The sequence below is a fragment of the Larus michahellis genome, chromosome W, assembly GCF_964199755.1.
Source record: "Larus michahellis chromosome W, bLarMic1.1, whole genome shotgun sequence".
Lineage (NCBI taxonomy): Eukaryota > Metazoa > Chordata > Aves > Charadriiformes > Laridae > Larus > Larus michahellis.
The window spans coordinates 6,869,685-7,158,042 of NC_133929.1; the positions used below are offsets into that span (position 1 = coordinate 6,869,685).

The 288,358-nt window shown below is 42.2% G+C and overlaps 2 protein-coding genes across 15 annotated transcripts; both read left to right on the forward strand.

The window, feature by feature from the left end:
• Positions 1–919: 919 nt before the first annotated feature.
• LOC141735600 (erbin-like) lies at positions 920–170,066 on the forward strand. 12 transcript variants are annotated; one of them, XM_074568634.1, is made up of 29 exons: positions 924–1,253; positions 1,518–1,608; positions 1,821–2,018; positions 45,651–45,707; positions 60,827–61,024; positions 72,171–72,288; positions 104,119–104,197; positions 104,987–105,076; positions 119,753–119,809; positions 128,072–128,135; positions 129,690–129,764; positions 131,051–131,195; positions 131,640–131,712; positions 134,571–134,700; positions 135,079–135,194; positions 136,251–136,320; positions 137,355–137,454; positions 139,494–139,615; positions 140,173–140,343; positions 141,058–141,240; positions 143,519–143,636; positions 146,137–146,320; positions 147,229–148,750; positions 153,460–153,603; positions 154,468–154,593; positions 156,307–156,516; positions 157,674–157,766; positions 158,340–158,414; positions 165,141–170,066. In XM_074568634.1, exons 5-29 carry the CDS (start codon positions 60,836–60,838, stop codon positions 165,246–165,248), a joined length of 4,362 nt encoding a protein of 1,453 aa, XP_074424735.1. In that variant the 5' UTR covers positions 924–1,253; positions 1,518–1,608; positions 1,821–2,018; positions 45,651–45,707; positions 60,827–60,835; the 3' UTR covers positions 165,249–170,066. The 12 variants fall into 12 exon arrangements, with proteins under 12 accessions (XP_074424736.1, XP_074424735.1, XP_074424737.1 ...); XM_074568635.1 differs by lacking the exon at positions 1,821–2,018 and having other exon boundaries at positions 920–1,253; positions 143,522–143,636; XM_074568636.1 differs by lacking the exon at positions 1,821–2,018 and having other exon boundaries at positions 927–1,253; positions 1,521–1,608; positions 143,522–143,636.
• A 6,867-nt stretch (positions 170,067–176,933) lies between these two features.
• On the forward strand, positions 176,934–245,845 carry LOC141735440 (uncharacterized). 3 transcript variants are annotated; one of them, XM_074568203.1, is made up of 12 exons: positions 176,934–177,448; positions 195,348–195,481; positions 202,391–202,506; positions 207,106–207,270; positions 213,462–213,640; positions 214,246–214,376; positions 215,621–215,735; positions 218,769–218,888; positions 221,242–221,700; positions 229,717–229,803; positions 230,640–230,775; positions 245,589–245,845. In XM_074568203.1, exons 1-12 carry the CDS (start codon positions 177,186–177,188, stop codon positions 245,730–245,732), a joined length of 2,049 nt encoding a protein of 682 aa, XP_074424304.1. In that variant the 5' UTR covers positions 176,934–177,185; the 3' UTR covers positions 245,733–245,845. The 3 variants fall into 3 exon arrangements, with proteins under 3 accessions (XP_074424304.1, XP_074424303.1, XP_074424305.1); XM_074568202.1 differs by lacking the exon at positions 245,589–245,845 and adding an exon at positions 234,039–236,339; XM_074568204.1 differs by lacking the exons at positions 207,106–207,270; positions 245,589–245,845 and adding an exon at positions 234,039–236,339 and having other exon boundaries at positions 177,056–177,448.
• Positions 245,846–288,358: the final 42,513 nt, after the last annotated feature.

Genomic DNA, 288,358 nt, shown 5'->3' on the forward strand with positions numbered 1-288,358 from the left:
TACTTTAATTGTTTGCATCAAAGTTTAATATAACATATTCAAACACCGTGTTTGGGTGGAGGTTGTTAGGTTTTTTTTCCCAGCTGTGTTTGTTCTCCCAGTTCCTGGTAACTGAAAGTTAGGGAGCATAAGGCACAATGGAGCGGCAGCTGCTGGGATGACCATGGACGTAAGACATCAAATGCCTGATACACGATCAATTGTTTCAGCAATTCGGATATAATATGTGCAATTATTAAATAGGAAGCTGAGCTGCTTATGCCCGAGGAAACATTTGTCATTCGGGATTGAATTTGTCTGGGTAACTGACGTGCCCCTACAGAAGACAAACTATGCCAAAAACACGGGGGGAAAACAGCGACACCTGTACCCTAGAGCAGGGGTCGCTCAGTCCCGTGTGGTTACCGGGACAGGAAGGGCCCCCGCAGGCACCCTCCGCGGCCTGGCCTGGCCCAGCCCGGGCCGCGGACAGGCCCCATCCCAGTCCCCGGCCCGGCTCGGGCCGCACGTCGGGTAGAGGCGGGAGGGCCCGTTACGCGGCCCCAGGATACGTCCCCTCTGCAGCACGCCACTCCCATCTCTCCCTGTCAGCTCTCCCGCTCCCCCCCACCCCCTTCCCCAAACCGCCCCCCGGCCCCTGATCCCCGCACCAACGCCCCCAGCCCCCACCTCCCCCCGTTCCTCCACAGCGCGTTCCCGCTAAGCGCCATTGGCTGCGGCAGCCCGTCCCTCACGAGGCCCCTGGCTCAGGACTGCCTGCGCCGCGGCTCAGCCCTACACCAGCGCGGGGAGAGGGGAGGCCAGTGGGGCCTGGCGGCAGCGGCAACAACATCCACTTGTACCCTCCCTCCGTCACGACCAGCGGGGGCGCGAGCGCCGCGCTTGCCCGCTCCCACGGCTCTCGCTCCGCCCCCCTCTCCCCCACTGCGGTACCTCCCTCAGCCTAGGCGGTAGTGTGTGGCGTGGCGTCGCGTCTTCTTACCTTCCCCCTTTAGGGTGTTCCTCTACTCCATAGCTCTGCTGCCTCCCCGGGTACCTGTAGAGGCCGGGGAGGGGGGTGGGAGGCTGAATCGTAGGGAGAAAGGGGAAGCGTGCGAAAGAAGGTGGGGAGAGAGGGCGGCGGCGGCGGCAGCAGCAGCAGCAGCGTCTGGCAGGCAGGCAGGCAGGCAGGGCAGGAAGCTATCCCCCTTCTCTCGTGCCCGCGGCGGCAGTGTGGAGGCAGCGGCCGCCGCTCTCGAGCAGCGCGGCCCGAGGTGAGGAATTGGGGGCTGAGCGCGCCGGGGAGGCAGGCGGGTGAGGGGCGGCGGGGGGAGCACTGTGGTTTCGCTGCTGGGTATCCTTTCTGCCGGGCAGACCCCGGCACCGCCGGCAGTAAGGGCTGGGAGGAGCCCGGTCCCGCTGACGTCCTTCCCCCCTGTACACGCACGTCGCGCGCTCCGTTCCGTAAACGCCCCCGTCCTCGTCGAAAGCTGTCGCATTCCTCACCGTTCTTCTTCTCTTCTCCCTTCCCCCTTAAGAAGAAGAAAACTCGATTGGATTTAATATATTTCCTTGGTGTCGGAAGAAACTCCTGCCTTCTGGATCTGGTTTAGGCGCCCGACAGACAAGGTAAATTAAATGGTCAAGGCTTGGGGAGCAGCAGCAGCAGCAACAACAACCGAAAAATCTTTCCTCTGCTGAAGGGGGTGGGGAAAAAGGAAGGAGTTCACGTTTCATTTTGATATCCTGTTTTTGGCCTTTATTTTTCTGTGTTTTCTGCCTTGCATAATTTAGCTGTCCTTTGTGTCTTTCCCCCTCTTGCCGAAATGTTGTTTGCATAGACATAATCATGGAGGTTGAAGAAAGAATCTGGGGAGATAGAAAGTTTCTAAGCTCTTCAGATACAGAAGTTTCTTTATTCATATTGACGTGAAACTGCTTGACTCCGTGACTGCTTCTTCAGCTCCTTTCCTTCTGAAACGATTGCTAACCCTGCAAGTATAATTAAGTTCTCAGGAACTAAGAAAGCTCTAAAAGAGGTAATTTCTTTTATTTAATCGAAAGATCTTGAGGCTTAGCGCTCCCTGTATCTGCCGTTTCTTGTTTGTCTTTCACCTGGTTTTCTGGAATGTCGGTCAGTGTCTAACCGTTCGTCTTCAAGATAGCTGTTAAATTTCTTTATAAAAATGCGCCCTCGTAGTCCTCTGTAAATGTCGCAGTTTTTCCCCTCGACTGCTGCCAACACTTCTCTTCCTCCCCTCTGCCCCCTCTCTGTCCTCAAGATGACGAGTTGGACTGCATATTTTTTAGCTTGTATAGGAGAGGTTTGTCTTGCATTTTGATCCTCGCACAAGTTTATCTTAAGAACCTTCATTTAAAAAAAAAAAAAGCTAACTAGTGATCTGACATTAAAAGTATACATAGTTGAACCTCTGAATTAACATAGTCTTGCTTGGTTTCAGTGGCCGCTTTCTCCTTTATAATTTTTTAAAGGAGTTCCATTTGAAGTCGTTGGAGGGGAAACTAAATGTGAAGTTTTGGTGTACTGCTGGTGCTTGTTACGTTATGCCAACTAACTAGTTACGTGTAGTGAAAGCAGGATTGCTCACCAGAGATTCATTTCACATGCCTCAAAGAGGCAATTATTGGTTCGTTCTTTCGTGAAGGCAAGGAATTTCTTGTACTGCGAACATTCAAAATGAGCCAAAAGCCATAGCTCTGTGCTAGCTTATTTAAATTTTTGCTCCTGTTTGACAAACTCAAAAGCAGAATGTTTAACTGACCTAAAGTGGCTTCTGTGGCTGATAACAAGTAAATGATTTAGCTTGCAATTTGTAGATTTACCTTTCCAGGCAGCAACAAAGGTTATTCTTAGTAGGCATCTGAAAAGGCTGAACAAAATAAATGGCGGTGAACTTCCTTATATGGCTGATGCTTGGCAGAAAAGCAATGGAGTCTAAATAGAGTAATCTTTTTCCAAAGCAGTGTTTCAGTCCCAATAATGACTTGAGATTCTTGGGGGGGGATTTGTAGCAATGCATGACAAATTTAGTTGTAAACCACTATGTTCTTAATGGATGCCACAACTTTTTACATCAGTGTTTTGTCACAGTGGTAGCTATGGATAAGGTCACTTTTAATGATGGAAGTGTAATTCAGTATTGCTTTTACAGCTAATAGTTATATTGTAGAATGCCATTCATGTCATTAACATAGTTTAGGAGTTATGAAGGAGCGTATTCTTTGTCGAGATCAACCATCTCAACTAAAAATCAGGCTGACATTGATATTCATATTATGAATAAAATGATTTAAGTATACACACAGTAGCTCATGTACCTATGAAAGTGTTATTTCAAACAACATGTTGAATGCTTGGGGAAACATTCTTTTGACCTGGCTGTTCTTTACTCATGAATTAAATTAAACTCATGTAAACATCGGTGATTTTAAATAGGTCTGCTTGCAATCAAAGAGTTAGAAGTTACAGCATATGGCATATTATGGAATATGATATCATGAGATGATTATCATATTAGTAAAAATATTAATCGATTTGTCTTATGAATAAACTGCCCAGTAGATAATGTTTGGTATAAATGTAGTGCTTAATAGGGTATCCATTTGCACATCACAGTCATATAGAATTGATTAGGGGACTCCATGGAGAAAGTGTTATTGATTGAAAGTGGCCTAGTGTATTAAGCTGGTGGTGTAAGAAAAGTGTTATGATTTGTCCTCAGTGGAATTCGTTTAGGGTCTGTGGCCCTAGGCTTAGGGCACCATGCTTGGAACATCAAAGCTAAGGGAAGGTTTGCACATATGTAACATACATTAAAGGTAGCATAAGTTCTAGAAATAGAAGGGGTTGGAAGCAAATTCCTCAACTCATCTTTCCTGTAGGAGTGTAATGAATCATTGTCTGTTTGCTTTGTTTTCTTGTTTTGTTTTTGTCCTTTCTGCTCCCAAGCAAAAAGGAAAATCTTCTAGGGAAAATGTTACGTAAAGATCAAATGTTTGATATGTCATCTTTTCAGTAGTTTCTCCCTATGGAATAACCTGATCTGACATTCCACATAGAGGAATTGCAAATCTAACCTTTTCCAAACAAGTAACTAGTTGAGTTGACAGCAAAGCTACTCTTGCAGATATGAAAATAGTAGGTTGTATCCCTATGTTAGTATGCAGATGTTGATGGTGACAGTTGATATAAGTAGTTAAATGTGAATTATCTGGAAAATGAAGATTTGGAAACATCACTATTTTACCTTTGTCAACTTTTAAGTAAAAGAATGTCAGATAACACTTCTCACATCAGAATGAAAACATTAAAGGTAATTTTTATCAGTTTATGTAGTAAATAGTTCATAAATAGCTTATCTTTTTTTTTTTCATATTTAATAGGTTATCACAAACATTGCACTTTTTAAATTGCTAGCTTAGTGTCTTTGGAACTTAGTGTTAGGAACTTTAGTGTTGTGGGTAACTTGTGAACAGTTCTGTGGCTACTTGTATGGCAGACTCTGGTCCAGTTCTGGACAAGAAATACTTTTTTTTTTTTTTTTTTGGCAGGGTGGGAGCTTGTCAAAGCTTCAAATATGTGTTTACTGTAATCCTTATACTTCTTCTCATCTCTTGGGGAGCCAAGTGTGCCACTTGCAGTTTCCAACTTCCATTTCTAATTAAGAATACAATGTTCATGTATTGTGAGTAAAACCTTATAAATGTTAAGTGTTGAGAGTGAGGATGCTGATTTAGGAGAGACTTGTAAATCTCATCTTCTGCTGTGTGTGAGAAAAATGAAAAAAGTGAATATTGTTATACTGGAATTGGTAGTATTGTTGTTCTATAGTAATTGGGATAATTTTGCTTTTTCTGCTGCTCTTCCTCATTAGTTACCAGGTGGTGTTTTGGTGTGTTGTGTGTGTATGTGTTTTTTGGTGTGTGGTTTTTTTTTTTTTTTTTAAGATACTTGTTTCTATGATGCTTAAATTTCAATATGGGCATTTGGCTTATTAATCTTTTAGTTTCACCTGTACTTCCCCTGAAGGTGTGTCATGGTTTAGCCTCAGACGGCAACAAAGAAACACGTGACACGGACAGAGGAATATACAAACACGGTTAGGGAACCCCGGCTCCCTGCCGCTCACCTACCAGACCCAGGACCCCGCTCCAAAAGCGCCCCCTCCCCCGGCAGCTCAGGGTGGGCATGGCTCCCATGGCATGGAATACCTGTGTCCCTGCGGGAGCCTGGGGAGAAATAACCCTATCCCTGCCGGAACCAGGACATTATCCACCTCTTATTCCATACCATCTATGCCATGCCCAGATCTTACAGGTTCCAATGAATTGCCACCACTTTCCCCTGTCATCTATCTATACACACACATATATATTCATGCAGATACAATGCCCTTAGTTTATGGGCCATCCCTCCAAAGTGTCTGTTGAGTTCTTGTAATCCATGGCTTTGGGCTCCATCTGTTAGAACAGTCTCTCAGGGCAGGTGAGATGCTGGGTGGTGCTGGCCTGTTGCATGCTGTATTTTTGGAGCTTGTGACTGGTGCACCCGGTGTGGCTCATGCACACAGTCCGTGGGCTGAAGATGTAGATCTTGAGGAAATTGCTGGGCGCCAGCTGCTGAGGTAAGTTCTGATCCCACCACCCCTGTGCTTTACTCAATTTTTCATCAAAGTCCATCTGTCCTTAATTTGGGTGATTCTTACTGTAGTACAGCTGATAGCAATTAGAGTAACGAGGACATACAGTGGCAGTGCTACTTAGCAATCAACAACACACAATTTGATTCATTGGCTATTCTCACCCAAAATCAGGTCCCCATGAGGTACACATCGGACCTCCCCATCCTGCCGCATCACCCACCAAGTGCACCCAGGTCCTTGGGCAAAAGCAATCCCACGGATGGGTTTGCCTTTGCCTGAGGCAGGACTAACCCAGACCGTCTTCCCTGACATATTCTTCATGTGCACTACGGGGACTTTATCCCCTTCTACGGTACGTGCAAGTTTTGATGGGGCAGGGCCAGCCTGATTGGTAGATCCCCTGGTGTTAACTAGCCAGGTAGCCTTTGCTAGATGTGCATCCCAATGTTTTAAACTCCCACCACCCGTTGCTCTCAGTGTAGTTTTTAACAGTCCATTGTATCCTTCTGTTTTTCCAGAGGCTGGTGCGTGATAGGGGATGTGATACACCCACTCAATGCCATGATCTTTGGCCCAGGTGTCTATGAGGCTGTTTCGGAAATGAGTCCCGTTGTCCGACTCAATTCTCTCTGGGGTACCATGTCACCACAGGACTTGCTTTTCAAGGCCCAGGATAGCGCTCTGGGTGGTGGCATGGGGCACAGGGTATGTTTCCAGCCATCCGGTGGTTGCTTCCACCATTGTGAGCACATAGCGCTTGCCTTGACGGGTTTGTGGCAGTGTGATATAATCAATCTGCCAGGCCTCCCCATGTTTATATTTCAGCCATCGCCCTCCATACCAAAGAGGCTTTAACTGCTTGGCTTGTTTGATCGCAGCGCATGTCTCACATTCATGGATGACCTGTGCAATAGTGTCCATGGTCAAGTCCACCCCTCGGTCACGAGCCCATCTATATGTCTGTCGTGGTTTAGCCTCAGATGGCAACAAAGAACCACGTGCCGCTCGCACGTGCCTTCCTAATACAGGAAGGATCGTAAGAAAAGGCAAGACTCTTGGGTTGGGACAAAGGCAGTTTAACAGAACAGCAAAGGGAACAGGCAAACAACAACAACACGGATAGGGGAATATACAAACGCGATTACGGAACCGCCGCTCCCCGCCGCTCGCCGACCGGCCGGACCCAGGACGCCCCAGCCCGCTTTTAAGCAGCAACTTCCTGCCCCCTCCCCTGGCAGCTCAGGGTGGGCGTGGCTCACATGGCATGGAATACCAGGAAAAATTAACCCTATCCCCACCGGAACCAGGACAATGTCGCATCTCTTCCTTGATGGCCTGAGGAGTCATGGGCCCACCGAGCTATGAATAGTTCACCCTTATGTTGCCAGTCCAGATCCACCTGAGCCACTTCAATCCTAGCAGCCCGATCCACCTGCTGGTTGTTCTGATGTTCCTCCGTGGCCCGATTCTTTGGTATGTGGGCATCTACATGGCGTACTTTCACAACCAGATTCTCTATCCGGGCAGCAATATCTTGCCATAGGTCAGCAGCCCAGATGGGTTTGCCCCTGCGCTGCCAGTTGCCCTGCTTCCACTGCTGTAACCACCCCCACAGAGCATTTGCCACCATCCATGAGTCAGTGTAGAGGTCAAGTACTGGCCATTTTTCTCGCTCGGCAATGTCCAAAGCCAGCTGAATGGCTTTCACCTCTGCAAACTGGCTCGATTCACCCAGTCCCTCACTGGCTTCTGCAACCCGTCGTGTAGGACTCCACACAGCAGCCTTCCACTTTCGATGCTTTCCCACAATCCGGCAGGACCCATCAGTGAACAGGGCATATTTCTTCTCATTTTCTGGCAGTTTATTATATGGTGGGGCCTCTTCTGCACGTGTCACCTCCTCCTCTGGTGACATTCCGAAATCCTTGCCTTCTGGCCAGTCCATGATCACTTCCAGAATTCCTGGGCGACTGGGGTTTCCCATTCGAGTTCGCTGTGTGATCAGTGCAATCCACTTACTCCACGTAGCATCAGTTGCATGATGTGTGGTGGGGACCCTTTCTTTGAACATCCAGCCCTGCACCGGCAGTCGAGGTGCTAAGAGGAGCTGTGCTTCTGTGCCAACCACTTCCGAAGCAGCTCGAACCCCTTCATATGCTGCCAATATCTCTTTTTCTGTTGGAGTGTAGCGGGCTTCGGCTCCTCTGTATCCCCGACTCCAAAACCCTGGGGGTCGACCTTGAGTCTCCCCTGGTGCTTTCTGCCAGAGGCTCCAGGTAGGGCCGTTCTCCCTGGCTGCGGTGTAGAGCACGTTTTTAACGTCTTGTCCTGCCCGGACTGGCCCCAGGGCCACTGCACGGACTATTTCCTGTTTGATTTGTTCAAAAGCTTGTCGTTGCTCAGGACCCCATTTAAAGTCATTCTTCTTCCGGGTCACTTGATACAGAGGGCTTACAACTAGACTGTAATCTGGGATATGCATTCTCCAAAAACCCACAATGCCTAAGAAAGCTTGTGTTTCCTTTTTACTAGTTGGTGGAGACATAGCTGCTATTTTGTTGATCACATCCATTGGGATTTGATGGCATCCATCTTGCCATTTTATTCCTAAAAACTGGATCTCCTGCGCAGGTCCCTTGACCTTACCTCGTTTTATGGCAGAACCAGCGTTCAGAAGGATTCAGACTATTTTACTCCCTTTCTCAAAAACTTCTTCTGCTGTGTTTCCCCATACAATGATGTCATGAATGTACTGCAGATGTTCTGGAGCTTCACCCTGTTCCAGTGCAGTCTGGATCAGTCCATGGCAAATGGTGGGGCTGTGTTTCCACCCCTGGGGCAGTCGATTCCAGGTGTACTGGACGCCCCTCCAAGTGAAAGCAAACTGTGGCCTGCACTCTGCTGCCAAAGGGATTGAGAAGAATGCATTAGCAATGTCAGTTGTGACATGAGTGAGTCTTGCTGATCACTCCTTGAACCTCTAGTTGACGAATCAGCTTATGGATGGGAATCAGAGAGTCTCGGTTAGTGCGATATTGCCGCCGATGCACCGTTGTGGTAGCAATTGGCACCTGCTGTTCTTCGACCCTCAACAACCCCACAACAGAAGGGTCTTCCGAGAGACCAGGCAAAGTAGACAGCTGTTTAACTTCCTCCGTCTCCAAGACAGCTATGCCAAAGGCCCACCAGTACCCTTTTGGGTCCTTAAAATACCCTCTCCTGAGGTAATCTATACCAAGGATGCATGGAGCCTCTGGGCCAGTCACAACGGGATGCTTTTGCCACTCATTCCCAGTTAGGCTCACTTCCGCCTCCAGTACAGTCAACTCTTGGGACCCCCCTGTCACCCCAGAAATACAAATGGGTTCTGCCCCTCTATAGCTTGATGGTATTACAGTACACTGTGCACCCGTGTCCACCAGAGCCTTATACTCCTGTGGGTCTGATGTGCCAGGCCATCGAATCCACACCGTCCAATAAACCCGGTTGTCCCTTTCCTCCACCTGGCCGGAGGCAGGGCCCCTCTAATACTGGTCAGAGTATCCGTTACTCACTTCTTGCAGAAATGACTTGGAAGTCCCTTCAAGAGGATCAGAAGCAAGATCAGGCCTTCTGCTCTGTCTGGGGAACTGCCCACTGGAAACTGGGGTGGCACTTTTCCTGGAGGGATCCCCTTTTGTGGTTGTCCTTCCTTGCAACTCCTGTGTACCAGTGTCCGCAGGATCCAAGTAGGTTGTCCATCCCACTTCCTCATGTCCTCCCTGTGGTCACGCAGGTAGAACCACAGGGTGCCTCGTGGTGTGTACCCTCTGTACTCTCTCTCTCGAGTGGGGAAATGCCTGCTCCTAATAGCTGAGACGCTGGCCCGTACAGGTGGGGAGTAGGACATATTCTCTTCGAGTTGCTGGACCTTCCGGGACAGTTTCTCCACAGCTGAGACAAGGGGGGAAGAGAGACTTTCTTCATATCTCCGGAGCCGGCCAGCCACCTCATCCACCGTTGGTCCCTCTTCACCTTTCCAGACCATTGGAGGTGAGAAGCTCTCTAGGTACCTGCCCATGTTCTCCCACATGCCCTGCCACCCCTGACTATCCAGCCTCGGAGCAGATCTCCGGGTGGTAGTCTTAAATAGCTGCTTAACCCTAAACAGGACCTGGAACACATTCAGGAGACATAACAATAGGACCAGGCTGAGTTGAACATCCCAAGGATATTCAAAATTCTCAAAAGCTGTCATACCTGACCCGAAGGAGAAAAGGGAGGCAAAAGAGCTGGGGAAAGTGTCCCCCCCTGTTTCCCCCACAGACTGGGTGTAATTATTAATAAATTCTGAGAGACGGTGCCCAAGGTACGGGCAGGACAGCAATACCACATAAACGCCCCAAAGTAACTGTCTGAACAGTGATGTTATCATATCATAAACCGATATCGCACAGGACAGCAGAATGATAATCCTCGTCCCTCTCCCAGAAGTAACAAACAGCATTGCAGGGAGTACATAAGCCATATAGGAATTTACATAACACAGCCATGAGAACAAACCAAGCAACATGGTGACCAGCGACTATTTACCTAATGAAATAAATGCATACAACAAATTCTTTTTTCCCAGCTCTAGTTGGATTCTGTCGTTATCTCAACCCTCCGTGCCCCACGTTGGGCGCCAAAAAGGACTGTCGTGGTTTGGCCTCAGACGGCAACAAAGGACCACCTGCCGCTCGCTTGGGCCTTCCCAATACAGGAAGAATCAGAAGGAGGAGGCAAAACTCTTGGGTTGAGACAAAGGCAGTTTAATAGAACAGCAAAGGGAACAAGGGAACAACAACAGTAACACGGACAGAGGAATATACAAACACAATTACAGAACCGGAACCGCCGCTCACGGACCCAGAGACGCCCCAGCCGGCTCCAAGGCTCCAATCGGGTGACTTCCTGCCCCCCTCCCCCAGCAGCTCAGGGTGGGCATGGCTCCCATGGCATGGAATACCTGTGTCCTGGGGAGAATTAACCCTGTCCCCGCCGGAACCAGGACAGCACCCTTTTGGTTCTTGAAACGCACCTTTTTATTTCCTAATCCCCGGCTGAATTTTCCCTTCCCTTAAGTCACGTCATATCTTAGTCTGGTATTCAATTACATCTAAGCATTCGTGTGTAAGTAAGTTCTTTGTCCTTTGCCTCCATTTTTCCACAAAAAGCTCGCTGGGTTAAGGCAAGAGCTGGTAGTTAAAATCAAATCATCCTTTTCAATTAAAATTCCTTCATACTTCAGTATTCTTGAATTGGTTAGCCGTTTTCCCATGGTTTGGGCTAAAATGGTTTTTACTTGGTGAGGGGTGCTAACTTCTATCATTCCCCTGGCCACCCTCGGGAGACCAGATCTAAGAGTTTAGATAATAGGCCACTGGCTGCCGCTTATCCCCCCCACTCTTGAGTTCCTAATGCAGCCCCTTTGTCTACAGTTACAAATAGTTGAAAAGGTTTCTCCAAAGAAGGTAAGGCTAAAACTGGAGCTCTGATTAGGCGCTGTTTTAAATCTTCCACTAAATCCTCCTCTTCTTCTGTCCAAACCAATACATTTGGTTCTTCAGCTAACAGTTTGGAATATAGTCCTTTAGTCTTCTGAGCATACCCCTCTATCCACAGTCTACAGTCCCCAGTCAGCCCCCAAAATTTTCTCAGTTCCCTCTTGGTCCTTGGCAGAGGTAAGTCTGCTATTCCTTTGATCCTCTCAGGATTTATAGGATTTATTTTTCTACTCCCTTCACTGACTAGATGTCCCAAGCACTTCACTTCTGTTTCCACATATTGCAATTTTATGGGGCTTTTTTTGTTGGTTTTTTTTTTTGAGACCCTCAAACCTTGCTGTCCCAAAAAGTTCAGTAACTCATTCGTGGCTTCTTTGACCCTGCCTTCTTCCTCCCCAGATACCAATAATCATCCACATACTGAAGCAGGGCTACTCCCAATGGAGGGCTGAATTGTTCAAGCACTTGTTCTAACGCTTGCCCAAACAAATTAGGGGATTCTGTAAATCCCACAATGATAACACCCTACCGGTGAACCTTGAGCTGCTGGTAGGAGTGGTCGGGGCAGTCCTCTTCCCCGTCCTCGTCCCCTGTTATTCACCCCTCTTCCTCGCCCCCAAGTAACAGTCTAAGGGGTCCCACTTCGGGGATTCAATTTCTTTGTCGATTGAAACATCACCGACAGTCTGGGCTGGGAACATATAAAATGGATTTGGGCGTCCCCGAATCCTGAATCTATTCCTCTTGACCCAGCAAAAAGCATATTCATTCACCTTCTTCTAATTCCTTATTATTCCTTATTATTCACAGACATGTTTAAAGTCTGACAGACCCGGTCTTCATCAGATCCAAATTTGGGCCAAAATACACTAGGAGGTCTTATGGGTTCTTTGGTCCAAACAAATGCAAATGCAAACATGTCCCCCCTGGGACACCCCAAAGATCTCCCGTGACGGACACGGGACCCCCAGGGATGTCCCCAGGATGCCCCCCCCAGACACCCCTGGGATCCTCTAAGACAGACACAGGACCCCCTAGGACACCCCTGAGACCCCCCCCCAGGATGTCCACGGGCCCCCACCCCCAGCCCCTCCGGGACGCGGTCCGAACAAAACAAATCATTTTCTTTTTATCTTTATCCCTTGTACAAGAAGAATCATTCTGAAACCTCAACATTCTCCCCTAAAGGACTGTCTGGGGAAATGTTCCCGGGGTCTTTCTTATTATCCCCTTTCTCATCCCTAGGCCTAGAATCCTTATTTCCCATTCTAAATAGAGACTTTTTACACCCCTTCCTTTCGCTTCGTCCTTCTCCGGCTGCGCCCCTCGCGGGACTACAGAACCGCGGATTCAGACTCCACACTCGCTTTGTACCGCAGTACGTCTCAGTCACTCACACACACCAAGTCCCTTAGAATGTCCCCGACCACCAAGGTAATACTCAGACAATCCAACTTTCTTACCTTGGTCTGTGCACGGAGTTGCCTGGTCGTAATCTCTGTGCCTACTGCATTAAGTTCATTTTTCTCCCTTTGTGGTTCATATGGTCTGCCACTTAACGAAGTCTCGGGATCCTAGTCGATTCCCTTCGGAGCCCCAGGCAACAATACACGAGACCATTGAAATCAACGGGACGCGTCTTCCCGTCCTTCGGCGACAAGGAACCCCAGAGGGGATGACTTCGCATCCCGGACGAGCCCCCAAATTGTGAGAAACGCTCCTTATCCAATAACAACGGCTCAGGCAGTGAACGATACGAAGTACATTTTATTTGAACATTCTTGCAAGAGCGGGTGACCTAGCAAGTAGGCACACTTTCGGTTCTTGAAACACACCTTTTTATTTCCTAATCCCCGGCTGAATTTTCCCTCCCCTGTTTCCCATTGGTTCACAGTCTGTCCGAGGCGCCTAAAATCCTTCCCGGATGTCCTGCCTCTGTTTACTTCTCCTTATGCTACACCTAAAGGGATTATCTGACTAGTTTCTTTCTTTCCTTTTTGGTAAAAAAAATTGCTCAATGTCATTAGCCCTGGTTAAACGTTTGACTCCCCTTCTAGACACTAATCCAGTAGGAATCAGTTTGTCCTTTTGTCTGTGGGATAAGAGATGTTCTACAAGCCTTTGCTGGAGCCTCTTTGTCTTAGTCATTCCCTTATCGTGTCACCTCTGATGGAAAAATGGCTTTTCTCCATTGCAAAAACAATACCTGCCTTTCTTACAGATGTAATCCCCAGAGGACTGTATGCTCTATAAAGATGGAGAGAGGATTCATAGAAAAGTAAAGAAACAATAAATGAATATTATTACCCTAGTAGAAATGCATGCTTATTTTCTATTTCTGGATACAAATTGGATACTCAAACATACAATGCCCATACACAGACAAGAATTTTTAAATAAATAACAGTATTGTTAAGCATAGTGGACTTTTATAAATGTGATGAACTTTATATTTTGTTCCTAAAGATTAAACTATCTTAATCCAAAGCCCCATAAGAAACTGAACAAAGCAACTAATGATCCTGAACAGGAGATATCAATTGGAGTTACTTTCAGGGACTGGTGAGGGTTTAAAGGACTTTTCACTTCTAGCTGTATGCTAAAATCAGGGGCAGGTCATTACTAACCTGACATACCATTTTCTGTTGCCGTTCAGTGGCTCATGTAAAATGGCATTTTTTATCATTTTGTCCATTGCTCAGTAAACAGATTATCACAATAAAACATGATCCTGGTTTAGTTGGTGGAGTTCCAGTAGAGAAGCCAGGGATTAAACGGGCATGAAAACAAAACTACCTCTGTCCTTAGACGAGGTCTCTGCAGAACACGATTAAGGAGCATAAGGTGAGCAGCACGTGCAAATCCACCCTGCTGTCAGCTTTGGGCACTGTTTTGTGGCTGAGCAGAACTTCAGGCTGCAGGACTGTTAAAATGGCATATTGCATACACAATAGGTTATCAAATACCTATTTCAAACAAACAAGTAAATTAAACAGAAAAACATTTCCATTGTCGTGGTTTGGGCTGGACTGGCCACTGAAGTGAACGACAGATGCTCTCCCCCAGTTCTCGCTCCAAGGAGAGGAGGAGGAGAGATAAAGAGACTTATGAGTTTAGAAATTAAACTATTTTAATGAAAATATTAATAAATTAATAAAATAATACAAAAAAGAGAAAATAATGAAATATATACAATATATACAAAACCGCATCAAGCTCCCAGGATGATGATCACCAGCAGGCATGGGAAAAGTCCTAGACTGGACTCAGTGACGGATGGGAACTGGATTCCGGAATGCACAGATCAGGATCAAAGGCAGATGAACAGACAGAATCCTCCTCAGACACCAGCCATTGAAGAAAGAGGGCTGACCCTTTGATCCCTCAGCTTTTATACTGAGCATGGGGCAGATGGGATGGAATACCCTGTTGGTCAGTTTTGGGTCACCTGTCCTGTCCTCTCCTCCCTGCAGGTGGGACCCCTCTACGCTTTTCCGCTTCCGACCCTCCAACGGGGCAAATAATGAAATTAGCTGACCTTGGTTGTTATAGCAATAAGTCTAAGCAAGAGCCTCTCTGCATACCGTTCCTTAGCATAAATTACAAATAATCAGGTCTTATCACTCTGAGAGCGAACAGTGTCTCCAAAGTATGCTGTTAATTTCTGAGAATTCAGTTAGTTAGAAGAGGTTTAGCTAAAAACTAAAGTTACTGAACAGGAAATTGGTTCTGTTTTACCTCAAACCAGGACATCCATCAATGTACTGTTGAGATCTAACAAACATGACTATTGAAGTCATGTGACCTACAATAAACCCATTGGCTACTTTTCAAACATATTTGTACATTACTACCTTACAGTTAATAGCATTTTCAATAACATACCAAGGGGGTTGAAATATTTGAAGAAAAAATACGGCTGTATTCTGGGGTTTATGTGAAACAGTGTGAGTATATACGTGGCTATACTTTAATTGTTTGCATCAAAGTTTAATATAACATATTCAAACACCGTGTTTGGGTGGAGGTTGTTAGGTTTTTTTTCCCAGCTGTGTTTGTTCTCCCAGTTCCTGGTAACTGAAAGTTAGGGAGCATAAGGCACAATGGAGCGGCAGCTGCTGGGATGACCATGGACGTAAGACATCAAATGCCTGATACACGATCAATTGTTTCAGCAATTCGGATATAATATGTGCAATTATTAAATAGGAAGCTGAGCTGCTTATGCCCGAGGAAACATTTGTCATTCGGGATTGAATTTGTCTGGGTAACTGACGTGCCCCTACAGAAGACAAACTATGCCAAAAACACGGGGGGAAAACAGCGACACCTGTACCCTAGAGCAGGGGTCGCTCAGTCCCGTGTGGTTACCGGGACAGGAAGGGCCCCCGCAGGCACCCTCCGCGGCCTGGCCTGGCCCAGCCCGGGCCGCGGACAGGCCCCATCCCAGTCCCCGGCCCGGCTCGGGCCGCACGTCGGGTAGAGGCGGGAGGGCCCGTTAGACTCACCGACCGGACCTGGGACGCCCCAGCCCGCTCCAAGTGGTGACTTCCTGCCCCCTCCCCCGGCTGCTCCGGGTGGGCATGGCTCACATGGCAGGGAATACCCGTGTCCCTGCCGGAGCCTGGGGAGAATTAACCCTATCCCTGCCGGAACCAGGACAAGGTGATACAGGAGCATGATATTTCAACACTAAACTGCACCTTCCACCTTTAAAAATACATTGTGACTTTGCATGATTGAGAAATAATGCTGAACAAACCTCTTAATTTGGTCTAAATGAAACTAAACTGAAGTGTACTTATATTGGAGAACATCAGCATTGTGACTTGCTTCCCTAGGGTAGTTGTAAGTTGAAAAGTAGACTAGTTCTTTCTGTATCCAGAACTAATTTGTAGATACTTGATACTAAGTGATCATTATACATGGGAACAAGGAGTGATGATTAAGCAGAGTCTGAGGACAATATGAACTATCTTGGCTGCTGTGGCTGTCCTGGAAGTTATAATAATGTCAGAAAGTAACCAAGCCTCTGGAGCTTTTTGTGTTCAAAGGTTGAATCTTGTTGGCTAAGAAGTGTGTACTTTCCTCCCCTCTTTATCCACTTCAGTAGATAATGAATGGGATGGCCATACTCTTCTGTCCTATTATTTGGCATTGACAAGAAAATGTTAGTTAACGAGTCTTTTATGCAACTTCGTTGATTAAAGAAGGTGGGGGAATGCTTTGTGCCTTCATCTGTTCTGTATCTGTCCAATGACTAGGCACAGTCTAGACCCGAAAGATTACTTATTATAGTAAGGACAACTTCTCTCTCTGTAAGAGCAAAGCTACCAGAAAGAAGATAAGTGATTCCAAAATGCACAGCTTTTTAAAATATCCAATATTATATACCCTTGAATCTTTTGTAAGTAGAACTATGGTTTCTCGAACTTTTGCTTTACGCTTTTGTATAATTGAATTCTGCAAGCATAAAGCTATGGTATATATGCAAAGTAAAACAACTGTTAAAAGCAAAAATTCTTTTGGATTCTCTTATTTAGATGCGCATTGTGAGAATAACACCTGGATGAAACTGCAAATCAGTATCCTCAGAGTGATCAGTTCAGAATTCACTGGGTACATGAGCTCCCTTTCCAAACACAGAAGTCTCATAAGCACACTGAATTCTCCAAGTTTGTATCGCTCAACATGTACAGTGCTGTGCTTCGTGTCTTGTAGACTCTGTCATGAAGTTGGCTGGGGTGGAATGAGCAGAGATACATAAACATGGTCCAGGTAGTGAATCATCTGACTATTCTGGATTATCGTGCACTTCCAGTGGTGGAGACTGCAGCTATTTGAGTAGAATTTCCTTTCTAGGACCAGCTAGGAAGGAAATACTTGTTTTAAGTGTTGAGCTTTGTGTTCTCTTGAACTTAAAATTGCACTTCTGAAGTAGATGCTTGGGGTGTAGCTGTCTTCCTGTGAGCTCTTAGTGCTCAGTGGCTACTTCTTGTGTCAGTTGTCTGGGGCTAGCTTTAGGAGTAATGGATCTCTGAAGTGGTTTGAAGTCTTACTAAAAGTTAAAAATACTTGAAATGAAACATTCCTAATGCAACTTTAATTTGGAATGGATGGTATCTCCCTCTGAAGTGGCCAGGGGATTATTCTCCTTGGTGGGGAAAGCTCCAGTGTTAATAACTGAATTAAAAATATTTGAAGTTCTGTTAGTTTGTTAAAGGTAGCTGCAGAAGGATGGTTGAAAAACAGTATCTGTCTTGGTGTCTGAAGTACCGTGCTTTGAGTTTTACTGTTTCCTTTGGAGCCTTCTCATCAGGTTTCAGCTCTAGTTGGCATGGTAAGTTCCTGTAACACCAGCGTGGGGGAGGTCTGTCTTCCCAGATAGTTCTGGAAGAAAAATTTCATGTTCTTCCATAGTCCTCTGTCCCCTAATGTGGTGTCTAAGTTTAGTACAGTTGAAGAAATTACTTCTTCAGCCTTCCTTGCCCTCCTTGTCCTTGGAGTTTTTCAGTACATATCTTCTAAAACTTCCAAAGCCTCCTAAGAAGTTCTGGAGAGGAGAGGGCATAAATGATTCGAGCTGCATCAGTACATCTAAACAAATGTCTGAAATGCGATGCCAGATGCCTTGTGAATGTCAGTCACAGGTTTAGTCATCCAAAATTACTATGGATGTCATTTTAAGTGTTTGGATGGTGGAAAGTGTTTCCAGACTCATCTGTAAGACTTCTGGTAGGCTGTAAAGAAACTTTTTGAGAACTGCTGCTTTTTTTTTTCTTTCCACATGTGTGACTGTAGTCATCCTGGAATTAATCTCCTTGAGGGGAGAAACAATAGTTTTGAAGATGAACCCAATTATTAGCAATTTGATCAAATTACTGCAGGTCTTCTGTCTTTACTTACAGGTAACCGTAAAGATAGGATGGAAGTTTATATTTGAAACTGGATATTGGAGAACTCTTAAATATAAGTAATGATACTAATGTAAATTCATAGAATCATAGAATCATAGGGTTGGAAGGGACCTCTGGAGATCATCTAGTCCAACCCCCCTGCCAGAGCAGGGTCACCTAGAGCAGGCTGGACAGGAACGCGTCCAGGCAGGCTTTGAATGTCTCCAGAGATGGAGACTCCACCACCTCTCTGGGCAGCCTGTGCCAGTGCTCTGCCACCCTCAAAGTAAAGAAGTTCCTCCTCGTGTTTAGGTGGAACTCCCTATGTCCAAGTTTGAGCCTGTTACCCCTTGTCCTGTCACTGGGCACCACTGAAAAGAGCCTGGCCCCATCCTCCTGACACCCACCCTTTCAGTATTTATAAGCATTGATAAGGTCCCCCCTCAGCCGTCTTTTTTTCCAGACTGAAGAGACCCAAATCCCTCAGCCTTTCTTCATAAGAGAGGTGTTCCAGTCCCCTAATCATCTTGGTAGCCCTTTGCTGCAGCCTCTCCAGCAGTTCCCTGTCCTTCTTGAACTGGGGAGCCCAGAACTGGACACAGTACTCCAGGTGCGGCCTCACCAGGGCAGAGTAGAGGGGGAGGATGACCTCCCTCGACCTGCTGGCCACACTCTTCTTGATGCACCCCAGGATGCCATTGGCCTTCTTGGCCACGAGGGCACATTGCTGGCTCATGGTCATCCTGTTGTCCACCAGGACTCCCAGGTCTCTTTCCACCGAGCTGCTCTCCAGCAGGTCAGCCCCCAACCTGTACTGGTGGTGTAATTATGGTAGGGTTTTTTCCTGTGGGGAAATGCTATGCTTAATAATCTGTACATGCTTATGCATGCTTGTGGTTAAAACAAATAGCTTGGCTGCAGAAGCATTTACAAGATTGAGACCTGTATTTTTGGTAAAAGTAGACTGAAAAGTATGTCAGTCTAAATCTTTCATGACTTAAATGCTCTGTAAATACTCGCTTTCCATGCTTATGCTATGGAATATTACATGTAGGTGTTGAATTTACTTAGTTTCTACTTTGGCCACACTTTGGTAGGTGTACCTGAAGGAGGAGATGGATGTACAGATACCTGTTCATGTGCACTGATAGCCTGTTGCTGGTACACTTGCTTGCTGTGGCAGGTTAGTCTGTGGTGACCTGGAATGTCAGCTTGGTAGTTAGCTCCTTTTAAGAGAACATAGTCATTTTGGGTTACTTCTGGTCATGTTCTGAAGTGCTTTATAATTATTTTTTTGGGGGGTTGGCAATAAAGTTCATCACTGAGGAAGAAAATTCAAAAGTTCACATCTTATGATTCATAGCTATTCAGCCTCTGTATATTTTAGTTGTGCTTTAGTAAACTTCTAATGGGTGACTTATTCAATGGAGAATATTTATTAATTCTTTAGTGGATCTCTTTTTGGGGAGGAATTACAGGGAGAGGGAATTGTGAAGAATGCTAGAAAATAATATTTGGAACATATCTAGAATTTTACTTTAAGGTCACTTTTGTTGGTTCACATGGGTGTTGGAAAACTATTAAAAACAAGGTAAAAATTAAGGACTCTAAGTAGGAAGAGGAGAAAAAGATGGTTAAACCTGTGAGTTTCCATCCTTTTGGGAATGTGACAGGAAGGGGAAATCAATTGGAACTCTGAATTTGGTAAGCCATCTGGCTCTGACTCTGATGGATAAGATCAGAAACATTAATATGGGAGTGTTGTTGTTTAACCCCAGCTGGCAACTAAGCACCACGCAGCTGTTCACTGGCTGAGAGAACATGGCATAGAGAAACACAACACTAAGTGAAGAGGAAAAATAATTTAGTGCAAAAATTATTAGCTTAAATGCTTCATTACTGTGTTGTAAGTGAAAGGAGATATAAATTGGCAAAAATCAAATGCGCATTGTGAGAGCAAAGCTGAGTAAACAGAGGACAAGAATAATGGTGCTTAGCCTCATGGGAGATGTGAAGAGTCTTGTAGTTAGAACCACAGTTCAGGTGAAGAAGATTTAATTCTTGTGCATCACAATTGTGAGCTACTAATTGGGATGGATCTGGAATTATGTATCAGTTGTAAAATGAATGTAGAAGATAGAATAGACAAAGATACAGTTCGAGGATTCCTTGATTTGGCCAGGACAGTGACTTAAAACTGATGAGAATAGCATTGAGCTAATATGTGTCATAATTATTGCATAAACTAGAGGGAGAATATGCTTAGAATCTGGAAAATACTGTTTATTTTTTTTAACTCTTACTCTTTACAAAAATTGTTGGCTACTCTTTAAAGCTGCATTGTAAATAAAAGCTAACTATTTTTAGTACTGCATTTTATACTAAACAAATCCAAAAGCAGAAAACAAACTAGCTTGTTGAGGTGGATAACACTTATAAGACAGAGACAAAAGTATTCATTAAGGGGGAAGTATTCTAAAGTAAAATCAAAGTCCAGTTGTGTATGCTGTTTCTGTAAGTAGTAACTTTCATTAGGGCTCTATGTAGTATTTTAAGTGTCAGGATGCATCTTTACTTGTGTTTTTTTGGTAGGATATATATTTTTTTATCTTATTTTTAAATCTAACAATCCCCAAATGGGGAATGAATGCACACATCCATGTGCACTCCCCTTTTTTTAAACTCTGGTCTATGTGTTTCCACTTCTGTTCCTCTTGCCACAGACTAATTGTGTAACCTGTTTAGATTTGGCGCAGCAGTTTTTCTGGGCAATTTATCAATTTTCATTATTAGCTAGAGGATTTCGAGTGTGGTTCCTCCTCCTCCCATGTACCCAACTTCTGCTTGCTTTGTTTTTCAGTCTTTGTTTTGGGCCCCCTATGTTCTTCTGACCTCTGTTTGATGATCCTAGCTTTAACTAGGAACTCTGGCAATTACTTCTTGGGGGGAGTGCATGTAAAACAGGCTATCAGGGGCTGTTTTGTTTTAATATATGGACCATGCAATTTAGAAAACAAAATAACAAAGTAACTAGGAATCTTCTGTTAAGAAATAGGTTTGTGTTTTGGTGTCCCCCCCCTTTCCACTTAAGTTTGTGCTGAACTGTTACACGTTGCAGATTGCCTGAATTTATCTGCAGGCAATTAGATGGAAAGACTAGTTAATAGATGAGAACTCTTGTTTATTGAAATATTTACAGCAGTGCAGCTTTCTCGTTTAAAAACCTTTGGTATCTGCTGCAGATGGCTGCATAGTCTAAGGAGTGGTTTCCTGGCTGCATTGTACATGAAATGCCAAACACATTGAGAGCAGTTTTGTTCTGGAATGCCAAAATACATTAAATCCGCTCAGGAAACAACATATGTCAAATGAATAAAAATATCACACATACAAAATAGAATGTGGTAGTTATGTTTTTCAAATCTGATTTCTTTCCTGAATTAAGGGGTTAAAAAGGACTTCTCATATTAATAATCGAGGATAGTATTAAATACCAATTGCTGACTTACACTTTCAGCATTTTCACTACTGTTTGTTTCCCCGTTGTCACGCCCCAGTCAGAAGGGGGGGGGGTGTGAGTTACTCAGATTCGCAAATCCCCAGCAGCATGGACAACTCTCAAAGGTCCATATACAAACATTTATTAAATTCCCACAGTGATTAATATATGTCTTAACTAGGTCCACGATAATTGGTTAGGTATATATCAAGTTATGGCAAGTGGCTAGGTACGCCTAGTGTTACTTAACAACAGATATATAATGAATTATGGCAAGCGGTAAGGTATGCCTTGAGTTACTTAACAACTCTAAGAGGAACAGAGGGAGGGGAGAGGTGAAAAGATATCACACACACACACACACACACACACTCTCTCTCTCTCTCTCATTAGCCCTGGTTAAATGTTTGACTCCCCTTCTAGACACTAATCCAGTAGGAATCAGTTTGTCCTTTTGTCTGTGGGATAAGAGATGTTCTACAAGCCTCTGCTGGAGCCTCTTTGTCTTAGTCATTCCCTTATCGTGTCACCTCTGATGGAAACGGCTTTTCTCCTCTGCAAAAGCAATACCTGCCTTTCTTACACGTGTAGCATGGTTTGGGTGGGGAGGCGAGAGCTATAGTCATATATGTTTAGCATGATCTCTATAATCTTCATTAGCATATACAGGGGTGTCAACTTTAATATGCATTTCACAGGTAATGAGGCAAAGGTCAGTCATCGGGCACGGAAGCCTTTCGAAGAAACAAAGAACTACACAAAGTCCCCGTTATCTTGATTTTACTGTCTTTGCTGACGAAAAGCAGGGCTGTCCTGGCTCCACAGGGCTCCCTTCTTATCTGCATAGCAAGGCCAGTCGTAATTGTTCTTTGAGCACCGAGACTTAACCTAATTATCCAAGCTCCACACTATCCACACCGTGGCTATAGTTTAATTTCAGGGTACTTGCGAGTGTTTTAAACATTTCTCGGAAAGGCTCCGAGGGCCTCCGCCCCCTCCCCTTATCTCTACCCACCTTCGTTCATGCTTCCCTCAGGCTGCTTCTCTCAGTCTTTGTTTCGGGGAATTTACAAGTTGTCTCCTACATCCATACCCTCTTTTTTGTTTGTTTTTGTTTTTTCCTTTTGATTAACATATGCTATAGACTGAAATTGAAACAAGGAGGCTATCAATAGGGGTACTGTATAGGGAAAACGAGTATTGTGTTTTCCTTCTTGGATATCTAGGCCTGTGCACAGCATACAGGTTTTATGGGGGGGCTTGGTTTTGTTTGTTTTGGGTTTTTTTAGGGGGGTGGTGGTGTTGTTTGGTAGTCTTGTTTTTTGTTTGTTTGGTTGTTTTTTTTAATTTTTTTTGTATTTTTTTTAAGGCTGGTAGATTATGTGTTTCTTTATATCCCTAAGAGAGTTGTATGTAATTGCTTGATGTAGCAGATGATAGAAAAACAGGGTTGTTAAAAATGCACGGTGAAGGATGTTGCTTCTGCCCAAACTGTAATTCCAGCAAGTTCTCAAGACAGAAAGTGGGAATATTTACAACTAATAGCTCCAAACATTGCAGGATTTTATTATGATAAAGAAACAAGCTCATGTTTTGTTGCATATTACTTCCTTGCTTGCAAAGAAGGTGGTAGTCACTTTGATTCCTCCTAGTTGGAAGGCAAAGATGTTAATAGTCGCATTGACAGAAAAATACATGTTTCTCTAGAAGCTGTAATTCCATCTGTCATGTCCCACTCTCAGGAAAGAGGGGGGGTAAGCGACTCAGCTTCATAAATCCCCAACGGTGCAGACTAAGGTGAGATAAATCTCAAGGTCTGTATACAAACATTTATTAGTTTCCCAAAATGGTTAGTGTAGGTCTTAACAAGTCCATGATAATTGGTTATGTTATAGATTGTGGCCCAATAATTGACAGGAACCAGTCCAATTAATCAAATTAGTTTATTAAGCAAGCGGCAACAAGCAAAACAGCGCTGGGCGGCCGGGGAGTCTTTGCTCCGCCAACGGCGCACACCCACTTCCCGAAAGTAGTTGATTATATACTCTTCTGGTTCCCGTATATGTGTCAATCCTGGTATATTCCGTGTCTGAGCGACGTGTTGCTAGGGGGTCGGTCTTGTCCCGCCTCCTGATGGTCGTGGGGCTGAAGGCTCCTCATCTTTATCAGTGTCCTTGGGGAGACTCTTTTCAGCTTATCTCACAACTTAGCTCTTCCCTTTGAAGTGTTAAAGCACACCAGATGCCTGTGATTTAGGCCTTGAGGTGTCAAAGTGCCCCAGACAGCACACCAGATGCCTGTGATTTAGGCCTTGAGGTATCAAAGTGCACCAGATAGCACGCTGGATGCCTGCGATTCAAGTATGTGAAGAGTCGAAACAGTGTAAGTTTTCACCAGCCTTTAAGAAAGCCTGATTTGATTAACAAACATGATTCTATTTATTACAATCCCCCCCTTTTTTTTTTATTTACCATTTTGTTCATCAAATCTTTGGAGTTCAGCGTGACTTAAAGCTAATGTTTCTTCTATTGCTGGTTCCTTATCTAATGACTCGTATTTAGCCCTGAGAAGCATTAAATGGGCAGCTTCCAGTCTGCCCTTTACAACTTCAATTACTTTGTTCAATATACAAGGGCCAAATGTTAATCCCAAAATTAATAGTATCATAGGTCCCGCGATGGTAGACAATAGCGTAGTCATCCATGGGGAATAATTGAAACAGGATTCATACCAACTTTGCTGTGCTTCTCTTTCTTTCTTTCTTTTTTCTAATCCTTCTCGTAGTTTTGTCATGGTGTCTCTAACTACTCCAGTGTGATCTGCATATACGCAGCATTCCTCATCCAGAGCAACACACAACCCCCCTTGCTGTGCAAACAATAAGACACCTACAAGATTTAGTAAAATCAGAATTAGAGTGTGGCGAGAAGGGTGGAAACCCGGCCGGGTAATAAGTTTAGTTTGAACACTCACTCCAATTACCCAGTCCTTTTCAGTGCTATCACTCCTCCCGGGGCATTTCGTGCGATTCCCTTGGTTAACACTGAGGCAGTCCTCCCAGTGGCTTTGTACAGTCCCACGCTTTGGGTTCTGTTCTCCACAGCTTTGTACTCCTCTGCCTCGCTCGTCGACTCGGTTGCTTCGAGCCACGAGGGGTATCATCTTCTCGGCAGCAGGGGTAGTCTTCAGGAGAATAAATGCAATTTTTAGTCGCTTGCTTCTGTGCATTTCAGGTGAATCGCACTGAACCCCTTTAAGTGTCTTGCGACAACACACTTTAATAATGTCAATTACAAATGGAGCAGGTTCGCGAGGGTGATAGCAATAGTACTCGGGTTTAATACCCCGTGCAAATATCTCCCGCCATTCACTAGATTGCTCCTGGATTTCACCATTAAATATTTTTATGTCTAGAGCCAATTTGGTGAGCTCACGCTCTTTGTCCCCACAAGGTTGGCAAACCCCTCGAGGGGGTATCCTGTAATGGCAATGGGTCCCCCTCCGTTCTCGACACCCTTTACAAATAAAACAAATAAAAAGGATAACAATTACAGCTCAGAATGTCACACTTGATTCTTATGTCCCCTGTATCACCGTAACCGTACCCCACCGATATGCTGTAGTCGCTCACTTGTACCACAGTTATATGTGTGTCCATTTACAACCTCCGGAAGGCAATCTTCAGATCTCCAGGCGGGCTTGTCACTTCCCAAGAATAGTCTTTTAATGGTCCTTTTACGCGGCTCGCATGAGTCCAGCCTCTCTCTGCTGTCCGGATGGATGGCTGTTTCTGTGGTGAGTAAAACGAGATAGGGCCCTTCCCAACAGGGGGTTAATGAGGACTCTTTCCATGATTTGATTAACACTTTGTCTCCTGGCTTTATGTTATGCATGGCTACATCCAAGGGGGGTCTCTGTACTACTAAGCCCTTATTCCGCAGCTTTTCTCTCCTAGCCATGAGTTGAATTATATAAGGTCTAATTTGTGAATTTTCAAGTTGGGGGTGGTCCTGCGGAATTTCTAAATCGTATGGCATCCCATGTAACATTTCAAAGGGGGAAATTCCTACATCAGTTCGGGGCTGTGTTCTTATATTCAATAGTGCTAAGGGGAGGCACTTTACCCATGACATCTTAGTTTCTAACATCAATTTTGTGAGCTGTTTCTTTATTTCCCCATTTACTCTTTCTACCTTTCCCGAGCTTTGTGGATGCCAGGGAGTATGATATTCCCATTTTGTCCCCAAAGAGGAGAGAGCTTCCCTTGCTATTTTTGAAACAAAATGGGAGCCCCTATCAGAGTCTATTACCTCAATCGATCCATACCTAGGGATTATATTTTCCAGCAAAGTCTTCACTACGGTTTGAGCGGTGGCTCTAGCTGTCGGGAAAGCTTCCACAAAATGGGTTAGGTGGTCTATGATTACTAATAAGTATTTATATCGTCCCACCTTTGGAAGTTCAGTGAAGTCTAGCTGGATTTTAGCAAATGGTCTGTGAGCCAGTTCCCTTCCCCCCAGGGCTTTTTCCCGTAACTGATGTTTATTGACCCTTTTGCATGTCATACATTCGCTAACTATTCTCTTTGCTATATTATATACACCAATGCACATATACTTTGTGGCAAAATGATCCACTAACGCCTTAGTTCCCCAATGGGTGTTCTCATGGAATTTTTGCATGATTTTCAAAGCCAGAGGTTTTGGGAGAACTTCCCGGCCATCCGGGAGTTTCCACTTTCCTTTTTCTGTCTCCCTGATTCCCATCTGAGTCAGCTTATCTTTTTCCTGCACTGTAAAACTCAGGATTGAGTGAATTTTTCCGTGTAGATGGCAATGGCTATACTTGGGGTTGTCACACTCATCATAAATTAGACATCTGCAAGGGACTGCATCGATTCCAAAATCCTTCCAACACTCATAACATGGGAATTCGTCTGATTCCTTTCCACAAGTTATACAGTCCTCCCGAGTTCTTTTAGTCTGGATCACCATTAATGCCGCTCTTTTTGCTTCTTGATCAGCAAGATTGTTTCCTCTGACTAATGGGCTTAATCCTTTTTGGTGTCCTTTGAAATGTACTACGGCTATTCCCGCTGGTCCTCGTAATGCTTGTAAGACCTGGATTATTAATTCCTGGTGTATTAATCCTTTTCCTTGAGAATTTATTAAACCCCTTTCTTCCCAAATTTTTCCAAAAGTATGCACTACGCCAAAGGCATATTTTGAATCCGTATATATGGTTCCAATTTTACCTTTTAAAAGTTGCAAGGCTCTTAATACAGCATATAGTTCACAAGCCTGTGCAGACCAACTAGGGCTCAGAGGTCCTGATTCTATTACACTAAATGTTTTTCCATCAATGATTGCAAATCCTGATTTTCTCTTTCCTTCAACTACCCGGGATGATCCATCTACAAATAGCTTTTCTCCTTCTCCAAGTTCTTTCTCATCTAAATCTGGTCTGATTTTTGTTTGCTCCTCAATGTTGTAAAGACAATCATGATTTATTTTGTCACTCGGCTCCCCATACAAAAACTGTGCTGGATTCTGCACGCTTGTTACCTCGAGTTCCAGTTTGGGAGAGGAGATTAGGATGCCTTCATATTTTAGGAGCCGGGCGTCTGTTATCCATTTGTCAGCTTTTTGTTGCAAAATTCCCCTGATGTTGTGAGGTGATAATACCCTCAGTTCTCCTCCAAAGGTAATTTTATGGGCTTCCTCTACCAAAAGGGCTGCGGCTACTACCACTTGAAGGCAGGTAGGCCAACCCCTACTTACAGGGTCCAGGAGTTTAGATAAGTATCCCACAGGTTTCTTTCTTCCTGCCCATTCTTGTGCTAATACCCCAAATGCGGTCCCTTCATCAACATTGATAAATAGATAAAATGGTTTCTTTACATCTGGCAGGCTCAAAACTGGGGCATTTACTAAATCAGTTTTTAGTGTTTCTAATTGTTTATCATCATCCTCCGACCATTTCAATAATCCATCCTTAGTTAATTTGGTATAGAGGAACTTCACCTTTTTGCTATAGTTCTCAATCCATTGCCTGCAATAGCCAAAGAGACCTAATAATTGCCTAACCTGTCTTTTAGTTCTAGGAGCCGGTAATGACAATATGCCATTCACCCTTTCGGGGTCTAATTTCTTAGTTCCCTTGCTTAGTCTGTGTCCCAGATATTTTACTTCTTTCTCAACAAATTGTAGTTTTGATTTTGATACCTTCAATCCTTGTAAACTCAAAAAATTTAGTAACTTAATACTTTCCTGCCTCACTTTTTCTTCGCTACCACCAGCTAGGAGCAAATCATCCACATATTGGACCAGTGTGACTCCTTCACTTAACTCGTACCCCTTCAGGATTTGTTCTAAGGCTTGTCCGAACAAGTTCGGAGATTCGGTAAACCCTTGGGGCAATACCATCCACCATAATTGTTGTTTCCGATGGTTATCTGGGTCTTCCCATTCAAAAGCAAAGTGATCTCGGCAATCTTCTTTGAGAGGGCATGCCCAGAATGCATCCTTCAGATCTATTACACTATACCATTGATTATCGGGCCCTATTTGACTCAGGAGGGCGTGTGGATTCGCCACCACCGGGAATCTAGCTATTGTTCTCTGGTTAATTTCTCATAAGTCATGTACTAACCTATATTTTCCATCCGGCTTTTTTTACAGGCAGGATGGGAGTATTAAAAGGAGACATACAGGGTTCTAGCAACCCCTTTTCAAGTAATCTTTGGATCTCAGGTTTCAAACCTAGCCTCCCTTCTCTAGGAAGGGGGTATTGTTTTATTCTGACTGGTATTTCTGGGTTCCTTATTGTTACTGAAAAGGGTTCAATATCTAACTTACCTACTGTTTCTGGGGTGTACCAGACTTCAGGATTTATTTTCTCTTCATCTATTACTCGTAAGGGACACAGTTTAATTTTTTTAGTGTTTCATTTTTTTACTTCTAAGCCAATTCCTAATTCAATCATCAAATCTCGGCCCAATAAATTATAGTCTGCTTCAGGCATGAGTAGCAGGGACCCCACCCCTACCTTAGAATGGGTTTCAAAAAACACATCCTTTATTACGGGTATTCCAAAAGGTTCTCCTTTTGCTCCAATAACCTGTATAGTCGCCGAGGATATTTTACATCCTTGGGGCAATTTTTGAACGGTAGATCTTTCTGCTCCCGAGTCCACTAGGAACTCAATTTCTTGTTGCTGGGGACCCACTTTTAGTTTTATCAAGGGCTCTGTTTTTTGTTTTGTTTGTTTTTTTTGTTTTTTTTTTTCCTCGGGTTCCCAGCAAATAGAGCCCCTGACACCCCTAGTCTTTGAACATTTTCTCATCCATCATTCTCTTTCTGCAGTCCTTTGTAACATGCCCTTTTCCTCCACAATAAAAACAAACCACAGTTCCCCATTCTCTCCCTCTTAAAGGTTTTCGGGTCTCCTGTCTTATCTGGCGAGCTTCAAACCCTTTTCCAGGGGTTGACGTCCTTTGCCCTTCTCTGACTGCAGCTACCAACATTCTGGCTTGTTTCTTATGTATTTCCTCCTCCCTGCGGACATACACTTTCTGGGCTTCCCTTAACAATTCATCCAAACCCCTATCCTGCCAATCCTCCACTTTCTCCAGCTTCTTTCTAATGTCCGTCCATGATTTAGCTACAAATTGGGTTTTTTCCTACCCCCCTGTTTCTTCTCTCTCAAGTGATATAGATTTACTCTAGTCTCTGACCTTATCCACAAGTGTGCATATTCACTCTCCTCCAGGCTAAAGGGTTCCTTAGAATTAACATAAATATGTAAAGCCTGGCATATCCAATCTTCAAAGGACCCAAAAACGGGCCAATACAGGTGGTCACTTCTAATTTGTTTCCCACCCCAAACTTCCATACAATAACGTATCATTTTTGCTTTATCCTTACCCTGCCTAGAAGGGTAATCATCCCAATATTTAATCATTAATCCTAACGAACTGTCTGGCGGTATCTGGGGTAACCTAACCTTAGGCACCGACCCACCCATGGGATCAGAAGGCTTGCTTTTCTTCTGTCCCATCTTCCGGAGTGCCTTCACACACACACACAATCTTTTCCCCCTGTTCGTGGCCCAGTCCCTCGCGGGAGATGGGAACCGCACTACTAAAGGGTCCCCACTTGCTTCGTCCTCAAGTGGACGTCTCACACAGGCACACTCCAGGATACCCAACCCCAACCGAACGGATCACCGGCCTATACTTACTCACTCCTGAGTCTTCGTTCGGGTCTTCGTGCACAAAGTTTACGGGGTTGCCGGCTTTTATTTGCTTGCTGCCAAATTTCGAGTTCGTCGGTAGAGGTTTTGGGTGTAAAAACCCCCAACAGGGGCCGCTTACTCAGCGGGGCGCCCCCCCTGTGAGGTTTACAGCCAAATTGCCTCTATCCGAGTCACGGCACCAAATTTGTTATAGATTGTGGCCCAATAATTGACAGGAACCAGTCCAATTAATCAAATTAGTTTATTAAGCAAGCAGCAGCAAGCAAAACAGCGCTGGGCGGCCGGGGAGTCTTTGCTCCGCCAACGGCGCACACCCACTTCCCGAAAGTAGCTGATTATATACTCTTCTGGTTCCCGTATATGTGTCAATCCTGATATATTCCGTGTCTGAGCGACGTGTTGCTAGGGGGTCGGTCTTGTCCCGCCTCCTGATGGTCGTGGGGCTGAAGGCTCCTCATCTTTATCAGTGTCCTTGGGGAGACTCTTTTCAGCTTATCTCACAACTTAGCTCTTCCCTTTGAAGTGTTAAAACACACCAGATGCCTGTGATTTAGGCCTTGAGGTGTCAAAGTGCCCCAGACAGCACGCTGGATGCCTGCGATTTAAGTATGTGAAGAGTCGAAACAGTGTAATTTTTCACCAGCCTTTAAGAAAGCCTGATTTGATTAACAAACATGATTCTATTTATTACAGTTAGGAATATAACAAATTATGGCAAATGGTGAGGTGTGCATTGTGTTACTTAACAACAGGTATAGGACAACTTATGGCAAGCGGTACTTAAGGTTGTTACTTAACTCTAAGAGAAAAGAGAAACCGAGGGATAGAGAAAGGAAAAGATAGAGAAAAAGACAGAGATAAAGAGATTACCAGTCTTGGTTCCAGCGTCTTTTTCAGGGAATCTTCCCAGGCATAACCTTCTTTCTTGGAAAAATCTTCCCAGGCATGATCTTCTTTTGTTTTTCTCTGTTTTCCCCCCTTGCCAAGGACAGCCTCATCTCAGGTTTCTCCCTTCTCCCAGGTGACGTGTAGCATGATTTGGGTGGAGAGATGAGTGCCATAGTCATATATGTTTAGCATGATCTCTATAATCTTCATTAGCATATGCAGGGGTGTGCGCTTTCATATGCATTTCACGGATAATGAAGCAAAGGTCACTCATTGGACACAATGGCCACAGAGAACTAGCAAGCTCACCACATGAGTGGCAGAACTATCTTGTCTTCACAAGGCAGTCCTCACACACTTTTAAGTGTTAGCCTTATCAGTTCTTTGAAGGCCAGGCCTGCATTATTTATTTCCTTGCGAGTGTTTGAGGCATTCCACTGAAGGCTTGGAGGGCCTTCTGCCCCTCATCAGGGAATTTACAGTCTGTCTCTTACACCATCAGATGGGTTTCTAACTAATATTTTGCATAGATTTTTTTTCTTATCTGAAATAATTTGAAAGCCTTGATTTTATAGCTTTTATACATTTCATTCCTCTGGGTTTGTTTATCTTTAAAGCAATTTTGCTTGTCCTTTCTCAGTCTTCTGTGAGAAATGCTCCTTATCCAATAACAATGGCTCAGGCAGTGAATGATATGAAGCACACTTTATTTAAACATTCTTGCAAGTAGGCACCCTTTTGGTTCTTGAAACACACCTTTTCATTTCTGAATCCCGGACAACTTTTTCCCTCCCCTGTTTCCCATTGGCTGGGTACTCCAGGGTTCACAGTCTGTCCGAGGCGCCTAAAATCCTTCCCGGATGTCCTGCCTCTGTTTACTTCTCCTTATGCTACACCTAAAGGGATTATCTGACTAGTTTATTTCTTTCCTTTTTGGTAAGATTGCTCCATGTCATTAGCCCTGGTTAAATGTTTGACTACCCTTCTAGTCACTAATCCGGTATGAATCAGTTTGTCGCAAAACCAATACCTGTCTTTCTTACACTCTTGTCCTATCGCCTGTTACTTGGGAGAAGAGACTGACCCCCACCTCTCTACAACCTCCTCTCAGGTAGTTGTAGAGAGTGATAGGGTCTCCCCTCAGCCTCCTTTTCTCCAGGCTAAACAATCCCAGCTCCCTCAGCTGCTCCTCATAAGACTTGTGCTCCAGACCCCTCACCAGCTTCGTTGCCCTTCTCTGGACCCCCTCCAGCACCTCAATGCCTTTCTTGTAGTGAGGGGCCCAAAACTGAACACAGCACTCGAGGTGGGGCCTCACCAGTGCCGAGTACAATCCCTTCCCTAGTCCTACAGGCCACACTATTTCTGATACAGGCCAGGATGCTGTTGGCCACCTGGGCACACTGCTGGCTCATATTCAGGCAGCTGTCTAACAATACCCCCAGGTCCTTTTCTGCCAGGCAGCTTTCCAGCCACTCTTCCCCAACCTGTAGCGCTGCATGGGGTTGAGAATGGAGCTGTACATAGAAAACAAAAAACCACAACCCATTGTTTGTCTATCAGATCTAATAATCAATTTAGTGTATTACTGGAAGATACTGTGAACTGGAATGGGCAACTGCTGTAAAAAGGGTTTTGGAAGATGCATGAATATAATTTTCAAAATGCATTTCAGGGCATGGAACTTGGTAGCACTTCTGTCAATATGTGAAGGGTGTGTTCCTCCAAGATGACCCTTCAAAGGATGAGAAATTGGGAGTGAGGAGAAACCTAATGGTGATTCGCAGACTGTGCACAAACAGCAGTTTCTGCATGTTACACTTATGCTATGTTAGTTTAGATCAAGTTTAATAAAAAGCTATTAAGAATTGAGGCAAAAGAAACCTCGCTAGAATGTATCCTGGTTTTTTCCAGACACTGCCATCTTCTTTCCAGGATTTTAAATAACAGTTGTTTTCCTGTTGTTTTTCAGATTCAAAAGCTAGTTCTGCATTGGTTACTTTCAAGTTCAATCTGTAGAGTGGTTTAGTGTTTAGTTTAATTCAGCATATTAATTTCCTTAAACTTTCTTACAAGCTGGAGACTAATCACCTTGCAGCTTTTTTGATTTTAAATGATAGAAATCTTTATTACCATAATGAACTGTTTGTCTTTTTAGTTCAGGTGGCTTGTGGTCTTTGATTGTTTTTGTGTTAGGACTGTAATCCTGTTACATAGTAAAAATCCAAGGGGACTGTATAGCTCCATTCCATCCATAAAACAAATTGTTTCTAGAACAGTATTTGCAGAATGTAAATTATCTTTGCAATAAGGGGTTTGGGTAGCTTTAAATTATATGGTAAAAAGTGACAATCTGCTCTTCCTCATCGTTGATTCTCAGGCAGGTAGTGAAGAGATCTGACAGCAAGCCAACCAAGGCTTAGTGTTTATAAATTGTCTCAAACCATGAGATTAAGCAGCAGCACTAGTCTTTTCAAGAGTAATGTGATAATGTCACAGAGAAATGGAGCATACCTCAGTGGCAGACGGCACGTGCCTGTGTGAAGTGTAATAGAGCAAAAATACATTTTGCTGTGATGTTGTATATGGTCAGTCACAATCAGTAGCTGTTGCCATTAGTTATGAATGTAATATCGGTTCAAACAGGAAACTTCAGCTTACAGTAAGACACCTGTTCAATTGTTCACAGTTTACTAAAAAGTTTTAATATAGGACACTTGCCTTGAGAGTATATCCCTACTTTAAATCAGTGCATTTATAAAAATTCATCTTTCTGCTTTGTTCCTGGTCTATCTAATTCCTGTTTTGAACATAGAAGTTCATTATTCCTCCTGGTTTCTTCAATTGTTATTGTTTATAGAGAACACTGACATTCAAGAATTGATCTTCATAATGGGCATATGGGGTGAGTTGTTAATATACTGTTATGACAGTGAATTGATGTGCACAATAATTGACAGTTGAAGCTATTAAAAAGTATCTGACTACTTTATTTTTTTTCTTTAAACCCACACAAACAAGCAATAACACCCTAATATTTTTTGGTATCATTTTGTATGTTCAGAGCACAGCAGAGGTTATTTTCATTTGTAGCTATGAATGTTTAGCAATTTTTCAAGTAAGTTCTCAGATTGTTAATTGTATTTGTAATCAAACTGGTCAGTGATGTCTCCTCATTCAGCTTTGTAAAGCAGCAAGGAACAAAAATGCAGAAGGAAGTAAAAGGTTCATAATAGCAATTGTTAATTGGAAAGTTATGCCTGTACACGTGTGTGGGGAAAATGACATCTAAAAATGGATTTCAGTGTTGCTTCATTAGCACTGCTCACCTCTGCCCTGGAAGGAAAGAGAACTTGGTAATTTACATACCCTAAAGATGACTTTGCTGGTAGAGTGAGATCTATAATTAAGTATACAATTATAGCAGAAACTAAGAGCAAACAGTTGCTAATTTTTAAACAGTTTTAATTCAGAAATCTCTATTATGCTATAAAATTGTTTCTGAAATACGGGAAACGTAAATGATTCATCAAGTTCCTAATACCCATTTTCTAACCTAATTTCAGACAACTACTAGGTGGTTATTGGTTCTAACAATTGAGTCAGTATATTTTATGCTTAATTAGATAAATTCAAATATAAGGTCTCGGATGGTTTTCCCGAGCTTTTCTGAGGTGGGGAAAGGCCAGGGCAGCGCAGGGACCCACAGGGAGCCGGCAGCTCGCGTGAGGACGGCTGACGAGGCGGGGGAGGGGCCAGCAGCAGCGGCAGACTTAAACGAGGCGTAACCGCCACCAATGGTCGGTCGCCAAGACGAACAGCTCCGGTGCTGGCACGTCCACAGCGGAACCGGGTGATCGCGGCGAAAAGGGGCTTTTCCCGAGCTTTTCTGAGGCGGGGAAAGGCCAGGGCAGCGTAGGTAGCCAGCAGCTTCTGCGAGAGCGGCTGATGAGGTGGGGGCGGGGCTAGCAACAGCAACGGCCATCCCCACCCCCTTAAAAGGTGGCCCCAGGGAACGCGAGCGACTAGGGGCGTGGCGTGGCGTGGCGTGGCGTGGCGTGGCGTGGCGTGGCGTGGCGTGGCGTGGCGTGGCGTGGCGTGGCGTGGCGTGGCGTGGCGTGGCGTGGCAGCAGGGTAGGTTTAGGCTGGACATTAGGAAAAAATTCTTCCCAGAAAGAGTGGTCAGACACTGGAATAGGCTGCCCAGGGAGGTGGTAGAGTCACCATCCCTGGATGTGTTTAAGACTCGTTTAGATGTGGTGTTAGGGGATGTGCTGTAAGGGAGACCTTTGTAGAGTGGAGTTGATGGTTGGACTCGATGATCCCAAGGGTCTTTTCCAACCTAAATGATTCTATGATTCTATGAAAGCTCCAGAGGGGAGCTCAGCTGGTGAGAGGGAGCTTAGCCATGGTCTCTACCTGGTGGAAAGTTGTGTCCTCTGTGATGCCAGAGTAGACATAGCCACACAGACAGAGCTCCCATGGAAACATGCAGCCACCCAGGTCTCAGGCTGCAAGGAGTGCCACAACCTTACATGGCTAATGGATGGTAGTAGGGATGACAGCTGTGTGAAGTGTGATCAGGTGGATGATCTGGTCAGCCTGGTGGCAGAGCTGAGAGGAAGGAGCATCAGGGAGTGTGAGAAAGAAATAGATTGGTGGAATTATGCTCTGACCTCTCTGAGAGAGAAACAGGGACAGACACTAAGAAAACCCCAAGATCAAGGAGATCCCGTATCCTCCCCGCACCAGACTGAAGGCAGTGGCCAAATGAAGAGCTGCGAATGAAGGCAAGTCCGTGCTAGGGGTGGCAAGTGAACCCCCTCCTTGTCCACATCCCCTACCCAGGTGCCTCTGTACAATAGGTATGAGGCTCTTGAGGAGGTAGGCCAGCCCATGGATGATGTGGATGACCATCTGACTACACCAGAGGAGTTGACAGGACTGGAAAGGCCTACCCACCCCCCCCCCCCCCCATTTAACGACCACCTCCACTAGGAAGAAGAGACGGGTTGTAGTTGTGGGAGACTCCCTTCTGAGGGGAACAGAGGGTCCAATATGCCGGGCAGACCCTCTTAGGGAAGTCTGCTGCCTCCCTGGGGTCTGGGTTAGGGATATCACTAGGAAACTTCCCAGCCTGGTATGGCCCTCGAACTATTACCCACTGTTGCTCTTCCATGTGGGTGGTGATGAAGTGGCAACACGTAGCCCAAGGGTGATTAAAAGAGACTTCGGGCCCTTGGGATGGTTAGTTAGGAAATCTGGGGTGCAGGTTATTTTTTCTTCTTTTTTTCCAGTTATAGGCAGTGACATTGAAAGAAACAGACGCACTCAGTCTGTCAATACATGGCTCCGTGGCTGGTGTTACCACCACAATTTTAGTTTTTTTGACAATGGGATGGCCTACATGGCACAAGGCTTGCTGGTGTCGGATGGGGTTCATCTTTCTCAAAGGGGGGAGAGGGTCTTTGCTCATGAGCTAGTGGGTCTCATTGACCAAGCTTTAAACTAGACTTGATGGGGGAGGGGGATATCAGGCTTATTCATGACAAGCCAAAGGAGCACGCTCCAAGGTTTGAGGGATGGGTCACTAGTGAAGGCCCTCAACCTGTTGCTCTGAGATGTGCTGGGTACGCTGCAGCACACTCAAAGTCTTATGGGGACGAGCCAGGGGCTCCTGAGGCAATAGGAACCGCGAAGTCATGCATAAAATACCTCAAAGGAAGACCACCTGAAGAGCAGCATGAAGGAAATGCAGCCACTCCAGCCAGCAGGTCAGCTTCATTGGGCGCCCAGCTGAAGTGCCTCTATGCATGAGGAACAAACAAGAGGAGTTAAGAGATGTGCGCACGCCTCCAGGGCTGTGATCTTATTGGCATCACGGAGGTGTGGTGGGATGGCTTCTATGACTGGAGTGTTGGAATGGAGGGATACAGGCTTTTTAGGAAGGACAGGCAGGGGAATCTAGGAGGGGACATTGCCCTCTATGTCAGTGAACAGCTGGAGTGCATGGAGCTCCACCTGGGCATGGATGGAGACTCCACAGAGAGCTTATGGGTCAGGATTAAAGGGAACGCAGGGGCAGGTGACACTGTAGTGGGGGTCTGCTACAGGCCACCTGACCAGGACGACAGAGTGGATGAGGCCCTCCATAGACAGATAGGAGCAGCCTCATGTTCACAGGCCCTAGCCCTCATGGGGGACTTCAACCACCCTGATATCTGTTGGAGGGATAACACAGCGGGGCACAGGAAATCTAGGAAGTTCTTGGAATGTGTTGATGACAGCTTCCTTCTCCAAGTGGTAGAGGAGCATAATGGGTTCTTCTTTAAAGATTACAACATACAAACCAGATCTCACACAAGGAAAAAAGTTAACTCCGCTTTATTGTGAAGCCTTGCTTACGGCAAAAACAGTTACTCAGCTTTATTGTGAAGCTTTGCTAAGCAGTTCCCAAATGTCCCAAAAGTTACTTGAGAGTCTTACCAACCCATAGATTGTAGTAGCACCGCCGAGGAGCCACACTGGGTGCAGCAGAGGAAGGTAGGCACAGCACCTTCAGGGCGTCCCCTTGTGAGAAATAAGTTTCGGTCCGAATGAAATAGGCTCAAGCAGAATCCTCTGTGAAGCACATTTTTATTCACCTTCTTGCAAGAGCGGGTGACCTAGCAAGTAGGCACACTTCCAGTTCTTGAAACACACCTTTTTATTTCCGAATCCCGGCCGAATTTTTCCCTCCCCTGTTTCCCATTGGTTAGGTACTCCAGGGTTCACAGTCTGTCCGAGGCGCCTAAAATCCTTCCCGGATGTCCTGCCTCTGTTTACTTCTTCTCCTTATGCTACACCTAAAGGGATTATCTGACTAGTTTATTTCTTTCCTTTTTGGTAACAAAAAAATTGCTCCATGTCATTAGCCCTGGTTAAATGTTTGACTCCCCTTCTAGACACTAATCCAGTAGGAATCAGTTTGTCCTTTTGTCTGTGTGATAAGAGATGTTCTACAAGCCTCTGCTGGAGCCTCTTTGTCTTAGTCATTCCCTTATCATGTCACCTCTGATGGAAACGGCTTTTCTCCTCTGCAAAAGCAATACCTGCCTTTCTTAAACCCTGTATCTTCAAAGTGCACTTATGTCTCTCTCTCCATCCCGAGACAGCCCCCTTATATCCTGCACCGGATTGAGTGGAAAAGTAAAGGTTAGAGTCGCTGCATGCGTGGCCAGTGCATGCAGTGAGCCCCACCAGGCTCGTATTCTGGCTTTGCTAACAGTGGCTTTCTGATACGTGACCACATTGTTGCACTCCCTTCTTGTTGTTTTCTTCTGTGAAGGTCAGGTTCTCATGGATACGCACAGAGTTTTTGCAGCAACAGTACTGAGGTCCTTTTTCTCAGCATGTATACTGGGTTTGGTTCAACTAGTAATTTTCCATCGTGTCTCACTCGGACCATCCTCTATTATCCCTTACACATGCCACCCCGTGGTCTGTAGTTGGGACACGACGATATTCTACAACTCGTACAAGGGTACGATGCAAAGCGGCATTTACAACTGATCGTATAATGCTTATTAAACACGGCAAACAGCATACTAAACATAACAGACAAATTCCTTCCACACAGGCAATGAGTATAATTTGCTTCAACCAACCCCACCCCCAAGTCCATCCAGCAAAGAGATTTCACCCAGTGGCCTCCACAAGTTGCTGGTTCGGTCGGTGCAGTTCCTGCAGCTGGGCATGGATGGATGTGGAGTGGTCACTTAGATTCACACAACACAGTCCTTTAAAATCTTGACAACCATGTCTGTGAGCTGAAAGCAAAAAATCAATAGCAGCTCTGTTTTGCAGCATCGTGTGTTAAATACTATCTACATCTAGCAATAACTCAGACATAGCTGTACTAGTAGCATTACTAAACTTGGCTAACCAGCATCCAAGTTTATTCAGGGTCATCAGCACTTGTGTGCTGGCAGCTCCCAGTGCTAAAAAGGATGCAACTATGGTCCTGGCAGGACCCCAGAATTCGGTTTGGTTGTTGCAGTATGGGGGAAATGCATGTACGTGGCGTCGATGTTGGTGTAATGTTCGGTTCTGTTGTAACTATAAAGCTACAGTGACACTGGGAATAAAAATAGTCAGTCGGCCTAATGTACGTGGTCCTCCTTTAATTGCTTTGGGAATTCTGGCCCATGCTCGGTCCCCACAGATTAAAAACAGTCCTGTTGAGAGAGTCATATCTGTTGAGTAACTCCTTGTGATACTTGGACTAGTAGTATTACACCATTGTGTGTTATTCTGGTACCACGGGGTGGTGGCATTGACCCACCAGGAGACTGTTGTTCTTTGTACTGGTGAAGTAAGAAAAACCGCATAGGTCCGCATTTAGTGTTCCTAAAATGCAGAGCTCCTGGGGCAGTAACGCAGGGGACTCCCCAATATATGGGAGCCAGCTGTCTCATACTTTGATGATGCTTGCATCCGACTGGTGGCCAAGGCTGGTGGCGGTGCCATGGATTGTCATGTTGAATATTCACTAGTTGTTAGCGGCACTCCCATTAGGCACGTCGTGAACGGATTTTGGAGTGTGGCTGTGCTAAGACACAGCGTATCTTGTCCTGTCGCATTAGCAAGAGTTACCCAGATGTCTTGATCACAGGAGTAGGGTGTTTGCAGGTACCTATTCAAGGGTATAAACAGTAGAAATGGTTAGAGTCCTGTGTGTCGTCCCCCCCCAGCCTTCTAATCTCTGTGCCGTAATTGCTGAGCAGGCACACGTAGCCACTGTGCTTCTCCTGGTACCACTATCATAACTGCCTATGTGTCATCGGCTACCACTACGTCAGCTGCAGTGGGCCCCACTTCTCCTGGGGCTTGATACCAGACGCGTGCACCTGCAAATATCTTTGGTATAGGGGGGGCTGGTGATACAAAGTGGGGGCATTACCCAAAAGTAAATATAGGCCAATGGCCCTGTGCTCAATGGGCACCGCGGAGTGAGAGAGAGTTCTTGTTAGCAAGAGTCCTTGGCAGTGAGAGAGTCCTTGTTAGCAAGAGCGTGTGCGGACTCCCTGTTCTTGCTGGTATTTAAAGGGTTCAAACAGGCATAGTTTTCCCACTGTGCTTTGATCTTCTTCCACAACAGGCCAGGATTCTCAAGCGGCTAGATAAGGTGTCCCTGAGTCCATCACAGACTTCTGTCATCTAAGTGCAAGTGTTTTCCTTGCAGGCACCCAAGACTGAATAACAATTAGTGTGATATATGTGTTTTCCAGTACCCCAGGTGTGAGTCCCTTGAGCATATTTACAATCCTCCTCGCCGATCTTCTGTTGCTTTCCCATATTCTACCCCCTCGCTCAAGAGACCGCTTCTGCTGGGGTTCATTTAGTCTCGCAGGGTATAACACAGAGTAATTTACCAGGGCATGCAATAAACATATATATGGGGGGAAAAAAAATAAATCTTTAGAATACTGCTTTGAATCAGGTGTCCTATTTCTCTTTTTCTGCCGCTTTCTCATAGTGTGTACGGCATACTTTTGTGCTAATGTGGCACGTTTCCCTTCTAATTGTTCCTGTTTTGGTTTTGTTTTTCCTTATCACTTACAGCTGATATAAAAGTCTGCCTTTGCAACAAGAGCTCACCCTTAAGTTTCTCATTTTCCTGCAGAGCATCCTATGGATTTGGGCTCAACTCCTTTTCCCAATCAACCATGATCTTACAGGCAAACAACAAACAACCAGCGATACGCCCTGCATGGGCGAGCTGTTCCTGAGAGCGTAAGCGTGTCTGCTGGTGAAACCCCTCCCAATATTTCAGGACTTCCATTGGTTCTATGGCCCCCCAGGGTTCCGGCCCCACATGAGTGCAGGTTTCCCACTTATCCCACAAGGTACACCATGGCTCTACGGTCCACCCTGGTCTATCTACCTGGGGCGCGCTCACCTCCTCCTTGTCCTTATGTCTAAACACTGTGTATATACAAACTTCTTCACTTGACGGAGTGTCAGCCCTAGTCGCGTACGAGAACAGTACCACACCGGGCAGAACACCTGCTCAAGTGGAGTCACCTAACGACACTGCACACAACAAAAAGCAAACAGTAGCACACATGCTGATCAGCAGGTATAAGCTGGCGCCCACACACACTTACACAGCAGACATACAAAAACAGCACTTCTATCTCAGGGAGACAGTGCTCCCACCATGGGCAGTTCCACCACCCCCCATACAGGGATGGTGCAATCGTGGGGCAGCTATGCTCTCTACTGACCAAGCCCTATCCACTGTGCACTGGTTTGGGACAGCACGATCTTGGTGCAGTGGTGCACCCCGCTGACCAAGCCCCATCCACTATTCACTGGTGTGGGGGACAGCGTGATCTTGGTGTGACTGTGCACTCCACTCAGCAAGCCCCGTCCATATCTCTACTGTAATATTTTTGCAACACAGACTGTGAGATTTCCATTTAAAGCATAGTGTGGCTTTGTTTTCTGGACCTGTGGCCCTTCCCACTGTATTTCTTTTTAAAGTGGGAAATGTTAGCTTTAGGCTTTTCTTTTTTTTTAACATTGCATAGTCATTTGCTGTCATCCAGTTAGCTATTTGCATATTACCACAGCTAAAGAAACATAATTATCTCACAAAAATGATGTTAAATAATGATTTCTTTGATCATACAAGTAGTATTCGAAACTTAAGATGTCATTATTTTACCTCTTTGCATAAACCAATCATCATATACAATTTAAAATGCAGCTCTTTAACCCGTATTGTATGACATTCTATAATTCCATTTTTTCTTCCATTCTATCCATTATAATGTACATGTACAGCGAGGAATATAGTTTTTAGTCCTACTTAGTTAAAATACTTTACATTTGAAGTTAGAAGTATGTAAGCAGTTTGTATTATTGGAATCCCATCCTAGTTGCCAATTATGTAACCGGTTCTTTTTTAAAGATTCCAACGTACAAACCAGAGCCCACACAAAGGAAAAAAGGTTAACTCTGTTTTATTGCGAAGCCTTGCAAAGCGGTTCCCAAATGTCCCAAAAGTTACTTCAGAGAGTCTTACCAACCCATAGATCATAGTAGCACTGCCGAGCAGCAGGATAACGAGGAGACACATCGGTACAGCAGAGGGAGGTAGGCACAGCGCCTTTAGGGCATCCCCTGTATCTTCAAAGTGCGCTCATGTCTCTCCCTCTCCGTCCCGAGACAGCCTCCTTATATCCTGCACCGGATTGAGTGGAAAAGTACAGGCTAGAGTCGCTGCATGCGTGGCCAGTGCATGCAGTGAGCCCCACCAGGCTCGTATTCTGGCTTTGCTAACAGTGGCTTTCTGATACGTGACCACATTGTTGCACTCCCTTCTTGTTGTTTTCTTCTGTGAAGGTCAGGTTCTCATGGATACGCACAGAGTTTTTGCAGCAACAGTACTGAGGTCCTTTTTCTCAGCATGTATACTGGGTTTGGTTCAACTAGTAATTTTCCGTTGTGTCTCACTCGGACCATCCTCTATTATCCCTTACATAAGGAGCCAACGAGGAGAGGAGCCATGATGGATTTTGCCCTTACCAACAGGGATGAGCTAGTGGGGAATGTGAAGCTCAAGGGTAGTTTTGGCTGCAGTGATCATGAAATGGTAGAATTCAAGATCCTTAGGGGGCAGCAAAAGGTGTGCGCAGCAAGCTCACTACCCTGGACTTCAGGAGAGCAGACTTTGGCCTCTTGAGGGACCTGCTTGGCAGGGTAACATGGTGTCCTAAACCACGACACATGGGATAAAACGCTGGAGGGAAGAGCGGCCCAAGGAAGCCGGTTAGTGTTCAAGGATCACCTCCTCCAAGCTCAGGAGCGGTGCATCCCAAGAATGAAGAAGTCAGGCAAAAAAGCCAGGAGGCCTGCGTGGATGAACAAGGAGCTCCTGGACAAGCTCAAAAGCAAAAAGGAGGCCTACAGAGGGTGGAAGCAAGGACAGGTTGACTGGGTGGAATACAGAGAAACTGTCCAAGTGACCAGGAACCAGATCAGGCAAGCTAAAGCCCAGATAGAATTAAATCTGTCTAGGGACATCAAGGATAACAAGAAAAACTTCTGTACGTACATCAGGGGTAAAGGCAAGACTAGGGAAGATGTGGGCCCTGTCCGGAAGGAGACAGGAGACCTGGTCACCCAGGATATGGAGAAGGCTGAGGTGCTGAATGACTTTTTCGCCTCGGTCTTCACCAGCAAGGTCTCTAACTACACCGCCCAAGTTGCAGGATGCAAAGGCAGGGTCTATGAGAATGAAGAACCGCCTGCTGTAGGAGAAGATCAGGTTCGGGACCACCTGAGGAACCTGAAGGTGCATAAGTCCATGGGACCTGATGAAATCCATCCATGGGTCCTGAGGGAGCTGGTGGATGAAGTTGCTAATCCGCTTTCCATTATATTTGAAAAGTCATGGCAGTCTGGTGAAATTACCACTGACTGGAAAAGGGGAAACATAACCCCCATTTTCAAAAAGGGAAAAAAGGATGACCCGGGGAACTACAGACCAGTCAGTCTCACCTCTGTGCCTGGCAAGATCATGGAGCAGATCCTCCTGGAATCTCTGCTAAGTCACATGGAAAATAAGGAGGTGATTGGTGACAGCCAACATGGCTTCACCAAAGGCAAATCGTGCCTGACAAATTTGGTGGCCTTCTATGATGTTGCCACAGCATTGGTAGATAAGGGGAGAGCAACTGACGTCCTCTACCTGGACTTATGCAAAGCGTTTGACACTGTCCTGCACGACATCCTGGTCTCTAAATTGGAAAGGCATGGATTTGATGGATGGACCACTCGGTGGATAAGGAACTGGCTCGATGGCCACACTCAAAGGGTTGCAGTCAGCGGCTCAATGTCCATGTGGAAACCAGTGACGAGTGGCATTCCTCAGGGGTCAGTACTGGGACCAGTGCTGTTTAACATCTTTGTAGGCGACATGGACAGTGGGACTGAGTGCACCCTCAGCAAGTTTGCTGACAACATCAAGCTGTGTGGTGTGGTCGACATGCTGTAGGAAAGGGATGCCATCCAGAGGGACCTGGACAGGCTGGAGAGGTGGGCCTGTGTGAACCTCATGAAGTTCAACCAGGCCAAGTGCAAGGTCCTGCCCCTGGGTCATGGCAATCCCAGGCACAAATACAGGCTGGGCAGAGAATGGCTTGAGAGCATCCCTGAGGAGAAGGACTTGGGGGTGCTGGTGGATGAGAAGCTCAACACGAGCAGGCAATGTGCGCTTGCAGCCCAGAAAGCCAACTGTATACTGGGCTGCATCAAAAGAACTGTGGCGAGCAGGGTGAGGGAGGTGATTCTGCCCCTCTACTCTGCTCTGGTGAGACCCCATCTGGAGTACTGTGTCCAGCTCTGGAGTCCTCAGTACAGGAAGGACATGGACCTGTTGGAATGGGTCCAGAGGAGGGCCACGAAGATGATCAGAGGGCTGGAGCACCCTATGCTATGAGGACAGGCTGAGAGAGTTGGGGTTGTTCAGCCTGGAGAAGAGGAGTCTCCATGGAGACCTTATAGCAGCCTTCCAGTACCTAAAGGGGGCCTACAGGAAGGATGGGGAGGGACTCTTTAGGAAGCAGTGTAGTGGTAGGACGAGGGGTAACGGTTTCAAACTGAAAGAGGGTAGATTTAGATTAGATATCAGGAAGAAATTCTTTCCTGTGAGGGTGGTGAGGCACCGGAACAGGTTGCCCAGGGAAGTTGTGGATGCCCCATCCCTGGAAGTGTTCAAGGCCAGGCTGGATGGGGCTTTGAGCAGCCTGGTCTAGTGGGAGGTGTCCCTGCCCATGGCAGGGGGGTTGGAACTAGATGTCTTTTAAGGTCCCTTCCAGCCTAAACCGTTCCATGATTCTGTGGTTAGCAGCTCAGTGTGGTGCACAATCTCTTGGGCTAGCCAGTAGCAATAAAAGGCCACAGGCACAAGACAAATTCATGAATTTAGAGTGCCACAAGTATTCACAGTGTCTGTAAAATTTGCAGTCTGAATTCTGTCTATACCTAGGTTTCTGCTCTAGCATGTATCCAGAGCCTTTTGTATTTTAATAAGCTGAAACAGCTCTAGGTTTCAATTTTGTGCATAAGCTGTGACATAAATGTCAAAGTGTCTGCCTGATACAGGAGGTATATCCAGAGTATACCCGAGTAGGTTTTAAATGGAGGGAAATATACCACCTTTGTAGTTCTAATTATTGGGGTATAAGTAATAGGTTGTTCATCTGGGATGTTGGAAACCTGCACTTAAATGTTGTCCAAGAAGACTTGAATCTCAGGTCATTCATATTTTAGGACAGGAGTGCACACTCTGAAAATCTTTGGGTCATTCAGATGAATCACTCATCCTGGGACTCATTTGATTGTTTCACAAGTTTGTATTGGAAAATTCAGTATACAGTTAAATATTGTGCCTAAAAGCTTTGCCGAAGTTTCTTATTCCTTGTGCTTCTCTTTCTCACCCTTGGTAGTCACATTCATTTTAGTATCTAGATGATGTCTGTCTTCCTCATATTAAGTTAACAGGCTGTCTTTGTTAGTGAGTCAGCATCTGCTTAATGCAATATTTAGCCAATCACTCCTTACTTATAGAAGTGTGAGTGTTGGGTGTCACCAGCATTTTATACACTCCCATGGTCACTATGAAACATGGTGCCATATCTCCGAAGTACTGCGCAAATAAAATTAGATATGTCCCTCCCTAAATTATTTCTATGTCTAATAGAAGATGATATACAACATGTGGATGTGAAGAAGTAAAAAAACAAACAAATGAAAAAAAAACCAAACCCCAAAAACCCAACCAAATAAAAAGCCCCAAACCCAAAACTCTGAAAGCAAAATAATAAAATGTCAGTTTATGCTTATCTAGTAAGGATAGGGTTCACTAAAAATTTTGTACCTTTGTCTTAAACAGAATGTTGGCTTTGAAAGCTCAGGGAAGAAGCAGCAGGGAGAAAAAAGTAACACAGTGGTAAGTACATTATTTTTATTTCTTCTGATGCAGCTGTACAATATATTAAAATATAAATCCTTTTCTTTATTCATATGTTGTAATAATCACCTACAAAGCACTTGACTTGTACTCTGCATCATCTCATGTTCTTCTGAAGGCAACTTTTTTAGTTATAAATATCTGTTGAAGAGCCAAGTGAATGATATGTATTTACATGTAATTGTGTGCATATATAGAAAGGGGGAATATATGGGAAACTGTCTGGTTTAAAGCTTAATATCTATTATTAAATGTTTTGATTTGTAGAGCTTTAGCATTTTATCTTTCCAAAGAACTAAAAAAAACTATTTTAAAAAGCAGTATAAGCATGTTTTGAAAAAACTTGGATAAAAGATGCTTAAAAAAATTGCTGTGAATGCTTGTTGGGCCTCTTACTGTTCTTCTTTCTGGTTTGCTGATCTAAGGCCCAGGTGAACATCATATCATGTACATTGCTCTCTTATTGGTATATTAGCATTATTTAGCTAGAGAGCATATTTAAGAAAATTAAAAGTATTTAGAAGCCAAATAAAGCTCATTTTTCTGTTTAAAGCTCTGTGGAAAAGCAACCCATGTTCAAAATCAGCCTTTTTCTTTATTAAATGATGCCAGCGCAGGTGGTACTAAGTTGCTTTCGCCTCGTTTTGTAAGGATTTCTAGAGGCAAGTATTTCTCACGAATAAAAAGAATGCTGAATAGAATATTGTTGTCTTCAGAACTTCTGTATGAATTCCTGTGGAGGAGTTATATAACCAACAACTCAGTTTTTTTGGATATTCCATGAAGGTTTGAGGGGCTCCTATGGTTTCCTTCAAACTTCAAATTGTTATAGTACATATCCTTGAATTTATATAGCTTTTTTTGATTTGGGGAGGAGAAACAAGTGAGCCTCAAGCACAGTGGTTTTAAAAATCAATTTATTCCTCCTGATGTTTTCTTAGTAACAATACAAATATTTACCCAAAGAATATGCAGTCAAAGTTGAACATCAGAAATTAAGCTCAGATCTAATACTAATCTCAGCAGCATTGTTAATGGTATACAACTAGAGATCGTTCTTCAGATAAAATGTTATAGTAGCACTTACTTGAATAGTTTGGCTGTCCAGATGGAAGTTAGTTTCTAGAGCTGCCTTAAAAACAGAGCAAAAGGAAATTTGAGAGAACTAAGTTGCAGCTACCTGGGCTGCGGTTGTGTAGTGATGGGGGGAAGGAGTTTATTGTGTAATGTTAATATAAACAGTCAATATAAATATTAAAAAAGCCAAAATGACAATTGTTTGGGTATCTGAACATGTTCTAATTTATTGTTTTACTGTAAAATGAATCTATAATTTTCCTTGTCCTCTTTTTTGTTAAAGGTGTTTCTGTAATGGATCTTGCCTTAAATTACAGATCTGTACTCCTGTATACTTGTGCCTTACTGATGCCTTAGTCTAGGAATATAACAGGTTATTGAATATTACTGTATTTCAGTTAATAGCTGTGTAGGATATTTTATTGTGCAGGTATTTGCCAAGAGGTTTTTTGCTTACTTATGGTGGGTTTTACTTGTCATAATAACTCTTCAGGTTTGTTTTAGCACAGTCAATTTAGGTAAATTTTTAAGCTGGAAAATAACTGTTGCAACAAATATCTGGTTAGATAGTCTAGTTTCAATAAAGCAGGAGAATGCTGCTGTTGAACCAAGAAAATGTTATTGATACCATTATAAAATAGTCTAATCAAGAACTTCAGATCTTAATTGTATGAAGGGTTTATGAATATTTTAAACAAAAATGAATGGAAATAGTAAATAGAAATCTGATTAGAATTTAATTCATAGAATATAAGCAGCAGATGATTTCAGTAAATGTCTCCAGAATTCACACCTGGCATTGATCTTCTGGGAGTTACCTGAGTTATCTTGCTGCCCTTGGAGGTGGGTGGGTTGTTTTTTTTAAATATATATAGATATTGAGAACTTGAAAAGTAGTTAACTCCAAGAGGAGCTTTGAGTTTTGTTACCAGCTTTTGTATTTCAGTGAGCTAGGAGTGTCACTGGTTTTGCTTGTATCTTAGTGGCTGTTGAATCAGTGAAAGCAAAACTGTTCTCTGCTCTCTCTGTTCCCTTTATTTTCTCAAAAAATCATAGTAAGCATCCTTCATATTTTTGCATTTAATAACTGGTTATTTACTGTATTTACTAATATGTTCCTCCTTCTGTCATTACCATTCCCCATTGTTGTTTCATGAGTAATGCGTTTTATTTCATTTGCTCTGAATGCTGTATCTGAGCAAGTACATTGTAGTTTTTGGTGTTCCCTACCTGCGTGAGGACATGCAGGCATGGATGCAGTTGACTCAGACTATAGCTTCACATTAAAATGGTGAAATGGTTCCAAAACCCACTTTTATTTCCTACTGCTTGTTCTCTCCCCCAGAGTGCAGGACTGTGGTTCATTGTTTTGTACTGACCTGAGTGTTTGTCAGTCTCATTCAGTGAAATGAATGACATAACCAATGTAATTTTACAAAAAATTTTTTTTTTTTCCTAGAAGAGACAGAAAGAAATATCTTGGATGGGAGGGAGGAGGAGGTAAAAATACCTTAACTTGGCATTGTCACCAAATAAGGTTTTGACGCTACATCCAGAGAATGCCAATGCCACTTACAAAGCAGCAATCTCTTCACAGTACACACTGTCTTTTCACATTTCAGCTCCTTGTCAGGGGCCATCAGGTTTGAGTCATACTTTCCTCTCCTAAAGAGAACAAGATATTTGTGAAGAATTTGTAAGAACTGTGTTCTTTCTTTCCTGTAAGAGTCGAGGATGTTTTGTGTTCCTTAAAGTACTAAGATGCTTACAGTTTCCCCAAATTCATGAGGACTAGTGATGTCGTTAGCTGGAAGAGATTAATTTAAATTGTGCTGGGAGTTTTCACAATATAGCCTCTTTTACAGCAAGCCAAAAAGCCTGTCTCTGGGTACCTTCTGTGGTGCGTGTTGCTGCTTTAGGAAAAAGAAAAACATCTCTAAAGACAAACTGGTTCTTTTTTTTTTAAAAAATAATTATTTCCAGTACAGGAAGCTTCATTTATTATTATTTTTTTAATGTAGAAGTTAATCAATGTATTTAATGAAGTTAATCAATGTAATTAATTTAATGTAGAAGTAATCAATTATTTTGGTTTTTGGTTGGGTTTTTTTTTAGTGGATTAAATAAGATTCTTATTAAATAACAATTTTTTTTTCTTCATAATTCTCTATTTCAATCAGGACTATGTTGGGGACTTATTTGTTGGCCAAATAAACCACTTTGTGTTTGTTAGGTTGCATGTTAGGTTACACGCCCCCCCATCTTTGCCTTTCTTTTGTTTATACATCCTCAGCTCCATAATTCTGAACTTGTTTGTAAATAGTGGAGTGGGCTAAAAAGAACCTGACCAGATATTTTTGTGCCTAATTGTTCTTGCCTTTATGTATAAACATCCAATAGCTGGTTTCATTTTTAGCTCTGCTGCTGATATAACTGGTAAACACCCTTTTGAAAGTGCTTTCACCAGTTTAGAGCATGAGTGGTCCCATCATGTTAGCATCAGACAGGAAATTTAAGGGACTAATGGTACAGTGAAACTATTACATCTAGAGCAAATTAACAGAAATTAGGAAAAAAATTACTGTGAATTTAGATTTTACTTTTAACAAGCATGAGTTCAGAATTTTTAAAGAAATGGGATACTTGTGTGTTTGCGTGGGGGGATTTTGTATTGGTTTTTTTAATGCTCATCAAAACATAGCTAGGCGTGTGGTTAAACAGAAATGTCCTGTGGGGTTCCAGCAGATCTGCAGGTGCTGTTGGGCTGCCAGGTACTTGGATGATGAGAGTGTGCAGGGAATTATCAAAGAGTTCCAGGAAAGAGTGATGTTTCACTGGATGGTGCTCTCTCTTCTGGATTAATATTTAGTGTGTATCCAAGCTTGCTGTTGATCTCGCTTTCTTTCATTGATCATGGTCTTTCAAACTGATGCTTTGCTTTTCTGCTTCCAGTGATTTTTATTTTATTCAGTGAAGATGTTACAACACTTATAGTTTACTGTCGTTACAGTGTAGATCTGATAGAATTATAGTACTTGCTTTGCCCTAGGTTCTCCAATACTTTTGTCTGGATATTGTATTAATTATATGGTATTCTCCAGTTGTTACTTCACTGGTTTTTAGCAAGCATCAACCACTGCTTGTAACAGAGGAGGGCTGATAGCTATAATTAAGTCAGAGGCTGGTAGTAGATGCTTTGTCTGCTGTTTGATCAGTTGAGGAAGGGGAAACATGTTTCTGGAAGTAGAGAACCCTCAATTTCAAAATTGAAGAGTTGTTTTATTATTTTTTTTCATTTTATTTTATTTTAATTTTTATTTGATGTTTTGGCCTTCTTGAACAAGCGCCATAATACCCCTTGATCAGTTTGGCCTTGCTTATCACTTCTGAAACTTTAAAGTACTCTAAGTCATTCACTGTCTCAAATAGAATAGAATATATGAACTGATATCTATCTATCTAGATATATAGATATAAAGCAGAAAAAATAAGATGAAGCTTTGACATAAGTTATCTCAAATAAATTATGTATGGTTTCATAGCAAAACATCTTCAGTTGTGATCTCTTATCTCCCTCTGGTTTTGATCATACTGGTTAAGCATCACCATTATACCATACTTACATATACCATCATACTTATATTAGAAAATGCTTAACTTTTCTCACAAATATGAGACTTCACAGAATAATTAGTCTTGTCTGCACAGTCTTTGTTACCTTCAAGATACAGGCAGGTAAATAAGAGAACGTTTTTCTTTGTCCCATTTTGTGTAATTATTGTGGAATTTGTTTCCTACCTATTACTGTCACAGTTAATGTGTATGAATGGGTAAAGACTATGCTCAAATACGTATCTGTCGGAGTGGGAGATGGACCCAGAGTAACGATGGAGTCTCAATATGAGTATGATCGTTCTCCCTTTATTCAAGTTCTCACAGAGTATATAGAGACAGGCAATAAGAGCACGCGCTAGCGGCAGCTATATGATTGGCTTACAGTCTCTGTTCACGCGCTGTGCATGCAGTTCATTCACACATCAGATTGGTTACAAGAATTCTCATAGTAAATTGCTTAGTCATTAGCACAACATGTTTTCTACCTTCTCAGTCCCCGTTTTTCCCATGTACTAATTCCATCTTCTACCACCTGTTTTGCTCTTAATCTAATCTCTCACAGTAGGGAGGCTGGCTCACATGACCATTTTCTCTCAGACACATTCCTACAATACCCCCTTTTTCTTCTTGAGCCAGCCAGACCTTATGCATGGCATTTTCTGTCATGTCAGTCACTTTGCGGAGAACACACGAGGCTACCATAATCAATAATAATATAACCAACAACAGCATGAGCCCTTGTTTTAGTAAGTCTGATAACCATCCCGTTATACCCCATGAGTTTAACCAATCATCGAAACCATTTTTGACCACTTTTAATTTGGACATGTTATCTTTCAGCTCCCGTAACTGCTTATGAATGGATGATGAGTGGTCGGAAAGGTTCATACAACACATACCTTCAAAATCTTCACATCCATGACCCTGAGCCAACAGCAGAAATCAATAGCCGCTTGATTTTGCAATGTAGCATGCCGAATGCTATCAGCATCAGAAAGCAAGCTAGATAGGATTTCAGTTGTAAGGTTTATCTGTTTACTTGCCCAACACCCTATCTTATTCAACATATTTAATGCCGTTGCTGTTCCTAGCGAGGGAAGAATACTTAGCCCTATTCTTTGTCCGAGATTCGAAAATGTTATACGGTCGTCACAGGACGGAGTGAAGGTATGAACTGTTCTCTTGGCTCTGTGGTTACTGTGTGCTCTGCTCACTGGGTCTTTGGCCGTACGCAGGCCTCTGCTCGTAGATCTGCCACATCTCCCCCTTTTTTGTTTAACACCAGACCATTTATTAACAAGGTCGCCATGACTTGTGCTTCTACTCGTTGTGACGCTCTTAGCAGGTTATATACTAAACACAATTAAAAACAGAATCAAAAAGAACCCTGCTAAGGCAATAAATACCCAGATTCCTAAATTTAGCCCAGAAAGCCAATTTCTTTGGATTTACCCACGAGAAATCCTTTTGTAATATTTCAAATACATTGCGGTTCATTAAGTCTTGAATCTTTAGTATTTGAGCTTTTAGCTGATCATGTAAAGGACGAATTTTTTTTTTTTTTTTTTTTTTTTTTTTGCAACAACATGTCAAATTGTGATAACCAAGGGTCAAGGTCATCCTTTTTGATGGGGACATGTATGTGGCTTGGATCCATTCCAGAAAGCTGGTGACAGCACAAACGACCCTGGAAAAAGAATCGCGGTAACATTTCAATCATCATAGTTACTGGTTTTGAAGAGGTATGTGGCAAAAATACCCACTCTAATGCAGTCAGGCTCTTTGCGAGTGCATCATCCCACTGTCCTATCAGGACATAAAGTTGAAATTCTTGTAGGAAGGTGTTCAATGCGTCTTGCAGCAGTAGTAGACTATATCTTATCTGCAACATGCTGTAATGCCTTCGGAGCTGCTGGGGTCAATGAACATAGAACTTATGGGGGGGCGGGGGGGTGGGGGCAGACACAGTGCTTCAGGGCATCCCCTGTACCTTCAAAGTGCGCTCACGTCTCTCTCCCCCTCTCTGACCCGAGACAGCCTCCTTATATCCTGCACTGGATTGAGTGGAGAAGTACAGGCTAGAGTCGCTGCATGCATGGCCAGTGCACGCAGCGAGTCCCACCAGACTCTCCTGCACTGGATCGAGTAGAAAAGTACAGGCCAGAGTCGCTGCACGCGTGGCCAGTGCATGCAGCGAGTCTCACCAAACTCATGATCCAGCTTTGCTAACAGCGGCTGTCTGATACGTGACTACATTGTTGTAATCCCTTCTTGTTATCTTCTTCTGTGAAGGTCGGGTTCTCATGGATACACACATAGTTTTTAGAGCAACATATTCTACAACTCGTACAAGGGTACGATGCAAAGCGGCATTTACAGCTGATCATATAATGCTTATTAAACACGGCAAACAGCATACTAAACATAACAGACAAATTCCTTCCACACAGGCAATGAGTATAATTTGCTTCAACCAACCCCACCCCCAAGTCCATCCAGCAAAGAGATTTCACCCAGTGGTCTCCACAAGTTGCTGGTTCGGTCGGTGCAGTTCCTGCAGCTGGGCATGGATGGATGTGGAGTGGTCACTTAGATTCATACAACACAGTCCTTTAAAATCTTGACAACCATGTCTGTGAGCTGAAAGCAAAAAATCAGTAGCAGTTCTGTTTTGCAACATCGCATGTCGAATACTATCTACATCTAGCAATAACTCAGGAATAGCGGTACTAGTAGCATTGTTAAACTTATCCTTGGCAGCAAGAGAGTCCTTGTTATCACAAATCCTTGGCAGCAAAAGAGTCCTTGTTAGCAACAGCGCATGCGGACTCCCTGTTCTTGCTGGTACTGTGCTTTGATCTTCTTCCACAACAGGCCAAGATTCCCAAGCAGCTGGATAAGGTGTCTGTGAGTCCATTACAGGCTTATGTCATCCAAATGTTTTTCTTGCCAGCACCCGAGACTGAATAACAATTGGTGTGATGTATGTGTTTTCCAGCACCCAGGTGTGAGTCCCTTGAGTGTATTTACAGTCCTCCTCGCCGATCTTCCGTTGCTTTCCCATATTCCACCCCCTTGCTCAAGAGACCGCTTCTGCTGGGGTTCATTTTAGTCTCGCAGGGTATAACACAGAGCAATCTACTAAGGCATGCAATAACATAGACACATAGAGGGAAAAACCAAAACCATATCTCTCTGGTACTGCTTTGAATCAGGTGTCCTATTTCTCTTTTTCTGATGCTTTCTCATAGCGCGTATGGCATACTTTTGTGCTAACGTGGCACATTTCCCATCTAATTGTTCCTGTTTGGTTTCTTTTTGGTTTTTTTGGGGTGGTTTTTTTCCCCTCTTTTTTTCTCCTCTTTTTTTTTTCTTTTTTTTTTTTTTTTCCATCACTTACGACTGACATAAAAGTCTGCCTTTGCAACAAGAGCTCAGTTTCTCATTTTTCCTTAAGTTTCTCATTTTCCTACACAGCATCCTATAGATTTTGGCTCAACTGCTTTTCCCAATCAACCATGACCTTATAGACAAACAACAAACAACCAGCGATACGCCCTGCATGGGCGAGCCGTTCCCGAGAGTGTAAACGTGTCGGCTCATGAAAACTCCCCCAATATTCCAGGACTTCCATCAGTTCTACAGCCCATCCTGGTGTATCTACCTGGGGCACGCTCGCCTTACGTCTAAACATTGTGTATACACAAACTTCTTCACTTGACGGAGTGTCAGCCCTAGTCGCGTACGAGAACAGTACCACACCGGGCAGAACACCTGCTCAAGGGGAGTCACCTAACGACACTGCACACAACAAAAAGCAAACAGTAGCACACATGCTGATCAGCAGGTATAAGCTGGCGCCCACACACACTTACACAGCAGACATACAAAACCAGCACTTCTATCTCAGGGAGACAACTGGGGAGGGGAGGGGGCGAGGCGGGCAATGGCAGGAGCAAACAGCTCCGGCTCTGTCCTCCTCTGCTGACATTCTGCCTCCTCCCTCGGCCTCAGGTGGAGCAGAGGGGATCAGCAGGGGATCGTCCCAGACCTTCGGACCTGGCCTGTTCGATCCCCCTCCCATGGGTTGTAACGCTGCAAAAGCCCCGGCTGCCGTGGCTCGCTCCGCCTTCATATCTTGTAAGGTCGATAACACCAACCACCATGTCGTCGCCAACGGTGATGCCTCTTTGTCTCCTTTACTTATCACTTCCCACAGTTTATTCCCAACAGCCTCCCATATTTCTGGTTTAAAAGCTGTCTGGGGCTCTGGTGCGAATCCGTTCTCTCTGCACCAGGTTAACAACCTTCGGAGCATACGCTCATCGTATTTCACCCCTCTCTTAGAGAGGATATGCAGGAGAAGTCTTAATACAGCCCCTTCTTCTTTTGTTACTTGTTGCCCCATCTCCTGCCCCGGCTTAATCAGTTTGAGCAACAGTTTCGCTGGTGTTTCAATCCCTCTCTTAGAGAGGATCCCAGCGAGTAGCGTGGCCGCAGCTTCTGTTTCCATAGCTGCGCCTGGGAGGTGAGGAGCGACCTCACGCCGTTGTCTGCTCCCGCTGATGCGCCCAAGCAGCACGTCTCCCAGCCGAAGTTTCCCACTCCCCTCCTCTAGCTGCTTACCGCAGTCTCGGAGAACTCAGTCGCACTGAACCATCCTCTGCTACCAGATGTCGGAGTGGGAGACGGACCCGGAGTAACGATGGAGTCTCAATATGAGTATGATCGTTCTCCCTTTATTCAAGTTTTCACAGAGTAGATATAGTCAGGCAATAAGAGCACGCGCTAGCGGCAGCTATATGATTGGCTTACGGTCTCTGTTCACGCGCTGTCCATGCAGTTCATTCACACATCAGATTGGTTACAAGAATCCACATAGTAAATTACTTAGTCATTAGCACAACATGTTTTCTACCTTCTCAGTTCCCGTTTTTCCCATGTACTAATTCCATCTTCTACCACCTGTTTTGCCCTTAATCTAATCTCTCATGGTAGGGAGGCTGGCTCACGTGACCATTTTCTCTCAGACACATTCCTACACGTATCTGTGTAGTTTAAACCACCTATGTATTTTTGAGTTTACTACAGATACTATAGCATCTCCAATGCTTAGGTGTGATCCTCAAATAAGCTTGAAAGAGGTGGTGTGAAATAAATGCTAGAAGTGATTCATGGAGCAAAAAAATATGATTAGAAATCTGATAGTTTATAATTAGCAGACATATCTATTTCAACTACATATTTTTTTTAACACTGAATTTTTTTTGATGTGGTAGATTAAGTCTTTAGAAACAGAATGCAGTTAATTCTCCCTTATGCCTTCAAACTTTTGAGCCTTTAATGGTTACAAAGAAAAGCTGCTGATGAGAGAGTGATGTTTTTCCCTTCCTACTTCATGAAGTAAAAAACCCAACTGTATCAAGACCCTAATTTTTCCTCTGTCTACAAACACTGAACCTGAGGCAAACTTGTGTCAAGGCTTTAATGGTTTAGGGAACAAGGGGGTTTGGTTTGTGGGTTTTTTTCCCCCCTCTCCTCTGAGTTCTTTAGTAGATCTGCTTCTTGAGAATTTGGAGTTGTTTAGTGGTGGAGAAAAATAAGCCATCATAGTGTTGTAGCTCTGCAAAGTGATCTTGCATTGATTTGGTGCCTTCAGATGGTCTGATGTTGCAGTATATTATGAAACTAAGATTTTTCTGCTTGCCAGACTTCCCCGTTTTGTGGGAAGGGAAACAATACTATACTTTGTGTTCCCTTCCACCTTCTCTGTATTTACCCAAATTATCCATGGAGAAGTTCTGATTTTGAGCAATATAAGAAAAGCACGTGTGCAACATCACTTTTTCCTGTCTTTGGTAGTTATAACAATGGACTCTCTTCTTTAGTACATCCTTCCTTTCCTCCATTACAGGTTTTCTGTTTGGGCAACTGATCATAAGATAGGTAGACGGATAAGGAGGAGAGTGTGTGTCTGACTATATATATAGATATTGCAGAAGAATGGTGGTGTAGAATACTTGTGCCTATCCTGCTGCACCTCTTTCCTAGTATTGTCAATCATCTCTGTTGTAGAACACCAATGCTAAACAGTTCTTCATGTATGTTTAGAAGTAAAAGATGAACAAACATAAGACAAATTTGAACCAAATCCGTTGCATAGTTTCCTACGTTTACTTAAATGCAGCTCTCTTGGTTCATTCTGGTTTTTGAAGCGTTATAATTAGATGTATGCTCAAGTTGGTCAAATCAATGTTTTTTGTTTGTGTAGACTTTTTGGAGAGGATTGTTTATTTGATACTTAAATTTGAGTTTGACTGTTTGGGCTTGGGACATGAGCTGTGAGTTTAGGTACTTTAACTGATATGATAATTGACTGGAGATACGACCTAACATTGTGATGTTGTACAGACATTTGTTTATTGATCCATGTTTCCAATACTGTGGATGCATGTGATCTTTTTAAAAAGCCTTCCTTCCCAACCCAAAAATCTCAAAATCTCTCTTGCAGACTAAGGAATAAGATAGGAAAACTAAATATGTGTGTTTTGCATTGTTAGGCCTTGAGTATTTTTGCTTTTGAGACCTGAGCTTTTTGAGACCTGAGAGTAGGTATGAAAACAACAGCCACTGAAAAAGAAGGGGCAAACGGTTTTACCAATGTAATGTATGCTCTTTTTGAGGGATTTGAATGAAAAAGAGTATCTTATTTCTGTATTTATATGAACCATCTAGTTAGCTTTTTCATATTCTGGAAACCAAAACATAATTCTCAGAACTTGAAACAACTTGACAAAGCAAACTTATTGATGGCTGCAGCTAGTATGATATAGTTGTGTCTTCCCCTTGTGGTTTAACCCCAGCCAGCAACTAAGCACCACATAGCCACTTGCTCACTCCCTCCTGATGGGGATGGGGGAGAGAATTGGAAAAAATAAGGAAAACTCATTGGTTGAGATAAAGACAGTTTAATAGGTAAAGAAAAACTGTATATGCAAGCCAAAGCAAAATAAGGAATTCTTTCACTGCTTCCCATCAGCAGGCAGGTGTTGAGCCATCTCCAGGAAAGCAGGGCTCCATCACACATAAAGGTTACTTGGAAAGACAAAACACCATAACTCCGAACACCCCCCCTTCCTCTTTCCCCCAGCTTTTTATTGCTGAGCATGACATCATATGGTATGGAATGTCCCTTTGGTCAGTTGGAGTCAGCTGTCCCGGCTGTGTCCCCTCCCAACTACTTGTGCACCTCCAGCCTGCTTGCTGGTGGGGTGGCGTGAGAAGTAGAAGAGGCCTTGACTCTGTGTAAGCACTGCTCAGCAATAGCTAAAACATCCCTGAAAATTAAGGCTGTCCCAGCCAAAATCAGCACATCAACTCACACGTAACAATCTCTGCTTCCCATCCTTGTTGTTTCCAAGGCATATGTTCTTATGTTTATACTTCTGTTTGAAGAGACTGCTGGTGGTGCTTCTTTTTGAAGTAGTGTGTTTTTCTACGGCTCTGCAGATCGCTGAAATGATAGAACAAAATGAGACAATATTTCTTTTTGTTAAAGGCTTTTTTTTGTTTGTAAGTATTGGCAGTGGAATTCCTCTTGTGTCTTTACATGTGGCCTCTGAGGCTTGGAGAAGGCATAGGTAGCTGACTCAGTGAGTACATCAGTTTCAGTAGCATCTTTGGCATCTGGCTGTGGGTGGCTGGAGGATGCTGTACTGGAGCTTGTTTCTGTGGAAGAAGCAGGAGGAGGTTATGCTGTCTCTTTTGATGACTTTCCCATTCTGTGGAAATCCCCGGCATGGAATTTGCAGTCTGTAAATGCTTTGTATTGCAATACACTTAAATATTCTTATTTTTAGATCACTTTTTATTTAAATAACAGGGATGGAGTTTTATGGGAAGTGTTAAGTCTTTTGATACATAATCAACGCTGTAATAAAACCCTAGCAACATTAATGCATTGTTAAAAAAGGGAGTCTTGACATTCCACCATCTAATGAAGAGTTTTCTTTTGTCCTTTTAATGGGTGGATGTAGAATCTGACTGTATCCAGCCTGAGTGGTAAGATGTACTTCTGTTTAATGAAAACGCTGAAGTGCAGCAGCCCCTTGACCTGTTGTCGTATAAATTAAACATACTGTGAAGTACGTGGCAAGTTAGCTGCTCATAGATGAAAATCCAAGTGCATAACATTTTTTTCATGTCTTATTAAGAAGAGGGGTCTCACAGCCTGTGACTTCATATAGCACAGTGGCCATGGTATTTTATGTTCTCCCTGTATTCCTAACATAATGTCCTGGTTTGAGGTAAAACAGAACCAGTTTTCTTTTCAGTAATTTTACTTTTCAGTTAAGTCTCTTCTAACTAAGGGCACTCTTTGAAATTAACAGCATATTCTTCAGACAGTGTCTGCTACCAGAGTGATAAGGTCTGATGAGTGTAGTTAATACCAATGAACAGTATGCAGAAAGGCTCTTGCTTATACTTATTGCTATAAGAACCAAGGTCAGATAACTTTATGCGCCATGTTGGAGGGTCAGAAGCAGAAAAGCGCAGAGGGGTCACACCTGCGGGGAGGAGCGGACAGGACAGGTGACCCATCTGTATCATGCTCAGTATAAAAGCTGAGGGATCAAAGGGGTCAGCCTCTCTCTTCAGTGGTCGGTGTCTGAGGATGACTCTGTCTGTTCATCTGCCTTTGATCCCAATCTGTGCGTTCCTGAATCCAGTTCTTGTCTGCTGCTGAGTCCAGTCTGGGACTTTCCCAGTGCCTGCCGGTGATGTGTTCGTCATCCTGGGAGCTCAATACTGGGTTTTGTATATATTTCATTCTTTTCTTATTAATATAATTATCTCTTATTTTCTTTTTTTATTATGAGTATTTCATTAAAGCAGTTTAGTTTCTTTTTTCAATCCATAAGTGTCTGTCTCTCATTCTTCTCTCCCTTCTCTGAAGGTTAAAGAGAGCATCTGTCGTTCATTCGGTGGCCAGTCCAGCCCAAACCGTGACAGATTTATTGGCACCCAATGTGGGGCATGACTGGGGCTCTGACATATTGCCTAAATAGCTCGGGTTCTGGCTTGCCCAAACCATGACACATACTCTGTGTATGTTGAAGTGGAGTCTGCTAAATGTGTCTGAAAGACTTTTTTTTGCACTTGGAGAAGAAAGTTTCCTGTCACCAATCCAGAAGTTGAAATATAATTTCTGCAATTCAAAAAAAATTGGGTTTAAAAAAGTGCATATTTTAATGCAGAGCATTGGCAGTTTGACTAAGAAAATAAATATTCAGTGCTGTTTTGGAAAAGAACGTATTTTTAGACCAATTTCCGGAGGAAATGACGCTTACATGATCACGTTGTCTGTCTGCACGTGTTGGTCCTTCCTGAAAAATTGAGCCTGTCATTTGATTTCAGCCAAACTTGAAACTTGAGACAACATTTTGAAGATGATTAGCAACCAATTTTTACAAAATTTAGAAACAATTAGAGGAAAGAGACCTAAATTTGTGCTCTTGCTGAGGAGAAAGGAGGCAGAACGTGGCTGGTGTATGCAGTCAGTAATCAGCTAGCCAGTTTGCACCATTTAGATTTGCTTCGTCCTGCTGAGGAGGAATGTTATAGGAGTCATGGAGAGTAGAGGGGACTGTTGTAACAATGATTGAGTTTAGAGGAAGATACATTTACGTAGCAAGGTGAAATTTCAGTAGTTCCAGTGTGCACAGGAAGATTGTGTTGAAGTTTTCCAAATTGAGCGTAATTGCAAAAATTGAAGGAACTTCTTTATCTGCGCACTTGGAAACCTTTCCTTTTGAACTGTAGATAGAAGAGTTGGTAGAAACCATGCTGGTTCTTTGTGTTGTATTCTGTCTTTAAATAAGGGATTTGAAATTAAGGTACATGAATTTAATCTTATTTATCAACAAAAAAATTTAGATTTCCTATAGCTAAATTTTAATACTCTGTAGAGGGTGAATTTTGTTATATTAAGCAGAAATATAATCCCAATAACCTTTGTAAAGGTAAGGATAAGCTATGTTGTAAAAACACAATTGACACTTCAGAACTGCTGCTTCAAAATTTTCTGCTTCTCTGTATTGTAGAGCTGTGTTGGGTGACCAGTTTACAGGCTAAATTTTTACTTCATCCTCTGGGATCTGTAGTTGTCTTAACCACGGTTACTACCACTACAGATCTGTTGTGTTTAAAAGAAAATAAATAAACTCTCTCCCCCCTCTCTCATATATGTATATACATATATATACATACACACATATATGCAGGTATGTATACACTTCTTTCTTTTTTAAGTATTTAGCAGCCAGGGGAAGTTTGAGAAGCTGCCCACATAAGTATTTCTGAAGTTGTCTTGTTGGTTTTTAAGTCGACCAATTTCTGTTTTACAGTGCCTGAAAATGACAACAAAGCGAAATTTGTTTGTACGGCTGGTGCCATGTCGCTGTCTTCGTGGAGAGGAGGAAATGGTCACTATGCTTGATTATTCTCACTGCAGTCTGGAACAGGTGCCTAAGGAGATTTTTACTTTTGAAAAGACCTTGGAAGAGCTCTATTTAGATGCTAATCAAATCGAAGAGCTTCCAAAGGTATGTGGTTTTCCTTTTAGTTACATTTATTAACTCTGTTACTTCATCAGCATTGTAGAAGCTAATAGTGTCTAGTTTCATGGTTCAGCTTTTAGGCTGCAGTTTGCCAAACACTTTTAAGTAAATATTGGTCACAGAAGAAGCAACCCTGGTAGGAGGAATGTTTATGCATTCCAGCTTGACTAGTTTGCTGTACTGAATTGGGACGAAACTGCTTAAATAACTGATCCAGCCCAAGCGAGGTACCTAGCAGAAGAGGCAGGCTAATTTATTTCTGTGGCAGTGTCTGCTCAATTTGACTAACTGTATTCAACAAATTGCTGCATTATTTTGAATCTCTGATAACACGTGAAGATTAGAAGAAGAAAGATTAATGTCTTGTTCAGATCTCTGTGCCCGCAAAGGACAACTACGGTCCTAAGTATCTATTCACTTGAAGTCCTGCTTTCTTCTTCGGTATGTGACTGAAGAGACTTTCTGAAGTATCTCAAATTAAGTTCAAAAACTAGAGAGCTGGAATGCCGCTGATTACATCTTTATTATAGAAATTAATATTTGTTGTTTGTTCTGGAATCTGAGGACAAATTGCACACTGAATTAACAGCATACTAGAGAAAAGAATGAAAATTTGTGCCAGTGAGACTTTTGGGAAGTACAAAGTGATCATTACAGTAGACTTGTTTCCATTACTAGGCCCTACCTTGATGGAATTAAAGACTTAATAGTTAGATTAAAACTTAATATTCTTTTGTCACAATTGTGTGCAAATCTTCACTGTCATGCAGGACAACTGTGGAATGGTTTGTTAGATTTCTGGAAAGTTTCCTATAATCACTTCAGGTTTTGCTGGTTTGGATTTTTTGAAAGACAAATGAAGCTAATAAGGAAATAACCGTCAAGTCACTATCCTGAAATTGCTTTATCAGAAGCCCTGGATTCAAGTAAAGCTGAGTGCTTTTGAAATCCCCTCCCCCGAAATGCTTCTGAGAAGCCATCAATGAAAATCTGTATTTGTACATTGAACAGAGCTAATAACTCTAGGGTTTAGTAGCTTGCTTCTAAAGACTTTGTATTGAGATTTTTTTCAGATGATTTCAGAACTTCATTCCTGTCTCTCATTCTTTATTTACGAAGGATAAAATTGAATGCTTAAAAAACCAGAATAAAATACCTTTCTGTCCTGGTTCCGGCGGGGATAGGGTTAATTTTTCCTGGTATTCCATGACATGTGAGCCATGCCCACCCTGAGCTGCCAGGGGAGGGGGCAGGGGGAGGGGGCAGGAAGTCACCGCTTGGAGCTTGGAGCTGGGGTCCTGAGCTGCCATTATTGTTGTTGTTTGCTTGTTCCCTTTGCTGTTCTGTTAAACTGCCTTTGTCTCAACCTGAGAGTCTTGCCTTTTCTTCTGATTCTTCCCGTACTGGGAAGGCCCGAGCGAGCGGCAGGTGGTTCTTTGTTGCCGTCTGAGGCCAAACCACGACAGTCCTTTTTGGCGCCCAACGTGGGGCACGGAGGGTTGAGATAATGACAGAATCCAACTAGAGCTGGGAAAAAAGAATTTGTTGTATGCATTTATTTCATTAGGTAAATAGTCGCTGGTCACCATGTTGCTTGGTTTGTTCTCATGGCTGTGTTATGTAAATTCCTATATGGCTTATGTACTCCCTGCAATGCTGTTTATCACCTCTGGGAGAGGGACGAGGATTATCATTCTGCTGTCCTGTGCGATATCGGTTTATGATATGATAACATCACTGTTCAGACAGTTACTTTGGGGCGTTTATGTGGTATTGCTGTCCTGCCCGTACCTTGGGCACCGTCTCTCAGAATTTATTAATAATTACACCCAGTCTGTGGGGGAAACAGGGGGGGACACTTTCCCCAGCTCTTTTGCCTCCCTTTTCTCCTTCGGGTCAGGTATGACAGCTTTTGAGAATTTTGAATATCCTTGGGATGTTCAACTCAGCCTGGTCCTATTGTTATGTCTCCTGAATGTGTTCCAGGTCCTGTTTAGGGTTAAGCAGCTATTTAAGACTACCACCCGGAGATCTGCTCCGAGGCTGGATAGTCAGGGGTGGCAGGGCATGTGGGAGAACATGGGCAGGTACCTAGAGAGCTTCTCACCTCCAATGGTCTGGAAAGGTGAAGAGGGACCAACGGTGGATGAGGTGGCTGGCCGGCTCCGGCGATATGAAGAAAGTCTCTCTTCCCCCCTTGTCTCAGCTGTGGAGAAACTGTCCCGGAAGGTCCAGCAACTCAAAGAGAATATCTCCTACTCCCCACCTGCATGGGCCAGCGTCTCAGCTATTAGGAGCAGGCATTTCCCCACTCGAGAGAGAGAGTACAGAGGGTACACACCACGAGGCACCCTGTGGTTCTACCTGCGTGACCACGGGGAGGACATGAGGAAGTGGGATGGACAACCTACTTGGATCCTGCGGACACTGGTACACAGGAGTTGCAAGGAAGGACAACCGCAAAAGGGGATCCCTCCAGGAAAAGTGCTGCCCTGGTTTCCAGTGGGCAGTTCCCCAGACAGAGCAGAAGGCCTGATCTTGCTTCTGATCCTCTTGAAGGAACTTCCAAGTCATTTCTGCAAGAAGTGAGTAACGGATACTCTGACCAGTATTAGAGGGGCCCTGCCTCCGGCCAGGTGGAGGAAAGGGACAACCGGGTTTATTGGACGGTGTGGATTCGATGGCCTGGCACATCAGACCCACAGGAGTATAAGGCTCTAGTGGACACGGGTGCACAGTGTACTGTAATACCATCAAGCTATAGAGGGGCAGAACCCATTTGTATTTCTGGGGTGACAGGGGGGTCCCAAGAGTTGACTGTACTGGAGGCGGAAGTGAGCCTAACTGGAAATGAGTGGCAAAAGCATCCTGTTGTGACTGGCCCAGAGGCTCCATGCATCCTTGGCATAGATTACCTCAGGAGAGGGTATTTTAAGGACCCAAAAGGGTACTGGTGGGCCTTTGGAGACGGAGGAAGTTAAACAGCTGTCTACAGTCCCATATGGCCGGTGCAAAAATCTAATGGAGAGTGGAGGCTAACTGTAGGCTATCATGGCCTGAATGAAGTCACGCCACCACTGAGTGCTGCTGTGCCGGACATGCCAGAACTGCAGTATGAACTGGAGTCCAAGGCAGCCAAGTGGTATGCCACAATTGATATAGCGAATGCATTCTTCTCAATCCCTTTGGCAGCAGAGTGCAGGCCACAGTTTGTTTTCACTTGGAGGGGCGTCCAGTACACCTGGAATCGACTGCCCCAGGGGTGGAAACACAGCCCCACCATGTGCCATGGACTGGTCCAGACTGCACTGGAACAGGGTGGAGCTCCAGAACATCTGCAGTACATTGATGACATCATTGTATGGGGAAACACAGCAGAAGAAGTTTTTGAGAAAGGGAGTAAAATAGTCTGAATCCTTCTGAAAGCTGGTTTTGCCATAAAATGAGGTAAGGTCCAGGGACCTGCGCAGGAGATCCAGTTTTTAGGAATAAAATGGCAAGATGGACGCCGTCAGATCCCAATGGATGTGATCAACAAAATAGCAGCTATGTCTCCACCAACTAGTAAAAAGGAAACACAGGCTTTCTTAGGCATTGTGGGTTTTTGGAGAATGCATATCCCAGATTACAGTCTAGTTGTAAGCCCTCTGTATCAAGTGACCCGGAAGAAGAATGACTTTAAATGGGGTCCTGAGCAACGACAAGCTTTTGAACAAATCAAACAGGAAATAGTCCATGCAGTGGCCCTGGGGCCAGTCCGGGCAGGACAAGACGTTAAAAATGTGCTCTACACCGCAGCCGGGGAGAACGGCCCTACCTGGAGCCTCTGGCAGAAAGCACCAGGGGAGACTCGAGGTCGACCCCCAGGGTTTTGGAGTCGGGGATACAGAGGATCCGAAGCCCGCTACACTCCAACAGAAAAAGAGATATTGGCAGCATATGAAGGGGTTCGAGCTGCTTCGGAAGTGGTTGGCACAGAAGCACAGCTCCTCTTAGCACCTCGACTGCCGGTGCTGGGTTGGATGTTCAAAGAAAGGGTCCCCACCACACATCATGCAACTGATGCTACGTGGAGTAAGTGGATTGCACTGATCACACAGCGAACTCGAATGGGAAACCCCAGTCGCCCAGGAATTCTGGAAGTGATCATGGACTGGCCAGAAGGCAAGGATTTCGGAATGTCACCAGAGGAGGAGGTGACACGTGCAGAAGAGGCCCCACCATATAATAAACTGCCAGAAAATGAGAAGAAATATGCCCTGTTCACTGATGGGTCCTGCCGGATTGTGGGAAAGCATCGAAAGTGGAAGGCTGCTGTGTGGAGTCCTACACGACAAGTTGCAGAAGCCAGTGAGGGACAGGGTGAATCAAGCCAGTTTGCAGAGGTGAAGGCTATTCAGCTGGCTTTGGACATTGCCAAGCGAGAAAAATGGCCAGTACTTGACCTCTACACTGACTCATGGATGGTGGCAAATGCTCTGTGGGGGTGGTTACAGCAGTGGAAGCAGGGCAACTGGCAGCGCAGAGGCAAACCCATCTGGGCTGCTGACCTATGGCAAGATATTGCTGCCCGGATAGAGAATCTGGTTGTGAAAGTACGCCATGTAGATGCCCACATACCAAAGAATCGGGCCACGGAGGAACATCAGAACAACCAGCAGGTGGATCAGGCTGCTAGGATTGAAGTGGCTCAGGTGGATCTGGACTGGCAACATAGGGGTGAACTATTCATAGCTCGGTGGGCCCATGACTCCTCAGGCCATCAAGGAAGAGATGCGACATATAGATGGGCTCGTGACCGAGGGGTGGACTTGACCATGGACACTATTGCACAGGTCATCCATGAATGTGAGACATGCGCTGCGATCAAACAAGCCAAGCATTTGAAGCCTCTTTGGTATGGAGGGCGATGGCTGAAATATAAACATGGGGAGGCCTGGCAGATTGATTATATCACACTGCCACAAACCCGTCAAGGCAAGCGCCATGTGCTCACAATGGTGGAAGCAACCACTGGATGGCTGGAAACATACCCTGTGCCCCATGCCACCACCCAGAGCACTATCCTGGGCCTTGAAAAGCAAGTCCTGTGGCGACATGGTACCCCAGAGAGAATTGAGTCGGACAATGGGACTCATTTCCGAAACAGCCTCATAGACACCGTGGGATTGCTTTTGCCCAAGGACCTGGGTGCACTTGGTGGGTGTTGCGGCGGAAGGATTGGGAGGTCCGATGTGTACCTCATGGGGAGCTGATTTTGGGTGAGAATAGCCAATGAATCAAATTGTGTGTTGTTGATTGCTAAGTAGCACTGCCACTGTATGTCCTCGTTACTCTAATTGCTATCAGCTGTACTACAGTAAGAATCACCCAAATTAAGGACAGATGGACTTTGATGAAAAATTGAGTAAAGCACAGGGGTGGTGGGATCAGAACTTACCTCAGCAGCTGGCGCCCAGCAATTTCCTCAAGATCTACATCTTCAGCCCACGGACTGTGTGCATGAGCCACACCGGGTGCACCAGTCACAAGCTCCAAAAATACAGCATGCAACAGGCCAGCACCACCCAGCATCTCACCTGCCCTGAGAGACTGTTCTAACAGATGGAGCCCAAAGCCATGGATTACAAGAACTCAACAGACACTTTGGAGGGATGGCCCATAAACTAAGGGCATTGTATCTGCATGAATATATATGTGTGTGTATAGATAGATGACAGGGGAAAGTGGTGGCAATTCATTGGAACCTGTAAGATCTGGGCATGGCATAGATGGTATGGAATAAGGGGTGGATAATCATAGAATCATAGAATCTTCATGGTTGGAAAGGACCTCTGAGATCATCGAGTCCAACCATACACACACAAAAAAACCCCTACAATCTCTGCCACTAGAGCATGCCCTGAAGTGCCCAATCTACATGTTTCTGAAACACCTCTAGGGATGGTGACTCAACCACCTCCCTGGGCAGACTGTTCCAGTGCCTGACCACTCTTTCAGTAAAGTAATTCTTCCTAATATCTAATCTAAACCTCCCCTGCCGCAACTTCACACAGAATCAGAATCACAGAATCTTCAGAGTTGGAAGGGACCTCTAGAGATCATCTAGTCCAACTCCCCTGCTAAAGCAGGATTGCCTAGAGCACATCACTCAGGACTGCATCCAGGCGAGTCTTGAAAGTCTCCAGAGAAGGGGACTCCACAACCTCCCTGGGCAGCCTGTTCCAGTGCTCTGTCACCCTCACCATAAAGAAGTTTTTCCATGTATTTGAACGGAACTTCCTATGTTCTAACTTGTGCCCATTGCCCCTCATCCTGTTACTGGGAACCACTGAAAAGAGTCTGGTACCATCCTCCTTCAACCCACCCTTTAGGTACTTGTATGCCATAATAAGGTCTCCCCTCAACCTTCTCTTCTCCAGGCCAAAGAGTCCCAGCTCTCTCAGCCTTTCCTCATAAGGGAGATGCTCCAGTCCCTCAATCATCTTAGTTGCCCTATGCTGGACCCGCTCCAGCAGTTCCCTGTCCCTCTTGAACTGGGGAGCCCAAAACTGGATGCAGTATTCCAGTTGTGGCCTCACCAGTGCAGAGTATAGGGGGAGAATGACCTCCTTCGACCTGCTGGCCACACTCTTCCCTACGCAGCCCAGGATTCCATTGGCCTTTTTGGCAACAGGGGCACATTGCTGGCTCATGGATAATTTACTGTCTACCAGAACCCCCAGATCCTTCTCCTCAGAACTACTTCCCAGCAGGTCCACCCCTAACCTATACTGGTGCCTGACATTCTTCCTCCCCAGGTGGAGGACCTTGCACTTGCTTTTGTTGAACCTCATTAGGGTCTTCTCTGCCCAGCTCTCCAGCCTGTCCAGGTCACGCTGGATGGCAGCATGGCCCTCTGGGGTGTCAGCCACCCCTCCCAGTTTGGTATCATCAGCAAACTTGCTGAGGATACACTCTGTCCCATCGTCCAGGTCATTAATGAATATACAGAACAAAATTGGACTGAGTATTGACCCCTGGGGGACACCACTGGTTACAGGCCTCCAACTGGACTCTGCGCCGCTGATCACAACCCTCTGAGTTCTGTCACTCAGCCAGCTCTCGATCCACCTCACTGTCACCTCATCTAGCCCATACTTCCTCAGCTTCCTAATGAGGATGTTATGGGAGACAGTGTCAAAAGCCTTGCTAAGGTCAAGGTAGATGACACCTACGGCTCTCCCCTCATCCAGCCAACCCGTTATAACATCATAGAAAGCTATCATCAGATTGGTCAAGCATGATTTACCCTTGGTAAATCCATGTTGACCACTTCCAATGACTTCCTGTTCCTCTACGTGTTTGGAGATGACATCCAGAATGAGTCGCTCCATTACCTTCCCAGGGACAGAGGTGAGACTAACCGGCCTGTAGTTCCCTGGCTCCTCCTTCTTGCCTTTTTTAAAGATTGGAGTGATGTCAGCCTTCCTCCAGTCCTCAGGCACCTCTCCTGTTCCCCATGACCTTTCAAAGACGATGGAGAGTGGTCTAGCAATAACATCTGCCAGCTCTCTCAGCACTCGTGGGTGCATCCCGTCAGGGCCCATGGACTTATGAATGTCCAGATTGGCCAAGTGGTCTCTGACCCGGTCCTCCTCAACTAAGGGAAAATCTTCCTCTCTCCAGACCTTCCCCCTTGCCTCCAGGGTATGGGATTCGCGAGAGGCAGCTTTAGCAGTGAAGACCAAAGAAAAGAAGGCATTCAGTAGCTCTGCCTTCTCTGTGTCTTCCACCACTAGGGAATGTCCACATAATGCCCTGGTTCCAGCGGGGATAGGGTTAATTTTCCCTGGTATTCCAGGCCATGTGAGCCATGCCCATCCTGAGCTGCCGGGGGAGGGGGCAGGAAGTCACTGCTTGGAGTGGGCTGGGGCTCCAGGGACGGGGTCGTTGATCTGCCGGTGAGGGGCGGTTCCGGGTTCTGTAATCGTGTTTGTATATTCCTCTGTCCGTGTTATTGTTGTTGTTCCCTTGTTCCCTTTGCTGTTCTGTTAAACTGCCTTTGTCTCAACCCAAGAGTTTTGCCTTTTTTCTTCCGATTCTTCCTGTATTGGGAAGGCCCGAGCGAGCGGCACGTGGTTCTTTGTTGCTGTCTGAGGCTAAACCACGACGCTTTCTTAGCCAGAAAATTATATCTTCTGAACTCTTCTTGCATTAAATCTCTTATTTATTTCCCAAATCATAAGAACTAAGCAAACATCTTCCAATGTGATAATTCTCTAAAAAATTTCTTATAGTAATCTTAAAAGAGAAAGAAAGACTATACTGTAGTGATCAAATGAATGCACGTTGGTGTTCTAGACCAGAAGAGGTTGTTAGTCTGCTTTGTCTTCCTTTTCTGTTACACGTGATTTGATTTCATGAATCAGTTCCTATATGAAATCCAGTTTTGATACATGAGTAAACTGAAAGGTGGGCAGTCTACTACTTGCCTTGATCTAGTCTAAGATTAAATTATCCACACAATTAGAAAGAACATTTGCGTTTTATTCCTTTTTCCTTTTTTTTGCTGGACTGCAGGGACTTATAATACCCTACACTTGCTTCATGTTAATATATTTGTACATTGTAATAAATCATCCTTATAGGCTTATTTTTGAGAAGCTAAGCATTCTTTTTAGCTTTTAAGTTATTTTGGTCATTATTTTTTACTACCTTTTCAATTTTCATAAGAAAAAAACCATCCCATATGTAAATTCAAATACCATAAAGGAAACAAGAAGACATTAGGGAGTAGTAGACATAATAAAAATGTTTTATTTAATCATTTGATAGAAATTGTAATCTTAAAGCTATCCATAGAAGGTCTGTAAGGGAAGGCCTATAACGTTTGAAATGATCCTAGCTCTTTTGGAGCCAGAGTTTCAAGCTATGTATACCTTTTCCCTAACCCAAGCTTACTTGGTCTTTCAACTATGAAAAAGGCTTCTAATTAAGTCATCCTCTCAAATTAAGGGTGTCGTACTTATTAGGCTATCTCCAGTGTTCTGAAGCCTGATTAAGAAATTCCCACTCTTCCACTTTACTCTTTGCCCCTGGTGGTATGTTCTTATTCCTCTTTTGCAATTTGCTGCCCTTTGTATGCCCCAACACAACTGTTTTTGGGCTGTCTTGTCAACCAGATCACTGAAATGGCCTGTCAATGTATGTGTTTGGGTTTTTTGGTTGTTTGTTCGTTGGGTTTTTTTTAATTGCACCCAATCTTTTCAGAACCCCGGTGTACTTCAAAAATTGGTTCTTGCCGTATAGTTCCTCAATTAAGTTGACTGGCTGAGGGTGCAGCATGAGCAAACTCTGATGGGGAGTAAGATAGTGTTAGAAAAGGACTTCACTTTACCTGAAACACTGGTGTTGTAGCCTGTTTCAAAAGTGACTGGGTATTTGAAATGCTTTCATCTTGTGTGCTAAATCACATCTGAACAGGTATCCTGTTTATCCCAAGTGCCATGGTGTGCATTTGAGCTGAGAAGCTCAAACTGCAGCAGTTTTATTTTTCCCCGCTCACTTTGCTGTTTGGAAGAAATTGGAATTCTGTAATAAAATAGAGCTAATTTATATAACTTCTTGTGTTTACTACTTAATCACTGAATATGCAAACATTAAAAACCAACAACAACAGAAGGAACCACTACGAGGTCAGCACCCTACAAAACTCCCCTCCCTCTGCCCCCTTTTCCTTTAGGGATCTTGCAATTCCTTGTGCTGCATTTGTTTTCGCCTGACTAATCAGGGAAATTTCTAATGATTCCAGGAGTCCAGATTATTGTTTTCAGGGATGAGTTTTAAGTATATATTCTTGCTTGAAGTGCTAAAATAAAGGAATGGCTGCAAAACACATGAGCTCATCAAAGTTCTCATTCCCGTATAATATCCTAAGGTTAACTTTAACTCTTCAAAACCTTAATGATATCAACTAGTTCTAACAGGTGCACATTTCTGAGGAATTGGAAACATCAGTAGGCAGGTTAAAGTTAATTTCTTGAGCTGCCTGTCTTGCTAATTTGTCTGCTTTTGTTCTGGAGTGGTATATGCAAACATTAAATGAATGGGGCTTGTTCAATGGTTTGTGGTTGAAATAATGGCCTCATAATTGAGAAGGACCTAAGAAATTTCAGTTGAACTAAACCCATTACTAGGGTATTGATTGGGATATATTTTTTTTTCAGTCGTAGGAGACTTCCTGGTTGTTTTTTTTTTTTCCTGATCTTTTCTCAGAATTCTGTAAGAAAAGAATGCTAAACCCAGGTATTTATGAATGATCTTATCCAAAATTGCTAGGAAAATAATATTTTATCATAAATTGTTCAGATGAACCTTTTCATCCACTTTCGTACAGATATTTATTTTGTACTATCTATAAGCTTTGAGGATTACTTGAGGAATATTTTTTTCTTCTGTTCTAGTAGTATTACTTGCCCTATTTTGTCAATTTGTAAAGCTTTGGTTAAGAATCTCAAGGTACCTTGCGTATAGGAGGAGATGTGCCTCAGAGCTAATGTTTGATACAAATTATAATACATATATATACGAAAGAGGTTATACAGTTTGTTATAACCTTAGATCAAACTTTCACTAGTTTTCATCATAATTTTTGTTGGATTTTGGTGTACTTGAGCTAGGAAGCACAGAAGGGGAAAAAACCCCCAAACTTCTTGTAAGATATAAAGGAGAAGATCAAATTCTGTGTTCCAGAACTATTTGACTTTTAAAAATGTATCTCTTTTGGTTTTTTTTCTTTTTTGAAGAAACTAATTACTTCTGGGGTATCACACGGCATGTTTATCGTGGAAAATATTTTGCAATGTTTGCAGGACTATGTGTAACTACAGGTCACAATTTCTGAGATACCGAAAGGAATTTGTAGGAAGTGTTAAGCATAGTTGCTGGCTTGCAGTTTTTTGCTTTCCTAAGCATCGTAAACTTAGTCAATTTTGAAATAAACTAGTTTAATAAATAAAGATTTTGTAGCCAAAGACTCCAAATAGTCTGGCCTTCAAGCTGTAAGGTCAGAAGTTTAAAGGGATTAAAAATAAAAGCTCTAGAGGAAACTGAGAGTGAGTTGCATTCACTTTTTTCTTTGTTTCAACAGCAACTTTTTAACTGTCAGTCTCTGCACAAGCTGAGTTTGACAGACAATGATCTAACCACGTTGCCAGCATCCATTGCAAATCTCATTAATCTCAGGGAACTGGATGTCAGCAAGAATGGTAAGTCAATTCACTTACTATATAGGGGTAGCTAAAAGTCAAATCACCATTTACTGTACAAAGATACTAGTGAAAGTCTAATTTCTAGAAACTACGTAGCTAGTAAATTTTAAATTACTACTCTAAATTGCTGCTTAACATAAAATATATTCTTTTATGATTCATTTGTGATATTTGTTTTTAATTATCTCTATCAAATCGGTTTGTACTTTGAGGTGAAAATATTTCTATATTCTTTCAAAAATGCATATGCTCAAATTTATTACTTTTAGTGGCTTTCCTCATGTTTCACTATACTGAAGAGAGTTTGCACAAGAATTTGTAAAATTTTGCTGGATTCTCTGTTCTGTTTGGTTTTGTTAAAAAAAAATTGCTTTCAGTTTATTTTAATGAGCTGTCTGAAAATTGTAGTAGGACTTGGCTGCTACGCTGTCAGATTATAACCTCTGCACGGGGAGAAGTAGTGACTATGGACGATGACTGGTTCATTTGTCTGAATTGTTTAAAAACATCTATCATTCTGTGGAAGTCAGCCTTTTATAAATTTTGAAATGTTGTCAGCCAAGTATTGTATGCATGGGGTCTATCAATGGTGATGTTTTGGTAATTTGTCAGATGCGTGCAACTGTGAGGAAATTGAAATCACTTATATTGTCATCAGACTTGTTTGCGTGGCTTATTTGGGGGGGAATTCAGTTGTGCTAATTGATGAGGATCTAATAGTCTTGTCTTACTAATTCAAAGTGAAGTTAGAGGACTTCTAATTGAAATCTTATTTGAAAATAAGGATTATATAAATATGCCAAAGACTTTATCGTATCAAATTCATTGTTTTATTTGGACAGCTAGCTAATTATGACTTCACAAAACTAAGTTAGTTCTGCTTTCTTAAGAAAGTATTCCAGTTTTCGAGGTGTTGGCATTCTCCTTTATTGTCCACTGTAGCCCAATCTATACTTAAACTTTTACTTTATTATTTCCACTTAATGAACACAGCATTTAGTGTGATAAATTGACCCGATTGTCACTGCTCTGTTCCTGGTACAAGTGGATTAGTCTGTTTTAAAGAACACTGGTCTTAAACTTTTATAGTGATGCAAGACAGAGAAAGAATCATCTTTTTGTCCTAGACTGAACTGTTAAAAGGATTAACTGTTTCCAACACAAGTTCACAATGCAGAAGACTTTAAAGAAGTAAAAGGGATTTTGAGTTCTAGTGCTGGCAAATTCCTTAGCTTATGTACATAAATAGGCAGCTGGTCACTTACCAGCTAGAGAGTTAGTTGTCTGTCCAAAATAGCGTAACCTTTAGCTAAGCCTTCAGAGAGCTGCTGAAAGAGCACTTATTCCTCTGAGGCATATAAAGAATTTAAGGAGGCAGTAGCTGAATGATACACTCAGTAAACTGTGAAACTCTGTTTTCTAGGGGTTGCTTTGCTTTGTTTTTAATGCTTTTCAGTGAAACAATAGGTCACAAACTTATTTAAACTATTATATCTTATCATGGTCTGGATAGCTAGTGTTGAACATCAAAAATATTCCTGAGATCCCATGCTTATTTACTTGGGACATCTTGTCTCCCACCATTCCTGCATGCTCTGTAAAATTTAACAAACAAACAAACGAAAACAAAAAAAAACAACCCAACAAAAAAACCCACCACATCCCACCACCAGAACAAATCAGGGTGCCTGTTTATGCCTGTTGGGCAAGGTAAGAAATACTGTTGTTTATTCTGGCTTCTAATACATTTGGTAATATTTGAGACTTCAGTTTGTTGGCTTAAGTGCCTTTTCTGTTTAGCTATCTACTCTTGCAACCACAGAACATTTTTTTTTCTTGATAACTGCAAGCCTATTCTTTTCCCTTGTGTCTCCCTTTTCTCATGGTAAGAATTTACAGCTCGGTTTCTCACTGTCCATGATTGTTGTGATGTTCCTCTATAATAGAGCCAAATACAAGGGTTTTTGCTAGTTTTCCAAGACTAGTAAAACTGATTAAACATCTCTGATTCTTCCTTTTCCTTTGTTAGATTGAAATAATACAGTGTGGAAACAGTGGACTTTTTGGGAAGCACAGGGGTTGCTTTCTCTTAATTTATTAAAAAAACATTACAGGGGATTAATCACCAATCTTAGTGAAGTATGATGAGAGATGCCAAATTCTAAAATAGAGTTTGTTTTTCAGATTCCTGCAGTTGTGGCAAATGAAGGCGATAGTTCCTATATTTTTAATATATTAATATACCACAAGTGTTTTCTTCTGATGTAAATGGAGCCGAAGCATGGAGTGCAGATGCTTTTAGATCAAATATGCATTTAGTTATAAAGGTTGCATTTTAGAAGGATAGTTAGTTAGACTTTAATTTTCAAATACCAATACACATGAAATATGATAGGGTTTTTACATAAGATAGTTGAGCTGTTTATGGCACAGGCATAATGGAATGTATTGATCAAAGAGAACTACTTAATTTTCTAAAGAGCTGATAGAAAAATGAATGAAACTTCAATTTTTAAAATATGGTCAGGTTACCTCATTAATTGCAGTCCGGCTCTGCAACTAGCTCACATAGGACAGGGAGAGATCTGTTGCACAGGAGAGCATCCAGCTTTCCAAGTAGAACTACGCACATATATGCATAATATTTGTTTTGACATTTAAGTGAAAAATCAAAATTGCAGAAATTCTTCAAGATAGCAGGTGCTTTACATAAAAGGTATTAGTCTAAGAAAGCAATCTTTATGGTGTTTTAATAGCTCATAAAATGTCTTGCCTTTTTCATTTCAGATTTAAATGTCTGATTTAACATATACAATACATAAAACTGTATAATAGAGGCATGGCAGACATGCAAATGTGGATAATTAATAATATTTAATCGTATTTAATCAGAACAAAGATTCACCTAGTCTAGAGTCCTGTCTCCAACAGTGGCCAAAAGCAGAATCCTAGGAGCCAGGTTTCCCTATATGCTCCTGGTGTCCAGCACCTTTTGTTATTGGGCCTTCTTGAGCCAGACAGGGTGGAGATTTTATTCAGTAGTCTTCATTTGACTCCTCTGTCAATATATCTAGTCTTCGCATGAAGTAATGAATATATGTTTTGAGGCATGTGCTGAACTACAGAGTACAAGCTTGTAACGGCTGTATGTTCTGGAGCATACAGAAGTCTTTGTACAACTGTTTGGTTGGGAATATATTATTCATGGCTGCTGAAGAGGTTATGGCATAGATGTAGCCTAAAATATCAAACTGCCGCTATGTGTGCGGCAAGCATGAAATAGAGTTAGTTTTAACTCTGCCTCTTGCCAAGACTAAAGGCAATAAATTCTGTAGTGTTTTGGAAGTAGCGAGTGGTCCTTTTATGGCATTTTAACTTTATTCCCAAGGCTATTGTTGAGCCCTTAATATCAAAGGTGTTCCATTACTTTTTTCCAGGTACGCTTCAGCTTTAGAGCTTTTACATGAAACTTGATGCTGTCCTAGTCACAAAGATGAAATGATTCTTGAACAAATGGTACAATAAATAAACTGCATTCCTATACCAGAAATTACATCCTACATTGTATAAAGCATGAAGAGATGCCCTTTTCTCCCATCCCAGTCCTACTGGGTTACATACTAGATAAGTTGCAACAGAATTTAAGGCCTACGTAGAAAAACAAGTGTTCTATTTATGAAGCTAAAGGAAAATTTCAATTTTTTATATATATATATTTTAATCCTCTATCTCTAAGTTATTTATATATCAGCAGTTGTACAGGGAAAAAAAAACCAAAAACGAACACCAAGAAACCCCACAACTACTCCCTTCTTTACTAAATTTGTCTCCTTTAGGGGACAGTCATTTCCTCGTTGTTCTGGGATGCCAGCCTTAGATTGCATCTAGGAAAACGTGGAGGACTGCCATGGAAATATTTTTACCTTCTCTCTGAAGGGGAAAGCATGCATGTACAGTGTATGATGACATTTATAAATGGACAGAAGAGTTAGCTTTACAGGTTACTAGAACCAAGTGATTCAAAAGGCTGAAACATATGATGAGGTGACTGCCAGGGAAATCGGGCTTCCATGGAAGCCTGGGAAACGGACTTGTGTGTGTGGAGCTAGCATAGTGGGAAGTGGTGAGATGGTCCATTTTTCCCTACTCACAGGTGGTAAAAAAAAAAATCGAATTTTTAAGTTCTATACTATTCAGACCTTTGGAGGATTAAATAGCAATGTTAGAAAATAACTAGTTAAGACTAAAAGAAACATGCTGTTTTAGAAATAAAGATATCTTTAATAGTCCCTTAGATATTAGAGTGGCTCTCTTTCACTGCGATGTTACAGAAAATTTAAGAACGTCAATTTGTCAGTCTGTATTGCAGGGACTCTTAATGGAAAAATACACAAGCTAAAACCAAGAAAACAAACATATGCTCTTCCCCCCCTCCCCACATATCTGCATATAAGACTTAAGTAATTTTAAAGAATTTTGTTAATAGATGCAAATTTAGATCAAATATGGTTTTTTCAGCATTTTAAAATCATCTGCTGATTTGGCAAGCTAGCTGTGTGCCAGAAATTGAGGAGTTGGAGAATGAGAATACAGGAGAATATCTAGTCTTATGTTGCCCATCTGGTGCGTTTAGGAGTGTGGTTTGTCAATGGATTGAGAATTATTACAGTTAATAGGGAGACAGATCCAAGTTTTATTTTCCACAGGGAGAAGAGAGGAAGATCCTGAATACAAAAATAACTTGCTGTAAATTTACTATTTCTCCCCTTATGCAGGGGGCAGGCAGACAGTGGACACTTTGTTTTGTATCATCCATGATAATTGATCTGCTTCTGACTCCTGAGTTTGTAGCTTTACTGTAATGCTTCATCATATCGAGGTCACAAATTTATCCTAAATGTAGGCAGCTATATTCTCTTAAAGTTCTTTTTTCAAGTGTTTATAGTAAGTGTTTATAGTATTTTTTTCTTAAATATATTGTCTGTCTTATGAAAGATACTGAATAGGATCCGTCTCTACAGAATAAAATTATCTCTGTGTGTAAGAGAGGATGTGAACAGAATGGAATTTCAATGCAGTTAAGGTCTTGAACGTGGAATTTGAGTGTACATATTTGAAATTCTGAAATAAGTTTAAAACAAACCTATTCCTGGACTTAAAGAATTTTGTAACACAGAAAAGACATTGTAGAAGTAATTATGGGTTTTTTAGATATGCATTTGCATATAAAGGCAGAATGTACCTTTATTTTTTGTAAAGGGATGTGCTCTTAGTGACAGTCATCATGAATCAACCAAAATTGACTGGACAGACAGCACTGAATTTGCATCCCAGGGTGGTAGGGGATGGGAGACTAGTTACACAGGATTGTTACACTTTAGTTTCAGGTTACTCTGGGGACTTGACAACATTCCAGCAATGAATTAGACATAGTTGAGAACCACCTGAATCTTGGTAATCATCCAAGACAGCATTACAAATATAAATGCTGCCCACAACCTTCCTAGCGTTCCACATCTTGCAATTTTACCCTGCCCTTGCATGTTTAGGTTTATGGAAATTAGTGTGTCAGGCATGTCTTCAAGAAGCAGTGTTATTGGCTATTGGAGAAAAGGACTTTGCAAAGTGAAGATGGAGAGGTGAATCTGCTTACTAAGCTATAAGTAGATACTTGTCAAGCAAAGTAACTTCAAATAAAAATCAGGAAATCCAATGGAGTTTGTTTTCAGAATTTTGTAAACATTTTGTAAGGTTGTGGGTTTTTTTTAGATTATTGATTTCCTCTATAAAAGCAATTTTTTTTTAATAAGAGAACTTTTCTGTGTAAACAAAGTGGAGAGAGTAGAGAATGAAAAGCTATGTAAATGTATTAAAATCTGTGTTTTATTAAATCCATAACAAGTTTAATAATGATAGGTTAAACCTACGACAGATTTGTTATTTCTTTGTTATTTGTTACTTCTTGAGAAAGGTAGGTTTCTTCCACATGTCCACAAGCTTATATATTTTTGCCTTTAGTAAGAGACAGACAGAAAGCCGCAGCTTCTGTAACGCTCATATACAAGGGAAAACCAAGTTGCAAGGGATTTTAGTAGTTTTAGTGCTCTAGCAGTTGTCACCATCTTCCTTACAAGAGTGCAAGAGGAGCAACTGATGTGACATATAGCAGGTTTCAAAAAGCTTTGGGATATCTGTTTGCAGAAATAGACAGAAGTATATATGCAATAGTTGTTTCTTTCTCTTGAAATGATTGATTTAGGATAGGTTTTCACTAAATAAGCTAGAGGCTCCCAAGCTGTTTGGAGACTACTAGTGTACTGAGTACCATCTTGCACACAGAGGCCAACCTTGTGCTGAGCTGTGACTCTAGCTCTGAGCAGGAAGGTGTTACTGCTGCCCTACAGCCTGGTCAGGCATCTTCTGGAAACCTGAGATCCTGGTTGATCTGAAATTAGCTGTGGCAGGGGATCCTTTAAGAATTTTGGAAAAAGTAGTGAAAGTTCAAAAGGAAGGATGGATGAGTCAGCATTGTTGTTATGGTTTGAGAAAACCCATAACAATTTATTGTCATTTAGACAATTACTGTTATCACCCAATGACCCCCAGGAAAGGGGAATCGGGGAAAGCAAGGAAACACGAGGGCTGAAATATAAATAGATTTAATAGGATAAGACTAAATAATTAACAATAATACTAAAGAACCAGTATTGATCCCAACACTAATATAAGATATACAAGAATTATACTCAGCCAATTATATCAGCAGGAAGCTGTGCACTCCCAGCAGTGGACAGGAAATGTCGGACACTGCAAGTGCAATGGAAGGCCTCAGGGCCTCAGGGAAGGCCTCAGGGGTCTGGCACCGGCGCAAGGAGTTCTCTGGACCGCTGCCATCAAGGGAGAGAGAGAACTTCTTAGCGAACTTTCTAATTTATATCGAATGTGACGTTCATGGTATGAAATAATCCTGTTGGCCAGCCTGGGTCAAATGCCCAGGCCTCACTCCTCCTCCTCCCTGCACCTGGCAAGGCTTGAAAACACTGAGACCTTGAATCCCACATAGCCTAGCTGGCTATAAAGTAAATATTTTCATGAATCCAGACACTAGAGTCTTCTAAAAGTGGAGTTTTCCCCAGCATTAGAAGATAAATTAGTCCTGTGTCGCTCAACCGAGGACATTCTACCCCTTATTTCATACCATATATATATGTCACACTCAAGTTACTATTACATTTATCTTCTAATTTTATATATATATACACACACATATGAATATAATCCTCTGAAGTTATGAACTGTTCCTCTAAAAGGTCCATTGAATTTCTTTAGTCCATTACTGTGAGTTCCATCTATCATAATAGTCGTTTAGGGTAGAAACAAGTGATGTGGCATTCACTCGGTTGTCAGATCAGGACCAGGCCTCAATACAGGATGACAGACGGGTGGAGTTGGGTGCAGCAACATAATGTGTTGTGCTCATGGCTAGCATGTTCCCTGTCGCTGGACACCATTTGACGAAGCTGGCTCTGATTCCATTACCACTATGTTATCCTGAAAAACACTTATTGAACACTGTTAGTATTATGTAACAATTAACACCCTACCATTTAAATCAAGGATTCTCACCCAGAATCAGATCTCCTAAAGGTACACATCGGACCTCTCCATTCTCCTGCATCACCCACCAAGTAGGCCCTGGTCCTTCAGCAAAAGCAACCCCACGAGTGGGTCTGCCTTTACCTGAGGCCGGGGTAACCCAGACTGTTTTCCCCAACATATTCTTTACATGCACCACAGGGACCTTATCCCCTTCTACAGTAGGTAAAAGCTCTGCCTGAGCAGGACCAGCTCAGCTGACAGTTCCCCTGGTGTTGACTAACCAGGTGGCTTTTGCTAAATGCTCATCCCACTTTTTAAATGTTCCAGCACTCATCGCTTTCAGGGTAGTCTTCAGCAGTCCATTGCATTGTTCAACTTCCCCAGCGGCTGGTGCATGATAGGGGATGTGACATATCCACTCAATACCATGCTCTTTAGCCCAGGCACCTATAAGATTATTTTGGAAATGAGTTACATTGTCTGACTCAATTATCTGTGGAGTACCATGTCGCCACAAGACTTGTCTTTCAAGGCCTAAAATAGTGTTACGGGCAGTGGCATGAGACACAGCATATGTTTCTGAGGAGAAATAACTGGACTCCAGATGATCCAGTGTGAATCAACAGAAGCCGTTTATTAAGCACAGATCATCATCTTTTATACCCTGCGTTGTAGCCGTACACGCGACTCGCTTATTTCTGATTAGCTAGTTACACTGTCCACGCGCTGTGCATGCAGTTCATTCACACATCAGATTGGTTACAAGAATTCTCATAGTAAATTGCTTAGTCATTAGCACAACATGTTTTCTACCTTCTCAGTTCCCGTTTTTCCCATGTACTAATTCCATCTTCTACCACCTGTTTTGCTCTTAATCTAATCTCTCACAGTAGGGAGGCTGGCTCACATGGCCATTTTCTCTCAGACACATTCCTACAATACCCCCTTTTTCTTCTTGAGCCAGCCAGACCTTATGCATGGCATTTTCTATCATGTCAGTCACTTTGCGGAGAACACACGAGGCTACCATAATCAATAATAATATAACCAACAACAGCATGAGCCCTTGCTTTAGTAAGTCTGATAATCATCCCGTTATACCCCATGAGTTTAACCAATCATCGAAACCATTTTTGACCACTTTTAATTTGGACATGTTATCCTTCAGCTCCCGTAACTGCTTATGAATGGATGATGAGTGGTCGGAAAGGTTCATACAACACATACCTTCAAAATCTTCACATCCATGACCCTGAGCTAACAGCAAAAAATCAATAGCCGCTCGATTTTGCAACATAGCATGCCGAATGCTATCAACAAGCTAGATATGATTTCAGTTGTAAGGTTTATCTGTTTACTTGCCCAACACCCTATCTTATTCAATGTATTTAATGCCGTTGCTGTTCCTAGCGAGGGAAGAATACTTAGCCCTATTCTTTGTCCGAGATTCGAAAATGTTCTATGGTGGTCACAGGATGGAGTGAAGGTATGAACTGTTCTCTTGGCTCTGTGTTTACTGTGTGCTCTGCTCACTGGGTCTTTGGCCGTACGCAGGCCTCTGCTCGTAGATCTGCCACATCTCCCCCTTTTTTGTTTAACACCAGACCATTTATTAACATGGTCGCCATGACTTGTGCTTCTACTCGTTGTGACGCTCTTAGCAGGTTATATACTAAACACAATCAAAAACAGAATCAAAAAGAACCCTGCTAAGGCAATAAATACCCAGATTCCTAAATTTAGCCCAGAAAGCCAATTTCTTTGGATTTACCCACGAGAAATCCTTTTGTAATATTTCAAATACATTGCGGTTCATTAAGTCTTGAATCTTTAGTATTTGAGCTTTTAGCTGATCATGTAAAGGACGAATATTTTGTTGCAATGACATGTCAAAAGCAACTTGGAGATGGTGTTTAACCATTTCCCAGCCATGCAGCAACGTATTCCAGGGGAGAGATGTAACACAAAGTCTTCGAGAGTTGTACTCCCAATCACAATACAGAGAAAGACGTGTTTTTAATGCATTTTGCCGATTCCCTGTCCATATTACTGCTGTTTTATACCTTACTCGCGTTAAATTTACACAATAAGATTGATTACATTCTTGTATACTTGCATTTTGAGCCGAAGCAAACATACGGATGAGAAGTACAAATCATTACAGAATTTTCTTGCTCACAACTTCTATTTGTTGCAGTATTATCTGTGGTTAGCATGCACCCCGACTTAAGGTGCTTATAATACACCTTCGGTTGTTCAGGCCATTCAACAGTTCTTACGAAATGTCGCTCTACTGCTGTGGATGACAAAGACGACATGTTTAGAAAATTTAAAACATGAGTTGCTTTATACAATCACTCTTGAGGTGTCATACCTATGGGATTCCCCTTTTTTGTTTAGCAAGCATGGTTTTTAAAGTATGATGCATACGCTCCACAATTGCTTGCCCAGTCGGGGAATGAGGAATACTGGTGACATGTTTAATACCCCACATCTGTAAAAAAAAAGGCCTGTACTTTAGCGGACACATAAGCTGGTTCATTATCAGTTTTTATAGTTTTTGGTACTCCCATGACTGCAATGCATTGCAACCAATGTCGAATAACATCACGAGCCTTCTCTCCTGTATGAGCAGTAGCTACAACAAAGTGAGAAAACAAATCAACTGAAACATGTCCAAATTCCATAATGCGCGTAACATCGGATTGCCAAAGTTCATCAGGTGTAAGCCCTCGCAGGTTAACCCCTGCAAATGATGGCAGAGGAGCCAGCTGCTGACAATCAGCACAAGTTCACACAATATCATGTGCTTGTTGTTGTGTTAAAGAAAATTCCTTCCTCAATGCCTTTGCATTTTGATGAAAAAAATCATGCGACATTTTAGCTTGCTGCATAATGTTGGGAGTTGTTACCAACAGTGTGATAATCTGCAACTGTGTTTCCCTCAGTTAAAGGACCAAGTAAACAGCTATGAGAGTGTATGTGGACAATAAAATAAGGAAACTGTCTTTTTCATAAAAGCAACATTAATTGCAGTAAGAGACTAAATAACAATTGGTTCTCTACTTGTTTTATAAATGCTCCTTCAAGTCTCTGAACAATACCAGTAACATATTGAGATTCGGCCTACATTTAACAGTTCCTGTTGAAATAAGTCAAAAGCCTTTACTGTGTCCCTGAACCATCTACAAACACTGTACAGGTGCCATCAAGAGGCTTTGGCGCTAGCAGGATGCGCGGCTGTAAAGGAATTTGTGAAAGTGACTGTAATAGTCTGTGCTAGGGGAAAGAATAATTTATTTGCCCAATATAATGTACTAAGGCAATTTGTAGGTTAAGACTTTGTGATAACCAAGGGTCAAGGTCATCCTTTTTGATGGGGACACGTATGTGGCTTGGATCCATTCCAGAAAGCTGGTGACAGCACAAACGACCCTGGGAAAACAATTGCGGTAACATTTCAATCATCATAGTTACTGGTTTTTCAAAGGTATGTGGGAAAAATACCCACTCTAACGCAGTCAGGCTCTTTGCGAGTGCATCATCCCACTGTCCTAACAGGGCATAAAGTTGAAATTCTTGTAGGAAGGTGTTCAATGCGTCTTGCAGCAGTAGTAGACTATATCTTATCTGCACCGTGCTGTAATGCCTTCAGAGCTGTTGGGGTTAATGAACATAGAACTTATGGGGGGGAGGGGGCGGGCAGACACAGTGCTTCAGGGTATCCCCTGTATCTTCAAAGTGCGCTCATGTCTCTCTCCCCCTCGCTCATGTCTCTCTCCCCCTCTCTGACCCGAGACAGCCCCCCTATATCCTGCACTGGACTGAGTAGAAAAGTACAGGCCAGAGTCGCTGCACGCGTGGCCAGCGTATGCAGCGAGTCTCACCAAACTCATGATCCAGCTTTGCTAACAGCGGCTGTCTGATACGTGACTACATTGTTGTAATCCCTTCTTGTTATCTTCTTCTGTGAAGGTCGGGTTCTCATGGATACACACATAGTTTTTAGAGCAACATATTCTACAACTCGTACAAGGGTACGATGCAAAGCGGCATTTACAGCTGATCATATAATGCTTATTAAACACGGCAAACAGCATACTAAACATAACAGACAAATTCCTTCCACACAGGCAATGAGTATAATTTGCTTCAACCAACCCCACCCCCAAGTCCATCCAGCAAAGAGATTTCACCCAGTGGTCTCCACAAGTTGCTGGTTCGGTCGGTGCAGTTCCTGCAGCTGGGCATGGATGGATGTGGAGTGGTCACTTAGATTCATACAACACAGTCCTTTAAAATCTTGACAACCATGTCTGTGAGCTGAAAGCAAAAAATCAGTAGCAGTTCTGTTTTGCAGCGTCGCATATCGAATACTATCTACATCTAGCAATAACTCAGGAATAGCGGTACTAGTAGCATTGTTAAACTTATCCTTGGCAGCAAGAGAGTCCTTGTTATCACAAATCCTTGGCAGCAAAAGAGTCCTTGTTAGCAACAGCGCATGCGGACTCCCTGTTCTTGCTGGTACTGTGCTTTGATCTTCTTCCACAACAGGCCAAGATTCCCAAGCAGCTGGATAAGGTGTCTGTGAGTCCATTACAGGCTTATGTCATCCAAATGTTTTTCTTGCCAGCACCCGAGACTGAATAACAATTGGCGTGATGTATGTGTTTTCCAGCACCCAGGTGAGAGTCCCTTGAGTGTATTTACAATCCTCCTCGCCGATCTTCTGTTGCTTTCCCATATTCCACCCCCTTGCTCAAGATACCGCTTCTGCTGGGGTTCATTTTAGTCTCGCAGGGTATAACACAGAGCAATCTACTAAGGCATGCAATAACATAGACACATATAGGAAAAAACCAAAAAAACATATCTCTATGGTACTGCTTTGAATCAGGTGTCCTATTTCTCTTTTTCTGATGCTTTCTCGTAGTGCGTATGGCATACTTTTGTGCTAACGTGGCACATTTCCCATCTAATTGTTCCTGTTTGGGTTTTTTTTTCTTTTTTTCTTTTTCTCTTTTTCTCTTTTTTTTCTTTTTTTCTCTCTCTTTTTTTTTTTTCCATCACTTACGACTGACATAAAAGTCTGCCTTTGCAACAAGAGCTCAGTTTCTCATTTTTCCTTAAGTTTCTCATTTTCCTACAGAGCATCCTATAGACTTTGTCTCAACTCCTTTTCCCAATCAACCATGATCTTACAGGCAAACAACAAACAACCAGCGATACGCCCTGCACAGGCGAGCTGTTCCCGAGAGTGTAAACGTGTCGGCTGGTGAAAACTCCCCCAATATTTCAGGACTTCCATCGGTTCTACAGCCCATCCTGGTGTATCTACCTGGGGCACGCTCGCCTTACGTCTAAACATTGTGTATATACAAACTTCTTCACTTGACGGAGTGTCAGCCCTAGTCACGTACGAGAACAGTACCACACCGGGCAGAACACCTGCTCAAGGGGAGTCACCTAACGACACTGCACACAACAAAAAGCAAACAGTAGCACACATGCTGATCAGCAGGTATAAGCTGGCGCCCACACACACTTACACAGCAGACATACAAAACCAGCACTTCTATCTCAGGGAGACGACTGGGGAGGGGAGGGGGCGAGGCGGGCAATGGCAGGAGCAAACAGCTCCGGCTCTGTCCTTCTCTGCTGACATTCTGCCTCCTCCCTCGGCCTCAGGTGGAGCAGAGGGGATCAGCAGGGGATCGTCCCAGACCTTCGGACCTGGCCTGTTCGATCCCCCTCCCATGGGTTGTAACGCTGCAAAAACCCCGGCTGCCGTGGCTCGCTCCGCCTTCATATCTTGTAAGGTCGATAACACCAACCACCATGTCGTCGCCAACGGTGATGCCTCTTTGTCTCCTTTACTTATCACTTCCCACAGTTTTTTCCCAACAGCCTCCCATATTTCTGGTTTAAAAGCTGTCTGGGGCTCTGGTGCGAATCCGTTCTCTCTGCACCAGGTTAACCACCTTCGGAGCATACGCTCATCGTATTTCACCCCTCTCTTAGAGAGGATATGCAGGAGAAGTCTTAATACAGCCCCTTCTTCTTTTGTTACTTGTTGCCCCATCTCCTGCCCCGGCTGCTCACCTCTCTCTGGGTGTCTGTGGCCACATCGTCTGTTTCCTCTATTCCGGATTGCCGCCCAATCCGCCCAGTCTCAGTCCAGCTGAGCTGTCCTCCAGCCGGTGGATTCTCCTTCTGGGTCTTCCTCCCCTCGCATTCCGTTGCTCAAGCCAAGCGCCGATCGGTATCACGTCGGGGTCATCATCTGAGGAGAAATAACTGGACTCCAGACAATCCAATGTGAATCAACAGAAGCCGTTTATTAAGCACAGATCATCATCTTTTATACCCTGTGTTGTAGCTGTACACGCCACTCGCTTATTTCTGATTAGCTAGTTACACTGTCCACGCACTGTCCATGCAGTTCATTCACACATCAGATTGGTTACAAGAATTCACATAGTAAATTGCTTAGTCATTAGCACAACATGTTTTCTACCTTCTCAGTTCCCGTTTTTCCCATGTACTAATTCCATCTTCTACCACCTGTTTTGCCCTTAATCTAATCTCTCACAGTAGGGAGGCTGGCTCACATGGCCATTTTCTCTCAGATACATTCCTACATGTTTCCAGCCATCCGGTGGTTGCTTCCACCATTGGAAACACATAGTGTTTTCCCTGGTGGGTTTGTGGAAGGGAGATATCGTCATTTTACCAAACCTCCCCATACTTATATTTCAGCCACCGTTCTCTGTACCACAAAGGTTTTGATTGTTTGGCTTGCTTAATTTCAGCACATGTTTCACATTCATGGATGACCTGTGAAATGGTGTCCATAGTCACATCCACCCCTTGGTCACGAGACCATATATATGTTGCATCTCTTCCTTGATGACCTGAAGTGTCATGGGCCCACCAAGCTAAAAGCAGTTCACCCTTAAGTTGCCAGTCCAAGTCTACTTGGGACACTTTAATCTTATCAGCCTGATCCACCTGCTGATTGTTTTGTTGTTCCTCAGTGGCCTGAGTCTTGGGTATATGGGCATCTAATCAGTCAGCAGCCCAGATGGGTTTACCTCTGCGCTGCCAGTTGCTCTTCTTCCATTGCTTTAACTGCCCCCACAAGGCACGTGCTGCCATCCATGAGTTGGTATAAACATAAAGCACCGGCCACTTTTCTCTCTCAGCAATATCTAAAGCCAAGTGGATGGCTTTCACTTCTGCAAACTGACTTGACTCACCCACTCCTTCAGTCACTTCTGCGACTCGTTCAGTAGGACTCCACACAGCAGCTTTCCACCTTTGCTGGTTTCCTACAATACGACAAGATCCATCAGTGAACACCGCATATTGCCTCTCATTTTCCGATAATTGATTATATGTCGGGGCCTCCTCAGCCTGGCACCACCCTCTCCTCTGGGGACCCTCTGAAATCTGTGTCTTGCGGCCAATCCATGATCACCTCCAGAATTTCTGGACGATTGGGGTTCCCTATTTGAGCTTGCTGAGTAATTAGTGCTACCCACTTACTCCACGTAGCATCAGTCACGTGATGTGTGGAAGGAGACTTCCCTTTAAACATCCAGTTCAACGCTGGCAACTGGGGTGCCAGGAGGAGCTGTGCTTCAGTACCGATTACTTACGAAGCAGCTCGAACTCCTTCATATGCTGCTAATATCTCTTTCTCAGTGGTAGTATAGCGAGCCTCTGATCCTCTATATGCTCGACTCCAAAACCCTAGGGGTTGGCCTCAAGTCTCTCCAGGTGCTCTTTGCCAGAGACTCCAGGTAGGGCCATTCTCCCCTGCTGCAGTGTACAGCACATTTTTTACATCTTGTCCTGTCCAGACTGGCCCAAGGGCTACTGTGTGAACAATCTCCTGTTTAATTTGCTCAAAGGCTGATTGTTGCTCAGGGCCCCATTTTAAATCATTCTTCTTTCTAGTCACTTCATAGAGAGGTTTCACAATCTGACTATAACCTGGAATGTGCATTCTCCAGAAACCCACAACGCCTAAGAAGGCTTGTGTTTCCTTTTTGTTAGTAGGTGGGGACATAGCTGTTATTTTGTTAATCCCACCCATTGGGATCTGGCGACGACCATCTTGCCACTTATTTCCTAAGAACTGGATCTCCTGTGCAGGTCCCTTGACCTTACCTCATTTGATGGCAAAACCAGCTTCCAGAAGGATTTGAATTACCTTCTCCCCCTTCTCAAAAACTTCCTCTGCTGTATTACCCCACACAATGGTGGCATCAATGTATTGCAGGTGTTCTGGAGCTTCACCCTGTTCCAGTGCAGTCTGGACCAGTCCATGGCAAATGGTGGGGCTGTGTTTCCACCCCTGGGGCAGTCGATTCCAGGTGTACTGGACACCCCTCCAAGTGAAAGCAAACTGTGGCCTGCACTCTGCTGCTAAAGGAATAGAGAAAAAGGCATTAGCCATGTCAATGGTAGCATACCACTGGGCTGCCTTGGACTCCAGTTCATGCTGCAGTTCTAGCATGTCTGGCACAGCAGCACTCAGTGGTGGTGTGACTTGATTCAAGCCATGATAGTCTACTGTCAATCTCCATTCCCCATTAGATTTTCGCACAGGCCATATAGGGCTGTTAAAGGGTGAGTGAGTCTTACTGATCACCCCTTGGATTTCCAGCTGACAGAACAACTTCTGGATAGGGAGCAAAGAATCTTGCTTAGTGCGATATTGTTGCCTGTGCACCGTTGTAGTAGCAATGGGCACATTTAGTTCCTTGACCCTCAACAGCCCCACAATAGAAGGGTCCTCTGACAGGCCAGGCAAAGTAGACAGTTGCACAACTTCCTCCATCTCTACCATCGCTATACCAAACACCTACCAGTAACCCCTCAGGTCCTTAAAACACCCTTTCCTGAGGTAATCTATGCCAAGAATGCATGGAGCATCTGGTCCAGTCACAATGGGGTGCTTCTCCCATTTATTCCCAGTTAGGCTCACTTCAGCCTCCAATACAGTCAGCTCTTGAGATCCCCCTGTCACTCCAGCAATAGTGACGGATTCTTCCCCTCTATGATTTGATGGCAATAGGGTACACTGTGCACCAGCGTCCACCAAGGCCCTATACTTTTGTGGTTCTGATGTGCCAGGCCATCGAATCCACACAGTCCAATAAACTCGATTATCCCTCTCCTCCGCCTGGCTGGAGGCAGGGCCCTTCTATTTTCCTCTAGAGGGCCCGTCACTTCCATCTGTGACAGCTGCATATCGTAAATCAGGCTCCGAAGCCCATCTGTGCCTACTGGGGAACCGTTCTCTAGAAACTGGAGCAGCACTTCTCCTGGAAGAAGCCCTCCCCCTTTGGGGTGTTTTACTCCACAACTCACATACATATGTCTGTAAAGCCAAAGTAGGTTTTCCATCCCAATTCCTCGTGTTTTCTCCTTGATCACGCAGGGTAGTCCACAGGATGTGTTGTCGTGTGCTTTGTTTCTCTTGAATGGGTTTGGTAGGGAAGCGTTTGTCCCCAGCTGAGACATTGGCCTTGCCAAATGAGTTCTTTAGCGCTGAGACACTGGCCTGTGGGGCAGAAAGAAGATTATGTGCATAATGCTGCATTCGAGCATCCATCTCACCCACCGTCGGTGTCTCATTGTCTCTCCAGCACAATAATGCCAATACATTAGCATATGCTGCTGGTGCACTCAGTACCCACTTGAGCCAAATGGGTCTGGTAATTTTGAGTGCATCTGGATCTAATGATGTCTGCAGGTCGTCCAAATCGGTGAAAATAATCTCCCACACAGCTGTTTCCCTCAGATTCTTAACACCTCTCTCAATAGTTGTCCACTTGGATGGGCAATACATGATAGCGTCCCTAAAGGGCTACCTGCTCCTCACGCTTAACAGGAGTCGCCTCCAGAGGGTGAGGGATTGTGGTGGTGGTCTTCCAAGAGCCTTGTCAATACCTGATTCTCTAGCCAATGGTCCCAGCCGCTTGGCTTCTCTACCATCTAAGTCCAAACTATTGGTTCCAGTATCCCAGCATCAGAGCAGTCAAGTAATCACTTGCTCGCCTTCCTGATGGCTGTAATCCTTATGTATGTCTCGTAGCTCACTTAGGGATAATGATCAAGTAGTCTCCTCTGTTACTGCATTGCCTGATGTCCCTGGTTGACCATCGCTCTCTGCTGCTATTGCACGTTTCCTCTTATGTATAGGGTTGACTGATACTGGCACAGATTGAGTCTGTAGGTCAGCTGCATCATCCATCACCAAGGTCAGAGTAGATTTAGTACTCGTTGCAGCTGTGGGTCTTGTCCTGAGAGCCAGCAGGGTCTGGATAAGATCAGGGTCTGTAGGGAGGGCTGGCAAGGTCTGTACGGACGTGATGTCTATCACCGGGGTTGGCAGTCTGCACAGATACAGTGTTTGTTGCAGGGACCGGCGAGGTCTGCACAGGCATGTCAGTCGCCGGGGTCAACAGGGTCTGCACAGATACAGAGGTTGTCGTGGGGACCGGTGGAGTCTGCACGGGCACAATGTCTGCTGCAGGGGCCTGCGGGGTCTGCACAGGAGCAATGTCTGTCGGGGGGGCCGGCAGGGTCTCTACTAGATGTTTCCCACTACCGCCTATGGAAAAGACCAAGCCCGCAAAACTTAACAACATAAGCACGATGATCAAAACATTCCGAGGGTATTCCAAACTCTCAAAAACTGTTACTATTAACGCCACCGGAACATACAAATCCTCAAGAGCTATCCCCCCCCCCCCCGCTAAATGGCCTGTAATATAACCCAAGGTGTAATTATGCACAATGTCCAAGAGAGGGCTCCCGCCGTCCCAAGGTGAGTCCGACCACAGCGATCCGCGAGATGCCATTACCTAAGTTACAAAAACCGGAACGATTACAAAAGACCCGATAACATAATAGCAAAATACCGTCACACAAGATAACAAGGCGATGTTTTTAACTCCGCATTTAGAAACTATAACCTGCCCTAAATCAATGAGAAACGGCAATGAACTCTCCCACTGCTCCCATAGCTGCCAACATATGCCTACACAGAGATACCAGAGAACTCCATCTACAGCCCTTTGAAACAACTCCAACAGATCCATAATGATTGTTCTACAAATTCGATCAAATCTGTTTAAAACTCCAACCCTTCAGAACTCTCAAGGCATAAGGTTCTCCCAGCACTATTTGAATTAAGTGCAAACTATCACATTAAGTGCCAAGTTTGTTAAAATACCACGCTGGGTGCCAAACTTTGTTAAAATACCACATTGTGCACCAAATTCATTAAAATATCACATTGGGCACCAAATTTGTTATGGTTTGAGAAAACCAATAACAATTTATTGTCATTTAGACAATTACTGTTATCACCCAATGACCCCTCACCACCTGGAAAGGGGAATCGGGGAAAGCAAGGAAACATGAGGGCTGAAATATAAATAGATTTAATAGGATAAGACTAAATAATTAACATTAATAATACTAAAGAACCAGTATTGATCCCGATACTAATATAAGATATACAAGAATTATACTCAGCCAATTATATCAGTAGGAAGCTGTGCACTCCCAGCAGTGGACAGGAAATGTCAGACACTGCGAGTGCAATGGCTTCGGGAGGAAGGGAAGGCCTCAGGGGTCCGGCACTGGGGCAAGGAGTTCTCTGGACTGCTGCCATCAAGGGAGAGAGAGCACTTTGCAGCAAACTTGCTAATTTATATCGAATGTGACGTTCATGGTATGAAATAATCCTGTTGGCCAGCCTGGGTCAAATGCCCAGGCCTTGCTCCTCCTCATCCCTGCACCTGGCAAGGCTTGAAAACACCGAGACCTTGAATCCCACATAGCCTAGCTGGCTATAAAGTAAATATTTTCATGAATTCAGACACTAGAGTCTTTCAGAAATGGAGCTTTCCCCAGCATTAGAAGATAAATTAGTCCTGTGTCGCTCAACCCAGGACAATTGTGCAGTGAATTGATTGGGCTTGAATACACTGCTTGCATTTAATAATGAAAAATGCTGCTTTTAATTCAGAAGGTATGCAGAAATCTAAATTAAAGCAAATTTTATAAATGTATAAGAATACAGACTGTGACTGATAGTTTAAGTTTTCAGTTTAATCTTTTACAAACATTTTTACATAATCTTTGGGAGAGTTGTGGTGTGTATTCTTGAGCTCTGAAAATATTTTGATTGCTATGTTTGATCCATATTGGCTGGAAGGACAGTTGTAGCAGAGGCCTGAGTGGAAGAACAGACAAAAGCTGCTCTTTTTATGGTGGTGCTGCTTTCAGGCAGGTCCTAATAGCTGCTTGCCCAGAAGTTGAGACTAGTATGAATAGATTAGCTGAGGGAGGAATCTACATAATTAAGGTTGCTTTTGTATTCGTGCAAACTGAGCCTGTATGTTTGCTTCTGTCCCCTCTATACATGTAAGGGTACAGAGAGGGAAGGGTGCACAGCAGGCTGTAGTTTCATTTGTCTTGCAGCAAGAGGGCTTTTTGGTGTGGCATGCTCTGCCTGTTTGGATAGATTTATTTTTTTTCCTCACATTTCCCATAAACTGAGAGATCCATCTGTAGACCCTTTCCTTAGGGGACATCACCTATATGGCTTCCATGGGTCTCATTTGTTAGTGATTTTCTTTCTCTGTGCTTTTTAGGAATTGAGCTAATACTCTTTGTTTGGCAAGCATTTAAAACGTTTCTGTGTGAGAAGAGGTGGAACTTGATTTGGAGGCACTGCCACTGCTGTCTAGCACTAAGGGTTTGAATAACTGAAGTTTGGGCGTTCTACTTTTAGCGTTTGATTGTGAAGAAAAATACGACTACATAACTAGAGTATGAACAGCAGAGCAAGCCCCCATCTACAGTAGGGCTGAAACAGCAGCGTACTGGGGTGTCAGCTCTGGGATCCATTGCAGTGAAGGCTTCTGCCAGCAGCGGATGCAACAATTTTCTGTAAATCTGGAGTTGCCAGTATTTCTGAGTGAAAAATCTGAGGGAGCTGAAGATCATGGGAGTTAAAGATCAGGTGAAATTCCTTACTTTAGCTGTGCTATGTGATCCAGAACTGAGGTTGATTACCTTCAGACTTATGGCCGTTGACTGGAAATCCCTATATGACCTTTTTGGTATCCTCTTTGGGCATGTGCTGCAGCTGCTCTGGGATCCTGATTAAACACCACTTTGTAGATTAGGCTGATTAGTTGGTGAGTTTTTGCCAAGGAGAGTTATAAATGGTGAATGCTTTCTGCTTTTGTCTCAGTCCAGACAAGAATATTAGATTCCTCTTCCTTACCCTACTGCCAAATTTTCCTCCTTTTTTTTTTTTTTTTAAAGTATTGTTTTTGGTAGAAACTGGCCAGTGAATTTAAAAGTGCCTGAAATTTGGGGAAATGGGGAGGAAGAAACAGACAAGTAAATACTAAATGCTATTATGCAAATTTCACTTCTGTGGAAAACTACACTACAAAAAGAAAGAACTTTGCTCTCAATTCAGTTTGTGGATGTGGTGGTTAGAATTCAAGATTACCAGCAAATTGCATTTTCTCCTGTTGTGCTCTGCAAATGGTCATAGTCCACAAATGTGATGACTTGTGGTTTTTTTGTGAAACAGTAAACGTGATCTGTAAATCAGCTACAGCACTGAAATGGGTTGGGGGTGATGGTTGTTATCAAGAACCTGTTCACATGATGCTTCTCAAGTAAAGTGGGATAAGGCTGCAACAGACTAGATAAGTCCCAAGAAATCACATAATCACATAATCACAGAATCTTAGTGGTTGGAAGGGACCTCTGAGATCATCGAGTCCAACCACATTAAAAAAAAAAAAAACCACACAAAAAAAGAAGAAAAAGAAAAAAAAAAAAACACCCGCCTACTAAACTCCACACCCACAACCCCACACATAACACCCCACCACAAACAATAATCTTGGGCACTAGAGCATGCCCTGAAGAGCCATGTCTACATGTTTCTTAAATACCTCCAGGGATGGTGACTCCACCACCTCCCTGGGCAGGCTGTTCCAGTGCCTGACCACTCTTTCAGTAAAGTAATTCTTCCTAATATCTAATCTAAACCTCCCCTGTCGCAGCTTCATACCATTTCCTCTGGTCCTGTTGTTATTCCCTTGGGAGAAGAGGCCAACCCCTGCCTCTCTCCAACCTCCTTTCAGGTAGTTGTAGAGGGCAATGAGGTCTCCCCTCAGCCTCCTCTTCTCCAAACTAAACATGCCCAGCTCCCTCAGCCTCTCCTCATGTGACTTGGTCTCCAGACCCCTCACCAGCCTGGTAGCTCTCCTCTGGACATGCTCCAGCACCTCAGTGTCCCTCTTGTACAGAGGGGCCCAGAACTGAACACAGTACTCGAGGTGAGGCCTCACCAGTGCCGAGTACAGAGGCACGATGACTTCCCTGCTCCTGGCCTTCTTGGCCCCCTGGGCACACTGCTGGCTCATGTTAAGCTGGCTGTCCACTAACACTCCCAGGTCCTTTTCTGCCGGGCAGCGTTCGAGCCACTCTTCCCCAAGCCTGTAGCGTTGCCCGGGGTTGTTGTGACCAAAATGCAGGACCCAGCACTTGGCCTTATTAAACCTCATACCATTGGCCTTGGCCCATCGATCCAGCCTGTCCAGGTCCCTCTGTAGAGCCTTCCTACCCTTAAGCAGATCAACACTCCCACCTAGTTTGGTGTCATCCGCAAACTTACTGAGGGTGCATTCAATCCCCTTGTCTAGATCATCAATAAAGATATTGAACAAGACTGGCCCCAAAACTGAGCCCTGGGGGACACCACTGGTGACCGGCCGCCAACCAGATTTTGCTCCATTAATCCCAACTCGCTGGGCACGGCCATCCAGCCAGTTTTTTATCCAGCGGAGGGTACACTTGTCTATGCCATGATTCTCCAGTTTCTCCAGGAGAATGCCGTGGGGGACGGTGTCGAATGCCTTACCAAAGTCCAGGTAGACAACATCCACAGCCTTCCCCTCATCGAGAAAGCGGGTCACATGGTCATAGAAAGAGATCAAGTTGGTCAGGCAGTGTTGGAGTGGGAGAGGGACCCGGAGTAACGATGGAGTCTCAATATGAGTATGATCGTTCTCCCTTTATTCAAGTTTTCACAGAGTATATATAGACAGGCAATAAGAGCACGTGCTAGCAGCAGCTATATGATTGGCTTACGGTCTCTGTTCACACACTGTCCATGCAGTTCATTCACAGATCAGATTGGTTACAAGAATTCACATAGTAAATTACTTGGTCATTAGCACAACATGTTTTCTACCTTCTCAGTTCCCGTTTTTCCCATGTACTAATTCCATCTTCTACCACCTGTTTTGCTCTTAATCTAATCTCTCACAGTAGGGAGGCTGGCTCACATGGCCATTTTCTCTCAGACACATTCCTACAATCCCCCCTTTTTCTTCTTGAGCCAGCCAGACCTTATGCATGGCATTTTCTGTCATGTCAGTCACTTTGCGGAGAACACACGAGGGTACCATAATCAATAATAATATAACCAACAATAGCATGAGCCCTTGCTTTAGTAAGTCTGATAACCATCCCGTTATACCCCATGAGTTTAACCAATCATCGAAACCATTTTTGACCGCTTTTAATTTGGACATGTTATCCTTGTTGTGACGCTCTTAGCAGGTTATATACTAAACACAATTAAAAACAGAATCAAAAAGAACCCTGCTAAGGCAATAAATACCCAGATTCCTAAATTTAGCCCAGAAAGCCAATTTCTTTGGATTTACCCACGAGAAATCCTTTTGTAATATTTCAAATACATTGCGGTTGCTGATAGCACAAGCGACCCTGGAAAAACAATCGTGGTAACATTTCGATCATCATAGTTACTGGTTTTGAAAAGGTATGTGGCAAAAATACCCACTCTAACGCAGTCAGGCTCTTTGCGAGTGCATCATCCCACTGTCCTATCAGGGCATAAAGTTGAAATTCTTGTAGGAAGGTGTTCAATGCGTCTTGCAGCAGTAGTAGACTATATCTTATCTTGCAACATGCTGTAATGCCTTCAGAGGTGTTGGGGTTAATGAACATAGAACTTATGGGGGGGGCGGGGGCAGACACAGTGCTTCAGGGCATCCCCTGTACCTTCAAAGTGTGCTCACGTCTCTCTCCCCCTCTCTGACCCGAGACAGCCCCCTTATATCCTGCACTGGATTGACTGGAGAAGTACAGGCTAGAGTCGCTGCATGCATGGCCAGTGCACGCAGCGAGTCCCACCAGACTCTCCTGCGCTGGATCGAGTAGAAAAGTACAGGCTAGAGTCGCTGCACGCGTGGCCAGCGTATGCAGCGAGTCTCACCAAACTCATGATCCAGCTTTGCTAACAGCGGCTGTCTGATACGTGACTACATTGTTGTAATCCCTTCTTGTTATCTTCTTCTGTGAAGGTCGGGTTCTCATGGATACACACATAGTTTTTAGAGCAACATATTCTACAACTCGTACAAGGGTACGATGCAAAGCGGCATTTACAGCTGATCATATAATGCTTATTAAACACGGCAAACAGCATACTAAACATAACAGACAAATTCCTTCCACACAGGCAATGAGTATAATTTGCTTCAACCAACCCCACCCCCAAGTCCATCCAGCAAAGAGATTTCACCCAGTGGTCTCCACAAGTTGCTGGTTCGGTCGGTGCAGTTCCTGCAGCTGGGCATGGATGGATGTGGAGTGGTCACTTAGATTCATACAACACAGTCCTTTAAAATCTTGACAACCATGTCTGTGAGCTGAAAGCAAAAAATCAGTAGCAGTTCTGTTTTGCAGCATCGCATATCGAATACTATCTACATCTAGCAATAACTCAGGAATAGCGGTACTAGTAGCATTGTTAAACTTATCCTTGGCAGCAAGAGAGTCCTTGTTATCACGAATCCTTGGCAGCAAAAGAGTCCTTGTTAGCAAGAGCGCATGCGGACTCCCTGTTCTTGCTGGTACTGTGCTTTGATCTTCCTCAACAACAGGCCAAGATTCCCAAGCAGCTGGATAAGGTGTCTGTGAGTCCATCACAGGCTTATGTCATCCAAATGTTTTTCTTGCCAGCACCCGAGACTGAATAACAATTGGTGTGATGTATGTGTTTTCCAGCACCCAGGTGAGAGTCCCTTGAGTGTATTTACAGTCCTCCTCGCCGATCTTCTGTTGCTTTCCCATATTCCACCCCCTTGCTCAAGAGACTGCTTCTGCTGGGGTTCATTTTAGTCTCGCAGGGTATAACACAGAGCAATCTACTAAGGCATGCAATAACACAGACACATATAGGAAAAAACCAAAAACATATCTCTCTGGTACTGCTTTGAATCAGGTGTCCTATTTCTCTTTTTCTGATGCTTTCTCGTAGTGCGTATGGCATACTTTTGTGCTAACGTGGCACATTTCCCATCTAATTGTTCCTGTTTGGTTTCTTTTTGGTTTTTCTTGGTCTTTTTTTTTCCCCTCTTTTTTTTCCTCTTTTTTGTTTTTTTCTTTTTGTCGTGGTTTAGCCTCAGATGGCAACAAAGAACCACATGCCGCTCGCACGTGCCTTCCTAATACAGGAAGGATCGTAAGAAAAGGCAAGACTCTTGGGTTGGGACAAAGGGCAGTTTAACAGAACAGCAAAGGGAACATGCAAACAACAACAACAACAACAACAACAACAACAACAACAACAACAACAACAACAACAACAACAACAACAACAACAACAACAACAACAACAACAACAACAACAACAACAACAACAACAACAACAACAACAACAACAACAACGAATATACAAACGCGATTACAGAACCACCGCTCGCCGACCGGCCGGACCCAGGGACGCCCCAGCCCGCTTTTAAGCAGCAACTTCCTGCCCCCTCCCCCGGCAGCTCAGGGTGGGCGTGGCTCACATGGCATGGAATACCAGGAAAAGTTAACCCTATCCCCACCGGAACCAGGACACTTTTTTTTCCTTTTTTTTCTTTTTTTTTTTGTTTTTTTTTTTTCCCATCACTTACGACTGACATAAAGTCTGCCTTTGCAACAAGAGCTCAGTTTCTCATTTTTTCCTTAAGTTTCTCATTTTCCTACACAGCATCCTATAGATTTTGGCTCAACTCCTTTTCCCAATCAACCATGATCTTATAGACAAACAACAAACAACCAGCGATACGCCCTGCATGGGCGAGCCGTTCCCGAGAGTGTAAACGTGTCGGCTCATGAAAACTCCCCCAATATTCCAGGACTTCCATCAGTTCTACAGCCCATCCTGGTGTATCTGCCTGGGGCACGCTCGCCTTACGTCTAAACATTGTGTATATACAAACTTCTTCACTTGACAGAGTGTCAGCCCTAGTTGCATACCAGAACAGTACCACACCGGGCAGAACACCTGCTCAAGGGGAGTCACCTAACGACACTGCACACAACAAAAAGCAAACAGTAGCACACATGCTGATCAGCAGGTATAAGCTGGCGCCTGCACACACTTACACAGCAGACATACAAAACCAGCACTTCTATCTCAGGGAGACAACTGGGGAGGGGAGGGGGCGAGGCGGGCAATGGCAGGAGCAAACAGCTCCGGCTCTGTCCTCCTCTGCTGACATTCTGCCTCCTCCATCGGCCTCAGGTGGAGCAGAGGGGATCAGCAGGGGATCGTCCCAGACCTTCGGACCTGGCCTGTTCGATCCCCCTCCCGTGGGTTGTAATGCTGCAAAAGCCCCGGCTGCCGTGGCTCACTCCGCCTTCATATCTTGTAAGGTCGATAACACCAACCACCATGTCGTCGCTAACGGTGATGCCTCTTTGTCTCCTTTACTTATCACTTCCCACAGTTTATTCCCAACAGCCTCCCGTATTTCTGGTTTAAAAGCTGTCTGAGGCTCTGGTGCGAATCCGTTCTCTCTGCACCAGGTTAACAACCTTCGGAGCATACGCTCATCGTATTTCACCCCTCTCTTAGAGAGGATATGCAGGAGAAGTCTTAATACAGCCCCTTCTTCTTTTGTTACTTGTTGCCCCATCTCCTGCCCCGGCTTAATCAGTTTGAGCAACAGTTTCGCTGGTGTTTCAATCCCTCTCTTAGAGAGGATCCCAGCGAGTAGCGTGGCCGCAGCTTCTGTTTCCATAGCTGCGCCTGGGAGGTGAGGAGCGACCTCACGCCGTTGTCTGCTCCCGCTGATGCGCCCAAGCAGCACGTCTCCCAGCCGAAGTTTCCCACTCCCCTCCTCTAGCTGCTTACCGCAGTCTCGGAGAACTCAGTCGCACTGAACCATCCTCTGCTACCAGATGTCGGAGTGGGAGACGGACCCGGAGTAACGATGGAGTCTCAATATGAGTATGGTCGTTCTCCCTTTATTCAAGTTTTCACAGAGTATATAGAGACAGGCAATAAGAGCACGCGCTAGCGGCAGCTATATGATTGGCTTACGGTCTCTGTTCACACACTGCCCATGCAGTTCATTCACACATCAGATGATTGGTTACAAGAATCCACATAGTAAATTGCTTAGTCATTAGCACAACATGTTTTCTACCTTCTCAGTTCCCGTTTTTCCCATGTACTAATTCCATCTTCTACCACCTGTTTTGCTCTTAATCTAATCTCTCACAGTAGGGAGGCTGGCTCACGTGATCATTTTCTCTCAGACACATTCCTACAAGGCAGGACCTCCCTTTCATAAACCCGTGCTGGCTGGCCCTGATCCCTTGGCTGCCCTGCACTTGCCATGAGAGCTCACTCAGGATGAGTGAGTGTATCTGTTCACTCATCTGAGTGAATCTGTAGCACTGTCTTCCTTTTCTACAGTCCTTGACTATCAGTGTATAAAAGGAATCAGTAAAAGACTCAAAAGGAAAATGGGGTTTAGAAAGGAATGTGTATCTCGGTTTACATTTGATCAGATGCCTGTGGGGGGTGGGGTGGGGATGGCTATCAAATGGATTAATTAGCATAGTCTTACAAAAGGAGTGTGGAAAGATGTGGTCACAGAGATCCTTGAGATTTGTTGAGCTTTATTAACAGTGGAAGAACAGAGAAAGAATAGCTCCTCTTATAAAGTGCTCTTTACAGCCCTTTTTCCTTCTCTCATCTTTCTCCAGTGTCTCTCTGCCTTCTCTCTTTCTTACTTGCTTTTTAAATTTGCTTTCTTGGTGAGAGAACTGAAAGAATACTAATCCAACAGTATCTGCATGTTTCTAGCATGCAGGAGGGATATAGTTGAGGAAAAGTGAGTGTCTGAAAGTTGTTGTATAGACTGTTAGTAAATGCAACTTCCTGTCATCTGGTAGAGAGGAGCAGTGTCCTAATTTATTTTTTTTTATCTTCTGAATCTGTACTTCAAACATTAGGTGTATTTCTGTCGTGTTTTGGCCAAATTGGCCAATGGCTGGCGACAGATGCTCTCTCCCCACCTCTCGCACAAGGAGAGGAGGAGGAGAGACAAAGAGATTTACAAGTTTAGAAGGAACTAAACTACTTTAATGAAATATTAATAACAAAATAAGAAGGAAATAATGAAATAGATACAGTATATATACAAAACCGTATTAAGCTCCCAGGATGATGTCACCGGCAGGCACTGGGGAAGTCCCAGGCTGAACTCAGCAACAGGTGGAAACTGAATTCCAGAGCTGGAGTCAGGAACACACGGATCGGGATCAAAGGCAGATGAACAGACAGGGTCCTCCTCAGATGTCGGCCATTGAAGAAAAGAGACTGACCCTTTGATCCCTCAGCTTTTATACTGAGCATGGGGCAGATGGGATGGAATACCCCTGTTGGTCAGTTTTGGGTCACCTGTCCTGTCTGCTCCTCCCCGCAGGTGGGACCCCTCTAGGCTTTTCCGCTTCCGACCCTCCAATGGGGCAACTAATGAAATTAGCTGACCTTGGTTGTTATAGCAATAAGTATAGGCAAGAGCCTCTCTGCATACCATTCCTTGGCATAAACTCTAAACATTGGTGTTATCACTCTGAGAACGAACCGTTTTCTGCACAACATGCTGTTAATTTCAGAGAGTTAGAGGAGGCCTAGCTAAGAAGTAAAATTACTGAACAAAAAGTTGGTTCTGTTTTACCTCAAACCAGGACAATTTCATGCTGTCATTTCCAATTTACTGCTCTTTTGAATGATGGCTGCTGCTTATCTGTACTGAAGCATTGAGTGAGGTTGGTAAAGACTGTATACTGTAACAAACCTGGCTCTAAGAACAAGCAAAATTAAATTGATGGGCTCCTTAATTGTTAGCTTTCTCATCAGTTGCATTTCTGTTGTTAATTTTTTGTTAAAACTGGTGCTGCCTCTTGCCCAAGGCATAGTCAAAGAAGAGACGATTGTAGAGTCCTCTGATTATATACAAAAGCATGCTGATTTAACATGTCTGTATTTGGATAGCTAATATTTTATTTGGGTATTCTTTTGAGAGTAAGTTTATATTGACATTCTTCTCTTTAGCAGATGTGCTGTGTGTCTTATTTTCTAGGTAGTTATTACAGACTTAAGTCTTCTGTGTTTCAATAAATTCTTGACACAGGCAGTGGAAACTAACATTAATATTAAAAACACGAGCTTTAACACGTTGGACCAGAGCAATCTTTCATCTAAGGACCAAGCCAAGGCCCAGTAGTATAACCATATTTCAGAACAACTAAGCTTAGAGAATCTCTGTGATTCACACAGCAAAACTAATGGCACAAAATTAATCTGAAACACAACTCTGACTCCAAGGAAGAGCTTAGCAGCAGTTTACTCTGATTATTGTAGACACTTATTTTAAGAAGGCAAAGTTATATCATCAGCAATAAAGGGGTCTTGATGTACTTTTTAGACAATGAAAGACCACTTCATACAAATTGTTCCATAGCTTCATCTATATAGGCCTCTTATGTGCTAGATTTTTCTGCATCTGCCATGGTTCAGGATTCTGTGTCATGTTAGATGCTTTCTGTCTGCATGTTTGAATATTCTTGTTTGGTGAAAGAGGCTTCTTGCTACAACTGGAATTAAGATTATGCATATTTAAATTTCTTGGAAATGCGTTTCTCTTAATACAAAGACTATATGACAGCAATAGCTAAAGTATATTTTTAGTCTTTCTATGGTACTTTTCTAATCTTTCTTTAAACCTACCTTTGGACTTGAAAAATATCACTGCTGCTTTCCAGAAATGAAGCTTTATTACATTGGAAGTATTATCTTTTTAGTTTTGATTCTGAATTGTGTGATAGTGAATTGAATCAGTAACCCCTGCCTTCTCCTGCTTTGACCCTGATCACAGCCCCAGTAAAATTTACATAGCTAAAGCCATATATATAAAGCTATTTATTTATTTACACGTGTGCATATACATGCACACACATGGTAGTAAACCAGAAGCGTCAGAAATCTTGGCCTATATTACAGTTGATGATTCAATTCCTCCTGGCCCCTTCTGCTTCTATGTCTTATCGTCCTTGAGTTCAACAAGCTATTTCCCAAAAAGATCCATGATGCTTAAAGATATTTAAACACCTGGATTAACTGTGTGGCTTAGTGTGCTTTTCTTGCCTTTCACCTCTCAATAACAGAGTACAACACCTGGTATGAATCAAAAGTAAGAGTTTCAACCATTTGGTATGACAAACAGGTTCCTAAAAGAAAAGAAAGACCTAAAAGGCTACTTTGGCAGAATTGGAGTTTCTACTCAAGTTGAATTTATAGAAAAGTCAGCATAGTGGCTTTCCCCCCTCAACATCATCAATTGACTTAATGTGAAAATATGTATTTTGTGGCTACTTTTCTTGTCAGGTGATATTGTCACCTCTCATGTCACACTATACCAGTTCAGTCTTGTTACTGCATAAATATAGAAAGAACCAAACTCTAAGCTAGCATCAGAAATTGTGTAATTTCTTATGTAAGTAAAAACATTCAGTTGATGCCCCACCATGTTTTTTTTCTGCCTTGGTATTCTCAGAACACACATGTAGAGAGACAAAACCAAGTTCCACCTACCAATCTGAATTAGAAGACACACTGTCCTTGTCTTTCTCTCTGCAGCTGGACTGTAAGAGAGTTAATGTTGCTTGGAGCAGCATGAAATTTCTCTCACTAGACTAAAAGAGAGTATGCACAGAGCATAGTTCCTTCTTAGTGATTTTGTTCGCTGGGTTCAGGCTGCCCTCTCCACACACCTGATAAAGCACTCTAGAAGCAGACACAATTGCATGCAGTAATTGAAAGACAAATGGCTAAGATTTGTTACCTGAAAAAACAGTTGTTTTAAACTAACTTTGTTTTACTAGTATATGAGTTTTTCTTGAAAAAAATAGTGTATTCTTAGTCCAAGTGGAAAGAATGAGTATGACTGTTTGTTATACTTAAGATGAGTTTATTTAAAACAAAAACACCTGTCAGTATAAGAACAATGTAGTGGTACATCGCAAAAGCAAATGCAGATGTGATAACCATGGTTTTATTTGGTTTTATCATATAGTAAAGATTGAGGTGAAAGTCTTGAGCAGCAGAATGGTTTCTTACTGACATGGTGAATACCTATCTTCTGTTTTCAAGGTCTGTTTTGTCAGTTTCTGACAAATACAAATTTTGGCAGATATGTGGGTTGCAGATTCACTCTGGCATTTTTAGAGATAACCTTAGAAGATGAGGACTTTCCTTATTGTTTTAATGTTCAGACATACATGTGTCTGCAGCATTTTTTTTTCCTTCTCTACACATAATTGGAAGATAACACCAAGCATATGTCACATTTTGGAAGATTTGTTCAGAACCATGAATGCTGTAAACCTACTTTAGGATTTGAAGCCTTACCACTTAACCTGGATGTCATATAAGCCATGCATTTGACAAACAAATCCTGTTGGAAACTTTTTTCTACCATGTGTATGAATGCCTTTTTGGAAAAAAAGAAAAAAATAGACTGAGGGCCTGATCTTAAGTACATTAAAAAGTACAAGTACTTTAATATTTGGTAATGAGCAGTGGGAAATGTTAGTGCACTGTGTGTCTATAATGCTGTTTGAGCTGCCTGCTAAGTGGCAGTATGAAATGCTTTAGGAATAAATAGTAAAATAATTGATATCGTGTAAGAGTGGTTTTTTTAATGAAAATTGTATCTAAAATGAAATAACAGAGAACCAGTTGACTAGTTGCTAAATTAATGTTTCCCTACCTCTCCCTGTATCTTTCAGGCATACAGGAGTTTCCAGAAAATATAAAAAATTGTAAAGTCTTGGCAGTTGTTGAGGCCAGTGTAAATCCAATTTCAAAGTAAGTTTGTCATTTTTGTCATGTTTTGTATTTTATGCAAACACTGCTGAGTCTCAAACATGCCCCAGACAACTTTTCGTGAGCCAGCTTTTGGAGACAAGGAGTACAGTTACCTGAGAATCTTCATTAATGTCATTGCGCTGCGATACAGTATAGCTATGTCAGTAAAATATTTTGCACAAGTTAATAGGCTATGTGAGCAATCCTACATTACATACCATGTGGCTTTCTCAGCTTTAGGTCTATCACTTCTGTGTGAAGTTAGAAAAATGCGCAGAGAGTTTTGTTTCTTAATAACAATAATTAATTTTACTCTAAAGCCTGTATTACTGTTTTTTTCCAAACTCAGCTTATATGAGTAGATTTCCCTGTCACCTTCTATAGTGACAAAATTAATTTGCTGGAAGTAGCACTGCCAGAGATATAAACTTTGTGTGAGGTAACTCTTCTGGAGGAAGAAAAGGTGTTGCATAGGTTTTAATTTATCTTCTCTAATGAATGCCTCCTCTACATTAGGTGTCAGGAGATCACAAATACATAGCAAGACTACATTTGTTGTTTATAGTTTTTATTACCTGTAGATATTGTCCTCAATGCTTAAAATTAGTTTCAAAATTATTTTTATAGTGAACAGGTATCTAGTGCAATTTTGTAGAAATTCTGGTAACACCTTATTTTAATGTTATCAATATGTAGGACTTCAATACTATACTGTTGTTTAAGAAAATATGACTTAATGCCTTGAATATAATTGAAACAAAGGCACTATATTATTTTATTTCTATATAGGCTTCCGGATGGATTTTCCCAACTGTTAAACCTAACGCAGCTGTATCTGAATGATGCTTTTCTTGAGTTTTTGCCAGCGAACTTTGGCAGGTAAGTTGAATTTGAAACTTAGTATCTATATTTGGTTTTAAATTTATGCAGAGCAGCTTCTGCTGCTTCTTAAGCAAAGTGTGAACTGGAGGAGGGGAAGAAGTGTGCATTACCGATCCATTTATGCCACATATTAGTTAAAAAAAAACAAAACCAACAAAACCACCAAATCTTTATCACCATTCTTTAAACAGGACTTTTGAAGGACAGACAGAATGCTTGTTGCTTCTACAACGCAAGTCTGATAAATATGTGAGACTAGTATTTCTGAAATATGGCCTGGTTATCATTTAGTAATTGGAGTGGAGGAAATAAGGACATCTGTAATTCTACTTGTCCTCTCCTGGATGCACAGATTCCTTCATGCGCATCTATAATTCCCAAGTGCCTTGTTGTCAGGAATCTCTGAGAGACAGCATGTTTATGGTGTGCTGACTGAGCAAAATTGTTCTGTGTAATAGCTTAAATAAGAGACAAATGCTAAACACCTACCTCTTTAAAATGGATTAAACCTTGGGAGAAAAAGTAAAAAGATAATATTGCTAAAAGGAAGAACCCAGCCACCGCCCTCTATTCCAGGGAGACTTTACTTGTGTGGCTTGCTTGATTGCGGCACATGTTTCACATTAATGAGTGACCTGTCTGATGGCCTCCATGGTCAGGTCCACCCCTCGATCATGAGCCCACCTGCGTGTTGCACCTCTCCCTAGATGTCCCGATGTTTCGTGGGCCCATTGAGCTACAAATACCTCACCCTTACACTCCCGGTCCAGGTCCACCTGAGCTGCTTCAATTTTGACAGCCTTGCCTACCTGTTCATTGTTTCAATGCTCTTCAGTGGTGCAGCTTTTGGGCATGTGAACATCTACGTGACGTACCTTTAGAGTGATGTTTTCTACTCGGGCAGCGATGTCCTGCCACAATGCAGCAGCCCAGATAGGTTTACTCCTGTGCTGCCAATTGGTCATCTTCCACTGCTGTAGCCACCCCCATAGAGCATTAGCCACCATCCAGGAGTCAGTATAGAGAGAGAGTACTGGCCACTTTTCTCGTTCAACAATCTCTGGGGCTAGTTGGATGGCTTTCACTTCTGCAAACTGACTTGACTCACCTTCTCCTTCAGCAGCTTCAACGACTTGTTGTGTGGGACTCCACACAGCAGCTTTCCACTTCCGATAGTTTCCCACCACACAACAGGATCCATCAGTAAAAAAAGCATAATGCCTTTTATCTTCTGTTAACTGATTATATGGTGGTTCCTCTTGGACACGAGCCACCTCCTCAGGAGATGCTCCAAAATCTCTGCCTTCTGGCCAGTCCATGATCTCTTCCAGTATTCCTGGGCAGTTGGGTTTCCCCAGTTGAGCTCATTGTGTGATGAACGCTACCCACTTACTCCATGTAGTGCTGGTTACGTGATGTGTAGAGGGGATGTTTCCTTTGAACATCCAGTGTAGCATGGACAATCGCGGTGCAAGAGGAGATATGCTTCTGTACCAACAACTTCTGAAGCAGCTTGAACCCCCTCATATGCTGCTAGTATCTCTTTTTCAGTTGGGGTGTAGTGGGCTTCTGATCCTCGATACCCCCTGGCTCCAAAACCCTAATGGTCGACCTCAGGTTTCTCCTGCTGTTTTCTGCCAGAGGCTCCGGGTGAGACCATGCTGCCCAGCTGCAATGTAGAGCACATTTTGCACAGCCGGTCCTGTCTGGACAGGCCCAAGAACTACCGCACAAGCTATGTCCCGTGTGATCTGCTCAAAGGCTTGTTGTTGCTCAAAGCCCCGCTCAAAATAGTTCTTTCGTGTTACTCGATAGAGAGGGCTCACAAGCTTGACTATAACCTGGAATATGCATTCTCCAGAATCCCACAAGGCCTAGGAAAGCTTGTGTTTCCTTCTTGTTAGCTGGTGGAAACATAGTTGCTATCTTGTTGACCACATCCAGAGGGACATGATGGCATCCATCATGCCATTTTTTTCCCAAGAACTGCATCTCCTGTGCAGGTCCTTTGACCTTGCTTCTTCTTATGGCAAAAACAGGTTTCAGAAGAACCTGAATCACTCTTTTCCCCTTCTCAAACACTTCTTCTGCCTTGTTTCCCCACATGATGATGTCAGTGATGTACTGTAGATGTTCAGGGGCATCACCCTGTTCCAATGAAGTTTGGATTAGTCCATGACGAATGGTAGGGCTGTGCTTCCACCCCTGGGGCAGTCAATTCCAGGTGTATTGGATACCCCTCCATGTGAAAGCAAACTGTGGCCTGCACTCTGCTACCAAAGGAATTGAACAAAATGCATTGGCAATGTCAGTGTAGCATACCACTTATCTGCCTTTGACTTCAGTTCATATTGGAGCTCTAGCATGTCTGGTACAGCAGCACTCAGTGGTGGCGTCAGTTCGTTCAGGCCATGATAGTCTACTGTTAATCTCCACCCCCCATCAGACTTTTGCGCTGGCCATATGGGAGTGTTAAAAGGTGAGTGAGTCTTGCTGATCATTCTCCTTGGCTCTCCAGTTGATGAATCAGCTCATGGATGGGAGCTAGGGAGTCTCCATTTGTGCGATATTGCTGCTGGTGAACTGTCCTGGTAGCAATTGGCACCTGCTGTTCTTCAACTTGCAGCAATCCCACAATGAAGGGATCTTCTGAGAGGCTGGGCAGAGTAGATGATAGCTATTTGATCTTCTCTGTGTTCACAGTGGCTACACCAAAAGCCCATCAGTACCCCTTTGGGTCCTTGAAGTACCCTCTCCTGAGGTAGTTTATATCAAGGATACAAGGGACCTCTGGGCCGGTCACAATGGGGTGCTGTTCCCACTTGTTCCCTGTTAAGCTCACCTCAGCCGCCAATACAGACAATTCTTGGCATCCCCCTGTCACTCCAGAGATCCAGATGGGTTCTGTGCCTCTATACCCTGATGGTACCAGCATACACTGTGCACCAGTGTCTACCAAAGCCTTATACTTCTGTGGGTCTGATGTGCACTTTGAACCACCTTCCTCCACATGGCCTGTATGCACAGGACATCCTCTGTATCTTTGGAGACCTCATCATTGTCTAGATCACTGTAGATGACTTCCAGCACCACTAATTCTCTCAGGTACTGGATGCCTTCGTCCGCGGTAGTCCACTTTCCTGAGGAGTTCACAAGATCTTCCTTGACTGGTTATATCTCGTCCTCACATTTGAGAGGAGCCATCTACAGAGACTGCAAGTTGCTGCCTCTTTTCCAATTCCTCTCTCAATTCCCTGGTTTCTAGCAAGGGATCCCAGCTGTTGGGCTTCCTTACCTTCAAATTGCTGACTGTCGGCCCTGTTATCCCAGCATCAGAGCAGCCAGGCAGCAATCCGCTCACCTGGCTGGTGGCTGTAATCTTTCTGCATGTCTTGAAGTTCTGATGAGGTCAGGGACAGGGTAGTTTCCACTTCTTGTCTGAATTCTCTCACTGCTTCCTCCAATTTCTTTGCCAAATGTGCTGGTTTTGATTGGGATAGAGTTAATTTTCTCCATAGTAGGTAGTATGAGGCTATGTTTTGGATTTGTGATGAAAACAGTGTTGATAATACAGGGATGTTTAAGTTATTGCTGAGCAGCGCTTACACAGAGTCAAGGCCTTTTCTGTTTCTCACACCACCCCACCAGCGAGTAGGCTGGGGGTGCACAAGAAGTTGGGAGAGGACACAGTTGGGACAGCTGACCCCCAACTGACCAAAGGGATATTCCATGCCATATGACGTCATGCTCAGCAATAAAAAGCTGGGGAAAGAAGAAGGAAGGGGGGACATTTGAAGTTATGGTGTTTGTCTTCCCAAGTAACTGTTACACATGATGGAGCCCTGCTTTCTTGGAGATGGCTGAACACCTGCCTGCCGATGGGAAGTAGCGAAGTAGCACTGGAATGCTGCAATGGATGACTATTCACTCTTCAGAAGGGATAGGCAAGGAAGGAGAAGCAGTGGGGTGGCCCTGTATGTTAGGGAGTGTTATGAATATCTAGAACTTAATGATGGTGACAATAGGGTTGAGTGTTTATGGGTAAGAATTGGGGGAGGGCCAACAAGGCAGATATCATGGTGGGAGTCTGTTATAGACCATCCAACCAGGATGAAGAGACAGATAACAATCTATAAGCAGCTGGGAGAAGTCTCAAGATTGCTATCCCTTGTCCTCGTGGGGGACTTCAACTTACCAGATGTCTGCTGGGAATACAATACAGCTGAGAGGGAACAGTCTAGGAGGTTCCTGGAGTGTGTTGAGGATAACTTCCTGACACAGCTGGTGAGGGAACCAACAAGGGAAGGTGCCCTGCTGGACCTGCTGTTTGTGAACAGAGAAGGACTCATGGGGGATGTGACAGTTGGAGGCCCTCTTGGACATAGCGATCATGAAATGATAGTTTTCACTTCTTGGAGAAGCAAGGAAGGGGGTCAGCAGAACTGCCACCATGGACTTCCAGAGGGCAGACTTTGGTCTTTTCAGGAGCCTGGTTCACAGAGTCCTTTAGGAGTCCAGGAAGGCTGGACGTTCTTCAAGAAGGAAAGCTTAAAGGCACAGGAGCAGGCCATCCCCATGTGCCGAAAAACAAGATGTCAGGGAAAAAGACTGTCCTGGATGAACAGAGAGCTATGATTGCAATTCAGGGAAAAAAAGGAGAGTTTATGGTCTTTGGAAGAAGGGGCAGGCCACTCAGGAAGGCTGCAAAGATGTTGTGAGGCTATGTAGGGAGAAAATTAGAAAGGCCAAAGCCCAACTAGAACTTAATCTGGCTTCTATTTTTAAGGACAATAAAAAAAAACACATTAGCAATAAAAGGAGGACTCAGGAGAATCTCCATCCTTTATTAGACAGGGGGGAACATTGTGACCAAGGATGAGGAAAAGGCTGAGGTACTTAATGCCTTCTTTGTCTCAGTCTTTAGTAGTAGGACCAGTTGCTCCCTGAGTACCCAGACCCCTGACCTAATAGCTAGGGGCAGGGTGCAGAATGAGGCCCCCATAATCCAAGGGGAAATGGTGAGGGAGCTGCTACAGCACTTAGACGCACACAGGTCTATGGGGCCAGATGGGATCCACCCGAGGGTACTGAGGGAGCTGGCAGAAGTGCTCACCAAGCCACTTTCCATCATTTACCAGCAGTCCTGGCTAACCAGGGTGGTCCCAGTTGACTGGAGGTTAGCAAATGTGACGCCCATCCACAAGAAGGGCCAGAGGGATGATACAGGGAACTACAGGCCTGTCAGTCTGACCTCGGTGCCTGGGAAGGTCATGGAACAGAATATCTTGAGTGCCATTATGTGGCACATGAAGGACAACCAGGTGATCAGGCCCGGTCAGCATGGGTTCATGAAAGGCAGGTCCTGCTTGACGAACCTGATCTCCTTCTATGATAAGGTGACCTGCTTGGTGGATGAGGGAAAGGCTGTGGATGTTGCTTACCTGGACTTTAGTAAAGCCTTTGACACCATTTCCCACAGCATTCTAAAGAAACTGGCTGCTCATGACTTGGATGGGTGTACACTTCGCTGGGTAAAAAACTGGCTGGAGGGCGGGGCCCAAAGAGTAGTGGTGAATGGAGTTAAATCCAGTTGGTGGCCGGTCACAAATGGTGTTCCCCAGGGCTCAGTACTGGGGGCCTTTTCCATTTAATATCCTTATCAACGACCTGGAAGAGGGGATCGAGTGTACCCTCAGTAAGTTTGCAGATGATACCAAGTTAGGTGGGAGTGTCAGCCTGCTTGAGGGTAGGAAGGCTCTACAGAGGGATCTGGATGGGCTGGATCGATGGGCCAAGGCCAATGGTATGAGGTTCAGCAAGGCCAAGTGCTGGATCATGCACTTGGGTCGCAACAACTCCATGCATCGCTACAGGCTTGGGGAAGAGTGGCTGGAAAGCTGCCCAGCAGAAAAGGACCTGGGGGTATTGGTAGACAGCCAGATGAATGTGAGCCAGCAGTGTGCCCAGGTGGCCAAGAAGACCAACAGTATCCTGGCCTGTGGCAAGCAGGACTAGGGAGGTGATTGTCCCCCTGTACTCGGCACTATTGAGGCCCCACCTCGAGTACTGTGTTTGGTTTTGGGCCCCTCACTACAAGAAAGGCATTGAGGTGCCAGAGAGCGTCCAGAGAAGGGCAACAAAGCTGGTGAGGAGTCTGGAGCACAAGTCTTATGAGGAGCGACTGAGGGAACTGGGGTTGTTTAGCCTGGAGAAAAGGAGGCTGAGGGGAGACTGTATTGCTCTCTACAACTACCTGAGAGGAGGTTGTAGGGAGGTGGGTGTTGGTCTCTTCTCCCAAGTAATAAGCGATAGGACAAGAGGAAATGGCCTCAAGTTGTGCCAGGGGAGGTTTAGATTGGATATTAGGAAAAATTTCTTCGCCAAAAGAGTTGTCAAGCATTGGAACAGGCTGCCCAGGGAAGTGGTGGAATCACCATCCCTGGAGGTATTTAAAAGATGGGTAGACATTGCGCTTAGGGACATGGTTTAGTGGTGGCTTTGGCAGTGTTAGGTTAATGGTTGGACTCGATGATCTTAAAGGTCCCTTCCAACCTAGACGATTCTATGATTCTATGAATTGCTTATTTTCCTTGGCTTGCATGCACAGCTATCGCTTTCCCTATTAAACTGTCTTTATCTCAACCCACGAGTTTTCTCACTTCTACCCTTCTGATTTTCTCCCCCATCCTATCATGGGGGAGTGAACAAGCGGCTGTGTGGTGCTTAGTTGCCATCTGGGATTAACCCATGACACCAAAGGACCAGCTTCTTGATCAAACTCTTCCTCTTCTTCCTCCTCCCTTACTAATGGATAACATGGACCCCTTGACGTCCTTGTCCTCTGTTTCTTTTTCACTACTGGAGCAATTACTGTAGTTGTTGTTGTTAGGGTCCCTACCTCAACCATGGTGTCCTCAGATGCAGTTTTGGTCCCTATCTCGACTGTCATGTCCTCAGATGTAGTTTGCACCCTGGTTTCAGTCAAGGCATTCTTAGAGGTGGTTTGGGTCCCTGCCTCAACCACAGTCCTCTGATAGTACTGAACCGTAGTGCTCAGTAGGCACAGGCCAAGCCCCAGTACAGTGCTAGAAGCTGCTGGTTTTCATTGGGGTAGGCAAGGCACCCTTCTATCAGGTGGCGTGTCAGTTTGCCAGGGTTACTTGCCTGTTCAGGTGTAAAATCCCAGTCTATGGGAGGTGATAACCACCCTAGGCACGTGCCCAAATCCTTCCACACACCCTGCCACCCAGGGACCGGCCACCTTGGGGCACGTTTCAGTATCGCCTCACCCAAAAGTTGTCTTCTCTTACATCTGGACGACACCAGAATGCACAAACCCCACAGTATGCCAGCAGTGTTAATTAGTAGTATTAAAGAGCTCACGTAAGGGTGAACAAGGACCTCAGGAGCCTGCGTAATAAAACCACTCACATCAAACCTGGATAGGAAGAGGGAGGTGTATTCCCTCATCCTCTCCACAAGACAGGTCCCCCAGCACAGTAAGGGCATCAATGCCAGGGCAAAGCAGCACATAGCCATTGTTTGTATTAACATGTTCCCAAGCTCAGCAAAATAAAGAGATGAGCAGGGCAGCCATCAAACTCCATGACCCACACAGAAGCTTGCCACTTAATAACTACTATAGCTATACCATGCTTAATACAAAACTGCCATTGTCTAGTGCCCCATGTTGGGTGCCAAAAAGGACTGTGGTGGGTTGACCTTGGCTGGCTGCCAGGTGCCCACCAAGCCACTCTGTCACTCCCCTCCTCAGCAGGATTGTGGGGAAGAAAATAAGATGGAAAAGAACTCCTGGGTCAAGATAAAGGCAGTTTAATAAAGCAAAAGCAGAGGCTGTGCACAGATACAAAGGAAAACAAAATATTTTTTCCTCTACTTCCCATCAGCAGGCAATGTCCAGCCACTTTCTGGGAAGAAGGGCTTCAGTACATGTAGTGGTTGTTCCAGATGACAAACGCCTTAATAATGAATGCCCCCCCCCCTTCCTCTTAGCTTTTATTGCTGAGCAGATGTCATATGGTATGGAATATCCCTTTGGTCAGTTTGGGTCAGCTGTCCTGGCTATGTCCCCTCCCAAGATCTTGCCCACCCCCACTTTGGGGGGGAGGGGGAGGGAAATGTTGGAGAGACAGCCTTGATGCTGTGTGAGCAACTGTTATCAACACCTTTCTAGCTACCAATACAAAGCACAGCACTATGAGGGCTGCTATGGGGAAAGTTGACTCCATCCCAGCCAGACCCAGTACACACAGTAGATCTTCTAAGAAGTTAATCTTACAGGTAGTTAAAAAAAGCATCTTAATTATATTTTTTTCTTCATCACTGTCCTCTTCTGTAATGCTTAATGGTTAGGTAAATGGTGAAGTCATTAATTACTAACTGCTTAAGAATAAATCAGTTACTGAAGGCAACTTGAAAGCTACTTCTCTGGTGTAGTGTTTCTCTTTAATAGCTATGAAGAATTCGGCCTTGGTTTTTGAAATATAAATAGTGACTTGCAATATCCTACCTTGCAGTCAGGAGAATGATACTGAAATTAAAACTTTTCTCATCAGTTGTTTTTAAATGAATTTAAAGTATTTATGTAAGTTTACCTGCTTAATTGCACTGTATTGCACAGAATAAATACTATTCTATAGGAAGATAATGGTTAGATCAAATGAATTACAAAACAATGAATTTGGTAACATCATTTCAAAGTATGGTTCAGATCCCTTTGACATTGATTACTTCTGTTTTGTAAGTGATCAGACTGCTCTGCCACTGCCACCCCACAGTTTTAACAACTAGTTATAAACACTTGCTAGTGCAAATGGTCTGATATACAACTTTTACTTTGGAATATGAGAAAAAGCTCTGGTAGAAGCTTTTGAGATATTTAGTGCATTGTTAGTTATTCCCATCCAGGACAAGCCTTCAACTTCTTTCAATTTGGTGCATCATTTCTTTCGTATATGGCTTTATAGCTATTACTCTTCATTACATGGGAACAAATGAAGTAACTGAGTTTTGTTGCTTGCTTTTACTGGCAACTGTAGAACTCTGTTCTACCAGTTCAGGTTAGAAACCTGGTTTCCCACATCAGTTTCTCTCTGACTTATATTCATTTGTTCCACAGTTTAATTGCTGTCCTCATAAGTGTCGTCCCCCATTCTCTCACCTGCTGTTTTTATGGTGTTTCCATATACCTCTTTTAATTTGTTAGACTAAACAAAAATATTTCCCTCTGGTATGGCAGGTTTTCCTTTGTGCCTGGTTATGTTAATAGATCTTGTAACTAGTTTCAGTTTTAATGTTTTTTTATTATTTTTTTTTTTTGGAGAGAGGATGACAGCTTATGTAGCTATATTTAGAATTCAAATTGAGTTCTCCTCATGGCTTGTACAATGTTTATCTTCTTGTTTCTCTTGGAAATGTCTGCAGTTACAATCTAGTATTCCACTAGACCCTTTTGCAGCTGCCTAGTGTCATTTCCCACGATTGACTAATGCATTGGACAGCTCAGTTAGAAATGACTTATGATTTCCTTGTAGAGTCATCAGTACTTGACTTAGTACTGTGGCATCTTGTCCCTTTCCTATTTTTTTTCAGTCCTTAAGGTTGTACAATTTTTTCCACTACAGTGTCCTAATAATTCTCTGTATTGTCTGTGACTGTCTTTTGTGCCATCAGCCAACTTAAACATTTTTCCTGTCCTTTAAGATTGCTGTTAAAAAATATTGAATAGGATAGTCCCAAAATGGGTCTTTGAGCACCTGTCAGTAATATTCAGCCTGATGCCTAGGAGAGAAAACTTTGTGTAATGTAAACTACTTTTAGTATATCCATGCAGCTTTTAATTACATTTACCTCTATGTTTTATTCTCTCCTTCAAAATTTGTGCTAAAGCTTTATGTAATATTGAGGTCAAGGTTTTCCAATCTTTTTTTCTCTTCTTTATGAGTATTACATACTTGCTGTCCTTCAGTGATGTTGTACCAGTCCAACCTGTTAGACTTATTAAAATTCAACAGACTTTTGATTAAATGTGCTAGTTCCTTTGGAATTCTGAGGTAATAAAGTGTGTTTTTTTCCCTCCACTCCCAAATTCTAATTTGAATGCATTAATATTGGCCCAGATCCTAGAATTAGCCTTTATGCTGTGATAAACACTCCTTATCCAATAACAACATCTCAGGCAGCGATCAATACGAAGCACATTTTATTTAGACATTCTTGCAAGAACGGGTGACCTAGCAGGTAGGCACACCTGAGGTCCTGAAATAACTTCTTTTTATTTCCTGTCCCCAGCTGAAATTTCCCTCCCCTGTTTCCCCATTGGCTAGGTACTCCAGGGTTTACAGCCTATCCGATTCGCCTAAAACTACTTCCATTCGCTCCGCCTCTGTTTACTTCTCCCCATCACCCCTCCTAAACCCCTTACTTCACCTGCTTATTTCTTCCCTTTTTTGGTATTATTGCCCAGGGTAGCTGGTCTCAGTTAAATGTTCATCCCCCCGTTAAACTACCGATCCGGCATAGACTGGTTTCTCCTTTGTCTAAGGGATGAGCATTCTTGCATGTCTCCTGATCAGCCTTTGTGTTGTTAATCATTCTCTAGCTACATCATTGCAGACTGGCCAAGCTGTTCCTCTGCAAAAACAGTACTTTGATTTTTCTTACAATGCCAGTGCACAGAAGTCTTAGAATTGCTTGTGCTTATGGAGGAAAACCATATCTGTTGTATCTAAATACACCATGTATATTTGCATTTAAATATACAAATATATAAGCAGAGCATTCTAAACTTGAAGCTCACTGCATGCTAATGTTGAGACAGGACTTTAAAAGGGAAACATTATTTACTGATGGGTGTTTAAGAGAATATTGTCTATAGTGGAGTATTGCTTCCAGAGACTTTTTACTGTGATGTTGCAATGAATTTACTTTTAATCTTGTTTCTCAACAGTTTGACAGTAGTATTTGCAGTAGTAGATATTTTTAGTAGTATCTGCTTTGGGTTATCTTTTTACATAAATGTACAATGATGATCAAATTTGTGACTTAGTTAAATATATGCAGTTTTGCTGAAACTTTTGCAGCCTGCTATAGGATGCATGTATTTCAGTCCTCTTGCCTTTATATTTTAGTTATGATTTTTTTAAAAAAATATTTCTGCATTAGCAAAACTGCAAGGGAGGTGAAAAATAAAGAATATCTCTCTGAAATATTTTTAGCTTTACAAGGAATAACTGCTGTTGAACAGTGAGTTTCTAAGTATACCTGCTATATATTTCTTCTACATTTTTACAGATTGTATAGTTAAAGAAATCAGACTTAGGAAGAATATTGATCTTATCCTGGCAAAGTGTTCATGTAGAGATTTTGTTTTTAATAAAAGTTGAGCTACATTTTAAAAGTAAGTTGTTAGTTACATAAAATAACAGTCCTGCAACAATAATTTTGTTGAGACCATTACACCAGGTATACTTAAAGTTGAATAATACTCCCTTATAGCTTTGTATTTAGGTGATGTGTAAATATTTCTGTGGTTGTGGGTTTTTACAGTTGAGAAATTAAATGTTTCTGGATGAGTATAACAAATCTTTGTGATAGAATGTCAGAGGAAATATACATTCTGTCACTATGGCTTTTATTTTTCCTTTAGTATTGGTGAACTAATTCTCTGTCTGTATTTCTTTTCTGAATTAAACCCTAGTTTTTCAGTTCTGTTATAGCAATTCAGATGCTTAGCATGGGCGTTCACACCAGCAATTTAAAGAGCAGATAGGCTGAGTATTTGATGTGTACTATTATATTAAACTTGAATTAACCCTCCCAGTCATAATGGAAGAAGTGACAACTGCTTCAGGCCAATATTTCTCATCAATTACAGCAAGAAAATTGCTAGTTTAGATGCATCCTGTATCTCCCAGCCAGGAGAGGTTGAAAATGTTTCCCTAGTAGCCTCTGTGTAGCTCTACACATAAGAACTTAGAGATTTTTATCTCCAGTCTCTTAGAGTTAGCTGGAGAGAGTAGAACATGAAACAAGGTCACAAAGCTATGAACCTTTCTATCACCCAAGGCAGTCTTTAAGTTTACAGAATTAGCTTATTAGAAGTATAGTACAGTGAGTTCTGGCTAAAGTCAACAAAGTGTGGGCATGCATATATATAGTTTAGTATATGAATGGAGGTTTGTTTCTACTGCTTTTAACTGAGAAATTTGACTGCATACACCTGTTGTGAAGAAAGACTACAAACTATCTAGCTGTTTTCCGTGTCACCAAAGCAAAACACCAACTGGAGCCTAATGCAGTGTTTGAATGTTGAAGCCTTCTCAAAATAAAGGGGTTTGGAGCTGATTGAATGTGCTACTTTATTTTTAAACTGGTGTTTAAAAGAGCCCTGCTATACAAAACTGTAAGAAGCTGAGCAGGCATCTGGAGTTGTGGGATGCATCAGAAAGGTGGTGGTGGGGAATAATTTCTTATTAATGTGAAGAATTGGTATCTTATTAGGCAGATCTTCCTTGTTCTTCAGAGTTCTTGAACTTGGTTATCTTTTCAGAGGCTGCCCCTAATCTGAGCTGGTAATGGGGATGATCTAATACCTAAAGTGGCCAAGAGCTACAGTTCTGCTGTTGATGTTTTAAGTTCATCATTAGGACTATAAAGAGCAACACCTGCAGTCTCCAAAGAGAAAGGACTACTATTCCTCCCTTCTAGAGAAGACTGTCCATTCTGTTTGTCAGATTTTGAGAATCCCCGATACTAAAGATGTAACAATAAACCTCCTGCTGTTGCATACTATCTTAAGTCTGCAATGAATCTGGGAGGGAGGTTTACAGTGGGTAACATGAACATTTAAAGCCTTGGGAAACAGAAGTTAATGTTATAAGACAATGTTAGTAAAATGCAGAGATAAAAGTCTGTAGAATCTGGTTTGATATTTCCGATGTTTTGCTATTATCATGGGATCCCAGTTGCTGCTCGTGTATTGGTGCATAGGAAAATGTGGTATCTTCTCAATATGAAAAAATAATTGCCTTGATGTTAAAATAGAGGTGCTGCTAGGCAAGACTCCTGCCTGGTTGCAGAAAATGCAAGGAATTGAGAAAGTCCTGCAGCAGACTAAGATAGTAAATAATTATGGGAAAATGTTTCCTATACGTCCGGTGTACCCTTGAGCATAATCTAGGTGCCGTGCAAGCCACAAGATGCCACAGAAGTATCTTCTAGTGAAGGCAGTTATTCACTTGAAGTGTGAGACTTGCCCCTTTGTAATCCAGTTCTTGGGTTCAGAAGTCCAAGCACAAAGTGACCATTCAAATCTGAGGGTGCTTCAACAAACAAATTTTGTTTTGTCACAGATCCATATCTTGGGATGCAAGTAGGGTAAGAAGGCTAGGAGGTCCTTTCCAGTTATGTCCTAGATTGACAGCAGTGATATGACCATGAACTGGGTTTTTATTAGGATATTCTTTCAGCATTGTTACAGGGTTGTTTTTTTCTTTGGGAAGTTGGAGGTAGGAGGTTTCCCTCCAGCAGTTGCTACCAGATGACAAGTACTGCTTGCAATGCTGGGCTAGGTTGACTTCTGCTCTATTTCAAGGTGACTGTTATTCTTGGGTTATTCATAGGTGTGGCAGATTGCTACTTTCAAATGCATCCAAAAATGAGCATGTCTTGAGAAAAAATAAATACTGTTTTCAGTCTTTCTGTTTTTACTTTAAGTATAGTTCTTACTACTTAATCAGAGTTAAGGATTTTGTCTGTGTCCTTACAACATACTCATTTGAGCATCTTCAGGAAAGATTGATCTGTTCTCTAAACTCCTTTTTGAGTCAGGGAGTGTAATGACCTATTTTGTGTCATATTAGGGCTATTGGTGGGTCACATGTAGAACTTTTCTTTTTACAACCCTGTCTGTATTTAAACCAAACTGTTTCTGTATTTCATTTAACAAAGAGATAGTCTTGTCACTTCTATCCTAATGTAAAAAATTCCACTGGGGATGGTACATTGCTTGAATGTCAAGACTACTTTGAACTTATCTTAGCCAAGCAGTTGAGTTTGGGATCTAGAGGTTGTTTATCTGGCAACCAAGGATTTACTGAAAGAAACGTCAAACTGCCTTCTAATAGAAATATCAAAATGGATTAAGAAACTGACTAGAAAGAGAATATGGAAGGAAATACAAGATGAATTTAAAGGTTGTTTTTACCATATGGAAGACCACAGGTATTCCTGTGATGAGGCTTTTTATACAAAATGGTTTGATACATTGCCTGTATTAGAAATTCAGCATCTTAAAGTGTGTGGACTGATTCTGCCTTTCTTGTTTTACTTCCTGTGTACTTCTGTATATGACGATAACATATACCCATAATGAATCCAATGAAGCGCTTTAAAATCTATGGGATGAAGGAAAACAACTGTGTTTAAGCAAATGCAGAAAAGCAGGCAAGATCCAGTTTGTTTGCTGCTTTACCAAAACCAAACCCCAATGAATAAATAAACTTAAAATAACATGCAGATTTCTGCACAAAACATACTTGTGTTCTTACACAAAAAAATATTTCAAATTTGTAGATATTTTTTGAAGTTTAGCAATGTAAATAAGTTCTGAGATTGCTTTTGTCATATTTGTTTTATGCCTTTCTGTTACAGATTAACTAAACTCCAGATACTGGAACTTAGAGAAAACCAGTTAAAAATATTGCCAAAGTAAGTATGTATGAAATTTATTTAAAATACTTTGGAGGATTTTTTCTGTAGTTATACTAATAATGTGTAGTGCATATCGAAAAATAGATCACAGCTTAAAACGTGTAGCTAAGTAACTGGACTAAGTTTCTCACAAGGAACTTTCCCTTCATAGTGCTGAAATTATATCTCTCTTTAGACTCACTGGTCTTCCTATTCAGAGACTTGCCTATTTGGAGATTTTTGAATTTTTTCTGTCCCTCTCCAGCTCTGTATTTCTGATACACCTGTCAAGCTTTTAAGTCAGCATGTGGGTGCTTCAGGATGATCATTCTGAGGTGTCTGATGCTTTTTGGTCACAGCATTGTATTGGTGCCCAGATGCCTGTCTGGGTATCGTTCTGATGGCTGAGTGCCTGAAACTTAGGCATTATCTCTAAATCAAATGTGGAGTTTGAGATGCTTGCTCAGAATGACTGAGGGAATGTGATTCACGTGATGTGAACAATTTTTTTTTTCCAGTTAATATACTACACTGCTGAAGAAAGTAAAAACTCCTTATTGTGTTGCACAGTGTCTGTTATGCAGTATGTATTCTATAATGCAGCAGGCTACTTTAACATAATGGAAGTATATTAGTCAGCTGTGTTTTCTGTAATTGTAAAATAGTTATGGAAATTGTTATAGTATTTGTTTTAACAGTAAATGCATTTGTACTTATCTCTTAAAATCTAGCACCTTTCTAAGCCCTGCCTTGCAACTCTCACTTGCTTCATTAAACAAACCCAGGTTGACGGTGTTGCAGTTCCTGCAGTTTCTATGAGCTAGACCAATGCTCTGAATTTTCTGACTTGGACCCTGGAGGTCTAAGTGGGTTAACAGAGGTATAAAAGGTCAATGAAGAGAGAAACAAAGATCCCAAAGATGGGGATGTGAATAACTAGCTGTAGAGTCCTGAATATGTTGTGGTGTGCAATGAAAGGGGTCCTCCTCTTGCAGCAGACACTGGTAAAGAGAGGTACTGGTATCAGATGTTTTGGTGGAGAAGGGGAGGCATTAACAATTCAATATTCATTCTGTCCAGCTCATATGCTAGCAGAGAATTGCGTGCAGTAGGCTGAAGTGTGAGTTGCCATCCCTTTAAGTACAGCAGCCAGCTTTTCTAGTGACTCTATGTGCCTAAGACATTAACAAGGGGTATGTTCCATTGGAATTCTCTTTTTATGTGCCTAAATAGTATACTGTGGTGTATAAAAATGCTAAAACTCACATCTGGAATGAAATGTATAGCATCAGAAAGCGTGAATTTAAATCTTCCAAGTGTGAAACATACTACTCATTCATGTGATATAAATACTCTCTGTCCTTCTTTGCTCTTTCTGCTATTGCTAATTTTCAGTAGAAAAAATGAGAGGACATGTAATTTGGGGTAGTAGCTCTGTAAATTAAGTTACTCCCAACTGAGGAAAAGTAGCTATAATTAAACCTTATAGCTAATACAGATTTTATTTATAAAATTATTCTGACCTCAATTGCCATAATTAACACTAATAACATGAATTACATGCAATATTTTAAAGAGAGTAGTTTATGGAGGTCTCTTGTAGTGATAAGAGACACTTAAACAAACGCTGTAATGTATTTAAGCCAAACACTTCTGTTGAAGTTGCTGGGAATTTTTTTGTTGACTTCAGTGTTTTCAGGGTTTCATCCTTGCTGAAAAACTAAACAGCAGCTGTCATGATGATGTCCTCTGCAGCACCTCCATAAAAATCTACATACAGTACATGCTGAGCTGCCACCTTTATTATACTCTTCTGATACTCTTATGGTTCAATTAGAGTCATAGAAGAGTCACAGAATCTTCATGGTTAGGAAGGACCTTTGAGATCATCGAGTCCAACCAAACACACACACACAAAAAAAACAACAAAAAAAACCACACAACCAACAATCTCTGTCCTTCAGAGCATGCCCTGAAGTCCCAAATCTAGACATTTCTTAAACACCTCTAGGGATGGTGACTCAACCCCCTCCCTGGGCAGGCTGTTCCAGTGCCTGACCACTCTTTCAGTAAAGTAATTCCTCCTAATATCTAATCTAAACCTCCCCTGCCGCAGCTTCATACCATTTCCTCTGGTCCTGTCATTATTCACCTGGGAGAAGAGGCCAACACCCACCTCTCTCCACCCTCCTTTCAGGTAGCTGTAGAGGGCAATGAGGTCTCCCCTCAGCCTCCTCTTCTCCAGGCTAAACATGCCCAGCTCCCTCAGCCTCTCCTCATATGACCTGGTCTCCAGACCCCTCACCAGCCTGGTAGCTCTCCTCTGGACATGCTCCAGCACTTCAATGTCCCTCCTGTACAGAGGGGCCCAGAACTGAACACAGTACTCGAGGTGAGGGGCCTCACCAGTGCCGAGTACAGAGGCACGATGACTTCCCTGCTCCTGCTGGCCACGCTGTTCCTGATACAAGCCAGAATGCTGTTGGCCACCTTGGCCCCCTGGGCACACTGCTGGCTCATGTTAAGCTGGCCGTCCACCAGCACCCCCAGGTCCTTTTCTGCCGGGCAGCTTTCCAGCCACTCTTCCCCAAGCCTGTAGCGTTGCTTGGGATTGTTGTGACTGAAATGCAGGACCCGGCACTTGGCCTTATTAAACCTCATACAGTTGGCCTTGGCCCATCGATCCAGCCTGTCCAGGTCCCTCTGTAGGGCCTTCCGACCCTCAAGCAGGTCAACACTCCCACCTAGTTTGGTGTCATCTGCAAACTTACTGAGGGTGCACTCAATCCCCTCATCCAGATCATTGATAAAGATATTCAACAAAACCGGCCCCAAAACTGAGCCCTGAGGGACACCACTGGTGACCGGCCGCCAAGAGGATTTCACCCCATTAATCCCAACTCTCTGGGCACAGCCATCCAGCCAGTTTTTGACCCAGCGAAGAGTACACTTGTCTATGCCATGATTCGCCAGCTTCTCCAGGAGAATGCTGTGGGGGACGGTGCCAAAGGCCTTACCAAAGTCCAGATAGGCAATGTCCACAGCCTTCCCTGCATCCAGAAAGCGGGTCACATGGTCATAGAAAGAGATCAGGTTGGTTAAGCAGGACCTCCCTTTCCTAAACCCATGCTGGCTGGCCCTGATCCCTTGGCTGCCCTGCACTTGCCGTGAGAGCTCACTCAAGATGATCCTCTCCATGATCTTTCCTGGTACCGAGGTCAGGCTGACAGGCCTGTAGTTCCCCGGATCCTCCTTCCGACCCTTCTTGTAGATGGGCGTCACATTAGCCACCCTCCAGTCATCTGGTTGACCAGGATTGTTGATAAATGATGGAGAGAGGCTTGGTGAGCTCTCCCACCAGCTCCCCGAGTACTCTTGGGTGAATCCCATCTGGCCCCATAGACTTGTGTGCGTCTAGGTGCAGAAGCAGATCACTGACTACTTCCTCCTGGATTATGGGTGGGCTGTTCTGCTCTCCATCCTTATCTTCCAGCTCAGGAGGCTGAACCCCCTGGGGATAGCTGGTCTGACTATTGAAGATGGAGGCAAAGAAGGCATTAAGTATCTCAGCCTTCTCCTCGTCCTTGGTTGCAACTTTCCCCCCCGGCATCCAGTAAGGGATGGAGATTCTCCCTGGCTCTCTTTTTGTTGATGTATTTATAAAAGCTTTTTTTGTTGTCCTTAATGTTAGTGGCCAAGTTGAGCTCCAGCTGGGCTTTTGCCTTCCTAATTTTCTCTCTGTATAACCTAACGAGATCTCCGTACTCCTCCTGAGTTGCCTGTCCCTTCTTCCAAAGGTGGTAAACCCTCCTTTTATTCCTAAGTCCCATCAGAAGTTCCTTATTCATCCAGACTGGCCATTTTCCCTGCCCTTTAGACTTGCGACACTTGGGCACAGCCTGCTCCTTTAAGATTTCCTTCTTGAAGGGCGTCCAGCCTTCCTGGACCCCTTTGCCCTTCAGGACTATCTCCCAAGGGACTCTCTCAACCAGTGTCCTGAACAGGCCAAAGTCCGCCCTCCGGAAGTCCAAGGTGGAGGTTTTGCTAACCCCCCTCCTTACATCACTACCAATTGAAAACTTGACCATTTCATGATCACTAAACCCAAGACGGCCTCCGACCACCACATCTCCCACTAGTCCTTCTCTGTTTCTGAGCAGTAGGTCTAGCGAGGCACCTCCCCTGGTAGGCTCGCCTACCAGTTGTGTCAGGAAGTTATCTTCCATGCACTCGAGGAACCTCCTAGCCTGCCTGCTCTCTGCTGTGTTGTATTTCCAGCAGATAGCTGGCAGGTTGAAGTCCCCAACCAGAACAAGGGCTGGCAATTGCGAGACTTCAGCCAGCCGCTTATAGAATACTTCATCTGTCTCCTCGTCCTGGTCGGGTGGTCTCTAGCATACTCCCAGCACAAGATCTCCCTTATTTGCCTTCCCCTTCATCCTTACCCATAAACACTCGACTTTATCATCACTGGAATCTAGCTCTATACAATCAAAACATTCCCTAATGTACGGAGCCACACCCCCGCCTCTCCTTCCTTGCCTATCCCTTCTGAAGAGCTTATAGCCATCCATCGCAGCATTCCAGTCGTGACAGTCATCCCACCACGTTTCCGTGATGGCAACTACATCATAGCTGTCCTGCTGCACAATGGCTTCCAGCTCATCCCGTTTGCTGCCCATGCTGCGTGCATTCGTGTAGATGCACTTGAGCTGGGCTACCGATTTCACCCCCATCCTTGGCCCTTTATCCCTAGGCTCATTACTAGTGGGCCTGGTTTTATCCCCTTCCCCCTTCGTTTCTAGTTTAAAGTCCTGTCCATGAGCCTTGCTAACTCTTGGCCTAGTCCCCTTTTCCCCTTTCAGGATAGGGTTTCCCCATTCTTAGCAAGCAGGCCTGGTGTCCTGCAGATCAAACTATGATCACTGAACCCAAAGCCCTGCTCGTAGCACCAGTTTTGGAGCCAGGTGTTGATCTGTCTGATTTTCTTCTTCACCCATTCGTCAGTCCCCAAAACTGGAGGGGCAGAGGAGAACACAATTTGTGCTCCCGAACCCTTGACAAGCCGTCCCAAGGCCCTGAAATCTTTCTTCATTGCCCTCAGACTTCTACTCTCCAGCTCCTCACTGTCTGCCTGTAAGATCAAAAGAGGGTAATAATCTGAGGGCCACATCAGGCCAGGAAGCTTCCTGGTTACATCCTTAACACGGGCCCCAGGGAGGCAGCAGACCTCCCTGTGGGAAGGGTCCGGCCTGCATATGGGACCCTCAGTTCCCCTCAGAATGGAACCCCCTATGACTATTGCCCTCCTCCTGCTCTTCACAGCAGCAGTCTTAATGCGTGGAGCTGGTTGCTTTGACAATTCCCTGGATGGGGCTTTATCAGCATCCTTAGCTCCCTCATCATCTATCTCCAGAGGCCCATATCTGTTCTGTATGGGCACCTGGGGGGGATGGGGGGGTCTGGAGGGGACTCTCCTGCTGCCCCGAGCAGGTACCTCCTTCCATTTCCCCCCATCCTCTCCTAGTTCCCCTCCTTCTGCCTGGTGACAAGAGGACAGGGGATCCTCTACCTCTCGTGGAGCCTCCTCCTGCTGCTTTTTCCCTAAGGATGGCAGGGTGTGGCTCCACCAATCAATCTCCCTTTCACACTCCCGAATGCTCCTCAGTCTTTCCACTTCCTCCTTAAGCTCAGCCACCAGGCTGAGCAGATCATTTACCTGGTTGCAGCGCACACAGGCACTGTCTTTGCTGTCCTCCTGCCAGAGTGACAGACATTCCATGCAGCCCGTTGCCTGGACGGCTGCATGTCTCTCCGTCACGTCCATTTGGGTTGCTTTATTCCTTCTGGCTTTGGCTACAGACTGAGTGGAGATTATTAGGGGAGATTAAAGCTTTTGAGACTACTTTATTTATTAATTTAAACACATTAATATGCATTTTGCTATAGTGAAGCACTGGAAAAATATATTGTTTATGTATGACGTACACTGGAGCTGACATAAAATCAGTAAAGTTGCTTTGTTATACTGTCAAATACATAACACTAATTTTGCAGATACTTGAGAGATTTGCAGATATTTGTTCTGTTTCCAAATGGTAAGTCCAGGGCCCTTGATGGAAAAACTGTAAGTTTGTTGTGTTTTGGGGCTGTATTTGTAAATAAGACAGTGAAGATTGAGGCAAGAATGGCAAATTTTGGTTGCCGTAAAGCCATTGAGGATGTAGCACTAGCAGGATGGGAAGGGGAGGTATCACCTAGATCTTGGGTTTGTTTGGAGTGGAATTTGTGTATCATCTGGTGTGATTTGGCAGCAGGGAGGAGTGAGCATTATTGCTTAGATTCGGTGAATCTGGTGTTAGTTAGCTGTCTAAACAGTTTGGCCTCGGAGTTGAATAGAATCATAGAATCATAGAATTGTTGAGGTTGGAAGGGACCTTTAAGATCATCGAGTCCAACCTTTAGCCTGCCCTGACAAGAGCCACTTCTAAACCATGTCCCTAAGTGCCCCATCTACCTTTTTTTTAAACACCTCCAGGGATGGTGAATCCACCACCTCCCTGGGCAGCCTATTCCAATGTTTAATAACCCTTTCAGTGAAAGGGTTATTAAACCCCGAATGGTTTATAGGAGGAAGGGGAAAAAAAATCACTCAGACCTTGGAGTTTATTTGTTTGGAAGATTGATTTTTTTTTTTTTTTTTTAACCAAACCATTAAAATAAAAAGTGAAGAGTTCATGTTGGACTGAAAGAAAATAACCCCTTTTATCTCAAACTGCAGTAAAAAGCCCCAGCTGACTTTGTTTCAATTCAGCCTCATCAAAATTCACTTAAATCAGATTGAATTTTTAAAATTTTGTTGATGTTACCTGTTTTGTTTGTTTGTTTTTCCAAATAATTATTTATCTGTATTGAAACTAATTTGTCAAATTCAATCCCACATAGCTGTGATCTCCCTTAATCTGCTTTTTGAGGCTGAAATTTAGATTGTCAGTGAAGTTTTGGACTGCTCTCTCTAGTAGCCCACAGTCTAGCTAGCATAGCTTGAAAACAGAAGAAATGGAATGTTCTGTATTTATTTAATAATAGCTTTCAGTAGAACAATAAATATATCAAAACCTTTCAAATATAAATCATAAGCGTATACATACTATAAAATTCTGGAAAAACTAAATAAGAGCTAACTGTGAGACTTTTGTATTATCAGAATATAAGTATGAACACTAATATCTTTAAAAAACATCTGCGTGAGCACAAGATGCTCTATGCAGATATTCAAAGTTCCAGTTGTTCTTCAAAGACCTTACACTAAGTATTACAGTTATTCTGAATACACAGTTCAAAAATTACATTCTACTGAAAAATGCCTTATTTATTGAAAGTTAAGAGATTATTAATATTATTCATGAAATAATCTCCAAAAAGGTTTACACTCAACATCTATCTATAGACTTGATTGTTCTACTGAAAGCTATTATTAAATAAATACAGAACATAATGTTATATGAGGGATTCACAGCCCCTTTGAAAATATTTTTAGGTAGTACTGCTGTTGACTGATCATGTAGACAATCATGTGCAGTGGCAGATATTCTCTGTGGGGTCCCCAAAGTAAATTTAAGTGGAGGAAAAATTTTGCTAAAACACAGCTTGAAAGAATGAGTTTTACTTTATTTCAGTCATTTATTTAATCTTTGCCCTAAGTTGGCTTGAAGAGTATTGATGTGTTATGAAATCCAATTGAGTAATCTGATTTGTTGTAGGACTAGAGGAATAATTAGGATTCCAGACCATATCATTGGAAGCAACTTTGTCAGCAGCCTGGAGAGGGAGAAAGGTGTTGGTGGTTACTGTGATTCAACAGTGGTCTTTTATGGTCTTTCTTTGGGAGGAAAACATGTAGTTAATCAGCTTGTGGCTACTGAGAAAGCTGATTATGACTGGAGGTGAAAAGCATTCAAATGACTGTAGGTGAAACGCACTCAAAAGAAGAGTAACTTCAGAGTTATTCTTTATCATAAGGATGACTGTAGTGGTCTTTAGTTTTTGTAAACTAATTTGTAGATGAATTGCAGTGTACTTTGTGTGACAGTCACAGTCAGCATGATCATTAATGTGTGCCTAGTTGAACAGCGTGTGAAAATTTGACCTTATTTAGATATCAGTCCAGTAACAGAACAGCATCACTACTTAATACTGATTAAAATAATATATTTGTATGAATACAGGAAGATTGGATTTAACTGGTATTTTCTTAAATCTAATTCCCTTCCTGTGCAGAACCATGTCCAGACTGACTCAGCTGGAGAGACTGGACTTAGGAAGTAATGAATTCACAGAAGTGGTGAGTTTTGCCTAAGTAACAAGGCTTTGTATCTCTTATAATTCTCTTCATCCTTTAATCTATTTTAATCAATATGAAAATGTAAGTATCAGCTTTAAGAGTTTTGCTATTGAGCAAATATTATGTATACCTTATACTACTTTATAGAGCCTGTTATAAAAATTATGTGCATATTCTTATGAATATGAGTATGTGTTCTTCCTCAATTTGAAAATAAAACACTGTGGTATAGTGTGGCTACATCACTGGTAAAAAAAGTTAATGGTAATATGTGTTTGAATTATAAACATAATCATTTGACTTATAATAAATTCTAAGCACTTATTTATTGGTCATCTTGTATTTAATGTTGCAAGTTCTGTATAAGCTGTGCGTAACCTACTTTTATTAGTGTGTACAAACTATTTAGATACAAAGGAAACTATATTAATTATAAGTTTGAATATTATTCAAAATAGTATTTACAGTTGAAGTGCTCAGATTTTTCCTTCAACATGGATCAGCTTGTTTCCTCTTAATGATGTCAGTCAAATGCATCTTCCACTTACAATCAATTAACATCCCTCTGCTTATACAAGTACTTTCCTGTATAAGGGAATTGAAATAGAAGTATAGCAGAATATACTGACACGCTGTATAACAAAGTCAAGCTTCTGTGTGCTACCAGTAGGTTACTTCATTAGCCACAGATCATGTAGAGCTGAACACTTGCCTAGCTGTATGGTTTGGCAGATAGGGGAGCGTATTTAAGGAATTGTTCTTTAGTATTACACTTCTAGCTGTTCCTGTTACTGCCATATTCTCATTACACTGTAGATATTCATGTGGGAGCCTTAAACTAACATGCTCAGGCCCACATTAAGCCATAACAGCCAGGAACTAAGTATAGGCTGTAAAATTCCCTGTTTGGGTATATTTTTGGCAGATTGCTTCATCTCTACCAGCCTTTTATCTAGAAGAGTCAACTATTGGTAACTTACTTCATTAAGATCTTTTGGTACAAGCACAGAAAGGTTTGAAACTGCTTTTTGGGTAAAGATATGTCTAAAAGGCAGTCTTCATTTAAGATTTTCTCTTGGAAAATTAATTATTGTGAGCCAGGACTGCAATTTTATGCAGGAATACTGTATACTTACAATATAACAAAATTGAGTTCTGCATTTAACCGAACTTGTATGTTTACCAAAAAACACAAAACTTCAGTGGTTTTTGAAAAACAGCTCTTCTGGGTTGATGGAATTTAAGGGGGTTTAGACCTCAGTGAGGGGGGAATTATACACATAAGTTTATTTATTGTGTGCTCCGGTTGAAAAATAATACTTTCTGTATAAAAAAATTAACACTTTCTGTAAGGATTATTTAGTGCTGTAATCAAGTTCTTAAAAGATTTTTGTATGTGTAATATGTATTTAAATTTTTAAAAGTGAGTTAATGAAACAGTGTATATAACAGCTATAAAACATTACTTAAAGTTGCAATAGATGAATCACTGAAGTTGGTTTTGCCTTTCACTATTTTTGTATGAAGTTTTAAAAAAACCTGTTTCCTTTACAGCCTGAAGTACTTGAACAATTGAGTGGGTTAAAGGAATTTTGGATGGATGGTAATAGACTAACACTTATTCCAGGGGTAAATCCTTTTACTGTGTTAAACATTTAGTATTTTAATTTACAGTGGTATTTTCTTTGTCAACTATCATATATGTTACTTAAGTCAAAAGGCTAAATGCCACTTAAATGCTTGACTAGGCTACTTAGAAATTGTCACTGATCACAAGAGTTGGGTACACAGCTTTTTCTTTCATTGAAAGTTATAATCCTCTCATCTAAAAATTATGTTCCAATTTAGGAAAGGAGTAAAAATCCTACATCAAATCCTTGATGAAATTTAGGGTTGACTGGTCCTTCCAAAAAGGAATTATTTTGTGTTAGACAGCAAGTAGGAATTTACGGGATAAATATGTTGTGTGAATTTTTACTGGTCATGGCTGTAAAACAAACAATGACTGTAAAGAATTTTTTGCTGTGTATACACAGAGTATAGCCAGTTCCTGAGAAAATGTTCTGTTGACTAAAACCAAGTTTTCCAGACATCTCTTAGAATTACATGAGGTCCAGGATGACCTATTATTGCAGCACTCGTGAAACTGTGTTTGATTGAGTGAACTAATATTTGAAATTTGGGAAACAGCTGGTCTGTTTTCAGACTTAAAATCACTAGCAATCTTCCGATGTGAGGGTTTCTTGCCTGATCAGTAGTCTTGTCTACTGTCTTTCCTCACTTCAGCTGATTCTTCTTTGAAGAAGAGTTGAGTGGATGTATTAAACCTTTCTACTCTACAGTAAAAGTAAAACTGTATTTGTGAAAGTGACTGCATCTTCTCTGTGAAGATTTTAGTAGAGTAGTGTGCACAAATCTTTAAGCTTATTCTTGGTTCATATGGAAATGTAATGTAAGCTTATATTTTGGCTTGTTTTTTCAGTTTAGTATAAGTAGGGATTCATTGCTGTTGGTTTTGAGGTTAAGTAGGATGCAGTTTTACACAAAAGGGCAAAAATAAGCATTAAAAGACTTTACTGGAGCCTTAATTATGTCCTTATGTTACATTGTGTACAGCGCTCTGAAGTGTGTTCTAAAGTTTGTCACTTGATTCACGATAACTGTTCAAACAGTTGAATTTACAGCAGACTGACTTTAGAGACACCTGCAGAATAACTGTGGTGTGTCTGTGTGCATGGAAAAACATCAACTGTGTGTATTTGCACAAAATATTTTATTATAAAGTTTGGATATATAAATAGGTTTTCTCTTTTCTTGTGGCATTACACTTTAGAGACAGTTTGTTGTCAAATCTGCTGGCTTTTTTTTTTGTTTTGAACTTGCACTTCCTAGAATGCATTTTCTCTTGCTTTTAGTTCGTAGGAACTTTGAAACAACTGACCTACTTGGATGTTTCTAAAAACAACATTGAAGTAGTTGAAGAAGGTATTTCAGGTTGTGAAAGCCTACAAGACCTACTGTTATCCAGTAATTCACTTCAGCAACTGCCAGAGTCTATTGGTTTGTATTTTCAGTTAATTCATGTTCTTAAAAGCTTATAGTTTGGACACAGAACACTTGAAAATAGACAAATGGCATTTTAGATCTAAGTTTCAATTGATTTAAAGTTCCTGGTTTGGATAAAGCTGTAAAGTGTAGCTGAATAATAACATTTATATTTGTTTTGGAGCATTCTTGACTTTATACAGTAGTTTGTATACAGTTTGTTGACTGTAACAGAGTAAAAAGATCCCCCCCTATGGCTGGACCATGGTAAGCTGGCAAGCAAGTTCTGTAAGCTTGTCTGATTATTTCCTTAGTAGATATATAGCACCATAGGCATGCCAGGGAATGCAGAAGATGTGGTTGCTTGCCTATAGGGTTTTTTTCCCCCTTAATTTAAAATTAAACCAAATTTAATGAACTCAAGTGTCCTTTTTGATTTACTTGTTCGTTTTACTACAGGTTCCCTGAAGAAGGTAACAACACTTAAAATTGATGAAAACCAATTAATTTATTTGCCAGACTCCATAGGAGGGTAGGTATTTCACCTGAATAAAAGGTTGCATTGCCTTTCTGCACACTGTTCTGTAACAGTGGCTCGTCTTTTGAATGTTTTTACACCTACTTGTTTTAATTTTTTCTATATATTGATGTCTTAAAATTGAAAGCAAGTGCTTTCATACCTTACTTCTAGTTCACAGCATATATGTTCTTTATGTATTGTTTAATATCAAAAGACCTATGTTCCTCGCTCATTAATTCAGCCACCAAATTCTAAAAGAAAAATTGAATGTGAAAGAAAACAAGATGTTTAAAAAGGCAGTCAGCTGTCTGAAAGTGGGGGTTTTTTTGGCTGTAACATAGCTGTGGTAAATATTGCAAATGATTGAACCAGTATCAAAAAGCTTGTAAGAAGTGCATCTGAACACACACATTTATTTTTTTTTATATATATATTATAAGGAGAATTTTCACCTGTTAATCAGCAGGATTTTTTTAATGTATAATTTAGTGTTCAGCAATTTAATTTAAAACTCGCAAATGACAGCAAAAATAATTGGTTCAGAATTAAGTGCTATACAAATTAAGGGTATTTGTTCCAATTTCTGTTTTATTATAATTAACTTAGATTAGAATCATAGAATCATAGAATCATAGGGTTGGAAGGGACCTCTGGAGATCATCTAGTCCAACCCCCCTGCCAGAGCAGGGTCACCTAGAGCAGGTTACACAGGAACATGTCCAGGCGGGTTTTGAATGTCTCCAGAGTTGGAGACTCCACCACCTCTCTGGGCAGCCTGTTCCAGTGCTCTGCCACCCTCAGAGTAAAGAAGTTCCTCCTCATGTTTAGGCGGAACTTCCTATGTTCAAGTTTGTGCCCATTGCCTCTTGTCCTGTCCCCGGGCACCACTGAAAAGAGCCTGGCCCCATCCTCCTGACACCCACCCTTTAAGTATTTATAAGTGTTGATAAGGTCACCCCTCAGCCGTCTTTTTTCCAGACTGAAGAGACCCAAATCCCTCAGCCTTTCCTCATAAGAGAGGTGTTCCAGTCCCCCAATCATCTTTGTAGCCCTCTGCTGCAGCCTCTCCAGCAGTTCCCTGTCCCTCTTGAACCGGGGAGCCCAGAACTGGACACAGTACTCCAGGTGCGGCCTCACCAGGGCAGAGTAGAGGGGGAGGATGACCTCCCTTGACCTGCTGGCCACGCTCTTCTTGATGCAGCCCAGGATGCCATTGGCCTTCTTGGCCTCAAGGGCACATTGCTGGCTCCTGGTCATCCTGTTGTCCACCAGGACTCCCAGGTCTCTTTCCACAGAGCTGCTCTCCAGCAGGTCAGCCCCCAACCTGTACTGGTGCATGGGGTTATTCCTCCCCAGGTGCAGCACCCTACACTTGCCCTTGTTGAACTTCATAAGGTTTCTCTCTGCCCAGATCTCCAACCTGTCCAGGTCTCTCTGTATGGCGGCACAGCCTTCCGGTGTGTCAGCCACCCCACCCAGCTTGGTGTCATCAGCAAACTTGCTGAGGGTGCACTCTATCCCCTCATCCAGGTCATTGATGAATATGTTGAAGAGGACTGGACCCAGTACTGACCCCTGGGGAACACCACTCCTCACTGACCTCCAACTAGACTCTGTGCCCCTAATCACAACCTTCTGAGCTCTATCTTTCAACCAGTTTTCTATCCACCCCACTGTCCATTCATCTAACCCACACTTCCTAAGCTTCCCTATGAGGATGCTGTGGGAGACCGTGTCAAACGCCTTGCTTAAGTCAAGGTAGACCACATCTACCGCCCTCCCCTCAATCTCTCCATCCAGTCATGCCATCGTAGAAGGCTATCAGATTAGTCAGACATGATTTCCCCTTGGTGAATCCATGCTGAGTACTTCTGATAGCTTTCCTTTCCTCCACGTGCCTTGAGATGATGCCCAGAACGAGCTGTTCCATCATCTTTCCAGGGATGGAGGTGAGGCTGACCGGCCTGTAGTTCCCCGGCTCCTCCTTCTTGCCTTTCTTGAAGACTGGAGTGACATTGGCTTTCCTCCAGTCCCCAGGCACCTCGCCTGTTCTCCAGGACTTTTCAAAGATGATGGAGAGCGGCCCAGCAATGACTTCTGCCAGCTCCCTCCGCACTCTCAGGTGCATCCCATCAGGGCCCATGGACTTGTGAATATCTAGATGATCTAATTGGTCCCTCACTCGCTCCTCCTCAACCCAAGGGAAGTCGTCTTCTTTCCCTGTTACTTTATTCAATGCCTGGGACTCCTGAGGGCTGGGCCGAGCAGAAAAGACCGAAGCAAAGAAGGCATTCAGTAACTCTGCCTTCTCCACATCCTCCGTCACCAGGAGGTGATTATTAGATTAGATTATGTTTTGTTGTCAGAATTTACAAAACACTTCTTTGCTGCCAAAGTCTTAGGTTCACTGTCTCTAACTCTTTAAATTCTTTTCTTGTTCAGAAACTGCACTCAACTCCTGTTTGGCTATGATCTGTCCCACTTTGTTTTCAGTGCCTTGCATTAGCACGTTTTCATGTAGTACACAAACATTTGATGTTGCTGACCCTCGTGTTTTTACTGAATGCTCTCTTATGAGGACCAGTGTAAAGGAGATTTTAAAAAGCAAAACCAAAAAGCAACCCACCAACCAACAAACAAAAAAACAACCCCAAAATCCAAACACAATTTAGGCAATTAGTAAAGGATTTCTCTTGAATTTGAATTCCCTTGGGTTTCAAAGTTTTATTTTTCATTTAATACTTTGAGATTTGTAATTGGTAGTGGTATTAACTTCATTTAAACTTAAAGTATTCAATTAATGTTTAATGAATTAACCTCTATAGAGGAGTAATTCTTTTTTCTTTTTCCTCTTTTTTTTTTTTCTTCAGGTTATTATCAGTAGAAGAACTGGATTGTAGTTTCAATGAGATTGAAACATTGCCTTCGTCTGTTGGGCAACTCTCTAACATAAGGACATTTGCTGCAGATCATAACTTTTTAACGCAGCTGCCATCAGAGGTATGTATTTAGTTACAAAACTAAAACTTTTATGTATCTTAAACTATATAGTCTGTACATCTTTTGGATAAGTTAATAATTCTTGAGTAGATTTTCTGTGTGTATGTTTTTTAAAGGCAGGTGTATACAAATATACAAACTTTCAAATAAAGAAATTCTGATTTTTTTTTTTTTAAGCAAGAAGTAGAAATTTGTTGCTAGTGTATTGAAACTAAAAGAAAATTTAATATGTAAGAATAAATCTAATTGTACTTTACAAGCAGAAATAGCTGTAGTACTAATTGTTTTAAAACAGTAAAAAAATGTGTATTTAGAGTTGTGAAGATGAATTAATTCTTTGGTGGGGCGTTTTGGTTTGTGGTTGCTTTTTTTTTTCAGGTTGGAAACTGGAAGCATTTAACGGTGTTGTTTCTGCATTCCAATAAGCTTGAATTTCTCCCTGAAGAAATGGGTGATATGCAGAAATTAAAAGTCATCAATCTGAGTGACAATAGGTTTGTGAATACATTAATTCAAATAGAAGTTGTGTAAAATGCAATAGCATTGCATATAGTGTATTGTAACTGATGTCTATCCCCCAAATGTAAGTAGAGGTATTGTTATGAATATATTATGCTATCTTTCCTTATCTCACCCACAGCTTAGAAACTGACTGAGATGCATATATTTAATGTATTTATCTGTATTTATTTTAATGACTTAAGCACATGCATTGAAGCACAGCTTCAAAACATTGATGATTGTTAGCATGTATTTTTCTAGGGAATTAGTTTGGTTATATTCATACTTAAAAATTAATAGCTTCCTGTATTGCATATGGAGGACACAAAACAATATCACAGTATATTGTAAAACACTTGAGCATGCTGGAGAAGGGAGGGAAAAGAGAGTTGTGTTTTATTAGAGCTGGTCATTAAAAACTGACAAAACATTTCTCTTTTGGGAATTGCCAATTTGTAGAATTTCAATGTACTGGGAGAGATGAATGAGTTCTCTGTCCTGTTCTGCCAATCCAGCTTCTCTGTACTCCATCTATAGCCTGATTTATCCATTAATGCCACAGCTTTCATTTACCAGGGCAGCCCTGTTCCCATACATGTTTCTTGGGGAAAAACAGTGCTTTTTTCGGGTGTAGCACTTTTTTCTTAATTGGAGTGCATGTGTATTGAAAGATAAAATTCCTGAGGATTCAGATTAAAGTATGAAAATACCCTTGATTTTAAGTTGGATAGTTGATTTACGCACAATGCCAATGATTGTCTTCAAAATTGTATTCAAGTCACTGAACTGAGTTAAATTCAAGTTACATTGTCTCATTTTTTTTTATATGCTTGCTAAACTGGGCAGAAATGTGTTGTGTTTTGTTTTTTTTTAATTCCGGGTATAGCTTTGAATCTAAAATAAAAGCTGTTGCCTTTCAACTGTCAATAGTTTATTCATTTAACTATATCTGTAAATGTCTTTTTTAAAGCATTTTACAGGCTAATGCAGCATTATTTCTTAACAGTATTGATAAGTGTACTTACATAAACTCTTCTTGTGATTTACAGACTGAAGAATTTGCCGTTTACCTTTACAAAACTGCAACAGCTCACTGCTATGTGGCTATCAGACAATCAGGTTAAGTTTTTAAAAATTAATGATGTTGACTTTATTCCTAATGGAATTGACAAGTACAGAGCCATCTGTTAAATAATGAGATGTGGTACCATGTATATACATCAATACTTCCTTGACATTAATACTGTGTTGGTTCTCCTAAAACAAACAACACTGAGCCTACCTGACTTTGGAGACTTTCATATTTCTGGCAAAGTTCTGTGCCATTAGGAAATGCAATTTAACAGATGATGTTTTTTTGGTTTTTTTCTTAATTCAGGCTTGTTTAAACAGGAAAGGTAGTGCTTGATAAGGTAGTGCTTGATAAGGTAGTACTTGAATGTGTAGCATGCTGTTTCTTCCAGAGATATACCATTGGGGAAATTTAGCATAGCTTTTTTTGTGCTGGGTTTCTTGTCCCACCTTTGAACTCTGTGACTATCCAAGTTTCAAGCTATTGAGAAGCAACTCATGGGCTTGTGGCTTGTCTTTTTCCTGTATATTGAAGCCCTCTATACTATGCCGATTTCCTGAACGGCATTAAGGTGTACAGTGCTGCCAGAAATCCACTAGGCTCAGGTGTAGTATAATGAAAGTACTTTTACCAATACAGTAATTTCAAGAATCCCCTGCCTTTTTTTGTAAGGGGTGGGGGATATTCAATCTGGTGCCAATATAAAAAATGGAGTACAAAATTTTTCTCTATATATCGTCCGCAGCTTTAAATGGCAAAATATATCTATGTATCCCAGATCAGTCTCCTTTGAGACAGTAATAAGTCCTAGCAAGAAACTGGGTTACTCTTAGAATATTCAGTGTTTGCTCTTCTCTTACAGCTGTTACTAAGTTTCAGTTCTCAGTCAAAGCCAGTCGTCAGTCAGACAGACATGTTAATAACTTCATTTTGTGAAAATTATTCAGAGGAGAAATGGTTTCATACAAGGCAGAGTAATCTGCAAAGCAACAGGACAGGCATGCTCTGTGATATGTAGGTCACATTTAGTTTTTACACATATATATTCTCATAACATACCCTTCTTTCATTTGCTTCTTAGTCTAAACCACTTATCCCTCTTCAAAAAGAAGCTGACCCTGACACGCAGAAAACAGTGCTTACTAATTACATGTTCCCCCAGCAACCAAGGACTGAGGATGGTAAGAATTTCAGAAATACCGTCAGAATGCTCGCTTTTGAAAATAATAATGGGAAGACAGTCCTGCTAACATGATTTTCACTAGATAATACTTAGATACAAGTTTGAAGTAAACTTGTAAGTGATTAACAGTTACATCTGAAGAGTGAGAACAGTAACTTAAAAATGTGACCCACATATTAGTAAATTCTAGGTGAAACTGTTCCAGTTGGATGTGTGCATGTATGGAGAGTGAGGTGAGGAATGGACTGGTGGGATCACGTTCTCTGATGGTTGCTATTTCCCAGTGTAACACCCTGTTTCATTCTGTCAGAGCTTAATGGTTTGGGTTGAAATTCTCCTTGCCAGGTGTCTGCTTCAGACTAACTATTTTAACAAAATGTTAGACAAAGTGTTTAATCTATTACTGAGTACATATTTTTTTGAAAAGTACATAGCATTCCATATTTTATTTTAAAAGAAGAAAAAAAATCAGTCCAGAAAAAAAACCATTTTGCTCACATTTAGTTCAAACTGTTTTATAAAAGGTTAGGCCCAGAACATTAAGACCTCACCAGAAAGTTATTTCTGAACACTTGTGAAATATTTAGGGAAACAAGTAACATTCCATGAGTTACCACATCAGGAGTTAGGGAAAGAATAAAGTCCCTGTATTTCTCCACTTTCCTTCCCCCATGGGCAAAAGGAAAAAGCTTGTGCTTCTTTAACAGAAATTGGGGGATAGGTATCAATGGGAATAATTGAAAATTGACTAAGTGGTAACATTTTCTATTACGTGGCACAAATGTCTAGTACACTGAGTAATCAAAAATATCTGCAAAACCAGTAAATTGTACATCACTTTTTATCTCCTTCTAATGCAGATAACACATGTGCAATACCTCTGATAGAATGTGAGAATTATAAAATCATTTGGAGATTGTCAGGGAAGCTGAAGATAGTTCCTGAAAGCTCTCTCCATTTGAACTTTATTTTACTCCAGCAGAGAGGTTTCTTTCTGTAGATGAGGAAAGGGCTGCCTGTTTGGCTTAAGTTGACAGAATACCTCCCTCTGAGGCAGTCATTCCAAACAGAAGGTTTAAAGTTTAATAGATAATCTTTTTAAATTTTAAAATTCTTTAAATTATTTAGAAAGTTATTTTTTTGTACCAGGAACTGTTTCAGTGATAGTGAAGTCTATTAGAATATTTTTCAGAGGTGTTAAAATTGTAAGTTTACCTGATAAATGCAGTGTAACAAATATTCCAATGCACTTGGTGAGCCCTGTAATTAAGCATTTTTCTATTTAAGATATAGTTAATATTGAACAGTCTTGGCATTGCTAGTGAAGTATATAGGTTTTTTGGGGTCTTGGCGACAGATTTATTAAACTATTTGGCATGCTAAAGTAGAACCTGGCTAATGTAACACAAGGCATGGAGACATGCTAGAATAAGAAACAGTGAGTAACCAAAAGATTTTATTATTTTTTCCTCTTGTAAAATTTAGCAAGTAATACTTTGTAAAGCTCCTATCATTTATATAACTTCTGCAAAATCATGTGTTTACCTTAAGTTTTAGGTGCTTTTCTTTTTTCAGGATTAGTAATAATGCAGGTTTTTCTCAGTAAATAATTTTTATTCTTCCTTTTTTCATTAAGTGAAATCGGGTGAATGCTCTTATATGTGCTTAATGAGACCATTTCACTGAAGTCAGGCTATATACATTTAAGTATCATTTACTTTTTTATATGTTAAATACATATTTTCATTTTTATACATTTATATTAATAAAAATACTTTGCAGCAGAGTTCTGCAAGTGTTCAGACTAGTGTATGACTGTGTGTATGAATTTTAGGGATTTTACTATTATGAAAATACAGCCAAATTCATAAAGCAGTAGCAGCGCAGCTAGCCATCAATTTATGGTACTGCTAGTCTCTTATCTTTTAAGAATACATACAAAAATATGTCAGTCCCATCCAAGAAAAGGAGAAAGAGGATTTTAATTTTGCATAATGTATCCTATTCTTACACAAGTCTTTTCTTATTATTTTTTAGTTATGTTCATATCTGATAATGAAAGTTTCAATCCATCTTTGTGGGAGGAACAGAGGAAACAGCGTGCTCAGGTGGCATTTGAGTGTGATGAAGACAAAGATGAGAGAGAGGCACCACCTCGGGTTAGTACTGAATTTATTTTTTAATACTTGGGGCTTTGCTCCCTCTTCTCCTCTCCCTACCCCTGAATCCCAGCCTTACTCTGGCTGTGGATTTCGCTCTGATGAAGAAATCAAGTCTTCAGGTGTTAGTTAAAGAGTATCTAACAGGATGAAACATTTCCTGCCTGCCCCACCCCCCATCATGGAGCACAAGGGGAAAAGTTTCAGCTGATGTAAGGCAATGTAGGGCATAACTAGGAGACTACTGAACTGATGGTGCTGTGGGGAAGAATAGTGGGGAAACTGATTATTCCTGACTTTTCTTTAAGTAAATTACAGTTGTAATAATTCTTCCTGCTTACAATAAATGGACAATTTTTTTTAAAAAAAATTATTTGTAATCTTACTGGGTTTTATAAACTTAAATATGAGTTAATCCAGGTAGACTCGAACAGCAAAGTGGAGGTCCTGGATTGCTCTGCTGAGTGTTTTGTCCTAATTCATTGTCTGTTTTAAAACTGATGCTTTAATTATAGCATTTAATTAAATTCAGAACAGTATTGCTTTTTGTTACACAGGAAGGCAACCTGAAGAGATATCCAACTCCATATCCTGATGAACTGAAGAATATGGTTAAAACGGTCCAGACAATTGTACATAGGCTAAAAGATGAAGAATCTACCGAAGATATTGCCAAGGAATCAAAACGAGACGGCCAGACAGTTTCTGTAAAAGATGCGGGGGTAAAGGTTAGATATAATATTCTCTTCTGACTTTGCAAGAACTTCCAAAGATCTAGAGTGTCACTGATTCCTTTTAATTATCTTCTTTCTCAACACTAATGCTTTAGCAGGAAAAAATGTCAAAGAACAGAACTTACCTCTTCGCTGTTTTGCAGTAGCAATTTTTCTCTGACACTAAGAACAAGGAAAGTGACTTGATTCTCAGGCAAACACAAACTATGGATGTGTTAAGAAGCTGGCTTCTTTGTTTTCTGGAGGATGGCATCTTTGTCATCCTCTGATCCTCCTTTATCCGCCAGGCTTCACAATGAAAATCAGGATAATCTCTAAGGATCTTGCTGCTGCCCTCATGACTGAAGGTTTTGCATGATAAGCTGGGAAAGCAATTGTAGCAAGTTGCTAACAGGTTGATGTAGCGTGATAGGACTACTGTTTGGTGCTAACATGTCTCATTGTAGATATTCTTGGCCTTTTTTTATTCAACTGGAAATTTAATGGTACAAATTGCCCCCAATAAGGAGAGTCAAACTGATTGGCAAAGGGTAGGGACTGTACCTCAGTAATCTGCAGATTTCTACCTGGTGCATTTCATACTTTATCATTTCAAAGCTCAGATTTTCCATTCCATAGTTTCCCAAAATATATAATGTTAACTCTAACTATCACGTGTTACTGAAACCTTTCAGGATGTTTTTTCTGCTAATGTTCTTAATCCTGTAGACTTCAGAAATTGCTTCAATAGAGAACAAAACAGATGAGAGAAAGCAATATTCATCAGGAAGCTCTGTGCAGAAGCCTACTGAACCAGAAGCTGAGCACAGCACTGCAAATTCGGAGATGACTGCACTTGGTAAAACCTTGCAGAACACGAAAACAATTGTCAACCATGAAGACATGCTCAAGGTATGGCATTACGATGAATATCATAGCAGTCAAAGAATTTTGCTGGTGGTGTATTGAATTTGTTACTCTGAGATGAAAATTCTTTTGTTAACGTAGACAATAGAAAATTGCCATCCATAAGTGCTGTAAGTACAGATGATTTGTAATGCAATATTTTCCTCACTTCAGACTATATTAAGTAAAAGTTGAAATAGCTAATAAAAAGTTCATAATGAAAGATGTATACATTTAAAGAAAAATAAAGCAAACTTAATTAAAAGTTGACCTAAGTATCAAACTGTGAAAAGACTCGTACTTAGATAAGATTTTCCAGTTTTTGCTTGATTGTCAGTTGTTCAGTAAATAATTGATTATAATTGTCACTGAAATGTTAGTATATCTGATCAGTGGGAGCAATCAAAAACTTTTATATCTAAGTGACTGTGACCATTCTTTTGGAATGAAAAGTAAAAGACGAGTTTAAAAAAATTTATTCCTCTGTATTTATTAGTGAACTGTCATGAATATGACTGAAATTGTATCTACTCCTTATAAAGAGTCAGAGAGTTTTAACTTCTGAACTCTGTACATCTCTGACAAACACCACGTCTTTGTTTTTTATTTAGAATGCATTTCAGACTTATAACAAATTTTGGAACTTGTCGCTTCATCAATTGCCAATCACAACCTGTAAAATGCTTTTTTCATAATTTCATGAGCAGGTTATTTTTGCCTGTGTTGTGTAAGCAGTGGAACATGTGTATATCATGCTTTTGCTGAAGATGCTTTGTGACAAGCAGTTGTGGCTATTGCTAGCTCTTTCCCCACTAGCGCGTTCCTGTTTCTACATCCTTTCTGAAAATATTGGGTTTGACATTTTTCTTTAGTTTAAATACATAATTTCAGAAAATCATATTAGTTGTCGAACAATAGTGACAGCAATTCTTCGAAGCTGGCTGTATGCCAGTAAGTAAATGAGGCAGCAGTGCATAGTTGATCCAGGATACTAAATTCCTTACTTCCATGTAATAACCTGCTGCTAACTCTGTTGCAGTTGAATCCAGGTATCTAAACTTTGAACACATATACACTTGTGGGGTTTTTTTCATTTCAACATTGATTACACTTGTTGTATGTTGCGTCCAAGGGGAAAGACAATGTTGTAGAGGCAGTGAAGAGCTGATTTGTTCCAATTGCAGAGAAATAGGTGGACTTTTTTAATGAAGCCTATCATATGTTGTTTGCTACATCTCAGTCAGGTTTGTCCTTCCTTCAGTCCAAAGAACTGGACAAGTAGTTAGTATCATGTGAAAGGTGGTGCTCCAGTAGGTTCTACACATTAAATGTTCTGAAACTTGTAAGAAAAAGTGAACATTGACAGACTATTTTTGCAATCTGTGACATAGATTTCTGTGGCATTTGAAAGAGGAAGCATGCTTACTAGAAAGAAGTTTCTACTTTAAGGAAAGAAGGCTTTTTCCATTCACAATATTACTGAAAACAATTGTTTTTTGAAGATGATAGGGATATAGTCCAGGCAGTAGGATACTGAATCAGTCGCATGGCTGCTCTTGCAACACCTTTGTCAGTTAATCTCTTTCATAACTGTACTGAGCTCTATCTTATAGTTAGGAACTAGTGATTTCAAGATGAAATGTATTCAGCATCGCTTTATTCCTCTGCCATTGTTGTTCTTGAAGATAAATAACTTCTGTTCCTTTTGGAATTTACCCACAATGTATACTTAAAGGTATCAACCCAAGCTACACTTGCTCTTTTTTTTTGCTAGACTAGGCAAGCCAAGGTCATTCAGTCTTTTCTCACAGCATAGCTCTCCATTTCTAAGATTGTCTTGGTAATGCTACTCCATAGCTGTTTCAGTTTGAGCTCTTTTCTGCAAAACCAATACCCAGCTAGTCAGTCTGGAGTGTTCATTGATTCAGCGATAACTTTCTGACTTGAACTCAACTGGAGGTTCTCTCCAGTGGTAGAACAGAGGCTGCATCTGCTTACTCCGAGTAGGTTCTTGCAGTTGAAGTTAGTACTGGTTTGACTGTTCATCAGTGACAATGCAAGTCTGCCTATGCTGCTTCTTAAAGATAATTCAGTGGCAAATATTACTAAATTCAGTTGACTTGCACTATGAATGCACTACTCAGTTGCTATGTTATGCCTATGTTATGTTGCTTGTTTCTTTTTCCCCTTTATTGTTCAGTGGGTGACAGTTTAGATAGCATTTACTTAACCTTTTAAGCACTTCTAAAAAATACACAGCATAATAAAGCTGGTTTTCCTTTAGCAGGATTCAGAAGAACTTTCCTCTGATGAAGAGATGAAAATGGCAGAAATGCGACCACCGCTGATAGAAACCTCCATAAATCAACCAAAAGTGGTAGCTCTTGGCAATAACAAAAAAGGTTAGATACCATAAAAAAACAATAGAAGTGGTGTGTGATTCTGATAATTTCATGACTCAAAATGCCTGTTTTTTTCCAATTGCACTATGTAACAGTAAATTTTTGTGGTTTAAGATAGGTGATCAATTCTCTAGTTAAGTAATGAAAGCAGAAAAAAATTCTGCATTATCTTATACTTGAGTGTGTGGTAGAGAAAGCTGGATTCAAATCCTAATTTTCTTGATTCTTGTCATTAGTTTAAAAGCAGAGGGGAAAGTGAGATGTTTGTGTTTTGGGGAACCGTTAGCTTGGACACGCTCTTAATATGCTTAAGAAAAGGATTGCAGAAAGTGGTATTTACCTTGGAAATATTCCATATTCTCTCTCCCCCAAGTCGTGGTTTTGGCCGGATTGTCCAATCAGAATGACAGATGGCTCCTTCCCTCCTTCTCACTCCAAAGAGAGGAGAGGAAGAGATAAGGAGATTTACGAGTTTAGAAAAAGAACTAAACTACTTTAATGAAAATAATAATAAATAAGGAAATAATAATAAAATTAAATTAAAAAAAAAGAGAGAGAAAGTATACAATATATACAAAACCGTATCCAGCTCCCAGGATGACAATCGCGTCACCAGCAGGCACAGGGAAAGTTCCAGACTGGAGTCAGTGATGGACAGGAGCTGGATTCTGAATCTGGAGTCAGGAATGCTCCAATCGGGATCAAAAGCAGACGAACAGACAGGGTCCTCCTTGGACGTCTGCCATTGAAGAAAGAAGGCTGACCCTTTGATCCCTCAGCTTTTATACTGAGCACGGGCAGATGGGATGGAATACCCCTGTTGGTCAGTTTTGGGTCACCTGTCCTGTCCACTCCTCCCTGCAGGTGGGACCCCTCTACGCTTCTCCGCTTCCAACCCTGTAACAGGGCAAACAGCGAAGTGAGCTGACCTTGGTTGTTATAGCAATAAGTCTAAGCAAGAGCCTCTGTGCATACCATTCCTTGGTATAATCAGGTCTTATCCCTCTGAGAGTGAACAGTGTCTGAACAACATGCTGTTAATTTCAGAGTTTAGTCAGTTAGAAGAGGCCCAGCTAAAAAGTAGAATTACAAAACAGAAAATTGGTTCTGTTTGGACACCCCCCCTCCCCCCGATTTTGTAGACTGTTGCTGCTTTTGGCAGCAATATCACTTGTTTAAATTTCTCAGAGAAGCTGTGCACTCTTCCTAAGGTTTAAGAATAAACTTCTCTTGTGGGAACTCCTTCAACTCTTTCTCCAGAGTCACTTTACTCTTATTTTTTCTTCTTTCCTCTCACAGGAAACTTCAGAACGTTGTTTTTGTTAACTAATTTTTATATTCTCTGAAAGATAATTTCAGTCTGGGTAACAATTTCCTTAAGAGTAAGGAATGACCTCGGATTCAGAGAAAACAAAATTTAACAGTTGAAGAGCAAATTGTATTTTGCTTCATATGATATCATAGTCCAGTACTTTCCAGGACAAAAGGCTTTTCTGGCCATTGCATTTAAAAGGGTAAGATTTAGTGAGGATGAAGAAAAAACACACAGAGGTAGCAAGAAGAGTCTGCCAAGGATCACATGCAGGTGAAAAGAATGATGTTTATCAGTGCTGTATTTGTGTTTTTATGCCTGGCTAAAGTACTAAGTCAAAACTTCTTTCTTGTCTCTGGAGATAGAAATTAGTTTCACAAAATTTATGCTATTGGCACCTGTAACTGTGTCTTGAAGTAAAAATTTAGATGTATTTGTACACTTATGTTTGCCCATGTCAAAATAGTGGCTGGCTTGAAGTCCCACAGATAAATTATTTTTATATGAATGTAGGATGTAAGTATGCATGCATTATGCAAGAATCAATGTGCATAGGCATAAATTACTCTGAAAATGTTATCCTAAGTGATCTGCAAAGCATGGGAATGCGTTGGGTCCAACCCTGCAGAACACTTTTATTTCCTGTTTTTTACATTTATAAAACTATATAGAGCTCATCCTGTGATTTAGGTCTTTCCAGACTGTTTGACCTAATAAATAGCTATTTAACAATGACAGAATGTTCAAAAGCAGGAAATGTGTACACTTCCAAAATCTTGTATGTGAAGCAGTGTACTACTTATTCATAAGGGGCAATAGACTCATGTAATTCAAAACTTTGGAATCATTGCAAAAGCAGGAATACGATTTGATAGATATTTTTGGGAAATATTACATAATGTAGTGCACTAGCTTATGCCAAGGAAACTTGGAATAAAGCAACAAGTTAGATTTTGTTAACCAGATGAGGGCTGTTTACATTGAGACAAATATTTTAAAAATAAGAACTATTGCCAACAGTCTTTTGTAAGTTTATACAAAGTTTGCAAAGGCGTTAGCTTATTATGTTAGTTTCCAGTAATAAGTATTACTGAAGAACAAGATACAATTTCTAAACACTGTAACATACACACATTACACATATCTGTTTAATAGCCATTTAACTAAATTGGCAATTTTTTATTTCAGATGTTTCAAAAGATGCTGATTCCTTATCAGATGAAGCTACCCACAATAGCAATCAAAATAACAGCAACTGTTCCTCTCCTTCTCAAATGTCAGATTCTGTTTCCTTAAATACTGATAGTAGCCAAGATGTTTCTCTCTGTTCTCCAGACAAAGAAATACATGCTGCTGTTTTATCCAAGATCAGGTTTGTAAAATACTGTATACCACTGAGCAAATACAATAGAAAAATGTTACTTAATCTTTCATATTACATGTCCATTCCTTGAATTCATTAATGATTCTGTTATCGTTCATGAAATAATTTAAATTTTAATGTTTTAAAATAATGTTAAATAAGGGAATAGTTTTCTTAAAACAAACCCAAAACCCAACAGAACTAACAAAAAAACCCCCACCAAACCCAAATTCAACAAAAAAATAGGAGGACAATAAAATCCAGAGGCCAATTTCAGTATATAATACATGGTTCCCATCTGTTCTATTAATATGGTATAATAATTTCATCCTTAATAATTTGTTATTCCTGCAAAATACTTTCAGTACACCATTTTAAAAGCTCTGTGTTTTTATTTGCATAATGTTGAAGATAAATTTGATTACTAACTTAATCATAAAAAACATTTAGAAACTTATAAGGAACAGACTTATAGATTGTTTCTCTTTTTATGGATCTAGTTAAAAGGTGCCTTTTTTTTTTTAATTTGCCAATAGAAACAAGGTATTTGTCCAAAATTGTCATGGAACTTGCAAGTATTCGATAAAAAAAAAAAGTGTTATTGTTGCTTTGTACTTTTTGACACTTTAAAACTGTCTTTAATAAATCCTGTTGAATTTAATTAAACTTCTGAAATCAGAATATGATCACGTAATTGATGACACAAACAAGAGTTGCCAAAATGAGCCTTCTGTATAATATATTTTATGATTTGCTATCTTGCCATTACAAAATTTGGTTGTATATTGGTCTTTGTCCTGTATTGTGTGTACAGTATGGCTGTGTTGCATGTTAATGATTAATTTTTCTAAAACAGTTCTTAAAGGAATATGTTGGTTCCTTTTGAAACTTCTTTTAAGAGCCGTCTTTTTTTCCAGGCCAGAAGATGAAAATTTGAATAATCTTTTGCAAAATGGAGGTGCATTGAGCATAACAGTAGAAGAAAAAATAAATGTGCAAGAGAAGGTTACAAATTTGTCTGAATATGAATTAAGCATAGAAGAAAGATTGGGCCTGATAAGAAAAAGTGTTGATCTAAGCACTCGTACAGATGAGTCTCACAAATCAGACCAAACAAACATGACTATCAATAAACTGGTTAGTGAAGAGGCAGTGCCAGTTCCTGTAGAAAGGTTACAAACACAGGAAATAGTTTCAGTAAAGAGCTTTTTGAATAACAATATGAAAGAAGAAAGCGAGTACTTGGAAAATGAAAATAAATATCCCATAAATAAAGTAAACGGACATCTTGAGGAAGCAGTACAGTCTCCCAGTAAAGATGAACTAATGCGAAGCACCACAGTTGATGGTGATTCTTCTGCTGAGCTGTCTGTTACAAGGAGTACTGAAGATTTGTCCCCACGAAGAAGTGGTCCTGTGATGAAATCTCACAACATCACCAGTATGGACACTGGTCTGAAAATCTACGATATTGTCCATGAGAATGGATCTCAACAGCCAAACTCAGCGGTAAAATCAGCATCTGGTAGTGCAGATGGAAAAAACATAGTCCGAAGTAAATCTGCTACTCTTCTGTACGATCAGCCTTTGCAGGTTTTTCCTGGGCCGTTGTTGTCATCTGAATTAGTATCTTCTACAAAAACTGTGTTCAAGTTTGACTCAAATCACAATCCTGAAGGTGCTAATGTAGTGAGAGGATCAGTGACAAGTGGTGCACAGACGTTCTGCACTCCCCAATATAATATTCAGTACAGCAGCAGTGCAACAACAAAAGACACCTTGTGGCCCCAGAAACAAAACACCCAAGTAGAACAAGGCAGTTTACCTCCTTTACATCTGCTTAGGTCTGACAGCACAGAAATCCCCAGCTATGTAAAGCATTCTGCCAATATGAATTTATCCAATCATAACAATGTCCGAGCTATCGCTATGTATAACACTCAACAGCACATGGCTGGGAGACACATAGATGTGTGGGCTGTTCCACCAAATGATAGACTGCTCCCAGGAGCAACCAGACACACTCTTCAAAGGCAGAGCAGTGTATCCTCTACAGCTTCTATAAATGCTGAGGATACTGGACCTTCAAGGCAGGCCCGGCTTCGTGAACGCGACTATTTAACATACAGAGACTTGCATTCAGTGGGAAGACCTCCACCAGTAGTGTCTGGGCAACAGAGACCTCTTTCTGCCAGGACATATAGCATTGATAGTCCAAATGTACCCCAACCACAGAGTGCTCAGCCATTGGTGAATGAAATACCAGAAAGAACTATGTCAGTTAGTGACTTTAATTACTCATGGACTAGCCCTTCAAAGAGATCAAGCCCAAGGGTTAACTCTGACCACTCTTTATTAGACCCTTCAGGAAAAAGTAAAGTCCCTCATGACTGGAGAGAACAGGTGCTGCGACATATTGAGGCTAAAAAGCTAGAAAAGGTAAAAATAATAATTTTTAAACTTTTCTGCCTTTCTGTTATGTGGATATGGAATAAGTTAAATATTCTGTGTTTCCAGCTGCCTTTAATTACTAGTGAAAATGTACTTCTGATACTGCCTTAAAAAGGATAAACATGTTTGTGCTGAATATGTGAGAAACAGTCAAATGGTAGAGTGTAAATGAACTTTTCCCCCAAAGAAAACAAAAGTCCCTGTTGTTTTTACATCATACTTGCCAGCTTAGTCCAATTACTTTAGAATACATTAAATAATGTCATATTGACCTGCTGGACTGCAAGACCAGCTCTTTTAGGCCAGGTAATTTTTATTGTTGTTGTAGCATTGTATTCGTATTATACTAAAATATTCCCTTACACTTCTTGATCTTTCTCTTTTGCCTTTTTCCCCTATTTCTTCACTTTAAGAGAACAAGGAAAAGAAAATCAGTAAAATCTATTTGGAAGTATAGGTCTACAGCTTCAGTTGCTGAAGAATTCAAAAACCATAATTAACATTATTTGCCTCCAAGCGAGTTGTCTTTTGAAGTTGTATGTTTGACAGATTGTTGAATTAATATTTCAAGTGTTTCAGTATTGATATAGAATTGCGGTTTTAATCAAATTTTGAATTTTTTCCTGAGTGATTTTTTTAGAAATATAGAAATATATTTATATAGAAATATAGAAATATATTTAGAAAAATATTTTAATTGGTATGGCCTCAAATTCTTTCCAAGTAAGATTGTTTAAATATGTCAAGGGAAGTAACTTCAGTGGGTCTGTGCACGCATAAAATTAAGTGCTTAAGTGTTTGAAGGTCATAGCCTGAAGAATATTTTGACATCAATAAATTGCAGGAATGCTATCCATTCAGTAGCTGTCAGTTTTAATTTTTTATTTCAGTTTTATTTTGTTTCTCCATTTTTAGTGGACTTCTGAACCATCAATGTGTTATGATGATATTTTGTGGAGTTCAGAAATCAATGCATCATGCTTCAAAAGGAATAAAATTCTTTTGCATTTTGAGTGTAAACAACAAAAGTTCTGACCCTGCAAACCTTTTATGATAGTAGAATTCAAATTATATGTAATTCTCCATATGTAACTCTTCAATAGGAATGCTGTCACTTATTGAAGATACGGTTTTTTGGGGCTTTTTTGCACAATAAGAAACCTAATAATTTTTTTTCCCCACTCCCTTGTGACTGAAAGAAAATAGTTTCATAACGTTTAAGTTCCTCTTCTTTGGGATAAACTGGTATCTTACTAGAATTCTATAAGATTTCAAACAAAGCTTTTTTTTAGCTTGCATGCTTTTATTCAGAAAGGCTTTAAGCATCAAATTTAAGCATTTCAGGTGTTCCAGAATACTTTGAGCAAACTTTTCCCAATCAAATTTAACTAAAGAATTTTAGATAGTCAAGGTGGGAATGAAAAGTTGAAGGGATTTCTAGACATTTAATATAGCCTCAAAGGATTATTTATGTCTACCTTTAGCTGGCAATTGATTTTATGTACTGTAAAATAAATAAATTTTTTAAAAGGCTAATACTTAAGCTTAGAAATTAAGTTACCATATCTATTCTATGTAGAATGTAGAGTCTTGTTCCCTGCAGATATTTGAATTTTATTAGTTCCTTTCTATACCAAAATTCAATGGATTGCCATGAGAGACTCCAGACAGTCTTACAATTATGACAGTATTATCCAATAGAAATTCTTCTAGGTAAATTCCACTATTGTCTTGCACCTAAGTAAACGCATTAAGACACTTCAGTTCCCAAAAGACACCCTTTGAAATCTGAAATCATTAATTCTCTTGTAAGCTGCAAAATAGAGAATACGTTCTGATTCTTAGCATTCAAAAAGAATGTAAATAAACCCCAAAGCTATGCTACTAGCTGCCTGCATCTAAACTTGTTCCTTTAGAGGCTGATTTTGACTACAAATCCTGATTTATATGCCAAATACTTTTTTACTTTATACATAGCCATTTTTTTCTTGATATATTGTAGCTTTTAATATGTGTTCTTCACAGTTGAACAACTGATTTCTAGTAAACTTAGTTTTCAGCAAAATATAATGGAACATGGCATGTATATTGGTTAGTGTATATTAGAGTGGCTGAAATGAGATTTCTCAAGCCTCAAATTATTTTTCAGGCCATTATGCCCTAAGACACTGTAGCAAATCAGGTAGAGATTGCAGTTGGTACTTGGAATTAACATTCATATTTAATCTGAAGTTTAGACCATACGTTTATTCCATATCTAATTTATTTTAATAAATTGGAATTAAAATCGTTTTTTTTTAACGGCATCTACATATTCATATTTCTGGAAGTGTCTTTTCTGGTGCAGCAATCTTCAGAAATCTTCCTAGGAAATGTACAACCTTCGTCGTGCTTGTGTTGAGAAGCAAAATTAGGAGGGATACCATTCACTCTCCAAATGTCTCAGTTTCTCTCTTCCCAACTAAAAATAGGTAGAGGAAGAATGCTTCCTAGATTCGTCACCATTTATTTTCTTGTGATAAACTAAAGCTGTCTTACAACTCTGTGTAATTTAAAATAGTATTTGTTCTGTACAGTTTGTACTTGTGGGTTCCTTCTAATTTAGTGTTGAGACGCTGCACCCAATGTAGAGAAGGAGAAAAATGGTGTTTGCAGTACTTCTCATCTCTTCCCTACATTAATTGCACAATCAGGTTTTGTACTTTGGAAAAAGCCTTTACCAAGAAAGGAGATTTTATAAACCCTTGAATAAAACTACTCTCAGGATATGTAATCACCTCGAAGCTCACTAAACCAAGTTAACTGAAATCTTATTTCCTGATGGATGAGTTCGTGCCTCTACAAATTGTAGGAAAGTTGTACTTCCTATTGCAGATCTACCTTAGACTGTCACTATTTATTGACCATCTCTTTGGGTCCTTCTAAGAGAAGAGTGAATCTAATGGATCTAGGGATCTTTATAGTAAGATGGTCTGCTAGAAACTTTCAGAAGATAACTTTCTAGTCTCATCATGCATTCCTTCTATTTTTATTTGTCTTTTTGCCATTTACAGGAGATGTAGAGATATAGGAGCTTCTGAGAGGAGCTTCCTGTAAGGAGACTTCAGGGAGTTGCTGGGGAAAAGGCCACCTGGCTAATTATATAGAATATTTTGAGAAGAGTTGTAGGAAGATGCTTTGAGACGGGAGCTAAGGAAAACTGGCTTTAGCAGTTTCATCTGGGTGTTTGGACTGAAACTTAGAGGAGCAGTAAACTCGGATATAATGTTTAGTGAAGAGAGACTTGGATGCCAAGTACAATTTTCCCCTCCCAAGAGGGGAAAAGCTTCTGGAGACTTGTCTGGAAGCTTGAAAAATACATTGACTAGAGAACAGGATAGATGTAGAAGAGGAGCATGAAGAAAGCTCACTGTGCCATTGAGTGAGAGGTTATCCAAGAGCCTGGGCCAAGAAAAGCCAAGTATTGTCAGTAAATACTGTTTCCCAAGGGGGTTTCAAATGTTTGTGCTACCAGAGCATCTGTAGAGTATGAATATGCAGAGGCATGCAACTAATTATTAAACTAGATTCTCAAGATAAAGCTAGTATGAAAGAGCAAATGTCTGCCTGAAGACTAGTGACTATTTTCAAAATCAGATTGTTACGTGTAGTCATCAAACACCAAAATGTATTTATTCATATAAGAGTTGTTGCAGTATCTTAGTCAAATGATATCTATTTTGAACTTTTTTTTACTTGGAAAAATTAGAAACTTAAAAAAAAAAAAACCACCAGCTTTGGATTTGCTAGGTTTTGATGCTTTATGGTATATCTTTTATTATGATTGTATTTTTTCATGGGTCTTTGTCACTGTTTTATGATAGGTTTGTTTCATTTCTCAGGTGGCACATGGGGGATTTTCCTTTTATTCTTTTGTGTAGTCTTTTTATTTTGCTTTGTTCTTGTAACTACAAAAGTCCATGGTGGCAAGACAGTAATGTCTACTGCTTTCTTTCTATTACCCTTGCCAATATTGCAAAGGTCAGGTTTACATGGCAATGAAGCTCAAAACCAAACCATTATCACTTCTGTCCTTGAGCTCACATTACCTGTTTGATTGCCTACAGTGGAACAGGGATGGACTCCGAGGTTTCTTACTAGCCTCTTTTTCTTTAAATGAGGCTTGTTCACATTCTTGAATGAGGTGTTATCAGAATGCATTGTGGATGTTTACGGCATTGCAATAGCAAGAAAACCCAGTCAAACAGTCAAATCTCTGTGTAAATTTTTATTTGTACTGTACCAGTAATGGGGGGGGAAATGAGGCAAAATAATAACTGGTAATTAGATAGCTTTCCACAGACGTGTATCTTGACTGCCAGCTTCCTTTCCTACAACATATTTTATATATTGCAAATTTAATGAAAACCTAGAAATTTTGATAAGATGTGCACCTTTGTTTTTCCAGAAACATGAACATTTTAATTACTTTATTTACATGTAATTCTGCATGTAAACTGCTGATTGCATGCTGATTTACAGTAAATAAAGGTAAATAGGAGTCACTGAATTGTTTTATACATCACAGTGGTACTGTTCTTGCATGGTTTTTATCTTGCATGACAATAGAATATGTTTGTATTAGTCTATGTATAACATGTCTTGTGGTTTATGCATGCTGCACTAATCTGTGTTAAATCTGTCCCCTCTTTATTTAGAGCATGCTGTCTAGGTCCTTTAATTCCAATTATGCTGCAGTTAGCAGCTTTCACTATGGCAGCTCTAGGGATCTGCATGGCAGCCAGGGTAGCGTTGCCTTGAGTGTTGCAGACAAAAGAAGTTCTGCTGTGCACATTGTTCGAGTGAGTACCTACAGGAAGCTATTGTAATATATAGAAGGGGAAAGAATAAACTGTGAGAGGTGTCCTTAAACTGGATAGAGTTAGCCTCTTATATATGGACAATGCTTTCAATAAAAGAATATCATTTATGTGCTGGATTTTTTTAATAGGCATTAACTCCAAGACTTTGCCTTCACTTGATATGCTTTAACCTTATTATAAGGCTTTTCAGTTTAATATCATGAAGTTGAGTTTTTCTAATTGGCTTTTATAGATGATTGAACATATGTAAAACTGTCTGGTTTCGTTGTACATATATGAACAAGAGATTACCATTCTGAATTAAACTTAGGTTGATAAAGGTTTGAACAAAATTGCATTATGCTTTTTCCTCTCCCAAACAAATTCTGATGATGTAAACTGTACTGTAAGATAGTTTAGGCATTCAAGAAAATTAATATTTTAGTTTGTAAGAAAATGTGAGGAAACGACTCCTTAACTCTGAGTATCCTGAGTGATATTGTGGTATCCGTAGTGAGCAGGATAAAGTCAACAGAAGACTTCTTTTAACCATGTGAATCCTTGAATAGGCAGTCTTTAGCATTTGTTGACTTTTCTTATCAATGTATTGGTGATCAGAGACACCTTTTGCAGTTGCTAGTTTTTCTAAATATCCATCAATGTCCAGTTTTTGTAAATATCCAACAATATTTTATGGGTGTGGTGTCTCGGCTAGTAAATTTTTCTACATAAATAATGTACTAGCTAATCAAAGATAAAGAATGATAAAGCCCTTAAAATGTTTTATTCTGGGCTTCTTATGAGAATTTTTTTAATTTGAATAATATGAAGACATTCTTCTTTACTGCTTCATTCTGTTTAAAGCATCCCCAGGCTTCTACTCCAGGAGACCAATGCCAGGATGAGGTATTCATTTCAGGACAGCAGAATTACTTATCAATTAGTCTCAAAGATGTTCATCCAGACAGCATGAAGAAAATAGCTGTGCAGGTAATTATCTACATGATACCATGGAAAGGATATATTTATTATTATTTGTAGAAACATATGCTGGGATAGCAGTTGGAACTAGAGTGTTAAAATGTAAAACAGGATTTTACTTTCACCCAGGTATTGAAGGTGGTATAACTGAAATAGCATCTTCTTTTTGGAAGACAAAATAGATAACTATATGAAGGGAGATAGTTTTCATTTTTCTTCAGCAAGGGCTTTGAAAGAAGAAATTTGCAGCAAAAGACATAAATGCAAGTGGAAATTGGAATACGGCAGATGATTTCAGGAAAGCAAATTGAAGCTGATTAAACCTTTTAAAGAACAAACTTGAAATCTGTTTAAATTCTGATGGTAAACTAGAATTTGTAGGAGACATTCTGTATTCATCTCTAAGAACCATCTATACAGGCAGGACTTACTACAATGAAACTAAACAGATGCTTGTAAGTTATTACAATGCAGCAATCTATTTTCTTTTTATAACTTCAGTAATTTCAGTTGCATTTCTACAGACATTGGATATTGGGAATTTGCATAGTTGTTGATACATGTTGCCTATGTAAACTCTACCTCTGGAAATGCAACAAAAAATAGTTTTACTGTCATGCTTTAGATTTTCAGAAAAAGCAGTAGAAAATCATGTAAATTTAATACATCTGATCTGTAAATAACCTAAAAAAATATGCACACACATTACCATTTCTCAGAATCATTTTGGCATAAAAAGAATCATCTTAATAGAATAGGTTCTGATATGTGTCCATTCATATAGCATGGTTAAAGGTTGAAATTTGCACACTTCAGTTATTTATAATATTGAGAAAGAGTATTTTAATATCCTTGTATCCTATAACTAGTGGGCTATGGTGGTAGGCAGAAAAATCTGTAACTCAAGACTGTAGCATTTTTTGAATGTGGGAATCATACAGATGGATGAGTGACTACTTAGGCTGAATAAGAGTACCAGGCATACGGGTGAGGAGGGAAAAGGTTTGCCCATCTCAATGCAGAGCTGAACAGTAACTGAGGCTTCAGTAAGAAATGTTGTCATCTCCAGCATCGTTCTTAGTGAAATGATTTGAATACACTGTATGTCTTTACAGTTGTGTACCTTACTGCTGTTTGTCGTCATTATACCTATCAAATCAGTGACACATGTTTTAACAAAATAACATTTTTTGGAAATATCATTACAGTTTTCATATTAAAATCTTGAGCTTGTATGTGAATTTACTCAGGTTTTCTTGTGAAGTAGTCACCAAAAGATGTTCAGAGAGCATATAATTTCTGTCTGCTAGCTGTGTGGGTTTCTTATTTTGTGTATGATCTACTAGGAATTGTTACAAAAATCTCTGAATTTTATGCAATAAAAGTGCAAACTATAATGATGTCAACCAAGTATCAATACTGTCAGTTGCACTGCCAGAAAATAACGATTGAGCAAGTGCTAAAAGCAAAGACCTTGTCTAGTCTGTTCTAGTAGATTAGCACTCAAAGTAAGTTTTTGTTTTTCAGATTTTTTTCTCAGGAGGTCAGAGCTAATGAATATAATGAAAATTGAGTGCAGCTGTACATGATTCAGAAGAGTAGTTTGAGTAACGTTCCTAGAATTAAAAGCAGTCAAGCATGAGAAATATTGAAATAATAAAGGAGGAATTGAGGATCGTTCCTTATAAAATGTATGATATTGAGTATTCATGTTTTATTCAGATACCTTTGACAAATGGACAAATCTGCCAGCCTCAAAGACCTCAGACAAACTACAGTCAAGTCCATCATCTCCCTCCTCAATTATCAGTAGCAAGACATCCATCTAGAGAACAATTAATTGATTATCTGATGTTGAAAGTTGCCCACCAAGCTCCCTATACCCAGTCTCAGTGTTCCTCCAGACAAAGCCACGAATTGGCAAAGCAAGAGGTAAGGATAAAATCTGACTTGAATATATGACATCTGTCTGTCGGTGGCAGCGAACTGTTATATTGTTTTCATTTATTATTGTTTCTCTGTAGATGCTAACAAAAAACATATGTTATCTCAGTGTGGTTCTACTACTGAAACCACATGTTCCTTCTAGTTTTGAGCTCTTTTTCCTTTTAATGTGAACATTTTTAAAGAGAAATGCTGTAGTTTCTTAACAGAATGTACCAGGATCTTATGCTTGCATCTTTATACTGAGATACAAATTTATTTCTTGACTACATTTATTGATCACTAACTAATTATTGATGTAGTAACTGAAAAAAATACAAAGTAGCAGTACAGCTTAGAGTACTTTACATCTATTCATTGCTATCCAGAATGGTTCAAAAATCTGCAAATGTAGAAGTGTGCAGCCCTAAACAAAAAACAGGATAAAAAACAGCGTAAGCATCTGATGCATGCCTGATAATTATCAGTTTTATTTATGATAGACAGATACAGGTAAGAAATTGTTATACAATTTAATGGCTCTTTCATTGTGGGCAACTTTCTGTTCTTTGACATAAGATGTTTCCTCTGTATTGTTTTGGTTTTTGAGAAAATACTGAGCGCTATGTTTTCATTCTGTGCTAGAATGAGAACATCCAGTTTTTGTGTAAAATAAGTTTTCTAGTCAACTCTTCTGGCAAGAGAACGGGGAGACAGTGTTGGCTATGTAGAACTTAAAGTGAAAGTAGGAACTAGGTTTGGTTTTTTTTGTTTGTTTTTTTTTTTAATTCAGCTAGAAGTAGCAAAGAAATGGGAAGAACAAGTTCTTTCATATGAACATGTATATTTGCTGGGGGCATTAAATTCATTTACACGATATCTAAATATCTCTGAATTTAAAGCCTACATGGACTACTGATTATAATCATAGCAATATTGGAGTAAAACTTGTGTACAATGATGCAAGATGCTGTTGTACTGAAATCTTGTTCTGAATTAATATTATGAGATATAATACTCCCTTGAATTGTGATAAGTGGGGTTTTTGGAGGTTTTTCTTTCTTTTTAAAAGCTTTTGTTCAGCTGAATTCCTTAATAATAATTTCATTATGGTAGCTTTGGATGCAAATTTTCAGCCAGTTCTACCTTTGGTTGTAACTATCTAGATTCGAGTGAGAATTGACAAGAATCCAGAACTTGGATTTAGTATATCAGGAGGAGTTGGTGGCAGAGGGAATCCATTCAGACCTGAAGATGATGTGAGTATTTTATACTCTGATTATTTTTTTTCTATTTTTTACCAAATTAAAAAATATGTATATCCCCCAAACCCAAGCCACTAAATTCTGGGGCTTGATGGGAGAAAACTGAGGACAAATTATAGAAAATCAAGGTGGTAGGCAACCACTGTGGTCACATGAAAACTCAGAGGATTATTCTGGCTGAGTGTTTCTTGCACTGTTTAGATATCAGTCAACAGATTTTGAGATAGTGAATTATGGAGTTTACAATTAGGAAGCTTCTTAAAAGAGAACATGATTTAGCCTACAGCCTTATTTCTGGTGGTTGATAATTCATCTTGACATGTACATCAGCGAAATTAAACAAAGGCAGATCAGAATTTGCCCTTCAATATTCTTTTAAAGGCAATTCTCCTGGGTTAACATCAGAAAAGGAAGGTAGTCACAAAAGCCAGTAGATCTGTAGAATAATATCACATTCTCTTCTATGTAGGATAGAAATTGAGATGTTTTCAATTGCATCTGTTTCATGCTACCACAATATTTATGAAATAAGTTGTTAAAAATGTTTTCCACCTCCTGTTTTTCAAGGGTATATTTGTAACCAGAGTGCAACCAGAAGGACCAGCGTCTAAGTTGTTGCAGCCTGGAGATAAAATAATTCAGGTATTGTAGTCATCTAACTAACTAGCCTGTGTAATATACCAGTTCATTTTTAGTTTGTACCTTTTCTAAGAGCAGAATATTTCATTTTTATATAGATTGCCAGTATCTTTTCCAGAAATATTCTTATATTCTGGGATGATGCTTTTAGTTTTCTTTTACCTAACATTAGGATAGGTGATACAGGCTGAAGCATTAATCAGTTGGATTTCAAATTCTGGACATTTTTCGCACTTTTAAAGACAAAAAACAGGCCTAATGTTGTCATTCATGATGGAACATGAGCATTTTCATTAGGCTTTACTATCATTCAGTTATTTAACTAGTCTGAACACCAGCAGTTGCCCCTTACAACTCCTGTACCCAGCTGCAACTCTTACATCTCCCTCCATCCTGCAGTTCTTGCCAGTCTTTGCTGCCTTTCCCCCATCTGACAGGCAAGACACGTGCAAGTGCTTGATGAAGCTGCCTCTTGGCTGGCTGATATCTGTCTGGTCACAGCATGTACCTCCTGGCTGCCTCATCTGCTTGCAGGCGAGCCAAGTAGATTGCTTCAGGAGCCATGGCTTCTGAGCTGTAGCTGTGCAATTCTTTTCTGTAGGAAGTCAGTACCTTTCAGACCTCTATTGTATTAGATTTGTTTGAAATTTGTCTGATGGGCTCATAAGTTATTTGGGAAGGGGTCAAAGAAATGGACAAAGGGATTATATAATCCTTACTTTCTTAGGGAAATAAGCTAACAGGACGTTTGAACAGTGCTGTAGCCACCTTTAAAGTTGCAGAGCTTGTTAAAAATTATTAATTATTCACCACATTACTAGTTTGAGAATGCTTATAGAGTCAACTCTGATGCATTTCTGTTTTCTCCAAAAAAAAGCAAACCACCCACAAAAGATAAAAAATGGAAAAAAACCCCCACTATTATCTCAATTAAACCACAGCCTTGTGTGAGCTTTCTAAAACGAAGCCAAACTGAACACACAGCATAATTCTTCCAATGAAAGAAAAAGCCAACAAGCACACAGAAAAAACCCAAACACCTAAGATCAAGTTGTTCCAACTAAAAGATAGCTTGTTTTTGAGTGTGGCAAATAGTTCTGTACTTGTTCTTCCTCATTGGAGCAAGAGAAAGCTGGCTTTAAGTCCCAGTTCTCTTAACGATGTAGACAACTTTAAGGAAAGAGGGGAACCCTCCAACACTCCAGACAGGAACAGGCAGCATGTTAAACCTTTGAAAATACTGTCAGCATATTTGTTACATATTTATAGAGTGGAATGTGTGTGAAAGGGTGACTTTAGTTTAAATTTAATGATTTATTCCTGTATTAATGGAATTTCATTTGTCTGTGTGACATTTATAATGAAGTTTCCTTTTGTCGTGCTGATGCTCTGCTTGGGTTTTGTTTTTTGTTTAATGAGGAATTCATAGTTTGAAAAAGAGCTGAAGAAGTTGCATTTGCACGCTTAGATAATTACAGGCTGTTTCATTTCTCATAAGTAACAATATTTTTTGTGTAACAGCATGTTCTTTATACTCATGATAATCCCAGTGACAATGTAACGACAGTCCTACTGTCTTGCTGCTGCTTAGACAACACCTGCAGATTTTGACTGAATATCATCTCTCCCAAAATGACTTTGTTATGCTTGATTTTGCAACATTATCTGTAAAACATGCATTAGCCACGCATATGCATGTCTAATGCATATGTATAATAAAAATATTCTATGTGACTAGATAATTGCATGTAAGTCTTAAGATATTAAGATGATTCTGTGTATCATTTGTGCTGCATTTTCTTTTTGTGGCGTGGCTTTATTAAGGCTGTTAAATTTGAAGTCTGATGTTAACGGCTTAAAATTCAGCTTTCTCTTGGTTATTTGCAAATATATTCAATAACTTGTCGTGGTTTTAGCCAAATTGGCCAATGGCCGGCAACAGATGCTCTCCCCCCACCTCTTGCACAAGGAGAGGAGGAGGAGAGACAGAGAGATTTACGAGTTTAGAAGGAACTAAACTACTTTGATGAAATACTAATAATAAACTAAAAAGGAAATAATGAATCATAGAATCATAGAATGTTTTGGGTTAGAAGGGACCACAAAGATCATCTAGTTCAAATCCCCCTGCCCTGGGCAGGGACACCTCCCACCAGCCCAGGTTGCTCCAAGCCCCGTCCAACCTGGCCTTGAACCCCTCCAGGGATGGGGCAGCCACAGCTTCTCTGGGCAACCTGGGCCAGGGGCTCACCACCCTCACAGCAAACAATTTCTTCCTAATATCTCATCTAAATCTCCCTTCTTTCAGTGTAAAACCATTACCCCTCATCCTATCGCTCCACTCCCTGATCAAGAGTCCCTCTCCAGCTTTCCTGTAGCCCCTTCAGTTACTGGAAGGCTACATGGGATTAGAGTGCAAAGAACTTTTAGGCCCTTTCAGGATGAAAAGTTCATAGATGTCTTAAGTACATTTAATAGCATCTGTCTACAAATTGTTCATCTCTGTTGTTACTTGATGAAACAACCAAGGAGACTTTGGCAACATCATCCCATGAGACCATTACTGTCTATTTGCCTATAAGAGGTTCTAGGTATTCTTTCCAAATTCAGCAATGTTGTCTCTGCCATGAAAAGCCTTCAACCTGAGACACATAAGCAGAGAGAGGACATGGCATGTAGTAAAACCCACATTTAAAGATTCCCTCTTATCCCTCTCTTTCTGTTCCCAGTTTTTTGTTAAATTATTGTTAGTAGATCTCTCAGCTTCCTTGACCTCAACTAAATCACATTTCCTCCACCGACAGCTCCATGCAGATGCTTCTGGCATTCACTGTGCACTAAGCTGACACTGCTCAGTACTAAAGAAGATTTTGAAGTGCTAAATGCTCCCAGAAGCTCCTGTCATTGTCTCAAGAGAGGACAGTTTTCTTGCCAGAGAGATAGGATGGTAAAATGATAAGATTGATGGAGATGAGGCTAATATAAAATAGATAGGATAGGACTTTTTTTTAGGACTCTTGACTTCTGCTTAGCAGAACATCCACAAAAGGTGCATAAACAAAGGCAGAAGGTAAAGCTGAGGCTACATGAGTGGAGATGGAAAACTGAATTTTGTTTTCATGTCTGTTTGTGTGAATTCATTGTTCTTGACAAGAACATTGAGTGTTAGAGGAGCATCTCCAGAGTTTGATCTGAAAACAGAAATAATCCTTTTATGGATTTTTATACTGGGGCAAGAAAGCTGGCTGAGGAAGAGGTAACTGGACCCTGTACCTGTTCTAGGACTAACCTGGCAGTGTCATTGGTTACAATTGATGTGCCTTCCATTTTTATAGATTTACAGATTACAACCAACTTTTCAAAAAAATATCTGTGTTTATCCTTAATAAGAGGAGAAAAGTCAAATATTTTCTTTTGTAGCTCATAGGATATCATTAGCTGGAAGACCTGCGGAGGTGCCTATTGATATTCACAGGTTACTTCCTCTACGATTAAAACCATCGCCATTCTATCTGTGAGAAACCGCTTCCCCTGAACTATAGCTCCACTTCCAACTTGTCTGACCTTTATATCTGCAGCTTGATGAGTTAAATCAGCGGCACAGCCCATGGAGTGGCGAGGTTACTTTGACAGAAGCACAGAGACATTGTGAGTTCTGGTTTTCATGCTTGAGGATCTCACCCTTTCCGTAAGATGCAATTTGCATTCCCTTCACTTGCAACACCTGAGAGCAGCAGAGGGAGCACACGGGGGGAATTTGGCTCTCCAAGGGGCACAGGAGATTGTTTTGTACAGGGTGTAATCCTACGGGTGGCAGAAGGATGAACCAAAAGACCAGGCAGAGTCTTCTTTTCACCTCTACCACCTGCGATTTACAAAGCCATTGCTGGGGGCAGCTATCAAAACCCAAACAAATCCCAAGTGCCCTCCAAACAAAAGGCTAATTTAATTTAAAATTGATTTGCACTCTTGGTACAAGACACTTGATTTTGTAACGTTCAGCAGTAGCATACAAATAAAAAGAGCATCTAACACTGATTAACATCTGAGTCATGGATTGCTGGGGTATGTTAACGCCAGCTGAATTTAGCTATTCAACTGGCACAGGATCTCCTCCTCAATATTAAACTTTCCTGGTGTAATTTACCAGTCCTTCATTCATTTGTGCATATGCTCGGCACATGGTCCCAAAGCTTGCATGATTATTTTCCCATATATAAAAAGCACACTGACTTTTCATTAAAATCGCTTCCCCTGAACTATAGCTTCACTTCCAACTTGTCTGACCTTGTTATTTGACAAGAACAATGTGCTCAAAGAACAGGCTCACAATAGCTTCTATCAATCAAGTACTCTGTGGAAAACCAAAAATGACAATGAAACCTACATCATTAAATAACCCACAATGCTGGAAATTAGTCAGGAATCTGTTGTGCTTGAAAAACAAATGTCTTTTTAATAAATTGGATTTCAGTATCAATTACAAGCCATGGATTACCAGCTGAGTGGAGACTGTTTTGATTTGCACTTACAAACTCTGGGGGAGCTTGCCCGTGTACATATTCAAGCCATTGGTGTCACTGTAAGCCTGCTGGGCTTGGTGAGATTTAAGCGATGTGGACACTATCCTTCTTGAACCGGGGAGCCCAGAACTGGACACAGTACTCCAGGTGCGGCCTCACCAGGGCAGAGTAGAGGGGGAGGATGACCTCCCTCCACCTGCTGGCCACACTCTTCTTGATGCAGCCCAGGATGCCATTGGCCTTCTTGGCCACAAGGGCACATTGCTGGCTCCTGGTCAACCTCTTGTCCACCAGGGCTCCCAGGTCTCTTTCCACAGAGCTGCTCTCCAGCAGGTCAGCCCCCAACCTGTCCTGGTGCAGGGGATTATTCCTCCCCAGGTGCAGCACCCTACACTTGCCCTTATTGAATTTCATAAGGTTTCTCTCTGCCCAACTCTCCAGGTCTCTCTGTATGGCAGCACAGCCTTCTGGTGTGTCAGCCACCCCTCCCAGCTTTGTGTCATCAGCAAACTTGCTGAGGGTGCCCTCTATCCCTTCATCCAGGTCATTGATGAATATATTGAAGAGGACTGGGCCCAGTACTTACCAACCCATAGACTGTAGTAGCACTGCCGAGCAGCAGGATAACGAGGAGACACATTGGTACGGCAGTGGGAAGGCAGGCACAGCACTTGTTCAGGGCATCCCCTGTATCTTCAAAGTGCGATCACGTCTCTCTCTCTCCCTCTCCGTCCCGAGACAGCCCCCTTATATCCTGCACCGGATTGAGTGGAAAAGTACAGGCTAGAGTCGCTGCATGCGTGGCCAGTGCATGCGGTGAGCCTCACCAGACTCACGATCCAGCTTTGCTAACAGTGGCTGTCTGATACCTGACTACATTGTTGCACTCCCTTCTTGTTGTTTTCTTCTGTGAAGGTCAGGTTCTCATGGATACGCACAGAGTTTTTGCAGCAACAGTACTGAGGTCCTTTTTCTCAGCACGTATACTGGGTTTGGTTCAACTAGTAATTTTCCATCGTGTCTCACTCGGACCATCCTCTATTATCCCTAACACAGGATGCTGTGGGAGACCATGTCAAAAGCCTTGCTGAAGTCAAGGTAGACAACATCCACTGCCCTCCCCTCATCTCTCCATCCAGTCATGCCATCATAGAAGGCTATCAGATTAGTCAGACATGATTTCCCCTTGGTGAATCCTTGTTGACTACTTCTGATAGCTTTCTTTTCCTCCACATGCCTTGAGATGACGCCCAGAACGAGCTGTTCCATCATCTTTCCAGGGATGGAGGTGAGGCTGACTGGCCTGTAGTTCCCCGGCTCCTCCTTCTTGCCTTTTTTGAAGACTGGAGTGACATTGGCTTTCCTCCAGTCCTCAGGCACCTCGCCTGTTCTCCAGGACCTTTCAAAAATAGATACAGTGAAATAGATACAGTATATACAAAACTATATCAAGCTCCCAGGATGACATCACTGGCAGGCACTGGGGAAGTCCCAGACTGGACTCAGCAACAGGTGGAAACTGAATTCCAGAGCTGGAGTCAGGAACCCACAGATCAGGATCAAAGGCAGATGAACAGACAGGGTCCTCCTCGGACATCAGCCATTGAAGAAAGAGGGCTGACCCTTTGATCCCTCAGCTTTTATACTGAGCACGGGGCAGATGGGATGGAATACCCCTGTTGGTCAGTTTTGGGTCACCTGTCCTGTCCGCTCCTCCCTGCAGGTGGGACCCCTCTATGCTTTTCCGCTTCCGACCCTCCAATGGGGCAACTAATGAAATTAGCTGACCTTGGTTGTTGTAGCAATAAGTATAAGCAAGAGCCTCTCTGCATACCATTCCTTGGCACAAACTGTAAACATTGGTCTTATCACTCTGAGAATGAACAGTTTTTGGCACAACATGCTGTTAATTTCAGAGAGTTAGAAGAGGCCTAGCTAAGAAGTAGAATTACTGAACAGAAACTTGGTTCTGTTTTACCTCAAACCAGGACAAAACTTCAGGGTAAAATTCTTCCAAGGCTAACAAAATAGTTTTATTTCTTGTAGCATATAGGTACGTGTTCAACTCACATCAGCAATGTAATCTGCAAATCTGCAGTGTTTTGTTGTCTGCATTCATATAAAATTTGATTATTTTAAATTTATTTCAAGATTAAATTAACATGAAATATGAGACTAATTTTCAGTTTTAAAATTTTCTTTTTAGGCTAATGGATACAGCTTCATCAATATTGATCATGGACAAGCAGTATCTTTGCTAAAGACTTTTCAGAACGCAGTGGAACTCATCATTGTACGAGAAGTTTCTTCATAAATACTGTGGATTGAGGGGAAAAGCCAGCAGAATTCATTGAAAGACTTATGGGAATATTTTGCCTATTTTTATACACGAAAGTAACTTTAAAAGAATTACGATCAAAATTTGTGCAGGAAATTAAATCCTGAACTTGTGGTTTAAGGGGGAAAAACCACTGTATAGAACGTTCAAGAAATCATTTTGGCAATTCATATGGTGAATAAACTTGGTTTTAAGCATTATAGCAATCTAAGGATCACTCCTCCAAGAACAAACCTGTGTTGGTTTTTTGTACAGGTGGTAGTTTTATTTTTGGATAATTCATACACATTACTAAACTTTGTGCAAGGCTTTGCGAAGCCTTGGTTTTAGGCAATGGACAGATGGCAGGACTCTGTCGTGTAGCTGTTTATTGCCTTTATTTTTATTCACCAGATGATAGTAATGTGTTATGCTAAAACCACTTCTGTAGATATGGACAGGAGATATGAAATGTTGGCTTTGCTATGTGCACATTGTATAGATGAATGGGTAGCTGGAACATGGTGCTGGTTGGACAGAATAAAGGTCAGGTGAGACAACTCTCTGCTACATAAATCTGCAATCAAGAAAGAAGAAAAAAGTGTTTAGTTTTGGAGTGTATGTCTACCAATAGAAAATGCAATAAAACCTTACGGTGTTTTTCTAGGAAGACTGTAACTAAAAATTTGTGATATTCTCCAGGATTTGTTCTTAATGTAGTCACTGAATATTCATTTGCCACATGTAATTCATGTTTAGTTGGGGTTTCTTGCATACAGAACTTTTTCAACTGTGCTGTGGAAATGTGCCCAGAGGTTTTTCTCTGCCATGGAAATCCCCAGTTTTGTGCAAATGGTGATACTTATTATAAAAAGTACTCCATTTTAACCTTATAGCTATATTTTAAAAATGAAACTGAAATGGACAGTTTTCAAAGCTGTTGCCTGTAATATATATTTAAACACCAACAAAGTAAATGATGCAGGAAAGGTTATGAAAGTCATCTCGATTTTGTTTGGCCTTTCCATTGCCTTGTTAATCAAAAAGGAAACCATACATATGGAGCTAGGTAACCAAAGCAAGTTTGTGAAACTTTAAACAGTGATGGAAAATTGCTGTGGTGAGATGGATAGTAAAGGGAGGGTGTACTTACAACCCACCAGATCGTAATGATGTTTCTTAAAGGGCTGTTCCTACAGATAACATTAAATGTGAACTAGACGCTTGAGAGTCATTAAAGGGTTTCTAACTATGTTAATGTAATAGTGATTTACCACAGGCTGCCTTTGTTCCTTATTACTGTGTAAAATATTCAATTATGCTTTTATTAATTTTGTTTACCAGAAACATTAACTTTATTTTTCTCTTTCTCCTTTGTAATTGTATAGAGACTGCATAATCTGCAGTGATAATTAATACACAGTTGTTATGGACCAGGGAAAAGTGCCACAGAAGACCAATAACTGTTTTTAATCAGGGCTAATGATTAGACTGTCATTGGAGCAATATTCAGTTATTGCAGTTTATTTTTAATTACATATAAGTTAGTAGTTTGAAACGGGTATAAGTTGCTTTTTACAACCCATGTGTACAAAAGTAAATGCTTTTAATAAAGCTAGCAAAAACACCAGCCTCCTGTAGTTTTGGGACAATGAGCTGGAAGAGAGAGGAATTATACATAGCTAGTGGTAATAAACAGGCAGTACTTAAATAAGTGAACTCTGATATTATTGCACTTCTTTCAAAGATGTTAACTATTGCTTATTTTACTGTGTATAGTTCTAATAATTTTAATTGAAACCCTTTAGCAACTCTTTGTATATTTTAATTCTTTTTAGTTGTGTTTTGGTAATATTTGCATAGGAAATGATTTTTTTATATATTAGCAGAAATATACTGTATTTTGATAAAATTCACTTATTTTCTGTGTGCTGTTAATATTCAAAGAAAAGAATGAGAAACATAGCTATATAATGGCAGGCTTCAGCATTCCCCTTCTAAGATGTGTTTTGTTGTTGTTTAGTTTCTATTTTTTTAATTGAAAATGCAAAATGTTCACACTGCCTTTTAAATGGAATGCATACAGACAAGTCCTAAATTTACTTGGTCTTCTACATAACATGTATCTTTGGGAAGAGGAAAAGTCCAAAAAGCAGAACTGATTCTTTACTGATCTTGGACTGACTTTGTATATGTTTTGCAGTACATTTAAATATATCACTGAGGAATTATACTGTATTGTATTTTGCTTTAATGGTAACAGAAGTTTTAAACTTAATTTTTGGATTTACATATCACAGGAAAACTCTACCAAAAACCATTTGGCTCTGGTAGAACTGTAGGAGTAGATTTATAGCAAGAAGCTTAGTACTACTTGTGGAAATAGAATAGAATAGTTGGAAGGGACCTACAACGATCATCTAGTCCAACTGCCTGACCAGTTCGGGGTTGACCAAAAGTTAAAGCATGCCTCTTAAACACTGACAGGCATTGGGTGGGCATCAACCACCTCTCTAGGAAGCCCCTTCCAGTGTTTGACCATCCTCTCAGTAAAGCAGTAAATAAATTCTTCCTAATGTCCAGCCTAAACCTCCCCGGCACAGCTTTGAACCATTCCCATGCGTCCTATCACTGGATCCCAGGGAGAAGAGATCAGCACCTCCCTCTCCACTTGCCCTCCTCAGGAAGCTGCAGAGAGCAATGAGGTTGCCCCTCAGCCTCCTTCTCTCCAAACTAGACAACCCCAGAGTCCTCAGCTGCTTCTCATAGGACATGCCCTCCAGCCCTTTCACCAGCTTTGTTGCCCTCCTCTGGATGCATTCAAGGACCTGAACATCCTTCTTAAATTGTGGGGCCCAGAACTGCACACAAGACTCAAGGTGAGGCCGCACCAATGCTGAATACGGTGGGATAATCATCTCTTTTGACCAGCTGGTTATGCTGTGTTTGATGCACCCCAGGATGCAGTGTGCCCTCTTGGCTGCCAGGGCCCACTGCTGACTCCTATTGAGCCTGCTGTCAACCTGCTCCCCCAGATCCCTTTCCGCAGGGCTGCTCTCCAGCCACTCCTCTCCCAATTTATTCTTGTGCCTGGCATTACTCCTTCCCAGGTGCAGAATCCAGCATTTGTTCTTGTTAAGTTTCATGCCACTGATGATTTCCCAGTGCTCCAATCTACCTAGATCCCTCTGCAAGGCCTCTTGTCTCTCAAGAGAATCAACAGCACCTCCCAGTTTGGTATCATCAGCAAACTTGCTAATGGTGCATTCAACTCCTGCATCCAGATTGTTGATAAATATATTGAACAGAACTGGCCCTAGAATTGAACCCTGAGGAACACCGCTGGTGACTAGTTGCCATCCAGATGTAGCCCCATTCACTACAATCCTTTGAGCTCTGCCCTTCAGCTAGTTCTTCACCCAGTGCACCATGAACCTGCTCATTCCACAGTTGAGCAACTTGTCTAGAAGGATGCTGTGAGGGACAGTATCAAAAGCCTTACTAAACTTCCAGAAAAACTACATCTTCCCTTCACCCACTAGGTGTGTGACCTTAGCATAGAAGGATATCAAAGTAGTTAAACAGGACTTTCCCTTTGTGAACCCATGTTGACTGTGCCTGATGATTGCATTGTTGTGTAAATGCCTTTCAATAGTGCCCAGTATGATCTGCTCCATAATTTTTCCAGGTACTGAGGTTAGACTAACAGGTCTGTAGTTTTCTGGGTCTTCCCTCTCGCCCTTCTTGTAAATTGGAATAACCTTGGCTAGCTTCCAGTCAGCGGGGACCTCCCCAGACTCCCAAGACCTTTGGTAGGTGATCGAGAGGGGTCCTGCCATAACATCCACTAGCTCCTTCAGTACTCTGGGATGAATCCCATCAGGCCCCATGGACTTGTAAACATTCAGCTGATCCCTTACAATTTCAGTATCCACAAATGGAAAGTCACTGCTCCCATACTCATGGTCCTCCGACTCATGGGATCGGGCAGCCCAAGGTCTATCAGTATTATTAAAGACTGATGCAAAAAACACATTGAATGCCTCTGCTTTTTCTTCATCCCTATTAGTCAGATGACCATCTTCAACAAGTATTAGGCCAATGTTTTCCTTAGACATCCTCTTGCTATTAACATACTTGCCAAAGCTTGTCTTCAGTAAATCGGCAAATTAATTACCTAATAAAACATGGATTATTTGGTGAACATTGGAGTTTTCAGTTGACTGAAATGTATTTGTTCCTTTAGCGTCTGTGTGTAAAGGTAAACACATGTCAAACTAGATGATGTTGCAGAGAGTGGGAGGAAGATGTCTCCTGAACTAGTCCAGCCAGGATTCAGCAGGAGGAGAGACAATATTGGTACTTTTCATTTTGAATGCATCTTAAACTACATTTTGAATAGAATAAAATCCATCAGCAGCCTAAGTTACTCAGCATGGCAATGAGTTGATGCAAACTCTGTTAATTTTCTATTCTTAATAGGTCATTAAAGAATCAGTTCAACTGATGTAATGAAAAGATGAAATCTCCCACATATTTATTATGTAAATATTTTTTAATTTCTTTTTTGGACTGGAGTTTAAAAAAGTGTATATACTTGAAAGCATTCTATGAACACAAACATAGCAATAAGTGACACAGAATCAAACCTTTATGATTATTTGGGGTTTTTTTAAGAAATATTATCTTGTCAACAGCTATGAAATGTTTTTATTGATCAGCATTTATTCAACATTCCAAATTTGTGTTTATAATTAGACTGTTTCTGAGGTAACACACAGAGAATAGATAATAAACTAATGCTTTTTAAAGCTGTGTGTAATCGACTTATTTAACTTATAGGAAATTCTCCATAACATGATTTTGTTCTTCTATAGCTTGTGTAGACTTTAGTCCTCTATCAATATCTGTTACTAAAGGCTTATTTGTGTTTCTGGCTCTGTGCATCTCAGTGTCCAGGGGTCTGCTCTAGCTGATTTAATTGCAAAACCAGGTTATTCAGAATAAATACCTTTGCAAATAACCCGATCTTGCAATGAAATCAGCTAGGGCACCCAGTGGCTGCTCTCCTGAAGAGATGAGTAGTCTTTGTCTGATGCAAATTAAGAAATTTGAATAGCAGAGAGACGTGATTAAGTCAAGAAGCAGAGTTAAAATTAAGAGTGTCTTGGGAGTGCTCTAATGAGATATACAAGGGTTATGTGGTAAAGAAAATGAATCAACCATGATCTTACAGGCAAACAACAAACAACCATCGATACGCCCTGCACAGGCAAGCCGTTCCCGAGAGCGTAAACATGTCGGCTGGTGAAAACTCCCCCAATATTTCAGGACTTCCATCGGTTCTATGGCCCATCGTGGTCTATCTACGCGGGGTGCGCTCGCCTTACATCTAAACATTGTGTATATACAAACTCTTCACTTGACGGAGTGTCAGCCCTAGTCGCGTACGAGAACAGTACCACACCGGGCAGAACACCTGCTCAAGTGGAGTCACCTAACGACACTGCACACAACAAAAAGCAAACAGTAGCACACATGTTGATCAGCAGGTATAAGCTGGCGCCCACACACACTTACACAGCAGACATACAAAACCAGCACTTCTATCTCAGGGAGACAACTGGGAAGGGGAGGGGGTGACGCAGGTGGTGGCGGGAGCAAAGTGGCTCCAGCTCCGTCCTTCTCTGCTGACATTCTGACAACACACCGCAATACCCCGATTCCGGCTGCGCACGTATAAGCGGTTGATAAGGAGGAACAGATGCGATACCTGGCGCAAATGGAGAAGGGTTAAGAATGGAGGAGCGTGTCGCGTTAAAAGGACTGTAGTTTCGATGTTTGTCTGTCAGAGTCCCAGGAGTTTCACTGATTTACTATCAGAGTCCCAGCAAAGGACTCCCACTGAATCAGATTCACAAATAATGAAAATTAGTTATTTTATTGAGAGCAACAGTCGCAGATTCAAGATTGCCGTTGATAAATTCACTGACTACAATAGCGCTAATTACTTAAGGTTAATATTGCTAGCAAAAATAACGATAGTACAACAACCGGGGGCAACATTCCCCAGAGGGTGAAAGGCGCAGCGCTTACCCAGAAAGGCGTCCCTGCCTGGGGTGGAGGAAGAGAACACAGCCCATGGACTGGTCCGTCAGGTATCAAGTTTCTTCTCTCCCAATTTAACAGTCATTCTCTCCATCCTTTTATCCCCAAAATTACGAGGTTTCCCTCCCCTAGGTGACGTGTAGTATGATTTGGGTGGAGAGACGAGTGCTATAGTCATATATGTTTAGCATGATCTCTAAAATCTTCATTAGCATGTACAGGGGTGTCAACTTTAATATGCATTTCACAGGTAATGAGGCAAAGGTCAATTACCAGACATGGCAGCCTCTCAAGGAAACAAAGAGCTACACAAGGTCTCTGTTATCTTGATTTTACTGTCTCTGCTGAGGAAAAGCAGGGCTGTCCTGGCTCCCCAAGACTACCCCGTCATTTATGTATCCTGTGATAGCCAGACAAGCCTTCACTCCCCTGGGCTGCACAAGAGATAGCAAAGCCAGTCTTAATTGCTCTTTGAGCACAGAGACTTCACCTCATTATCCAAATTCCACAGACCGCGATAACGACTTTCGTCGCTGTTGCTGTAAAATCTCCTCTGCAGTTGGAGCAGATGCAGGCATAGCTTTAATTGGGGTTAAAGGTGGATATAAATCAGGTTCAGTCTCTGGAGTTATTGGATTGGGATCAAAGGGATCTTCTGGCTCTTCGCCTCCCGAATTCTGCTTTTGGTAATGTTCTGCAGGATTGGGAATTTCAGCAGATTCAGGCTGAGGGTCTGCAACTGGGAGTATTACGTCAACAGACTGAGGTTCCTCTGGGGGAGCTTTTGGTGCCCCTTCAGCAACCCCTTGCAGGGCTTGCTCTGCGGCATACAGTGTTCGTATGGCAGTGTATACAGCTTGCCAAGTAAGTATTATACCTTCTGGCAAGGACAACTGCAGCGTCTCCTGCATTTGCAATTCCTCCCCCACTTTTTTGCCAGTGAGCTAAATCATAGGACCCCCCTTCAGGGAACCATGAGCAATAATCATGTATCCACACAAGCAAAGTCACTAGTTTGACAGGGGCCACTTTAAAGCCCTGTTCTGTTAAAATGGGCTGCAGAATTTCAAGTTGCAATTTCTGTTCTCGAGTAGCTGTTTGTCCATTTTTAATATCTACCGTGGCTGCTCACCTTTTTTGTCCAGCAAACGGTGATGAAAGTAATTGTTTAGAGAGCTCTCAGTATGAATTCCTCCATCCAGACACGGGTTACACCACCGGATAATTATTTCTTCATATCTCTGTTCCTTTTAATCCTTGTTCTTTTAAGCCACGTTGGGCGCCATCTGCGGTGTATGAAGGCATGGACTCTGTCTGTGATGAGCACAAAATTGTTTATTGCTTCTCAGGCCTCGGCTTTTATACCCGAGCTCTAAAACTTTCCATGTACCTGATAGGCAAGTAAACACATATTTCAGATCACTAACCCAGTCGCCTTATTCAGTTCCCACCAAGATAAGCACGCGAAGCTGTTTTCTTGTTCCATGTTTATATTGAACCATCCGTATCGATATCTGCATTCCTGTTTCTGTGTGCTCTGCTCACTGTGTCCTTGGCTGTACACAGGCCTCTGCTCGTAGATCTGCCACAGGGGTACACCACTACTGACTCATCGCCAGTTGGATTTTGTGCCACTGATCCCAACTCTTTGAGCAGGGCAGTTCAGCCAGCTTCCATTGCATCTGATTGCCCACTCATCTAGTCTGCACTTCATCAATTTGTCTATGAAGATGTTATGGGACGCAGTCACAAAAGCCTTGCTAAAGTCAAAATAAACACTATCAGCTGTTCTCCCCTCATTCATGGAGCCAGTCATTTCATTGCAGAAGGCATCAGGTTGGTCAGGCATGATTTTCTCTTCATAAATCCATGCTTGTAACTCACAATCACCTTCTTGTCCTATTATGGTTTGAGAAAACCCATAATAATTTATTGTTGTTTAGACAATTGTCACCTGATGGCCCCTCCCCACCCAGAAAGGGGAATTGGGGAAAGCAAGGAAACACAAGGGTTGAAATATAAATAGATTTAATAGCATAAGACTAAATAATTAACATTAATAATAAAGAACCAGTATTGATCCCAATACTAATATAAGATGTACAAGGATTATACTCAGCCAATTATATCAGTAGGAAGCTGTGCACTCCCAGCAGTGGACAGGAAATGTCGGACACTGCAAGCACTACGGCTTCAGGAGGAAGGGAAGGCCTCAGGGATCCGGCACTGGGGCAAGGAGTTTCTCTGGACTGCCACCATCAAGGGAGAGAGAGACTACGCAGCAAACTTTCTAATTTATATTGAATGTGACATTCATGGGATGAAATAATCCTGTTGGCCAGGTTGAGTCAAGTGCCCAGGCCTCGCTCCTCCTCCTCCCTGCACCTGGCAAGGCTTGAAAACCCAGGACATGTCCTTAATATGTTTGAAAATGGCTTCCAGGAGGATTTGCTCTGCCACTTTCCAAGGGACTGAGGTGAGGCTGACTGGCCTGTAGTTTTCCAGATGCTCCTTCTTTCCCATCTGGAATCTAGGGGTGACATTCACCTCCCCTAAAAACCACAACCTTTCAAAGATAATTAATGGTGGTCTCGCAGTGACATTGGCTAGATTCCTCAACACTCATAGGAACATTCCATCAGGTCCCATGGACTTGTGTATGTCCAGTATTCCCTAACCTGATTCTCTTCAGTCAAAGGTACGTCTTCCTTGCTCCAGACTTTCCCACTGGTCTCATGGGCTTGCAATTTACAGAAGCAAGTCTTACCAGTAAAGACTGAGATGAAGAAGACATTAAGTACTCTAGCCTTTTCCATATACTTTGTCACCAAGACCCCTGCCCCATTCAGCAGCGGGCCTATGTTTTCGCTTGTCTTCCTGCTGCTGCTGCTTCTATGTTTGTAGAAGTCTGTCTTGTTGCTATTCACCTCCCTCCCTTGATTCAACTCTAGATGGGCTTTGGCTTTCCTAACCCTGTCTTTGTATGCTCAGATAGTGTCTCTGTATTCCTTCTGGATGACCTGACCCTGCTTCTACCTCATGTATGTTTCTTTACTATGTTTTACTTCTGTCAGGAGCTCCTTGTTTACTTCTACAAGCCTCCTACCACCTAGGTTTGACTTCCTGCACATCAGGAAGGACTGTTCCTGAGCTTGGAGATGGTAAACCTTAAAAAAACCCCAGCTCTCTTGGGCCTTTCTTCTTTTTAGAATCATCTCCCGTGGGATTCTTCCAGGCCAGTCCATGAACAGGCAAAGGTCTGCTCTCCTGAAATCCAGGGTTGTGATCCTGCTATTTGCTTTGTTTCCTCCTCTCAGGACCCAAACTCCACCGTCATTGTATTTAGGCTGCACAGCCTTAAGTGCCCCAGGTGTAGTTGAATCTGAAATTAAATTTTACCTTTTGTAAATTGCTTGAGACTTAGAACTATTTGATTTTATATCAAATATATGTGCTCTGTGGATAACATTCTTTTGGAAGTCCTTAAGGCTCTGTTTAAAGAAGGCTTTCTAATGTTTCTGTCTTTATCTTACCTCATTTACTTTCCATTCCCTAAGCATGGAAGCGCAGTACATGCAAAGACTTTTCTCCTGATCGTTTTAAACAGGTTTTACTGTAACCTCCTTCTGAATTGCAAATATTTTGCTACCGATACTTGCAATTAACATTTCCCAGTAAATGCTTTTTAAACCTTGTGGAAAGACCAGGAAATACAATCTTAGACAAAAGGTTAATAGTTGCTTTTGTTTAAGGACTTTACCTTTTTACACATAGGTAACACAGAATTTAAGTTTCGTGATCTCGTAAGGATAATGTATTGCTGCTGTTTTTCCAGAAGCTAAAAGGAAGAGGGAATGATGCAGTTTTAGGGGAAGATTATTTTCTATACACAGGAAAAAGCTGATTAATGAAACAAAAAAAAGTATGTTGTTGTAAGGGCAAGCAAATGCTCCATATTCTGAGATTTTCCCTGTAGCTCTAAAAAAAAAAAAATCCCACTTTTTTGTTTTCAGAAAGGATTGCTTATTTGTCCTCATGAACAGTCATATTGGTGATGCATGGATGGTTTATCATTTGTCATTTGCCTTCACAGTATCTGAAAACTGTGCTCACCGGGGGAACCCTATGAATTGCAAAGTCCCACTCAGTCTAATTTCTGGAGCAACTTTGAAGGAAAAGGAAAGAAGAAAGAGAATGTACTTGTTTTGACTATGTGATGGTTGCTGATAAATCAGTTCTCTTTGAAGCATAGTTTGCACCTGTTTTTACACATTAAGAATAGGAATTATTAAGTAATAACTTTCCTCTTCCAGGAAAGGTGTTAATGCATATTTTTGATAATTTAATGCAATGACTGTAAAGCTGTTCTCTCAAACACCCCATCAACTCTGGATAACTCTGCAATTGCAAAGGGCTTTCTGAAATCATGGTTAGAGTTCCAGGATTGGAGCTCAGTCAAAATCTATTGTTTGGATTGTCAGGAGATTGATGTTGGAATCCCCAGCTGGGAAAAGTTTAAGGCTTTCTGTGCTGCAGGCATGGAATACCTTGGTCTTTGCTCGTTAACCTGACATTATTGCTCATACGAGTAAGGTGAATGTAAAATGAAATTTACTGAATCAAAGTGCAACAATCCAGTTACTAAAAGTATAAAAACAGGTGAGCAAAACTGAAAAGAAGCCCCTACATGTATTAATCCAGCAATTAGATCACAGCTAAAGTTTTCTCTTGGCCTACAGCATCCTGGACAAAGATGTTAAGGCATGTCTGTTAACCATTGAGTAGGGAGAAGATGATGTTAGGGTGCTTCTTGTACATTGATTCCCCTCCTGCATGTCTACCCATTTTATTTAACTTTTTTCCTCAATAGCTGTTTTTTTATTATAGGAGAGGGAGTGGCTCTTAAATACTTTTAAATTTTGAACAGTTTGGCTAAAACAGATTCATCGTTTGCTTCTGGCATTTTAATGGCAGCTTGCATGAACCAAGGCTTTCGGCACTGTTTCTTTTTTTTCTTGCTATTCTTCTGAAATCCAAATCATTTTTTTTCACATTATTGTTTTCCAAGCTAATTTTGTCTCGTGATAGGGGCTGACAAATATAAAATTTAAACAGGGTTTTGCTTCTGTTCTGTTTTGGGGAAGGAAACCAGTAGCTCAGAATTTTGTATTTACTATTAAAGACTTTACCTGAGGTGGGGTATCCCAGTCAGTTCTGACAGCACAGAATTTTTCTATTTGTGAATTTTAGAGCTCATTTTTTCTGGTACCCTCCACTGAGAGATGCAAGGAAAGAGGACACAAATGTTCAAAGCAGTAATAGCTTCTACACCTCTGCTAATTGTCTTCAGATGAAATGTACTAGTCAAAACACAGGAAATCTTTATGTAATGATCCTATAGATAGAATAATCATACCATGAGTTTGCTAAAGGACAAGGAAACCATTTGACAAGGTACTCAGGCCCCGTTCGTGCAGGGATTAGTCAGATGCGCTCATAGCTGCACCTTCCTCACGTGTGATGGAGCTATTTAACCGCCTCAGTCAGCCCAGCAGAGTACTGCATGCGACGTCCGGGCTGTCGCGTTCGCGAGGAAGTGCTATGGGGGCGCCAGGACTGCTCCTTCCCGCGGCCACCTCCACTGGCAGCTTGGGGCGAGTAGCGTGTGCGTGAAGGGGGGGACGCGGCCCCGCGCTGATTCCGCTCTGGCAACGACCGCCTGGCTGACTCCTTGGGAAACCGTGAGTCCCAGCCGGCACAGGAAGAACGGCTGCCCTCCCAGAAACATCTCCAGAGAGCAGTCGAGTTTGCCGCTAGAGCGTCCGCATGCTAGGACGCTCTGGCAGGTGCTGCGTGCTCTGTCGTCAGGCCCGCCTCTCTGGCTGTGTGTGGCACCGCCGCGAGCGGAGCAGTCGTGCAGGCTCCGCCATGATGAACAGCGGAGTGATCGGCGTACCGCTTGGTTTCCCCTTGGGCCCCACGTCTGTCATCCAGGTCACGAACCTGTCCTCGGCAGTGACCAGTGAGCAGATGCGGACTCTCTTCGGCTTCTTGGGAGATATCGAGGAGCTGCGCCTCTATCCCCCAGAGTAAGTAGGATCTGCGCCGGCCTCTGGAGCGATAGAGATTTAGGACGAGGAAGAGGCCTAGAGGGGTCGAGAGGATGGAGGGAAGAGGCAGAAAGCCCTATGTGCCATTTTGGGTGCGGGCACCGGAGTCTCCCGCACGGGATGGTGGTGGTGGTGGTGTCGGTGTCATGTGGTGTGTCATACACTCCTTTGTATGGGGCAGGAGCGTTAGGGGAAAGGGGCTTTGCCCGGCCCTAATATGGCGGCCCCGGTCCACAGGAGGGGAGCAGCCGTGGTATCTCTGGAGCGGCCTGTAGTAACACGGCAGATTTTGCGTTCTTGTGGTGGCGGCCAGGGCCGCGGCTACCCTGTGGGGTACCCGGTGGGGGCTGCCAACACAAGAGTCACAGCCGAAGCGCTTCCCCGGCGCAGGTCTTGTTTCCCCCCTTTTCCTGAAAACCTCTTTTCTGTGGCCCACCTTTCTCTTCGCTCGGACTCAGCTCAAGTGGAGAGGGATCGGGTGGGAGCAACCCAGGCCCGACTCGCGCCCGGCTGGCTGCCAGGCGGGACCAACCCTTTGTTCGAAAGGGCTCTTTTCTCCTTCGAGAAAGGGCCGCTTGAACAGAAGCCAGCATAGCTGTTAACAGAGGAACGGTACCTGCCTCCGATAAGACGCTTGCAGTAAATGAAAGTTAATAACGGACATTACACGTTTCTCTAAATTGTAGCTGTCCTCATTATGTCAGCTGCATGCGAGGGATCCGCTCAGATGGGAGATAATATTGTTATTTTGCGAACCTTAGTGTTTCTTCCAAGCAGATGGCGGCCAACAGAACAGGGGAGGAAAAGAAAAATTTTTTCTTAATGCATCTGTTGTATTACAAAGTGAATGACAGACGTGCCCTTTCAAACCATTTATCTTTTCTTTTGCCTTATGAAAATTAAATAGGAATAGCAGAAAGGGGTAGGGGGAGTCATTCGCATCCATACTTCAATTTTAATACAAAGAAGGCAGAGGAATAAAATTTCATATTTTTTAAAACTAAATAGCAAAAAAGTTGGTATTTGTCCATTTTTATCTGTTACTAGATTATACTTAGCTAGTTTTGAATGATGACCATTCAGAAAAATTAAATGTGATTTTAATATGTATATAAAGTATATGTAGTAGGCATCCATTCACGTAAAGATAAAACAGCCTTACCAAGTTTTAAACACTCTTTAATAGATTTATGGTGATTTTTGTACGGTTTTCTAGGTTTTTACTTTTGACTTGTTCCACAATACACTTAATACACTTGTTTTCTCCTGACTTTAATATATTTTTTGTTATAGCTGTTGCTCTTATTTTTTCACTAAATTATATAGCAGATTTTAAAGTACATATTTTCTTGAAATTCATATACAAATAAAGTTTGTGCCTATGTATAAAATTTTGCCAGTTTGTGTATACACATAAAATATTAAAATCCAGTACCATAGCAGGGTTTGACTTGAAAATGTCAAGGTTATAATGCAGTAAACATCAGTTCTAAATGATTATTTTAGTTTTTAGAAATAGGATGTGGGATTGTGATTACTTATTTTACTCTTGGGTTTATTTGCAACTTTTATGCATAACTTTTAGAAATATGCATTTCCTTGACAAATAGTTCTGGACATTTGACCTGACTTTAAAATTATTACCTTGGAAAAAATTAAGTATTTAATCTAATGCCCTTCTTGTGAAACAGTAAAAACATGCTTCCTTTTGACTCTCTGAAAATATATTTTAATAATATTATGATAAGTTCAGAAAATAGTGTTTCATTGAAAAGTGCATGGATAGTAAAGGTATCCCAAGCAAAAAGATGCTCTAATAGATGCCTGCAATTTGTTAAAATTATTTTCTGCTCCTATTTTTTCCTTAGGTATTTCATTATTTAAGGCTTAGGGTTTTTTTGAAATAAATTCTTTCTATTAATTCAATTTAAAAGGAAGTTTGCTTTTTACATTAGAGTCAACAAAAATTCATGTCATCCCAGTCTTAGCTTTAAAAACACTTCTGTAAGCAATACAAACTTCTGGTGTATTCTAGAGGATGAATTTTGTTACCTTCATGGAACAGCAGGAAACTCACTTTTCAGTCCAGTTTCTAGCTGAAAAACATATTTCAGTAAATTGAATTAGTGAATTGCATGTCTCATGGATTTTGACTACTGAATGACAAATATTAATATGCTCTTTTAAATTAATTTCATGCTGAGGAATAAGAGGAAAGTGACATGGTAGCTTTCAGTCGTTCCAGAATATTTGTGTTACCTAGGTTAAGTAAAAGTTTTCACTGAGATTGGGACCCCATTTGCTAGCCTTTGTACAGAAGCACATAGATAATATTAAAAGAATAGTTTTTTTAACTATCTTATAGATAAAGCGATGTGGTGAAATAAAGTTACACGTTGCATTGTGTAGAATTGTAACCTGTTTTCTCTCTAATTCTGTATTGCAAATATTCAGCGTACACACAAAATATTTTTACTTAGTCAAGCATGAGTTTGCAGAACAGAGTGAAGTTGTGTTCTCTTCTGTATGCATCATCTCATGTATTAAAAAAAAGGGCGTTCAAGTTAAGAAATTTACTGTAATATTTGTAACTATTGCCTTTGCTGGGCATGTTTATTTCTAATGGATATGAACTTGTAGTTCTGTTGATGCTCAACAGTAAACAGAATATATAGACATATGTACATGCATACACACACTTTATAAAGCATATAAACTCCCCTTTTTCTAATCCAGCATTATGGTCTTTACAAATAAAAGTATAAATTATCCTTCACCTCTTCCAAATCAGTCATGTTTGTCAGCCTTCTACTTTTCCCCTTAATCTGCTGAAGTCTAATCCATAAAATCTGATTGTATTAAATACTCAATTTTTTTAATAACAAAACTACTTTTTTTGATTGAAAGGAAATAAATCTTATTCTGGTATTTGGTCAAGGACATGGAACATTTTGGAGCATTGCTCTTGATAATTTAATTTCTTTTCAAAATATTTTTCCCATTCTTGGAAGATGCAGCATTACATGTTAATTTTGGATTTTTTTTTTCTTCCTAATCCTCTCATATTTTGCTCTGTCAGAGCAATCCAAGAGGTTTGTAGAAGCAGTGAACTTGATCAGGTGATCATTTCAACCTTATAGGAAATTCCTTTGATAACACTGTTCCACTGTAATTCATTGTGCAGTGCCCTACTGCTGAGTTGAATGAAAAAAAAAAAAAAGAGAAAGTTTATGACTTACTGGGAATGTAATGACTTACTGGGATGATGTATCTGGCACCTATAGACTCTTCAATGATTGTAGAACAAAGTATAGGGCTGTGCTATAGTTGTCTGAACTAGCATTCCTTTTTATCCATTTTCTACTTTTCTCCAGTCTCCTGTCATTATATGTCCCTTGGTTTTATAGGATGCAACAGAGAATTTCTTAAAAAAAAAAAAAAAAAAAAAAAAAAAAAAAAACCAGGAAGTCTCAATTGCTTAATATAATTACTTACATTAAATAGGTTACATTAAATAGAAAGCATTTTCATGTTAGATTAGTCCACTTAAAGTTCTTGTAAGCATGCAAAATGAGAAACCACCTCAGTTTTTTAATGCATTAAATAAAATGCGGGTTCTTTAACGTGACTCTTCAGTATTCCTAGTGAGCTTCATGAACCTGTTGACTTTTCCCAGCAATTAATATCTTTAAGACTGTGGTTTTAAAGTAGCAGTTTCTTTTAGGGTCCTTTATTTTGTATACTGAATTGATTGGGAGGACTTTTATGAATGTTGAGTTAAATCACACCATGTTCTTTGGTAGTTTGTCACTTCATGTTTTATCTTCATTCATCAAAGCCCTTCAGTTTCTTCAGTCACTGCTCATCAGACATCCCTTTAAGAAGGATGGATTTCATACCTGTCATGTTCCTGAAAGTTTAGGTCTCCATGAGGAAGTATCTGTCTTGTATTGGAGGCTTTCACACTTTATGCAGATGGCAGTAAATGCTACTTTATTGTCATTTTCCAGAGAGGCCTGTGTGAACTGTGTGAGAAACACTCCTTATCTAATAACAGTGGCTCAGGCAGTGAACCATACGAAAGCACACTTTGTTCGGGTGACCTAGCAAGTAGGCACCCTTTTGGTTCTTGAAACATACCTTTTTATTTCCTAATCCCGGCCGAATTTTTCCCTCTCCTGTTTCCCATTGATGCCGTGAAATGCCGAAATTAAGACTCAATAGCCTTGGTGACTATTAAGCAGGCATTCTTTATTGCAGCGCCAGGCGCACAGGGGATTGGTCCACCTAATGTGCACACCGACTGATTTAGATGTACAGTTTACATACATACTATGTATGCATAGTCACTAGTTTTCCAAGAAATGATTACGAATTCATTAACTCACTATTACAGGTTACTGCCCACTTCCACATGTGCACTAGAGTCTCTCGGTGGTCTTCAGAGACATCTGGTGGTCATTTACTTCCTCCACTCCTCTTCATCATCGTGACCTTGTGGGTGAACTGCAGGCCTCTACTCCTTTATTCTTGCTGGTGCATCAAAAGTGTTAGCTTTGACTAGTCTCTGCATTCCTCAGTAACCCTGGGCCCCTTGTTTTGAGAGATAAGCTTCTACTACAAGGTTATATTGTCCTAAAGCATTCTTTATTAAAAAATAGGAGATAAGTTCTGTCGTTTAGTACTACAACTGTTGCATCTGCTCTTTGTACAGCCTTAAGGCACCCAGTCTCTTAAATTAAGCTCCTACTTCAATTAGTTTACAGCTTTAATGTATCAAACCCTACTTTACCATTGGTTAGGCACTCCAGGGTTCACAGTCTGTCTGGAGCGCCTAAAATCCTTCCCGGATGTCCTGCCTCTGTTTACTTCTCCTTATGCTACACCTAAAGGGATTATCTGACTAGTTTATTTCTTTCCTTTTTGGTAAAAAAATTGCTCAATGGCATTAGCCCTGGTTAAATGTTTGACTCCCCTTCTAGACACTAATCCAGTAGGAATCAGTTTGTCCTTTTGTCTGTGTGATAAGAGATGTTCTACAAGCCTCTGCTGGAGCCTCTTTGTCTTAGTCATTCCCTTATCATGTCACCTCTGATGGAAAAATGGCTTTTCTCCTCTGCAAAAACAATACCTGCCTTTCTTAAAACTGTGAGTAGTCCACTTTCAGATTCATCGTTGAGGGCGTTGGAAACTCTTGGCACTGAAGTTGTTTTCGTATGATCATCCTGATTTTAGCTAAGCCTTCATCGGCACTGAAAGCAATATTTCTTTTTATTGAAAAAGCATTAACATTAATCATCTTTCAGTGCATCAGAGATGCTTGTTACTCGTGGCTGTTTGTGTTTACCTATTTTCTTACAAGAAAATTTTAAATTTGACTTGATTGTACAACTATATACTGTTCTGCTCTCTGGAAGGCTTTCCATTGAAACTTTATTCTAAAAATTGAAAGCACTTACTTGATGAATAACATCAGTAAACAAGTATGTTATGTGGAGGTGGGAAAAGAGGTGTTGGTTTTTTTATCTGCTCATTTTACTCTTAAGTAATTTGTATTTGATTATCAAATCTTAAAGAGACTAGCTGAGTTTGTTTTATCATACTGCAACTCTCTGCTGGTTTAAAATGTGTGTCAAAAACTTGCCTGAGATATTTCATGAGTTTAACCCTTTCATTATAAGACTTGTCTCTTAAAGACTGCTGTAGGTGGCTTTCAGTGCTTAAAGACCCTTTTATTCCATTTTGTTGCTATTGACAAGCATTTTGATCACCTCTTCTTCCCTGTCCCATAAACAGAGCTTTAGCCCTGAGAAGAAGGATATTCAGAGAATTTGCGTACTTTTATTTTTACCAACTGCTCAGAAATGAAAGTTAGGGATGATTGAAAAATCCTTTAAGAAAATAGGATTTCTATGTTGTTGTTGTTTTTTAATTTACTATAATATTATATAGTATAGTATTTTCCCTTTTGCTTACATCTTGAGGAAAATAGGATGACTGAATTGCAGGTTTCCTGAAGCTAGAATTAAATATCATAAAGAAAAGTTAAAGGTGTATATGAAAATGAATTGGAAAATTATGGTTAGATAGAATGAAAGAGTCAACAAGAACAGAAAATAATATTACAGCCACAGCCTGTGTTAAGAGAATTAGTTTATGTACTAAGAGTTGTTATTATGTCAGGGCCTCGGTGTGGATTTGCCACTTCTGTGTAGAAGAGGGTGGCTTTAGTGGGGCTTCGCTGTCAGCTTCAGTGATATTTTGTCATCAAAGTCTGAGGAAAAACTCCTGAAGTTTTGAATATCTGTGTATGGTCTTGATTTGGCTAGACATCCGAATTCCCATGTTGAGAATGAAGAATTGCTGTCATTGTTTAACAGATGCTCTCCTCAGATTGCCATTTGCAAAACTTTCAGTGCTTATTGAGTTTTCTTAAGTGGGAATACACAGAGGCCATTAAGGGGAGGTAGGAGGGTGGCTGAATTTTTGGTGGAATGAATTGTTTGAAAGCAGGGAGGCACAAACTGTCTGCATTAGGTGTTGAAAGCCCTGCTATAATACTGTTTGCTTCCAGATGTTCTGGAGCGGTCTTGGAGGCTAGCACACATGAGTGTTTCTTAGACATCGTTATATCCTGCAGTGACTGCAGTATAGATAACGCCTTTGAGATAAAACACATAGAGCCTTATTTAAATGTGATCTGCACAATTATTTCAGAACATCTTATTTTGATAGGTTATTCATTTCTGTTGTTGTCTCCTCCACCATCACTCCCCTGAAAAAATTTGGACCCTTAGAGGGATGTTTTGTAGCCTTTTATTTGATTTTTTTTTTTTTTCACTGTAGCTTTCTGAATAGGTCATTCTTATGTTTTTGGTTTATTGTTGTTCTGTTGGGTGTTACTGTCTCCCTACAAAGGAAAACAAAAATGGCAGAAACATCTGAATACTATTCAGATCTTTATTTCCTTTTTGAGTTTTCTTGCTTTCCTAAAGAGACTGGATTATAGTAACCTTAAATCAGAGATGTTGGACTAGCTTTTTTGCATCGGTGCTTTGTAACCCTAGGAAGAAGACTATGACTCTACCTCAATTCAGCCTTAGAAAAGGTTGGCAGAAAAAAATGGGACAAAAGGAATTAAAACAGAATAGGACTTTTCTGTTTTAAGAAAGACTTCCTACAAAGCCTACTGGGGAAGTTTAGGAGGCCCACTTCGTAAAAGGAGATGATCCAATCACTGTGAAACCTTTTAGAATTTTAGATTTCTTGGATCTTAATCATCTCCCTTGATGTAGATGCAGCATTGATGTGTTTTCAGCAGAGGTGGTCTCCTTATAAGAGAACTTCTTCTCTTCACTTCTCCAGTGAATTGCATATCAGCTTAACCTTGAGAAAACACTTTGTACCAAGACTTCTTTTTAGAGCTTTGTTGCAGTAGTGTTCTGATGTTAATATTTTTAAACATATTTTTCAGATAGCTTTTGTGATTGAAATCCAGGAAATACGGGGGGGAAATGTGCGAAATAAGTTTTGGTCCGAATGAAATAGGCTCAGGCAGAATCCTCTGTGAAGCACATTTTTATTCACGTTCTTGCAAGAGCGGGTGACCTAGCAAGTAGGCACACTTCCAGTTCTTGAAACACACCTTTTTATTTCCGAATCCCGGCCGAATTTTTCCCTCCCCTGTTTTTTCCCATTGGTTAGGCACTCCAGGGTTCACAGTCTGTCCGAGGCGCCTAAAATCCTTCCCGGATGTCCTGCCTCTGTTTACTTCTCCTGATGCTACACCTAAAGGGATTATCTGACTAGTTTATTTCTTTCCTTTTTGGTAAAAGATTGTTCAATGTCATTAGCCCTGGTTAAATGTTTGACTCCCCTTCTAGACACTAATCCAGTAGGAATCAGTTTGTCCTTTTGTCTGTGTGATAAGAGATGTTCTACAAGCCTCTGCTGGAGCCTCTTTGTCTTAGTCATTCCCTTATCGTGTCACCTCTGATGGAAACGGCTTTTCTCCTCTGCAAAAGCAATACCTGCCTTTCTTACAACTTCCCCCTTTCCTTTTTCATAATCTTATTGTCTTTTGCATTTCTAGGGCATGGTTCCACATGAGGCCTCTAGGGCTGACAGCATGATGTTACATTATTCTTCTTCTTGAGAGTTTTTATTCTAGATGAAGCATTTTCCCAGGGTATGGGGGAGGGTCTACTTCCATTCGTTTCGTTAGGGCAGTTTCAATTAATCGTTGAACTAATCCTCGCACACAGGGAATGATACAGCATCCTACAGCCGCTAACATTCCCGCTACCATTATAAGAGAAGTCAATATTGATACCACCCTACCTTTCCATTTCCCAAACCAGGAATCCAGCCAACCTGTCAGTGTGGTGTCTATTCCGGAGTTCTCAGCTAACTCATCAGCTAGACTGGTGAGCCCTTGAAGGGCTTTAGTTATAGTACCATCTGGAGCTGTATTGTTGGGGATGAAGGTACAGCACCGATTCCCTAACATTACACACACACCTCCCTTCTCTGCTAAGATCATGTCCAGGGCGATCCTATTTTCCCATGCCATTCGGCTGGTTGCATCCAATTGTTCAGCTATTCCTTTCAATGCATCTCTGGTACAATTAATAAACCTCTGTTGGTTATAGTAAATATAGTTTATCCAATCTACATTTTTGTTTATAGTTACCCACCAGAAAAAGACAGACTCGAATCCTGCTCCTGTCTGATTCCTTGCTTTGTGTTCATCTGGGACTCCTCTAGGGACTCCAATGGGATCTATATATATCCATTCATCAAAGGATACACCCAAACTTCTTTTTACTCTGTTGCCTGAGATCAGGGTTCCTGTTCCTTTTTCAAATGCTAGGGTGAATGGTATTGCCAATTGTACCATTCCACATGTACCTTTCCAGTTAGCCATCAACACAGATCGCAAGGTCTTCCCTCCACAATACCACCAGAGATCCGCCCGAGGCACTTGTATCGCTGAGTAGTTTCCTTTCACATCCTTGGTCACATTCAGAGTTTCAGTGCACAGGGTAAATCCCTCCACAGGTCTGGCAGCCTTCACACCCTGCCGTGAGAGGCACGCTGGATGGTTACCAATTGCTGTGGAAAATGCTGGTGGCACTTTAACATCCCTAGACTCCAAGGCAGGAAACAGTAAGGAAAGTGAATGCCAGGTCTCATTTCCCCAGGCGGTCCTTTCTTGGTATAATGCTATCATACACCACATCCCTACGGAATCTTTCATCCACCCTAAGGGAAAAGGGACGACCTGTGCTGTGGGCCTTCCTGTGGCACAAGCATAGCGATTGCTTTGGTTCAGACTATTAACAGTATATTTTACCCATTCTACCCAAGCATTTGTCTCACCGTACCCTTTCTCAATCCCAAATGTTTAAGATCTTTAATCTCAGTAACTGTTACCAAAGCTGGATCATTCAGTGGTTCCCACTGTTGTATTACTGGGAGTTTTAGTAGTCATAGTTGTCCCTTCTGCTTAACTGCTATTTTCCAGTGTGTCTATTCTAAATCTTCCCCTTGGATCTCTTCCAGACACATCTGCTCCTATTCCATACATTAGGTTAGCCGTATCATCCCCCTGGGTTATAGTTATCAACAGAGGATTACATTCTAAAAGGCCACACTCTGGGGAAGGTGATCCTTTGTAAAAATGTATTTTCTTTTTGAGAGGGTAATAATAAGAAGACTTGATCCACTTATCAACGGTCCACCCTCCAATTTGGGTGGTCCACCACACTCCATCGGTCACAAGGTGTAGCCTCGTGATATCCCTCTGCGACCCTCCAAGTTTCTGGGCACAGGTACTTGTTTTCACCACTCAACCATCTTTGGGCCTCTAGATTCCCACACTTCAGTACTTGACAGGCATCAAAGCGTACGGTCTGTGGGGTATTTAGTGATATTTATGATAAGCCTAACCGGGTAATCTGGGTGTGCACTTCGTATGTGATCTAGGCGTACAACACCGCCCCTATGACCAGTATCATCGCAAAATGCTTCTTAAAATTCATGCCGTACACAGATTTATATCTCCTGACTGGATCATCCTGCCCTAACCCACGGCTCACTGTCTCTTTAGGGTTGCTTGCAGCGGGCTGTCAGTAGAATGTACAGTCCACTGTTCCACTGGATCTGTTGGCGGGGGTTCAACTGGTCCTTTTAGCTGAGTGTAGTGAGTCCAACCCCTGTCGGCCGTCCTCACTGCAGTCTCAGTGGTCAGTAACACTTGGAACGGGCCTTTCCATTCTGGTTGGAGCTTGGTTTCCTTCCAGGATTTGATCAAGACCCAATCTCCTGGTCGGAAGGCACGGACTGCAAATTCCAATGGGCGGAGTTTGGGCAAGAAGTCCTTTATTTCTGAGGAGAGAGAAAGAAGACGACAACCCCAGTATATAGTTCTTAAGAAACACATCTTTAGTTTCAAAAGTGTGCGTCTTCTCTGTTACCCATATAAGGTAGTTCAAAAAGCATCTCATAGGGCAAGAGACCTGTATCTTTTCTAGAAGTCTGGATCCTCAACAATGCTATTGGTAAACATTTAGTCCATGGTAATTTGGTTTCTAAAATCAGTTTCGACAATGGTCTCTTAATGGTCTGGTTCATCCTCAACTTTTCCTGATGATGGGGGATGCTAGGGGATGTGAAATTCCCATACTATCCCTAAACTTTCCACAATTCCTTGAAGGATTTTAGAAGTAAAATGACTGCCCTGATCTGAGTTTATATTCTCCACTAACCTGTATCTGGGAATAATTTGTTCTAGTATTATCTTAATTACCCCTGCTGCAGTAGCTGACACCAAGGGGTAGGCTTCCACCCATCCAGTAAGGCGGTCCACCAGGACTAAAAGATCTTTTAGCCTGCCTGTTGGTGGCAGTTCAGTGAAGTCTACCTGTATACTTTGGAATGGTCTCAAGCCGGGCTCTCCTCCTCCTGAAGGTTGCTTTCTCAAGCCTTTCTTGTTTGCTTTCTTACAAATAATACATCCCTCACAAATTTGTTTGGCTATTGTGTATATGCCAAAGCACTTGTACTTCCACAGAACTATTTGCATGTTGCATGCGATCCCCAATGGCTTCCCTGTTGTAACACTGTCACTATTTCTCTCATTGTTTGTTGACCATTTCCCTTCCATCAGGCAGAATCCATTCACCACATTTCTCCACTGCCCCTGCTTCTGTCATTGCTTCTCCTGCCCCAAGGCTGCCTCTTTTGCCACCTTGTCCACCAATCTGTTTCCCCTTGCGGTAATTGAATTGCCTCTCTGGTGACCTGTAACATGTAAAGCTGCTATTTCACTTGGTATTAATATATTAGCTAACACCTGCTTTGTACGTTCTTAGTGTAAAAGTTCTTTCCCTTTGCTATTTATTAGTCCTCATTCTTCCCAAATTTTACCAAAGGTATGCACTGCCCCAAAGGCATAGCGAGAGTCTGTATATATTGTTCCTTCCCCTTTTTCCAGTTAATTTAAGTGCCTGGTTTAAGGTATACATCTCACATGTTTGAGCGGACCATGCACTAGGTAATTTTTCAGATGCTTTTACTTGTTGGTGTCGTGTTAAAAGGACTGTAGTTTTGATACTTGTCTGTCAGAGTCCCAGGACTTTCACTGATTTACTATCAGAGTCCCACCAAAGGACTTCCACTGACTCAGATTCACAAATAATCGAAATTAGTTATTTTATTGAGAGCGACAGAACAGATTCGAGATTGCCGTTGATAAATTCACTAATTACAGTAGTGCTAATTACTTAAGGTTAATATTGCTAGCAAAAATAACGATAGTACAACAACCGGGGGCAACATTCCCCAGAGGGTGAAAGGCGCAGCGCTTACCCAGAAAGGCGTCCCTGCCTGGGGTGGAGGAAGAGAACACAGCCTGTCGACTGGTCCGTCAGGTATCAAGTTTCTTCTCTCCCAATTTAACAGTCATTTTCTCCATCCTTTTATCCCCAAAATTACGAGGTTTCCCTCCCCTAGGTGACGTGTAGTATGATTTGGGTGGAGAGACGAGTGCTATAGTCATATATGTTTAGCATGATCTCTAAAATCTTCATTAGCATGTACAGGGGTGTCAACTTTAATATGCATTTCACAGGTAACGAGGCAAAGGTCAATTACCAGACATGGCAGCCTCTCAAGGGAACAAAGAGCTACACAAGGTCTCTGTTATCTTGATTTTACTGTCTCTGCTGACGAAAAGCAGGGCTGTCCTGGCTCCCCAAGACCACCCCGTCATTTGTCATTTATGTATCCTGTGATAGCCGGACAGGCCTTCACTCCCCTGGGCTGCACAAGAGATAGCAAGGCCAGTCTTAATTGCTCTTTGAGCACAGAGACTTCACCTCATTATCCAAATTCCACAGTTGACTCACTCCATGCACCACCGCATAGCCATTACACCTCTTTCCTTCTATCACTCTTGAAGAACCGTCTACGAACAAATGAAGACCCCCAGATAGGGGTTCTTCCCTTAAGTCAGGTCGTATCGTAGTCTGGTACTCAATTACATCTAAGCATTTGTGTGTAAGTTCTTCATCCTTTGCCTCTATTTTTTTTTTTTCCCCTCAAAAAGGTCGCTGGGTTAAGGCAAGAGCTGGTAGTTAAAATCAAATCATCCTTTTCAATTAAAATTCCTTCATACTTCAGTATTCTTGAATTGGTTAGCCGTTTTCCCATGGTTTGGGCTAAAATGGTTTTTACTTGGTGAGGGGTGCTAACTTCTATCATTCCCCTGGCCACCCTCGGGAGACCAGATCTAAGAGTTTAGATAATAGGCCACTGGCTGCCGCTTATCCCCCCCACTCTTGAGTTCCTAATGCAGCCCCTTTGTCTACAGTTACAAATAGTTGAAAAGGTTTCTCCAAAGAAGGTAAGGCTAAAACTGGAGCTCTGATTAGGCTCTGTTTTAAATCTTCCACTAAATCCTCCTCTTCTTCTGTCCAAACCAATACATTTGGTTCTTCAGCTAACAGTTTGGAATGTAGTCCTTTAGTCTTTTGAGCATACCCCTCTATCCACAGTCTACAGTCCCCAGTCAGCCCCCAAAATTTTCTCAGTTCCCTCTTGGTCCTTGGCAGAGGTAAGTCTGCTATTCCTTTGATCCTCTCAGGATTTATAGGATTTATTTTTCTACTCCCTTCACTGACTAGATGTCCCAAGCACTTCACTTCTGTTTCCACATATTGCAATTTTATGGGGCTTTTTTTGTTGGTTCTTTTTTTATTGAGACCCTCAAACCTTGCTGTCCCAAAAAGTTCAGTAACTCATTCGTGGCTTCTTTGACCCTGCCTTCTTCCTCCCCAGATACCAATAATCATCCACATACTGAAGCAGGGCTACTCCCAATGGAGGGCTGAATTGTTCAAGCACTTGTTCTAACGCTTGCCCAAACAAATTAGGGGATTCTGTAAATCCCACAATGATAACACCCTACCGGTGAACCTTGAGCTGCTGGTAGGAGTGGTCGGGGCAGTCCTCTTCCCCGTCCTCGTCCCCTGTTATTCACCCCTCTTCCTCGCCCCCAAGTAACAGTCTAAGGGGTCCCACTTCGGGGATTCAATTTCTTTGTCGATTGAAACATCACCGACAGTCTGGGCTGGGAACATATAAAATGGATTTGGGCGTCCCCGAATCCTGAATCTATTCCTCTTGACCCAGCAAAAAGCATATTCATTCACCTTCTTCTAATTCCTTATTATTCCTTATTATTCACAGACATGTTTAAAGTCTGACAGACCCGGTCTTCATCAGATCCAAATTTGGGCCAAAATACACTAGGAGGTCTTATGGGTTCTTTGGTCCAAACAAATGCAAATGCAAACATGTCCCCCCTGGGACACCCCAAAGATCTCCCGTGACGGACACGGGACCCCCAGGGATGTCCCCAGGATGCCCCCCCCAGACACCCCTGGGATCCTCTAAGACAGACACAGGACCCCCTAGGACACCCCTGAGACCCCCCCCCAGGATGTCCACGGGCCCCCACCCCCAGCCCCTCCGGGACGCGGTCCGAACAAAACAAATCATTTTCTTTTTATCTTTATCCCTTGTACAAGAAGAATCATTCTGAAACCTCAACATTCTCCCCTAAAGGACTGTCTGGGGAAATGTTCCCGGGGACTTTCTTATTATCCCCTTTCTCATCCCTAGGCCTAGAATCCTTATTTCCCATTCTATACAGAGACTTTTCTTACACCCCTTCCTTTCGCTTCGTCCTTCTCCGGCTGCGCCCCTCGCGGGACTACAGAACCGCGGATTCAGACTCCACACTCGCTTTGTACCGCAGTACGTCTCAGTCACTCACACACACCAAGTCTCTTAGAATGTCCCCGACCACCAAGGCAATACTTTAACAGTCCGATTTTTCTTACCTTGGTCCGTGCACGGAGTTGCCTGGTCGTACTCTCTGTGCCTACTGCACCTATCCCTTTTCCCCCTGGGGTTCACAGAGTCTGCCGTCCAACTGGGTCTCGAGATCTTAGTCGATTCCTCCCAGAATCCCTGCCGACGATCCACGAGACCATTGAAATCAACGGGACGCATCTTCCCATCCTTCGGCGACAGGGACTCCCAAGAAGATGACTTCTGCTCCCGGACGATCCCCCAAATTGTGAGAAATAAGTTCTGGTCCGAATGAAATAGGCTCAGGCAGAATCCTCTGTGAAGCACGTTTTTATTCACGTTCTTGCAAGAGCGGGTGACCTAGCAAGTAGGCACACTTCCAGTTCTTGAAACACACCTTTTTATTTCCTAATCCTGGCCGAATTTTTCCCTCCCCTGTTTTTTCCCATTGGTTAGGCACTCCAGGGTTCACAGTCTGCCCGAGGCACCTAAAATTCTTCCTGGATGTCCTGCCTCTGTTTACTTCTCCTTATGCTACACCTAAAGGGATTATCTGACTAGTTTATTTCTTTCCTTTTTGGTAAAAAAATTGCTCAATGGCATTAGCCCTGGTTAAATGTTTGACTCCCCTTCTAGACACTAATCCAGTAGGAATCAGTTTGTCCTTTTGTCTGTGTGATAAGAGATGTTCTACAAGCCTCTGCTGGAGCCTCTTTGTCTTAGTCATTCCCTTATCATGTCACCTCTGATGGAAACGGCTTTTCTCCTCTGCAAAAGCAATACCTGCCTTTCTTACAGAAATATTATAAAAAATATACTTGTCATAGCTGGCTCTATAGATGTTGAAATTTATAAGGATTATTTATGGAGCTTGGAACTGCCTGGAACAGAATTATGTTTTTGGGTTAGCAATGAAAACAAAAAAGGAAAAAGCTAAGAGATGTTAGAAGTCTGGACCACAGAATCTTCAGTGGAGGCTTCAGCCATTTTAGTTGTAACACTGGCATGTGTATTTAAAAACAAATCACACAACAACAAAACCCCCAAAACACCCTTCCCCCCCAACCCATGCACACAGATGCCCTTCTACCCCCCCAAACCATAACAAACAAAAAACCCCTTGTGACCATTAAAAAAAATAAAAATCTTTGCAGTGAGCAAAGTCTGACTCTTCAGAATATGTAAGATTACAAGTTGTATGCAAACATTTCTGCTGAGTACTGAGAAAGATATAGCTAGCTCTTTGTCAGCTCTGATGGAAAGTGTGCTGAACCAAGACCTTACAGATGGCTCAGAAGCCATTTTATACATTTTTATGGTTTGAAGAACCCACAACAATTTATTGTTGTTTAGACAATTATTCTATTACCCGATGACCCCCTCCCCACCCAGGAAGGGGAATCAGGGAAAAAACAAGGAAACCTGAGGGTTGAAATATAAACAGATTTAATAGGATAAGACTAAATAATTAACATTAATAATACTAAAGAACCAGTATTGATCCCGATACCAAGCCTTGTAAAATATACAAGGATTATACTCAGCCAATTATATCAGCAGGAAGCTGTGCACTCCCAGCAGTGGACAGCAAACGTCAGTCACTGCAAGCACTACGGCTTTGGGAGGAAGGGAAGGCCTCAGGGGTCTGGCACCGGGGGAAGAAGTTTTCAGGATTGCAGCCATTAAGAGAGAGAGAGAGCACTTTGCAGCAAACTTTCTAATTTATATTGAATGTGATGTTTATGGTTTGAAATAATCCTGTTGGCTAGGTTGAGTCAAGTGCCCAGGCCTCGCTCCTCCTCATCCCTGCACCTGGCTAGCTCAACAACACCGAGACCTTGAAACCCACATAGCCTAGCTGGCTATAAAGTAAATATTTTCATGAATTCAGACACTAGAGTCTTCTAAAAATGCAGTTTTCCCCAGCATTAGAAGAGACCTTACTGAAAAGTAAAATTACTGAAAGAGTAATTAGTCCTGTGTCACTCAAACCAGGACATACATTTATTTCCTTCCTGAACGTGAAAGCTTGAAACTGTGGAACATTGTCTGCTACAGACAAACTAAATGGACAGAAGAAATGTAGTCACCTTGCAATGTTTTTCTAAATTGTATAAGATTGATTTTTCATATTTATGTTTCTCCCTCTCCCTGTTTATTTTGCTTCCTCAATGTCTCCAGTTTCACAGAATTTTACATCATAAATGCTTCTGATTGCCATTCTGAAATTGTCTGGTTCTCTAGATATTTTACCCAGATCTTACCTTTCTGGTAACCAGAAATGTACCAATCTGCGTGCCTCAGACTAAGTTCCTGGTTCATTTATGCAATTAATATGATGAAATAATGTGTCTAAAACTTCTGAGTTTGTATGTAAATACTAAAGCCTAATTAGTTCCATACAACAACTTTGGGAGTACCTGCTTGGAATTTGAGGGACTACAAGATGGATTGGGCTATACTTGAACTGCTTCTGGTACTTCCAGAAAGTTGACAAGTGTTTCAGTTGAGGGAGGGTCAGGATTAAACAGTTCATGCAGTATATTTTCTGTCATTTACTGCTTTGCTAGGAGACAGATTTTATTTTGTTTTTCAAATGGAACTTGCTGATGTTCCAGCAATATCCTATTGTATTCTGTCTTTGAAGGCTTCACTTGTACTTACTTCATATGAAGAAATAAACTGCTTCTATAAAATGTATAAACCTTGAATAGGGAATACATATTTTTTTAAAGCAAATTTTGTTTTTGATCAAGATTACAAAGTTTACGTATTGTGCTTTCTGACATCTCTGTTGGTGTACTTTCTAATGGAAAAGCAAGTTACCCAACATATGTATTTTTAATTTTCTTCCTTATTCTAGCCTAATAGTGAATTCCTCCTACCTCCTCTAGTGTTATCCTGTGCTACACTATGCCAAACTAAGGCAGACGATAAAAAGGATTTTTGTTACGTTAGTGAATTAAGACCTAACGTTTGAAAGACCTCTTAAGAACTGATTTTATCTTTATATGAATTAACAAAACTTCTTTTGTGAAGGCCTAAGAAAGAGTATCAGTTAATATGGGCTAATATCTGAAGGACCCACTAAAAAATGACCGGGCTTATTGTTTGACTTTATTCTCCAAATAATCTTTGTTTAAGAAAAGATAAACTATAAGTTATTTACTCAACAAATGCGTCCAGTAAATGTGCTACTTACAATAGTAATTCGGAATGTACCGGTGAATGTTTAGCAAGATTTGTAAAGAAAATCAGCCTTGTTAATTTGGGGTTTTGGCTTCTGTAAATTTCCATTAAAAAGCAGGAGGGACTACGCTGTGTTTTTTTTAATGACATAGTAAGTAGGCAAATTAGTAAATTTCTATAGTCTTGTCTTTTGTGTAACTTTTCCAGGAAGTCTAAAACCTATCTTTTTTTAAATTAAGAAATAATAGTTGAAAATGCATGCATACAATTATTTAATATGGCTAATTGTTTTTTTCCTTTTATCTTGCAGCAATGCACCTCTTGCTTTTTCCTCCAAAGTATGTTATATTAAGTTTCGTGAAGCATCGAGTGTTGGTGTGGCCCAGCATCTAACTAACACGGTTTTTATTGACAGAGCTTTGATAGTTGTACCCTGTGCAGAAGGTTGGTATTTTAGACATTCTTCTGTAATGTTGGTCTTTGTCCTGTCTGCTAATTGTTTTAATCTTTCCATGTAAGGAGGTGGTGCTCTGTTGTTATTTTATCTCTTTTTAAAAAAAGTCTTGAAACAAAATTGAATGAAGAAACACAATTATATAGATTTATTTGAAATTCATCATTAGAAAAAAATAGTTGATTTAAATTAGGATAATTCAGTTTTCCATAGTTATTACATATTTTGGGGGAAAAGAACGTGAAATAATTCCCTTCAATATGGTTTGTGTTGGCAAGCTTATTCCCACACAAAGTTCTCACTGAAGTCAATGGAGCACCGAAAAGATCAGGCAATTTCCTGGCACTGATAACACTGCAGTTAGGATCTTAATGTATCGCCCTTGGTGTGTGGTTTTTTGTTGTTGTTGTGGTTTTGTTTGTTTGTTTTTTTAAGATACTAATTATTTTTCCATTTTTTTAGACTATTCAATCTTGTAGACATATGATATATGCACTTGGCCATTTTAGATTCATCTAATCTAAAATATTTTGCATTTGTGGTGATAATTACTGTTTGTATATAAATGTTTACCTGCTAGTTTAATAAAAAAAAATTTGGTTTTCATTTCTTGTTCCTGTGGAAAATATTTGTGTGCAATAAGAAGGCTTTCTTATGCATACTGATATTCCTTTTTGATTTTAGATATCTCTTTAAAAATGTAATCAGCTGTACAGAATGCTTCTAGTGTAAAATATTTTTATAACTCTTAATAAAATAAAATGCTTGGTGAATACTAAATTTACAGTTGTTCCTTTAACTATCTTTGAGGTCATGGTTTTGATGTGTTGAATACAAGGTAGTTCTTATTGTTAGTATACCATCCCAGATCTGAATACAGTTCTATGAAGCATGACTCTACTGTAGGCAGATCACTGGAGTTAGGCAGAGCCCCATTGACTTCATTGGGATCATTGTGGGAATTGAGCATCTGCCAATTTGGATCTGGACTTTTTGCCTCTTTGGAGTGGAAATGTTCCAGTTGGTGGAGTGAAGCTAACTTCACTTTGAACATGGTAGCTGTTTTGCCATGAACAGCAATATTTAGAATGATTGATCCATAAACTGCAGCAAGTCCAGAAATATCTCCTATTACCAGGAGTTTTGTAACTGCAAGAGTCGGGTTTTGGTTCAAAAAATACTGTTGACTTCTTGGAGTTTGTTAACAGTGGGCCCAGAGTACCATTTTTTGGCATGTTCGCCACCTCATGATCTGGATAGTATGAGATTAGTGCTGCTATAATTATGGTCTGGGGTGTTCCTAGCAAACTCTGACAAGTCTCCAAAATTTCATAGACTCTAAAATGGCCTACAACATACTGTCTGTTCTTGTAGCCTTGTTAATATGGGCATTTTAATAAGTCTTTGGGAAGCCTAGATTTTTATTTGCTTTTATGCTTTGTTTTGGGGGCTTTTTGGCTTTTTTTTGGAACTTGTTCTTAAACCACAAACTGTGGAATGGGTGGAAGGAGAATAAAATCAAAGTTATGAAAAATCTTGTTCCAACCCTGTTTGTAGCTGACTTATTAGGCATTTCTGAGAAAATGTATTACAGAAAAATTGTCACTGTTCCAGATCATTCTGGACCCCCACACAGAGATTTATGCATAATCAGGTGAACAAGTGATTGGGTTGTGAGGTCAAATTTTTTCTAAAGTCAGAATGCTGTTTTCGTGTAACTTTCTAATTTGTAAAGATGTGAATTCATATAGGTTTAACTTTCTGAGGAAATTATTCTGTGGAATAAGCATCGCTTTGGAGACCACAGTGCAACACTTTTTATTCACTATGTATCATTGTTAACGGAGTCAGTGGAGTGTATCACAGGCTTTAAAAGTAGCAATGGCTGTATTCTACTGGAAGGTTAAATTCCATCCATGGTCAACGGTGCCAGCAATAAAACATTTCATGTGCTGAACCAAACATAGAGGAGGGGTAAAACAGAGCTCTGAAAACTTGGTTTTAAAAACCAGAATAAAATCTGAAATTTTGAGTGTATTTAAACAGTGGTAAATCAAGGTAAATCAAGAGGAGGGAATCACTACACAATGAAAACAATGATAATTTTGTGACATTTAATAAACAATTTAAAAAATGTAATTGTAAATGAAGTGACATTATCGAGTTGTCAAAACATGACTTTCTTTTGTGTGTATCGGTATGTTTTTCTTTAAACATTATACTTTGAGAACGCAAAGGCTGAAAGAAAAACAAAGATGCCACCCTAACTATTCTAAATTTTATGTCCACATTGTCTAGCAGATGGATTTTGACTATTAATTTGGTTTTGTATGTTTTTTCTGTGTGATATTTGTGCATTATTAGATGACTAGACTGGCCAAGGCAGACCTGTTACACTTGCCTGAGTTAGGCATTGTTTGCTATGCCACTAAACCTGCCGCCAAGTGAAACCTTCATGGGGGAAATGAGATCGAAGTCTGGCCTGCTGAAGATGGACGCCCTGTCTCTGTTTTTATTTTATTTTGCTTTCTTTCCTTTGTTTCTTTTATTTTTATTTTATTTTTCCCCTTTTTGTTTTGTTCTGTTAAATCTCTTTCCCTTGTACTTGTGAACTGGTAATTCAGTCTGATAAAATGATGTTTTGTAAAGGGTTCACAGTGTTTCATTTTGAAGTTGACCGGAAGCTGCTCGTGAATGGTATACACAGAATTTAGAATATGATTAACTAAGTTTTATGCTGTGAATTATGGATAAATTTGGTTTGTAATACATTTAAGCATCTAAATTAAACAGATGAGCACATTGTGTCAGACTGGAATAGTGAAAAATATATCAGTTTTAAGATGCATTCTTTCATATATTATGCTTTATGAACTTATCTTGGAACAGGACAGTTGAAACTTACTTTCTGGAGAAAGTAACTTTACAAAGTGAAATCATGATCTTTCTCTGCTATTTTTCCTCTTCTCAGCAGAGTGGTTATATTTTAGGTTGCATGGTCTGTTTAAAAGAAGGCTTTCTATTTATGTCTAATATGAAGAGTTTAAAGTAATTATTTCTGATATTGAACTCTCATGAATATTGAATGTCACGAAATATTTGTTTGCTTCTGATGAAACCTTGCTCCAGTGAGGTCAGTGGCAGTAAGATTTTATGCTTTTGTTTTTGTAATTCTTAGAAAAAAGCTGTTTACCACTCATAAGTACAAATGCAGCCTGAGGTTTTGGTTGGAATGTGTTATGTGAGGCACATTGTCTTTTAACACTGTTATTTGTGGGAAGATTGAAAAGTTCTGTGTATGTGTGTATTGCACTTTTATATGCTCTAGTGGTTATTTCAATAAGAGTTTAAAAAAAAAAAAAGTGTCATCTCTCAATCTCAGAAGCCCTGGCAGTTCATGCTGGAGTGATTGAGAAGGTTCTCATCTCTAAATGATGTTCGTTCTTCTTTCTTGTGAAACGGAAGCCCTGAAACAGAAGAGCTGGACCAGGTGGTGTGTCTAATCCTCAGGCATTGCTCTTCCCAGCCAGCTGCATTGTGACCAATTGGTTTCACTCTGGTAATGCACCAGGCTGTGAACTGCATCTGGGAAGGAGCTTTGCTTTGTGATTTCTGTTGGATTTAGCTGTGCCAGTGGAGGTAATTACCAATAGTTGTAATCTCTTTAATCTCTACTGCTAAATCCAATAAGAATCCAATAAGAATCATGAATTGGATGACACAGAAATTCTTTTATTTGTAAGTGTGCATTTTCCATTGATTTAAAATAGTAGGAAAATAACAATTCCTTTAATTATGTTTTGAGTAGATAAAACCAGAAAGTATTTTTAAAAGAAATGTACTTATTGCTGAAGCAGTTTGAGGAGGAGGAGGAGAGGATTAATCATGTAATTTCATTATAGAGTAAGAAATTAATTTCTTCTGAGCACATGGAGGGGGATAAAAACACTGTGATTAATACCTGCTTAACACAGATACTTCTATTCAGCATTTAGCAAAATGGATTTTGGTATTGACTAGATTTATATAGATTTATATAGAATGTTGACTAGGGCTCTTAATCACTTTGATGATACAAAAAAGTAACAATTATAACTGATATTTAGGACAACTGTACATTTCTGAAGAAGCATAAGGTATCTCTAGGCAATGCAGAGCTAACCTACATTTGCTTCCAGATTCCTTTGCAAAGTGAAGAATAAATAAATGATCATCTCTGAAAATACAGGCAAATTTTCAGGGTTCTGTCTGTAGAGATAAACCCTTCCTCATTCTTGAATAAAATAAATGAGCAGGTCTTTGTGGCATGGAACTGACCAACTAGATTTTTGTATTTAAAATAGAACACTATGTTGTTGAGGGACACAAGTATTCTGGAAATAATGCTGCTAACTTTATAGATATGCATGTTATTAATTTTTGAACTACTATAATAGTTTACTTAACTGAAAGTGTTCAGTTGATTTCTTAAGCAACGTTTGAGCAAATGAATAATTCCAATTATTTCAGTAAGATGACCCATATGCTTAAAGTTTAGAATTGTATTTAAGTACCTTTTTGAACCTGAGTCCCTGTCTGTTTTGTTATGTGCATAACTCAGTTCCTATTTAAAAGGGCTAAATGCCTTAAGCATCTCTTAATTTTATCTGGTTAAGCGTATATTGAATTTGCTGTAAGTGCATACTTAAGTTAGACATATGCTTACACACATGTACACATATGTACATTACTGACCAAGGATCTCAATTAGAATGCAGATGCCCTACTTAAGGAGCTAGTTCTGCCATTGGATTTACTTGAGCCATGTCTGTTGATCCTGTAGAAACCTGTATGAGTATCCAGTTAATTGCAAGATGTTGGCTATTCAGGATAAGGTCTGGTTCATCAATCATTTCAAAACACTTAAGTATTTTGATTTTCAGAAGAAGTGGTATATAATTGTATGCCTAATTTGCACGCACAGTTGCCAGAACTGTGTATTTGGAAGCCTGTTAGTTAGCTACATAGTAGGCAGGATGTGAAGCAAGGTACCTGATTCTCACGAGCAGTCAGGCAAATCAGGTACACCTCTCATTGCATGCCTGACTTCAAAATGAGACCTGTAAAGAGTGGTGAACATTGTGACAATTACTCAGATTCATGCATGTTTTTATAAAAGCCCTGGAAGACATAATTGCACAGTTAATTCTTAAATGCTATTAATTTTCCGATGTTTCTTCTTTAGATAGCAAAATCAAGTGGCTTCTTATATGTTAAGGAGCAAAATGTCTCAAAACTTAACATAAATACAATAAATCTAAATAGGAGGCATGAGAAAAAAAAAAAGAGTACTGTTATTTTATCTTTTCTATTCCACCCATGCTACATAAAAATTAATTTTCATTTAGATTTTTTTTTGTCCTTTGGTCAAATACAACTGTAACCTAGTCCTTGCTGTGGATCTGTAGAACAGGTTTGCAACACTTCTGTCTTTTTATTTTTTTAAAGTAGCATGATTCCTGTGGGGTTTATTGGAACTTGTATAGATAAAATTGCACAGTGTTTTGAAACTTATATAATATTTTGCTTTTTGATAACAATATTTATATATTAATTTTTAAATCCTGAAGTTAGGGGTTTTATAGTTAAAACATATACAGTTTGAACCAAAGCATTAAAAGCCACTGGCACAATATTTGTATATACCTTGACTTTTAAAACAGTGTTTAAATGAAAGCATTTACTTTATTAAAGTGCACAGGGTAATACCAAAGGGCTCAGTTGGATAGCATATGTACAGTTACACCAGTAATTTTGAATAGATCATAGATACCTAGTATAAATAGAACTTCCTTTCTGTAGTTTTAAAGTTCAGTGTTTAATGTTTGTATCAGTTTTGGTCCCTTTGCATTTAAAATTTAATACATACATTTAATTGTATTTGTAACTATTACATTTTTTGATTATTTTGAAGATTATGTTTTTTTTGGAAGGGGTCATCTAGCAGTCTAATTGTAACTAACTTTGAATGAAACCTGTGTTTAGTTCAGATTAGATATTAAACTTTTAGCATGTCAGGGAATACAATGTGATTGAAATAGTAGGAAATACATATTTTAGGAAAATATAGCTTGCTTAGCTGATCAGTTATGATTTTCTTCAATCTCAGTAAATGTAAAGCTAATTTATCAGTTTCAGAAAAACTGAGGTGACCCAGAATGTAAGACAGTACAAATCTGAATTTTTCTGCCCTCCCTTTCTCCACTCCCAACTTCACTTGTAGTATGTCTTGTATGGAGTCACATTAGGTTTTATTTTATTTTATTTTTATTTATTTTTACGTCAAAAATCACCAGAGGGGGAAAAAGCACACTAATTTCAGTTAGCACATACCTTTTAAAATTCTTTTTTTCTTTTTTTTTTAACTTATTTGGTTATTTGCTATTTCTGGGGATTAAACTTTAAAAAATGTTCTTCTTTTCTATATCTGATGTTCTGTGTGCTATTAGTGATGCAGCCAACACGAACGGTTGTCATGTGTAAAACAACTTTCGATCACCGTGAAAACACCGCCCTGGGAAAGCGTCCATGCTTGATATCGTTTGGTTCATGAACATTAAGTTTCCAGTACAGGTGACCCATAGCTCAAAGTGTTAAATAATTGTGTACATTATTCAGTTTTAAAAATAATAATCCATTAATGAGATTGCTAGTCTTTGAAGTTTTGCTCACTTTTGTTTTTCCTAGTAGAGCAGGATAAAAGGAAATACTTAAGTTCGTATTTGTTTCTTTGTAAGGATATGGTAGATAGAATCATTCTTATTTATTACTTTTTTAAATGCAAGGGTAATTGTAAAATCATAGGAGTAACATCTGTGTAGTGTTCTAACTCTGTGTAATGCTTTCATTTGCTTCTTCAGGTAAAATCCCAGATGAAGCCAAAGCCCTTTCTCTATTGGCGCCTGCTCCTACTGTGACAAGCCTGATGCCTGGCGCAGGGTTGCTTCCTATACCTACGCCAACCCCTTTGACTACAGTAAGTAAAATTCAGTCCCTGTTTGATTTCTGGTTTTCCTCTATACTCAGTAGCCTTTCTGTGTTCAGAGAATAAGAACTATCCAATCTGTGGATGTTGTCCTCTTATATGCTAAATCAGTGAGGATTTAGCTGTGGTGCCTCTTCTGAGGGTAGATCGCAAGATGTCCATGCACTACCTTTCCTGGGTGTTTCTTTCAGATTCTTGTTTTGCAAAATAGTGGGTAAATACTGGTTTTGGTTGTGTCCATTTCAATTGTTGTCCCTTCACTAGACCCATTAATTTGATCCAGTGGCAATGCTATCCACCTCCTAAAAAATTTGTTAAAACATAATAGTTAAATTGACACAGTACTTCGGAATTTTAAAATTCTGCATTAGGATGCTTTTACTTGATATCTCTATGACAGGGGTTTTAACTATTAGCCTAACAATGTTTTCACTGCAAAAAACCATAGGAGCTAGCTGTTGCTGCTTCTGCTCAGTTCCCTTTTGCCTCCATAAGCCTTTCTTGACATCATCAGGCTGCTGTGCCCTATTCAGGGAGAATTCTGGAAATAGTAAATCCTACTTAAAAAAAAATTGGGCTTAATGTCACTAACCCCATGTTATTTGAAGATGAAAGTCCTCAGTCTTCCAAGCATAATTGCAGCAGTGTGTGTATTGATGTTGTTACTGGTACCATCCTGGATTTTTGACTCGTGTTAAGGGTGCCCTGCAGATTCTCAAACCTGTCTGTCCTTAAATGATTCCTCATATGTCTCCACTACCAGAAACATTATTATTCCCACTCTCATATTCTGATACTGATCAGCATCCTAAAAGAAATTAATGTATTTAGTGTCTTCCTTCTTTCCTTCCTTACATAAAAACATTGCTTTAACCAAGTTTGATTTCTTCTGCGCTATTTCAAAAACCTGCACAAAGGTCAGCATCCTTTTTGAAGCTTGTGCTCCAATAGCTGTTTTAGAGTGTACAATGTTATATAATGAAACAGTGGGACCAAAGTCATTAGAGGTTTAGGCTAATTCTGTTTATGGTTCATAATTGTCATTGTATAAGAGACATTGCATGACTTTTGACAATCATTTTTAGTTCATAAGAATGTTGGCCTTTTTTGTCTTAAAATGGGTGATACTGCCCTCATTGATATGTGAGGTAATAGTTTAGGCATTTGATTTAAAAAATGTGCTTACTCACGGTTCTGAAGCATAATTGCTGCTAATAAAGCATAATCATAGAATCATTTAGGTTGTAAAAGACCTTTAAGATCGAGTCCAACCATTAACCTAACACTGCCAAGTCCACCACTAAACCATGTCCCTAAGTGCCATGTCTACCCATCTTTTAAATACCTCCAGGGATGGCAACTCAACCACTTCCCTGGGCAGCCTGTTCCAATGCTTGATAACCCTTTCGGTGAAGAAATTTTTCACACTATCCAATCTAAACCTCCCCTGGCACAACTTGAGGTCGCTTTTTCTCATCCTATCACTTGGAACTAAGGAAAAGAGACCTACACCCACCTCCCTACAACCTCCTTTCAGGTAGTTGCAGAGAGCGATAAGGCCTCACCTCAGCCTTCTTTTCTCCAGACTAAGCAACCCCAGTTCCCTCAGCCGCTCCTCATAGGTCTTGTTCTCTAGACTCCTCACCAGCTTTGTTGCTCTTTGGACACGCTCCAGCACATCAATGTCTGTCTTGTATTGAGGGGTCCAAAACTGAACACAGTACTTGAGGTGGGGGCCTCACCAGTGCTGAGTACAGGGGGATGATCACCTCCCTAGTCCTGCTGGCCACACTGTTCCTGATACAGGCCAGGATGCTGTTGGCCACCTTGGCCCCCTGGGCAAACTGCTGGCTCATATTGAGCCATCTCTTGACCAACACCCCCAGATCCTTTTCTGCCAGGCAGTTCTCCAGCTACTCTTCCCCAAGCCTGTAGCGCTGCATGGGGTTGTTGTGACCCAAGTGCAGGACCTGCAAAGCCTTTCTACCCTCAAGCCCTCTGTAGAGCCTTCGTACCCTCAAGCAGATGAACACTCCCACCTAGTTTGGTGTCGTCTGCAAACTTACTGAGGGTGCACTCGATCCCCTCGTCCAGATCATTGACAAAGATATTAAACAGAACTGGTGTAATAGCAGTGTTTAGGGACATTTGTTTTTAAATTAACATTCTAAGGTAAATAGATGTTTTTATATACATCTTTAATAAATTATCTGTGAATTTTAGAATATCAGAGGTAGAGCTTTATAACCCTCTGTTCAATAATAGAAGGATGATTTTAAGTAAAGACAGAGTAGTTCTTTCTTGTTACAAAAAAAATAATATTGGTGGCTTGTTGAGAATTTCTAACACTTGTTAGAAACTTTGTTTGCTGGAAAGGCAGTTGCTTTTTTAGGTGGAGAAAATAAAATTAAAACCAGGAACTCAGCAGACCAATTTAGTAGTGATTTTTAAGTGACTTTTTTTTTTAAAATAACATTCCCCAGGAGAAATTTCAATTCCCAGTTCTAAAAATGAGAGTTATATTGTTCTCATTCTCTAGGAAGTGACTGTGTTTGTAGGGAAAGACCTTAGACTTAATATCCTTTGCGTTTCAACTGTAATTAATTGTGCCTTACATGATATGTTTGTCCAAAAGGTACCTTATCTGTCCCTTTGATGGACTGATGTCTGTTATGAAACAAATTGGCCCTGGGCACTGCAAATTCCCTTCTTCCCTTGCTGGGCAAGGCCTCAGCAATTCCTTATCCACTTACAATACTTGTTGTGGCAAAAAAATAATAATATTAGCAGTGTTTGAAGGCATCTTACTCAATTTGATTGACTGTAAGCATTAGAAATTTGATCCTGTATATTGTCTGATTGATATACTGCATCCCTGGCCAGACCTCTTTGATAAGATGGTAACTGATAGCACACAGAAAATCTTAACTATAGAAGTTTATTTATGGGTAGATTTTTATTCTTTAAAAGAAGTACTTGTGGTGGGTTGACCTTGGCTGGATGCCAGGTGCCCACCAAGCTGCTCTGTCACTCCTCAATTGGACAGGGAAGAGAGAAATATAATGAAAGGCTCGTGGGTCGAGATAAGAACAGGGAGATCGCTCACCAATTACCATCATGGGCAAAACAGACTCGACTTGGGGAAATTAAATTTATTGCCAGTTAACAACAGAGTAGGATAATGAGAAATAAAACCAAACCTTAAAACACCTTCCCCCCCTTCTTCCTGGGCTCAACTTCACTCCTGATTTTCTCTACACCCACTCACCCCCCCCCCCCAAGTGGCACAGGGGGATGGGGAATGGCGGTTGCGGTCAGTTCATTGCATGTTGTCTGTGCCGCTCCTTCCTCCTCACACTCTTACCCTGCTCCAGTGTAGGGTCCCTCCCAAAGGAGACAGTCCTTTGTGTTGGAACAGTTCCAGCAGAGGGCCACAAAGATGATCAGAGGGCTGGAGCACCCTATGCTATGAGGACAGGCTGAGAGAGTTGGGGTTGTTCAGCCTGGAGAAGAGAAGGCTCTGAGGAGACCTTATAGCAGCCTTCCAGTACCTAAAGGGGGCCTACAGGAAGGATGGGGAGGGAATCTTTATCGGGAGTGTAATGATAGGACGAGGGGTAACAGTTTTAAACTGAAAGAGGGGAGATTTAGATTGGATATCAGGAAGAAATTCTTTCCTGTGAGGGTGGTGAGGCACCGGAACAGGTTGCCCAGGGAAGTTGTGGATGCCCCATCCCTGGAAGTGTTCAAGGCCAGGCTGGATGGGGCTTTGAGCAGCCTGGTCTAGTGGGAGGTGTCCCTGCCCATGGCAGGGGGATTGGAACTAGATGATCTTTAAGGTCCCTTCCAACAAGAACCATTCTATGAACTTCTCCAACATGGGTCCTTCGCACAGGTCTGCAGTTCATTAACTGCTCCAGCGTGGGTCCCTTCCACGTGTCCTTTCCATGGGGTGCAGTCCTTCAGGAACAGACTGCTCCAGCACGATCTCTCCATTGGGTCAACAACCTCCTTCAGGGCACGTCCACCTGCTCCAGCGTGGGGTCCTCCATGGGCTGCAGGTGGATAGCTGTTCCAGTGTGGACCTCCTTGGGCTGCAGGGGGCCAGCCTGTCTCACCATGGTCTTCATCATGGGCTGCAGGGGAGTCTCTGCTCTGGCACCTGGAGCACCTCCTCCCCCTCCTCCTTCTCTGACCTTGGTGCCTGCAGGGTTGTTTATCTCATGTATTCTCTCTTGGTTGCTGTTGCACAGCAGTTTTTTCCCCCTTTTTAAATTTGTTATTGCAGAGGCACTACTGCTGTCACTGATTGGCTTGGCCAGCTGTGGGTCTGTCTTGGATCTGCCTGGATCTGACTCAAGTCTGGCATGGGTGCTCACAGAAGCCAGCCCGAAGCCCCCTCCTTTGTTAACAAAACCTTGCCACGCAAACCCAGTATGGTACTCAGCTGGGACCTTACAGTTTAAAATCTTGCCTATATTAGATTAGATTTATTTTTACAGAATTGCACAAGGCACACTAATATTAACAAGTGAAGTATATCCCACCAGTGCTTCGTTGCAAAGCATATTCTATTTTTGTGTTTTTCAGCTTGGTGTTTCACTGGGCACTTTGGGGGCTATACCAGCAGCAGCATTGGACGCTAACATTTCGGCACTGGGAGAAATACCACAGCCACCAATTATGGGGAATGTGGACCCATCCAAAATTGATGAAATCAGAAGAACAGTCTATGTTGGAAACTTGAATTCACAGGTAGCTGCTTTTTTTTTTTTTATTGGCAATACTAATGGAAGATGCAGAACTGTAATTTATAAATTGTAAGATTACATTTTAAGAGTTTTCGTTAGTTGACGCCAATAGGAACTTAAACAAAACAACAAAAAAAAAACCCCTCTTTTTGGTTATTAGTGATATTTCAAATTCTGAATGCTCCTTTGCCAGTCAGATCAGACCAGACTCTGGAATTCATTCTCACAGGATACCAGAGAAATCACACTGTATCACAGAATGATAGGGGTTGGAAGGGACCTCTGGAGATCATCTAGTCCAACCCCCCTGCCAGAGCAGGGTCACCTAGAGCAGGTTGCACAGGAACGCGTCCAGGCGGGTTTTGAATGTCTCCAGAGATGGAGACTCCACCACCTCTCTGGGCAGCCTGTTCCAGTGCTCTGCCACCCTCAAAGTAAAGAGGTTCCTCCTCATGTTTAGGTGGAACTTCCTATGCTCAAGTTTGTGCCCATTATCTCTTGTCCTGTCCCTGGGCACCACTGAAAAGAGCCTGGCCCCATCCTCCTGACACCCACCCTTTAAGTATTTTATAAGCATTGATAAGGTCCCCCCTCAGCCGTCTTTTTTCCAGACTGAAGAGACCCAAGTCCCTCAGCCTTTCTTCATAAGAGAGGTGTTCCAGTCCCCTAATCATCTTGGTAGCCCTTTGCTGTACCCTCTCCAGCAGCTCCCTGTCCTTCTTGAACCGGGGAGCCCAGAACTGGACACAGTACTCCAGGTGCGGCCTCACCAGGGCAGAGTAGAGGGGGAGGATGACCTCCCTCGACCTGCTGGCCACACTCTTCTTGATGCAGCCCAGGATGCCATTGGCCTTCTTGGCCACGAGGGCACATTGCTGGCTCCTGGTCATCCTGTTGTCCACCAGGACTCCCAGGTCTCTTTCCACAGAGCTGCTCTCCAGCAGGTCAGCCCCCAACCTGTACTGGTGCATGGGGTTATTCCTCCCCAGGTGCAGCACCCTACACTTGCCCTTGTTGAATTTCATAAGGTTTCTCTCTGCCCAGATCTCCAACCTGTCCAGGTCTCTCTGTATGGTGGCACAGCCTTCTGGTGTGTCAGTCACCCCTCCCAGCTTTGTGTCATCAGCAAACTTGCTGAGGGTGCCCTCTATCCCTTCATCCAGGTCATTGATGAATATATTGAAGAGGACTGGGCCCAGTACTGACCCCTGGGGAACACCACTCCTCACTGACCTCCAACTAGACTCTGTGCCCCTAATCACGACCCTCTGAGCTCTGTCTTTCAACCAGTTTTCAATCCACCCCACTGTCCGTTCATCTAGCCCACTCTTCCTAAGCTTCCCTATGAGGATGCTGTGGGAGACACTGTTGAAAGCCTTGCTGAAGTCAAGGTAAACAACATCCACTGCCCTCCCCTCATCTGTCCCTCCAGTCATGCCATCATAGAAGGCTATCAGATTAGTCAGACATGATTTCCCCTTGGTGAATCCTTGTTGACTACTTCTGATAGCTTTCTTTTCCTCCACATGCCTTGAGATGATGCCCAGAACGAGCTGTTCCATCATCTTCCCAGGAATGGAGGTGAGGCTGACTGGCCTGTAGTTCCCCGGCTCCTCCTTCTTGCCTTTTTTGAAGACTGGAGTGACATTGGCTTTCCTCCAGTCCTCAGGCACCTCGCCTGTTCTCCAGGACCTTTCAAAGATGATGGAGAGTGGCCCAGCAATGACTTCCGCCAGCTCCCTCAGCACTCTCGGGTGCATCCCATTGGGACCCATGGACTTGTGGATGTCTAATTGACTTAATTGATCTCTCGCTTGATCCTCCTCAACCAAGGGGAAGTCTTCCTTCATCCAGACTTTCCCTGTTACTTTCTCCAAAGTCTGGGACTCCTGAGGGCTGGGCCAAGCAGTAAAGACCGAAGCAAAGAAGGCATTCAGTAACTCTGCCTTCTCCGCATCCTCTGTCACCATGGCTCCTGTCTCATTCAGCAGGGGGCCCACAGTTTCTCTAGTTTTCCTTTTGCCTCCGATATACTTGTAGAAGCCCCTCCTGTTGAGCTTGACATCCCTGGCCAGGTTTAATTCCAAGGAGGCCTTGGCTTTCCTCGTTTCATCCCTGCACACTCTGGTGGCATTCTTGTAATCTTCCCAATGTGTCAGTCCCTTCTTCCACTTGCTGTAAACTTCCTTCTTTCTCAGAAGCTCCCTGCTCAACCGTGCAGGTCTCCTGCTTCCCTTGCCCTATTTCCTGCTCTTAGGGATGCACCGCTCCTGAGCTTGGAGGAAGTGGTCTTTGAATACCAACCAGCTCTCTTGAGCCCCTTTGCCTTCCAGAGCCCTAGCCCACGGGATCTCTGCAAGCAGTTTCTTGAAGAGGTCAAAGTTAGCCCTCCTGAAGTCCAAGGTTGTGATTTTACTTCTTGTTGTTTTGTGAATACCACCCACGATCTTGAACCCAATCTTACCATGATCACTACAGCCAAGGGTGCCCCCAGCCTTCGTGTCCTCTACCAGTCCCTCTGTGTTTGTCAGTACCAGGTCCAGGAGTGCTCCTCTCCTTGTTGGCTCCTGTACCACCTGTGTCAAAAAGTTATCATCAATACACTGGAGGAACCTCCTGGACTGTGTGTGCCTGGCTGTGTGGTCTTCCCAGCAGATATTGGGGTGACTGAGGTCCCCCATGAGAACCAAGGCCTGTGATTGCGAGGCTACCTTCAGCTGTCTGTAGAAGGCCTCATCAGCTTCCCCATCCTGATCAGGTGGCCTGTAATAAACACCCACAACAGTGTCCCTCATATTTGCCTGCCCCTTAATCCTTACCCATAAGCTCTCAACCCTCTCTTCATCCACCCCCAGGGAGAGGTCAATGCATTCCAGATGCTCTCTCACATAAAGAGCAACTCCACCACCTCACCTCGCTGGCCTGTCTTTCCTGAAAAGGACATAGCCATCCATGACAGCATTCCAGCCATGTGAGCTGTCCCACCACGTCTCAGTAATTGCAATGAGATCGTGGCCCTGCAACCGCACACGGATCTCCAGCTCTTCCTGCTTATTCCCCATGCTGCGTGCATTGGTGCATAAGCATTTCAGAGAGGGAGTGGTGTGTGTAGTTTTGACCCTTGAGATGTGGTGTGCCTTCTGGCTCTCAGAAATACTGGCACACTCCCCCACAAGTGCTGAGCAGCTATGCCCTGGCACCTCACCAGCAAGCCCAGTACCATCCCCACCCCCCTTCAAATCTAGTTTAAAGCCCTCTCAATGAGCCCTGATAACTCTTGTCCTAGAACCCTTTTCCCCCTGCAAGATAAGCTATTCCTGCCCGCTACCAGCAGGCCTGGTGTCTTGTAGATCAGGCCATGGTCAAAGAACCCAAAGTCCTGCCGGCAGCACCAGGCTCAGAGCCAGGCATTGATCTGCTGGCTCCTCCTATTTACCCCCTCGTCATTCCCCGCAACTGGGGGGATAGAGGAGAACACAACTTGTGCTCCCGATCCCTTGACCAGGCATCCCAGGCTCTTGAAATCTTTCTTCATTGCCCTTGGACTTCTTCGCACTACCTCGTTGCTGCCTACCTGAAAGATCAAAAGGGGGTAATAATCTGAGGTCCATACCAGGGAAGGAAGCATCCTCTTCACATCCTTGACCCGGGCCCCAGGGAGGCAGCAGACCTCCCTATGTACCAGGTCCGGCCTGCATATTGGGCCTTCTGCTCCCTTCAGTAGGGAGTCACCTATGACAATGACCCGTCTTTTCTTCTTTACCACAGAGGTTTTGATGCAGGGGGTGGTCTGACTAGACCTTGCTGACACCTCCAAGGTAGGAGAACTATCATGCTCATCATTGTCCAGGTTCCCTTGCAGAGCATTGTACCTGTTACACAATGGCATCTGTGAAGGTGGGGTAGTTGCCGGGCAGACACGACTGCGGCGCCTGTTGCACCAGGCAGGAACTTCTTGCCATTGCCCCCTGTCCTCCAAGTCACCTGCCTTCAGTCAGGCAAAGAGAGGACAGGGAGTTCTCTGCTGCAGGGGTTCTGTCTGCCTGCTTGGTTTCTGTTGCAGGAGGCAGGGTTCTACTCCAAGCATCTGTCTCTCTCTCACATTCCCTGATGGCCCTCAGCCTGCTTACCTCCTCCCTGAGCTCCATCACTAAGCAGAGGAGCTCCTCTACCTGGGCACATCTCCCACAGGCGTTCCCACCACTGCCATCTGACACTGGCATAAGAGCAGAGCACACCCTGCAGCCTGATGTCTGTGTGGCAGCATGTTCCCATAGGAGCTCCATCTGGGAAGCTGCATCAGAGCTGGTGGGTGTGGAGTTCATGGATGCCGTGGTCTTCTTCCGAGTAGATACCATTGCTTCCTGGCCAAGTTGGCAGTCTTTCAGCGCTCTCCCGTGTAAACTGCCGTGCAAACTGTTGCGACCAGATTGTTGTGCTGCACCCTGTTTGCCTGCCCAGGAAGCCCACCCTTGTCATGGTGCTCCTGGGTGATGCCCAGGCAATGCCCACTTGCTGCTTGCTTGCTCAGTGCACAGTGACCAGGTCGTTGTGCTCCCGAAGGGCTTCTTTTATGAGGGGGGAGTGGTCCCAGCATGCCTCGTTTAGATCTGCCGTCAGGGGTGCTGGCTCCCCCCTCGGCTGCTCAGCTGCCTCCGCCCCTGGAAAGTGCCGGGTACTGGCCTGGGCTTGCCACTTTTCCCAGCTTCGAAAAGCCCCAAAAACAAGCCCCTTGCCGGCTCTCTTTGCCGCGATTCCCTTCCCCAGTGTGGACTTACCTGCACTGGAGCTAGTCTTCTTGGCGAGTCAGAGAAATCACACTGTAGCTGAATTCAAGAAATACACTTATGATTGTGTGTGTTTGTCCTGGTTTGAGGTAAAACAGAACCAACTTTCTGTTCAGTAATTTTACTTCTTAGCTAGGCCTCCTCTAACTCTTTGAAATTAACAATATGTTGTGCCGAAAATGGTTCGTTCAGAGTGATAAGACAATTTGTGCCAAGGAATGGTATGCAGAGAGGCTCTTGCTTATACTTATTGCTATAACAACCAAGGTCAGCTAATTTCATTAGTTGCCCCATTGGAGGGTCGGAAGCGGAAAAGCATAGAGGGGTCCCACCTGCAGGGAGGAATGGACAGGACAGGTGACCCAAAACTGACCAACAGGGTATTCCATCCCATCTGCCCCATGCTCAGTATAAAAGCTGAGGGATCAAAGGGTCAGCTCTCTTCCTTCAATGGCTGACGTCTGAGGAGGACCCTGTCTGTTTCATCTGCCTTTGATCCCGATCCATGTGTTCCTGACTCCATCTGTGGAATCTAGTTCCCACCCATCGCTGAGTCCAGCCTGGGACTTCCCCAGTGCCTGCTGGTGACATCATCCTGGGAGCTTAATACGGTCTTGTATATACTGCATCTATTTCATTATTTTCCTTTTTATTTTATTATTAATATTTCATTAGTTTAGTTCCTTCTAAACTCGTAAATCTCTTTATCTCTCCTCCTCCTCTCTGTGCACGAGAGGTTTGGGGGGAGCATCTGTTGCCAGCCATTGGCCAATTTGGCCAAAACCACAACAGTATTGATCAGATGTCCAGCTGGGTTGTGTTAGCTGAACAGTGCCTCAGAAGTTATGAGATCATAGTAGCTGTCCCACACAACACTGCACAGTTGCTTAACTACAGTAAGAAGGAATGATTTGTCATAGGGGAAATTGCAAAATTAGCATAAATACCTTTGAGTTTCTCTGAGAGGAAAGTTAGGTCTGTCAGAAAATTGTTTTTTCAGCAATTGATTGAATTAACTGCAAAAAGAATTTGCTTTTGACTGATGGTAATATAAGTTTTTGATTTGGGGTTTTTTTAGAATGCTAAAGTAGCTACTAGAGTGTTCAAGTACTATTGATCAAAATAAAATAAAACAAGCTGGAAGCTAGTTGAAAAAACAGATAAAAGCAAAGTCTTGTAATACTGTTTGGAATTTTTTTTTTTAATTGATCAAAATTCACAATCAGTATCTATTGTTTAGATTAACGGAAGAAAAAAATACCTTTCTCTCTTAAAGTGTAACATTACCAAATTCATGTCAGCTGTGTAATAATGGTGAGACGTCTTTCCAAAATCTGATTACCTGTTATGTTGGATAAGTGGTTTTTATATATATTTTGCTTCAGATGAGCTCTTTGACTCTTTCTAGACTACGACAGCCGATCAGCTGCTTGAATTCTTTAAGCAAGTTGGAGAAGTCAAATTTGTGCGAATGGCAGGTGATGAGACGCAACCAACACGATTTGCTTTTGTGGAATTTGCAGACCAAAATTCTGTACCACGAGCTCTTGCCTTTAATGGAGTTATGTTTGGAGACAGGCCACTGAAGTAAGAAATTAATTATCCATATGAATATTGAATGAGAGGTTTCTTAGTATCCTTACAAATTTATGACTGATGTGCAAGAAATTTCTGTGATTAATATTTTTTTCAGTATAAGGACCTATTGTTAGCAAACTGGAACACTTTTTATGAATTCCAATTTCAAGGTTGGGCATAACTTTCTTCAAGAATATGGATGGCCTTGAGTAAAATATTTCTACATCTAATCTTAGTTAGTGAAAGCTCTAACAGTGAGAGAATCTGCAAAGTCCTTGGTACTAATTAAGTTTTATATATGATGTGTATGTAATTAGTAGGCCTTAATGTAGAGATTTGATCTGAAATAGAGAAACAGATTTCTAGACCTCTACTAGAAAATATTTTAACACAGAAATATTGTGCCACATTTATTTTAAAGTATTAAGATTTGAAAGCAATAAAAGACAGACATTTCAGATACTTAGAACAGATGAGTGTTAGAAAAAATCTTTAGTTTTGCTGAACTTTGAAATTTTTAGTCATATGTGGGAGTTGAGGTGTTTTCTTATTTGTTTTTCATTTTCCCTTTTCAAGAGTTTGGGAGTTAAAGGATTTATTTTTCCTTAATTTAGAATAAATCACTCCAATAATGCAATAGTGAAACCTCCTGAAATGACACCACAAGCTGCTGCCAAGGAACTGGAAGAAGTGATGAAGAGAGTAAGGGAAGCCCAGTCTTTCATATCTGCTGCTATTGAGCCAGGTAGGTATATTATGTTCATTACCTAACAGACACGTTCTGTGTGTACCTTGGCACGTGCTTTTAAGAGCACTTTCAAACACAGGAAAAAGGTACTCAAAGGTGAACAACATGGGGGGAGGGGGAATAATCAAAATTATCTTCGTGCAACAAAGCAGTGGAATGAAGATGACTTTTTATTTCATCATAACTTATTTTTCAGATACATGCTCGCTGAATGTTTATATTTTGTTTTGTTCTCTAGCACCCATTAACGCTGTAGTTTCATGATCAGTGGGAGCTAGCATGCTGCTGAAAGCAGCAATATTATGCTTTCCTTCAGCAGGTTAATTTTGTCACTGTGCTATGCTGTTTTTCATGCTGGCTCAAGACTACGTGCGTCCTCATAGCAAATGGGATCAGAGAGTGAATCTGGGATAAAACCTAACATATTGTAATGGACTTTTTTTCATCCAGATTGGTTCCCTGATCCTTGTTAATACTGAAATGCCAGATCAAGGAGGAAGGTGTTGATGGGTTGAGTGGTTAGACAGATGTTTTGGTGCTGATTTATGCTGACTTAAACTGATTGCAAAACCACAGCATAAAAAGTTCTCAACTTGTTTAACTTGCAGTTAAAATCATCCTTTTTCTTTTCATCAGCAAGATTTCGTCATTCTTCTTACTACCCAGGCATTGACTTACGTAGGTTAGATAGTGGAGGGTCTTGAGGGTTTTTTGGAGGGGGAGGGGAAAGTATTTTCCGTTGGTTTTTAGGGTTGGGAGAAAAATAGTTCTAACATTTCCTCAGTGTTAAGCAGCAGAATAGTAATCTTTTAGAGTCTGAACCAAAGTCTGCTGAGGTCACTGGTAAGCTTTCTGTTGACTTCCTGGCCTTTGGATCAAACTTTTCACCCCCTTCTCTCCATCCCTTCCTCCCCCAAAACAGTGTTTGAGGAATAGAACTTCAATGTTTGTACAGTGGTTGGAATATCTAAAAGTATAAAAAGTACTAATTACTATTTACATTTTATGCTTGTTTTCAAAATTATGCCCTCTAAATTTACTCTAGTCTTCTGAGGTTATTTAAAAAAAAAAAAAGTAGTTAAAGTAGTTATATTAAATAATATACCAGAGGAGAACGTGTTGTAATCTTGTGCATTGTGGCAGCAACATAAATCCCATTCCTAACAGAGCTACCTGTTTATAATTTATAATCCAGCCCAGGCTGTTCTGAGCTTACACTGCAAAGTGTTTTTTCCTCTTAGAGTCTGGAAAGAGCAGTGAAAGAAAAGGCGGTCGATCTCGTTCCCATTCTCGTTCAGAATCCAGGTCTAGCTCAAAATCCCGATCTAGAAGGAAAAGATCACACTCAAAACACAGGTAGGTATGTTTTTTATTTTGGACTAAAAGATTATATGGGGTGGGTTTTTTTGAGTGGTGGTGGTGGTTACTGAGATTTCTTACTGAGTTATGAGACAAGCATCTCTGTAGAGAAGAGATACTTACACTGACCAGATCAGGATAACTAGGAACTTTGTCTCTGAACAGATACTCTTTCCCTCTAAGTGCTAAATGTTTTCAGGATTAGTTTCAGGTAAAACACACTAGAAAGTACTTTTTGTAGCATAACCATTTCTATGGTTTCATGGTACATTTTGTGCAGTGTAGCATTATTTCATTTTGTGACCTCTGTGTTTTAAAAAGAAATAGTTATCTGTGTTTTGTGGATGAAACGTTTAGTTTACTGTTTTAACACCTTGAACAGATAGACTGGCTGGTTTTGCTAGTAGAAAGTTCCTGCTGTCCTGAACTTCTAAACATCTAGTTAACAGATGCAGTATTTTTATTTACTGTACTGTAAATGTAAAGCTATATTTTTAAAAAGCCAGAAGAAAAAGGCTTTAGAGGCAGTTTTACATTCTTCACAGTTTGTTTGCTTTGCTAATTGGTTCAGTTCTGAAACAGTCTTTGAAATATAGGAGGAAAAAAAATTAGTAGATCACCCTTAAAGTTTACCCGTTAAGATTTTTTCCAAGAATGAGACAGTCTTGCTATGTGAGACTTAGAAACACTTCCTGAAATGGTTCAATGTCAGGAATGTCTTCTGATCATTTACATAATCAGTCTAAAGATATTTGGCTCCATTGAGTTTCTTTTTTATTTTTTTTGATACTTAATGTATTAGATAGCTTACACTTTTAAAAGGTGAGTGTTGTCAGTGTTGCAGTGACAGCACTGTTGCATTCTTTCATCCATTATCTTTTAACAGGGCAACTAGAATTCTTTTACATACAGAAAAGCTGGCTAGAGGGAACCACCACATCAGTTATTCTACCAAACAAATATGATCTAAGTGCAGGCTTCAGTTTTGTAATAGTGTTACACAGTACATGTTATGTAATGACATCAAAACATGCTAGCCAATTTTCAATTTCCAGCCACTCTTCCCCAAGCCTGTAGCATTACATGGGGTTGTTGTGACCCAAGTGCAGGACCTGGCACTTGGCCTTGTTAAATCTCATACCATTGGCCTCAACCTGTCGATCCAGCCTGTCCAGATCCCTCTGTAGAGTCTTCCTACCTTCAAGCAGATCAACACTCCCACCCAACTTGGTGTCATCTGCAAACTTACTGAGGGTGCACTCGATCCCCTCATCCAGTTCATTGACAAAGATATTAAAGAGAACTGGGCCCCAATACCGAGCCCTGGGGAACACCACTTGTGACCGGCTGCCAACTGGATTTAACTCCATTCACCACCACTTTTTAGTCCCAGCCATCGAGCCACTTTTTTACCCAGTGAAGTGTACGCCCATCCAAGCCATGGGCAGCCAGTTTCTCCAGGAGGATGCTGTAGGAAACAGTGTCAAAAGCTTTGCTAAAGTCCAGGTAAACAACATCCACAGCCTTTCCCTTGTCCACCAAGTGGGTCACTTTGTCATAGAAGGAGATCAGGTTTGTCAAGCAGGACCTGCCTTTCATGAACCCATGCTGACTGGGCCTGATCGCCTGGTTGTCCTTCATGTGCTGCGTGATGGCACTTAAAATGATCTGTTCCATGACCTTCCCAGGCACCGAGGTCAGACTGACAGGCCTGTAGTTCCCCAGATCCTCCTTCCATCCCTTCTCGTGGATGGGCATCACATTTGCTAGATGCCAGTCAACTGGGACCTCCCTGGTTTGTCAGGACTGCTGGTAAATGATGGAAAGTGGCTTGGTGAGCACTTCCGCCAGCTCCCTCAGTACTCTCAGGTGGATCCCATCCAGCTCCATAGACTTGTGTGCTTTAAGCAATTGTTGATAGTTATATTATTTACTTTTTTTAGTGATTTTACCACTGTTACTGTCAGTTTTGAGAACATGCTGAAAAAGGGACAGTCTGATCTGTTGAGGCAACTTCATCCCTAAGAATAAACTGTCCTTAGCACTTTACAGTTTCACTTTCATCTCTATCATATAAAATTTATTTAAGGTCTTATTTGGGCTAAACTTTCCCTGTAATTTGTTTGTATTTCTACACTGATATGTGAAGCAAAGCTGTGAGTAATAAATTATTGCCTTTCCTCTGGGTATGTCATGAGCTGCAGAAGACAGGTGGAGTTGGTATTTTTTGTATCTTCCTGTTCTTCAGAATTTATTGAGAAATGTATGTGAATTTCTGTCTTTGGTAAGTTTAACTTCATCGTACCTTAACCTCTTAGGCAAAGTATCCAATTGTCTTCCTTTGAAACTTAAAGTTCAAATTCAGTTTTTATTTTTGTTTTCCTAGGGAATATGATCTTCCAAATATAGGGAATATTTTGGGGAAAAAAAAGAGTATAGTAATTTTCAAAAGTCTTGTTTTCTTCATCAAATCTGAGACTATACTATATATGTTTATCATAAGACTTTAATTGGATTTCTACTGGAGTATCTGCACATTTTTTGCATTCTTTATTTATCGTGTAGTAAATTGTAAGGCTGGAGAACAGAGGCCAGTTAAAGCCATCTTTCTTTTTTGACCAAGACTGCAGTAAGTGGCTGGGCCTGGAAAAGAAGAAAGGTGTAACTAATTATTTTTACAAGCTGCTAGAAATTGTCTATAGTAGATTTTATGCACTAGATTTACTAAGCACAGCTATCCTAATATGATATGAATTTATATTTTCCAGAATATTCATGGAAGTTATAATGAAACATGAGTATTACTTAAATGGTGTTTAAATGGTTGTTTCAAAGGAGAACATGTGCACCTGGTGAAACTTAAAGCATCTATATTTACAAATATGTTGGTAGGCAGTGTATTCCTGAGATGTAACTCTATAATTTTATGTAGTGAAGCAAGATTTATGTGGGTTTTTTCCCTTCTTGGTTGACCTAATTTTTATGAAGTTTCAATATTAAAGTATTTTTCTTCTGTCATTGTTCATATAGAGGTAGATCTGGCAACAGATCACTCTCGAGACACAAGGACAGACGCAGATCCAGAAGTCCCCTGAAAAAACGATCTAGATCTAGGGAAAGGTGGAAATCAAGAAGTCGCTCTCATTCTCGGTGAGTTCCATTCTTAAGAAATGATACTGTTCTTAGCACACAGTACAACAAAAGATTTGAAAAAGATCTGACAAACCTTTTAGGTGATGGCAAAGGATGGAATCTCTAAATGCTTTAGCCTGTCCCTAGGCTTTGTTTATGGGACAAAAGAATAGAAGGTAAATTTTTATGCTGAGTTATACTGGTTTTGGCTGGAATATAGTTAATTTTCTTCAAAGTAGCTCATATGGTGCCTACAGGGGTACTATAGCCACAACACTGAGGTACCTAAACTTTGATATCAAAGTCTAGTCTACATTTATACCAACGTGCAAGCTGATCGAAAATACGTAACTTTAATTGACAGACTTTAACCAACAGATTAGGTATGTTCCATGTAGCCTGTGCAACGCACAAAAAAGTGGATGATGCTTCTTCAACCTTCTCAACGTATATAGATTGGATTCAGGCTGAACTTGATCCCACATTCTGAGACACGTATAAAGTTTTTGTGCATGAGCTTTTATTTTTGCCTTTGGCTCTTTCATATTGGCCATACACTGCTGTAGGCACAAATGCACATCTGTTATGTGGCATATTTACATTACAGGATCTAATACATCTATATTTTACCTAGTCTTTTAATTTTTAAGTCTGATTGTCTAATTATTGAACTGTGAAATTCCAACAAGATAATTCCTTTATCTCCTTGGATGATAACGTAATTTTCTGGGGGATGAAATAAGTGAATATTCACAAAACAAAAGTGCCTATGAAAGCAGCTTCATGAATAGAAGCCTTGGTACTTTTCTTCCTGTTTCATCTCTGAAGCTCCCTTTAAATGAGTCAGGGGAATTACATACTTAGGTTGTGCAGTTGTCTCTTGTTTTCTGAGGGGAGAAGTTTTGTGGGAAAGAGAACTGCATATCTGTGGACCTCAGTGGGAACAGTTATGAGTAGGCTACGTAGCTGGGCTTTGTTTATGGATCCTTCTGACTCTGCTGTTGTCTGGAGCTTCTTGAGATATCTGCTCACTGGAAGGGGCAAGCCCAATGAAATATCTGTGATAAATAACTGGAAGGTGCATCTTGGGTCATTGTGAGACCCCTTGCTATTGCAGGGATTGTGTGCTGTTTCTTTTTTATGATCTTACATTCCTTCTGTGAGACATCTAAAGAGGTATTTGCCAAAACCTGATGGGAACCAAAGTCTTCAGGTCACAGACCATGCAACAAGCCTACTATTTATTAGTAGCCAAACACTTGTTCCAATGAAGAAAGGTGGGGGTTGTGCGTAGGGCCTTTCATGTCTGAAGGAGTCTCTCTGAGAATCTTTTAAAATCCTAGAATAAGTACCAATAGACACAGCAACTTCTTTTAATCTGGTTCTCTTGGACGTGAAAAGGCCTGCTGATCAACTTCTCTCGTGCTTTCTCCTGTTTCTCTGAACAATTGTTCATTTTCATATGTCCTAGGGGCAGGTCTAGGAGTCTAGAAAAGGAAAGAAAGGAAAGGAAAGATGCTAGAAAGGAAAGATGGTTTAGAGTCTCATGCTTCCAAATAATCCTTTACCAAAATGTAATCTTCCAGCCAAAGCTGTGATCTAATAAATTTTTATTTGATTTCACTACTAGAGCATCCGTTGGAATTTTCCTCAGTGTTTTTATGAACATGTATCATTCTGCCTATCCCAAAGAAGCCGACTTGTTCTGTTACCTTGCTTCTGTTTTTACTGTCTTACCAATTTTTCAATAATTTTCAAATTTCTAATGACATTACAGATGATTGAATTGTCTTGGTTGAGTTTTGACCTTACATTTGCCTTTTGAGGGAATTTGGTGAAATTTTATCCCTGGTTTTTTGTTTCTGTGTATTGATTGATGTTGGACTTCCAAGCAGTTACAGGATATTTATGTGAGAGAGCACTGTAGAATAAATACTTCTGTCCAGTCAGTTGTCATTATTAATGTGGGGGTGGTTAATCTGCAGTCCATTTTATGTGGACACACTTTTAGTAAAGAATGGATTTACAAACTGTAGAGTTTCTCACTCCTGACAAAATGTAGAAAATATATGTATGTATAGTAACGTAGCTATGAGGTGAAAAGACATATTCTTTCAAAGTGTAATAATATCACTTTGAAGATCACAGTTTGATTTGACACCCCCCCCCATTTGGTTTACAAATTTTTCCTAGCTATATAGCTTCTTCGTCATGGTGAACAGGGGTGGAAAATTGAAATCTGAATAATTAGTATTTTTCAACAGAAACACATATTTTCTCTTGAACAATTAATGTATGCTAAAGAGTTAGTTGTAATTTCTATTGGAAAGTTCAAAGATGAATTAATGGATTTGTGTTTGGCTTTTCACAGGGACAAGAAAAGAGACAAAGACAAGGTCAAGGAAAAAGAAAAGGCCAAAGAAAAGGAGAGAGACTGGGACAGAGACAAAGAAAGGGAAAGAGAGCGAGATAGAGAGAGAAACAGGGATAAGGAGAAGGACCAGGAGAGAGAGAAAGAGCGAAACAAAGATCAAGAGAGAGTCAGAGACAAGGATAGGGATAGAGACAGGGACAAGGATAAGGAAAAAGACAGGGAAGAGGTAGACCAGAACAAGGAAAAAGATTATGTTGAGAAAGAGGGGGAGAAGGAAAGAGAAAAGATTAAGGACAAGGAGGGAGATAAGGACAGAGGGGACAAAGGAAAGGAAAAAGATGAGGATAAGAAGAAGGAGCGAGAAAGAGAGAGAGATGATAAAAAGAAGAAAGAGAAGAGATCCAGAACACTCCCAAGAAGCTATAGCTCTTCAAGAAGATCTCGTAGCTCCAGCAGGTTTGTTTAGAATTTTTTCATGCTTTTTTGGACTTGTCAATACAGTGATGCACCATGAAAAATGCGCATCCTAATTTCTGTGTATCAATATCACCATGTCACTTCCTAATTCAGTTTGTATTCTTTCTGTTTTGTAGATTTCCCTATAAAGTAAAATCTATTACAAAGAGCTCTGTAATAGATAGAGCTCTATCTGCTTGATAGAAAATAGTTTCTTGTTGGGCAGCTGGTATAGTATAGTCCTTGAGGACAGTAAGTAGGTGGTGCTTATACCATTTCTCTGTGTTGGAGACATCGAAAAGTTATGATAGAGGGACATCAAATATCATCTTTGGCCTGATGAAAGTTTGAGTCACTGTTACATAGTTCCTTCATTACTTACATACTATACAGCGTTGATCTGTAGAGCAATTTGTTGGGTTGGTAGTATTTGCCACTTGGCCGCCTTAAGGATGGCAAACAATGAATTCTCTCTTGTCTGGATGGCTGAACAGCAGGAAGCAAGCATGTCACTTATCTGGCTAGCAGTTCAGAAAATGAATGTATTTCAGTTGTTTAGCTGGTTAGATGGCCAGATATAAGTAAAAATTAACATTCCTTAACCATGCTGATTGTAAACAGGAAAGCAGTCAAGGTTAATCTAGGTGTTGTTTTTGCCTCTGAGGGAGGGTAAACTGGGTGGAAGTCTGGATAAATTTCAGTACAGCAAAAGGAGGCTGTGAGATTGATTATAAGCTCTGTAAGTAGACTAACTCAGGCATATTCTAAAAGCGTTGCATCTAACTTAAATTCAGAAACTTTGGTGGAAAAAGTCCTTTCAGAATACCTCAGCAATTATGGAGTTCAGTAATCTCATGTGTCAAATACAGATACCAAATTTTATCGGTTACCTTGAGAGAATGAAATGCTGAATGAATTGGGAAAAGTTCTACACAGTATAATCAGTTCCCTGGACAAAAGCAAAATTTCCATAACCCTCAAAATTCAGGAGTTCATGGTTCCTATAACGCAGAAAAAGCTGTAATGGTTTCTGAGCATTCTGTTTGGGTTATATGAAATGTCCGTGTTGTTTTGGAGGTTTATGGGCAAAATACTGTGGCTTCTTTAAGCATATGCAACTTCCTATTTTAATGCATTGTTAACATTGTTTCATGGGTTGAATACCTGCAGAGAACAGAGATAGTTCTGTCAGCTTTGAAAACATAACGTTTTCTGCCTGTATACCTCAGTAGTGTTGAATTAGATAAGTATTTGTGGTAGGTTGACCTTGGCTGGATGCCAGGTGCCCACCAAGCTGCTCTATCATTCCCCCTTCTCAATTGGACAGGGAAGAGAAAACTATGACGAAAGGCTTGTGGGTCAAGATAAGGACAGGGAGATCAATCAGCAATTACGTTCACGGGCAAAACAGATTCAATTTGGGGAAATTAATTTAATTTATCACCAATCAAATCAGAGTGGGGTAATGAGAAATAAAACCAAACCTTAAAACACCTTCCCCCTCACCCTTCTCTTCTTTCCAGCCTCAACTTCACTCCTAATTTTCTCTACCTCCTCCCCCTGAGTGGCGCAGGGGGATGGGGAATGAGGGTTGTGATCAGTTCATTGCATGTTGTCTCTGCCGCTCCTTCTTCCTCACACTCTTCCCTTGCTCCAGCGTGTGGTCCCACCCTCAGGAGACAGTCCTTCATGAACTTCTCCAGTGTGGGTCCTTCCCATGGGCTGTTGTTCTTCATGAACTGCTCCAGCATGGGTCCCTCCCACGGGGTTCAGTCCTTCAGGAGCAGACTGCTCCAGCGTGGATCCCCCACGGGGTCACAAGTCCTGCCAGAAAACCTGCTCTAGCGTGGGCTCCTCTCTCCACAGGTTCATGGGTCCTGCCAGGAGCCTGCTCCAGCGCAGGCTGTCTATGGGGTAACAGCCTCCTTTGGGCATCTACCTGCTCTGGTGTGGGGTCCTCCATGGGCTGTAGGTCGATAGCTGTTCCACTGTGGACCTCCATGGGCTGCAGGGGGCTAGCCTGCCTCACCATGGTCTTCATCACAGGCTGCAGGGGAGTCTCTGCTCTGGCACCTGGAGCACCTCCTCCCCTCCTTCTTCACTGACCTTGGTGTCTGCAGAGTTTTTTCTCTCGCATATATTCTCTCACTCCTCTCTTTGGCTGCTGCTGTTGTGCAGCAGTTTTTTTCCCCTTCTTAAATATGTTATCACAGAGGTGCTACCACTGTTGCTGATTGACTCAGCCTTGGCCAGTGATGGGTCCGTGTTGGAGCTGTCTGGCATTGGCTCTATCGGGCATAGGGGAAGCTTCTAGCAGCTTCTCACAGAAGCCACCCCTGTAACCCCCCTGCCACCAAAACCTTGCCACGCAAACCCAATACAGTAATGTGTAGCTTATATAAGAGCCTTGGTGGAAGACCCAGTTCCTAATGTCAAATAGCAAGTGTAGTTAGCTGGGTGTTACAAAAAATTCATATTCTAGTTTGTAACAGTTATGCTCCCCTTTAAACGTTCTGCTATTTAAGAAAGTGTCACAGAAATCTCAAATGTCACGTACTTGGGCAGAGAATTCTAGTGAAATTTAGTGCATCTCTTCTAATGGACTCACAGTACAAAGCCCCACTTTGATATGAAATGAATATTTAGTACAGATGCCATTAAACAGGGACAATGTTCTTTTTGAAGATGGAGGATGAGAGAAATACGTTGTTTTTTATATGTATCCGTCATACAAGGAGAGTCTGAGAGGGCTGGGATTGTTTAGCCTGGACAAGAGAAGGCTGAGGGGGTATTTTATCAGTGCGTATTGAACATCTGATGGGAGAGCGTGAAGAAGATGGAGCCCAACTCTTCTCAGTGATGGCCAGTGATAGGGCAAGAGGCAATGGGCATACATTGAAATATGGGTAATAAAGTTTTTTTTCTAATGTTTAAATTGTGTGTTTTCTGGGCAAACTGGAACCAGTTGCCCAGAGAGATTGTGGAGTCTCCACCCTTGGAGATATTAAAAATCTGACTGGACATGGCCCTGAGTAACCAGCTCTAGTTGATCCTGTTTTGGGAGGGTGGGAGTCCAGACTAGGTGGTCTCCAGAGGGCTCTTCCAGCCTCAGTAATTATGTTATTCCGAAAAGTATTTATCAATAGGTTGGGCTACCAAGTCCTGGTTAACTTGTATTTAGGGGTGTCCATTTACTTTGGTGATTGACTTTGCCTAGTTGAAATGGTTACAAACCATTCAGGAGAAGATTATCCAACAACCTGGCATTTCAGCTGTCTGGATTTACACTGCAGGATTGAGTTGAGACCATTCTTGAAGATGCAGATCCTTTTTCTGAAGACTGTAAAATATTGGACAAATAGTCTTCTAGCTGTCTTTTTGGAGAAGAGGTGGAGGTGGAATAGGACATACAGGACCTTCTAAGAACTAGGTAGCAGCTCACCTAGCTTTAGTGACATGCAAGTAGTAGAAATCAGATGGCTTTTTTTGATTCCTAGCTGAAGGAAGAGACACAGACCAGAGGAAGAGGAGAATCAGGCTCCTTTTCCAAGCGACATCTACAGGCTAGCAAAGGAGATAGGTAGGGACTTTGTCAAGAGAGGAGACATCTTGATGGCTGAAGTGGTATCTTCCTTCGTAACCCCATAATGGCCCAACTTGAAGGTGGTAATATCAAGTCCAGTCAGTCTTACCCATTAAATATTGTTTGTCTGTGATGTTTTTCTTAATTTTTTGCCCTTTTTTTATTATTTTTTTTTTTTAAGCTAAAGAAGGTGAATGGAGTTAAATCCAGTTCTTGGCCAGTCACAAGTGGTGCTCCCCAAAGCTTGGTATTGGGGCTAGTTCTCTTTAATATCTGTATCAATGAACTGGACCAAGGGGATTGAGTGCACCCTCAGTAAGTTAGGTGGGAGTGTCAACCTGCTTGAGGGTAGAAAGGCTCTGCAGAGGGATCGGGACAGGCTGGATCGATGGGCCGACGCCAATGGTATGAGGTTCAACAAGGCCAAGTGCCGGGTCCTGCATTTGGGTCACAACAACCCCATGCAGCCTTACAAGCTTGGGGAAGAGTGGCTGGAAAGCTACCTGGCAGAAAAGGACCTGGGGGTGCTGGTCAACTGCCACCTGAGTATGAGCCAACAGTGTGCCAAGGTGGTCAAGAAGGCCAACAGCATCCTGGCCTGTATCAAAAACAGTGGGGCCTGTAGGACTAGGGAAGTGATCGTCCCCCTGTACTCAGCACTGGTAAGGCCTCACCTCGAATACTGTGTCCAGTTTTGGGCAATGAAGCTGGTGAGGGGTCTGGAGAATAAGTCTTATGAGGAGCAGCTGAGGGAGCTGGGATTATTTAGTCTAGAGAAAAGGAGGCTGAGGAGAGACCTTATCGCTCTCTACAACAACTTGAAAGGAGGCCTCAAGTTATGCTAGGGGAGGTTTAGACTGGATATTAGGAAAAATCTTTACACTGAAAGGGTTATTAAGCATTGGCACAGGCTGCCCAGGGAAGTGGTTGAGGCACCATCCCTGGAGGTATTTAAAAGATGGGTAGACATAGTGCTTAGAGATATGGTTTAGTGATGGTTTTTGTCAGAGTTAGGTTGATGGTTGGACTAGATGATCTGAAAGGTTCCCTCCAACCTAGGCAGTTCTATGATTCTAAGGCAGAGGAACCCCATATATTACACTGGCAATTTATGCTGGCATTAGCAAGGCTCAGATTCCATTGGGGTCAAAAACAAAATTTGTGCCTTAATTAGGGGCAAACAGAATATGAAGAGACTGAAAGCTACCTCTCTTTCCAGGAAGTTAGTTCATACTCTCACCATTCTTCCAAGTTCTGCTAGTTGGAGACAGATGTTGAGAAATTCTTCTTTCCCCTTCTCAGACAGTTTTTCAAGCAGCTCATGAAACAGTTTATCAGTTTTCTCATTTTGCTCGGCTGTTGTCTTAGTCATTTTCTCCGCTGTCTCAGCAATGGTCTTAGTTTGATCAGCCGTTGTCTTGTTTTGCTCAACCATGGTCTGTTTGCTTGGCTATTTTCTCCATGGCTGCTATATGAAGGGGATGGGAGAGACTGCCTTCATACTGTCGGACCCTGTTAGCCACCTCATTTACAGTTGGTGCATCAGTATCAGATCCTCCCCAGACCATTGTTGACAGTGTATGGGAATAATATGATGGTGCACTCTGCACAAACTTCCTCAACAAAGATCATTTGCATGGCATTTCATCGGGGTCTACATTCACTTGCCAGTTGCTATAAATCACCTCTCACACAGCCAGTTCCCTCATGTACTTAATACCTTTCTCCATGCTGGTCCATTTGCTTGGACAGCATTCGATATCATCCTTAAAGGGATACCTGCCCTTCACAGCTGATAGCAGTCGCCTCCAGAGACTGAGAGTGTTTGTCTTCTTCCCAATCACTTTATCAATCCCTCCATCTCTGGCCAGGTTTCCCAACTGCTTAGCTTCTCTGCCATCTAAATCTATGCTGTCAGCGCCATTGTCCCAGCATCAGAGCAACCAGGAGACAAGTGTCTCCCCTTCTTGATGACTACAGTCCTTCCTCATATTTCTCAAATCCTTCATAGAGAAGGATTTAATGATTATCTCTGCATCTGAGTCCTCATCCTGTGTTAATGCTGGCTGAGAAGGACCCTCTCCTGGATCTTCCTCAGAGGAACCCTCTCCTGTGCTGTCTGGCTTGGGCTGGTCTCTGTCGTCAGAGGCAGGGGAACGAGCCGACTTTTTCTGTTTCCTGGTCACCGGGGCAACCTGTGCTGGTTCTGCTGGAGTTTGAGTAGCAGCAGCGCTGGTTGTGCTGGTTGTCGGAGCAGCCACCAGCCAGAGCAGTGACCGTGCTCCTTGTTGTGCTTGTTGTCCTTGTTGTGCTCCTTGTCGGGGCTGGAGCAGCTGGTGCCGTTACGGGCGGGGAGGGGCTGGCGATACAGGCGTGGGGAGGGGCAGGCGGCGGGGTAACTTTGACTGCAGGCTGCGGAGTGACTGCTGCCGGCATGGGCCGGGCCGGGCCGGGCCGTGGCCATGGCTGTGGCTTTTGCTGGGGCCTGTGAGGGGGCAGCCGATGTCGCTGGGGCTGCTATCGGGGCCGGTGGCGTTGTTTGTGTCTGTGCTGTGGCTTGGGCAGTGATCTGAGTTGTTTGAGTTCCTGCTGTAGCTTTCAGTGGGGGGGTTGTCTGAATTCCTACTGCAGCTTTCGGTGGGGGGGTTGTCTGAGTTTCTGCTGCAGCTTTCGGTGGCGGGGCTGTCTGAATTTCTGCTATCTTTGACTTTGGCCGTGGTGTTTGAGTAGCAATACCACATGTCACATAATACTCACTCCTGCACTGATATTTAACAATAAACCACCCCTGCAACACATTCAGGAAACCCAACAACAAAATCACGTAGGAATGAAAGCAGCATTCACTCTCTAAACAGCCCGAAGGTTTTCCATCCCCTAATTCTGTTAGTGTCACTTTGGCATAATCATCCAAGGGCAAAGTAAACTTTCCTCATGTAAGACCAAGAGTGCAATTAGTAAGACTCCGTCACAAGATGCCCAAGATATGCAGGTAGAACCATTATCCAAGCAATTATTTTATACATCTGAAGGCAAATCCACACCAACATAGCACGCTTAGACCGCATCCAAACACAAAGAAGAAATAAACCATGCAATATGTTCAACCAGTTAATCCCCACTGCATCAATTAACTTCATACAAAGCTCTCTAAAGACACGATACAAGATTTCACGTCAGAATGACATGATGTGAACTGTCTGTTCTCCCTGAGCAAGCTGGAATTCAAACTATTCAGGCAATCTATCAGAGCTCTGTTTGTGCCCCATGTTGGGCACCAATAAATCTGTCGTGGTTTTGGCCAAATTGGCCAATGGCCGGCGACAGATGCTCTCCCTTCACCTCTCGCACAAGGAGAGGAGGAGGAGAGATAAAGAGAGATTTATGAGTTTAGAAGAAACTGAACTACTTTAATGAAATATTAATAATAAAATAAAAAGGAAAATAATGAAATAGATACAGTATATACAAGACCGTATTAAGCTCCCAGGATGATGTCACCAGCAGGCACTGGGGAAGTCCCAGACTGGACTCAGCGATGGGTGGGAACCGGATTCCACAGCTGGAGTCAGGAACCCACAGATCAGGATCAAAGGCAGATGAAACAGACAGGGTCTTCCTTGGACATCAGCCATTGAAGAAAAGAGAGATGACCCTTTGATCCCTCAGCTTATATACTGAGCATGGGGCAGATGGGATGGAATACCCTGTTGGTCAGTTTTGGGTCACCTGTCCTGTCCATTCCTCCCTGCAGGTGGGACCCCTCTATGCTTTTCCGCTTCCGACCCTCCAATGGGGCAACTAATGAAATTAGCTGACCTTGGTTGTTATAGCAATAAGTATAAGCAAGAGCCTCTCTGCATACCATTCCTTGGCACTAATTGTAAACATTGGTCTTATCACTCTGAGAACAAACTGTTTTCAGCACAACATACTGTTAATTTCAGAGAGTTAGAAGAGGCCTAGCTAAGAAATAAAATTACTGAACAGAAACTTGGTTCTGTTTTACCTCAAACCAGAACATTAAGTTATGCCTTTTGTCTTTAGTGGCTTTTCATTCAGTTGGAATCTTTTCCTCACTGAAGAAACTCTTACTTAATATACAATTAGTGAATTCAGTGTGTTTCCGTTGTTATCAGGTATAAGTACAAGCATGTGAGGATAAACATAAAACTAAAATCTGAAAGGGCACAACTTTTTTTTTTCCTCCCACTTCCATTCTCCCCTTTCCCATGAAACTGAAACATATGAATTTTTGGGCTTTTTAATGTTTTTTTGGTTGGTTTTTGCTTTGTGCAGTTCATATAATATTGGTGATATATAACGTTAAATTCAGGGATTTTAAGAGCTTTCTGGTTTTATGCAGTTCCTGAGTTTTTATTATTTTTCTTCTTGGTGATCTTCTGGTGATCTTGAATTTCTTGGTCCTCCAGAGAAAGGCGTAAAAAGAAGAGTAGAAGTCCCTCCAAGTCTCCTAAAACAACAAAAAGAAAGTCTTCACAAACTCCTTCTCCAAGAAGGTCAGTTTGATGTAAACTTAAAAGTTAATGAGCAGTAAAGGAGGAAAACGTTATAGTATATTTGTTAAATTGAAATGTGATATAGAGATCTGTGTTATGAAAGGAGCTAACTCAATTTGTGTTTCTTCTGGATTTTTTTTTTGTTACGTAAGAAGCTCTTCAATCATTTCCTTTTCTAAGGAAAAGGTCTGCTTTTCAATAAATGGAAGCTCAAAGTTGGATGCAGATACATATATTGAAAACAATTTGGGAAGCATTTTCATTGATTTACTATCTTTTCACTAGTCATCTCAGATAATTTCAATTGGTCGGTATGATTCAGTTCTAATTTAAAACAAAACAAAAAAACCCCTTCATGGTTTTGATCTTTATTTTTGATCTTTGGTATGCTTTCAATTGGAGAGTTTTAAATCTGTTAACAATGCAAATTTGCTTCAAATTAACCAAAACCCTTCATTGGATACAGATTAATTTGTTTTTTTCTTTGCAAATACCTTGTACGCTGAACACATGCATTCTTTAGCTCTCTTCAGTCAAAAAATCCCCTTGTCTTTATGAAGGGGTTTTTGTTATGTTTTGGGTGTTTGTGGTGTTGTGGGTTTTTGGGGTTGTTTTTTTTCAGTTGGTTTGACTCTCATCCCCCAGATGAGAGTTCAGTTTGCAGCTAAATGGTTTGAAGGTGACTGAACCTTTCTGAAGGAAAGCAAACCAGGATACCAACATTCTTAGTTGCTGTATTGTGCAATTTACTGTACAGTTCACTCAATGTATGCATTGGTAGTACATTTGTTGCTATTGAATCAGATTCTGATTTGAGAAAAAATTTTCTTTAACAGAAACAAGAAAGAAAGAAAAAGAGAAAAGGATATAAATAATGAAAGAAGAGAAAGGGAACACTCTACCTCCAAGAAAAAAAGTAGTAAAGAAAAAGAGGGAAAGGAGAAATCTGACAAAAGCATCACTACTTTGAAGGTAAGCTGTGTGACCAAGTGATAAGCAGAGTGTGGAGTGCTGCAAGTGGAATAATTATTGGAATTCTCTCCCTTCTTTTTCTTTGTTTTCCTTACCAAATTATTGCCACTTGGGTTTAGCTTTTGGCAGTCAGAGACATGAAAGTAATTTTCCAGTTGATGTTACTACGCCAGTTTGAGAAGTCTGTGTGTTTGAACTTTACTGGACCTATAGGAGCTTCTGTGAATAGGTTACGAAAACACTTTGTTTTGATTTTGCTCTTTTTTGTTCAGTGCCATATGTTAGGAGTTGGCTGGCTGGCTGCCTATCTGTATGAGCAGGCAGGAAATAGATTGTGTAACTAAGAAGCAGGGTTCAGGGTTAGTTTGGCTGTGTCGTGGTTTAACCCCAGCTACCAACTAAGCACCACACAGCTGCACGCTCACTCTCCCACAGTGGGATGGAGGAGATAATCGGAAGAGTAAAAGTGAGAAAACTCATGGGTTGAGATAAAGACAGTTTAACAGGTAAAGCAAAAGCCACGCACACAAGCAAAGCAAAACAAGGAATTCATTTATTACTGAGGAACCTGAACATACATAAGTCTATGGGACCCGATGCGTCCCAGAGTCCTGAGGGAATTGGCTGATGTTGTTGCCAAACCACTCTCCATGATATCTGAAAAGTCATGGCAGTCAGGTAAAGTCCCCGGCAACTGGAAAAAGGGAAACATCACACCCATTTTTAAAAAGGGTAGAAAGGAGGACCCTGGGAACTACCGCCCTGTCAGCCTCACCTCTGTGCCTGGGAAGATCATGGAACAGATCCTCCCAGAAGCTATGCTAAGGCACATGGAGGACAGGGAGGCGATTCGAGACAGCCAGCATGGCTTCACCAAGGGCAAGTCCTGCCTGACCAACCTAGTGGCTTTCTATGATGGAGTGACTCCATCAGTGGACAAGGGCAGAGCTACAGATGTCGCCTCTCTGGACTTCTGTAAGGCCTTTGACGTGGTCCCCCACAGCATCCTTCTCTCTAAATTGGAGAGATAGGGATTTGATGGGTGGACTGTTTGGTGGATGAGGAATTGGCTGGATGGTCCCATCTGGAGGGTAGTGGTCAACAGCTCAATGTCCAGATGGTGATCGGGGACAAGTGGTGTCCCTCAGGGGTCCATATTGTGACCAGTACTGTTCAATATCTTCATCAGTGACACAGACAGTGGGATCAAGTGCACCCTCAGCAAGTTTGCAGATGACACCAAGCTGCGTGATGCAGTTGACGCACCTGAGGGACAGCATGCCACCCAGAGGGACCTGGACAAGCTAGAGAAGTGGGCCCATGTGAACCTCATGAGGTTCAACAAGGCCAAGTGCAAGGTCCTGCCCCTGGGTCGGAGCAACCCCCAGTATCACTACAGGCTGGTGGATGAAGGGATTGAGAGCAGCTCTGCCGAGAAGGACTTGGGGGTACTGGTGGATGAAAAGCTGGACATGAGGTGGCAATGTGCACTCACAGCCCAGAAAGCCAACTGTATCCTGGGCTGCATCAAAAGCGTAGCCAGCAAGTCAAGGGAGGTGATTCTGCCCCTTTACTCCGCTCTGGTGAGACCCCACCTGGAGTACTTCATCCAGCTCTGGAGCCCTCACCACAGGAAGGACATGGACCTGTTGGAGTGGGTCCAGAGGAGAGCCATGGAGATAATCAGAGGGCTGGAGCACCTCTCCTATGAGGACAGGCTGAGACAGTTGGGGTTATTCAGCCTGGAGAAGAGAAGGCTCTGGGGAGACCTTATTGTGTCCCCTTAAATGGGGCTTATAAGAAAGATGGGGATAAACTTTTTAGCAGGGCCTGTAGCAATAGGACAAGGGGTAATGGCTTTAAATGGTAGATTCAGACTAGATATCAGGAAGAAATTCTTTACTGTGAGGGTGGTGAGGCAGTGGAACAGGTTTCCCAGAGAAGTTGTGGATACCCCATCCCTGGAAACAGTCAGGGTCAGGTTGGATGGGGCTCTGAGCAACCTGATCTAGTTGAAGATGTCCCTGCTCATTGCAGGGGGGTTGGACTAGATGACATTTGAAGGTCCCTTCTAACCCAAACAATTCTATGATTCCCATCAGCAGGCAGATTTCAACCATCTCCAGGAAAGTAGGGGATCCATCGTGCGTAATGGTTACTTGGGAAGACAAAACACCATAACTCTGAACATCCGTTGTCCCGTCCCATCCCCTCCCCTTCCTCCTTCTTCCCCCAGCTTTATATGCTGAGCATGACGTCATATGGCATGGAATATCCCTTTGGTCAGTTGGGTGTCAGCTGTCCCAGCTGTGTCCCCTCCCAACTTCTTGTGCACCCCCAGCCTACTCGCTGGTGGGGTGGTGTGAGAAACAGAAAAGGCCTTGACTCTGTGTAAGCGCTGCTCAGCAATAACTTAAACATCCCTGTATTATCAACACTGTTTCCAGCACAAATCCAAAACATAGCCCCATACTAGCCACTATGAAGAAAATTAACTGTATCCCAGCCAAAGCCAGCACAGGCTGTCAATCTGAAAAGATTTTTAATAAATTTTCACTGTGTAGTTCAGCCTCTCCCTGGTTGCTTTGGTCCTGGACTTCATATTGGATTCTGCAGGAGTAAAGTTGAAGATTTGCAGAAGAGTAGTATGGGATTTTTGCCTTGCAAAACAGAAGGTGGCGTGACTAAGAAAAGAAACACCTTCAAATTGTTTAATCTTAGCATTTGAAAAGCAGCACGCCTTTAAAGAGTAGTTTGTGGTACTCAGAATTATTCAACTGTTATAAAACAGCTGATTTAGGTGACTCTGTCCACATGCTGAAGTAATTGTCTTACCCAAGAACTCTCTTAATATTTCAGTTACCTGACAAAAAAAAATGAAAGAAAAATTGTAATCCTGTTTTATTTAGAAAATATGTTGAAGTCTTAATTTCTGGAGCTGTTTCTCATAGGTCCCATGATGCTGCTTGTTCTGTTTTACCTGAATATTGATGATAAAGACAGATGACTTTATGACAATGATTTCTTGGGTGATGGGTTGTTATGAGTGCCTAACTTCAGCCAATTGAAAAGAAAGCTCTTTTAAAAAAAAAAATAAATAAAATAAGCCGACAGCTCTATTCTGAAAATTGATGAGACAAGATAGGCATGTAAAAATTGAGACAATCAAAATACTAGGAGTTGGTTGGAAGGCGTATCCTGTAATGCTAATAGTATGATTTTTTTATTTTTATTTTTTTGTAAAATAATTTTATCTTTGGTAGGACAAAGATTACACTAAAGAGGATCCGAATTCAGAAACTGACAAGGAAGTAGACAATAAAGATACACAAAGGACAGATGAAGTCAAACTACAACAGAATGGGAACTGTCAACCAAACAATGAAAACCTCTCAGTTAAAATAGAAGAGGTTTAAAAGCAAAGAATGGATCTCTGACTCAACTATAAGGAATGAAATCCAAAGCTTTTTATTTCCCAGAACGAGGAAGAAAATGTCAAAGCAATCAACCTGAACATAGTGATAGTACTAGTAGCTCTTCCAATTCTTGTGATAGCTTTGTTGATTTCTTGCTGTAAAGCAAGAGAGCACGGACCAGTAATTATACCATGAAAAGGCAGATGCCATCAGAACTATTAATCTCTGAAAATCCATGCATTTCCATGATGGCTGTACTTATCTGTAAAATGATTTATGTTAAGTTTTGTCATGAGCTGTTACAAATAAGTTGAAACTGAAAGATGTAAACCTGTACTATCCAAAAAAAGCTGAAGATATGCATTGAAGGTTGTTTAAAATACTGCTTGTTGATGAATTTTGTATTGTTCTACTTTGTGGGTTAAGAAATTTACAAAAACTTCAATGTGTGCTGTTTGATATGCTTGGAAATGGTGTATAAATATACACACTCTCTTTTGTTGTAAATGAAAATTATAGGAAAAGGAGTTTTAAACATAAACACAATTTTACGGTTCTTATGTTAAATGCCCACTGACTAGTTTGTTTTTCATTTCCTCACTGCTTGAGATTCTTGAGTTTTATTTCAAACAATTTCTTACTAATATCACTAAAATGAATATTTCTTTTAAAGTATTTGAACAATGCATGCTACTTTTCTGTTCCTAAAAGGAACATTGCCATGTTATAGATAATAGGTTAGCTTACTGGGTTATTTTGGGGTTGTTTTGGTGTTCATTTTTGTCCTTCCAGAAGTGAGCACATCTGTATGATATTATTAGAATTCACAGCTTTGTTTTGAGCCGTACTGCAGTGTGTCTGTTCAGCTGCAAATAGTATAGGTGCCATTATGAAAATAACTTTTTTCTTATTTGTTTAAAAAAATATGGGAGCACAAGCAGAAGCTTTAGTGCCTTCTTAAAATAATGTGGTATTTTCTGGAAATGCATGTGTGCTATTACTCATTTTCAGCTAAATCTTACATGATCTCTATTGCTATTTTGCCACCACCATACTGTAAACAAGAATGCAAGTGATTTGTCAGAACAATTGTTTGATTCACTTGTTAAAATACTAAAGCTCCAGTTTTACTTTTTTATTTTTAGAAGAGATTTAGAAGAGATTTATAGGTGAAAGCAAAGATGCATTTTGGGGACCACAAAAGTAGTACAAAAGTAGTAGCTTGAATATAAAGCATTTTCTGATCACCTGCATCAAGGACAGCCCTTTAGACGTTTAATCTACATTTGGATGGCCTTAATTGTTACCTCTCCATCATCATCTCTGATACCTGTTGGATGATATAAAAGGAATCGTATGCAAAGCTGAGGGGATAAATAATTAGGGAAAAAAACATTCTAATTTACACAGGAGTTATATGGTAGAGATTCCTTTTTCATTCTTTAAAGAGAAAGCAAGTAAGAAAAGAATGACAAAGCAAATATTTTTGTCAAGGTAAAATATGGCTTGTGCTCTCTGAACTAATTTAATCAGTTTCATCATTGTGAGATTTCTTAAGAGTCATACCTTTAAAATTTATACCTAAAATCAAGTAGATTATTTTTAATACAACTTAATACAATCAAATGACTTAATTGCCTTACCTCATGGGAAGAGTTATTTCTTTCAGTTTAAAAAAAATTTAAAAGCTATTTGCTTTCAATTTGTTTTTTCTTTTCCTTTGCATAGTTAATTCTTACAAAAAAAACCCAAACAACAAAAAAAACCAAAAAAACAAAAAGAAAAGCATATTACAGGGAAAGAAAAATTTGACTGTGAAGCTGCTTAATCACTCTTTTTTTTTTTTTTTTTTTTTAAAATAGGATTTTATGTTCTTGCCACTGTATACATTTAGGACTATAGAAAATGCTTTACCATGTAAAGTATAGACAGTCACTTTTGTGATGTTTAAGCCACATGCTGTTGACTGGTAAACAGCTTATTCTGATAAAAGAATGACAAATCTGTATGCTTATAGAAATACTGTGAAGGATTGTATCTTGCAACAACAACTGTCTTATTTATGATGCGTAAGTAGCATAGAGCAAAGAGATTCTTTGTATACTTGTTATCTTTGGTACCGTTTCACTAATAAAATTAAGTATTTTAGAGGGAAGTTTCTGCTGTTACATACTCTTAGTTGATCTGGTCTTATTCAGGCAGCTTATTTGATTTGAAATGTGGATACAAGTGAAAATATACATGTATTATTTATAATATCTTTGAAAAGCTAAGTTTCTCCTTCAGGATTCAAACAAAAAGAAAGTCCACCAAACATAAATTTCCTCCCCACCCCAAGTCATATTTTCTTACAAATGCTGTATTTTCTGTTTTTGCTTTGTAAATACTGTGCAGATCTGTGAAGTAGTTAAGTTATATCTATTTGTATTAGGTGTTTTATGGTTCCCCTCTTCCTAAGAAGCCACCACTAAAGAACTATTATTTTGTAAAATGCCTATCTCTGCAGAGGGTTGCTCATTTTTAAAACAGTAGCATAGCACAGTAATGAAGTTCCTGCTTGCTCTGCCAGGATTGTGTGCATCATCCATTAAATGTATACACCTTCCACTGGAAGTTCATTGCCTTCATCGTTAATAAGTTTGCACGCTGTGCTGCCATGTCAAGTTGTTTGGTTTTGCACTTTATAAATGAGAAGAAATTAAGTGGAGGTTTAGAGAAAAGTGTAGTTCATAATAGCTGTATTGTTTTAAATGTAATTTCATTTGAATCAGCCTTTATTTGATAATGTTGTGACTCATAATTGCTCAGAAAAGTGATGATATGGTGCCATTTTGCTAAGACCATGTAAAGCACTTATGTGGAAGCTTCCGTTATTTTACAACAGTGTTTCTGGAAAACAGATATGATTTTTCTTTGGATTTTTTAAGAGGAAGGTAGCAGAAGACAACTGCTGGTGGATGAAGCAGGATTCCAAGCTTAAAATAGAGGTGGCTATCTGGTAAACCCAGATGTGAGGGATGAAATTTTGTTTGCAAGCATTGTTAGTAGTATGGTGTGAAAAAAAAATAAAAATTAAAAATCTTGGTTTTCAGAATTAGAACTAAGGGGCGGCGGAAGCACTTAAATTGGAAAATAGAAACATCTGAACAGTGCCCAAGAAATCGGTGAGACATGGGTTCTGCCTACTCATTAGTCACCTGCTAATTTCTTTGATTGCAATTTCAGATAGATATGTCTGAACTAGCTTTAAATTAGCTGGCTAACAGTGGTAACCTACACACAGCTTGGATTCTGAAATGAGCTGACCATTTGAGTGCATTTACTCTGCTGCTAAGAAGGTAAAATCTACAGTCTAAAGCATGCTTGTCATTGCTTGCTAGTGTTCTCCAGCCCAGTTACATCTAAGGAAATACCTGAAATTAATTTGAAACTCTGCAAATCTATTTGTTACATGGTAGCTTATCTGTGTTGCCCTTAGCTTGAACTGGTATTTTGTAATATTTTTTAGATTTAGGGATTTCTGTGACTTCTTTTGGTCTGAGGAAGAGATAATGAGCAAAGGCTGCTTTGTATGATACAAATTCTTGTATACTGCGTACTTGTCCTTATTACTGTGACCAGTTGTTTTTTTTTCTTTCATGTGTTTTACTGTTGCAAGCAGTAATACCATAGTGATGTGTGTATCTTCTATTTTTAGGTCTGAAGTATCTCTGCATCACTGTCTCTGTTAGTTTGTAATGAATTTTTTTTGTTAATTTGAAAATTGCATTATAATGGTAAACCAAATAATTTTAAAGATGTGAATTATGAAACAATGAAGTATTGCAAATTGGGGCATATTATGAGTCCCATCTTGCCACTTGGTGATACTTTCAGTTTTATGGCAATGGATTATTGCCTTTGGTGTTGTCATAATTTTAAAAGTGAGAATTGGACTTAGTGACATAAATGGCTAAAATAATGTAAGTCAGTAGGTGCTCAGTTCAGAGAGATGTAGTTTTCTCACCAGAGAATGGAATGTGGACAGTTGAAATTTGTAGATAGTTAGTGTTATTACCTAAAGAGAATCTAAAACTTTATTTGGTTTGCTAATATATAAACTGGAAAAAAAGTTTTCAGCCTGTACCTTAGGTTTATTTTTATATGTTGAAAAGTGTAATTAAAATAATATTGAAAACTAAAAGCACTGTATAAAAGGGATTTTTTTTTTAATTACAAGAAATACACTTTCAGTTGTGTTTAAAATTAAACTTCTCAAAAATGCCTCTGCATGCAGTATTCATTTTTACTTCAAATTCAAGAATGCTTCATTTGTAGGTAAGTCCTATTGCAGGATCTGAGCATGTTAGTATGGGGTTTTCTTCTGTACTCTCTTCAATATATAGCAGCTTAATAAACTTGTCTGACAATATGTGGAGGCAGCTACTTTCCTCCTAGTTTGAGGAGGCACAGCTCTAACTTTGATTCTGTATTGTTTAAGTAAATACTACAGTTGAGAAGCTATGAACTTCAGTTTTCACAATGTTTTCTGAAACCATGAACTCTTAATATCCAAGAGGGCAAAAAAAAATAAAAAAAAATTGTCATGGCAGTTTTATGATTGTTGAGCTTAATACAGGAGGACACTGGCAGCAACAATGAGTTGTTAGCTGTTTATATATTTTCTTCTGGAAAGTTTCAGCTTACAGGGTTTTTTTAGTTGCATTTTTTCTGTTAATCTAGTGTCAAATAATTGCTCACTAAAGCAGGAAATGGAAATAGAGAAATGATTTTAAGAGGAGGTGATTAAAAATTGACTAAAAAAGTTACGGTCTTTTAAAATCAAACTTTTTTTGTGTACATGGCTTGTCTGTCTATGTGTTTTAAGAAAACAGGCAGACAGGAGTGTCAGTATTAGTCTTTCTGTAAGTGTGCTGCTTCAGTTTCAGACCTGGGGAAGACTCCATGCTTCTCCTCTTCCTTGCTCTATAAATCTTACATTTCTTTTAAAAGACAGAGCCTAAAGAAAACCTTTAACTTTAAAGTAATATTTTTAAAGGGTTGATCCAGATTACTGGATTTTGAAGTTCAAAGCAAATGCATTGGTCCGCATGAAATGTTTTCCTGATTCCGGCGGGGATAGGGTTAATTTTTCCCAAGGCTCTGGCACAGGATGCCATGCCCAGTCTATAGCCTGGGAGCTGTTGGGGAAGGGAGCAGGAAGTCTCCCCTTGGAGTGGGCTGGGGCTTCCCTGGTCCAGTTGGGTGAGTGGTGGTATATTAATCATGTTTGTATTTCCAGTATTATTATTGTATTATCATATTATTCTCAGTATCATTGTTGTCTACCTCTTCCCTTTGCTGTTCTGTTAAACTGTCTTTGTCTCAACCCACGAGTTTTGACTTTCTCTTCCAATTCCCCCCCACAGGTGTGTGTGGGGGTGAGAGAGCAGCCAAGTGGTTCTTTGTTGCTGGATGAGGTTAAACCACAACAGTCCTGTTTGGCGCCCAACGTGGGGCTCGAAGGGTTAAGATAATGACAGAATCCAACTAGAGCTTGGAAAAACGAATTTGTTGTATGTGTTTATTGTATTAGGTAAATAGTCACTGGTCACCATGTTGCTTGGTTTGTTCTCGTGGCTGTGTTATGTAAATTCCTATATGCCCTATGTATTCTCCGCAAAGCTGTTTATCGCCTCTGGGAGAGGGATCAGGATTATCATTCTGCTGTCCTGCACAATATCAATTTATGATACGATAACATCACTGTTCCTATGGTTATGTTGGGGTGTTTATGCAGCATTGCTGTCCTGTCCGTACCTTGGGCACCGTCTCTCAGAATTTATTAATAATTACACCCAGTCTGTGGGGGAAACAGGGGGGGACGCTTTCCCCAGCTCTTTTGCCTCCCTTTTCTCCTTCGGGTCAGGTATGACAGCTTTTGAGAATTTTGAATATCCTTGGGATACTCAAACCAGCCTGGTCCTAGTGTTATGTCTCCTGAATGTGTTCCAGGTCTTGTTTAGGGTTAAGCAGCTATTTAAGACTACCACCCGGAGATCTGCTCCGAGGCTGGATAGTCAGGGGTGGCAGGGCATGTGGGAGAACATGGGCAGGTACCTAGAGAGCTTCTCACCTCCAATGGTCTGGGACTTCACCCCTGAACAATTACAGGACCCTGATAAAGCGGTAGAATATTTGAAGGGAAAATGCTGTGGCTATCCCAGAGAGGCACAACTCACCGCGCTGTGCTGGGCCCTGGCCAGTATCTACCAGGCACTGCTCAGTGTTATGCAGCACCCTCAGGGGGAAGAGATGGAAACCAGACCAGCAGCCACTGCGGCTACTGCAACCCTGGTGGCAGCCACTGCTGCTGAACCAGGGAACCAACCACTGCCAGTATCAGTTGCCCCATACAGAAGAAGAAGTACACGAAGAAATCAGTTCGCTCAGTAAGAGATGATGATGAACCAGGGCCATCACGAGAGCAGGAGGAAGAGGCAGAACCAGAGATAATTACTCGATCCCTATCCTTGAGTGAGCTGCGGGATATGCGAAAAGATTTCAGCCGACTTTCAGGCGAGCACATTGTCACCTGGCTGCTTTGGTGCTGGGATAACGGGGCCAGTAGCCTGGAATTAGAGGGTAGGGAGGCCAGGCAGCTGGGATCCCTGTCTAGGGAAGGCGGCATTGACAAGGCAATTGGGAAAAAGACCCAAGCCCTCAGCCTCTGGAAACGACTCCTGTCAGGCGTGAGGAGAGGTACCCCTTCAGTGAGGATGATGTATGTCAGCCAAGCAAGTGGACTACCGTGGAAAGAGGTATCCAGTACCTGAGAGAATTAGCCGTGCGGGAGATGATTTATTATGACTTGGACAATGCAGACTTACCCACAGACCCTGATGAGGTGCGATGCACAAGGCCCATGTGGCGGAAGTTTGTACGGAGCGCACCATCGTCATATGCCAACTCCCTGGCAGTAATGGAATGGAAAGGTGAAGAGGGACCAACGGTGGATGAGGTGGCTGGCCGGCTCCGGCGATATGAAGAAAGTCTCTCTTCCCCCCTTGTCTCAGCTGTGGAGAAACTGTCGCGGAAGGTCCAGCAACTTGAAGAGAATATGTTCTACTCCCCACCTGCACGGGCCAGCATCTCAGCTATTAGAAGCAGGCATTTCCCCACTCGAGAGAGAGAGTACAGAGGGTACACACCACGAGGCACCCTGTGGTTCTACCTGCGGGACCACGGGGAGGACATGAGGAAGTGGGATGGACAACCTACTTGGATCCTGTGGACACGGGTACAGGAGTTGCAAGGAAGGACAACCACAAAAGGGGATCCCTCCAGGAAAAGTGTCGCCCCAGTTTCCAGTGGGCAGTTCCCCAGACAGAGCAGAAGGCCTGATCTTGCTTCTGATCCTCTTGAAGGAACTTCCAAGTCATTTCTGCAAGAAGTGAGTAATGGATACTATGACCAGTATTAGGGGGGCCCTGCCTCCGGCCAGGTGGAGGAAAGGGACAACCGGGTTTATTGGACGGTGTGGATTCGATGGCCTGGCACATCAGACCCACAGGAGTATAAGGCTCTAGTGGACACGGGTGCGCAGTGTACTGTAATACCATCAAGCTATAGAGGGGCAGAACCCATTTGTATTTCTGGGGTGACAGGGGGGTCCCAAGAGTTGACTGTACTGGAGGCGGAAGTGAGCCTAACTGGGAATGAGTGGCAAAAGCATCCCATTGTGACTGGCCCGGAGGCTCCATGCATCCTTGGCATAGATTACCTCAGGAGAGGGTATTTTAAGGACCCAAAAGGGTACTGGTGGGCCTTTGGCATAGCTGCTTTGGAGACAGAGGAAGTTAAACAGTTGTCTGCCTTGCCTGGTCTCTCGGAGGATTCTTCTGTTGTGGGGTTGTTGAGGGTCGAAGAACAACAGGTGCCGATTGCTACCACAACGGTGCATTGGCGGCAGTATCGCACTAACCGAGACTCTCTGATTCCCATCCATGAGCTGATTCGTCAACTAGAGGTTCAAGGAGTGATCAGCAAGACTCGCTCACCCTTTAACAGTCCCATACGGCCAGTGCGAAAATCTAATGGAGAGTGGAGGCTAACTGTAGACTATCGTGGTCTGAATGAAGTCACGCCACCGCTGAGTGCTGCCGTGCCGGACATGCTAGAACTCCAGTACGAACTGGAGTCCAAGGCAGCCAAGTGGTATGCCACGATTGATATAGCGAATGCATTCTTCTCAATCCCTTTGGCAGCAGAGTGCAGGCCACAGTTTGCTTTCACTTGGAGGGGCGTCCAATACACCTGGAATCGACTGCCCCAGGGGTGGAAACACAGCCCCACCATTTGCCATGGACTGATCCAGACTGCACTGGAACAGGGTGAAGCTCCAGAACATCTGCAGTACATTGATGACATCATTGTATGGGGAAACACAGCAGAAGAAGTTTTTGAGAAAGGGAGTAAAATAGTCCAAATCCTTCTGAACGCTGGTTTTGCTATAAAGCGAAGTAAGGTCAAGGGACCTGCACAGGAGATCCAGTTTTTAGGAATAAAATGGCAAGATGGACGCCGTCAGATCCCAATGGATGTGATCAACAAAATAGCAGCTATGTCTCCACCAACTAGTAAAAAGGAAACACAAGCTTTCTTAGGCATTGTGGGTTTTTGGAGAATGCATATCCAAGATTACAGTCAAATTGTAAGCCCTCTGTATCAAGTAACCCGGAAGAAGAATGACTTTAAATGGGGTCCTGAGCAACGACAAGCTTTTGAACAAATCAAACAGGAAATAGTCCATGCAGTGGCCCTGGGGCCAGTCCGAGCGGGACAAGATGTTAAAAACGTGCTCTACACCGCAGCCGGGGAGAACGGCCCTACCTGGAGCCTCTGGCAGAAAGCACCAGGGGAGACCCGAGGTCGACCCCTAGGGTTTTGGAGTCGTGGATACAGAGGATCTGAAGCCCGCTACACTCCAACAGAAAAAGAGATATTGGCAGCATATGAAGGGGTTCGAGCTGCTTCGGAAGTGGTTGGCACAGAAGCACAGCTCCTCTTGGCACCTCGACTGCCGGTGCTGGGCTGGATGTTCAAAGAAAGGGTCCCCACCACACATCATGCAACCGATGCTACATGGAGTAAGTGGATTGCACTGATCACGCAGCGAACTCGAATGGGAAACCCCAGTCGCCCAGGAATTCTGGAAGTGATCATGGACTGGCCAGAAGGCAAGGATTTCGGAATGTCACCAGAGGAGGAGGTGACGCGTGCAGAAGAGGCCCCACCATATAATAAACTGCCAGAAAATGAGAAGAAATATGCCCTGTTCACTGATGGGTCCTGCCGTATTGTGGGAAAGCATCGAAAGTGGAAGGCTGCTGTGTGGAGTCCTACACGACGGGTTGCAGAAGCCAGTGAGGGACAGGGTGAATCGAGCCAGTTTGCAGAGGTGAAGGCTATTCAGCTGGCTTTGGACATTGCTGAGCGAGAAAAATGGCCAGTACTTTATCTCTACACTGACTCATGGATGGCGGCAAATGCTCTGTGGGGGTGGTTACAGCAGTGGAAGCAGGGCAACTGGCAGCGCAGAGGCAAACCCATCTGGGCTGCTGACCTATGGCAAGATATTGCTGCCCGGATAGAGAATCTGGTTGTGAAAGTACGCCATGTAGATGCCCACGTACCGAAGAATCGGGCCACAGAGGAACATCAGAACAACCAGCAGGTGGATCGGGCCGCTAGGATTGAAGTGGCTCAGGTGGATCTGGACTGGCAACATAGGGGTGAACTATTCATAGCTCGGTGGGCCCATGACTCCTCAGGCCATCAAGGGAGAGATGCGACATATAGATGGGCTCGTGACCGAGGGGTGGACTTGACCATGGACACTATTGCACAGGTCATCCATGAATGTGAGACATGCGCTGCAATCAAGCAAGCCAAGCGTTTGAAGCCTCTTTGGTATGGAGGGCGATGGCTGAAATACAAATCTGGGGAGGCCTGGCAGATTGATTATATCACACTGCCACAAACCCGTCAAGGCAAGCGCCATGTGCTCACAATGGTGGAAGCAACCACTGGATGGCTGGAAACATACCCTGTGCCCCATGCCACTGCCCAGAACACTATCCTGGGCCTTGAAAAGCAAGTCCTGTGGTGACATGGTACCCCAGAGAGAACTGGGTCGGACAACGGGACTCATTTCCGAAACAGCCTCATAGACACCTGGGCCAAAGAGCATGGTATCGAGTGGGTGTATCACATCCCCTATCACGCACCAGCCTCTGGGAAGATAGAACGATACAATGGACTGTTAAAAACTACACTGAGAGCAATGGGTGGTGGGACTTTAAAACACTGGGATACTCATTTAGCAAAAGCTACCTGGCTAGTTAACACCAGGGGATCTAACAATCGGGCTGGCCCTGCCCAATCAAAACTTCCACGTACTGTAGAAGGGGATAAAGTCCCCGTAGTGCACATGAAGAATATGTCAGGGAAGACGGTCTGGGTTAGTCCTGCCTCAGGCAAAGGCAAACCCATCCGTGGGATTGCTTTTGCCCAAGGACCTGGGTGCACTTGGTGGGTGATGCGGCAGGATGGGGAAGTCCGATGTGTACCTCATGGGGATCTGATTTTGGGCGAGAATAGCCAATGAATCAGATTGTGTGCTGTTAATTGATAAGTAACACTGTCACTGTATGTCCTCATTGCTATAATTGCTATCAGTTGTACTACAAGTAAGGCACAGGGATGATGGGATAAGAACTGATCTCAGCAGCTGGCGCCCAGCAGTTTCCTCAAGATCTACATCTTCAGCCCACGGACTGCGTGCATGAGCCACACCAGGTGCACCAGTCACAAGCTCCGAAAAATACAGCATGCAACAGGCCAGCACCACCCAGCATCTCACCTGCCCTGAGAGACTGTTCTAACAGATGGAGCCCAAAGCCGTGGATTAAAAGAACTCAACGGACACTTTGGAGGGATGGCCCATAAACTAAGGGCATTATATGTGTGTGTGTATATATATATATATATAACAGGGGAAAGTGGTGGCAATTCATTGGAACCTGCTGGGCATGGCATAGATGGTATGGAATAAGGGGTGGATAATGTCCTGGTTCCGGTGGGGATAGGGTTAATTTTCCCTGGTATTCCATGCCATGTGAGCCACGCCCACCCTGAGCTGCCAGGGGAGGGGGCAGGAAGTTGCTGCTTAAAAGCGGGCTGGGGCGTCCTGGGTCCGGCCGGCGAGCGGCGGGGAGCGGTGGTTCCGTAATCGCGTTTGTATATTCCCCTATCCGTGTTGTTGTTGTTGTTTGCATGTTCCCTTTGCTGTCCTGTTAAACTGCCTTTGTCTCAACCCAAGAGTCTTGCCTTTTCTTACGATTCTTCCTGTATTAGGAAGGCGTGAGCGAGCGGCACGTGGTTCTTTGTTGCCGTCTGAGGCTAAACCACGACACCAGGACAAGATTGCACCATCGATGTATTCTCATACATCATCAACAATGGTTTGGGGAGGATCCGATGCTGATGCACCAACTGTAAATGAAGTGGCTAACACGGTATGACAGTATGAAGACAGTCTCTCTCATCCCCTCACTGGCAGCTGTGGGGAAAAAAATGACTGAGAAAATAGAGGAAATGACCAAGACAATAGCTGAGCAAAATGAGTCAATAGTAAGTAAAATGAAAAACTGTCTGGGATAGAGAAAAAATATCCCACGCTTCCCCTGAATGGACGCACATCTCGGTCATTAAGAAAAAATGCCCTCCTATGAGACTGACTCAAGAGAAACAGGACCTGCTCTAAGATTTCCTGTGGCTTTGCCTCTGCAACTGTGGAGAGGATATGAGTAAATAGGACAAAAAAAATATGTACTGCCACTCTAAAAGCACGAGTGCTTGAGTTGCAATGTAAAGCAGATAGAAAGAATTTTTGCAGGAGGGTGGTTGCTCCAGTCCATGGTAAGCAGTTCTCTGGTCTGGATAGGAATTAATCTGCTAATTGTAGATGTTGTCCTCAACATTAGAGGTGCCCTGCATCCAGCCAGGAGGAGGAGAGGGATAACGGAGTTTATTGGACTGTGTGCATTTGGTGGCCTGGCACATTAGAGCCACAAAAATATACAGCCCTGGTGGACCCTGGTGTACAGTGTACCCTATTGCCATTGAATCACAGAGGGACAGAATCTGTTACTATTTCTGGTGTGGCAGATGAGTCTCAAGAACTGACTGTATTGGAGGCTGAAGTGAGCCTGAATGGGAATAAAGGGGAGGAAGCACCCGATTGTGACTAGCCCAGATGCTCCATGCATCCTTGGCATAGACTACCTCAAGAGAGGGTATTTCAAAGACCCAAAAGGGTATGGGTGGGCTTTTGGTATAGCAGCTGGAGAGACTGAGGACATTACACAGCTGTCTGCCTTACCTGGCCTTTCAGATGACCCTTCTGTGGTGGGACTGCTGAAGGTTAAAGAACAGCAGGTGCCAATTGCTACTTCCATGGTGCCTTGATGCCAGTATCGCACTAACTGAGACTCCCTGATTCCCATCCAGAACCTGATTCGTCAGCTGGAGACCCAAGGAGTGATCAGCAAGACTCCCTCACCCTTTAACAGCCCTAGATGGCCAGTGTAAAAGTCTGATGGAGACTGGAGATTAACAGTAGACTATGGTGGCCTGAATGAAGTCACACCACCACTGAGTGCTGCTGTGCCAGACATGCTAGAACTGCAATATGAACTGGAGTCAAAGGCAGCCAAGTGGTATGCTACAATTGACATTGCTAATGCAATGGAAGCCCCACTGTATAATGAAATCTCAGATAATGAGAAACAGTATGCTCTGTTCACTGATGGGTCTTGTCGTATTGTAGGAAAACATCGAAGGTGGAAAGCTGCTGTGTGGAGCCCTACACGACAAGTTGCAGAAGCTGCTGAAGGACAAGGTGAATTCAGTCAATTTGCAGAGGTAAAAGCCATCCAGCTGGGCCTAGACATTGCTGAAAGAGAAAAGTGGCCAATACTCTATACTGACTCATGGATGGTGGCCAATGCTCTGTGGGGGTGGTGAAAGCAGTGGAAGCAGAGCAACTGGCAGCGCACAGGTAAACCCATCTGGGCTGCTGAATTATGGCAAGATATTGCTGACTGGCTAGGGAAACTAGTCGTGAAGGTACACAGTGTAGTTGCCCACATACCCATGAGTCATGCCACTGAGCAACATCAAAACAATCAGCAAGTGGACAAGGCAGCTAAGATTTTCCAGACAGATTTGGACTGGGAACATAAAGGTGAGCTATTTTTAGCTCGGTGGGCCCATGACACTTCAGGTCATCAAGGAAGGGATGCAACATATCAATGGGCTTGTGAGCGAGGGGTGGATTTAACCATGGATGCTATTGCGCAGGTTATCCATGACTGTGAAACGTGTGCCGAAATCGAGCAAGCTAAAAGGTTAAAACCTTTGTGGTATGGGGGACGATGGCTGAAATATAAGTATGGGGAGGCCTGGCAAATTGACTATATCACACTCCTTCAAACACATCAGGGTAAGTTGTGTGCTTACAATGGTGGAAGGAAGCACCGGATGGTTGGAAACCTATGCCGTGCCCCATGCTACTGCCTGGAATACCGTCCTGGGCCTTGAAAGGCAAGTCTTGTGGTGACATGGTACTCCAGAAAGAATTGAGTCAGACAATGGGACTCATTTCAAAAACAGTCTTATAGGTAATTGGGCCAAAGAGCATGGCATTGAGTGGGTATATCATATCCCCTTATCACGTACCAGCTTCTGGGAAGATTGAGCGGTACAATGGATTGCTAAAAACTATCCTGAAAGCAATGGGTCGTGGGATCTTTAAATACTGGGACAAGCATTTAGCACAAGCTACCTGGTTAGTTAACACCAGGGGATCCATCAATGGACTTGGTGGTTTACCCTGTGGAGGGGTTGCACCTGTGGGGAGGAGTGGACAGGACAGGTGACCCAAAACTGACCAATAGGGTATTTCATCCCATCTGCCATGCTCAGTATAAAAGCTGAGGGATCAAAGGTGTTAGGTTGGCTCTTGTTCAATGGCTTGCTTTCTTCAGTGACTGATATCTGAGGAGGACCGTGTCAGTTCATCTACCTTTGATCCTGATCTGTGGGTTCCTGAATCAAGATCTGGAATCCAGTTCCCATTCATCACTGAGTCCAGCCTCGAAGTTCCCTGGTGCCTGGCAGTGACATTTCCCTGGAAGCTTGATATGGTTTTGTATATATTTGTATGTGTTGTATCTATTTCATTATTTCCTTTTTATTTTATTGTTAATATTTCATTTAAGTAGTTTAGTTTTTTAAACTCATAAATCTCTTTATATTTCTTTTTCTTCTCCTTGGAGCAAGAGGTGGGAGAGAGCATCTGTCATCTTGTCATTGGCCAACCAGGACCTAACCACGACACACAGGTGAGGCAAACCATAGAATCATTTAGGTTGGAAAAGGCCCTTGGGATCATAGAGTCCAACCATCAACTCCACTCTACAAAGGTCTCCCTTACACCATATCCCTTAACACCACATCTAAATGAGTCTTAAACACATCCAGGGATGGTGACTCCACCACCTCCCTGGGCAGCCTATTCCAGTGTCTGACCACTCTTTCTGTGAAGAATTTTTTCCTAATGTCCAGCCTAAACCTGCCCTGCTGCAGCTTGAAGCCATTCCCTCTTGTTCTATCGCTAATTACCTGTGAGAAGAGACCAGCACCAGCCTCTCTACAATGTCCTTTCAAGTAGTTGTAGAGAGCGATGAGGTCTCCCCTCAGCCTCCTCTTCCTCAAACTAAACAGTCCCAGCTCCTTCAATCGCTCCTCATAAGATTTATTCTGCAGGCCCTTCACCAGCTTTGTTGCCCTCCTCTGCCCTCGCTCCAGCACCTCGATATCTCTCTCGTATTGAGGTGCCCAGAACTGGACACAATACCCGAGGTGTGGCCTCACCAGTGCTGAGTACAGGGGGACAATCACCTCCCTCCTTCTGCTGGTCACACTATTTCTAATACAAACCAGGAGGCCATTGGCCCTCTTGGCCACCTTTGCACACTGCTGGCTCATGTTCAGCTGCTTGTCAATTAGAACCCCCAGGTCCTTTTCTGCTGGGCAGCTCTCCAGCCACACTTCCCCAAGCCTGTAGCGATGCACGGGGTTGTTGTGGCCCAAGTGCAGGACCTGGCATTTGGCCTTGTTGAAGCTCATCCCATTAGCATTGGCCCATTGATCCAGTCTATCCAAGTCTCTCTGTAGAGCCTCCCTACCCTCATGCAGATCAACACTCCCGCTTAGCTTCGTGTCATCTGCAAACTTGCTGATGATACACTCTATGTCCTTATCAAGGTCATCAATAAAGATGTCAAACAGAAATGGTCCCAACACTGAGCCCTGAGGGACACCACTTGTGACCAGCCGCCAGCTGGATTTAACTCCATTGACCACCACTCTTTGGGACCGCCCATCCAGCCAGTGCTTGATCCAGCAGATCGTATGCTCATCCAGGCCACGAGCAGCCAGTTTTCCCATGAGAATTCTATGGGGGACAGTGTCAAATGCTCTTCAAAAGTCTAGGTAGACAATGTCCACAGCCTTTCCCTCATCCAATAATCGGGTCATCTTGTCATAGAAGGAGATCAGGTTCATCAGGCAGGACCTGCCTTTCATAAACCCATGCTGACTAGGCCTGATCCCCTGCTTGTCCATTATATGACTTGTAATGGCACTCAAGGTGATCTGCTCCATGACCTTCCCTGCTACCGAGGTCAGACTGACAGGCCTGTAGTTTCCTGGATCCTCCTTTCTGCCTTTTTTGTAGATGGGCGCTATATTTGCTACCCTCCAGGCCATTGGTACCTCCCCAGTTAGCCATGACTTCAGGTAGATCATGGAAAGTGGCTTGGCGAGCACGTCTGCCAACTCTTTCAGCACTCTTGGATGTAACCCATCCGGTCCCATAGACTTGTGTGCATCCAAGTGATGTAGCAGGTCACAGATCACTTCCTCTTTCATTGTGATGACCTCATTCAGCTTCCCCTCCCTGTCTCCTAGCTCCTGAGGCTGGGTGCCCAAGGAACAGCTAGTTCCACTGCTAGAGACTGAGGCAAAGTAGGCATTGAGCACCTCAGCCTTTTCCTCATCCTTTGTGACTATGTTTTCCTCTGCATCCAGTAAGGGAGGGAGATTTTCCCTAATCCTCCTTTTGTTGTTAATGAATTTATAGAAACATTTTTTGTTATCCTTAACAGCTGTAGCTAGGTTGAGCTCTAGCTGCGCTTTGGCTCTCCTAATTTTCTCCCTGCGTAGCTTCACTACATCTTTATAGTCTTCATGAGAGACCTGCCCCCTCTTCCAAAGGTCATAGACTCTCCTTTTTGTTCTTGAGGTCCAGCCAAAGGTCCCTATTTGGCCAGGCCGGTCTCCTTCCCCACCTACTTGTTTTTCGGCACATGGGGACAGCCTCCTCCTGTGCCTTTAAGACTTCTCTCTTGAAGTATGTCCAGCCTTCCTGGGCTCCTATATCCTTCAGGGCAGCCTCCCAAGGGATTTTGTCAAGCAGTCTTCTGAACAGGTCAAAGTTTGCCCTCCAGAAGTCTAAGGTGGCAGTTTTACTAACCCCTCTCCTTGTTTCCCCAAGAATCAGAAATTCGATCATCTCATGATCACTGTGCCCTAGATGGCCTCCAACCTTTACTTCCCCCACAAGTTCTTCCCTGTTCACAAGAAGCAGGTCCAGGAGGGCACCTTCCCTGGTCGGCTCACTTACCAGCTGCGTGAGGAAGTTATCTTCCACACATTCCAGGAACCTCCTGGATTGTTCCCTCTCTGCTGTGTTGTATTCCCAGCAGATATCCGGGAGGTTAAAGTCCCCCACAAGAACAACAGCAAGTGACTGGGAGATTCCCCCCAGCTGCTTATAGAAAGCTTCATCTGCCTCACTGCTTTGGTCGGGAGGTCTATAGCAGACTCCCACAGCGATATCAGCTTTATCGGCCCTTAACCTAATCCAAACACTCTCCACCCCATCATCACTATACTTGATTTCTGAGCTCTCATAGCATTCTCTAATATACAGGGCCACTCCACCACCTCTCCTTTCCTGTCTGTCCCTCCTGAAGAGCTTGTAGCCATCGATTGTGGCACTCCAGTCGTGTGAGGCATCCCACCACGTTTCTGTGATAGCCACTGTGTCATAGTTTTCCTGGCGCATCATGGCTTCAAGCTCCCCCTGTTTGTTGCGCATACTGCGTGCATTGGTATAGATGCACTTCAGATGTGCCAGTGACTCCAGCACCTTTTTGTGAGTGTGGGCCCCATTTCCTACCAGACCCCTCTCAGGTGCTTCCATGATTTCTAAACATCTATCCCTTCTCTCAAATGAAATGGCAGAGTGAGAGTCCTCACTAGTCCACCATCCTTCAAGCCCTGGCATGCCTCCCTTGGGTTTAGTCCTGGCAGGCCCAGTTATCTCCCCTTCCCCCCTCATATCTAGTTTAAAGCCCTGTCAATGAGCCTTGCTAACTCCTGCCCCAAAATTCTTTTCCCCTTCTGGGACAGGTGCATCCCACCTGCCACCAGCAGGCCAGGTGACTCATATAACAGCCTGTGATCAAAAAACCCAAAGCCCTGCCGATAACACCAGTCCTGGAGCCACGAGTTGACCTGATGCCTCTTCCTGTTAATTTCCTCATTCATGATTGCCACTGAAAGGATAGAGGAGAACACAACTTGCGTTCCTGATCCCTTAAGCCGTCGCCCCAAGGCTCTAAAATCTTTTAATTGATTTTGGGCTCCTTCTACCCACTTCATCCCTACCCACCTGAAATACTAAGAGGGGGTAATAGTCAGAGGAGTTTACTAGGGCCGGGAGTTTGTCCAACACATCCCTGACCCGTGACCCAGGGAGGCAGCAGACTTCCCTGTGAAGTGGGTCTGGACAGCATATTGGCCCCTCCGCCCCCCTCAATAGAGAGTCACCCACAACAATGACCCGTCTGCTTTTCCTTTTCGAGCCAGTTGTGATGCTGGGTCCATGGCAACTTGGTCTTTCTGACATTTCTGGCCTGGGTGTATCATCCTCCTCTCCAACAGCCAGTTCCTCCTGCAGGGCTTCATATCTGTTCTGCAAAGGTAACTGGGAAGGTGGGAGGGGATTCTCCTGCTTCCCTGAGCAGGGACCTGTTTCCGTTCCCCCTCTTCTCTGAGATCCCCTCTTACTGTCTGGTGACAAGAGGGGAGGGGGTCCTCTGACTTGTGTGGGGCCTCACCCTGTTCCCTTTCTCTCAGGGAGTGGATCCACCAGTCACTCTCCCTCTCACATTCTCTGATACTCCTCAACCTCTCCACTTCATCCTTCAGCTCAGCCACCAGAATGAGCAGATCATTTACCTGTTCACATCTGACACAGGTGTTGTCTCTGCTGCCCTCCATCGCAAGTGCCAGGCTCTGGCACTCTCTACAGCCAGAGGCCTGGACGTCCATATGTTTGCGCGGGGCCTCTGTCTGGGTGCCCACAGCTTTTTTTAACAGCAGCCTTCGACCGGGAGGTCAAACCCTACAGTCCTCTTTCACCAGGGTCTGGACAAGCCCTGTAGCTGCCTTTTCTGAGACACTTTCTTGGTAGCCCGTGTTGTGTGTTGGGATGAGGAACCAGCCATGGTTCCTCACCCTGAGGGTGCGGAGTCACAGACTCCTCACCTGGCCAGGCCCAGGGCTGCCCTGCATCCCACCCAGCCCCTGGCACCCTGCTGAGAGGCTTAGATTTTGTGTTTATTATCTCAATGACACCTGCTCAAAAAGGCCCTTTATTTAGGCAGGGAAGATGTATTTTTAGCATGAATTAAAGATTAACTAGATGCCGGAAACAGGAGATTATGTCAAGTGTGGCAAGGGACATAGAAAAGACTAGTGCAAGGGAAAAATATCAGAAGATGAAGAAACTTTGAGAACCACCACAAGTCCATAAAGCAGCCTGTTGTGTATTCCTAAAGACATGTAATGATTGACCACAGTTTTATATCAAAAGTCCTGTACCACTTAGGTCCTAGTCCAGACCTCAGAAGAATGTGTTGTGTTTCTCTGCACAGAGATTTCCGAGGATGCTGAAATGCATTCCCAGACATCTGTGGGGGTCTGATCCATGGATGGAACAACCATTTTTTTCCCCATTCCTGTATTTTATGAACTCATTCTTTCATTTATAAAGTGTGTGGTTCTTATTGACAGTCTCAGCTTCCTGTGGGATTGAGAAAGCAGAAGGAAGATAGAGAGGAAATCTGCCATAGGATGTTCAGAGGAGCCATTCCTCTAACATAGACATCTAACATTTAATAAATTAACACTGAATGTGCTTTTCCTACTCAAGAAAATACCACTAGGTGTCACTAAATGCCAGGGATTATCAATAATGGTCTCTCAGGACGTATATGAAAGTGGTAACACCATGAATATTTCATTGATATATCCGGTTTTAACTATGGCTTTGTGCAATGACCAAAGTACGATGTCACTTTAGCTTTTAGCAAGATTTGAGTTTGTTTTGGGAAATACTTCTGACTTCCAAGTAGTATACATAAACATTCAGCTTTCACTCTAATTTTAATGGAAAAAACCTTATTTTATGTACAATATGAATGAAATAATCTTGGTCTGTAGAGCTGTTAAATTATATATGTTTGCATTTGAGAGGAGCTACTTTGGTCTCAGGATTAAAATAATGGTGACATGTCACACATGGTTTTCCTGCTGTGTTTGTTCAGTGAGGTTGCATTCAGTGTAACTCTCCTCATCATCTCATGTAGAGAAATTAAAAGCTGCCCCAACTGTATTTGCTTCTAGATATTTTCATATGGGCACATTCAGCCCATATACAAGTGATAGAACTGAGGCTGGCTTTCCCATGAGTAGCTTCAACCTCAGTTTTGTCTTTAATTTGTAGAATAAGCATCATGTGGACCATTTTTTTTTCTTAGTGCAGTTTCTGTTTTAGACTGAGTCTTCTTTTCCTTTGGGGGTGTGGGAAGGCACAGAGAGGAAGAAGGTTTCGGGTATGGCATCTGAGTTGGCTTTGAGAGGTGGATCAGAGGTCTTCCAGCAAACTCTGACCTCCTCCTTGCCCCAGTGCCTGGTCTTTCTTAAGGAAGGAAGGATGAAGAGTCAAGATGTAATGGTACACACCCAGAGAGCAGGACTAAGGTTGTGCCACTGATTGCTTCTGCACCGCAGCAGGGACATAGCTGCAGAATATGTGGCTACCTCTGCCTCTAATGTCTGCAAAGTAGCTCAAGTGACAGAAGTCTGTGCTGTAGCTACTAATGTTGGTCTCTGACTGATGGCCCAAGGCACACCTTCTTTAAACTGGCAGTGCTGAGGGCCTCTGGGGAAAACCCCTGAAGATATTTGTATTTCTTCAGTTGAATATTTGGCACCAACAGTGGGATGAAAATGTATTTTGGAGTAAGAAATAACAAAGTGAATACTGAATAACCATTCCCTCTGCTGAAGGAACAGAAGGTCTGCAGAACAAAAAGTAGTGTTCATGCCTATTAGCAATGACTGCTTCATAATGCATGCAAGGACTACTTACTCTCAAGTTTTGTTCTTGGTCACATGATAGGAATATTCTCTGAATTTTTCCTTTGCCAAATGTACACTCCTTTTAATAGTTTTTCAATATATATTCAGTTTAACCTCTCCTCCTCTGAGGAAAAAATCCTCCCTCTGGCACCCCAGATATTATAATTACAATTTTCACTGATGGGGAATGATAAGAAACAAGCTTCTCATTGCTCTGATCATTTAACTTGCCTGTACTTCTCTTCCCTACTCAGAAAAACTGTTGCTGATTTTGATCTTCAGTGTAGTCTTCTCATGCACAAGGCAGTAAAATTCTCTGACATGTTTTTTTCCCACATAGAAAATGAAGATGACCTTATGTGGTGTGTTGACCCTGGCTGGGTGCCAGGTGCCAACCAAAGCTGCTCTATCACTCCCCTCCTCAGCTGGACAGGGGAGAGAAAATATAATGAAAGGCTCATGGGTCGAGATAAGGACAGGGATATCACTTAGCAATTACCGTCATGGGCAAAACAGATTCAACTTGGGGAAATTTAATTTAATTTATTACCAATCAAATCAGAGTAGGATAATGAGAAAATAAAACCAATTCTTAAAACACCTTCCCCCCCACCCCTCCCTTCTTCCTGGCCTCAACTTCACTCATGATTTCTCTGTCTCCTCCCCCTGAGCGGCACAGGAATAGGGTATACGGGGAATGGGGGTTGCAGTCAGTTCATCACATGTTGTCGTCTTCCTTAGGGGGAGGATTCCTCATGCTCTTTCCCTACTCCGGTGTGGGGTCCCTCCCATGGGAGACAGTCCTCCATGAATTTCCCCAATGTGAGTTCTTCACGAACTGGTCCAGAGTGGGTCCCTTCCACGTGGTGCAGTCCTTCAGGAACAGACTGCTCCAGTGTGGGTCCTCCACAGGGTCACATGTCCTGCCAGCAAACCCGCTCCAGCGTGGGCTCCTCTATCCATGGGGTCACAGATCCTGCCAGGAGCCTTCTCCAGTGTGGGTCTTCCACAGGGTCACATGTCCTGCCAGCAAACCCGCTCCAGCGTGGGCTCCTCTATCCATGGGGTCACAGATCCTGCCAGGAGCCTTCTCCAGTGTGGGCTTCTCATGGGGTCACAGCCTTCTTTGGGCACATCTACATGCTCTGATGTAGGGTCCTCCACAGGCTGCAGGTGGATATCTGCTCCACTGTGGACCTCCATGGGCTGCAGGGGAATCTCTGCTCTGGTGCCTGGAGCACCTCCTCCCCCTCCTTCTTCACTGACTTTGGTGTCTACAGGGCTGTTTCTCTCACATATTCTCACTCCTCTCTCCATTGTTGTTCTGAAGTTTTTTCTTTCCCCCCCCTTCTTAAATATCTTATCACAGAGGTGTTACCACCGTTGATGATTGGCTCAGCCTCGACTAGCAGCAGGTCCATCTTGGAGCTGGCTGACATTGGCTCTATCTGACATAGGGGAAGCTTCTGGCATCTTCTCACAGAAGCCACCCCTGTAGCCCCCCTTGCTACCAAAACCTTGCCATATAAACTTGGTACACCTTATCTTATGTACCTCATGAGAATGTTTTGAGGGTTAATACATGCATATTGAAGAGCAGAACATATTGAAGATGAAAAGCAATATATGATAAACATTACTTTATACTACTTTGATCATAAAAGGCGTATTAGTACTTTTCCTCATCTCTCAATAAGCAGCAGTGCTGCCCTTTCCTAGACATCCATCAAAAATATATCTATAAAACTGGAAGAAAAATAATTATAAGATAAAGAATTATAAACAAATACAGAAGTAATTTATTTTAAGATGACAACTGGAATCTCTTTCACTTGGTGTAACCGGTTCTTTTTGGAGAGATTCCAATGTACAAACCAGAGCTCACACAAAGAAAAAAAGTTAACTCAGCTTTATTGTGAAGCCTTGCTAAGCAGTTCCTAAATGTCCCAAAAGTTACTTCAGAGAGTCTTACCATCCCATAGATCGTAGTAGCGCTGCCAAGCAGCAGGATAAGGAGGAGCCACATTGGGTAGGCACAGTGTCTTCAGGGTGTCCCCTGTATCTTCAAAGTGCGCTTATGTCTCTCTCCCTCTCTGCCCTGAGACAGCCCCCTTATATCCTGCACCAGATTGAGTGGAAAAGTACAGGCTAGAGTCGCTGCACACATGGCCAGCGCATGCAGTGAGCCCCACCAGGCTCATGATCCGGCTTTGCTAAACAGCATCTTTCTGATATGCGACCACATTGTTGCACTCCCTTCTTGTTGTTTTCTTCTTTGAAGGTCAGGTTCTCATGGGTACACACAGAGTTTTTGCAGCAACAGTACTGAGGTCCTTTTTCTCAGCACGTATACTGGGTTTGGTTCAACTAGTAATTTTCCGTTGTGTCTCACTCAGACCATCCTCTATTATCCCTTACACACTTGGTTCTTTTGATCTCCTTGAGGCTCATTAAATTGTGGATGGCAGACCCTGCTTCCATGTCTGAGAAAGAAGCTAGAGTGCTGCTTAAGTGCAAGCAAAAGTTTCAAAGGTAATGAGCCTTGGGACCTATGGACCAGAAAGTATAGGTTGATTCGCATGCATTTTCTACCTCCCCTGCTTCTTATTTGTATTGTTCCTCATTTTCCAGCCAGCTCAGAAATCCTTAGCTGATTTGTTAATATTTGCACAGTGCCCATAAGCATTACAGATACTCTTCAGGTAGGCAGGGAAGAAAAGCATTGCCCCAGTGAGCTTCCGATCAAATGATTTGTGACACTCTCACTTTCTGCTACCTACCCTGGAGAAGCATCAAGGATTTTCCATAGCAACTGGGAATGATAAATTCACAAAAATGGGTTCTAAATGGAGAGCCTATAATTAAAAGATGAAAGGAAGGAGTGAAAAAAAAATTTCCTTGGGTTCCACCTATAAGGGATATAGGCATCCTCTATTTTTCTGCATATACCCTTGTCCTGCTTTGAGGTATAATGGAACCAATTTTCTCTTCAGTAATTTTACTTTTAAGCTAAGCCTCTTCTAACTCTCTGAAATTAACGGCATATTTTTCAGTGTCCGCTTCTAGCAGATAACGTCTGATATTTATAGTGAATACCAAGGAATGGTATGCAGAGATGCTCCTGCTTATACTTATTGCTGTAACAACCAAGGTCAGCTAACTTTGTTGTGTGCCATGTTGGAAGGTCAGAAGTGGAAAAGTGTAAAGGGGTTGCACTTGTGGGGAGGAGCAGACAGGACAGGTGACCCAAAACTGACCAACAGGGTATTCCATCCCATGTGCGTCATTCTCAGTATAAAACCTGAGGGATCAAAGGGGTCAGTTTCTTTCTTCAATGGCTGGCATCTGAGGAGGACTCTGTCTGTTCGTCTGCCTTTGATCCTGATCTGTGCATTCCAGAATCCAGTTCCTAAGTTCAGCTCCTGTCCGTCCCTGAGTCCGGTGCCTTTCCCAGTCCTTGCTTGTGATGTGATCATCATCCTGGGAACTTGATATGATTTTGTATATATTGTATCTATTTAATTATTTTATTAATATTGTTATCTTTTCTTTTTATTACTTTATTATTAATATTTCATTACAGTAGTTTAGTTTCTTTTCAACTCATAAGTCTCCCTCTCCTCCCCTCCCCTCCCCTCCCCTCCCCTCTCCCCTCTCCCCTCCCCTCTCCCCTCTCCCCTCCCCTCCTCTCCCCTCCCCTCTCCCCTCTCCTCCCCTCCCCTCTCCTCCCCTCCCCTCCCCTCCCCTCCCCTCTCCCCTCCCCCCTCCCCTCCCCTCTCCCCTCCCCTCTCCCCTCCCCTCCCCTCCCCCCTCCCCTCCCCTCCCCTCCCCTCTCCTCCCCTCCCCTCTCCCTCTCCTCCCCTCCCCTCTCCCTCTCCTCTCCTCTCCTCTCCTCTCCTCTCCTCTCCTCTCCTCTCCTCTCCTCTCCTCTCCTCTCCTCTCCTCTCCTCTCCTCTCCTCTCCTCTCCTCTCCTCTCCTCTCCTCTCCTCTCCTCTCCTCTCCTCTCCTCTCCTCTCCTCTCCTCTCCTCTCCTCTCCTCTCCTCTCCTCTCCTCTCCTCTCCTCTCCTCTCCTCTCCTCTCCTCTCCTCTCCTCTCCTCTCCTCTCCTCTCCTCTCCTCTCCTCTCCTCTCCTCTCCTCTCCTCTTCCTCTCCTCTCCCTCTCCTCTCCTCCCCTCCCCTCCCCTCTCCCCTCCCCTCTCCTCTCCTCTCCCTCTCCTCTCCCTCTCCTTGGATATGCCCTCCCTACTCTGAAAGGGAGAGAGGTAAAAGAGAGCATCTGTCATTCGTTTTAGCGGCCAGGCCAGCCCAAACCATGACAACCCCGTTTTATTTTTCTTTCTGTTGGTTTTGTTGTTGTGGCTGTTCTTTTCTTCATGTTCACCTGGTTAGGGTTGAGGTACACTGTAAAACAAAGGCCTGTGTTAGGAGTGATGTGTAACTGTCTTGGCAGAGATGATAAAAGCATAATAGCTCTTTGACTCCTGACTGACTGCCTTTGCCCAGCTTGTGCCACATGGTGCTAGTTAGCTCTGTAGGCCAGTGCTGCACATCAGCACAGAGGGAAGTGAGACCCTCTGCACCTGGAATGGACTCCCACGACAGGGAAGGCTTGCAAACTTGAGCCCTATATTATGGACAAGAAGTACAAAAACAGTGAAAGCACAGCATCATAAAAGGGGAAGAAAAGTTTCAAACATCTTACGTAAGGTAAAATAGACAAGCAAATTCTAACACTCAGAAACAGCCTACATTGCAACCACGTTTATTGCCCGCGTGCTCTGTAATATATTCTTCCCTTTTTTCTGACGTGTAACAGCTCTCCTTTTTCACAGCAGTTGACTTATACCTCAGAATAGTATGCTGAGGTGTAATAAACGAGTGTTTGTAAAGTACCCGAAAGATGAAAAGAGCTATAGAAGCATGTCTGTACAGCTACTGATTGCTACTGCATGTCCGTGATGTCATGTGCAGAGCATGAGAACTTGCTACTGCAATGAGCAGCTGCATCCATGTCACCCTTCTCTGGCATATTAAACAGATCAAGAAATGTGGCAATGGAGATAAATTTAGTGCTTGTTTGTATTGTGAGTGACCTTTCATGCACTGTTTAAAGTCTCTGAAGACATTTTAAAGGCAGAGGGAGTTACAGCAAACCAGAAAAGGGTGAAGAGAACTGTTCACCCCTTACATAGCAATACTAGTATGGAAGCGTTTTTGTGTAAACTGCATCATCTCTTTGTATATAAACCCCTGCTGAGACTGAATAGCTACATGGGACAAAAGCACAGTACAAGGAAACTGATATTGCTTAAATATGCACTAGATTACTTTCTCCCACTTTCCTGTATGGTTTAAGGAGTGAACAGCAAGCATATCATGTTCCCAGTATGCAGCACTTCTATAATGCAAACAAAATTTCCTTTAAAACTACAAAGCAGCTCCTGAGCATATGTTGTTATCCACAAAGTTTTTGACAATAGACTGGAATAAAATAGAAAATACGTTTTTGAGTAGTACTCCTATAGGTTTGTTGAAGGTTGATTGTGAAACTACAGTACCTCTTATTAAGCTAAATCACAAAGAAACCATGAAATCAAAGACATAGATATGAAACATATAATTGGCTGTTAAAATAGAAATAAATCATGCTCAGAGAAGAACATTTTGCACTATAAAGGTACCAACCAGCAGCTACAAATAGGTAAGCAAAAAGGCATTCTCTTCTGTTTCCAAACAATGCTCATGCATAAGGGCATGAGATTTGAAAAGATTTACAGCTTCCCTTTTTATGTTTTGATGTAAAGTACAGATTAAAAATAGTATGTGGATAATGGCTGGAGGATTTTAACAGTGAGATGCTGTGACCATTTCCTAACCTCCCTGACAGTAGCTGTTGCTAGAGAGGAGCATGCAGTTTGGTGAATGACATTGTGGGATGTCAGCTGGTTTTGTCTTCAGCATTAGCCCCCTCAGTGATGAGCCAGGGCAATCAGAAGCCTGTTTGAACAGAGGAAAAGAAGATGATCAAAAGGCAGATTTGTATTCGTGTTCAAATGAATAGTGTGAAATCTCAAAGTGAGATTACCAGGGTAATGATAACACAGTCATCTCAAAAAGGCAGCTGTTATTTTAAGAAATGGAATTTCGCCAGAAAAGAGAATAAAGAGATCAGCACCACTGAAACTGTGACTGTCAGATGAAAGGTAAATCTTTAATATGAAACACTTCTTTACTTACTGTCAAGACATTGGCAAATATGTTTATATTACAGATTTTTATCTTTACCAAAACCATAATATTCTAAAACAAACAGAACCATAATTTTATGTTTTCCCCAGAATCTGAGATAAAGACACCAAAGGGAATTTTTTTATTAATAATGTTACTTATAATGATTTAAGATTTATCCTTGCAGAATAAAAACTACAAGAAGCATGTATTGTAGCTAAGCAAGACAGTTGGTTTACCATCTTTGTTATTTGGTTATAAAAAGATTTGAGCACTTATTTGTATTTATTTTGAATAAGATGCTATCCATTCACCTGTGATTTGCAATAAAGGCTAAGTGACTCTGGAGGGAGAGTAAGAGAAAAAATGCGAGAGATGATATTGTCTAATGCAACATGTCTGAGGCTTCTTGGACACTACAAAGGTGACCAGAATATAAGGACCTTTATGGAACTAAACTGTAATATTCCTTTGCCACAATGTTGGTACCATGCCATTTTACAGTCAAAAGAGGTGAGCCAACAAGATTGTTATTTTTGTATAGGTCTCTGTAATTTCACCTTTCTTGTACACAATGTAAGTGTGCTTTTACTTATTTTCAATATGATTTTTTTTTTTCTTGATGGTGATTAATTTTGAAAAGACCTTTTAGGTTTTGGTGGAAAATTGGAGTCTACTTTTGAATATTCAGTGGTGAGTTGAACCTTAATGAATTCCTCAGTTCCAGATGTAAGAAAGGCAGGTATTGCTTTTGCAGAGGAGAAAAGCCGTTTCCATCAGAGGTGACACGATAAGGGAATGACTAAGACAAAGAGGCTCCAGCAAAGGCTTGTAGAACATCTCTTATCACACAGACAAAAGGACAAACTGATTCCTACTGGATTAGTGTCTAGAAGGGGAGTCAAACGTTTAACCAGGGCTAATGACATTGAGCAATTTTTTTTACCAAAAAGGAAAGAAATAAACTAGTCAGATAATCCCTTTAGGTGTAGCATAAGGAGAAGTAAACAGAGGCAGGACATGCGGGAAGAATTTTAGGCGCCTCGGGCAGACTGTGAACCCTGGAGTGTTGGAGTGGGAGACGGACCCGGAGTAACAATGGAGTCTCAATATGAGTATGATCGTTCTCCCTTTATTCAAGTTTTCACAGAGTATATATAGACAGGCAATAAGAGCACGCGCTAGCAGCAGCTATATGATTGGCTTACGGTCTCTGTTCACGCACTGTCCATGCAGTTCATTCACAGATCAGATTGGTTACAAGAATCCACATAGTAAATTACTTAGTCATTAGCACAACATGTTTTCTACCTTCTCAGTCCCCGTTTTTCCCATGTACTAATTCCATCTTCTACCACCTGTTTTGCTCTTAATCTAATCTCTCATAGTAGGGAGGCTGGCTCACGTGACCATTTTCTCTCAGACACATTCTTACACTGGAGTACCTAACCAATGGGAAACAGGGGAGGGAAAAATTCAGCCGGGATTCGGAAATAAAAAGGTGTGTTTCAAGAACTGGAAGTGTGCCTACTTGCTAGGTCACCCGCTCTTGCAAGAACGTGAATAAAAATGTGCTTCACAGAGGATTCTGCCTGAGCCTATTTCATTTGGACCGGAACTTATTTCTCACACAGACAAGAGCTATCCACCAGTAGGCACAGTCACATGCCCGCTGCATGGGAATGTGTATATGTAGTATTTGGGTTTTCTTGTTTTTCATAAAATAAAATGCTGAATCTTGTGATGTCTTGCAGAGCTCTGCCAGCCCATGGACCACAGCTTGACTAATACCGTCTTAGAGATTGCCAGGGTTCAGAACAGTGGGATCTTGAAAAAGGATATTTTTTGTTTGTTTGTCTTAAATGGTGCATATGTCTGTTAGGTGACAGTCAATAAATGTTTTTATGCACTGAAGTAAAATCAGACCCGGAAAGAGATAGCACTGTGTTGCAGACAGGCTGTAGAGTTTCTTTCAGAAGGAATCTCCCTGCTCTCTCTACCACTCCCCACCCTGCTCTGTTTGAACAGACTAGCCTGTGCGCTTGCTCATGCTCTCAGAGCCAGACACAGTCACATTTTGCGAAACCCAGAAAAACATAGCTTTCCAACAGGATTCTTTGTTTTTCTAAGTGTCATTTTTGCTCCTTTTGAAGTTTCCCTCAGAGCAAAATGCCACCTCCCACTTCACAAGCAGAACATCTGATGAGCCTCCCTCATTCATGTTAGTGCAGTGTGACGGAGAGAAAAAAAGACTTCACTGAGAGGTTCAAAGTAACAATTTATTTGGACTTCACTCACAGGTCCGATACGCCACTATTGCAAGTTCTTATGGATACAATGGAAGAGTGCACTATTGCAATTTAAGGGGAAAAGAACAAAACAATTCACAGAATACGCTATTACCACCTAACAAGTGATCCCGAAAAGCAACAACACAAACCACCAGCACGCTAGATATGAATACCTTAAACGAGTGCGCAAATCACGATCTTAAAGCATGCTAGACATCATATGTACATTATTAAATCACTTACCCTCTCTCTCTCAGGTAAGGCCACTCAATCCCGGGAAGTTACCTTGCACAGCGTCCTGGACAAGGTGGGGCAGAACCTCCTACAGGCCAGCTGTATCTTTGGAAGATTCCCCCAGTTTTCTCCCCAAAACTTTGGACTTAAATATCCTTTTTCCGGGACTGTGCTTGAATGGATTACACTGTCTGGGATGGTTATGTCCGGTGGTTTGATGGCCCCTTAGGTAGCAATGTTTATTTTGTGATGTCTGGTCTCACACTCACTGAATAGTGGTGGGACTTGACTCAGGGCATTTTGTTTGTTAAAGGTACCATTCGGGTTTCAGTTCTGGTTTCAGTTCTTATTCTAATGCAGTATTGAGACCACCCCAGGCTGAGCCATTTCCACAGCTCCCCCCAAGTTATCTCTGCATAGGTAGGAATCAATAAGCATCTGCCAAGGTGAGATGGAGCTGAGTCAAATGACAACTCCCTGCATCTCACCTCTTGTGTTCTGAAACTGGTTTAGCCAGGTGCTCCCATTCATGCAGAAAGCATATTCCAGTGACCAGACAAGCTGTCTCAGTCCGACATGTCTGTCTGCTTATGCCTGTGAGTTATTCCCTGTTTATTCCACAGCATTCCCACAGAATTGTCCTGGAGAAACTGGCTGCTCATCATGGCTTGGACGGGCATACTCTTTGCTGGGTAAAGAACTGGCTGGAGGGCCGGGCCCAAAGAGTGGTGGTGAATGGAGTTAAATCCAGTTGGCGGCCGGTCACAGAATCACAGAATCTTCATGGTTGGAAAGGACCCTTAAGATCATTGAGTCCAACCAAACAACCTACAATCTCTGCCACTAGAGCATGCCCTGAAGTGCCACATCTAGACATTTCTTAAACACCTCTAGGGATGGTGACTCAGCCACCTCCCTGAGCAGGCTGTTCCAGTGCCTGACCACTCTTTCAGTAAAGTAATTCTTCCTAATATCTAATCTAAACCTCCCCTGCCACAGCTTCAGACCATTTCCTCTGGTCCTGTCATTATTCACCTGGGAGAAGAGGCCACCACCCACCTCTCTCCAACCTCCTTTCAGGTAGTTGTAGAGGGCAATGAGGTCTCCCCTCAGCCTCCTCTTCTCCAGGCTAAACATGCCCAGCTCCCTCAGCCTCTCCTCATATGACCTGGTCTCCAGACCCCTCACCAGCCTGGTAGCTCTCCTCTGGACATGCTCCAGCACCTCAATGTCCCTCCTGTACAGAGGGGCCCAGAACAGAACACAGTACTCGAGGTGGGGCCTCACCAGTGCCGAGTACAGAGGCACGATCACTTCCCTACTCCTGCTGGCCACGTTATTCCTGATACAAGCCAGAATGCTGTTGGCCTTCTTGGCCCCCTGGGCACACTGCTGGCTCATGTTAAGCTGGCCGTCCACCAGCACCCCCAGGTCCTTTTCTGCCGGGCAGCTTTCCAGCCACTCTTCCCCAAGCCTGTAGCGTTGCTTGGGGTTGTTGTGACTGAAATGCAGGACCCGGCACTTGGCCTTATTAAACCTCATACAGTTGGCCTTGGCCCATTGATCCAGCGTGTCCAGGTCCCTCTGTAGGGCCTTCCTGCCCTCAAGCAGATCAACACTCCCACCTAGTTTGGTGTCGTCTGCAAACTTACTGAGGGTGCACTCGATCCCCTCATCCAGATCATTGATAAAGATATTCAACAAAACTGGCCCCAAAACTGAGCCCTGAGGGACACCACTGGTGACCGGCCGCCAAGAGGATTTCACCCCATTAATCCCAACTCTCTGGGCACAGCCATCCAGCCAGTTTTTGACCCAGTGAAGAGGACACTTGTCTATGCCATGATTCGCCAGCTTCTCCAGGAGAATGCTGTGGGGGACGGTGTCAAAGGCCTTACCAAAGTCCAGATAGACAACGTCCACAGTCTTCCCCGCATCCAGAAAGCGGGTCACATGGTCATAGAAAGAGATCAGGTTGGTTAAGCAGGACCTCCCTTTCCTAAACCTGTGCTGGCTGGCCCTGATCCCTTGGCTGCCCTGCACTTGCCGTGAGAGCTCACTCAAGATGATCCTCTCCATGATCTTTCCTGGTACCGAGGTCAGGCTGACAGGCCTGTAGTTCCCCGGATCCTCCTTCCGACCCTTCTTGTAGATGGGCGTCACATTAGCCACCCTCCAGTCATCTGGTACCTGCCCTGTTGACCAGGATTGTTGATAAATGATGGAGAGAGGCTTGGTGAGCTCTCCCGCCAGCTCCCCGAGTACTCTTGGGTGAATCCCATCCGGCCCCATAGACTTGTGTGCATCTAGGTGCAGAAGCAGATCATTGACTACTTCCTCCTGGATTATGGGTGGGTTGTTCTGCTCTCCGTCCTTATCTTCCAGCTCAGGAGGCTGAACCCCCTGGGGATAGCTGGTCTGACTATTGAAGATGGAGGCAAAGAAGGCATTAAGTATCTCAGCCTTCTCCTTGTCCTTGGTTGCAACTTTCCCCCCCGGCATCCAGTAAGGGATGGAGATTCTCCCTGGCTCTCTTTTTGTTGATGTATTTATAAAAGCTTTTTTTGTTGTCCTTAATGTTAGTGGCCAAGTTGAGCTCCAGCTGGGCTTTTGCCTTCCTAATTTTCTCTCTGTATAACCTAACGAGATCTCCGTACTCCTCCTGAGTTGCCTGTCCCTTCTTCCAAAGGTGGTAAACCCTCCTTTTATCCCTAAGTCCCATCAGAAGTTCCTTGCTCATCCAGACTGGCCATTTTCCCTGCCCTTTAGACTTGCGACACTTGGGCACAGCCTGCTCCTGGGCCTTTAAGATTTCCTTCTTGAAGGGCGTCCAGCTTTCCTGGACCTCTTTGCCCTTCAGGACTGTCTCCCAAGGGACTCTCTCAACCAGTGTCCTGAACAGGCCAAAGTCCGCCCTCCGGAAGTCCAAGGTGGAGGTTTTGTGGCTCATATTCAGGTGGCTGTCGACCAACACCCCCAGGTCCTTTTCCTCCGGGCGACTTTCCAGCCACTCTTCCCCAAGCCTGTAGCACTGCATGGGGTTGTTGTGACCCAAGTGCAGGACCCAGCACTTGGCCTTGTTGAACCTCACATAATTGGCCTCGGCCCATCGATCCAGCCTCTCCAGATCACTTTGTAGAGCCATCCTACCGTCAGGCAGATCAACACTCCTGCCCAACTTGGCGTCATCTGCAAACTTACTGAGGGTGCACTCCATCCCCTCATCCAGATCATTGATAAAGATATTAAAGAGAACCAGCCTCAATACCGATCCCTGGGTAACACCACTTGTCACTGACCTCCAACTAGACTCCGTGCCCCTAATCACGACCCTCTGAGCTCTGTCTTTCAACCAGTTATCTATCCACCTTACTGTCCATTCATCTAGCCCACGCTTCCTAAGCTTCTCTATGAGGATGCTGTGGGAGACCGTGTCAAAAGCCTTGCTGAAGTCAAGGCAGACCACATCTACCACCCTCCCCTCATCTATCCATCCAATCATGCCATCATAGAAGCCTATCAGATTAGTCAGACATGACTAGTTTCCCCAAAGGAAAGAAGTTTTATTGGCAAACCTAATTTTGAAAGAGAAGAATATTCAACAAGATAGATTTTTACATAAATAATGTGTTGAATTCATTATGTATATTCTTTCAGAGAGCTATGGGGGATTTCCCACTTAGAATCACAATGTAAGCTATAAGATAGAGAGCTGCACTATGCTAGCATTTCTGTTTGTAAGATCCTATTTTCCAGGGCCTTGCAGTGTGAGCTGGTGCAGATTCTGTATGCATTATTATATATTAGTGTTCAGATGCAAAAATAAAACTTTGTGTTCCAGCACTTATTCTGGAGCTTGTTATGTTAGTTAATTTTGAAAATGAGTTGAAGTAGGAAATTGCATCCCAAGGGGACAGAATAGCCTGTATATGACTCACAACGTGGAAAAAACCCAAAACCCCATTGTAACAAGCAGGTATACATATATTTTCAAGGACAGGTTTTGTAAAAAACTAGTTTTGATTTGTTTGTTTTCAACAAAGGAATCCACATGCCTCTCCTAGGTCTGTTAAAAAAACAGCCTTTCATTGCAAATGTTATTCTTGCACACATGTGTGAATCAACATCTGTAAGAGACAGACCGTAAATTCCCTGATGAGGGGCAGAAGGCCCTCCAAGCCTTCAGTGGAATGCCTCAAACACTCGCAAGGAAATAAATAATGCAGACTTGGCCTTCAAAGAACTGATAAGGCTAACACTTCTGGTGCCTGAAAGTGTGGGAGAACTGTCTTGTGAAGACAAGATAGTTCTGCCACTCGTGTGGTGAGCTTGCTAGTTCTCTGTTCTCGAGGCCATTGTGTCCGACGAGTGACCTTTGCTTCATTATCCGTGAAATGCATATGAAAGCGCACACCCCTGCATATGCTAATGAAGATTATAGAGATCATGCTAAACATGTATGACTATGGCACTCGTCTCTCCACCCAAATCATGCTACATGTCACCTGGGAGAAGGGAGAAACCTGAGATGAGGCTGTCCTCAGCAAGGGGGGTGGACCATGCTAATTCAGCAAACATAAAAGGGGAAATAAGTCCCCCTAAGGGGGAAACAAAGAAGAAACAAAAGAAGAAGACAGTGTCTGGAAAGATTCTTCCCAAGAAAGAAGATCATACCTGGGAAGATTTTTCGAAGAAAGAAGATTATGCCTGGGAAGATTCCCTGAAAAAGATGCTGGAACCAGGACCGGTGATCTCTTTATCTCTGTCTTTTTCTCCGTCTTTTCCTCCGTCTTTTCCTTTCTCTATCCCTCAGTTTCTCTTTTCTCTTAGAGTTGTTAAGTAATGACCTTAAGTATGACCTTAAGTACTGCTTGCCATAAGTTGTCCCATACCTGTTGTTAAGTAACACAATGCATACCTCACCATTTGCCATAATTTGTTATATACCTGACCAATTATCGTGGACTTGTTAAGACCTACACTAACCATTTTGGGAAGCTAATAAATGTTTCTATATGGATCTTGAGATTTATCTCACCTTAGTCCGCGCCATTGGGAATTTACGAATCTGAAGTCACTTACCCCCCCTCTTTCCTGAGAGTGGGACGTGACAACATCCCCTTGTTTTCACTGTGATCTTTACTTCTCACAAAGGTGGTAATAAGGTAGTGACTGCTTCTGTTCTTAATTGCTATTAGTGCAACCCTCCTGATGGTAGGGTCCAGTACTTGACTTGGGCTCCTCTGTGCTTCTGCCATACTAGTCATTTCCAATGTGAAACTGAAGCAGCAATTGCCACATCAGTGTGGAAACTTTGTAGGTCTGTGTTGCTTATTCAAACCCATTGACTGCAGTTTTACATTTCCTTTCCAAGCAGCGGAGTTCTATGTTCTTGCCAAGACTTGCTACAGCTGTGTTTTCCATGACTAGACAAGGATAATAAAACACTTGCAATAGCATTCTCCAGTCTGATACAAACAAATGCTCTTTAAAAGAGATCACTCATCTGGCAGTTGGCTATCTGACCCTCTTCTGCTAAGTGAAAAATAACCAATAGCTCCAGCCTTCCTATTCAAAAGCCTATTTTCTGTCTGAATCTGTGTACAGGGCAAATATCTGCACACAATGCTCCTGGAACCATGTGGGCTTGTGAGTCAGAACTTCTGTGAATACTGGTTTGTGCAGAGCAGTGTTTAAATATTCAAAACCTCATGATCCTAGGAGTTTGGAATATACACACACGCTCCCCAACAAAGCAAATCATAGAATGGTTTGAGTTGGAAGGGACCTTAAAGATCATCTCGTTCCGCCCCCCCTGCCATGGGAGGGGCTAAGTAATATGGCTAAGTAATGTGAACTATCTGCAGGGTAGAAGCAGAAGGGACATTATCTCCAGGTAAAAATAGCTCTTTTGATTGTGCATAGTGCCATGTTGATAAACCTTTTGCTTCAGGCAGTGTAGCATAGTCTCACAACTATTTTTTCACCCCAGGATGATAATTTGCCAGCGTCCTTTACCCATATGTGGTCAGTTGCACAATGTATTCAAGTGACCTACAAGGCTTTTCAAGGTAATGACCTGCTTCGCATTAAAGAAAAATGAAAGTATAGTCTTGAGAGCATTAGGGAAAGACAGTCAGATGGAGAGGAAACTGCAGCACAGAGGCACGAGGTGAACAAAGGTGTTTAAGCATATGCGTAACTGGGACAGCAAGAACTGCTAATGCTGAAACAAGTTGGATGGGGAGGACTTAGTATGTCTTCTACTAAATCTGTCTTCTGTGTTATTAATATCATGGATGGTCTGCAGCAAGAGCTGGGGGTGACAAAGATATTACAAGATTGATAAATGAATGTACAGTGAATACATTTTATCATATTTAATGTATAAAATACCGTGCCGGGGAAGAAGCTGAATTTCAGAAAGCAAGGGGAGAAGAGTGAGTTTTCATAGCTATGTTTGGTAAAAGAGCTTCATATTCCTAAGGCAGAGGGCCACGGACAGAGGAACAAGTAGCCACATCCCCGATTTAGTATTGAGAATGATGAAAAGTCTTTGGGACTGCATTTCCCACAGATATAGAAACAATTTGGGGGCTGATATTGTCAAGTGCTAGGACAAGGGGGAAATCTCATTAAATTGGTGCCCTGTTGGCAAGTACTGAGCAGTGCAGAGTCAGCCCATGAATTTTGGAAGCCCTATTTTGTCACAATAAGTTAAAACTTGATGCTTAATACTATTGTATAGAATTCTGTAGTCCTCAGTAGAGGCATGAACATGCATAAAATTGCACAACTGTTTAGGGGAACTATAATCCTGATCTGTCTGTAATCTAGCAAAACAGAGATGTAGAATTTAACTGCTACATATCCACACCTCACAAGACCAGGCAGGTTGCATGCAGCTGAAGCAAGGTCTGTAATTGCTTCTGTGACTGTGTTACAGTGCATACATACTCAAAACACCTTTAATCTAGTGAGCTTGGGAAGTGATAGCAATATTGCTAATCATCCAAGTACTTCTCTTATTTCATAGGTGGGTTTTATATCCTTTGCTTAGCTCTCTGCTACAAGAACCTGAATTATCTGCCATAAAACTGATTTAGGTATGACTACACTATGTGGTAGTTACTGTAGTGCAGACTTGTTCAAAACATTGCTGCTTAAAAGAACCTTTTTAAACTGATGCACCTGAGAAATTGTCATGTTTGCACAGTGAGGAAGCATCAATTCATTTATCTGCTCTAAGAGCAACACTTCAGCTGTCCTGATTTGATGTGTACTTCATATCACTTTGTTAAGACAGTTTATGGTTAATAAAGACATTTGTATGGCTTTGCCCTTGTTTGAAATCCCATGAAACATCAAAAGCGAGAAACTGAGCTCCTGGGGTAAAAGGGTTCTTTGTGATATATCTTCCCATGTCTCTTCTCCCACAAAGGCTGAATAAGAAGTACACAATAAAGGTCAAGTCCTCTGTCAGGCGCTATAGGGAGCCAAAATGGTCATTACTGAAAGGGGCACTTCTGTCTGCCCACTATGATTAGACGGATGACATACAGTCAGGATAACTCCACAACCAAGAATCAATCCAATTAAAATCAACCTGAATGTGGACAAAGGACACTTCTCAAGTAAATTAACTACTGCTGTAGCCTGGTACCATCCCATGCAGACTGGTTTTGGTGATCACCATTCCTGGTTCCAGCGTTACTCTGGTCAGTTGACCTATTGACCTATAATCATATTCTCATGGGAACAAGATACCTAGGTCCCCACTCCAGACAGTGTTTTGACTGTGTTGCCAGCCATCCCCCAAAGTCCAGGTGCAACTCATCACAACTTCCCCTGATGGTTATGGCTTGAGCAGGAGCTGGGAGGGGAGGAAAGGGGGAGAGCACACCGCCACAGCAATGATCTCTGAATTATGTAGTTGTTTATTACTTTTTTTATTAAGGCATGTTGGTTTGCTTTCCTAGTTTATACTATCAGAAAGTCTCTGAGTACATATTCTTGTAAAGAATGAAAGTAGATTTTGGGTAATTGGAGAGCTTATGAGTAAGGATTAAGGGGCAGGCAAATATGAGGGACACTGTTGTGGGTGTTTATTACAGGCCACCTGATCAGGATGGGGAAGCTGATGAGGCCTTCTACAGACAGCTGAAGGTAGCCTCGCAATCACAGGCCTTGGTTCTCATGGGGGACCTCAGTCACCCCAATATCTGCTGGGAAGACCCCACAGCCAGGCACGCACAGTCCAGGAGGTTCCTCCAGTGCGTTGATGGTAACTTTTTGACACAGGTGGTGCAGGAGCCAACAAGGAGAGGAGCACTCCTGGACCTGGTACTGACAAACACAGAGGGACTGGTGGAGGACATGAAGGTTGGGGGCACCCTAGGTTGTAGTGATCATGAAATGATAGAGTTCAGGATCATGGGTACTATGCACAAAACAACAAGAAGTAAAATCGCAACCTTGGACTTCAGGAGGGCTAACTTTGACCTCTTCAAGAAACTGCTTGCAGAGATCCCGTGGGCTAGGGCTCTGGAAGGCAAAGGGGCTCAAGAGAGCTGGTTGGTATTCAAAGACCACTTCCTCCAAGCTCAGGATTGGTGCATCCGTAAGAGCAAGAAATCGGCCAAGGGACGCAGGAGACCTACGTGGTTGAGCAGGGAGCTTCGGAAAAAGCTCAAGTGGAAGAAGGACGTTTACAGTAAGAGGAAGAAGGGACTGACCCCTTGGGAAGAGTACAAGAATGCCGCCAGAGCATGCAGGGATGAAACAAGGAAAGCCAAGGCCTCCTTGGAATTAAACCTGGCTAGGGATGTCAAGCTCAACAGGAAGGGCTTCTACAAGTATATTGGAGGCAAAAGGAAGACCGGAGAAGTTGTGGGCCCACTGTTGAATGAGACAGGAGCCATGGTGACGGAGGATGCGGAGAAGGCGGAGTTACTGAATGCCTTCTTTGCTTCGGTCTTTACTGCTCGGGCCAGCCCTCAGGAGTCCCAGACTTTGGAGAAAGTAACAGGGAAAGAGGAAGACTTCCCCTGGGTTGAGGAGGATCGAGTGAGGGATCAATTAGGTCAATTAGATATTCACAAGTCCATGGGCCCCGATGGGATGCACCCGAGAGTGCTGAGGGAGCTGGCGGAAGTCATTGCTGGGCCACTCTCCATCATCTTTGAAAGGTCCTGGAGAACAGGTGAGGTGCCTGAGGACTGGAGGAAAGCCAATGTCACTCCAGTCTTCAAAAAGGGCAAGAAGGAGGAGCCGGGGAACTACAGGCCGGTCAGCCTCACCTCCATCCCTGGAAAGATGATGGAACAGCTCATTCTGGGCATCATCTCAAGGCATGTGGAGGACAAGGAAGCTATCAGAAGTACTCAACATGGATTCATCAAGGGGAAATCACAAGGGTTGTTGGGTCACAACAACCCCATGCAGCGCTAGAGGATTGGGGCGGAGTGGCTTGAAAGCTGCCCGGCAGAAAAGGACCTGGGGGTGTTGGTAGACAGCCGGCTGAATATGAGCCAGCAGTGTGCCCAGGTGGCCAAGAAGGCCAACAGCATCCTGGCCTGTATCAGGAATAGTGTGGTGAGCCGGACTAGGGAAGTGATTGTCTCCCTGTACTCGGCACTGGTGAGGCCCCACCTCGAGTACTGTGTCCAGTTTTGGGCCCCTCACTACAAGAAGGACATTGAGGTGCTGAAGCATGTCCAGAGAAGGGCTAAAAAGCTGTTGAGGGGTCTGGAGACCAAGTCTTATGAGGAATGACTGAGGGAGCTGGGATTGTTTAGCCTGGAGAAGAGGAGGCTGAGGGGAGACCTTATCACCCTCTACAACTACCTGAGAAGAGTTTGTAGAGAGATGGGGGCTGACCTCTTCTCCCTGGTGACAAGTGATAGGACAAGAGGAAACGGGTTCAAGTTATGTCAGGGGAGGTTTAGATTGGATATTAGGAAACATTTTTTCACTGAAAGGGTTATTAAACATTGGAATAGGCTGCCCAGGGAGGTGGTGGATTCACCATCCCTGGAGGTGTTTAAAAAAAGGGTAGATTTGGTACTTAGGGACATGGTTTAGAAGTGGTTTTTGTCAGGGTAGGTTAAAGGTTGGACTTGATGATCTTAAAGGTCCCTTCCAACCTCAGCAATTCTATGATTCTATCATAGCCTTCTATAATGGCATGACTGGATGGAGAGATGAGGGGAGGGCAGTAGAGGTGGTCTACCTTGACTTCAGCAAGGCATTTGACACGGTCTCCCACAGCATCCTCATAGGGAAGCTTAGGAAGTGTGGGCTAGATGAATGGACAGTAAGATGGATAGATAACTGGTTGAAAGACAGAGCTCAGAGGGTCGTGATTAGGGGCACAGAGTCTAGTTGGAGGTCAGTGACAAGTGGTGTTCCCCAGGGGTCAGTACTGGGTCCTCTTCAATATATTCATCAATGACCTGGATGAGGGGACAGAGTGCACCCTCAGCAAATTTGCTGATGACACAAAGCTGGGGGGAGGGGGGGTGTCTGACACACCAGAAGGCTGTGCCAGCATACAGCAAGACCTGGACAGGCTGGAGAGTTGGGCGGAGAGGAACCTTATGAAGTTCAACAAGGGCAAGTGTAGGGTGCTGCACCTGGGGAGGAATAACCCCCTGCACCAGTACAGGTTGGGGGCTGACCTGCTGGAGAGCAGCTCGGTGGAAAGAGACCTGGGAGTCCTGGTGGGCAACAGGATGACCAGGAGCCAGCAATGTGCCCTTGTGGCCAAGAAGGCCAATGGCATCCTGGGGTGCATAGGGAAGAGTGTGGCCAGCAGGTGGAGGGAGGTCATCCTCCCCCTCTACTCTGCCCTGGTGAGGCCGCATCTGGAGTACTGTGTCCAGTTCTGGGCTCCCCAGTTCAAGAGGGACAGGGAACTGCTGGAGAGGGTGCAGCAGAGAGCTACCAAGATGATTAGGGGACTGGAACACCTCTCTTATGAAGAAAGACTGAGGGATTTGGGTCTCTCCAGTCTGGAAAAAAGACAGCTGAGGGGGGACCTTATCAATGCTTATAAATACTTAAAGGGTGGGTGTCAGGAAGATGGGGCCAGGCTCTTTTCAGTGGTGCCCGGGGACAGGACAAGGGGTAATGGGCACAAACTTGAGCATAGGAAGTTCCACCTAAACATGAGGAGGAACTTCTTTACTTTGAGGGTGGCAGAGCACTGGAACAGGCTGCCCAGAGAGGTGGTGGAGTCTCCATCTCTGAAGTCTCCATCTCTGGAGACATTCAAAACCCGCCTGGACGCATTCCTGTGCAACCTGCTCTAGGTGACCCTGCTTTGGCAGGGGGGTTGGACTAGATGATCTCCAGAGGTCCCTTACAACCCTATGATTCTATGATTTTGTTGAAAATACTGTGATAAATGGCATAAATTGCAAATCCAAGACAAGATATGGATAAAAGGATACTAGGAATAAAAGACCCACAAGCTCAAAATATAGTGTTAAAATGATAAAGAACACATGAGCTAGGTCTTGTAAAGCATGTGATCTGACAATCCAGTATAAAATACCTAATGTAACTATGCCTTCTGCAACCTGGCAGTATGAGATAAATGGTGAGAGGAGAGCTTGGTGACACCCTGGTCTCTTCTTTTAAAGCAATGATTTTGCTCATTTCTTTTCAGACATGACACACGCAATACATGATAATCTCCTTTTGGAGCTCACTATTTAGTCTAGCAGGCAGTTAGACACCCCAAGCTTTATAATGTACTCATTAACTTGTTTACCAATGGTTCAGCTTTTATCGGCATTAAACACATATATAAACATATTTATGAACTTTGCACTCTCCTTACTCTGTTCTCCTGCATTCACTGTATTCCAGTGACTGAAGGGAAAAGGGAGGATTTCACAGGTAGCAACAAGGTTTTAAAGTGTTACAGAAAAGCATGTATCTTATCCCTACAATTTAGGAAGATCATAAAAGTGCTGTAATCTCAGGGGATCTCCAAGAAGGAAAGGAATGAGAACATGCTTATTAGATTTGCTAATGACACTAATCTGCAAGGGACTGTGAATATGTTGGAGGACAGAATTAGAATTTAAAGTGATCTCGACAAACTGAAAGTATGGTCTGAAATAAATAGGGTGCTATTCACTGGGGATAGATGTAAGGAACTGCGTTTAGGCAGGAATAATCAGCCGCACAAGTAAAAGAGGGGAACAACTATTTAAGTAGCAGATATTTATTTGTAGGTTTTATGGCTCACAAACTGAGTGCAAGTCAACAACATCATGCCCTGCCTTTCCTCCTCTACCAAACAAACCCGAGAACAGATACCCTGCAGTGAATAATGTAAACTTAATCTTGTGGGGATGTGCAAAGTTATACTCCTTTCCTTGGGGCCAACAATGCCTCAGTTGGACTGCTGTGTCCCACTGGAGTAATTGCCTCAGTCCAGTAAAACATTTGGAGTGAGAGTAGAGGGGGTTCAAATGTTGGAATGTCTAGAAAATGTTACTTATGAGGAAATAGGTTAAATTAATGCCTTTTATTCTTCACATATGTCAAAAGTTGCTATGTGAATTGCCTTAAAGTGATTTGTGAAAAGTAATTAAGAAAAGCGAGCTGTGGTGCGTGGTTTCATTTGACTAGATCCTGCACCTGCAATTAGAAATGTCTAAAGGTTCAGCAGTCTTGCAAGGAAAAGGTTTAAAACCACCAAGTTAGAGACATGAAGCTGTTTGTAGTGGTTTGGAGCAGGCTGACTGGGGATGATGTGCAGTCTCTATCTGGGGACATATTTAATGACAGGTTAGATGAACATCGGCCATGAATGACACAGACACAGATGTAGCTGATCTTTGTTCAGGTGGAGGGGCAATTTGGATGGTTTCCTGAGGTCTTTTCCAGCCCCAGCATGAGCCATGCATTCGAGAGATGGGTGCAGGAAAAGAACTCTGAGATAGTGAAGAGCAACTGAGCTGATGGTTCTTGACATTGCTTCAGAATATATTGCTTTCAGAGGGATTTATTTCCCACTTTTCTTTCACAGTTTCTTCTGCATCTTCCCTCTTTTTATGAGTCTTCTTTCCCTACTGTGGGAAAACAATGGAAGATGGGTGAGGAGGATTGTAAATACGCTCAAGTGACTCGCACCTGGGGTACTGGAAAACACATATATCACACTAATTGTTATTCAGTCTCGGGTGCTTGCAAGAAAAACACTTGCACGTAGATAACATAAGTCTGTGATGGACTCAGGGACACCTTATCTAGCCGCTTGAGAATCCTGGCCTGTTGTTGAAGAAGATGAAAGCACAGTGGGAAAACTATGCCTGTTTGAACCCTTTAAATACCAGTGAGAACAGGGAGTCCGCGCACGCTCTTGCTAACAAGGACTCTCTCACTGCCAAGGACTCTTGCTAACAAGAACTCTCTCTCCGCGGTGCCCGCGGTCCCTGCTTGCGTGCCTCTGCCCGGGTGTTGCTTCGGAGATTCCCCGGTCTGTGAGGTATCGAGATTAAATTTGTTCTTTGCCTTTCATCTGTGGTTTTGTGGTTGTTCCTGCGTCCTGCCTGCATCGGCTCACACAGCCACCCTTTTTATCATTTCCACCTATGCCTTCTTTTTTCCCTTTTTCTCCTCCCTCAATATACAGGAGCAAATGAGGTTGTCCCTCAGCTGAGAATAAATTCCAAATGATGACTTCACTGCTGCTCTAGCAGGTATTGTATTGACCCTCACCTTGACCCTTCTCTAGCTGATGGCTCTTCAGAGATGCTTCACCTGGCTGCTCAGTGTGTTCTCATCTCAGTGTTTGAGGAGATATGCAAATACTTCAGCTGTACAGGCAAATCAATTGGAGATTGATCGTAGATAAACCATTTTGACCTGATGCAGAATTTATCTGAATATTCAATTACAAAATACTGTCACTGTTAATAAAGCATTACATACAGTTCAGGAAGATGCAGGCTGAAGAACAACAGTGTGCAGCTGCGCTCATCCAGCTCTTTTTGCCAGAGACTGAATTTTGCACAGAAAAAATCAGACTTGAGTTGCACACAAAATTGGGAGTGCAGACAAGAGCAAGCCCCCATTAGACAAATGCAGGTATTACCACCTGGTACAGAATCATGGTATTTCTTCAAAAGAGAGACCTTCCCCTACACTGTCAATCAAATAGAAGGCACATCATTTTGATCATTTTGATGCCAGGGATCTTGAGTCAGTTTGGAGCTTTAACACTTAATTGATGTGTGGCCTTGGGCAAACTTCTTCACTTTGACCTTTACAAACTTCTGTTTCTCTTATTTATACTGCAAATTCTTTGATTTCGACAAAGCCCCATATTATATGCTTATACTGCATCTATTGCAATGGACTCTCATCAATGTCAGCCCTGCTACACATAATTCTAATTGTACTGATGAGAAGAGAATTTGAGGTTTGATACCTTTTGCCAGCTCACTAATTATGGGGAAAAAATTATATTTTTCAAAGGCAATAAATGTTTGCACAGAACATTTTTCATAGAACATTTCTCCAGTTGCTAGTTTGCTCTGATATTTAGGACCCAGGAATTTTGGTGAGCTCATTGAAAGACCAAATTATTCTTTTAGGGGTATAACTGATATATAGATTAAATACATACAAGTGGTATACATGCTTAGTATTATTTATGTATGGATTTTTTTGCGAAGAAAAATCCTATTTGACGCAGTCTTAATTATGATGATTCAAATCTCTGGTTTTGTTAGCAATACTGCTGCAAGCTGTATTAGCAGAAAATGCCACCTACAGTGCTGAGGACTGTAGCCAGAAACAATATATTCCATCTTCATTTTATCTTTCAGCATTGAGTCCTTTTTAAATTATTCAGCTGTGCATACTGTAGGCAAGAAAAAACCAACACCTGCCCTCTTGAGGAATAAACCCCAAACCCTCTAGGCAAGGATATAGCTGACATTTACCCAGATGGTGCATGGTAGCTCAAGATATTTCTTTTATTTATCTGCTCATGAAAAAACAGAGCAAGGGGATTCTGGTGGGGAAGATTCACTTAATACACAAACCCAATTTTAATAGACATTAATTTATACTAAAGTGTGTAATTTCAGTACATATAAACACATAGATGCCCTAAATGCATCCTCCCTTGAATATAAAGAATAGATAGAAAAACTTCCAAGGCAGCAGCCACGGTAGACAAACAGAAGTGGGATGTATTATTTAAACATACTAGTTGTGAGTATAAGTCAAATAGTGAGCTAATTAGATTTCAGTGTTGAGCAATGCTTTGAAACTCTTTTTCATAAACTTCCCACTCCACTAACTACCGGTGAAGGAAAACAAAATGCAGACTAATTGCAGATTAGTCTAAAAATTAGTCCAAAAAATTTTAAAGTTAGTCTAAAAATTGCAGATTAATTTAATACTGTGCAAACTGAGAAAAATCTGTACTTGAAGGGCTGGTGAACCTAGCTGCTCACTCAGAACACTCTTCCCTCCAAAATGCAATTTTCCTGTGTATGGCTGTCTGGGACAAATGTTAAATAAGGATGAATGAAAGAGTTTTTTACTCTCCTAATATGCAGGAATTTCTTTCCAGTATATCTATGCTTGGAGTTCAGCCCTAGGTCTTTTTATGTAGTGTCCTTTGTTGCTGGCATAGATATTAATATTTTTATGCCTCTCTAATGATGTATTCGGCAGGTTTCGATCTGCTGTATTTCCTATGGCCTCTCAATAGGTAGAGTGGAAGCATGACTTGGAAATGGTCTGAAAAAATCAATGCAAAAATAAACCAACATGGTGGGAAGAGAGGGGTTATACAAATATTCAACAAGCTACCAAGAGCTTCTTGCGTGCATACTTAAGGCATGAGGATCTGAGTACATTTATGGGTCTTCTCGGCACTCTGCTTTTAAGTTTTTTGACAAGAAGAATTTTTTTTTTCTGGTGAAGTGTGATTTGTAGGTGGTAGTGACCTACATAATAAAGAGCTCTTTTCACTGATAGCTGACTCAGGTTATCATCAGCACTGTCTCAACTAGACAATCGAGTCTGCAATATCATTAGTGCTATTGTTAACATAGGTGATAATGCTACACCTCTTGACATTTACAAATGAATGTAAATATTTCCTTCATTTATGACTGCGAGGACAATGAGACTGAAAATAGAATATGGAATGGAGCCAAAAATGGTTTAGATGTCAGTGCAGAGGAATTAGAGTTGATCTTGTACAGAAGGCTGCAAAATGCATAAATGTTGATCCACCTTGACTTAAAACTGAAATCTTTGCAAGTAACTTTATTTATGCAGGTGTCTAGAGATTCTTGCTGTGGTTAGTAAACAAGCGCTTAAAGTTTTAGGATGTGGGAAAGCTCTACAGATACTGACCCAAACTTCAGACCTTTAAAATAATAGACTGATATTGTGAGAGAAGTCCTTGTAAACAGAACTAGATAACTAATGCGTTGCTAGTATGCATGAGGTTGTTAGAACTGGGGAAATGGTGATGAAATCACATAGGCTATTTCTACTTTGCGATAGCATAAATTTTGGATTTTTCTCTTCTATCTTTAGATATCCACAATGAAGACACTGACATCTGGTGGTCCACCTATGTTCTATTTATAGAAAAAGGAGAGAAATAGGGATTTTAAGTCTTGATTCATCTGGCCTTGTTTAGATGCCTACTTTAGGACTAGATGAATCATGCCCTGGAAATGCTTCTGGGGTGAGATGAATTGCACTCTCAGTATTCTGTCCCAGTCCTCCAAGGATGCATTTTCATAAAAATATAAGAAGCTAGATGCTTGCAACATTGGCTTTGAGGGATGGAACAGCTAGGTCCAAGAATCTATGGATTAAAAAAATAAATAAAATTTGATGGCACCATACAGAGACACCTGGACAGGCTGGAGAGCTGGGCGGAGAGGAACCTAATGAAATTCAACAAGGGCAAGTGTAGGGTGCTGCACCTGGGGAGGAATAACCCCATGCACCAGTACAGGTTGGGGGCTGACCTGCTGGAGAGCAGCTCTGTAGGGAGAGACCTGGGAGTTGACCATGAGCCAGCAATGTGCCCTTGAGGCCAAGAAGGCCAATGGTCTCCTGGGGTGCATTAAAAAGAGCGTGGCCAGCAGGTCAAGGGAGGTCATCCTCCCCCTCTACTCTGCCCTGGTGAGGCTGTGTCCAGTTCTGGGCTCCCCAGTTCAAGAAGGACAGGGAACTAGTGGAGAGAGTCCAGCAGAGGGCTACAAATATGATCAAGGGACTGGAACACCTCTCTTATGAGGAAAGGCTGAGAGATCTGGGTCTGTCTAGAGAAGACTGAGAGGGGAGCTCATCAGTGTTTCTAAATATCTAAAGGGCGGGTGTCAAAAGGATGGGGTCAGGCTCTTCTCAGTGGAGCCCAGCGACAAGACAAGAGGCAATGGACACAAGCTGGAACACAGGAAATTCCATCTCAACATGAGGAAAAACTTCTTTACTTTGAGGGTGCCAGAGCACTGGAACAGGCTGCCCAGAGAGGTTGTGGAGTCTCCTTCTCTGGAGATATTCAAAAGCTGCCTGGACGCATTTCTGTCCAGCCTGCTCTAGGTGAATCTGCTTTGGCATGGGAGTTAGACTAGATGATCTCTGAAGGTCCCTTCCAACCCCTATAATTCTGTGATTCTGTGATCTACCAAATTCCTACATCATATAAATGTCCAACCAGTTTGCTGATGGGGGAGCTGGGGGAGAAGGCCAGTGTTCTCTGTCCTGGTTTGAGGTAAAACAGAACCAAGTTTCTGTTCAGTAATTTTACTTCTTAGCTAGGCCTCTTCTAACTCTCTGAAATTAACAGCATATTGTGCAGAAAACAGTTCGTTCTCAGAGTGATAAGACCAATGTTTACAGTTTGTGCCAAGGAATGGTATGCAGAGAGGCTCTTGCTTATACTTATTGCTATAACAACCAAGGTCAGCTAACTTCGCTGTTTGCCCCGTTGGAGGGTCAGAAGCAGAAAATCATAGAAGGGTCCCACCTGCAGGGAGGAGCGGACAGGACAGGTGACCCAAAACTGACCAACAGGGGTATTCCATCCCATCTGCCCCGTGCTCAGTATAAAAGCTGAGGGATCAAAGGGGTCAGCCCTTTCCGAGGAGGACCCTGTCTGTTCATCTGCCTTTGATCCCGATCCGTGTGTTCCTGACTCCATCTGTGGAATCCAGTTCCCACCCATCACTGAGTCCAGTCTGGGACTTCCCCAGTGCCTGCCAGTGACGTCATCCTGGGAGCTTGATACGGTTTTGTATATACTGTAGGAATGTGTCTGAGAGAAAATGATCACGTGAGCCAGCCTCCCTACTATGAGAGATTAGATTAAGAGCAAAACAGGTGGTAGAAGATGGAATTAGTACATGGGAAAAACGGGGACTGAGAAGGTAGAAAACATGTTGTGCTAATGACTAAGCAATTTACTATGTGAATTCTTGTAACCAACCTGATCTGTGAATGAACTGCATGGACAGCGCGTGAACAGAGACTGTAAGCCAATCATATAGCTGCCGCTAGCGCGTGCTCTTATTGCCTGTCTATATATACTCTGTGAAAACTTGAATAAAGGGAGAACGATCATACTCATATTGAGATTCCATCGTTACTCCGGGTCCGTCTCCCACTCCGACATCCTCCGACATATACTGTATCTATTTTATTATTTTCCTTTTTATTTTATTATTAATATTTCATTAAAGTAGTTTAGTTTCTTCTAAACTCATAAATCTCTTTATCTCTCCTCCTCCTTTCTGTGTGCAAGAGGTGGGGGGAGAGCATCTGTCGCCGGCCATTGGCCAATTTGGCCAAAACCATGACAGATTTATTGGCGCCCAACATGGGGCACGGACAGAGCTTGACCAGAGCTCTGATAGATTGCCTGAATAGTTTGAATTCCAGCTTGCTCCAGGAGAACAGACAGTTCACATCATGTTGTTCTTATGTGAAATCTTGTATTGTGTCTTTAGAGAGCTTTGTATGAAGTTAATTGATGCAGTGGGGATTAACTGGACAAATATATTGCATGGTTTATTTCTTCTTTGTGTTTGGATGCGGTGAGTTAAGTGTGCTGTGTTGGTTTGGATTGACCTTCAGATGTATAACATAATTGCTTGGATAATGGTTCTATTGCATATCTCGGGCATCAAGTGATGGATTCTTTTACTAATTACACTTCTGGTTTTACCTGGGGAAAGTTTACTTTGCCCTTTAATGATTATGCCAAAGTGACAGTAACAGAATTAGGGGATGTAAAACCTTCGGGCTGTTTAGAGAGTGAATGTTACTTTCATTCATATGTGATTTTGTTGTTGGGTTTCCTGAATGTGTTGCAGGGGTGGTTTATTGTTAAATATCAGTGCAGGAGTGAGTATTATGTGACATGTGGTATTGCTATTCAAACCTCACGGCCGAAATCAAAGACAGCAGAAATTCAAACAACCTCCCCACCGAAAGCCTCAGCAGAAATACAGACAACCCCCCCATTGAAAGCCACAGCACAAACACAAACAACTCAAGCTACTGCCCAAGCCACAGCACAGACACAAACAATGCAACCGGCGCCAGCGGCATCGGTTGCCCCCCCACAGGCCCTGACATCGGCCAGGCCCACATCGGCTGCCCCCTCACCGGCCCCGGCCCCAGCCCATCCCGGCATCAGTCACTCAGCAGCCTGTGGTAAAAGTTACTCTGCCACCTGCCTCCCGCCCTAATTTCCTGATTGTAAAAGTCAGTCCAATTGAAAAACCTTCAGATTGGAGAACCAAGAACAGACACATCAAAACTGACCATTCCTGAAACTTTGGTCATCCATTTTAATAGTGTAAGGCACTCAGCTTGCTAACCTTTGAGTTCAGCTGAAAATAGGACAGGAATAGACATCAGGAGTTAAAGCAAAGCCCAACCCAAATTACTTTCAGAAACAAACCCAAACAACTCGGGAACTTAAAGGCAACTATTGAGCATTCAGCCCAAAGGACTTAGATGAGGGGTTTTGTGGATTTAGTATGTGGCAGATATCTTTACTTGCCATCAAATTTTATTTATTTTTTTAATCCATAGATTCTTGGACCTAGCTGTTCCATCCCTCAAAGCCAATGTTGCAAGCATCTAGCTTCTTATATTTTTATGAAAATGCATCCTTGGAGGACTGGGACAGAATACTGAGAGTGCAATTCATCTCACCCCAGAAGCATTTCCAGGGCATGATTCATCTAGTCCTAAAGTAGGCATCTAAACAAGGCCAGATGAATCAAGACTTAAAATCCCTATTTCTCTCCTTTTTCTATAAATAGAACATAGGTGGACCACCAGATGTCAGTGTCTTCATTGTGGATATCTAAAGATAGAAGAGAAAAATCCAAAATTTATGCTATCGCAAAGTAGAAATAGCCTATGTGATTTCATCACCATTTCCCCAGTTCTAACAACCTCATGCATACTAGCAACGCATTAGTTATCTAGTTCTGTTTACAAGGACTTCTCTCACAATATCAGTCTATTATTTTAAAGGTCTGAAGTTTGGGTCAGTATCTGTAGAGCTTTCCCACATCCTAAAACTTTAAGCGCTTGTTTACTAACCACAGCAAGAATCTCTAGACACCTGCATAAATAAAGTTACTTGCAAAGATTTCAGTTTTAAGTCAAGGTGGATCAACATTTATGCATTTTGCAGCCTTCTGTACAAGATCAACTCTAATTCCTCTGCACTGACATCTAAACCATTTTTGGCTCCATTCCATATTCTATTTTCAGTCTCATTGTCCTCGCAGTCATAAATGAAGGAAATATTTACATTCATTTGTAAATGTCAAGAGGTGTAGCATTATCACCTATGTTAACAATAGCACTAATGATATTGCAGACTCGATTGTCTAGTTGAGACAGTGCTGATGATAACCTGAGTCAGCTATCAGTGAAAAGAGCTCTTTATTATGTAGGTCACTACCACCTACAAATCACACTTCACCAGAAAAAAAAAATTCTTCTTGTCAAAAAACTTAAAAGCAGAGTGCCGAGAAGACCCATAAATGTACTCAGATCCTCATGCCTTAAGTATGCACGCAAGAAGCTCTTGGTAGCTTGTTGAATATTTGTATAACCCCTCTCTTCCCACCATGTTGGTTTATTTTTGCATTGATTTTTTCAGACCATTTCCAAGTCATGCTTCCACTCTACCTATTGAGAGGCCATAGGAAATACAGCAGATCGAAACCTGCCGAATACATCATTAGAGAGGCATAAAAATATTAATATCTATGCCAGCAACAAAGGACACTACATAAAAAGACCTAGGGCTGAACTCCAAGCATAGATATACTGGAAAGAAATTCCTGCATATTAGGAGAGTAAAAAACTCTTTCATTCATCCTTATTTAACATTTGTCCCAGACAGCCATACACAGGAAAATTGCATTTTGGAGGGAAGAGTGTTCTGAGTGAGCAGCTAGGTTCACCAGCCCTTCAAGTACAGATTTTTCTCAGTTTGCACAGTATTAAATTAATCTGCAATTTTTAGACTAACTTTAAAATTTTTTGGACTAATTTTTAGACTAATCTGCAATTAGTCTGCATTTTGTTTTCCTTCACCGGTAGTTAGTGGAGTGGGAAGTTTATGAAAAAGAGTTTCAAAGCATTGCTCAACACTGAAATCTAATTAGCTCACTATTTGACTTATACTCACAACTAGTATGTTTAAATAATACATCCCACTTCTGTTTGTCTACCGTGGCTGCTGCCTTGGAAGTTTTTCTATCTATTCTTTATATTCAAGGGAGGATGCATTTAGGGCATCTATGTGTTTATATGTACTGAAATTACACACTTTAGTATAAATTAATGTCTATTAAAATTGGGTTTGTGTATTAAGTGAATCTTCCCCACCAGAATCCCCTTGCTCTGTTTTTTCATGAGCAGATAAATAAAAGAAATATCTTGAGCTACCATGCACCATCTGGGTAAATGTCAGCTATATCCTTGCCTAGAGGGTTTGGGGTTTATTCCTCAAGAGGGCAGGTGTTGGTTTTTTCTTGCCTACAGTATGCACAGCTGAATAATTTAAAAAGGACTCAATGCTGAAAGATAAAATGAAGATGGAATATATTGTTTCTGGCTACAGTCCTCAGCACTGTAGGTGGCATTTTCTGCTAATACAGCTTGCAGCAGTATTGCTAACAAAACCAGAGATTTGAATCATCATAATTAAGACTGCGTCAAATAGGATTTTTCTTCGCAAAAAAATCCATACATAAATAATACTAAGCATGTATACCACTTGTATGTATTTAATCTATATATCAGTTATACCCCTAAAAGAATAATTTGGTCTTTCAATGAGCTCACCAAAATTCCTGGGTCCTAAATATCAGAGCAAACTAGCAACTGGAGAAATGTTCTATGAAAAATGTTCTGTGCAAACATTTATTGCCTTTGAAAAATATAATTTTTTCCCCATAATTAGTGAGCTGGCAAAAGGTATCAAACCTCAAATTCTCTTCTCATCAGTACAATTAGAATTATGTGTAGCAGGGCTGACATTGATGAGAGTCCATTGCAATAGATGCAGTATAAGCATATAATATGGGGCTTTGTCGAAATCAAAGAATTTGCAGTATAAATAAGAGAAACAGAAGTTTGTAAAGGTCAAAGTGAAGAAGTTTGCCCAAGGCCACACATCAATTAAGTGTTAAAGCTCCAAACTGACTCAAGATCCCTGGCATCAAAATGATCAAAATGATGTGCCTTCTATTTGATTGACAGTGTAGGGGAAGGTCTCTCTTTTGAAGAAATACCATGATTCTGTACCAGGTGGTAATACCTGCATTTGTCTAATGGGGGCTTGCTCTTGTCTGCACTCCCAATTTTGTGTGCAACTCAAGTCTGATTTTTTCTGTGCAAAATTCAGTCTCTGGCAAAAAGAGCTGGATGAGCGCAGCTGCACACTGTTGTTCTTCAGCCTGCATCTTCCTGAACTGTATGTAATGCTTTATTAACAGTGACAGTATTTTGTAATTGAATATTCAGATAAATTCTGCATCAGGTCAAAATGGTTTATCTACGATCAATCTCCAATTGATTTGCCTGTACAGCTGAAGTATTTGCATATCTCCTCAAACACTGAGATGAGAACACACTGAGCAGCCAGGTGAAGCATCTCTGAAGAGCCATCAGCTAGAGAAGGGTCAAGGTGAGGGTCAATACAATACCTGCTAGAGCAGCAGTGAAGTCATCATTTGGAATTTATTCTCAGCTGAGGGACAACCTCATTTGCTCCTGTATATTGAGGGAGGAGAAAAAGGGAAAAAAGAAGGCATAGGTGGAAATGATAAAAAGGGTGGCTGTGTGAGCCGATGCAGGCAGGACGCAGGAACAACCACAAAACCACAGATGAAAGGCAAAGAACAAATTTAATCTCGATACCTCACAGACCGGGGAATCTCCGAAGCAACACCCGGGCAGAGGCACGCAAGCAGGGACCGCGGGCACCGCGGAGAGAGAGTTCTTGTTAGCAAGAGTCCTTGGCAGTGAGAGAGTCCTTGTTAGCAAGAGCGTGCGCGGACTCCCTGTTCTCACTGGTATTTAAAGGGTTCAAACAGGCATAGTTTTCCCACTGTGCTTTCATCTTCTTCAACAACAGGCCAGGATTCTCAAGCGGCTAGATAAGGTGTCCCTGAGTCCATCACAGACTTATGTTATCTACGTGCAAGTGTTTTTCTTGCAAGCACCCGAGACTGAATAACAATTAGTGTGATATATGTGTTTTCCAGTACCCCAGGTGCGAGTCACTTGAGCGTATTTACAATCCTCCTCACCCATCTTCCATTGTTTTCCCACAGTAGGGAAAGAAGACTCATAAAAAGAGGGAAGATGCAGAAGAAACTGTGAAAGAAAAGTGGGAAATAAATCCCTCTGAAAGCAATATATTCTGAAGCAATGTCAAGAACCATCAGCTCAGTTGCTCTTCACTATCTCAGAGTTCTTTTCCTGCACCCATCTCTCGAATGCATGGCTCATGCTGGGGCTGGAAAAGACCTCAGGAAACCATCCAAATTGCCCCTCCACCTGAACAAAGATCAGCTACATCTGTGTCTGTGTCATTCATGGCCGATGTTCATCTAACCTGTCATTAAATATGTCCCCAGATAGAGACTGCACATCATCCCCAGTCAGCCTGCTCCAAACCACTACAAACAGCTTCATGTCTCTAACTTGGTGGTTTTAAACCTTTTCCTTGCAAGACTGCTGAACCTTTAGACATTTCTAATTGCAGGTGCAGGATCTAGTCAAATGAAACCACGCACCACAGCTCGCTTTTCTTAATTACTTTTCACAAATCACTTTAAGGCAATTCACATAGCAACTTTTGACATATGTGAAGAATAAAAGGCATTAATTTAACCTATTTCCTCATAAGTAACATTTTCTAGACATTCCAACATTTGAACCCCCTCTACTCTCACTCCAAATGTTTTACTGGACTGAGGCAATTACTCCAGTGGGACACAGCAGTCCAACTGAGGCATTGTTGGCCCCAAGGAAAGGAGTATAACTTTGCACATCCCCACAAGATTAAGTTTACATTATTCACTGCAGGGTATCTGTTCTCGGGTTTGTTTGGTAGAGGAGGAAAGGCAGGGCATGATGTTGTTGACTTGCACTCAGTTTGTGAGCCATAAAACCTACAAATAAATATCTGCTACTTAAATAGTTGTTCCCCTCTTTTACTTGTGCGGCTGATTATTCCTGCCTAAACGCAGTTCCTTACATCTAT

Excerpts from the sequence above, each read along its gene's own strand:
- LOC141735600 (XM_074568634.1), top strand. The coding sequence starts at position 60,836 with ATGACAACAAAGCGAAATTTGTTTGTACGGCTGGTGCCATGTCGCTGT. Across the intron at positions 131,713-134,570 it reads TTGCCAGACTCCATAGGAGG|GTTATTATCAGTAGAAGAAC; the intron begins GTAGGTATTTCA and ends TTTTTTCTTCAG. Across the intron at positions 139,616-140,172 it reads AGAGAGAGGCACCACCTCGG|GAAGGCAACCTGAAGAGATA; the intron begins GTTAGTACTGAA and ends TTTGTTACACAG.
- LOC141735440 (XM_074568202.1), top strand. The coding sequence starts at position 177,186 with ATGCTAGGACGCTCTGGCAGGTGCTGCGTGCTCTGTCGTCAGGCCCGC. Across the intron at positions 213,641-214,245 it reads TTTGGAGACAGGCCACTGAA|AATAAATCACTCCAATAATG; the intron begins GTAAGAAATTAA and ends TCCTTAATTTAG. Across the intron at positions 229,804-230,639 it reads CAAACTCCTTCTCCAAGAAG|AAACAAGAAAGAAAGAAAAA; the intron begins GTCAGTTTGATG and ends TTTCTTTAACAG.